This window comes from Lissotriton helveticus, chromosome 10, assembly GCF_964261635.1.
Source record: "Lissotriton helveticus chromosome 10, aLisHel1.1, whole genome shotgun sequence".
NCBI lineage: Eukaryota > Metazoa > Chordata > Amphibia > Caudata > Salamandridae > Lissotriton > Lissotriton helveticus.
This window is the reverse complement of record NC_136071.1, coordinates 227,122,225-227,366,017: the sequence shown is the minus strand read 5'-3', so window position 1 is coordinate 227,366,017 and position 243,793 is coordinate 227,122,225. Positions and strand designations below refer to the sequence as shown.

The 243,793-nt window shown below is 45.5% G+C and overlaps 1 protein-coding gene across 1 annotated transcript; it reads right to left on the bottom strand.

The window, feature by feature from the left end:
* Window positions 1-213: 213 nt before the first annotated feature.
* On the bottom strand, window positions 214-226,478 carry TOP3A (DNA topoisomerase III alpha). Its single transcript, XM_078665179.1, has 19 exons — window positions 225,725-226,478; window positions 220,129-220,188; window positions 212,737-212,810; window positions 199,837-199,912; window positions 119,793-119,901; window positions 111,263-111,406; window positions 106,721-106,891; window positions 100,745-100,845; window positions 84,678-84,752; window positions 84,161-84,243; window positions 79,758-79,965; window positions 53,911-54,096; window positions 50,508-50,637; window positions 37,392-37,505; window positions 33,852-34,017; window positions 32,970-33,113; window positions 26,884-27,006; window positions 11,904-12,703; window positions 214-3,042 (listed from the first exon to the last, which is right to left on the bottom strand). Exons 1-19 carry the CDS (start codon window positions 225,914-225,916, stop codon window positions 2,891-2,893), a joined length of 3,108 nt encoding a protein of 1,035 aa, XP_078521305.1. The 5' UTR covers window positions 225,917-226,478; the 3' UTR covers window positions 214-2,890.
* Window positions 226,479-243,793: the final 17,315 nt, after the last annotated feature.

Below are 243,793 nucleotides of genomic sequence, written 5' to 3'. Positions count from 1 at the left end.
AGTGTTAAAAATTACATTCATAACCTGTTTTCTAAACAGTTCTGGGTAAGGTGCACCTCAATGAAATTGGGGACTTTGCAGATCACAAGGTTGAGCACAATTTTGTAGCTCTTGCTCTCTGAGTAATGAGCCATGGACAGACTTGGATGGGTTGTGAATTAGAGGTATGTGATAATAGGACAGAAGTGCCAAACGTAGCAATCAAATGAAGTACATTTTCACAATATAAAAGTTTTATTAGCGCATGTCAACATAAAAATATTAAACATTTAAAAAAAAACTTAAGTGAAGATATTTTTCTGGCACTCTGGAATATATGTTGACTCAACTTCATTAACTTCGCTAGAGATGTGGCTTCTCTATAGGTGTGCAACATATGTGTCGCAACTGAAGCAGCGTATAGCAGCACTCTTAACAGAATAACATGAATAGTTACACCTTTATCCCCATCCCGGCATCATCAACACCCCTCAGTCACAACAGATTCTCCAAAACTGTCCCCTTCATTAACTAAACAATCTGAACAATTGGGTTTTTGATAATTCTGTTTAGGCTGAGTGTTAAAGGTCAATTTCTACACAGGATGATAAGGATATTTGATACATTATATATTCTCCTTCATTTTGTACAGCATTTACCTTTTTGTTTTACTACATTTGATGGATTTGTTTTAAGATGTGTCCTTTTGAAAACAAGCCAGACTCAAATAGGTATTTATTTTTTATTAGGACAACTCAATCTGCTTCTGCTCAAATCAGTCACAGAGTGAGCAAAGAACCTCGAATGTTTGTCTACTTTGAAGAGCAACTATAAACCAAAGAGGGAGAAAAGTTAAAACAGCACACATGTGCTGGAATGGATTCGTCTGTTGAGAAAAAAATCTAGACATTATTATATCCATTTAAAAGTCATAACTCTAGAAGGTAAATGGCTCAAAATCCAGAAATACAGAAAACATAATGATGTAGTTTAATTGGTAAATGATTTTTTAACCATTATATGTATTGTATCTAAAAAATAAAGGTACCATTTCCTAAATACAGGAAAAGGCCATTCCTGCATAGTGAAACAAATGTTATTTGTTCACAAGACGATACTTACTTTCCATTTCTATTTTAGTCTTCTGAATATAGATTTTATAGGCTTTGCCAATCCTTTACTGAAACACCACACTCTTCAGAATTTCCCACTTCCTCCACACTGTCAAATGCCTGACATAAAACAGCGGGTGAATTCCAGTCATAGAGGCTGAGGTGAATATACAAATAAATAAAAGATTTATTACTCAAATAATATGAATGAGTGGCTATATTTTAAAAATATTAAAAATTCTTTAAACCATACCAGATGTTTAATGCATCTAATGAATTGTCTTTCAAGCCCTGTGTATCTTGACTTAAGTTGTGTAAATACTGGTCCCCCTTTTTAGATTGCTGTGAAATGTCTTTCTAAAATTCTCAGGGGTAACAAAGGAAACCTAACCCTTTCCTTCAAAGAATGAAGATATTTGCAATGTTTCTCAAACAAAAGAAGCTTTTACGCCACCTATTTCTTCATTCTAGTCTTAAACACAAAGCATAAACACATCCCAAAGGGAAACTCTTCTGCTTATGAAGATAGTAATATATGTCAGCATCAAGTGTGTGTGCACGCATCTGTCAACATTTATGCAGTCTTGCTGCTCCCAGGATGTTGACAAGCACATGCTTTCCCTACTTTGTGGTTTGGAGCAATGTAAAAAAAACAAAAAAACACAAGCATTTTCAAATGTTAAAAAACCAAGCAAGTCTGGCTGGTAAAAAAAACATTCTATTTTAATTAATATTTTTTCTAGGCTTGAGAGTTCCCCTCAATCTAAATCGTCAAATGAACTCTGAAGTAGCAAAGTACAATGTTAAATTATAGCTCTCTGGGTTTCCAGTTTACCTTTCCAAAAAGCACTTACAAATAAGATTTTTTGTAAATAAGAAACTCAAACACAGCCAAATATTACGGTGAACCCAAGAAGCTGGCAGTTCCTCTGGAATACATTTAAGGCAATCCAGAAAAACATTATTCTATGTGACTGGTTTCGGTTTCTTTGGGAATGTGGCGATGAAGATATTAGTAAGCATGTCATTTTCTTGTTCAAATAGAATAATGTTGAAAACTGTTTGCTTTTAAAATTTCCAAATTTCAAACTTCCAAGAAGCCTTTGAAGAGGTGCCTTCGGTTGCCATAATGCTAATAGGTCTCTTCAGATTGCACATTAATATTTTTTTTGGCTAAATACAACTTTAACCAAATTATTTTTAGAAAGAATAAACTGCAAATTTCCAAAATGATTTTATCAAAATTCCAAATTTTCTTTGTAAGCTAGAATACACTTATAAAACAGGATATTGTATAAAAGCTCATGAAAAACAAAGAGCTTGTGTGACTACTCTGTTACCTTGGATCTCAAACACAGGCATGTACACTTTTGCATTTGAGAGTAAGGTGAAAAGTCAATACATTGCTTATCCCAAGAGCAACAATTGATGTAACAGGGTTATTAACTCAACTATGATCTGCTTTTCTCTATATTGGTGATCTCGTAAGATTCAGATGGAGAAAGTTGGAACTTTTTATGTAGTAAACTGCCATCCAACATACACATAAAACAGAAGACCTTGTAGACTCCCATGTTTGCATCAATTCACCCATGCAAATATATTTCAGATGAATTCAGTTTGAACCCTTTAAACATCCAGCCATTAATGTGTGTGATGAGGAAGAACTTAAAATAAAGAGTATTGAATATTGAGTATTAAGGCTGAGAAAGTTGAAGGTCTTTAAAATATGAGCTCCATCTGATGATCTTTACAGAGTTTTGATCAAGACTGCACTATGGAGAAAATGAACTTCTCTTTCATCTATTCTGTGGGCACTTTGTCCGTGTGTGACCAGGCTGATGGCAAATTCCACATGTTCGGGGCTTCTTGGCACTTGGTTCTTTGTCTGTGGTGCTGCTAGCCCTCTTGAATTTTGTTCCTGGCCCTCTATTCGATGCACTCGCCGGCCCTGTACAATCATAGAGCAAAAGGTCACGCTTAAACAGAATTCTCTGATTAGAAAAAAAACATTCATTAGGATGGTTAGAGTTCACATGTTAGCCATAAGACTCTGCCAAGGAAATCATGGATTACACTGAAAAAAGGTTAACGTCTAAACATCAAAATAATTCTCTTAGAATAACAAGGGCAGCCATTTAAAATGTCTTGTAGTAAATGCTAAAGTTAAGTTTATGTTAAAAAGTACATGTGTACGTTATTTTTAATTAATGAACCAAATCCTCTTCATATAAGATTGAGATCTTTGATTGTTCCCCAAAGGGGACTTAAGTGCTGTCTAAAGAATTTGAGACATCTAAGATCAGTCCCTAGCGCTGCTTTCCATGCTATAGAACACCCCCTGTTACCCAAATGGTTCCTTTCCGTTCAAGAAGCTGAATATGTTGAACGCTGGATACGTAAAAGTCAATGAGAAGGTGCATATTTATATGCAATATGAGTTCCTTTTATTATTCTGCCTCTGGATCACTGTACTGGATTACAAACTGATAACTATGCTTGGGAAATCTGGACCTGGCCCTCAGAGAGGACTGAATAAAGATCTGAAAATATTTCTACACCGATTACTTGACAATATGCGTCTTTGTCAACAATCTATACCTCATCATGAACGCCTAGAAGAGTAATTGGGTATCCTTAAGATGAAGTTCATATATAAATATATATATGTTGCTTATAGTTTATATACAGAAGAAGTCTCACAGCAAGGTACTGAGGCAGTGGTGTAGAGTGCCTTTAAGAAGTTTTATTTCCCTGTATATGTATGGCAGGATTCGTCTCTAATGTTTCGATATCTGACTGAGATCCAATCTGCAAGGGCACACAAACCCACCACCTTCCCTCTTCCTTAAGGGAACATGGTAATGTTGAGATACAGATCCAACCCAAAGCCCCATCCTTCAGGACCTGAAGGGACATATGTTTAACCCTTTCTCCTACTAGCACCCCTTATCCCCACAGTGGTTTCACTGATTCCCTGCAGCAGAGTCGAGCCGGAACTGGTTGCTCAATTCAATGCTAAAAGATGTACAAGTTTGTGTGTATTCCTAGCGTACCCATCCTCTTTTCAGTCCTTCTGTCATATGTAGGGAACAGGTAAACCCATTAGGCCTTCATTTTAGATAGCACATGACCCTTTATCAAGACACTGGATCTTGACTCCACTGTGAATTCATGTAACGATGACTTCAACATGTGGTATGCTTCTCAGTCAAGGCTGATATCGCCCACTCCACGAAGGACTGAAAGGCTATCATAATCCAGACCACCCCAAAACTCAAGGTTGCCCCTTGGAATGGGAATCATGTCAACAGCAAACTGCTAGGGGAAGAGTTCCCCTAAGAAAAGTCTATTTTTGTGGGCACATTTTACTAATGGAAAACCAGTAAGGAAAAATGAATGTCGATCAAAAGGGTATTTTCACAAAAATGCTTTCAGGCAAGGGAGGTTAAAAGAGTCTGAGTGAAGCAAATACAGTTTTCAAAGAATAAAAAAAAGCAAAGAAGGCAATTTTTAGAGATACTTGACCACAGAGGAGAAACATTAACGGAAACTAACAATTTAAGGCAGCCAGGTTGCTTCAAAATACAACTAAACGATTAGCTATCTACTTGTCCCTCAATCCCCCGTCACAGCCCCATTCCACGACTTCCCTATTTACCTTATCCCAGCATTCGTGCATATTGTTTACAACACTGGGTAAGAAATAAAGGCAAGCAAGAAATCTCAATAATTGCAGAAGTAGCAATAGTGTTTATTTCCTCACGTGCCCATGTGAATTAGGATATATGGGCGAAACAGCTCATGAGCTCAGAGTTCGCCTTTTAGTACACAAATCTGCATTCATAAAAAATAAGGAAAATTCCCCTCTAGTGGATCACTTTGGAAAGGCAGGTCAATCCTGTACTGATTTTAAATGGTTCATTATTGAAAAAAATCAAAGGGAACAAGAGAGGAGGGAACCTTACTATTAAGCAGAAAAACAGAGAACAGTGGTATATTTTAATATTAGATACAGTAAGAACAGGTCTCAACTCTAAAGAAGACTGGATGAGATTGACCAATTGAATTAGTTTCTGGAATTTAGTCAAATAATATATAGGCGATATGCGCTCTGCAATTTAATTAGGTTATAAGGGGATTAATTCTCAAGGTGATAAATCAGATTTCCAATAATATTCAGCCCTATAGACTGGGTTTATACGCTGACTGACAGTCCTCCCATGAAAGAGGCAAAGGGAGGGGAGGAAAGTAACCCCCTTGCTTAGTAGACCCCTCCGATCGACCACTCTTGGATTGTGCAATGTGGGCTCTGTACCGGCCAGGGCTTACTTTCAACCGGGTGTTCTGTCGGTCAAGGTGCCTACAGTGAATTATTTTGTTTTACCCTACATAAAATGTAACAAAGTAAAAGTGTGGTAACCTGAATCGTATGATAAACTGCATTGCCGAAAAAGGCTGCCTTGGGATCAGTATAATGTCTCATATTTTTGATTATTTTATACATAATTTTATTGGACGAAACTATTTTCATTTTTCCTGTTCGCGTTATTTAAAAGCCCGTTTAACAATACAGATGAAGTGATACACACGCTGCGATCGTCACGTAATGAACGTGGGCAAATGCTGCGATGTGCGCATATTGATGATGTATTAACAAATATAGAACCAGGTGTTCGGTATTAGTGACAGATATTTAAGGCCATACTCGCAGAGCGTTATTGTCTACCTGCTCTTGAGTAAAGTGGGACGGTATTCCACAACTCAGAAGGATTTTTAAAGGTGAGCGACAGGGAACACTATGTAGGATCCAACATGGGATATTGAGATACAGGGACTCATTTGATGTCACAGAATGAGGCTATAAGTTTACCCGTTCATCCTTCAGAGGGGACACAAATATATTTCTTGTGTTCAAAGTAGAACAATTGAAATTTTGATAACAGTTGGGGTTTTATTCAATTGGGTTTTCTATTCTTCTTAGAACCCTGTTATACACACCAGAAAACAATATTGGTGATTTGGGAGACATTGGAAACCGCTCAAATCAGGTGGAGATTTTTCATTTGGAGGTATGTGACCCCAGTTACACAATAATATCCCTTATCGAGAAAAAGTAAAAAGAGTATATATAAAATTGAGATGGAGGTGTGATGCTTATGGTCATTATTTTTGAGGGACTTTGACCCCTGTGGGATCGTACTTTACACTGGTCTCCTTGACACACCGGCGAATATCCAGAGTATAAATTTCTGGAGTATATTTACCTAACTCTTGGTATATTAGTGATTATCAGAGATCGAGATGGGTGTTACTATATGACAATTATTATTTCTCTGAGGGACTAATATGAACATGACCCCCCTGATTTTTGTCATCTGATTCTATTGGTAATAGGTTAATGATATCAGGATGCAAGAAAACGCCATATACTACATGTGGAATTATATCTGACACCTTTCCTTCCAGATGGAATAATGCCATCATAACGTACAATTGAGTTTATGATGCTCTTTAAGAGGGTTCGTAATGAGAACATCAGGATCAAATAGAGGTTTATATGCCCCTTGAAAAAGATTATGACACAATATTGAGAAATGATATACCATCGATATGGTGTGGAAGTAATAGGAGCAGTAGCACCTGAGGGAGGGACAGTGATTAGGGTGTGTTCCCTTCAGTGTTACCACATCTTTCATCTGACTGGACAGGAGTGGTACTAAATAGTCTTAATATAATTGTGATGGATGATGGGATTATATGAGTATGAGTGGTAGTTGGTTTGTCAGTGTAAGCAAGGGCCCTTGAAACAACGATAAACTATATGTAGGAATTGTTTATCCTATAATTTTTAGACCTCAAATGTTTTTTTTAGATTTGTTCAAGTCGTAAAGAGAGTAAAATGTATTGTCTTGTTTTGTGTCAAGTTTAATACAGAATTGTGATATATATTTTGTTTTAACACAGGCACATATAACACTGTGTCCTTTCTAAGAGAGACATTAAAATTGAGAGTCCTGAAGAAGGTGGCTTAGCAATATACTGCTCACCGAAACGCATCGACGCTTCTGTTTTCATTGTTAAATTCGAGGAACTTTTAAGTCTAACTACAAAAGAATGTACAGACTTTAACAACATTGATTCAGTCAAATTAACTTGGATATGATTTTAAGTTGTCACTTGTTTTGTCTCTCGTTTTTATTGAAGCTCAAGTGTTATGTATGTGAGTCTGATTGTTGAATTGTTTTTTAACCTTTGAAAAAATCATTATATTTATTAACTGTGTCCTATACGATTGAAATTGTTTTTTAATAAATGTGCTCTTGATACAAAGAAGTACTGCTGCCTTAACCTTACGAGAGGCAAAGTTAGTGGCAATCCTTTCCAGACGATGCTTGAAGATACTGGTAGAGTTCATCCAGAGAACTATTTAGTACTAGCTTCTTATTTCTTCAAAACTGGTTCTCTTGTAGACCAAAACATGAAAAACCTTTTAATGAGTTAACTGTGCCAGAGGAATCTTTTGCTCAATATCATCAACAGAGCTGCTTTGCCTGTACTACAGTCACCAAGCAACCTAAGCACTTCCCCATGTCAGAGTGGAAACAGTTTGCAGTAAGGCGTCATCAACACTACTGGGGCTACCATAGCCTCTTTCCACTTCGCTCAGCTGAGACTTGTACACATCATTTTAGTGGTGGCCTCGAGTTTCCAGCTCTAGGTTACCTATCTAGCTTCTTCAACCTGCCTGTCCAACTGCAAGGGTGTGCCCTCATTTACATAAAAAGCGGAGAAACGTTTACATACGACAACGGCAAATCTAACTCCCAACAAAGATAGACCAGAGCTTCTCTTAAAGGACTTTTATTGTGTGAGTGAGTCAGGTCGGCCCAATTCTGGATAACTTTCTTCTAAACTGATTCTTTTCTTTGGAGTCGTTCAATGTAGTCCATGTGTGATGTGTTGCTCTCTGTTCTCTGCTCAGCCTTGAATGTTGGGGGTTGGAATACTGTGTCACAGAGAGGAGTTACTTGCATTTGATTCTGTCACAGAAGGAGTCTGATCAGAGATATAGTTATGCTCCAGGGAGCATAATTTACCTGTAGATCATGCTCAACTACAGTAAATAACCCTTTCTGTACCGTCCTTCATACCTAAGGATATTTGTTGATTACTCCGGTATTGCTGATGCAGATTCTGGGATCTCCGCAAGAAGAATACTAAAGGTGCAGTACAGATCTTCTAGAGGCCAGTGAAAAACCTTTGATTAGCACTTCTGAATTCCTCATCAATGGTTCCTACAATTGGCTTTGATTTATTCCTTGCTTTTTAGCCTGAACTCACAGCCGTCCACTCCCTCCAAACATTTAACAAGATGTTTAAAGCATTGGCACATTATCTTATGAGGTGTCAGTATCAACGTAAGTCCAGCCCTTTAACAAAGGACCCACTCAGGATACTTTTTCACAAGATTGTTTGGCATATTGGTCCATGGTCTTGGAAACAGAAATCAAGCTGTGATTTTCAGTGAACGTGCAGAGGAACAATAGGCTTTGCAAAGACGTCAGTTTATTGCTGCAGTATTGGACTAAATGTAAAAGTCCAATACTGCCAAGATTCCCTCTTGCATTTGTAAAGATGGTGGGTTAGAGGAGAAATGTGGCCACAGAAGGTATGGCCTCTTGTTTACAAAACTACCCACAAACTATGACATGAAAAGTCTAATACTTTACTAAATGATTTAAATGAACATTTAACTAGGATCTTGGATGACCTAGCCTCCCTCCAGTTAAAACGCTGTAGGAAAACATATACCTAAACGTTTGGCTTCATGAAGAATTGGCGAAAATAGGACTACTAGAATGAATTTGGGGCCGGGATTACTCTACTACAGCTAAAAACGAATGGAACATTCTTAATGCTTATAAGGCTCTCAAATGTACTAAAACTTCCTATTTGTCAAAGAAAATCTTTTCAGCACCAAATAGCTTGTAAGCTATCTTTGCCATCATAAAGAAGCTAAAAGAATGAACTTCATCTTTTCAAAACTCTATCTCTATACTAGCATGCAACTTATTTGCATGTCATTTTGAAGGAAATGTAGGTCCAATTGAAGCTCTCTTAAATTCATGAAAAGTCCAATCTACAACAGATGAGAATAGTCAACTGGTTTCTCCGACTAGCACGCAGGAGCTTTCCTAGTTCTCTTTGTTAAAAGGCAATCAATGCCACTCCTTTACTCATGTAAAAGCAATCATCACTGTTTATTTGAACAAAGGTGGTATACCAGGAGACTTAACAAAAAAAAAGGGCAGATTACGTCACTGCCAAAAACAAATACTTGATCTGGAATGTGTTGCATTTATAGGCCTCTGTTTCAAATACCACAGTTTGTTAAACTTCTTGTGTGCGCAGTATTTGATAACATTTTGCAGTTCTTCAATCTCAAAACTTACTGCACCCAGCGGACACTGGGTTTCACGCAGGTTACAGCGCCAATGGACCCCTGAGCAGCATTTGATATGTTCAACCATCAGCACCCGCTGAAATACATAAGCTAGTTTTCTTATCATCTAGATTTCACTACTTTAATGCCATCTATCTCCGACTACCTGTCAAAGCTCTGAACAAACTGTAATTTAAAACAACAATGCAGCAACAGGTTAACATTGAATCTAAAATGATTTGACTAACTCACCTGCATTAGCTAAGCTTTATTGGCTACTGGTCAACCAAACAGAGTATTGTGTTAAAATCACTTTGCATGGTCCACAATGCATTTTATGAGGGTTGTTTGGATCTTTTATCTCAGAAGCTCTCGATGTCCAAACTGAACCGCCAGTTAAGATTATAAAAGGTGTATTTGGCTAATGTACCTAGATTCTGCAGAACTGCTTTGGAAGGCAGAATTTTTGGGGCTGACACAGCAAGACAATGTCACGTGTGTCCTTACGGAAAGAGCCTTCCTTTGCAAAATTTAGGAACCTTCTGAAAACATGGCCTTTTCCAACTTGTTCCAACTTAACTTGTGTTTTTTGTGTTAAGTAAGCTATTTCGGTCTTTTCCTAGGGAATTCTGAGCACCAAGATGTTTTTGGGTGCACACTGCGCTGTATAGATAATACAAATAAAATAAATAATAATTTCATAAAATACCTCAAGCATACAATTGATTTAAATAGAGTATACTTAAGAATTGCTGAAACAGTCCTTGATTGGCCAGGAGGTATAGTGATACTGGGAAGACCATAGTTCTTGAGGTATCTGGTTTTTTGTTTTTGTTTTAACTAAGTTCAAGTCGACTCCAATTGCAAACACCCAAGTTACATTTCAAATACCGGAGCAATTTAGCCCTCAGAATGGCATACATGGGGCGAAGAAAAATACATTGTTTTCTCTACCCAACTGCAGCTGTTATAAAATTGCCTAGACTGTCCAGCTTAATTCCCAGTTACAGGTAAAGCATTTCAGAGGTGGGGTACCAATCTTATGTTTATATACAAAATGTCTGCATATGCAGGTTAAACCTCCTCCAATAAAGTCTCAAATATAGGGGAGCATTTTCAAGTTATAAACACATCAATCTAGCTCGGGTTACTTGACATCCAGATAGTTTTTGCCAATTTTCTGTCAGATGATACACTGATGCCCAAATATGTAAAATCGTGCACTTGTTCAAGAGGCAAATTATCCAAAAGAACCCTATTCTTGAAGCCGTGGAAGAACTCATCAAATTTGTCTAACAAATTCTGCAGGCAACTTGTCGACTTTAAAAACAAAATAGCACATTCAGCAAATCGAAGGGTTACAATCTTTGAGTTACCTACCACTGGATCATCATTAGGGCAAGCACTCACAGACCAGCACTTAATATACAGGGGCAAAAAAAGCAATGGGGCCAGTGAACACCCTTGAGGCACATCTTTATTTACAGGAAAGGGATTTGTGATCTAGTCAATATGGCGCTGCTGCACCACGGGGAAGCTTCGTGCGAGTCATGTTACCAAAATGCTGAGTAGACCAGACAGTGCTTAGAACATGTTATGATCTACAAAGCAGATGAGTAGAACATTGAAGCTGGGCTTGAGGCCCACAAATGTTACATACATTGATTGACTCCTTCCTAAGTAGAACATATTTTTCAAGGAGCAAATGTGAACTGGACGCCTGGTTGATGGTGCTGATTTTCATAGTCCACCCCACCTGGCAAAATGGTTTTTATACCCATGTCTAAAAACAAACACCTCTTAAGGAATTTCAGCAATTAAAAGTGTGCCGGGAGACAAACAAAAAAACATAACATAACAAAATCAACATTTATCTTTTGAGAACTTGTCACTCCTTCAGAAAATTAGGAAGCAGGTAATTGAAAAGCTTGGATGGTTGGTGCTTTTGGAAATAAACTAGTCGCGGTGCTACTAGGCAAAGATGTTTTGTGTTTTACCATGCATGGTAGAGAGGTCCTGTTCAGGCATGGTAGTGTCATAACAATTAAAGGAAAGAAAAACTTAAAATATGAATTAGTAGGTTGTAATCACTCAGGAGCCTTATGGCATTATTCATGCTTTTATAGTACTTTCACGGTTTCGCAGTATTCATAAATGAACAGGTACAGACAAAAAGATTTCCATTTAGGTAGTGTTAGAACACATACTTTGAAACCAGGACTCTCACTCCAGATTAAATAATTACCAAAGGTACAAATACTTAAAGAGAAGAGCTTACCTTTACAGACTCGATACAAGGAAGAGCATGACATAAAAAGAAAACATGTGGATGTTGTGCCGTCTGAGATATTTGTATATCATCTTACCTGGTGGCGCATTCTCATCGGCCCACTGGAAGAAGCCGCACTGCTGTTCTCTAGGATTCTGACATGTGTGGAACTGGCGACCCTTGTTGGTCCCATCTTTTTGAACTGTTCGGGTGACTGCAGGTTGATTACACTTGCAATTGACTACATCTCCTCCGCCTGAATCTCTGTCATTTGCTGTCCACGCATTTCCTCTCCCACCACCAGAGGCTCCCCCAGTGGGGAAGTGAGCTCCTGGCCCTCCTGTAGGGAAGTGAGATGCTTGTCCCCTAGCTGGGAATTGAGATGGTGGCCCTGCAGCTGAGAAGTTAGAAGCTGTCCCAAAACTTCTATTGGGGGCACCGCCACCCCCACCATCTGCCTGTTGATCAGACCACAGGAAGAAATTACAGGTTGATCCATTACACTTATAAAACTGTCTGCCCTGGTTCTGCCCTTCTTTGCGAACTGTGAGTAAAATGGCCTCCTGTCCACAGTTGCACACCACTGCATTTCCGTCGTCATTGGTTGGTAACTGTGGAGTAACTCTGGGAGCTTGAACTGTAGCAGGTGCTTGCTTGGGCGGCCTGGATGTCGCTGGCCGCTGCTGGCTGCTTTCAAAGTTGGATGTTCGGGAACGAGGGTTACTCGCTTGCACATGGGCGTTTAGACGATTATTGGGTTGGAGTACCCTACTGGGTGCCTGCAGATACTTAAGGTCAAGGATCTCTCTCAGCATCTCGTCACATCCTCCAATGCAACCCACAAACTCCAAAGGCATGACCATGGGTATGCTGCCACGCTTAAACTTCAGCTTCAACCTGCAGATTTCAGAATAAGAAACATACACACGCTTAAACAACCATCCATTCTACTAAAAAACTGAGACAGAGCTTAACACTTGTTTGCAATATGGTCTCAAAGCACAGCACAGCATACACCTAGAACAGCTCCCTTTAGTTCCAACAGACAACCTATTTTTCTTAGCAATTGACTAGCTAAATCAAGGTGCACACACAAACACATTTTATTTTTTACTTTGACCAGAGTTGACAGGCCATGAGGCCAACACAAATGTAATGATTATACCCCGAAAGATGAGGATCCCATACAGCAACTCTGGCAGAAGGCTTAATGCCAGGAATGAGCAAGTGTGATCAAGTAGATTTACCAAAAACATTTTTTCTTTTGGTTTTGGCAGTAGGCATCATCCAGAGGACAGCATGGTGTGACTAACTCCTTGACTGAGACCAACATAAGAAGAACACACCTCTGAAGTGAAGGGGATGGACACTGGAAGTGCGCAACCTATCTGGAGTTAAAAGCTAAGGCCACATGACACTGGAGGAAAGAAGAGGGTGTCATACTTAGTGGGAGGGCAGTCGTTATAAGGAGACTCAAAATACAGGAAAAGAACATCATGCGGGGCAGAGGGGCATTGGAGAAACCGAATGGTGGCAGATATCTTTTGGAACAAATGAAATGGGATATCACATTATAAAACACTAAAATGGTAGAGGGAATTTTTAGAACCATCAGAATGAAATAGAGTTTCTGGAGTATTAATCCAGAGTCACCTGGAGTGGATATCAAGGACACACCAGGAGATAAAAAAGAAATCACTTCTGGAAACACAGAGGGGTACAGACTCCCAGGGCAGTGAAACCCAAAGTTACCTGCAACAGGAATTCTTCAGCTCTTGTATTATTAGTAGATTCACATGCTTGGAAATATTTCCTGTCGCCTTAGGCCCCACAGTACATTAATATCGCAGTACCATACAAAATCATTAATTTTAGAAGCCCATCAACTTTACTCTGCTCATTTGCGGGCAAGCAATGGGTGGATAGACCTAAATATCCACGTCATAAAGAGTTTGTCTAGTTCTTAAAACAGAATCCTTTCTCAAAATTGACTGACCGCTTTACTGGAGATTGCAATTACAAAAACATGTTTCTTCTCAAATCTTATATTTCATGGATTCACACATCCTGCAACAGAACTGCAAGCATTATTACCTAGGAATCTGGGCAAGTGAGGCTTTGACAATCTAAGACATTTCTTCGAACTTTTTATCCTAATTAGATCTCTTCATAATGTAATGCTTTAGCAAGGTATGTGGAGTTCTCTACACTAAACAGGTTAAGCTGGCGTAATCTTGCGTAATTTTGCATTACAATTGTAAAGCGAAATTCCCAACATTTACATCATTCTGCCACATGGCACATTTAAGCCACGTTCGCAGTAACATTTTAGCATGGGATAGGAATAATGCAAACAACCAGAATGCAAGTGGCTGTTTTAGCACAAAAGGCCTCAGTGAGTCCACAACGGCCGCTGGGAAGCATTTCGAGCTAAAACATATTGCTAACTGACAGTTTGGGATTTTGTGTCATTTCAAATGATTTTTTGAGGAATTTCACGTAATTATGGAAAGGCAGATGATGCAAATTTCGCATAGCACTATTCTGCACTGCAGCTTAACATATCATTTGGAGTGGTTTATTGACCAATAAAACTATTGTAAATGTGCATCTGGAGGAAGGGGGCCTTCCTTAGTGCATTGGCATGCTTCTCCATGCCAATAGCATCATCATAGCCATGAACTTGTAGTCCCTTACCGTGTCCCTTTAGATATTCCAACATATTAATGCCTTTCACTGTAACGCAAAGTTGATCATTGTGGATACTGCTTGCAGTACCTTTGTCCAGAGGTCTGGTAACCACGGGCAAAGCCAAGCCAGGTGAATTTATCCGGCATTCCTAGCCCCACATCTGACGTAATTCGAATTATCTCACAGAGTCTGTTTAGGAATTTTATATGAAGCAGTGATGGGTACATCTAGGTCAACATTCCCTTTATCTCCAACACATGGGCTACAGGCGGATGCTGCGCTCTCTACTGCAGCATATAACTGTGATACCAATAACACCAAGGAAAAGGGATAAACTGGCCTCCAAAGTGTTGTAAACTTCAGCAGGGGGAGATGGAAATGGCCAGTATGTCTTTCTGTACATGTCTTTAAAATTTAAGAAAATGTTGATGCCCTCATCAAGTTTTTAGATAGTTGCAAAATTAATTAAAGTGTCTTTGGGATACAAGTGACTTAGTTTCAGCACTTTCAGATGTTGAAGCGGTTTGTAAACTATGGGTCCGAAGGTTGCGAGAAAGTACACTTCCGGAAGCATGTAGATGATCTAGATCAGCTCTGGCTTCAAGTTTACCCCAACATAAACAGTACATTTGACCGTGTATCTTAGTAGTGGGGCGCTGTGCTCAAGAACAAACAATTGTGTCTAAAGGGCATGGAGCCGCTTTAATAGCTGCATGCAGTGGGAAGGAAGTCGGATGGTACCAGTAATGTGCCTACTGTGCCTGTGCGCAAATAGTATAATTGACAATCAGGTGCCAGAAGACCTCCCTGCTCGAAGGGGAGAGTCAGCACCTCCTTGTGTGTTTACCAGCCCATTCCTGTCTGATCATCCATGATCTCAATCAGTTACAGAACTGTCCGGTGAGAGTGAAAAGTATATTATTAAACATATTTAAGAGGAGCACCATTATTTTAGTTAACACTATTCAGCTACCTATGGTAAAGGGCATCCTAATCTAGGTGCTAATTTGGTCCTACAGTTGTGCAATGGCTATACAGTAGTTTCCCTATCAGAGGGCTTCTATTTCTCTGCTTACCCAGATTACCAAGGATTTCACCATAGATAACTTCCACTCCAGGTGGAACTCTAGGGTCCATTTCGGCAATCCCAGGGTAAGGGGAATATAACCGATTTAGACCAGCTGATTGATATGCTGGTCAAGTATCCAAAGCTTTGAAATTCTCTGATGATGGGCGAGATGTTTGTGGCGGGATCACAGACAATAAATTTGACATCATCCACATACAGAAAGACTATTGGGGGCTCTGAAACTAAGGACTCTTTGTGCAATGTTACTAAAGTCTACCAGCTATGGGGTCCATGGCAATCGCAATGAGGAAGTTTGGCTAGGAGGAACCCCTGCCTGGTTTGCCCACACAGTTTTTATTTTTTATGACCAATTTTTTTTTTTATAAATCTTTTTATAATTTTAAAACCAAGAAAAAGAAATAAACACATCCGGTGCCATACATTCATAAACAATAATAGATGGACAGATACTTTGACAGGATAGACTTGGAGCAACAGAAGAATCCCTGATGCACCTGCGTTGATAAGTCCAAAACAGATATTGCAACAATACAATCGAGAAACAGTTTAAGCACAAGCCATCTAATCCCGCCCACACCATATAATCAGGTTAATAGAAGAAGCGTGGCCACCGGACATTGGAATTTTAAAAGAAAGCAGGATATGTCACCAACTATACTAAAAAGGGAAGGACCAAGAAAGACTAAGGAAAGAGAAACCAAGAGAAGGAAACACTAAGAAAATAATAAACCCATCCCCCCACCCTGCACCCCTGCATATGGCTGTCGCCTAACCCCAACTAGCAGCGTGCCTGTCGCCCCAACTAACTAGGTTCCGAAGATGGAAAAGAGAGAAAAGTAATGGGGGAGGGCATATCCGTATGGGCTCCCAGCCCCCTTCCCCCCCTGCCAGAGACAGGCACCCCCTATAGTAAAAATACGAGTGTATCAGAGACCATAGTAGAAGAAAATTAGGGGGAGCCGTAATACACCGCCCAGCCTCCCTTAAGTCCAACAGTTTCAAATCGAACACCCATTTGAGCCAAACCAACCGCCCCGGTCAATCGATCTCAGCCTTGACCCTTCCGAACCATCACGCGAACCCCTCCCAGCAAGACTTGTATGCCAACAAGAGAATCAAAGAGGAGAAGGAATCTAACAAAAATCAGTCCGTTACTACTCGTATTCTGTGAGTCCACGAGAACTTCAGCCGCACAAAAAAGCTCCCTCCTGGATGGATAGTCCCAATGTAGTTTTTCCCGCAATCGTACAGTCACCAAGGAGGGATAGGAAGAAAACAAAGTGGAAGAACAGTCAACAACAAAAGTCTCCGGGAGGGGAACGTCAATCGATACATCCAAAGTCAGCAATGATGGAAGGCTTAGCGATATGCTGATGACCTTGGGAATACAGTTCTCCAGAGCACCAACCGAGGGTTTCGACACTTGTTTACTCACGGGGTCCTCGCACAGAATCAAAATGGCCGTTGCTTGAATCGCAGCCAGTTGCAGTTCCTGCAGCGGGGCAGGGTCCGGTTCCACAAACACCATCTCAGATAGGCCCGCATTCATTTTGTGTATCAGGGCATTCATATGCGAATGAAATGCCCCGATTGCTGCCAATACTGACATCAGCGATGGTTCATTTATAAAACATGTTTATTGGCATTTTAAGTGATGCAACAGTGATAAATATTCCAATAGGATTTGACGGTACATACAGAGTGATAAAGTAAGTTATGCAATAGTGTCCTGGCATACATTCGACAGTTAGAAATGCTCTATGCGGAAGTTTACTAGTGGGCAATCAGTATGCTTAGTATTTCGCATTCTTTCTTTTTTACGTTACGTTCCAGTCACTCACTTATATCCGACCCAGATTCTTCAGGTGGAGTTTCACATATATTGTCTTGGTAATTATTCAATCTACCCCATAACTGTGTTTTTGGGACATCCTCTGTGTATGTAGACTGATTTCTCCTCTATCATTGCATTGTCCATGTCTTTACATCACTGGTGAAGGGTAGGAGTTTGACAGGACCCCCAGCCTTGTGAAATATTTTGCTTCGCCAGGGTCATGCCTAGTGCTTCCCAGTCCTGAGCTGTATGGTTGAGATCTGTGGGCTCCCATATATTAAGAAGGCATCTTATCGGTTCTGGGAGAATCGTGACCGTCGTAACTTGTGAGAGTGTGTGCATGACCGCCCTCCAATAATTCGCCATCTCTGGACAAAGCCAGAGGGTGTGGAAGAGTGTGTCTAGTGCACCACATTGTCTGAGGCAGAGTGGTGTGTCCGCCCAGTCAATTCTGTGTAGGAGTGTCTGGGTGTAGTAAGTGTGATGTAAGATTTTTAGTTGTATTAATTTGAGTTTGGAAGATATCACAACCTCCTTAGGGGGACGCAAGTGCCTCTTGCCAATCTGCATCGTCCAACTCACCCACTTCCGATTCCCATTTGATTTTGAGGGCTGCAGTGGGGTCTGGATAATTATTAATTTTTTTCTGATATGTTTGGGAGATAGCCTTTTTCGTAAGATGGTCGGTTAGGAGCCTATCCTCTAGTGGGGAAGATTTCACAAGCTGCGTACCATGTGGAATCAGTGAGCCCAGGTGTGATCTGCAAATAGTGAAATGTTTCCATTTTCGCCAGTCCATACGTGACCTGTAATTGGGCAAATGTGACCATTTCCCCTTTTTTCCATAGGTCTCCCACCTTTGAGATTCCTATCAGGTCCCATTTTTGAAAGCCTTTGGTGCTGCATAGTGTACCTAATCTGTTTGTGTCCCATAGTGGCATGGCCTGTGTTATTACTCCCTCCCAGCCCAGCGCTCTCCACACTGTTTTAAAGGGGTAGATATCAATCCATTTTGGTGAAAGTACGCTACTGGGTAATTTATAGATAAGACCATGGAATTAACTAGCAGATCCAGCTAATACAGCAGGGAAAGAACATGTGATGATTATGGAAAGCTGAGTAGCTGGTATAGATCAGGTTGGTTTATTTTCAGGAAAAGAGGACGTTTTCTACTGGGTAACAATTAGCTATGATTTTGTTATCCGTTTTGATCAATCATAGTAGACTAAAGAAGTCGCAACGCTGAGGTGGCTTATCTAGCATGAGGATCATTACAATTAAGGTTTCTCATAAAGAGAGGGGAGTGCTCCAGTTTGCCTGTACTCATACACCGCTGGGAGGTGAGGCAACAGTATCTGAGCACAATCCCAATAAAATAGAGCAAGTAGCTCATCTGCCTCTGGAGCCTTGCGATTTGGCAGGCTTTGGACAATATGGGTTACTCCTTATGTGGTGACTGGTGCATCCAGCTAGTGAGCCATGCCAATTCGATGTTACCAAGAAAGGAGCTTATAACATCCAGTGTAGGAGTTGGATGTTTAAAGGTCAGAAGTCAGTGAACTCTTGACAACCATCTTTCCCAGTCAGTACCCCCTCCCAATTCAGCTTGGCCTTCATCTCCTTACCCAGGCAGTTAACCTTGCGATCAAGTTTCTTCTTTGTATACTTCCAGCTTAATAATTTCGTGGAGCACCTGTGTATCCTCTCAGTATTCTTTTTCAAGAGCCTGAATCTCTTTTTCAAGTTTTGAAAGCTGGACCCTCAGGGCTCTTAACCGCTTCCATGCTCATGACGGAGCCGCTCCGTCATGAGCCTCGGTTGAGCTGTGCTCATGACGGAGCGGTTCCGTCATGGCCCGCTCGGCGCGCCTGCGCGGCGCGAATTCCGCGCCTGCGCTGGACGTTCCATTGAGCGGGCGGGGCCATGACGGAACCGCTCCGTCATGAGCACAGCTCAACCGCGGCTCGTGACGGAGCGGCTCCGTCACGAGCATGCGAGCGCCGCTCGGCCCCCCCTCGCCCCTAGCGCTGCGGCGGAATTGCCGCCGCAGCGAAGGGGTTAAGAGACCTGCCTGTTTGGGTATACATATACCACAAATCATTTTGAACATCTGCCACACTGTGCTAGTGCGGATGACTGTTTGGCCACTGAAGGTCAAGTATTCCAGAATGGCGGTATACATTTCTGCTAGTAATACAAGTCTCTTAAACATGCATCAAAATCTTCCAACAAATCAATTAATCAATCAGGGGTTTGTAGAGCACACTACTCACCCGTGAGGGTCTCAAGGCGCTAGAGGGGAGGAGAGGGGGCAGCTCCTGTTCAGTTGAAGAGCCAGGTCTTGAGGTCCTTCCTGAACGTGTGCAGGCTAGGGGAGCGTCTGATGTTCACAGGGAGATCGCTCCAGGTCTTGCCTGCGATATGGGAGAAGGCTCTCCTGCCTGTTCTGTTGCTGCGGATGCGGGGGACTTCTGCCAGGGTGAGGTCGGCGGAGCGGAGGTTTCTCTCGGGTACGTGGAAGGATAATCTCTCGTTGAGGTATTTGGGTCAGATGTTGTTGAGTGATTTGTAGGCATGGGTGAGGAGTTTGAAGTTGACCCTCTTCTCAACGGGGAGCTTTGTGACGTGGTGTCCCGAGGAGGAGTCTGGCTGCGGCGTTCTGGATGGTTTAGAGTTTGTGCAGTAGAGTCCTGTTGATACCGGTGAATAGGGTGTTGCCGTAGTGCAGTCTGCTGGTTATGAGTGCGTGGGTGACTCTTTTCCTGCAGTCGGGCGGGGGGTTGGGGGGGGATCCATTTGAAGATCTTTCTGAGGCATTGATCTGGGGGTTCATTGAGAGGGAGGGGTCGAGGATGATGCTGAGGTTCCGTGCGTGGTCCATGGGGGTGGGCGGGCTCCCAAGGGCGGTGGCCCACCAGGTGTGGTCCCAAGCAGAGGTGTAGGGTCCGAGAATGAGAACCTCGGTCTTCTCGGAGTTGAGCTTCAAACACCTGTTCATCATCCAGGCTGCAACGTTCTTCATTGCTTCCTGGAAGCAGAGTCTGGTGTCTTCGGGGGTTCTTTGTCAGTGAGAGGATGAGCTGGGTGTCGTCAGAGAAGGATACATTGCTGAGCCCATGCTGTCTAACGATGGCGGCAAGGGGGGCCATGCAGATGTTGAAGAGTGTGGGGATGAGCGATGATCCCTGGGAAACTCCGCAGTTGATGTCGGTGGGTTCGGAGAGGAAGGGAGTGAGTCTGATCCTCTGGGTTCGGCTGGTGAGGAAGGATTGGATCCAATCGAGGGCGGCTCTTTGTATGCCTGTGTTGTTGAGTCTGGCTGCGAGCGTGCGATGTGAGACGGTGTCGAAGGCTGCCGAGAGGTCCAGAAGGATGAGGGCCGCTGTGTGTCCCTGGTCGAGTAGCATGCAGATGTCGTCAGTGGTGGCGAGGAGGCCGGTCTCGGTGCTGTGGTTGCTGCGGAATCCGGACTGGGAGGCGTCCAGGATGGAGTTCTCTTCGATGAAGGCGGTTAGTTGGGCGTTCACGAGTCTCTCTGTGACTTTGGCCGTGAAGGGGAGGAGAGAGATGGGCCGTAGTATTTCAGGTCTGTTGGGTCGGCCGTAGGTTTCTTAAGGAGGGGTTAAATCTCTGCCTGCTTCATGGTCGTGGTGATGAGTTCTGTGGTGGGAGGGGTCCAGGTCCTGACGGAAGGCTTGTCGGCGGTGAAGGGGAGGAGGGTGGTGTCAGGCGTCTGTTCGTAGAAATTGTCGCAGAGGGTCTTTATCTTCAGGTGGAAGTAGAGTTATTGGGAAGGTGTGACATCCGTGGCTTCGCTGGGGGGCTTAGCGAATTGCTGTATGACGTTGAATAGTTCCTTGGCGTTGAACGCGTTTGTATGGACTTTGTCTCTTATGAAGGTCCGTTTTGTGTCTCCTATGCGCTGGTGGCATTCCTGCGGGGCGCTTCTGTGGTTGTTCCATGCTTCCGTGGTTTTCTGGTTTTGCCAGGTTTTCTCTAGGCGTCTGCAGGAGCGTCTGGCTTCTAGTAGTTCTGTGGTGAACCAGACGGCCTTCAGAGGGCGTTGTTTGGTGGGGCGGCGGAGGGGTGCGAGTTTGTCGGCGCAGCAGGAGATCCATCGGTGAAACTTCCTGCCTGCGGAGTTGGTGTCGGTTAAGGCGCAGGGGTGGGGGGGGGTTTGAAGGAGGGTGGAGTTGAGAAGTTCCTCTGAGACCTTGCTCCAGTTCCTACGTGGCGGGGCTTGGGTGCGGTGGTGGTCTTGAAGGTGAAATGGACGCAAGTGGTCCGTCCAGGGGGGCTGGGTGGTGTGGCTGAAGCGGATGTTTGTCCCACCCGCGAAGATAAGGTCGAGGGTGTGTCCAGCTTTGTGCGTCGGCGTGTTGACCAGCTGCTTCAGTCCGAGGTTGGCGAGAAGAGTGGTGGGGTCGGGGTCGTTGCAGTTGTCGAGATGGAAGTTCAGGTCCCGAGTAGGATGTAGTCCATGGAGGAGATGGCATGGGCCACAGCGAACTCGGCGATAGTAGTTGCGAGGTTCCGGTGGTCTGTAAATGAGGATGCCGCGTAGCGTGGTCCTGGGGCTTGGCTGGATCTGGAGGTGAAGGTGTTCTGTGTTGGAGTGGTGGTCACTCGTGCTGGAGGTGGAGAGTCGGAGTGGGGTCTTGTTTGCGATAGCGAGTCCTCCTCCTGGGCGGTCCTTCCTCTGGATCTTGTAGCCATCAGGGATGGCGATGGTGATGTCGGGCCGGAGGTGGCGTTGGTCCCGGTTTCTGTGAGGAAGGCGACGTCGGGCGAGAGGGTGTCGATCAGGTCCCAGATCTCTACGGCGTGTCGTTGCAGTGAGCGTACATTGAGGAGGGTGCAGGTTAGGGTTTCGTGGTGTGTGTGTCGGCCAGTGCCTTCGGCGGTTGCGGTTGCCTTGTCGATGGTGAAGGATCTGCAGCAGAGTCTGCACGAGAAATGTCCATGCTGTGCGGGCCAGGGAAGGCAAGTGCTAAGAAGACTGGAGCGTGATCAGAGACAGTCTGGACATACGCTAAATTGGAGTTTACTATGTTTCAATATCTCTGGTGAACAACCAATAATGTATCCTAGACCTTGTGTTATGTGCTGAGCTAATGCAAGAGCCCTCTCGGACTGATGGGTGTCTGGCACGCACAATGTCAACCCTGCAATTATCTAACATGACCACATGTAGAGTTTAAACAGCTACAGGGTTGAGTCTGTCCTGCTGTGGGTCAAAAACCATGTTAAAGTCACACCCCAAAATAAATGCCAGATAATTAAGCTGTATGATTTTCCTCTAGGCTTCCTAATAGAAGCTGGGACAGTCCATATTGTTACCGTATACAAAATGGTCACCGCTACTCCCAATAGCGTGCCATGTAGTTAGAGGTATCTCACCTCCTCATCCTGCACTCTCTGTTGGGTCACAGTATGGCATTCTTTCAAATAATGACTGCCACCCCTCTAGCATATGAAGAGTAGGGTGCTGCATAAATCGTGTCGATCAAGTTAGCCCACAGCCTGGAGGTGGCATGACTAGTGAGGTGGGTTTCCTGTAGGAGAGAGATTCTATCTTTTCTCTGTTAAATTAAGCACATATCTAGTGGGTCTTGTGAGGATCATTTGCCCCTTGGATAGCCCATGTCAGCAGTTAAATGGGCCACACATTGCCTGGATGGAATTGATATGCACGTTTGGGGAGCACAGCTCTGCTGAAGTACTTGATTACGCCACGCCGATGAGCAGCTTTGAAGTAAGCCTCTTGACTATTGTGGGGGCTAGAGAAATTAAGGTCGCTTACTCCGTACTTCGCACACCCCACCCACTTTGAGCTTCCCAACTAATTTGATAGATAATTCATCCTTCACTACCCCCACAACTCCCAAACAAGCAATATATCGGGTGAACATCAAAATGTTAACATGCATTCTAATGACTTAAAAATTACACTCAGCCTACCTGCAGCAAACCTTCAACCTTCAAAATTCAAAGGTTTCATTGTAGAAACTCCTACATTTGGCCAATATCCTGGGGCCCCTTCCCACTTGTGGTACAAGCAGGCAGCTGAGACTAACATTTGTGGCAAGTGCCACAATTAATTCTTTATGCTATATCAGCATTCCTTCCTGGGGTAAAACACGTTTAACATTTGTGGGTACGTTTTCCATACAGGAGGCGTTTTCAAAACAGGATGGCAGCCAGAAGAGGCCTGCACTGGTCCAGCATGTTTGTTGCTTGTAGTCGATGTTCTTCTCTCCTACAGGGATTAGGACATCATTCTGCATTTCGAAGTTGACTGGAGGTACTCTAAAAACCTTCACCTCAGAGCTCCGGCAAGCTGCGCATGTTCTGACAGATTCTAGCAGCCTGCTTGGTCTGCGTGAAAAAGTGCAATCAGCCATTGACAGTAAGTTACCTACCTTTGGTAACACCTTATCTGTTCAAGACTTTTGCTAGCCGCAGATTCCTTACCTTAGAATTATCCCCATGCATCAGACTGGATCTAGTTATTTTTCGTTAGCTGTACCCCTGTTTGCCGGTTGGTGGCATCGTTTGACTCTACGTGGCGTCATTACCGTCGCCCATGCCGGAAATTACATTTGTGGTGCTTATATAGGTGCCGCCCTGGCGTTAGTCACTTTTCAAAACTTTTCATGCCAGAAGTGCAGAGCCACAAAGAACACTAACCACTGGTGTGGAAAAGTAGGGCCCTGAAAAAGGAAAGCCTGTCCCTAGAAATCCATTCACAGAGCAGGGAGGATGGGTGGGTCGATAAGGGATCTACAGCTAGATCGGGCTTCTACCAGATAAGGCGTTACAGAAGGCAAGTAAATTGATAGAGATATCTAGCCACAGATTCCTTACCTTAGAACAGATAACCAAGCAATACTTCCCAGAAAGTAGGTCTATGGACCAATTCACACAAGGAAGTCCTGCAGGACTGAATGGGCAAACTGTCCATCCCTACAGACCAGACTGTCCAAACAGTAGTGTTTGATAAGCGTGCGTAAGGAAGCCAATGTTGCCGCCTGGCAAATGTCCAGGACCGGAACTCCACATGCTAACACCGTGGTGGCAGCTTTCGCTCTGGTGGAATGAGCATGCAAATCCTTTCTTCGAGAAAAGTCTTCGCAATCTCTGTTCTCACAGCGAAAACGGAAAATAGGTTATAGAGATGGTTTTTCTAGAAATATACTAGAAAAATATGAGTAAAAGTGTACAGTAATAAACCCCAAGTGTGTAAAATACTGTTACATGCGCGCATGTATGTGTTTTCGCTTTATGGAAAAGGCCCGACTGTCGAGGTTAAGGACGTCATCATGATGTACCGAACAACCACGAAAATGGAAAATAGGTCTGCAAGAAGGTTTTTGAAGAAACTTTGTACAGAAATATGAGTTTAAACATGCTTTGAAAGAAGTATGTATATAGTAATATATGAAGGGCAATGTTCAGAATGGATTTTTTAAAACATTTTTGGATGTGTTGGTGGTCATTGAATGTCTGCTTTTGTTTACAGTTTTCGTAACGTATCCGTGGGGGATCGTGATTACCGACGTCATTGCAGTCTCCGGAGTCAAAGCGAAAAGATAAAATAGGTTCTAGGGATGTTTTTTATGGAAACTTTCGACAAGAAACATGACTTTAGCGAATACCTTAAGAAACCTCTAGTGTGTAAATTACTGTAGTATGTGTAGATATATGTGTTTTACACTTTATGGAAAAAGCATGATCGTCGCGGTTAAAAAAGCCATTGCGACGTCCCGAATAACAGCAAAAATGGAAAATGGGTCTGAAAGATAGAACTTAGTACAAAAGCATGAGTTTAAACATGCTTTTAAAGAAGTATGTATATAGTAATATAAGTAGGGAAATGTTCAGAATGGATTTTTGTTTCACATATTAATGGATGTGTTGGTGGACATTGAATGTCTGCTTTTGTTTTCTGTTTTCGCAATGTAACTGCGGGTATCGCGACGTCGTTGCGAATGTAAAAAATGTAAAGGAAAAAAAACACCCATTAATCCACTGAAGAAAATACAAGCTTATTAATCCACTATAGAGCCATTTTAGATAGAAAATACAATTTAAAAACCTTAAAAATTTAATAAAAAAACATTAATAGGTTACATGGACGTTATATTTGAGAAATAGAATTTGAAAGACCTTACAAATTCACTGTAAAAACCAAAGGTTACAGGGACGTTTGTGAGGCTTTAGCATTTTTAAAAAACTTCAAATTCAATGAAAAAAAACAAGTTACAGGGATGTTATAGTCAGGAAATAGAATTAAAAAAACCTTAGAAATTCAGTGAAAAAACCAATGGTTACAGGGACGTTATAGTTATGCGGACATTTCACTCGTACAAAACCAGAGAACTTCAGCAGTAACTCTCGCCCCCGCAATGCACTGATTATGACCTCACATATTACATCACTCATGACAAGGTCAGTAACATAATAATTTGTGTATAAATATGAGTATGAGCAGTATTTTTGCGATTCGGAGATGCATACTGTTGTTTTCTGCAATATAGCTAGGATGAATTGTACATTATAAAATGGGTGACACTTTGGAAATTAATTTAAGTAACTATGCACTGAAGTCCATCATATATGTTTTAACCTACATGGCTGCCCAATGAAATTCTAGTATGATAAAAGGTTGGTTTGTAATCAAGTTTGCCGATATTGATAAAGGAAGCCGAAACGCGCTTGTCCGTTTCTTTCGGTTGCTAGTGAAAGGACTATTGAATGCACAGCCCGTGTGTGCCTGACTTTCCTGTGTGTTACATTGTGGTGTGTATGTGAGACCAACCTTGTGAGCCGCAGCACCAGCTGCGCTTAGAGCGGCGGCTTTGGCAGAGAAAGTAAACAGATGTAATCCCCCTGCCTGCTCCACCATCAAATCTCATGGGAGGGAAACAGTACTGCCCTGAAGTAGAGCGCATGATTCTCAACGGAAGGCGAGAATCATTGTGGAATTCATCGGAACACATGCGAGATGTGGGAGACCCGACAGAGGCAAGGCGAAGGACCCAAAGCAGACGAGGATAGATAGTTTGGGGACACGGAGGATAGATAGTTTGGGGAGACAGTGAATAAACAGTGATGCCACCAAACATACTTGGTAAGGAAAATTCAGGATGTCAAATGCCGGAATGGGAACTGTGCTCTCCTAGTAAAAGAATGGGACAAACCTAAATATAAGGCAAATAATAAGTTCACAGGTGGGTTCATGCGCCACCTGTGCTATATCTTTGCTCATCAGAACCCTCTAAGTGGAAAATACTGCTAAGGTGGTTTTCTGTGCATAAGTCCAGAACACATTTAAAACAGTAAGAGGGGAAAATACTTTTTATGGATATTCGGAAAGGAGACAATTGAAGGCACTATGAGTTTCAATGACCATACTTTGCTCAACAGCAATGTCTACGAACACAAACATTGATTTCTCACCTTTGAACAGGATGTGGCTGGCAAACAGTGCACACACTGTCATCTCGGCTCACCTCCAAAACTGAATCAGGAAACCAGATCGCACTTTTACAGCTTGGGTAGCCAAGACAGGATATGAAGAACCTGTGAAATACATGGAAGAACACAAGAATATCCACTTAGATTAATGGGATTTAGATCATTGGGAATGATGGTAAAGGTCTTATAGGTAATGACTAATAATACCGACAGCAGCTAGTCTCTTCTCTTCATTTCAAAAGCATAATTCAGCATCAAACAAAATGAAGAATAAATAATAAATATTCGTTTGAAAGTAAGCTCCAGTATAATCCAATCATTTACTGTTCTTTTTGCCAATGTACTTGTTCCATAGCATTAATATATGCCACAGTCAAAGCCTTTGGTCAAAATACAGAGTACTGTACTTAAATGAGAACTGAAGCTGCATTTTGACTGACTTCTAGATGTAACTGGTGAACCACTATACTAACTAGTTCTAGCCCCCAGGCGGGAGACTTCTAAAGAACACAAACCTAATCTACTGGCAGCAGAAGATTGGGAGAATAAACTAAAGTTGAAATGCCACTTATACCAAAATACTGCACTTTGGAGTGATGCAGACGCATAAGGTGTAAGGTTTTCCCCTGTGCAGTGGTGAATTGCTGTAATCTATGGCTTGTGTTTCACTGATATTCACTCCATATATCCGAAGGATCCCCTTGGTAGCTCACTACATTGAACTTACTCATGCTTTGGTGCTATTTATGCTTCATTGCTCTAACATTATGTATGTCAGAAAACCCAAAGAAAGATCAATGTATGGCACAGAATGTAAACCATGCAAGAAAGACCTGAGCTTAAGGAAATGTGTATACATCATACTCCTCTTTTAAGTTCAGAGGCTCCCACTAGCCAAGAGAATAAAGTATGAATTACTTTGTTTACTGTTTTCGAAGGGCCAGGGCAAAAATACTATTGGGAGCCGACTCCGCATTATACAGCACTTTGAGGTTCAGGGAAACAAGTCTAATTTTACAAACTAGATTCAATCCTAAGATAAACGGAGACAGGTCCAGAACTAAACCAAATCTGACAGCGTTCGAAAGAAAGATAAAGATGTTCAAAAAGTAGATCGAAAATGAAGATCGATCTACAGGCATGGATCTCCTGTTATAGGTCAGCCAGCATGTTAGGAGTGGGTTTTCAAATTGAAATGTAGTGTAGTGCCTATATTCCCAATAGGCTCTGCGCATTGGAATAATATACACTATAGATTTGACATAGGACTGAGGTCAGTATGTCTCTATAGAGTATATTAAACTGAATTGTGTGCGTGCCAGCTAACTCACAGGTCACTAGAAACTTTCTCTAATAAACAAGAAGGGATTAGTTTCTGACAACCGCATAAACATGACAACTTTGTTTCCCCTAGAACCGGAACAATATCTTCAGAGTCATGGAAACAATAGATAACTATTTCACTCAGTCAATCGTGCATGCTTCGTTTTTACAGAGTTGCATAGAAATCGAGAGACGGGCGATTCAATAAAAAGGGTTTACTGAACAGTCTTATTTATCATGCAAGAGATATGAACTGCTACAATCATTTTTTTATTTGTGTATTTTATAAAGCGCACAGCTGCCCCAACGGGGCGTCCCGGCGCTGATAGAACTGGGGACAAGGGGCACAGACATGGGGGAGGCCATTAAGAGGAGAAAAGGTGGGTCTTCAAGGACTTACGGAATGCCGATTCAGTTTGACAGGCACGTAGGGCAACCGGGAGCTTGTTCCAACACTGGGTGGCGCAGACCTCGAATGTTTTTCCTCCTGCACGAGTTCGTTTGAATCGTGGAGTTTCCAGGAAAAGTAGGGAGTTGGAGCGTAGTGTCCTGGTGTTGACATAAGGCCGCAGAGTGCTTTTCAAGTGGGCCGAGCCATTGCCCTTAGATGCACGGAAAGCCAGTGTCATGGCCTTGAAAACGCATCGTTTGGCAATGGGTAGCCAGTGCAGTTTACGGAGAGGTGGAGAGATGTGAAGTCTAGCGGGGATTCTCTCCACCAGCCGAGCGGCAGCGTTTTGAACAGTCTGGAGTTTATGACGTAGGCCTGCTGTGATACCAAGGTATAATGCGTTGGCATAATCAAGATGGGATGTTATTAATGCTTGGACCACAGTCTTACGGCAGTCCGCTGGCAGATAATTAATAAGCCGTTTGATAATCTTGATCTTTGCGAAGCAGGAGGCTGCAACTGTTTGTACCTGAGCGTTGAAACTGAGGTGGTTATCCCAACGTACTCCCAGGTTTCTCACCGAGTCTTTGGGTGTCGGAGCTTGGCTCAGATCCTCTGGCCACCACAGACTGGAATCCAGAGGGGATGGTGAGTTAAAAAACAAGATCTCCGTTTTTCCTGCATTGAGACGGAGGGAGTTGGCATCCATCCAGCTAGAGATGTCCCTAAGGCAGGATTTCAACGGATCAAAGGCAGAGGCGGAGGGGGTGTCAAAGGTGAACAGTAGCTGAATGTCGTCAGCATAAGAAGTGGATTTAATCCCAGTATGTGCAATCAGTTTGGCCAGGGGGGGTAAAGTAAACATTGAACAAGAGCGGGCTCAAGGAAGAGCCCTGTGGTACTCCCCATTTCAGTGGTCTGGCGGAGGAGGTGTAGGGGGGGGGTGTAAACCTGCTGAGAGCGGTCAGACAGATAGGATGAGAGCCACTTCAACACTGTGACACCTATGCCCAGGTCCCCCAGCCTTCTCAGCAAGATCTTATGAGAGACGGTGTCAAATGCTGCTGAAAGATCCAGCAGCACTAACACCGCCCTCGACCCCAGGTCAAGCGTCCATCTCACCGAGTCAGCCATTTCAATAAGGGCTGACTCCGTGCTGTGGCCCGACCGAAAGCCGTGCTGAGAGGTATGTAGGAGCCCATTGGATTCGATGTAATTCGCCAGTTGAGAATGTACCAATTTTTCCAGCATCTTAGCTGGGGCAGGCAGAAGAGAAATAGGCCTGTAGTTACTGGGGTTGTCGGGGTCCAGATTGGGCTTCTTCAGGATGGGGACCAAAGAGGCATGCTTCCACTTGGCGGGGAAGCTGCCCGTTCTCAATGATTCATTCCAAATATGGTTCAGATAGGGGTTAAGCAGAGCTGACAGTTTTCTATATTGTTTGGCTGGCCAGTGGTCATTTGGGGATCCAGATTTACATTTTAGTAATTCAGCCATAGTGTCAGCTTCAGAGATGAATGCAAATTCTGACAGAGTGGGCGGCTGTGGCAAGAGAATAGTGGGTTGCTCTTCCGATCCTTCTCTGTTGGAAGTAGGGAAGGAGGAATAGATGGTCTCAATTTTGTCCTCAAAGAATTGCGAGAGTTTATCGCATAGGGACTGGGAGGCAGGCTGAGTGCGAGTCAGCGCGTTAGGGTCTGTGAAGGATCTAACTATGTTAAAAATCACCCTGGCACCATTACTGGCGAGTTTGATTCTAGAGGCCAGAAAGCTCCTTTTGTGCTCCTCAACCATTCTACGGTATTCTTTGAGGGCTGTTTTGTAGGCGGTTTTGCTATCCGAGGAGTAATTCTGTCTCCAGGAGCGTTCGAGGAGTTTACATGATGCCTTTTTCTGCCGAAGCTCGTCGGAGTACCATGGTGCTGGTGGTGTGGCCCTACAAGTTTTGATAGGTTTGAGGGGGGCCAGAGCCTCTAGGGCCTGACCTATCCAGGCGTCTAGATGGTCGATGCCCCGGTCAGGATCGGACGAGGGGCTGGGTTGGGAATTTTTTAGGTATTCCTGGAGTGTTTCAGGGGTAATGCGGCTCCAGTTTCTGCCTGAAGCTTTAGGGGTGATAATGGATCTGATGGGGCAGGTGATACCAATCTCAAAGGGGATGAGGAAATGATCCGACCAGATAACCAGGATGGGGGGAGCAGCCAGAATAAGTGGTAAGTTGGAGCAGATCAAGTCTAGAGTATGTCCCGCTTTGTGCGTGGGAAGAGCTATTATTTGAACTAGATTGCAGGCCGCCAGCGTAGAGATGACGTTTTTGCTGTGCGAACAGGATTCCTCATTTGCATGGAGATTGAAGTCTCCTAAAGCAGTGAAGTTGGCGTATCGTGTGCTGAGCTGAATAACATAGTCCGCCAGAACCGGTAGATGTGAAGTATTGGAATGGGGGGACGGTAGATTAGTATGCCCAAGCAGGAGGTGGACGGGGAGATTTGAACACTAAAAGGCAGGCCCTCTATACAGTCAATTTGATCATATAGAGGGAGGATAGCCGTCCATTTGGATTTGTGAATTAGGGCAACGCCACCTCCCTGTTTACCATTGGGTCTGTTAGCACAGATAATACTGTAACCCTCTGGTAAAGCGAGGGAGATGATGGGATTCGTGGTCTCGTTCAGCCACGTTTCAGTGAGAAAAAGCAGATCCCGGTTGTTGTCTCGAAGGGACTGCCAGATGTCGATGGCATGTTTGCTCAATGATCTGCAATTAATCAGCGCAGCTCTGAGAATCCAGGAGGGATGGACTCCGCGGGTGGGAGCAGGAATCAGAGCATGGGCCGGACTGTTGGTTGGGTCACAAGAAGAGAGGGAGAAATGGCAAACTTTACAAACGTAATCCTGGCTCCGAGCGTCAGAGATGGACCAGGGGCAGGTTGAGCAAAGGGGGGGTCTCAAAGACAACATCTCAGTCCGAGTGTATACTGCGGTGATATGGCTGGTGAGTCGGGCAGGGGGACCGGCCCCGGCCGCGTCATGATCGCGACGAGCGCAGACGAGCTTGCCTTAAGCGCGCCATCGGCACGCAATCGTCGCGCCCGCTGCGCTCGTCCGCTGCGCTTCCGGTAGATACACATGTTTATAGTGGGGGGGTGGGAACAGGGGGCGTGGCCTCAAGGTGGGCGTGTCCCAATCTCGGCGTGGGGAATGGCGGGTGATTAAGATTGGCGATCATTAGACAAAATGCGAAGTATAATGCGTACAGCGTAAACAGTAATATAAAATAATACTGTAATAGCATTGTCTGTTGCTAAGACATATATAAAAATACAAACATAAATTACACAGGCTAAAATACTCAACTGGTGCTTCTAAAATACGCCTACCCCAGTACCTAACCTAGGTCTAGTACGAGGGAAGAAGTAGGTGCTGTTTAGCTTAAGTCTAGTTTTGCCAAGAATCTGCCAAAGGTTTCTCCAGGTTCTAATCAGCTCCAGACCTTTAGAATGAGAGACGTTGTTATCTCTTTCTCTGGACTCTATTTCCCAACACCCCGCAAGGGGAGTCAGAAACACTGGAGCTGGATTTCTCGGCAGGAGGAGGACAGCTTCTAGTCAGTGCGTCAGCTGGAGAGTTGGCTTCCTTCGGGACTTGCTGTGGTGAGCTGCGTCGTGCAAGTAGGTAGTCAAACCGCACTGAACCACACCGTGCTTTGCCTTAGCAAGTGAAGGTATATTTATACCTTGAAGGTGTTTTTGGAATGCCAGCATTGACGTAAAGTCGGGCATATGAACGTCGTGAATTATTTCCTAAGGAATAGATGTTCATGCATAATAAATGAGTTCTTGGAGAAATCAATATCCAAGCAAGGGGAAGTCCCTAACAGCTTAAGAGTCTGGTTTTCCAAGAAATCGTGACGTAGATGAACGAATGGAAGTAGCCATGCCTGTATTTGGGTAACATGGACTATGCCTAAATAAGGACTGGATAGCTATGCCTATATAAGGGCAATGTGAAATGTACCTATATAAGGGCATGAATCGGGAAATGCATACGGAATCTAAATCGACATACAACAGAAATAGTAGACAATATACTCACCAGTGCATCTGATTGGCTCCTTGTCACAAGCTAGGGCAATACAAATAAATACATATTTCCATTGTGCTGTGAAATACTGCATATTCAAAGAGGACAACGAACCAGTATGTGGCACCTTAGACCTTGCTAATTTTCCTGCTTCAACACTTTACAATGATCAAGTCAGTGGCTTCACTTTTGCTAGAGAGAAAGATGTAGCACAAGAATGCTTGTAAAAATGCGGACACCTAAAAGATGGAGAAACAGGAACATACACTCACCCACCGTCCTTCTTGGTTTTCAGGACCATGTCCTTGCCACAATGCGGACACTTTCGGATAGGACGAGGAGTCTCAGGGAACAGATCCTCTTGAGGCGCAGTCTGGACAGCTTCCCCAAAGTACTGTGATAGCGCATCATCCAATCTGTAAAGGAAATGCTAGCATCATTATTTGAGCCTGTGCTGCATCTCTTAAGTCCTGGGACAGAGAAGATACACTCAGCTGCAGCTGTGCATATGCTGGAGATAATGTTTTTGCTGCTGCAAAGTCATTCTGCCAGTCGGTGTTCACTGGACAAAAAGGAAAATGATTTTGAGAGATATAAGGAACGTAAGGCCAAACTAGGAGCCCAACGCAGACGCAAGTTGACAATTCTAATTGGTAAGGTGCCTAGGTGTCAGAAGCAACCTCTGGGAGACCTGGGTCTAGTACAGCAGATAAAGTCAATATTTCCAGCTTAGGCAGTGTGAGACAAATATAATCAGGAGGAAAGGAGCTAATAATACTGTAGCAAGACATAGCCGATTATAGGGGCTGCCTAAAATTGTAAGACCATTTCTTGATGATGAGTGGAGTTCTTGATGTGTAATTAGAACAAGTAGCACCGCAACAGTTTAAAGCAGTCACTTGCTTACATACAATGATATATTAACTATTCGTTTTTACAACGAAATCAAGCCACACCAGTGAAATTTAGATGTAAGTAAAAAGAATTTATGGGTGATAAATTTGCTCCATTAAAAACATTCACAGAAAGCAAAATACGGTAGCAACAATGAAGTCGGCCAAGGTAGTTCTAAAATTTGTCACATATGACAGGGTGAAGCACGATGAGCTCTAATGAATTTTAATAGCCCTGCAAACGATAGTAATCACACTTACTTGTTGGCTTTAGCCACTGCCTCAACAAAGACCTGCTTGTACTTTTGAATCTGCTGTCTCAGGACAACAAACTTATCTTTCTTCCCTTCGCTAATAAGCTTCAAGTCGGCTTCCAGTTCAGCCCTCAAATCTGGCTTGGACATCTCATAGCCCATGGAGTCATAACCTGGGAAAGACAAGGAACACTAACATGAAGGATGGGAAGTCTCCGCGCAATATATCTAGGCTGGCTAACAAACTTGCATTTCACTGAACTGCCAAATTGTTGCCAATTTTGGACAATTTTCCAACACTTAACAGATATAGGGAAAAACACTTTAATCAGTTCAAGTGAGATTTCAAAATATCTCTCAAAAGGAAATCTAATAGATGAAGGCACACAACTACTGACTAGCGACTGCCACAGACAAAGACTGAGAAATTGCACTGTGGATGCATTATGTCCAATGTGGGAATAGGACTTTAAGATTTAAATGTGCTGTTGTCAAATATTTTAACCCATCACACAATAAAATTGAACAAAGTATCTAGTGTTTAGAGACCACAATGCAGTATTCTAGTGCCTCTGAGAAACGCATTACATTTCTCCTCACATAAATGCACAGGGGCCACATTAAATGTTCATGTTTCAAAAGACTGGAAACAGCCATCCCTAACACCAACTCTGCCCTCTTACACAATCTCTAATCCCAAATTCCCCAGTATCTTAAACCATGAGACTGAACAAAGAGTGGTAGTACCGAGCAAACACATACTGTGTCACCTAAAGGCATTCAAGTTTGTCTGGAACTAAGAGACGCATAACTAATTACAATCATAACACTCAAACCAAAGAATAGGGTCTGGGGCCAAAGGGTGGTGCAAAGAAAAACTATAGAAAGTCCACTGGATCTAGAAAGGGAATACTTAGCAGAGGTTCAATAATGTTACTGCGAGAAAGCGAGACACATTTTGGAAATAAAGGTGAAGAACTGTGTGCCATTATTCTATAGTGGATTTCCCTAGAAAATTATATAAGAATGTATTCAACATTTAAAACAGCATCAATAGTAACTTTGGATGCAAAAAGGGTTTTTAGTCCCAGAAAATTCCTAAATTTATAGGTGACTAGCATTTCCCCCTCTCTTTTAGGTTATTTTTATGCTCTCTTATTGTGATTCTATTTATTTATTTATTTAATCCATTTATATGGCGCGACAGCTACCCAGAGGGTTTCCCGGCGCCTTGGAAGTCAATCAGTACCGTGGGGAGTAAAAACAGAGTCTTAATCTTGGTCGAATAGCCATGCCTTGATATTTTTTCGAAAAGTTCTGAAGTTTGGTTCCAGTCGTAATTTTAGTGGAATAGAGTTCCATAGAGTTGGTGCCAGATATCCGAAGGAGCGTCTGCCCATTCGTGCTCGTTTAACTCTTGGGACCACGAATTTCGCTAAGTGGATTGATCTGAGATTACGGGTAGGGATGTATTTTTGGACCAATTTGCATAGATACGCTGGTGCTTCTCCAGTGTTTATCTTAAACATATAACATAGAGCTTTGAACTTGATTCTGCTGGCTATTTTGAGCCAGTGGAGATTTCGAAGATGTTCAGAGACATGCGCCCTCCTTGGTAGATTCAATAGTATCCTTGCTGTCGCATTTTGGACAACCTGTACACGTCGTATGATTTCTTTGTTGGAACCAAGGAGAAGAATGTTCCCATAATCCATCCTTGACCCAATCAGGGCCTGCACTACCGTTCTTTGTGCGCCTACAGGAAGTTGCCAAAGGATTTTTCTTAACCACTTTAAAATGGCGAAGCAGACTGACGCTGTTTTGGCTACGTGATCATGCATAGTCAATTTATTGTCAATTAATATACCTAGGTTCCTAGCTGAGGGAACTGCTATTGGCGGGGGACCCATTTCTGTTGGCCAGTGTGTTTGTCCCCAAAGCTCTTTGTGTTCTCCAAAGATTAATAGTTCCGTTTTGTCACTATTAAGTTTTAACTTCTTAGAATGCATCCACTTCGCTATATTCTGAAGCCCTAAACATAGGGAGGAGGTGTTGCTATTATCAGTAGTTGATAAGGAGAATACTAATTGAGTATCGTCTGCATATGAATAAATAGTGAGGCCAAATTTCTCTGCAATACTCGCTAGCGGGATGATGTAAATATTGAATAAGAGCGGGCTAAGGATAGACCCCCGTGGAACTCCATGTGGGGAGGACATAGTCTTGGAGGTGTTGTTTTTGGAGAATACCTGATAAGATCGTTCTGTTAAAAAAATTCCCAAGCCAATCCAAAGCTAGTCCTCTGACCCCAATTCCCTCTAAGGTTTCAAGTAGCATTTTGTGGGATATTGTGTCAAAGGCGGCACTCAAATCTAAAAGAATGAGTGCCACCGTACCACCAGTATCAAGCTGTTGACGAATCGTTTCCGTCACTCCTAATAGGGTGGATTCTGTTGAGTGCCCTACTCTAAAGCCAGATTGTGAGGAATGGAGAAGATTGTTGGAGTTAATGAATTCTGCTAGCTGTCGGTTAATATGTTTTTCTAAAAATCTTTAAAATATCGGGAGTAAAGAAACCGGTCTGTAATTGTATGATGACTGCTTCCTTTCAAAGAGGATATTAGTCAATTTAAAGCCTACAATAACCGTCAGCCTGTAGAAGAAACATGATAAGATGAAGTTAAATTGAAGAACCAGACGCTTAGACCACCACCAGCAACAATTAATGGGGGGGGGGTCAGACTGTGTCTAAGCACACACAACCACATAACTGTGGTGTAACATGGCCCTTTATGGTTTCCAGAGGAGACATTGTTAGGTTGTGGGGTACCATACAGGTTCCAAGAATGGAACAGTAGTTTGTAAACTTGAACTGGGATATGCTGGCAAAGAAGTCAGTAAATAGGCCTGCGTATGCCCTAGGAAATTTGATAAAGTGTGACGACCAAGGAGGGATTTCCAAAAATAGGGGGTGAACCTGCTACTGGTGCAGGCAGTGCAGAAGTGGATGTTCAATAGGCAAAAAGGCTTCTGTTGGTTGCTCTACAATAAGAATGAGGCGAGGAACAAATACTGTGCTTATAGAATTATGCTCACTAGGGATAGTCTCATGTAACAGTTTAATTTTCCTGATGAGAAGGAATATTGTGTATGTGGAACATATTTGTTTATTATCTTTGCATGTAGTAGTTGTCATAGTTTGAAATATTGATGACAATTCAATAAAGAGAGTTAATGAAAAAGTTACAAAAAAGGTGCCTGCAAAAAAAAACATCTGCCTATTCACTTAACAAAAATCTTGCCTCTGACAATGCAAGTGCTGTGAGCCTCAGCTAAGCAATGTTGCTGACATACTGAAAGTCTTATTGCATTACACCAATGTCTCCAGAGTGCCTCATGCTTTTTCAGATTTTCCAGAATCTAAGCTTAGTTTTACTGTAGACTTAAGCCACACATCAATTCTAAAAGATGTACATAGCAATGCAAGAGAATAACAGATGTTTTCAAATTGCAGTTTAATAATCTTTCAATTGCATTCTGTACACACCTTCCACTAGGCCCATGCCTAGCTCCCCTGGAAGAAATCTCTGCTCAGGAGTGAGTCCTACATACATTCGGGATTTGATGGTCTCAATGTGCTCGGCGTGAGTGGCATCGGTCCCTAAAAAGCAATTTTAAAGTCAGATTTGTTATCTCAGCACTGCCTCTCAAAGAGAAGATTTTTAGAAAAGCAAACGTTTACAGAAAAGGTAACAAAGCTACCATAAGAGCGCACGTGTAGAACCCTAGGGCAAATGAAACACTAACACTTTACAACTTCATGCAAAAAGAGGCAATTGGGTTACCCAAGTACAGTTCACCAAATAAATAATAAAAGCATCCTACGATCACTGGCTAACAGAGAATCTACCCTCCAGGTTAATCAGGTTTCATGTTTTAAAGCTGCTCACCCCCTCGAGTAAAACAACATAGGATTTTGTTAGCATTCCCCATACATTATCTTGTGGGTATGCATGCACATACACAAATATAGGTCATGTTGTTACATTGTAAATGATTCATTATAAAGTCTGATTCAACCACAGATTTAATAACCATGAGTTGACACTGGGATGAACCAAGAATTTTAAATGCTAGTATGAAAATTGACTGAATATATATAACCAGCGTTCTCCAGTGTTGCTGCATTTCATAGCATCAAGTCAAGTCAAGTCAAAAACCACTTTATTCGATTTTGTTAAAAATCATAAAAGCATACTACAAACAGTTTAAAAAGACATTCCAAATTCATATAAATAATTGCATACAATACAAAATCAGTATATAAAAAATTATTAAAAAATGTCAAGATTAAAAATCATCATGTACAAACAGGTGAGGCAAAACAACAATCATCACAAACCCCAATATTACACTTGTAATTTCCTCTTCCTAGTCCTAACGGCAGCAACAAGATAGTTTGCCACACTGAACATTACCAAGGGGGATTCTAGCATTTGTAAATACAGGAGTGCTGGTTTTGCCTGCAAAAAAGCTTTCCCTTTCAGTAAAGGTACCAAATACTTCTGTCTTGGAGCATTATAAAAAGGACAGAATAACATTAAATGCATGTTGTTTTGCAGGGAAAAGTCGTCACATTTGCATACAGGTGCATCCTCGGGCTTAAACCAACCTTGACTATCACAAAGTACCAAATAAATCTGGTTGAATCGAAATTTAACCAGAAGCCACCTGTGGAATGGAATATTAACTAAAGTAAGGTACGGTTGTATAGCTATACAGGTAATTGACATAAAATGTGCTCTAACAGTGGGTTTTGTTAATTGGTATTCCTCTCTCTCCAAGGTCTTAATTTTGAGGAAATTAAGCTTAACCCAGTCTAAGTCTACTTTTTTCAGGCCAAGCGGGGAGAAAAATATCTCAGGGCGTCCTAGTTCCACTGAACACTTGTGAATGTATGACAGCCAAGCAATATCTTTATACTTATCAAGTTTTAAGCAGTCCATCAGTATTTTGTGATTTAGGCCCAAATTGTTATTAATCCAGACCCTAATCCATAATAGGATAGGTGCCATGGAGAGTATATCGGTAATATACCCTACTCCAAGCTCCTGATGGACTGAAAAAGTGGCTGTCGACGGAGGGAGCCCTAACATAGAACGAAAAAACTTTTTCACCTCCTTTTGTATAGTTTCAATTTTCACATAACCCCACAGACCTGCTCCATACCGTGCTATAGCTAATGATTTTGCCCTATACAAGGCTAATAATGCACCACTAGGTTTCCCCCCAAGTCTCCTTGAGAAGCTCAAGATAGCATTTACAGAGCTCCTCACCGCTTTAGTTTTAGCTGTTATTTGCGGGATCCAGCTACCCTTAGAATCAAAAACCACTCCTAGGTAAGTGAAAACTTTAACATTAGTTATCACTTCCCCTTTGCAGTAAAAAGATTTAGTATTATTTTTAGCAGTCCCAAAAACCATAACGTGCGATTTGGAATTATTCACCACTAGGTCAAGAGAGGACATGAAGTCACTAAATGCATTTAAAAGTCTCTGTAGACCTAGATGTGTCCTAGCTATCAATGCGGCATCATCCGCGTACAGAAGCACCGGAATATGAGTGTCTCCTGCACGCGGTGTGTCCACTGAGGCAGCCAGAAGTTTTTTTTCCAGAGAATTTATGTATAAAGTGAACAGCATAGGTGCAAGGATGCAGCCCTGCCGCACTCCCCTGCCTGATTTAAACCATGCTGTACGATGTCCTTCTTGATCCATTCTGATAGAAGCCTTTAGGTCCATGTGGAGTTCAGCTAAAAAATGGACCAGAGGAGGGTCCAATCCCAAATTTAACAACATGGCCCACAGCTTTGCCCTATTAACGAAGTCAAATGCTGTTGATAAATCCATGTAAGCAACAAAGATTGCCCCCTTTTTAGCCTTTGTGTATTTTGAAATAATCATATGGAGATTTAGGCATTGGTCCTCTGTCCCTCTTCCTGAGCGAAATCCGTACTGTGCATTGGACAGAATATCATTTTCTAGTGTCCACTTATTAATTTTAGTCAGCAGAACTTTGCCCAGGATTTTCATAGAAGAATCCAACAAGGATATGGGCGGTAGCATTTGGGATCATCTCTTTGCCCTTTTTTAAAAATTGGGACTATGATCGAACAAGTCCATGTTTTTGGGAAACCCCCTTCAAGTACATGGTTAAAAACATTCATTAATATCGTTGCCCAAATCTCAGGATTTGATTTGTATAAATCCAGAGGAACCCCATCAGGTCCAGGAGCTTTATTCTTTGCAGAACCATTAATTGCAACCATAACTTCATTTTCACTAAAATTTAGGTTCGGCTGAGTAACAGAGTAACCAGGGATATGAAATATTTCATAGATATCATTACTCCCATATATTGCGGAAAAGTGATTGAGCCACTCTACTTCTGGTATATTTGCCTCAAGGTCTATATTACGTGTTTGGGCAAATATGGGATTATTTATAATTGACCAGAATTTAGAGCTATGTTTAAGAGTGGCCGAATCCATTAGAGAGTCCCAGGCTTCTTCCTTAATGACTTTTTTACGTAACTTCACCGCCTCAGCATATTTTTTCCTAAGCTGCGCTACCAGTGACTTGTTCCTGGGAGAATGTTTCAGCGCTGCCAACAATGCAGCGTGAGCTTTGGAGCAAGTATGGTCAAACCAACCAAAAACTGGTGCGGGTCCCTTCTTTGGTCTAAGTGTAAGCTCTTTTTCCACCCTAGAGCATATGGTCTCAAATGCGACAACTACTTCTTTAGCCCCTATGTCTGGGTCCCTGCATGTCTCAAATTCTACTATCAAATCTTGTTCGATACGACCTAAAAAATCCTCTGGGCAGACTTTGCACCATTTTAATCGCCTCCCTTGATCTTTACTCTTAACATTCTTCACAGAGGTGGCCAACAAAGCCCCTTTGAGTAAACCAAGCGACCCATCCATAACCAATGACACCGGATTGTGGTCACTAAAACCGCTTACGATGGCGTTGTAAAACAAAACATAATGGAGGAGACCAGGGGACAGAAAAATGTAATCAATGATTGATTCACTACCCCTCGCATTATATGTGACCACACGGTCCTTTAGGTCTGGGAAGCCTGGTTCATATAAATCGTTAGCTGATAACAGCTCTTCCATAGCTGAACCTTTCGAGCTATGCTCAAAATGGGGAATAATCGCAAGATCAGGCCCATCGGAATCTTTGATTTGACAGTGTGACCCACACAAATGAACATTAAAATCACCCATTAAAATGATTTGCACAAAAGTGGTTTGTTTTGACATGTAGTCAATTAAAAACAAAGATAAACTTTCTAAAACAAAGTTTGGGGGCCCCCCCAGCAGTGAGTTGTAACAGTTAATTAAGACTGTCTTTATTTTGTCCGGATGCAGAATTTCTAGTAGTTGAAAATAGTGTGAGTAACTAGGAATTTCCCTAACACTACCAGCTATATTAACAGACACCAAAAACAGCAAGCCCCCTCTGTCTCTTCCCACCGGGGTACACTGTGTTTTAACAAAAAACGAAGAATAACCATCCAGCCAAAAGGAATTTTCCCTTGACCATGTTTCCTGCATGGCAACTATGTCATGTTCTTTTAACATTTTTAGCCAGATCAGGTCATCCTGTTTGGTGCGTAAACCCGCAATGTTCCATGACAAAACCTTAACATTTCCCCTACCATGATCTATTGGAACCTCCACATCACCCGTTGGTGTACGACCCTGTGAAAAAATGTTAGTATTATTAACCTGGCCATTTGGTATTGTGTTTATTTGATTGGGCTCTAGTCAGTCCATGTCAACCTGACTTGTAAGAACTGAAAATCTGTTTGACAGGAACAGATCTCCTGTGTTCATATTTCTTACAGAGGTAGCTGGCCCGCCACCCCTGGATTTCTTTGTCACCCAATCATTCCCTTGTGGCGGGGTAGTATTTCTACCCTCTACACAGACATTCATAATGTTAGGCTGCGCCCTGCCATACCCACCGCCAGTTAACGTATATGCAGGTGGGTAGAAAAAACCCAGAGGCATAGCGCGCACACCCTTGCCTGCTGGATCCAAGGGGGAGGCATCCCAAAATAGGCGGCTAGTGACATTGCGTGATTTAAAGTTTACTATAACACAGTCCCCTGCCACACATTTCTTAGTTTTTCCCACCCAATTTACCCTTCTACCAGTCAATATATTAGCTGCAATATCACCCTCACCCGTACAGTTCGCATTGCACCATTTTTTAATGTGGTTAAGGAGGGTTTCATGCTGTTCTTCTTCCCCATCAGTAAGTTTAGGCACATTTACCAGAATTGCAACGAATGGCGTTGCATCTGGAGGTAAATGTACCGGGGGCCCTCCACGCACCCGTGTTTCCTGCAACCCTAGTTGCCCTTCCGAAGAAACTGGTTTAGTTACTGGATGCAGAATGGGCATGTATTTGCCATTTACAACTTTCCCTTTATTATACACAGGATTTTCAGCGAGCAAATTAGTTACTGTGTTAATCGTAGGGTCATTTACAGCAGGTGTGGGAGCCTGAAGAGATGGAGGACATATCGGTATAGGTGGTGGCGGTAAAAGTACCTGATTATTTAATAAATCATTAATGCAATCGCATTTTTTCAACAGGTCTTTAACACAATCCTTCAGGGTCTCCGTTATATCCGTCGCAATCTGGATTAGGGCTGATTCAAGTCTGTCAGAAAAAAGTTTTTCCAGTAAAGACGACAGTCCCTCCTCAGTGATATAGGTAGCACGCTGTTCCCCAAGCTGAGGACTTGTCGTGTTTTCTATGATATCCAAACCCACAGATATGGGAGGTATGACTAACTGGCAGTTCTGGGAAGGGAAGAACTGTAGGGGACTGAGCCATGCTGGGTCTACATGATTCAATAATGACCCTCGGCTCCAGTGGTAAACAACTAATAGGAGTAGTGCTAGTGTTACTTGAACCCACAGGAGACATTTCCAGACCTAGCGCACGTTCAGAAACAGCAATCTGCGTAGATAGTTTGTCCACTTTAGTAGTTAAATAAGTGATTATACTAGTGGTATATTTGGGAACCTTGGCCTTAACCTCGCCCAGTACCGGTGTAACAAGTTTGCGCTTACCCATGTTGTTAGGGGGGTAGCCCGTCCCGTCCCTGGTCGTCCTTGGACGGCCTTAGACGGCCCGCCCTCTGCCCGGGCTCCGCCCGGTGACGCCCGCGCGCGACCCGCGACGCGGAGGGATAGGCTGGGCTTTGTAGCGCCTCCGGGCGCGAACACAGCGGGACACAGGAAGTACACGCAAAGCCCGCTGGGAGCTGTAGTCTCCAGCCGCTCCTGGATGGATGATGGCGGCGAGACCTACAGCGTTCCCAACCCAGGGGCAGGAGCTGCGTGCTGGCGTGCTGTCCGGTGAGTCACTCTGCTGCTGTTTGGCCCCCGCTCCACCGAGGGATAGGCTGGGCTTTGTAGCGCCTCTGGGCGCGAACACAGCGGGACACAGGAAGTACACGCAAAGCCCGCTGGGAGCTGTAGTCTCCAGCCGCTCCTGGATGGATGATGGCGGCGAGACCTACAGCGTTCCCAACCCAGGGGCAGGAGCTGCGTGCTGGCGTGCTGTCCGGTGAGTCACTCTGCTGCTGTTTGGCCCTCATAGCATCAGAAGCTTGAATATTCCCATCAGGCAGAGAAACCTCGAGTCACAAACACCATAGCATTTTAAAAGAATGGACCAGTTGTCCACCCCATCATTTAATCCTTCTTCAGTTTTCATTAAAGACTGCTTGGGTTTAAGGTCCGCTCCTAGATACCATCTTCAAATTCTATAGCGCAGAGAGTCCATTATATGCATGCATGTCTCACAAGGGAGGAGAATTTGGCTTATGTTAATAGATGTTATGTTATGTTATGTTATTTATACATAGAGCGCACGGTTACCCTATGGTGTCCTGGCGCTAAGTACTGGTTACCTGAGGAGAGTGATGCCTAATAGTGAGAAAAGAACCATGTCTTCAGGCCCTAACGGAAGGAAATGAGATCTGGGGCATTTCGAAGTTAGAACGGGAGCTCATTACACGCCTTAGAGGCACAATGAACAAAACTTCTACCTCCCCAGTTCGTTCTTTTAACCCCTTGGCTGCGGGGTGTCCCCCCCCTGTGCGGGGGGGAAGGGGGCCGTGCGCGGCGCCGCTGTGCTGTTGACGAGCTCGGCTCGTCATGAGGCACAGCGGAGCTGCCCTCGTGACGAGCTGAGCTCGTCACACCACACCCGTTTTTTGAACGTTCAGCACAGCGGGGTAATTATCCCCGCGTGCGAACGTTCCAACGGCTGTGATGAGCTTGCTCGTCATGAGGGCAGCTCCATTTATTTTTATTTATTTATTTTAACATTTAATAAAGCGCGAACAATTGCCCACAGGCGTCTCGGCGCTGTACTCTAGTTGACTCTCCTAACTTTGGCTTCAAGCTCTTTAAAGATTAAACAACCATGTTTTCAGCTGTTTTCTGAATGACAGGAGATTTGGGCTAGCTCTGATGGATTGGGGAAGTGTGTTCCATAGTTTCGGAGCAGCCACCAAGAATCGTCTGTCTCCCCAGTTAACTAATCTGGTCCGTAGCACTACCAGATCGTTCATCTTAGCAGAACGGAGTGGCCGAGGAGGCTGATATGGCGTGAGGTGATCTCTCAAAAATTGTGGGGCTTGTTGGTGCAAGGATTTATACACAATACACAAGGTCTTGAACTTGATTCTATTCCTTACTGGAAGCCAGTGGAGATCTCTCAAGGCGTCAGTTATTGGTTCAAATCTGCGGACACCCGTGAGAAGTCTGGCTGCAGCGTTCTGTACAAGCTGCATTTTCTTGGTGACCCTGATTTGAGCATTGGCGAACAAGCCATTACAGTAGTCCAATGCAGACAGGACAAGAGCGCTTACTAATGTCCTGCCTACTGATTTGGGGAGAAATGGCAGGATCTTTTTTACCAGGCGTAACTTATAGAAAGCCGCAGAAGTCGTCTGGTTGGCATGAGCCACAAAATTCAGGTTATCATCGAAGATGACACCTAGGTTTCTCACCTTCGGGGTTGGTTTAGGCAAGGCTCCAAAGGATGGAGGCCACCATGCCAAAGACCAGCAGGGGCTAAGGTGACCAAAAGTTACCACCTCGGTTTTTTCGGAGTTCAGTTTTAAGCGGCTTGCTGACATCCATCGTCCGATAGCCAACATTCCTGCCTTAAAACTCTCCGCTACTGTTTCCCCATCATTTCTGATGGTCAGAATCAACTGGGTGTCGTCCCTCATGACGAGCTGAGCTCGTCAACAGCACACAAGGGGTTAAAAGGGTGGGTTTGCACCAGTTTAGATCCAGTTGATCGTAGTGTTCCAGCTTGGACCAAGAAAATGTAAATTTGAGGAATTCAGGACCTGTCCCATTGACAGCTTTAAAGACAATACAAAGTGCTTTAAAGCGTGATCTTAATAGTACTGGAAGTCAATACAATTTCTTGAGTTCTCCTTTGACCGAGGCGAACCTGGATGTTCCGGTCAGCATTCTAGCTGCCGCGTTCTGGACCACTTTCAACCTGTTCACATGTTGTTTTTAAACCCTAAGATATAAACTGTTGCAATAGTCCAAACGCGACATAAGTGCAGTAACCACCGTACTGTGGCTCCTCTCAGTCAAAAAGAACCTAATTTTCTTGATTATTCTAAGGACCATAAAACATGTTGAGGTCACCATGTTTACTTGGTCCCCCATGGTGAGTTTATTATCCACCATGATACCAAGATTATTGGCTTTTCTTGAAGGTACTGGACACAAGCCCAAATCTTCTGGCAACCACTCTGGTGTCCACACCTGTGGATTATTGCCAATTTTCAAAACCTCGGTTTTAGCAGAGTTAAGTTTTAGACAATTGGAGGACATCCAGGTTGAGATGAAGCCCATACAGTCATGGAAGCGGTCACCTGCCTCCTTATCCGTTCCCTCCGTCAGCGACAACACAATTTGTGTGTCGTCAGCGTAGGAGGTGAGCTTGAAGCAAAAGGACCTGATGATACCGGCCAGGAGTGCCACATAGATGTTAAAAAGCGTAGGGCTAAGAGCTGAGCCCTGTGGCACCCCACACGGAAGTGAAAAAGGTTTAGAGGTTTTACCGTCTAGGTCTACCGTTTGTGACCTGTCCGACAGAAACAATCGTAACAATTTCCAGGCAGAGTCCTTTACACCACCAGATAGCCGATTCAACAATACCTTGTGATGAACCATGTCAAAGGCCGCGGATAGGTCCAATAGGATTAGTATAGCGTTTCCTCCCCTATCCACGGCCTCTCTGATTTCCTCCGTAGATTTTAGTGATGCCAGCTCAGTGCTATGAAAAGCTCTGAACCCATATTGCGATGGGTCCAGGGCGTTGTTAGAAGCAAGAAAAGCACTGAGTTGGCTATTTATTTCTTTTTCCAGTAATTAAGCTGGTAACGGGAGCCTAGAGATCGGTCTTTAGTTGTTAGGGTCTTTGGGGTCCAGTGACGGTTTCTTCAATAGTGGAAGGACGGAAGCTTTTTTCCATATTTTAAGAAAAATTCCGGACAATAAAACTGCATTAAGCAAAGGTGTCAGTGCGATTTCAATTAAGTCGGGAACTTGCTTAATAATCCAGACAGGACAAGAGTCACTAGGGGCACCAGATTTAATGAGTTTGAGCAATTTACTCGTGTCTGACCTCTCCAAGGGGGTAAAATGGTCCAGTGGTATCACACGGGATCCTGTACTTTCCGCTTCCTTTAAACTGGAATTGGTCTGGTTCTTGTTGATCAAACCAATGAGAGATGAAAATATTTTTTCTATTTTCAGTCTGAAGAATTCCGCAATTTTATTGCAGAAATCTGGGTCACCATGTTTCTTAGGAGTATTGGGACTCGACAGTTTAATGATAATTTTAAAGAGTTCTTTTGAGTTGGAATCAGCCTTAGTTATTTGCAATGAAAAATACTCTTTTTTTTGCTTCTAAAAGTAGTTGTTTGTAGCTAGAAATGCAAGTTTTATACTTTTCCTTATCCAATTCTGCATAATGTTTACGCCATATCCTTTCGGCGTTTTTACAGACCAGTTTCTTGGCCCTGAGCTTTTCTGAGTACCAGGGAGCAGTGGGAGAGGCTTGTTTGGGTATCCATTTTTTGTGGGGAACTAACTGATCACAGGCGTTGGAAAGCCATTTATTGTGAAGAGTTGTTGCCTCTTCCACATCCCACGGAAGCTGATACATTGAATTTTTAAGAGCATTTTCAAAACTCTTAATATCCAAATTACCCCATGCTCTCGTTATAATCTCATGAGTCTGTATCGGGCCAGGCAAGTAAGCCCCAAAGCTATTTAATTCAAACTTGATCGCGCAGTGATCAGACCACGAGATCGGAAGGACTGAGACGCCGGCTAAGTCTTTATTATTGGAATATATACCATCTAGGGTATGATCTTTTTCATGTGTAGGAGGTATCACCAATTGTTTGAGACCTCCTATGCTCATGATTTGTTCCAGCATAGACGTGTCGGGATCACTAGCATTTTCAAGATGGAAGTTGAAGTCTCCCAACATCGAAAAGGACTCTAAACACAGTCCTTCTTCTAGCAGCAAACCCAAGGAGTCCAAAAACCCGCTTTTAGAACCAGGTCGCCTGTATATTAGTACACCTTTGAAAGGTTTATGGGCTGCAGAATATATGTTAAAAATTAGAGCCTGACACGCTGAATTAGAGACCGGGACAAAGTTGGGGGTGAGTGACTCGTGATAGATAATAGCAAGTCCTCCCCCTCTTTTTAGAGGTCGGTCAAGTGTATGGCAATGGAAACCTGGCGGTGTTGCCTTAACCAGATCAGGGCCAGACGCACTATCAGTCCACATCTCAGTTATGAAAGCCAGTTTTATATTATTATCCTCCAATAAGAGGGCGCATTCCAAGCTACGTTTCACTAGTGATCTAGCATTGAATAAAATGCATTTCAAAGGACCTTCGATATCCTGAGCCATCTTATTTTTCAATGTAGTCTTCTTCCGGCTATTGATTGGCAGATTAAGGATAACCGGATGAGGTGTCCGACAACAGGCACACAGAGAGCTCTTTATGTTGTCATTGATGTTGTCCATAGACAACCTGGGACACTGTAATAATCTCTCTCCGGGGTACAATTTGTGCAATACCTTACTAGTGTAGTGCAAACTAATTGGGGTAGAACAGCCAGGGGACAGGCCCTGCGCCCAGCCAGAGCGCAGACGGGTGCAAACAGGCTTGCCTTTGGCGCGTTTGTGCGTGCTAAGTAGGCCAGCCTGAGGAACCACTAGACCGCTAACCCGTTGGTCCGGAAGTAATGGCCCCCAGCTGAGCCCAGGATCGGAGCTCGAATGTGCAAAGTGCAAGTAAGAGGATAAAAACAGTTGAGAAATGCCCCCAAGTCACCACAATTCCCCCCGATTAAAATTCCCCAATATAAAACAATTCAAAGTAAATTCAGTGAGAGGAAATAGTCAAATTTCATGCAGTCTCACATGGCGAGCATTAAACACAGCTTCGCTCAGGGAACCAGCGCTGATAACGAAGGGCAATTGTAGCTAGAGGTAAGTAACTTTTCTTCTGACACTACACAAGTCAGATTCAAATGAGGTCCATAGTAGATCATAACAAAAACTGTGCAACATGAGGCTCTGAATGAAAATTGTATATCACATTAACTTTACTACTATCAGTAATGATGTTGTTATTGTTCTCCTTGTTATTCTGAGCTTGCTTTGAGTCTCTGCAACAAAGTAAGATGGCCTTGAGGCAGTACCTCCTGACTGTCGTTCAGCAGAATTCTAGCAACACAGTGTTCACTGAGACGGCTGTCACAGTGTGTTGGGAACAAGCTGATTTGTGCTAATCACTTTTGTGCCTACCTGTGTTTTCTGCTACTTGGCATGGTACCATGCTCCAACTGAAACTCGTAAGTGCTAATTCAAACAAGCACTGGCAAAGCCATTAGGTCTGGCTTTAATGTGTAAAATTACGCAAACTGCATTTGTGCTTGGTTTCTTTGGCATATGCATGTCTGACGTATTGGCTTTGCACACTCGTTACATTTTGCAAATCATAACATGCATGCAGGAGGGATCTAAATGTCTCCTGTAAAGAGGGACTGGATGTGTTTTACCAGAGAGGACTGGTTTGTTCTACCGGTAGACCCTCAAACATGTGGCGCACCATCGGAAGCCCACAGCATGTAGAGCACACTGACTGGAAAACCACAAACCAGCCAGGAAAAGTCAAAACAGGGACGGGATAGCACACAAAGTCTTCCTTGACATTCAATAACTTTCATCACTAGAGTCACAACTGAGAAAAAGATAAGCAACGTGTCGGACTTTAAAGGAAATACACTTCAAACTTCACATGTACTCCAAAACTGATAAAGAAAGCCATTCACCATGTTTCAAAAAGGAACTAGAGCAACAGCTCATCTTGCGTTCACTGACTGAATGAGAGGCATAGATAGTGAAGATGGTCTCTTGCCAGAGCCCAAGAGCATTCTGGTCAGATGGGTTGCTGTTGAAGTGTAGTTTTAAAACTCTTTGTTTGCGTACTGTGGATTGCTTCCTGGCCTCATGATTACTAATATGAACGCATTTGTGTCTGTGAATAATCCAATACTGGAGAATGGATTCAGTGTATCTGGTATACCCGTTAACATTAATAAACTCAAACGTACCTGTTGAAAGTAAAGTGAGGGATGCAGATATGAGACTCTCACTGTTCAGGCGACCAGTCTTTAGATGATTCAAATCGTCAGATATCTATACTTTTGAATGTGTAAGACAGAACACTCATTCTCAATGATCTCTGCTGCTCATTGTTAATCTTTCAGTTTAACTTCAAGATGATTCCCTGAAGTTGTAGAAATTGGTACATGTTGGAGCATAATTGGTTAGAGAGCTATAACTCTTGATAGGGCCACACACTTCCAACTTATTATGCACAAAGTACAAAAAGAACTTGCAGTGTAGGATGAGAGCCAATGAACAGACGCACTGCTGTCAAAGGTCAAACAATACTTCTGGATGACAAGTATGTACCAATGCTTTTACGAGCACTACAGAGCTCACTTTCCCTCCTCACATCCCCAAATTTAAAGACTCCGATTTTTAGGATTGATAATTGGCATCAGCCATTTTACAAACATTTAATGGTTGAACAACACAATTGAGTAGGGGAAAAATGTATAAAAAATAAAAAAGTTTTTTATAAAGTATTTTAAAAAACACATAAGGTGAAGACTGATTCACATTTATGATTAATTAAGTTTTGTTTTTATCTGCGGTTGTGAAACATTATTTGAAGCACCACATGTAATGACAGAATAATCCTTTTCAAAAAATTTTAAAATATAGTTCTACGGCAACAGTGGCAATTCGTCAACAATGGGCTATAGAATGAAAAAAAGCTGGCAAATGCATAGTTCCAAAGGTTCACTGTTAGCCAATACATTTATGCAGTGGGTGTGTGGTTCTCCGCCCTGGGAAGTGCTATTTGCATAAAAGAGCATAAATAACCGTCCATGTCAAAATCTTTCTGTATTTTCATTTGTTGGCTTGTAACTTACCAATGCCGTGCTTTTCCATGAGTGCAATGAGATCCGCTTCAGTCAAGAGCTGCGGTGGACTCGTCTCACCATCCACCATCTCGATTGTAGTGGGCTGGAATTTTGAGCCCATTTCATACACTGGGATCACCTACAGGGAAAAATTTTTATGTTTAAATTCACCTAAACTGCAAGCATAAAACTGGTGTATTCGATGAAGAATGGAGACATGGCAAAATAGATGTGATTTGTATTGAGTTCACGTACATTTTGGGGGTTATTTAAATTCGCGACTGGAGGAGTAGAAAGAAAGAAACCAATGTCAGCGTGCATTAGTGGCGCTATTATGCAACTCGGCATGTCTTTTCCCAAGTGGAAATACGTAGGCAATGGGCTACACGCACCATCTCACAATGTGCAGAGGCACTGTTTTAAAGATTCTGGATCAAGTATAACACATGCAGGAGTACCGACAAGGTGAGAAATCTTCAGTTAGGAGTCTCCCAGATGTATCCATCAAACACTTTTTCAGCACGATACCCAATTAAACAAGCATTTGCAATGCAATAGGTCTCGCATTAGGAAAGTGTGAGCTATTGGTATTGTAAATGACACATTTTTTTGTAATATGTTGGCTTTGAAAATATATAAATTAATAGCATTGTTATTCACAAAGCCAATAGCTTACACTTTCCTAATGCGAGTCCTATTGGCTATGGCAATGCTTGTTGGTAGCAAGCAAGGACAGTGCTGAGTGATGATGTGGTTGGGCTGAGTGATGTGGTGGTGTTCCCCAGAGTGATGTGGTGGTGTTCCCCAGAGTGATGTGGTGGTGTTCCCCAGAGTGATGTGGTGGTGTTCCCCAGAGTGATGTGGTGGTGTTCCCCAGAGTGATGTGGTGGTGTTCCCCAGAGTGATGTGGTGGTGTTCCCCAGAGTGATGTGGTGGTGTTCCCCAGAGTGATGTGGTGGTGTTCCCAGAGTGATGTGGTGGTGTTCCCAGAGTGATGTGGTGGTGTCCCCAGAGTGATGTGGTGGTGTTCCCAGAGTGATGTGGTGGTGTCCCCGAGTGATGTGGTGGTGTCCCCTAGTGATGTGGTGGTGTCCCCGAGTGATGTGGTGGTGTCCCCGAGTGATGTGGTGGTGTCCCCGAGTGATGTGGTGGTGTCCCTGAGTGATGGTGGGTGGAGTTGGAGTTGGAGGGTGGAGTTGGAGGGTGGAGTTGGAGGGTGGAGTTGGAGGGTGGAGTTGGAGGGTGGAGTTGGAGGGTGGAGTTGGAGGGCGGAGTTGGAGGGCGGAGTTGGAGGGCGGAGTTGGAGGGCGGAGTTGGAGGGCGGAGTTGGAGGGTGGAGTTGGAGGGCGGAGTTGGAGGGTGGAGTTGGAGGGTGGAGTTGGAGGGAGGAGTTGGAGGGTGGAGTTGGAGGGTGGAGTTGGAGGGCGGAGTTGGAGTTGGAGGGTGGAGTTGGAGTGTGGAGGGTAGAGTTGGAGAGTGGAGTTGGAGGGTGGAGGTGGAGTTGGAGGGTGGAGGTGGAGTTGGAGGGTGGAGGTGGAGTTGGAGGGTGGAGGTGGAGTTGGAGGGTGGAGTTGGAGGACCAGCAACGGAAGATGGAGATTCAGGGAGAAACAAGGTACGACAAGGCCAATAGCTCAAACTCTCTCTGCGAGATATATTGCATTAGTATTGTTTCTGGGTTTTCTATTTACAGGTTTCCACTGTCCTAGTACTAGCGGCCTTCCCTTTAAATGAACCTGACACAGACTCGAATTGCTGTACAAATGTGATTAGCCGCGAAGCCTTTTAAGACCGCATTGTTCATGTGAGGTTTGTTCTTGAGTAAGAAACTGAACAGCATTTATATCTGACCAATATTTAGAGGGCACCAAAGTTATGGTAGTGAATGCCTTTCCTTTAAGTGAAAAGTGCGACAGTTTCTGAATGTTCTAAAAACTGTACTAACGCCAAAGCGTTTAATAAACGCAAAATAAAACATTTTGCTTAAAAATTACGCGTATTAACAGCCCCAGCTGTTATTTGGGTAGAAATTAAGCATTACAAAGGTGGCTGAAGCCACATAACTATTAACTTTTATGTTTTATCCCAAAAAAAAGACAATATGCAATATGTTTTGAAAGATGGTAAAAAAAAAAGTTTTTTCGGTGGCTGATGTAGCTGACTTAATAAATACGACATCATTGTCCTTTGTTTTGTAGAAAGTAAGGGAGCCTAAAAGTCTGCAGTTGTGTTAAAAAATCTCCATATCCCCTACAGTTGTGAAAGGAAACTAAGACGAGTTAAGTGTCTGGGAATAAGCCTCCTCGTTGTAAAGATCGAAATCTTTTCCTCTGCACCATGTGCGAAATGCAGGTCAGTAACTTGAGACAAAGAAGCAGCAGGATGCACAAGTAGCGGAACCAAGTGTAGGTTACAGGTAAAAGCTAGAAAAACAAACTGTAAGAAACAGAACACACTGTTACAAGTATTTAAACGTTTACAATGCAACTTATCAATGCCACACGAGCTGTGAAGTATTCCAGTTTAATATATCAGTACAAAAGCGTGCCAACATGTTTTTAAAAGCAAGTGGTGATTAATTGCTGTTTGTGCGCACGTACACACGGAGTTGGGGAAATATAATAAAAATTGGAGAGTGGAACAAATGTTCCAAGATAATACGTTAGCATTTATTTTTTAAACCACATCCGCTGTTTCTTTTATTAGTTTGTATGCTGTTTGTTTGAAGAAGGAAAACAAAACGCATCGGGGTTAGCGCCGAAGCATTACACGGAAAAGCATTTTCTGACCACATCGGGGATTAGCGTCAAGCATTTAAAATAAGAAAGCACATACAAACAAAACATTTCCAAGATGAATACTTGATCCCAATAGGAGCAACAAAGCATTTTTAGACCGCATCGGGAGTTAGCGACAAAGCATTTAACAAACAAGCTCTCGGCATTGCTGTGGTGGGGAGGCGGGGGTGGGGAGCGCGGGGAGCACATTCCTTTGAAGTCTGATACGGGGTCGGGGAGCGGCAGCTTTGAAAACTCTGAGGCACAGACAAATGGTGGTTTGTGACTTGGCTGGTTTGTGCACACGCACGGAGCACATGCACTGTCCATAATCCGCATTGAAAAGCCCCTTGGTAAGCTTTCCTGGAGCAGCTCTCTATATCTCTCGCATAGCGATTGCTTACGCAATACGCTAGGCGAGACCTAAAAAGAACATGAGTTCTGCATTCTACATTTACAACACATGCAGATCACTGTGAACCACATACAATGTTCATCTAGTCCTTTAGTGATTTAGCAGCAGATTTCAATATCATAATTAACTTCATGAAGTAAAAAACCACACCATATTTTTGGGCACAAACAATTAAGCAAACGTCAGCTCCCTATAAAAAAAAAGCAAGGCAATGGCTCACCTTGGTGTTCCACTTGTCATAGGGATAGACGTCCAGATAGTTCCTGGCAATGATCATCAGTCCATGAGCAACAAAGCGTTCTGCCGCAATATCAATCTCAACCGTGGTCTCCTGCCCTTGAGCATCTTGAGAGCAGCAGGCAAGGAAATGGCGAACAATGAACTCATATATCCTCTGATCATTCCCCTTACATGATTTGGAGAGAAAAGAAGGACTTTAGGAATCGTTGCAGGGCCAAAAAAAAGGGCACAATGTAGAACAGCGTTCTTTGTGTGTTGTGGAATTTAACACTGCAATTTGTGTCCCGGACATCGATAAGTCAACATACGATAAATCAAAGTATGTTTCACAAGAAAAAACCTTGTATGTTCAGAGTTTGGCTTAAAGATGTTCATTTTTGTATTTGAGCTGCGATGAAACTGTTCAATCCTTATGCAGTATTGCACAAAAAAAGGCAACTTCCATTGAAGATAACATTATCTAAAGCAATGGACTAAAATATACCACCTAGCAGACTTGTTGACTTTACAAAGAATAATTTCTCTGCATGAGGAAACAGCAGAATATGGAATGACACTCTATTAAAGACCCCACTAATCACACACAACAAAATGGCTACCAACAAACTATTCACCCTGAAATTTAAGAGACTATCAGACTTAAAATGGTCCAGTTGCACAACCTGCCAAGGATCCAACAGAAAGGACTATGGCTGAATAGATGCATTTGAAAAATATAAAAAAATAATAGTTGTAGCCTGGGTACCGAAGATTCAAAGATTCAAGGGCAAGCTGATCAACCATACACAAGACCGGGTGACAATGGGTTCCTGAGAACAGATCGGAGTTTGTGAATGCATGTCTGTGTTTCAACTCTACGAGAAATGAAACTTATGGTCACCGCAATTTTCTTTGCTTAAGATACAATAAAAACATCTCTAAAAGAAATTCATACACAAGAACCTGGTGAATCCGAAAGGAAGGGATGGAAGTGTAAAAAAAGGGGAGAGCCTCAGACAGCTGCAGATAGGCACAGAAATAGAGGTGGGAGAATGGTCAAACCTATTGCAAGAGTCCACCATGTTATTAGACAACCAGTATGCTACCATGCGACTGCTTGCATATTGAGAGATCCCAGGAGACAGCAGAGCTCACTAGGAGTAAGAGGCATATATCTAATGAAACATAAGAATAGTTACTTTAGTGAAACAGTGGGAGAGAGACTCACCAAGAATCACCAGATCCGAGGAACTCCTGACATTGTCTGTACATGGAGATGGTGTTTTGAATGTTAGTAGTTATCTGAATTTTAGCATTCTTGGTTCCACAATGTGATGTTTTGAAATAAAAAAAAACGTAAAAAATGTAGGCGAAAGCTATCAGGTAGCACTTTAGTGGCAATGCTAGGCAGAAGATTGTTACAAATGGGCTATTTTCAAAAAAACATCCAGCGTAAATACATGAAGCCGATCTCTCCTACAAAGTTGGTGGCTTTGTCTATTCAGTCTTCCGTTATGTATCTTGAATAACGTCATGACCCTGCGTTCCATCTTCTAACATGATGTAGGTTTTTTTTTTAATTCATAGAGAAGAGAACCTTTTAAGGGCTGGAAAACTGGCAAGTGAAAACAGCATAGCTTGAGTGCAATCTTTCTGCTAATCTGCCGGAAAGAGCAAGCTCCATTTGTCACGGACCTGTATTGGATTTCTTGTGTCTATTTCTTTTTTAGGTCTCGGCTGTCGAAATCAGCGCATGTACTGATCTCGGCATCCAAGAGCTTCTTGGAATCAATTCAGATTCCGAAGCTCTCGAAGGCTGAGCCCCGCCCATCTTTCTAATTGGTTCTTGTCATGTGGGATGCAAAACGTAGGCTTCTCATTGTAAAGGAGGCTTCTTAGTCCCTCCTTGTTGCCACCTGGTCTCCTTTCGGCCACGCCCACCAGCATTTGATCTTTACCGGCGGTGTAACACACTCTGGTTCATTGGTCCCAACGCACTTTTTTATTCTCACTCAGCTTTGGCAAAGGCAGCCGCATGTTTAGTTTCGCATCACGCTTTCACTTAAAGTGAAAGCGCGATGCGAAAGTAAACACGCAGCTGCCCACCAGCGCCGTGGTCTCCGGATTCGTGTTTTGGTGGATCTTCCTTCCCTCATAATTAACGCTATGTGTTTAGATTCATCTTGACTAGTTTCACTTGTGATGACTGCATTCGTCCTCTAGTTTCACACGACGCATTTTATTTTTGTTGTGCTTTGTTTCTGTTGCCATGTTTAACACATAAGCGTACAGGTGCAGCGATGAGACAGTACTTATTATTTCCTTCCTTCCTTTCTTTCTTTCCCCGCCTCGCCTCTTGGAAACGCAGAGGGGGCTTGCAGGCACAATTGCAGCCGGCGGGGTCCAAGCTTTGATCCGCTCCCAGCTTGTGCAGACTAATTAATGAGGAGGATTAACCTATTGAGTTCGCTGCTGCAGAGGCCAAGATAACAGTAAAAGTAGGGGCGGCAGGGCCTACTCTATACCAAGGCTCTGGAGCCGGGCGGCAGCAACTCAGACACACACACGGCGCTGTGGCCGGTTGTTTTCATTCATTCGAGGCCAGGTCGCCTTTGCCGGGATCCGCGAAGCGCTGAAGGGCAGAAGGCCTTGCTGTGCAGCCCAGTCCCAGCACACACAGTCTTTGGGGTGCTTTTGTGGTTATTGGGGAGACACAAGAATGGGACTTTTGTAACACTGCAGTTGTATCCGTTGTTTCTTTTCCAAATGATTTGGGGTTTTTTGTTTATGTTTTGGAGTAACAGCGCAAAAGCACTCGCATTATCAAAGCATTTAGTGTTTGTTGCCTCTGGTTACGTTTTTGGGCACCGGCGTTTTACGATGTACTTCATACTGATCATTTGTTTCTGATAGGTTCAGTTAAGGAACTGAGGTGAACTAGGACTACAACTCCCACAAACAACATTCGGTTCTTAACGCTCAGAATTGGAGCCCTGCACCCATGTGGTGACCTGGAATTACCCTGTGTCCCTGTTCTAGCATCAGTGGCAAGTTGTGCGTTCACATAGCACCAATGTACAAAACTTCTCTTGTGTGCTATTTTGTCGTGGGCTATTCTCAGACGTGCGTGGGAATGGATGAAAAAGTTTCACGGCTCTTCTGTGATTTGGAACCAGCGCCCAGAACGTGAAGAATGTATTAATAATACTGGTATCCGCGAGGGCGGTGCAGTCAGCGTTGCATACCCTTGGAATGCAGCCAGTGTCATACTGCCCCCTCCCTAGTCAGAGGGAATGACCAAACTAATGTGTCTGCTATCAGGCAAACGTGGTGCCAAATAATATGTAACAGAAACGGTAGCCCTGTATTTTTAAAAAAAACACACACTGCCCTCCCCCTTCACTGGGCGACATGCTTCTCCCCGCCCCCCACGCGCTCTTTCCCCAGTGCCATTTGCCAATTCGATTAGCGCTCCTTTTGCTGCACGTGATTTAAGGTGAGCAGCACCTCCCGAGCGCGCGCCATTGTTCCTGCACATTCTGCATCCGCTTGAGTTTTGGCTCAATGTATGCAATGAAGCTTGCGTGCCTTCTTTTTTGTCCCACTTGGTGCTTTCGCGTGTTCAGGCGTTTCTTCTGTGATTCTAATTTCCAGGGCAGTTCGGGAGTCTGCATTTGACATCCCTGCCCCTGCTTGAGACCCGGAGGCGGGATCCGAATCACACGTGGCCAGACTGACAGGTGAAGCCTTGCAGGCTAGGGGCAGCTGTACGACGCTTTTTAAAACATATCAGCTGCTCGGCGTGTACACAGAAGCCTGGCTTTCTTATCTCGAAAAATACCAAACAGGGGCGATGGACTGGTGGAAGTTGTCTGAACGAGGTGTGAGCATTCCTTTCTTCCCTCCAGAAGGGCTGCCAATAGATCTGGTAATTAACATTGTGGCGTGCCAGGTTTCCACATATCTGACCTCTGCCTCATAAATGTACACCCTCGCATTATGCACGTTCACCTTGATCCTTTTTGTTCTGGTATTATGTTGTGGATTTACATACTTTACTACCCCGGACAAGGCTTTGAAGTTCTTTGCCAACTGACTACATGCAACTCTGTGGAGCCCAGAGTTACTTTGTAGAGCTAGTTATAACTGCTGCAGTTGGTCGCAAATAATACACAGTCACTGGAATTATATGGTAGAGGAGGACACAATTATGTGGCAAGAAGAGCGAAATTTATGCAGCAAATTTTAGGGCTGTATTACTTCGCTACTTTGTGGGGGGGTTTTCTCTCACAATATTAACACTTCTTGGGCAAATGTTTCAACTCATTAGGATTAGGTTACCAGGGTTAATGTCTAAACACAGCAACGAGCAACTGGAATGTAACACTGTGCACTAACACCGGTAGCAGCATTTCTAGACCCTTTTAATTAGTTTGAGTTAGAAAAAAAAAATAGAAGATGCCCGGTTATGTGGCAAAACCATAATTATTTGGAAAGCTGTCTTCAACTCTCATATTTCCAGTAGCCTTGCTTATTCAACATGAGTCGGCATACCACTCAATTTACAGTGCTTTTAAATTAGAGGAAAGCTGGTTGTTCATTTTTTTGGATGCGAGTGGTTGTGCTATGTATCCACCGGCGTTCCTAATTGTCTCTCAGTGATTAAAGGGAATGGGGGGCTTGCCTTATTATCCTGTTGTGTTGTCATCAGAGTACAGTGTGTCTATTGGATGGCAGTCATGTTGTTATCGTTTTCTATGTTCTTTGGTGCTGTCCTCGCACCACTGGCCTGGAATGTTGTATTTTGAGGAGAATTCTATGTGAAGGTTTGTTCATTTGCTGAGCCGCGCTTGTCCTGGACGTCTGACTAAATCTTGTACTTGCCTCTTTGTTCTCCACCATTTCCTGTCCCTTCTGTAAACTGTGACTTTGGCACATTTTGACCTCATGACCGCACCCTTTATAGTAATATTTTTATTTCCAGCATGTCTCATATAGTGAGTGCCCTTAGGCTTTGTTCGCTGAACCACCTAAGTCCTTGTGATGTATGGACCCCGTCTCGTGCCTTGACTAACTCAGAATGCAATAACTGAGACCGCTTTGCTGTTGCAATAAGGAATGGATCATTGTCGGATCAGTCGGATGGCTCCTCATCTGCAGCCGGAAGCCACTGTAGGGTGGTAGGACCATGTATCGATGACGGATGCTGGCTCTTTCCTTGCAAGCCTACAGCATGAAGGGCACTCACTGCATGTGAGGATTACAAGGGACCGTGAAACAAACTATCTCCAGAAGTCTCGTGTTGCACGGAGTGAGCACCCTTGGCGCAGGGTCCACTCCAGTGAGCAGAGTTTGTGTTTCTCGCTTCGCTCTAGGATTCGGAGATGCTTCAGTGTCCGTGCACGTATGATATTGTCACAGAATAACCTGTGCACAACTCCTCTCGAGAATAGCACTCATCACGTGCCGCCACACCGGGATCTGTCGGTAAGGATCGCAAATGGTGCAGTTATCTTTGTGCGCATCTCCCTCTTGGCTATTTTTAGACACTTGTCACTCCTAACACAGATGATGTTTCACGGGTTATCAAAATTGAGTGCATAGTGATGGAAGGAAAAGGACGTTACCTCAAGTCACTCTCGTGGGCTGTCTTCGGAGCTAGGTTAGATTTACTTTGTTGTAATGAAGTAATTTGTGCACTGTTCTCGAGTTGTTTTGTAGTGACCATTTCACAGCATACTAAAGGTGTGTAGTGTACCACCATTTTTTTATCAGTGTTTAATGTTAAGACTATAATGTACGTCTAAAGGTTTCCAGGCGAAAAACGCTCTACAAAGAATATGAGAGAGAGATCGAGAGAGAGAGAGAGGGAGAAAAGGAGAGAGAATGAGAGAGAATAAAGGAGAGAGAGAATGAGAATAAGAAGAAGAAAAAAAAAAGAGTCTGGCTGGTGCTTCCAAGTGGGCAGTTCTCATAATATATACCCCTAGTCTGAAGTCTGGTTCTTACTAAGCCCCTTCACATTCTCGCCGAAGCCCGGCAGAGAGCGTGGGCTTCAGTAAGCCTACTTCGGGGCAGCGAGCAGCCGCCCGAGGTGACGCCGCAGAGACGTGCCACATAGTCCATTTTATGAGGTACACAGAGAGGATGCTTCGAACACGCATGGGATAAAGAATGTTCTATATTATCAAGCAGTCAAAATGCAATAGGTCTCGCCTTTCATTAAGTTAAAGCCATTTGCTTTGCTATACAATACCATCAGGCGCGGTGCGTCCATTGGGGCGTAGGGGCGAAGCCCCATGGACCCACCACGTCCTCACTAGAAGCCAAACACAATTATTTTTAAAAATCGCGCTATCTGCCGGCCGGGAACCGGGAGACACCCGGCCTTCCCGGAGTGCGCATGTGGGGGTGGGGGGTGGGGGGGGAGGATCGGGCTGCTGCAGCTGCGCAAGTGTATTTTTGGGAACAAACATGCCCGCGCATGCGCAGATCGTTTTCTTGTGAATTCCCCCTTAGAGAGAGGACCAGGGGGCGGGCCGCAGCCCCCGGGGTTACACAGGGCGACTGGGCGAGGAGTCATGGTGCCCCCCCAGCCAATCCTGGCGCAGGATTGGCTGGTCACTACATAGCCCGGTTACATAACCCCTGACGGATAGCACGGCCGACTTTGGTGCTGGGAAACCAGGTTCGAGCCTCTTATCGAACCATAAAAATGTATACATGACTTACTTTGGTGTTAAATAAATAGATATTTTAAAAAACAAATAAAAATGATGTTCCGACTAAGGTGTGAAATTGGTGTCGAATAAATACATGTTTTTAAAAACAATTAATATTAATCATGTATCATTGGTGCTGGAGTACAAGGTTCGAGACTGGTATTAAACACTGACAAGCTGTGTGCAAGTTATATGGTCATAAAAATACATGAATGATGGATGCAGGATGGGTGGATGCATGAATGGATGCAGGATGAATGATGGGTGGATGAATGGATGGGTGGATGCATGAATGAATGATGGATGCAGGATGGATGCAGGATGGGTGGATGGGTAGATGAATGAATGATGGATGCAGGATGGATGCAGGGTGGATGGATGGGTGCATGAATGAATGATGGATGCAGGATGGGTGGATGGATGATGGATGGATGATGGATGAATGATGGGTGGATGAATGGATGGGTGGATGCATGAATGAATGATGGATGCAGGATGGGTGGATGAATGAATGATGGATGCAGGATGGATGCAGGGTGGATGGATGGGTGCATGAATGCATGATGGATGGATGGATGGGTGGATGCAGGAATGGATGCAGGATGGATGGATGGATGCATGAATGAATGATGGATGCTGGATGGGTGGATGGATGGGTGGATGAATGAATGATGGATGCAGGATGGGTGGATGGGTGCATGAATGAATGATGGTTGCATGAATGAATGATGGATGCAGGGTGGATGGATGGGTGGATGGGTGGACACATGAATGGATGCAGGATGAATGATGGGTGGATGAATGATGGGTGGATGAATGGATGGGTGGATGCATGAATGAATGATGGATGCAGGATGGGTGGATGAATGAATGATGGATGCAGGATGGATGCAGGGTGGATGGATGGGTGGATGAATGAATGATGGATGCAGGATGGATGGGTGCATGAATGAATGATGGGTGCATGAATGAATGATGGATGCAGGATGGGTGGATGGATGGGTGGATGGACACATGAATGGATGCAGGATGAATTATGGGTGGATGAATGGATGGGTGGATGCATGAATGAATGAATGATGGATGCAGGATGGGTGGATGAATGAATGATGGATGCAGGATGGATGCAGGGTGGATGGATGGGTGCATGAATGAATGATGGATGCAGGATGGATGGGTGGATGCATGAATGGATGCAGGAATGGATGCAGGGGTGGATGGATGGATGGGTGGGTGGGTGGATGGATGGATGCATGAATGAATGATGGATGGATGGGTGGATGAATGAATGATGGATGCAGGATGGATGGGTGGATGGATGCATGAATGATGTATGGATGGATGCAAGGTGGTTCGGGCTCGCTCGCTGCGGTGCAATATGCAAATTAGTTTACGCCCCACCACTTTCAAATGTCACCAGCCGCCCCTGAATACCATTAGCAAAGCAAATGGCTTTAACTTAATCAGAGGTGAGACCTATTGCATTTTCAATGCTTGTTTAATTATGTGGACTGACGGTACATGTGAGAGTATCGATAGAATCAGAACTATGTATTAGCTCACCACAGATACACAGCACAGCAACTCTTAGAAGTGCCAGAGTGGTCTGAAGACCAAAGACACAAGATTATCTGCACAACTTACAATAATTAACTTCTGCGATTTGCGTTGGAAGACAGTAAATGACAAACTTTTCCCTTTGCAGCAGACATCGGGGGAAAGCTGACAGAGGCGGACAGAACCGCACGGGTACTCCATCCCCCAGAGCACTTCAGGGCAGGAGCCGCTGACGCAGTTTTTCGCTCCAGGAGGCCCCCTTTAAATCCCCTCAGGGCTCCCGCGGCGCGGGATCCATTTGCAGCAGACACCGGGGGAAAGCTGACAGAGGCAGCCAGACCGCACTGGAACTCCATCCCGCAGAGCACTTCGCGGCAGGAGCTGCTGACGCCTTTTTTCGCACCAAGAGGCGCCCTTCAAATCCCCTCAGGGCTCCCACGGCGTGGGACGCGCGCAGGCGAATACTGGGCCAAGGGCGGGCCCTCCGCACCCAGGCTGGGCCACCCGTCTTGGCCCAACCAGTTGACGTGCCAGTACAATTTCAAGTAAGGAGGCGGCAGGGCTCATTAAAAGTAAGTAATAATCTCTCCTTCTTGCTTTTTGTTTGGATCCAAGTACTTTCCTGTCATGGGGAGGAAGAAACCCACGCCCGCTGCTAAAAGTACAGATGCTACCATAGATGGATTCTTACAGAAGGCTGTGGGGGCTATTAATAAGAAAATTGAACTCGCCGAGCGTAGACTTTCGTTAGCTCCACCACACCCATCTGATGCTTTTAATACACAGACTGCTCAGTCAGCCACTTCCACTTCCTAGGAGGTACCCATTATAACATCTGTCACGCCCCCTGACTCTTTGACACAGCCCCCATTTCCTCCTTCACCTACCATTATTATCACGGAAGTTGCAATATGTACATCTACAGGGGAAAAAGGAAGCACATCGACCCTATGGGAACTGACCAACGCGTATCGGGCCATTTGCCAAAGGTCAAGAGAACAAAGCAAAAAGCCCAGGAACTGTGGGAAGACCTTGTGGGGGAGGTGGGTTCACCAGGTCAGGACATGGTGGTAGACTGAATTGGTAAAAAGTGTCGAACTCCTTAGAGCCTATTTTGTCTCGCAGGGCCGCAAAAAGAAGCATCTTGGTCAATTATTGTTGATCTCAGGGATCGCAGCCGCGCGAAGCAAACAAAGCGGAAATTGTGTTCTAGTTAATGGCATTGGTAAGAGAGGAGATAATGTTTCCCTTAGAGCTCCCGAGGGTGGGAGGGCCTTAATCACATGTACTGAGACCAAACCACCAGATTTTCCCCATGATAGGGTTAATCGCATTGACCACCCAATTGCGCCGGTAGTGATGTCACCCGGTCACAATGGGAGCCTTAATGGTGATCGAGGGTCTACCAATTCTCTAATATCTGCTAGGCATAGTGGGGTGAGCCTATTGAAAGGGAAAAGGCCCATAACTGGTTCCGTGTCTGGTCTGCCAAGCAGGCAGAGTGATGACATAAATTTTAAACCTACCCCCAGAATGTACAACTTATACCATTGTCTTGACAGGGGTCCCATATCCCCCACCAGGACATCATGGAAGTTGCCGGAGCCTTATTAATAAATCTGCCCACTGGTCTGCTAGTAAAATCCAGGCCCAGATACATTGGCACAAACATATCATCATGGCAAGGCAGGTGAGTTGGCTGGGAAAAACAACTAAAACAGAGAAGGTGATTGTGTGGTGTTGAATTTTAACAACAGGACGTGCGCTTGCCTTGCCCTATGGAACCTCAGAGACTCTCCTTCGGAGCAGATAAAGGCCTGCCCCTTGGGTTATTTTTACCCTTACCAGCAGGGGGCTACTAAGAGCCAACAGCCACGGCCGCAAGCTTTGAATAGACACCCCCTCCCCAGCCCTCCACATGGCTTCATTCTAACCGCTTTGAGGTACTCACTGGCCTAACAAACATAGATTGACTACCCTCCGACCTTAGTAGCCCAGACAAGATGGTAATATCAGGTGGGCTATTAGGGAGAGACCCTAACACAGTGGCAAGAGCAATAGGGAATGGGGTGGGTGAAAGTGTGTGCATCATCCTCCATATAAAACACCTATCATTCATATTAACACATATGAAATATAGACCAGGGTTCATTCACCTACCCCTCAACCCATATTCAATTCTGGAGTAGGGGGCATGAGCTGGATCTTATGCCTGCCAGGCTCACCACTATCAATAACCCGGAAGTTCCAGTGACAAGGAGCCGTAAAGCTAGCTCTCTCAGAATTGTCTCTTGGAATATTGCAGGCATCCGCCCAAAACTAGAGGATGTGGTGTGGTTAGAGTATGTCAAGGCCTTTGATAGGGTTTATGTTCAGGAAACATGGTATAGGGAGAATATCGAGTTAGATGGTTACTGTTCTTTTAATGTCCATACAATAGCCTCATCAGTAGGGAGGGCAAAAGGAGGGTAGGAGACACTGATCTCCGTTAAATATAGGTCTATTAAGGCAGAGACCATTACTGATTCCTCTTGGTATCAACTTATTTTGATTTCAAACTTATTTCAGGCCAAGATGTTACGGATTAATTGCTATTATAACATATTTGTTCAAAATAGCTGTGACATCATTGTTACTCTTAAGGAGGAAATTGATAAGATTGCAGGGAAGTGGCAGCCCCTCTGCATTTATTGGGTGGGGATATTTTAATTGCACCTTATGTCGGCACAGTTCACATCGAGTGTGTTGGTTATTGGATACGGAGGGTCAACTGCTGACGGATTTTACACGTATCCCGCAAGGTGACGCCTTAATTGCCATTATTTTTGTAAATGATTTGCTTTTGGTTGATACGGTGGTTAGCAGCCCCCAAATACGGTACCCTACTTACTTGGGCAGAGGAAGGGAAAGTGTCATTGACTTCATGTTGATATCTAGGAAATTTGCTCTTTGGGTTGTTAGCTTTGAGGTGGAGCCCAATAACGCCAGTGACCATAATCCCCTCATTGTCTCCATAGATGTAACAGCCCAGGAGGAGGAAGGGGATGGTCGCCCTCTCCAGTATAACTTAAATCAAGGGATGAAATTGAAATGGAGGAGAATAAATCCATCCCAATTTGAGGAGAATATCGTTAAAGTTAATTTAAGCTCTATTCTGGAATGCCTGGATAAAGACTTTCCCCCAGATAAGGTAATACAGGCTTTCCAACTAATCTGTAGGGACGTATCCACAAACCTGACAAAGTCAATAGGAGGAAGGGAAGTCCATGAGACAAAATGGTTCACCGCAGAGTGTTCAAGGGCCCAAAAAGACCTCAAGAAGGCATTGCATGTAATTCCTCAAGATAAAACTTTAATTAAAAATGCAAAGCAGAGCCCCATCCTCCGCCATAATCTGCTACTTGCACAGCAGGAGCTGAGACAACATCTACTGAATAAGGCCAAGGAAGTTTGTGAGGCGACACAGCATCGAATATATCAATGGGGTGATAGATCCAGTAAAATGCTTCACAGACTGTGTCAGGCAGGGAGGGCCCCGGCCATGACGCCCATCATTCGGCGTCCGGATGGGTCCGTATACACGACACCCAAGGGTGTTGCCGGGGAGTTTGCAAGACACTTCACATCCCTATACGCCCGAAAGGAACAGGATTTCTCCCAAACTTATTGCAGAATTTCTAGTGGACATTCCGCCTTGTCGTCTCCCGGACTCGGTCCGGGAACATCTGGAGGCCCCAATCACGCTGGACGAACTGACTGGCACCCTTAATGCACTACACCCTGGTCGTGCCCCGGGTCCCAATGGGTTCCCCATGGAATTCCTACGTTCCCATTTGCATCTTTTAGGGCCTCATCTCTTCGCGACTATCACCGAAGCCGCAGACCTGGCCTGTATGCCAGGGGACTGGCGACACCAGAGATTGTACTCTTTCTCAAGCCGGGTCGACCCCCAGATGATCCTGCCCCATCTCCCTTATTAACTTTGAACCCAAATTACTAGGGAAGGTCCTGGCAGATCGCCTTCACGGATGAATCACAGATCTGATTCATCCTGACCAGTCTGGCTTTATGCCCCAGAGGGCCACCAGGCACAATATCAGACGACTCAAAGCCATTGCTGCCACCCCTACTTTGGGTAGGCCCGCTGCTCTGTTGCTAGCAGATATTGATGAAGCCTCTGATTCCCTTACACACCCGACATACGCCATCGAACACGCCGCAATGGAACAAGTCCCTCTTCTCCACTTACTGTGCAGCCATACACGCTTAGACCATCTACCGCCGGCTGGCAGAGTAGTCATACAGCTATGGAGGGCCAAGACTAGACAAATGGAGTGGAGGGGAAAACTCACTCAGCAGACCCCCTTGTGGCTTGGCACACACCTTCGATCGGCGACCTCCTTGGGTGAGTTCCGGGGATGGGACCTAGTGGGGATCTCGACCCTGGGGGATATAGTACAGGGTACTACCCTAAAATCATTTCAACTACAGACGGACTTCAGTGTCCATAAATCACAGTTTTATAAATTCTGGCAACTTCGTCATGCACTCGCCCCCAGGACCCAAAATTTGGAGGCTCTCCACGAGTTCCAGCCCTTGGAGGGTCGCCTGCTTATGAGTGACCTTGGGTTACACAAAATTAGGCAAATATACTAAACACTGACGACACACACACCCAATACCCTCGACAAGGCCAGACTGGCCTGGCAGGCAGATATTCCGGAACACACGGATGGTGACTGGGCTGAGGCGATTGCCAGGCCGAGGGGCGCGGCGGTCTCCAGACGATACCCGCTCTTCCAGTTCAAATATTTACATAAAATATATTACACTAGGGTACGACTGTGGTGAATGGGGGTTATTCAGTCCCCAACGTGTCTACGGTGTGGCGTAGATGACGGGTCCTTCATACACACGGTATGGAGCTGCACAGCTCTGCAACCCTTCTGGAACAAGGTTAGATCATGCCTTGGTGAGGTGTTGGAGTGGGTGCTTCCACTCGGCCCGACTGTTTTTATTGCTTTCCACTGAAGACATAGGGGGGAACCGCTATAAACAGCATCTACTATTCCTTGCCCTAACTATTCCCAAAAGGGAATTGCACAGGGGTGGAAGGCATCGTCTCCCCCGACCATAGGCAAATGGAAAACTGAATTGGATAGATGCATGGGGGCCGAGATTGCTGCATTTGTGGCCCAAAGCTGCCCTAGGAAACATCGAATGATCTGGACACGATAGGTGACCTATTGAGGTATTGACCTGCGCCCCGCTGCCTGAAGAAGATCCATGAGTGGCTTCCTCATATCCCTGACGTGTATCACACAATATTATGTCATTTGGTCGTATTATTGCACTGTCATGTTGTATTATTAGAATTGGTCGTATCATATGCTGTATTATTGAGATTGACAACTGTCTGCATACTGTTTGTATTATTGTTTCACCTGCATGTTTGGCAGGTATTGTTTGTCAGTATAGAAATGGTTACTGATGCAAATGTTATGCTTCTTTTCACACAGATCCTTGTGGGGCCTACACCCACTTTAATGCAGAATAGCCAAATAAAATGTGTTATTAAAAAAACAAATGCGACGCAGGCTTATAAAAGTACAGTCAACAGGAGGAAAGGAGAACTGAGGTTAGCCTGGGAAGATTTAGAGACAGCTAGTGCACTTAAAGACTCTTAAGAATTTCTGGGAGGTAATAAACTGCCCCCTATTCACGAAGGACGCAAGGGGTATGGACTCAATGATACCAGGGAAAGTTGAGGAATCTCATTTCTCAAGCATATTTAACCCAAATGGAATTACACCCCAGGAAACCTGCTTAGATGTCCCAATAGACCCAATTACTGCACACCTACTGAGCTCTTCTCTGACAGTGAGCGAGGAGCGAGGATGCGCTGTGATGGGGATATGTCTGAAAGCTCCAGGTCCGTATGGGGTACCTCTGGATCTGTTTAAAAGCAATTCTCAACTCTGGGTACCCCTCTTGACAAGTGGTTTTAGAGCAGCAAGAATAGGCCCCATCCCATTGTCTTGGAAAGAGGCAATAGTGGTACCTGTGTACAAAGAGGGAAATAGGGATGATCCGGCCTGTTATAGGCCTATTTCTCTAATTGAAGCCATGGTCAAGGTGTTGGGAAGGATCATTTGAGCGTGCCTCGAGTCCTGGGCAGGAGCCTCTGGGTTCATGTTCCAAACACAATATGGCTTCAGGAGGGGTACGGGGACGAATGAACAGTTCCTCAACTTGTCATTGAGCATGGGCAAGTACATGAAGGCAAGGAAGGGGTCAATCACCTTGCCTTCATGGACTTGTCCAGTGCCTTTGACACGGTTAAGAGGGAGAAATTATGGGACCAGATGGGGAAAATGGGATTTGAGGAATCTCTAATTACCCTCCTGCGCAGGCTGCATGCGTCCACCACTGTAGCCATACGATTTGGTCCTGGAGGAGAGAAGACTGGGTCTATTGTCTCTACGGAGGGAGTTCGACAAGAGTTCATATTGGCCCCTTTTCTTTTCCTTCTGTATACAAACGGCCTAGAGTCAGCTCTAAAAGAGCAGGCATTAGACTTCCCTAGAATTGGAGGCAACCCAGCCCCTCTGTTGTCGTATGCGGACAACACAGTCTTAATGGCCTTAACCGCTAACAGCCTACAAAATCTTTGAATGGTTTTACCGATTTTATGCTAGCACTGGACTTAAAGTAAATTTAACTGAATCCTATATCATGGTGTGCGGCCCGAGTCAAACTAAAACAAGAGCATTCAACGTAAAGGGCAAGACCATTGATAAGGTGTCCAATTTTACTCATTTGGGTATGTTTTTAACAACAAATTGAATTTGGACCACCTTGCAACAGCTAGGGTACAGCATACTAGCCGAGTAGTAGAGGGCCTATTCCGCTTTGCTTGTAAGCTGGGCCATAAGCCGGTAGCGGAATTAATTACAATATACAAATCAAAATGTCTGTCTGTCGCAACCTACGGGGCAGGAGTGTGGGGACATCATAAAAGCACTCAATTACAAACCTTGGAAAACAAGTTCATAAAAAGTTTGCTGCTGATCCCAAAAAGTGCTCCCACAGCCTTTTGCCACTCTGAGGGCTGGATTTCATAGAGGAACGAATTAACATTGCCCCACTGGTCCTCTAGGCAAACATTTGGCTGTCAGAGGACATAAAGTTTAAGGAAAATTATTATGGATTGTATGACCCTTGATAATGCCCCGACTATTCCATGGCTTCGATTTGTTAAAGAAAAATGTAATAAAATAGGTCTGGGGCATTATTATGATAATCCTGCAAGTGTCCACAAAAACATGAAAACTATGCATATTTTGCTGTACCGACCAATCGTCGCCGGCAACAAGGATTGTAATATCATTTTTATCGGTCCCTATTACAACAAGAATATTACCTGTCTTATCACGAATGCACAGTCCTGATTTTTCATGGCTAGATTTCGTCTTTGAACGTTGCACTTTTCTGTGGCCTTCCCTAAACAGGCTGGATGGTGCGAGAATCTCATTCCCTGTCCTTGCAATATTTTAGCCCAACAAAGCACCTTGCACTTTATGCTGTTTTGCACACTCTACAAGGAGCCAAGGGCAAGGTTCCTTGCCCATATCTTAAGAGAAATTCGCCCTTGTAGCTCTTTATCCACTGTTATTTGTACTGCTGTATTAAATGTCATCAAAATTGCATTTTCAATAAGGCAACAGTATGAATTGTAAATGAAAACGGTGTTTTTCAATTTTAAGTAGTTTTAAAAAAATTATGTTTTTAAGTGCTGAGTTTTGGAGTTATGAGCTATATTATTGTAAACATTGGACATAATTTTAGGCATTAAATGTGTATGTCAAACTTTTATGGTCCATTGAACCCATCTTACCCTTAACACCGTGATTGTCCCACTAGCAAGTACAGGTAGCAAGGGGGGAATTACTCCGACGGATCATGATCAAGTAAACCAGAATGGAACTTTGGGAAACTTCAAAGGGAGACAAGGAACTACCCCTAAGCATAATGTAACATGCTCAGACCATAATGGGTTAACCAAAGAGTCTCGCACTCAACAACCCTCTAGAACACCCGATAGTCCAGTCTCGATTAGGTCCAGAACCCCTCAAATTAATAGTGATATCATAGACCTCAGATCACAATCGTGCAAAACATACAAAGCCATGTTCACCGCCATTAAAGACATGAAAACCTGCTTTGCTTATCTAAAAAATGGCTGGTAAAAATGGAGGCTCTTCAATCTTACTACCCTGAAAAGCACGTTAAATACTGTTCCACCCCTATGGCTCATGCAAATAGAATTTACCGCCCCAGAGAGCAACTCAACTATCTGTCTGACAACGAGATCTTATCCATTGTGGCCACATATGAACCCTCACCTACCTCTCAAACTAAGCTAGAAGAAAACTATAATATTCAAACGATCTTAACGAACGCCTGTAGAGTCTCACAGACAAACATAAGAAGGATCAATACCAACAATCTTAAGAAAGTTTCATTAACGCCCTTAGAACCTCTGCCATCCGTGAGCACTGAGCAGAAACATATTCGCTGCGCTCTACTCAACTGTCGCTCAGCGAATAAATATGCGGCGGACATAGCCGACCTCATACTCAGCCATGAAATTGACGTAATCATTCTAACAGAAACATGGCTCTCTGACTCTTCTTCGCCCTGCCTAGACCTCCTTGTCCCCCAAACTACCAGATTATGAGACAGGACAGAAATATCAGAAAAGGTGGAGGCATCGCTTGCGTACATAGATCTGACATTTCCATCACAAAAATACAGGCTGATCCTCTAGAGTCCTGTGAATATCTAGGCATGTCTTTAAGATCAGCAGATAACCAGTACTGCAAACTCCACGCACTATACCACCCCCGGGTACTAAGACCAAATTCATCGAACAGTTGATTGATATCATTACTACTAACGCCAATAAGCAGACGAACGATATTTTTTTAGAAGACTTTAACATTCATTGGGAAGATCATGAGGACAATCAAATCACCCTGTTGAAAAATTTCATGGATGACCAATCGTTAATCCAAGGATGCCATCTCCCTACCCACAACAAAGGGTCCATATTAGATTGGATATTAGCTAAAGAAAAATCTATTGAGAACATTGTAATCAACCCGTGTGATTGGTCGGACCACCACATAATTACCTTTGAAATTCCCATCAGTAAATATAAATCGTCCACACAAGCTATTAAACCCAAAAAGTGAACAGGGACACTAGAGGAATTAATATGGAAAACGTAGCCGCACGTTGCGAAACTGATCTGCAGCCACCCAAGAGCATGGTTGATGTCAACGACCTCACGCTGCACTATAACAAAACTATGTCCAGCATTATGGAGGACATAGCCCCACTAAAACTGAAAAGGTTCTCGGAGAAAGACAAAAATCCTTGGTTCAATGGTGCCCTAAATGAAGAAAGAAGGTCACTGAGACTAGCAGAACGGAAATGGCGACAACACCCTTCTTCACCACATCTAACCTTACTGAGACAATCCAGGAAAGCGTATAACAAAAGCATCATTAAATCTAAAAAAGAATTCTTTAGGAAAGAATTGGATAGCGCAATAAATAGACCTAGGAAACTCTTCGATCTTCTCAAAGAACAATCAAACAAGGCGGCCAAAAGGGCTCCAGTCATCTCCAAAACTAACTTAAATAGCGAAGACTTCTCGGTCTTCTTTTCAGACAAAGCTAACTCATTGGAGAAGGAACTCAAAAAAGCAGCAGATGAAATTGAAATGGAAAAGGGCCTTGGACATGTGGTACCGGAGGTACAGGAAACAGCCAAACCTAAAAACAATGCCAGATGGTCAGATTTTAGACAGGTCAGTGAAATAGACATTTCAAAGATCATGGTGTCCTCAAAACCAAATAATCACTATAATGATCCCCTACTGGCGAAATGCTGGTCCTCCATAAATCACCGGCTAATCCCAGCTTGGACTAAGGCCATCAATGCCTCTCTGTCACAAGGTCAAATACCTGCCTGCCTAAAAACAGGCCAAGTAATCCCTCTCCTAAAAAAAACGACTGAGAACCCCTTAGATCCGAACAATTTCAGACCAGTAACCAACATTCCCATGTTGGCCAAAATTCTGGAAAAATGTGTCCAACAACAACTGAGCTTACACATCTCTGACTTCCACCTGCTAAACGACTGCCAATCCGGCTTCCGCCCAAACCAATCAATCAATCAATCAGGACATTTATATAGCGCACTACTCACCCGTAGGGTCTCAAGGCGCTAGGAGGGGGGGTGCCGTTACTGCTCGAACAGCCAGGTCTTGAGCTTCTTCCTGAAGGCGAGGTGGTCTTGGGTCAGGCGCAGGTCGGCCGGGAGGGAGTTCCAGGTCTTGGCGGCTAGGTAGGAGAAGGACCTTCCTCCTGTTGTCGCTCTTCGGATGCGCGGGACATCGGCGAAGGCGTGGCTGGTTGATCTGAGGTGGCGCTTGGGAGTGTAGAAGTTGATTCGGTTGTTGAGGTAGCTCGGGCCTTGGTCGTGTAGGGCTTTGTGTGCGTGGGTGAGGAGACGGAAGGTGATTCTTTTCTTGACGGGGAGCCAGTGCAGGTCTCTCAGATGTCCGGAGATGTGGCTGTTTCGTGGGAGATCGAGGATGAGTCTGGCTGAGGCGTTCTGTATCCGCTGGAGTCTCTTCTGGAGCTTGGCGGTGGTTCCGGCGTAGAGGGCGTTGCCGTAGTCCAGTCGGCTGGTGACGAGGGCCTGGGTGACGGTCTTCCTGGTCTCGGTGGGGATCCACCAGAAGATCTTCCGTAGCATGCGTAGGATGTTGAAGCATGATGAAGAGACGGCGTTGACTTGTCTGGTCATGGAGAGGGAGGAGTCCAGGATGAAGTCCAGGTTGCGTGCGTGGTCTGGGTGCGGTGCCCAGGGCGGGGGGCCACCAGGAGTCGTCCCAGGCGGAGGGCGAGGAGCCCAGGATGAGGACCTCCGTCTTGTCTGAGTTCAGTTTCAGGCGGCTGGTCGTCATCCACTCGGCTACATTTCTCATCCCTTCGTGCAGGTTGGTTCTGGCGGCGGCGGGGTCGTTGGTCAGGGAGAGGATCAGTTGGGTGTCGTCGGCGTAGGAGATTATGTTGAGGTTGTGTTTGCGTGCGATGGCCGCGAGGGGGCTCATGTAGATGTTGAAGAGGGTGGGGCTCAGCGAGGATCCTTGGGGGACGCCGCAGATGACTTCGGTGGCCTCTGACTTGTACCGTGGTAGGCGGACTCTCTGTGTTCTTCCTTCTAGGAAGGAGGTGATCCATTCCAGTGCCTTCTCCTGGATTCCGATGTTGCCGAGGCGCTGTACTAGGGTGCGGTGGCAGACAGTGTCGAACGCCGCGGAGAGGTCTAGGAGGATGAGGGCCGCTGTTTCTCCGTTGTGCATCAGGGTTTGGATGTCATCGGTGGCAGCGATGAGGGCGGTCTCGGTGCTGTGGTTGGCTCGGAAGCCAGACTGTGATGGGTCGAGGGATCCATTCGTCTCGAGGAAGGCGGCCAGTTGTTTGTTGACGGTCTTTTCGATGACTTTTGCCGGGAACGGGAGGAGCGAGATGGGACGGTAGTTCTTGAGTTCGGTGGGGTCTGCTGTGGGTTTCTTGAGTAGAGCGCTGAGTTCCGCGTGCTTCCAGCTCTCCGGGAAGGTGGCGGTGTCGAAGGAGGTGTTGATGATGTCCCGCAGGTGGGGTGCGATGACAGTGTCGGCCTTGTTGAAGACGTGATGAGGGCAGGGGTCGGTTGGAGATCCGGAGTGGATGGAGTTCATAGTGCGGATGGTGTCTTCGGTGCTGATCGGGGTCCAGGCGCGGAGGGTGGTGGTGGGTGGTGTTGCTGTGGTCGTGGCGTGCGTCGGTTGGGTGCTGAAACTGTTGTGTATGTCCGCGATCTTGTTGTGGAAGAATGAGGCGAGGGAGTTGCAGAGGTCTTGCGACGGGGTGATGTTGTTGTTTCCGGCGTTGGGGTTGGAGAGCTCCTTTACGATGTTGAAGAGTTCCTTGCAATTGTGTGCGTTGTTGTCTAGCCGGTCCTTGTAGGCATTTTTCTTGGTGGCGCGGATCAGTTGGTGGTGTTTCCGGGTGGCGAGCTTGAGGTTGGCCATGTTGTCCATTGTTGGTTCCCTTCTCCACACTTTCTCGAGGGCTCGGCAGTTCTTCTTGGAGCTCTTGAGTTCGTCGGTGAACCATGGGGCTTTTCTGCTGCCGGGTCTGCTGGGCGGGGTCCTCAGAGGGGCGAGTTCGTCCGCGCAGTTGCTGATCCACTTCGTGAGGTTGTCGGCGGCCTGGCTGGGGTTCGTTGAGCCGGCGGGAGGGTGCTGGCTCAGGGAGGTGGAGAGCTGGTCGGCTGTGATCTTGTTCCAGCTTCTTTGGGCAGCCTGTTGCTGGTGGTGGTGGATCGTCGTTCTTTTGAAGGTGAAGTGGACGCAGCTGTGGTCCATCCAGTGGAGTCCTGTGGCGTGGCTGAAGGCGATGTCTTTGCTGGATGAGAAGACGGCGTCGAGTGTGTCCCCGGCGAGGTGGGTGAGGGTGGATACCAGCTGCTTGAGTCCGAGGTTGGCGAGGTTGTCGAGCAGGGTGCTGGTGTTGCGGTCGCTGTTGTTCTCCAGGTGAAAGTTGAGGTCTCCCAGGAGGATGTAGTCGGCGGAGGGGAGGGCATGCGGGCTAATGAAGTCGGTGATGTCTTCGCTGAATCGTGTGCGTGGACCCGGGGGTCGGTAGATCAGGGTGCCTCTGAGGGTTGTTCTGGGGTCCGTGTGGATCTGGAAGTGCAGGTGTTCGGCGGTGGTTAGGGTGTCGTCGGTGTTGGTCGCGATGCGGATGGTGTCTCTGTAGATGATGGCGATGCCTCCTCCCGTCTGGTTGGCGGTGCGGTCCCTCCGTGTGATCTTGTAGCCCTCTGGGATGGCGATGGCGATGTCGGGCGCTGAGGAGGCGTTCATCCAGGTCTCAGTGAGGAAGGCGACGTCAGGAGCTGTGGTGTCGAGGAGGTTCCAGAGTTCGATGGCGTGTCTGTGGACGGAGCGGGTGTTGAGCAGGATGCACTTGAGGTGGTTGCTGCTGGTGTTCGTCTTGGCGGGTGGTGGTGCAGGGTAGGTCCGGATGCAGGTGAACTTGCAGGCGTGGCAGCTGAAGGGTCCGTGGGTGTGCTTCGGGGTGGCTCGGTGACATCCCGGGATGCCGCCGGTATTGAGTGCGAGGAGGTCGGCGGCGTTGTAGGTTCTTCGGGTCGGCTTCCGTCGGTGGGGGCCAGGGGTCCTGGCGCTGGGCGCGGTCCGGTCGCGGACGGGCGCAGACGGGCTTACCTTTGGCGCGCCTTCGGCGCACAATCGGCGCGCCCGCTGCGCGTCAACGCTGCGCGTTCGCACGGTCGCCATATATGGCGAAGTGCGCGGGTGGGCGGAGCAGCTGGGAGGCGGGAGCGGGGAGGGTGGAGGCGGGAAGCGGGAGGGATGAGACGGCGGCGGAAACTAGGCTAAACAGGCAGAAATTGGGGGACAAAAGTGCTAAATAGACAACAAAACTAATCAGAGACACAATACAGTCAGAAACAGTGATACAGCGCCAGCAGCGAGCACAGACCACGCCGCTCGATGTAAGGGGGCGTGGTCACGCGGCGGAGCCGGGGCAGCGAGGCAGAAGGCGGGGAAGCACTGCAGCAGCTGGTGGCCGTGCGGCGCGGGGGTGTCCCAGGACTGGGTCACACTCACCTGCGTCGCACGGTCGCCATATATGGCCGAGTGCGCGGGTGGGCGGAGCAGCTGGGAGCGGGGAGGGTACAGAAAGAAAGGGGCGGGGTCGGTGGTGGAGGCGGGAAGCGGGAGGGATGAGACGGCGGCGGAAACTAGGCTAAACAGGCAGAAATTGGGGGACAAAAGTGCTAAATAGACAACAAAACTAATCAGAGACACAATACAGTCAGAAACAGTGATACAGCGCCAGCAGCGAGCACAGACCACGCCGCTCGATGTGAGGGGGCGTGGTCACGCGGCGGAACCGGGGCAGCAAGGCAGAAGGCGGGGAAGCACTGCAGCAGCTGGTGGCCGTGCGGCGCGGGAACTGCGATGCTACACATAGTTGACGCCTTACTGGCTCTTGACTAGAATGAAACATGTCTCTTAATATTGCTGGACCTGTCGTCTGCCTTCAACACGGTGAACCATGCCTATATACTTGATCGTCTGAAAAACAGGATGGGTTTTGAAGATACGGTGCTAACCTGGTTTAGCCCCTTTCTGGAAAATAGATCACAAAAAGTCATTGTCAACCAAACCCTTTCAAGTGCAACCAACAATAATATAGGAGTTCCGTAAGGCTCAACGCTATCTCCGGCTCTTTTCAATCTTTATGTAGAACCTCTCACAGAAATTCTACAAAAAGACAAAATTGCTTTCCATATGTATGCTGATGACACTCAGCTGTACATAAAGGTCGCTTCGTCGGATGACATAAAGTCAATGAATCTAGCTTTAAAGAGAACCCTACTATGGTTAACCAAGAACCACCTAAAGCTAAACCCTCAGAAATCTGAATTCCTACTGATTACTCCACAGAAAAGTAAAATAATGATTGCAGACTGGTCCAACCTCATCACTGCTCTAAATTGCACTCCGAAGATTGTTGAGTCAACCAAATCCCTGGGCATCATTCTAGACAAAAATCTTAACATGTCAGCGCATATCAACACAATGGCAAAAAACGCTAGGTTCCACTTAAGCTACTTACGAAAGCTAAGACCTGTACTAAATAAAGCCGACCTTAAAACAGCAGTTCAGGCACTGGTCATCTCAAGGATTGAATATGGTTGCACTACCTTAGCAGGGCTCCCTAAAATCTCAACAGCCCCATTGAAAGCATGCCTTAATGCAGCCACAAGACTGATAGCGGGATCAAAAAAATTCGACCATATCTCTCCGCATTTGAAAACGCTCTCAACTGGCTTCCGTTCGAAGCACGAATCCAGTTCAAACTAGCATGCATCACCCATAAAGCAGTACACAACAAATCCCCAGTCTATCTTGCCCAGAAACTCACTCTGTCAGGAGGGTCTCGCTCCTCCAGGAGCAAAGAGGACATACTACTGAAACCAGCACGTTTCCGTAAGAAAAAAACCTATGACTGCGCATTCTCAGGGGCAGCACCGAGAATTTGGAACGCCCTCCCCCCGGACATAAGAAGAATTCCGTACATCACAACATTCAAAAAGGAAGCAAAACTGTTTTACATGAAGAAATTTCTTCCCTAATGCCTTACTGCTGAACTATGTATATGTCATGCTCCCTTGCTGTTCGAATGCTAACTCAAGCCCTCTTTGCAATTACGGGACCTGTATATTCATGTTGTGTCTTATTACGCTAACTACTGGATCTGTATATTCATATTTTGTCTTATTATGTTGTTTAGTGCTAAAATAAGCTATCTGTTTGAATACTGTATATTTAACTATGCCTTTTGTAATTCTAATTGTTTCAAACCAGTAATGACTCGGAATATGTATGGTTTGGATTGTTGTAAGACCCTGTAAAGCGCTCTGATACCCTGTACAGGATCATGTTCGGGCTATAGAAAACACCAAAAATAAAAATAAAATAAATAAATAAATGAATAAAGTTATTTTGACTTGACAAACTTTCTGCAGGTGTTCTGCTCAGCAATGTCACAATTTGTCTGTAAATTCACCAGTCCCTCCAGTGAGTGCCAGCAGCTGTTTTGACCCAAGTTCAGAAGAGCCAGATAAGTCCTGTATTGTGCTTTTCAATGACTTATCACACGCAACATATTTACAAGTTACCGTCTTCAGTTGTTCGGAACCAAACCCGTCATTACAGACACACCAATGCCTGGCCGGAAGCCATATCTCACCTCTTCATATCGTCACCTCAGCATTCATCTCCCTTTGTGCCACTGGGGGGAATTTCCAATCGTCAGGCATTTAAAGATAGGCAGAGTCAATCATTTGACTGGCCTGCTGACGTCATTCAGTAGTTAGATACCCAAACGTGTTACTAATTCAGAATTCTACTTTCATTTCAGCAGTGGCTGCCTGTCAGGTAAGAATATCTTCCTTTCCATACAGACCAGTTCCATGCTTCCTTCAGTAAGAGAACCTTCATACTTATTCAACTACTAAAACAGAATTCACATCTGCAATCTAACGTTATTAAGGAGGGACAATCTCAATATTCATTACCAAAGTATGCTTTCCTACTTTTCTATAAAAAAAAAAAAAAAAGGAGAAAAAAAAGACTCTCAGCCTTTTAGAAGTCTAAATTGACTATGCGAGTAAAACAGAGATGATATTCTCTAGTCTTCCACGTTCTGGCCTAGGTAGGATGGGACCCCTGCTTAATCCAGTTTCCCAGGTAAAAAACCCTCGTTTCATTATGGAGAATGATTTGCACTAGAGGGACAGTGTGTATTCTGTAGCCTCTGCCCATTTCTTACAGATGAGGTTTCGAAGAACATTTGGCAATTTACTGCCCCTAAACTTTGAGTTTGTGTGGGGGTCTAGCATCTTGTTCAGGCTGGACTGGACATTTGGGCCTGCATGTACCATTTGGAAAAGTCAGAAAACTCTCAAAATGGAGGCTGATCTTCAATTTGCAAAAGCTTGAACATGTCTAAGTGGCCTGGTGTAGCCTTCACTGGCAGCCTGTAGCCATACCCATTGAATTCAAGGCCCTCTGTCTCAACCAAGAAGGTTTTCATCACCAGAAAACTAATGACAATCTATCCACACTACATCCTTACATCCCAACTCGTCCCATTTCTTCTGAAGCTTTGTGTCTGCTAATACCCCCCCTTTCTGGAGAGCTCAGCTAGGACACAAACCTTTTTCTGTTCAAGCACCCCAGCTGTGGAATCAGCTACTTATGTCCTGCATTCAATTAGCAGCCACAGTTGTTTCCAAAAGGCTCTTTTGATAAATCACCCTACATGTCCGAAGATGGATACAGTCCTAACACCATAAAACACTCGGGTGTATCTTGTGGTGTACTATATTCAGTAGTTCATACAAATTCAAATTAGTGGTTGTTTACTCAGTTCGAGATGAATTTGTTGAATCGCTATTGTGTAGGTGATTAACAGCTCAATGGACTTAACTGTATTCATTGTCTATTTAATACTTCATAATTCAGCCAATTTGCACGATTATTTCTAACAATTCTCTAGTGAGCAGAAAAAGAAGAAACACCAATTGTTTCAGTTGGTTTGAACTAAGCACAGTGGACAGAACATTTTAAGGACTGCAAAGTGTATGTAGACAAGAGGAAAACCTGAAAGCAAGAGGGAACACCTGAAAGCAAGGGGAAACAGGAGAAAGGAATGAAACAAAGTAAATGAGGGATAGCAAAGCAGTGAAAGGCAGCACAAAATCATGACTGTGGCTGCACTTAAAACATTCTTCCCACTCTCCATCAATATGATACACTGGTGCTGTACCCGTGACTGATGGCAGAAATTACGCCAGCGTAACAAACACGTATGTCATGCACTGACGGGTCTGTGCTCCATACACCTACCTGCAGATTGTCGGTGTACTTGGTAGGGTGGATTGGGGGATGGGCCTTATCAGACTTGCTACCGTTTCGCGGGGTTGGCCCACCTCTGTCAAGAATCCCCTGAGCAAAGGCCCCCCACTGAGGATTCGGGGTCTGCTGCTGTACCAAGGGAGTCAAATTCAGGTCCTGAGGGAAAATGTTGGTTTCTGTTCGAGGGTAGCTGATGAACCTTAAAAAAATACAAAGTTAATAAGATTGCTATCTGCCAACAAGATGCTACCAACAGCAACACTATGGTGTTTCAAATCGTAGGATATTTGAGCATTGCAAGTCTGAGTTCTCTGCTCTACTGCCAAAATCCCCATCTTGATGCTTACAACGCCTGCACTTGGCCATCAGAGGCTTGACTGAATCCCTGAGAACAAATGATGAATAATTGCCCTCAAACTTTGGAACTCATCCCAGTTCAGAATGTCCCTCCTTTCTCTACAGCTGTTTTGGAACATCGCTGTTCAGCTGGTCATGACACTGTAGTAGGGTTCCCAGTCAGTTAGGAAGAACGGGGACGGGAATAACAATACCACAAACGCAATGTTTCTTAGTGTATTGCTTACTTTGACAACAGTCCGGTTATTTACCGAAATCAAAAAAGGATTTCAGATGACTCTTCGTAAAAGAATCCTGATTAAATATTCATAGTAAATGGAACCCAACCCCTTCTATGAACTCCATATGTGTTTCCTATACTGACTGCTGTTGCCAATTATGCAGATATCCTACACATAATCTAAGGAAACCTCCACACAACTTCTCACTAGGCCTGGGGAGTGAACTCCGCCCCGTTCATGGAGTTTTCACAGAGCTCGAGGAGTGCAGAAAACTTCACTCCGCATAGTGCAGCGGAGTTTTTTCCCTGTTCGCCAACAGAAAGTTAGCAAGCGCAGGCTGCCCCTGAGGTAGAATTTCTACTTGAGCAGCAGGAAGATCACCGCGAACGGCAGTTTGCACTGTACTCCACCAATATGCGGAAACGCCGCAGAGTTTTTTTTTGTCACTTCACGAAGTTCTGTCCAGGCCTACATCTCACACCTATGGAGAAGAGCAATACCTACAGACAGATCATTAGAAGCCAGGAAGCACTGGGTAACAACATTAATAAAGGACATGATGAAAAAAGAGAAAGCATACCAATATCCAATGAATATCACTTATTACAGATAACTTTCCAAAAATATCACAAAAGGGTATCCTTCCAATCAAAATGACAGACCTGGAGAAACAACACTCAAAATACATCTCTACGCAGCAAGATGTGAGCCAACAAAGCTCTGCACATTTGTGTGTATTCCCCTGAAAAAAGAGATTACCACTGGAAATTCTAGGGCTCTATGAATGTGGCTCTGATCACACTCAGTTTTGTGTCATTACATTTTGGGGATTTAGGGGGTTCCTGGAAAATCTTGTGGAAACCAAAGAGGGAAGAAGATCCGTTTCCCCAGTCTGCTCGGACAGAATGCACAGAGACAGGAAAACAGAGCTCTATGGTATCGGACAAAAAACACATACATACTGCAGGGAGGTGAACCAAGAGTATGCCTTCATGGTGACTAGACTGGTTGATAGGTGAACCTGAACATGTTGCTACATCAGCTAGCAGCAAAAGGAAAAGGTTTTCCCCCTCTGGGTCTCCTGAGAGGTGAGACAACAATTGACTTCCTCCCAGCTATGGAAGCAACTAAAATCTGAGCATTTTGGTTAAGTGAAGGAGCCACTGTCTTTTCACACAGGGTAACAAACAGTAGCTAGGTAAGACTAACTCATGGAAACTGTGAAAAACGTGAAGGCGCAGTCATAAGAGGCCCAGACAGGGAACAAAGACTAAATGACATCCATGGCCAAAATATACTGCGGGTTAAAACACTGATTGACCAGCTGAAACAAAACAAATACCAGAATGGGTGACAAGAAAGTGGAGAGATCAAAATGACCATAAACAACAGTAAAATATCATACCTTAGAGGAAAAGAGGAAACAGTGATGCTGTGGGAGAGTTTTAATAAAAAAACAATGTCACTGCACCGATCAGACACTAAAGGCTACTTGTGATGCATGTATAGGCCTGGTTTTAGACAAGACAGTAAATGACACATTTAAAATGGGGTCCAAACAGAAATATAAAGTAACGATCACCTTTGCAGTGATTTTCTTACTCATAATTCTAACTCTCCTTTCTTCACGAATGGCTTGACACTGCCATGCCGCCGTGTGCACTTGAAAAACCTCTCAGCATACATATATTTAAAAACACCCAAAACATTGTCCTTTAAGAACTGTAGTGCACCCATCTTGGGGACCCCTGTGCAAGAACATCAGTTCTTTAGAAGTTTATGATCAAGCATCACACCACGTTTCTACATGCTTTATCAGACATGAAATACTATATCACACCATATGCTGATTTAGGTTGTTCCTCTGTGGGTGTCAAATGAGGCAGAGCAAGGACTAAGAGTATTGGAATCAAAACGAAAGAACTGGTCTTTCTCTGCTTCCAAATGGAAACTGATTCCTGAGATTGAAACAACTGGTGCAAAAAGACAGCATATTCACAATTAGGCCACATGGATCGGAGAAGATATATCGGAGAATCATGCTTGCATAAAGCATGTAGAGTGGTCCACAATGATAACCAACAAATGTCTGCAATATAAACATATCTTGGAAAGCTTAGAAAATTGCATACAATCTCAGAGGAACTGCATTCCTGAGGCCCTAACACTTGTAAATGCAACCAGGTGATCATAAATTTACAAGCTTTGTTGCCTGATGCTAGGCACCATATGACACACACAGATATTAAAAGGCTATGAAGGGCTTTGACCTCCCCAGGTATAAATATTTAGTAATATCAAGACCACTATGCTTGGTAAAATCTCTTCAGTCGAAAAAGTTCCTAAGGAATGACTTGAGATTTTCCCTTTATATGTTATACACGTTTCGTCTAAGCTTGATGGTAAAGCTCCTTTATTCGCCTAGCTGAGGCTTTCTGAGGCATGTTTTCAGCATGATAAATGTAGCTGATGGCCCAAGTTTACCCTAGAACTGGGGTTTAAAACGTTTTCCGTCCGGTCTTCCCTCTCCAATGGTCTGTCCTTGGATGGTGGTGGGACGTCAGACTTAGCTAGCCAGGGTGAACAATCACAAGAAGGATGTTTTGATTGACTGAAAAAGTTACATTTAACTGTACTGAGACATACGAAGTACTGAGTTCTCAGAATAAAATGTTTTAAAGTTTAAGACTTCTCCAAGGCACCAAATTTCAAGAACTTCGCTTTTATGTTTCCTGCTGGTAATATCTTTTCTAGCCTCACCCATGATGGTTATGTTCTCATCTGAAAATCACAAATGCATGTAAGCTACATTTTCAGGCACCAGAATTTCAGGGACAACAATGTTAGGGAGTAGGGAGAGAACCCTGCCTTGAGAGAACCAGATAATCCTGGACCTGTTGAGGCAACTAGGTCGCTCATCCAGATGAATAGGAGTCCTTTGAGCCATAATAGGTGGAACCAAAACAGAGCTTTCAAAATTTGCCCAGAGTTGCTGGATATCTGGAAATTCAGACAGCGAGGAAGACCGGGGAAAACACATTAAGAAATGTCCTCAATTAATCAAAGAGAAGAGCATCCCTAAAATTAGAAGGGCTGCACCTACACAGATAAGCACAGCGTAGAGAAACAAGCGCCTATTCAGTGCTGAATTTACCTGCAAGCATGGACAAATTATATGACACTATTTGCTAATCTCTACATAGTGTCACAAAGGACAAAGTCCTGACCTTGTGACGTTAGCAGACCACTGACTGTGTGACTTTTATTATATGCATACAAATTATATTATTGCTAAATGGTCACTGGCACAAGAATCACTACTTGTGAGCAAGAGTACTCTGTCAAAGGCCAATCAAATGATTGGTATGTGTTCTTTCTCTCTCTCAACAACTAAGATAGACCGTACCGAATCACTGATCAAAAGATTTTACTGGGCTCCAATATGTAATATAGGGTCTTAAGATTGTTCATTGGGATTTACATGGAGTTTGCTTGCCTCATTTGAATCTCAGAAGAGCCAGGTTCATTCTCTTTCTCCTGTTGTACTTTCTGCACTAAAGTTGCGGGTACTGTTTAGAACATGCATGTGGCATTCTATAGCACAGTCAATTTAAGATTAGGGGGCAGCACTGTGCATATTTAGTTCTTAATAGTTGATACATCTGATTATAAAGACTTCTATTAGTGAGATATATTGTGAGGATCAGGCTCTTCATCTTTCAGGTAAACAATTAATGGTTTGAGGCAACACTCAAAGAGCAATGCAAGAGGTTTATTTCACAATGTTTTCTTTTTTCGGATTACAAAAATAGTTACCCTTGTGTGTACAACTTCTCAGCAATCTTCATTGTCTCCTTAGCACTGATCTTCAGCTTGCGAGAGGCCAGTTTTTCCAGCTCCTGTTCAAGTGTGGCAACACAGAAAAACAATATTTACTTACTTTTTCAAATATCAATCAGAACATTTAATTTCTATGATTAGATGTTAAATGACGGTGGAAACTGAATACCCTTCATCAGTGAGCATAACATGGGAGAGGATAGACTAAACTCCTGGAACTGCGCTCAAGCATGTCCCTATACCCAAAGCCACTGCTGAATCCTATTACTTGGAAGACCGTCAAACAAGGTTCTTGGTCATCTGGTGCGTAGCTGTTTCAGAAGATAATATGGCCACACAATTTCTAAAAACAGACACTCTATAAAAGCATCTCTTTGGGACAAAAGGTAGGGTACTGCAAATATCAGCGAGAGATTCCCAATGCTGCACGTGTTTCTGTAAACATCAACTAAATATCACCATCCTGCTCACATTAAACATATTTCAGACATACCACTGTGTCCAGAGCAACCGGCCTCCATTTACTTTTTGGCTTGCTCCCAACCTCCACAACAGTGGCAACTGGATTCTGAAATGGAGCAGAAGAAAATAAGATCACATACAAATTGTCCATTATCGTCAAGCAATTGGAAATCTTAGAGACAATATTTTCGGAGTTTGGAGGCTAAGAATCTGTAGTGGGCGCCTTACTCAAGAAATCGCATCTCGGTCTGGTGTTTTACCAGATTTTAAAGAATTTTTTTATTTTAAAACATTTCTGTACTAAATGTCTTTGTTACTAATAACATCATGAGGTAAAGTCATTGTTTGTAGTTGAGTGTCCATGAAAATACAGTGCCAACTCAGCATGGCCGAGGAAAGAGGAGTCCTATGAAAATTTCCTGTCTTGCTTTGTGATTCAAAATATTTGACTGGAATAAAAATAAACGGAAATAGAGTATATTCCATCAAACTATCTTGTGGGAAGATTTAGAGATAGCAAACCAAAAGCATCCAATGAACCCACAGAACTACTTAGAATTACTACATAAAGATTCAGTATTCTCATCAAATTGCCTAGAAGAGGGACACCATAGCATCACAGCTCACAGCCGAGGACAACACTTTATTACAGGGTGGCTTGCTAAAAGTTAATCTGAGGTAATGCTGTTTAGGAGTATAGAATTTTAGATCTGGGAAGGATGTCTAGGCCATAAAATCTGCTCTTTTTCCGCAAACGTTTGACTCTACATTAGTTCGAACATTACCATTCTATACTTGCATAAATCAATTTCTATTATGTCTCCCTACTGTGACTTTTTCAATGTATCTAGTGTTTTGCTTCCTGAAGAACTGATGTGGCCCCAGGAAGGGGGAGAGAGGTATGGAGTGACTATGCAATCTAGTCACCAAATTTTCTACAAAATTACATTTTCAAATATTAATTCCAACCTGCTTCTCCTTTCTCCATGCTACTCTCCAGCTTCACGTCATTACTTTAAGTCCTAGAAAAAACACTCTTCCAGTTAAAGTTACTTGCACCAGTGCTACTTGTATCTTTGACCATTTAAAAGCTCTTCTAAATCTGCTAAGTCTCTTTTCTTCTCTGATTTATATCTGATGAAATATGCAAAGACTTTTCTTAAATGGTGTGTGGCTCTGCATCATTGGTTCCCTCCTGCATACATCATTCTTTAACCATAGCCACACCAAAACTAGAGATAATACTATAAATAGTCCATGACGTATACAATGGTTACACGTTCTCTTTTCCACTGATCAATACATTATCAAATCTAGAGGGGCAGTCAATACAACCCCCCCCGAAAGATTGTTGCCCCACACATACTATTTATTCTTTCCTTTCCACTTCCTCTAGGGTACCATTTCCATTACGATAATACAAAACTGATTTATCACTGCTTCCCACTTTCAACAACATTCCTTATGAATTCATGGAAGAGCAGCCGCCCAAAATCGATCCTTTTGGACACACTCCTCATGGTTTCTTTTCCTAAGAATTCTCAGTCCCCTACTTGCACTCTAACCTTTCGCTACAGCATCTGATATGGGATGAACAAAGGAGAAGTGAGGCAAAAACGATCATTAGATCGAATTAGTTCAAATGTTTTATTTTCAATTGGCACACAAGTATCCGTATACAAGGCATGCTAATTATAAATATTTTAACATTACATTTTCAGTTTGCAGAACTAAGGAAGGGATGTGTAAATTTCACAATACCTTAGGAGTTTAGAAAATTTTATTATTAGCATAAGCAGATGACTGTTAATTTTCACTTGGTGCACAAAGCTTAATCATATTGATCAAACCACAGTGAAGGGTTACATGCTTTCACTACTGCAATAATGTATCAATCAATCAATCAATCAATCAATCAAAGCATTTATATAGCGCGCTACTCACCCAAAGGGTCTCAAGGCGCTGGGGTGGGGGGTCCGCTACTGCTCGAACAGCCAGGTCTTGAGCTGCTTCCTGAAGGCGAGGTGGTCTTGGGTCAGGCGGAGGCGGGTCGGAAGGGAGTTCCAAGTCTTGGCGGCCAGGTAGGAAAAGGACCTTCCTCCTGTGGTGGCTCTTCGGATGCGGGGGACGGCGGCGAGGGCGTGGCTGGACGATCGAAGCTGGCGTTTGGGAGCGTAGAAGTTGAGGCAGCTGTTGAGGTATCCTGGGCCTTGGTTGTGTAGGGCTTTGTGTGCGTGGGTGAGGAGCCAGAAGGTGATTCTCTTGTTGACCGGGAGCCAGTGCAGGTCTCTCAGGTGTCCGGAGATGTGGCTGCGGCGGGGGATGTCCAGGATGAGTCGTGCTGAGGTGTTCTGGATCCGCTGGAGTCTCTTCTGGAGTTTGGCGGTGGTTCCGGCGTAGAGGGAGTTGCCGTAGTCCAGACGGCTGGTGACGAGGGCCTGGGTGACAGTCTTCCTGGTCTCGGAGGGGATCCATCGGAAGATCTTGCGTAGCATGCGCAGGATGTTGAAGCACGACGAGGAGACGGCGTTGACTTGTCTGGTCATGGAGAGGGAGGAGTCCAGGATGAAGCCCAGGTTGCGTGCGTGGTCTGTTGGTTTGGGTGCGCTGCCCAGGGCGGGGGGCCACCAGGAGTCGTCCCAGGCGGAGGGTGAGGATCCTAGGATGAGGACTTCCATCTTGTCTGAGTTCAGTTTCAGGCGGCTGTTCGACATCCATTTGGCCACGTCTGTCATCCCTTCGTGCAGGTTGGCTCTGGCGGTGGTGGGGTCGTTGGTGAGGGAGAGGATCAGCTGGGTGTCGTCGGCGTAGGAGATGATGTTGAGGTTGTGCTGGCGTGCGATGGCTGCGAGGGGGCTCATGTAGACGTTGAAGAGTGTTGGGCTGAGCGAGGAGCCTTGAGGAACGCCGCAGATGACTTCGGTGGCCTCCGATCTGAACGGGGGGAGGCGGACTCTCTGTGTCCTTCCGGCGAGGAAGGAGATGGTCCACTCCAGTGCCTTCTCCTGGATTCCGACGTTGCTGAGGCGCTGTACTAGGGTACGGTGGCAGACGGTGTCGAAGGCCGCGGAGAGGTCCAGGAGGATGAGGGCCGCCGTTTCTCCGTTGTCGAGCAGGGCTCGGATGTCATCGGTAGCTGCGATCAGGGCGGTCTCGGTGCTGTGGTTGGCCCGGAAGCCAGACTGCGAGAGGTCGAGGGAGCCGTTCGTCTCGAGGAAGGCGGCCAGTTGCTTGTTGACAGTCTTCTCGATGACTTTAGCCAGAAACGGGAGCAGCGAGATGGGGCGGTAGTTCTTGAGGTCGGTGGGGTCGGCTGATGGTTTCTTGAGTAGAGCGCTGAGTTCGGCGTGCTTCCAGCTCTCCGGGAAGGTGGCGGTGTCGAAGGAGGTGTTGATGATGTCCCGCAGGTGGGGTGCGATGACAGTGTCGGCCTTGTTGAAGACGTGGTGAGGGCAGAGGTCTGTCGGAGATCCGGAGTGGATGGAGTTCATCGTGCGGATGGTGTCTTCGGTGCTGATCGGAGTCCAGGCGCGGAGGGTGGTGGTGGGGGGCGGTGGTTCGGTCGTGGCGAGCGTCGGTTGAGTGCTGAAGCTGTTGTGGATGTCCGCGATCTTGTTGTGGAAGTAGGAGGCGAGGGAGTTGCAGAGGTCTTGCGAAGGGGTGATGTCGTTGTTTCCGGCGTTGGGGTTGGAGAGCTCTTTCACGATGTTGAAGAGTTCCTTGCTGTTGTGTGCGTTGTTGTCCAGTCGTTCCTTGAATGCGGTTTTCTTGGTGGCGTGGATCAGTTGGTGGTGTTTTCGGGTGGCGAGCTTGAGGGCAGTCATGTTGTCCGGTGTTGAGTCTCTGCGCCAGGTTTTCTCGAGTGCTCTGCAGTTCTTCTTGGAGCTCTTGAGTTCGTCGTTAAACCATGGGGCTTTCTTGCTGCCGGGTCTGCTCGGTGGGGTCTTCAGAGGGGCGAGGTCGTCTGCGCAGTCGCTGATCCATTTCGTGAGGTTGGTGGCCGCTTGGCTGGGGTTTGTTGTGCTGGTGGGACAGCTACTGAACTCTCTATAGAGTTAAACGTGCGATTCAGGAGAACAAGCTACTTACCTTCGGTAACAATACATCTGTAAGAGACATATATTAGTTATAGACACCTTACCTTAGACTTATCCTAAGGCATCACACTGGATCCGGCGAAAAATGTTATTAGCAGTACCACTGCGCGTCGGTAGGTGGTGTTGGTAGTCTCCGTCAGTCGTCAGTGTCGTGGTCGCCGGCATGACGTTGCAGTGTCTACTTAGAAGCCGCCCCTATGCGCTGATGTGAGTTCTGACAACTTCCCATGCCAGAAGCGCAGTGCCATGCAAGACACTGACCACTGATGCACAAAACTAGGGCCCTGCAAGGCAGTCCCTATCCCTAGAAGTCAGTTCGCAGAACGGGGAGGATGAGTGGGGCGGTAAGGAATCTATAACTAATGTATGTCTCTTACAGATACATTGTTACCAAAGGTAAGTAACTTGTTCATCTGAAAGAGACTATTAGTTATAGATTCCTTACCTTAGAATAGATACTCCAGCAATACCAACCCCAGAGGTGGGTCTGCAAACTAAGTTCACACCAGGAATTCCAGAAGAACAGAACAGCCAAAAAAGCGGTCTCTCCGGACTTGGCTGTCCAGGCAGTAATGCTTAGTAATCGTGTGCAGGGATGCCCATGTGGCTGCCTGGGAGATGTCAACCAGCGGAACTCCACGTCCCAAAGCAGTAGTAGCTGCCATCACCCTGGTAGAGTGGGCGCGCAGTCCACCAGGAGGTTCTTTTTTAGCCAAAGTATAACAGATCTTAATGCATAGGACTGTCCATCGAAAGATGGTACGTTTGTGCACTGCCCAACCTTTCTTCTTGCCCACATAACTCACGAAGAGTGGTTTGTCCACCCGGAGGTCTTTAGTGAGGTCAAGGTAGAAAGACAGCGTACGTTTTGGGTCCAGACGGTGGAGTATCTCCTTTTCTTTGGGAGGGTGCGGAGGCGGGAAGAAGGTGGGCAATGTGATGGTCTGACCTATGTGGAAAGAGGTAACCACTTTGGGCAGAAAAGAGGGCCTAGTACCTAGGACTACTTTGTCCGGATGGACAGCAAGAAAGGGAGGTCTGGAAGATAAGGCTTGAGGCTCACTCACCCTGCGAGCAGAGGTGATGGCAAGCAAGAAAGCAGTCTTCAAAGTAAGGCGGCGAAGAAGAAAATGATGTGGTAGTTCAAAGGGAGCACACATAAGAATAGTGAGGACTAGATCCAAGTCCCACTAGGGCATTATGAAAGGAGAAGGAGGAAAAAGATGAGTAATGCCCTTCAGAAATCTGTTAACAATAGGGGCTTGAAAAGAGAAGGCTGCTCAGGAAGGCGAAGAAAGGCCGAAATGGCCGAAAGATAGCCTTTAAGAGTGCCAAGAGCAGAGCCCTTCTGGGCCAAAGAAAGAATGAAGAGGAGAACCTCTGAAAGAGGGGCAGAAAGGGAATCCACAGCCTTTGCTGCGCACCACGCCACAAATTTGTTCCATCTACAGGCCTATACCGTTGTAGAGGAGGGACGCCTGCCTGCAAAAGGTGACATTACAGACTTCGGGAGGAAGGTCGAAAGCTCTCAACTGTAGTCACTCAAACTCCATGCAAGGAGTTGGAGACTAGACAGGTTCGAGTGGAGGACAGTCCCTTGCTGCTGCGACAATAGGTCCTCCGAAGAGGCAGTCTGATCGGAGGACCGATGGCCATGCTCAAGAGCTCGGGTACCAGACTCTTCGCGCCCAGTCCGGAGTCCCAAGAATGACTTGGGCCCAGTTAAGAGAAGGACGCGCCGAGCGCCAAAGGGGGCTCACCGCAGGATACTGCATCGCGCCGTGAAGGGAACGGCTGCTACACCTGCCAATTCCTTTCCTGCCGTGAAGGGAACGGCTGCCACACTTGCTTCTTCCTTACTTGCCGTGAGGGAAACGGCGTAGGGAAACCGGGCCAAACTACAACTCCCAGCAGCCCCGGGTCGGGCGCAGCGGGAGCAACGTCACCAACGCGCCTGGCGGCGCATTAAGAGAAGGACACGCCTCCCGTCCCGTGGGACGCGCGCGGGCGACGCCGGGCTGAGCCCGGGCAGAGGGCGGGCCGTCTGTGGCCATCCGGGGCAGGAAGAGGCAGGGCAGGGCGATACCCCCAACATCTGCTGCTACTAATGGGTAAGCGGAAGAAAGCATTGACTATGGAGGAGGGCGGAAAAAATGCCAAAGTTCCTAGACACTCAAACTCCATTATGAGCTATCTTTCCTCTGCTGTGGGGGCCCTAACTAAGGAGATCGCTAATGCCGAGCATGAACTGGGGCTGTCATCCCTCTCCCCCTCTAACATTGTATTAGCTCATCCCCTGGAGGATGATGCCTTGGGCTCAATTGATACACCTCCAGTACCCCTGGAACCAGCTGTGACTATAGTAAATCCCCTCCTCCCTTGCCCTATGAGCAAGGATACTGTCCCTGCCCCGCCCATGAATCCTACAATACAGAACCCCAAGATGGTACCTCAACTAGCTGGGCGGAAAAAGGGGAAAAGCGCTAACTTGACGACCATTTCCAGTGTACAACCTGACTTTCTGGGAGATAAATTGGAGGAACTTTTTGTGGCCAGGATTGAACCTCTACTTGTGGGAATTGCGAAAGACATCGTGGACACATTTAACACCTGCCTGGAAGGTCTTTTAAAGAAATGTTCCCTAATAGACAGACTTGTAAACTCCATACCCCCCAATATTGACTTGCTTGGTAAGGGATCGATTGCGGATGGAGCAGGGAGCCTGGAGGTACCTGGTAATAAGTTACTCACACAGTCTTTAAGTAGGGCATTACACGTGGGTGTTAGTCCACAAGTTACCAAAGCTAACCCCCCCTGTAAAATGGACAGTGCCGCTAACATGACGGATCAAATATCCTCTCTACCTCAGATGGGCACACCTGTACACAGTACATATAAACTTAACCTACCCCCAGAGGCGTCTCCATTAGTTGCGGTGTTTATTGGGGTCCCCCCACTTATGGAGGGGGAAATGGAATCAACCCGGGATCTTATGGTCAAGGGCGAAAGGTGGTGCTCAGAGAAATGTTGTGGGGAGAACATCGCGGACATGATTATCCATGCAAAGAGGGTGGGTTGGATTGGTAAACTTCCAAAAACCACGCAGGGAGACTGCGTGGTTATACATTTTTTGTAGGGCTGACCTGGCTGACAGGTTATTCTGGGACGGCTCCGCAATCTCATCTAGGGATCATCTGAGACCGGTTCCCTTGGGTTATTTCTATCAACCCCAGTCCGTATCAAACAAACAATTCATTACCAAGCAAGATGGCAGGGTCTGAGGTTATTACAGGGGGGGAGAAATGTACAAACCCTATAAACACACAATCTTTAAGGCGATCCACGGCCCCGCCAATACCCCCCCACCAGGCTCCTCAGGGTCAAGTAGAGGATGGGGGGTTGGTTACGAGTAACCATTTTGCCCCCCTGTCTGGCTTAGACGACACAGACTGACTAATAAATGAAGCTTCAACACCGGTTGAGGGGGGTAGAAATTCAAATGGGGTCGCAGTTTGTAAAATCCTTAGTTGGAATGTGGCAGGAATTAGATCAAAAATTGGCGACAATGAATGGTCTAGTTTTGTTTCTGACCACAATGTTATTGCCCTACAAGAAACATGGGACACCTCATCCTGCTTCTGGCTGGACGGGTTTACCAGTTTCGCTGTAGCTGCTACCCCCAGTAATGCAGGCAGGGCTAGGGGAGGCCTTCCAACCCTATTTTCGCTAGACCTTAAAGGGCCTTTAAGGCAGATTAAAAACGATTCTCCAAATCTCTTAATTGTTGAAAGGAAAATTAGTTCCACAAAGAGCACTTTATTCATACATTTTTATAATTCAGGATATAGGGATTGTTGTGCTAATAATATAGCTGTCCTAGATTCCTTCTTAAACTCAGTCAGTCATAATACACATATCAATTTTGAATGCGTACTCATGGGCGATTTTAATATCCACCCCTGCAAACTCATGTGTGGCTCAACCGACTTTGTGGGGGGTACGGGACCTGAGGGACCCCACTTTGAGCACACTAAAGCAGACGTGGAGTTGGAAGATTTTCTGGCCAATTTTAATTTCTTAGAACCCACAACCACGGAAGGGGAGTCTAGAACATCCACTTTTAAGGGGATAGTCCCCGGTACAATAATTGATTATATATTTGTGACCCCAGCTATCCTTAATAGTGTTATTTCTTATTGTACAGTCCCCTTTCCCCTCAGTGACCACAACCCTGTACTTTTGGAGGTTGCTTGGGGGACCCTATCGGGCCGATGCCGGGGCAAGTTAATACCGGGCTTACTTTACGCCCAATAGACTAAGGTAGAAGGCTCAAGTGGGCAAACGTGGCCCCGGACAACTTTTATGTTGACATTCTCCCGCTAATTGAGGACCAGGTCACGACCTGCCAGAACCCAAATACCCCAGATCATAAGATACTGGATGCTTTTCAAACCATTTGTAGCCAAATTTCTTCTCACCTCACGGTTAAACTGAGGAAGGGCGGAAGCAACCATTGCCGTTGGTTTGATGCTTCATGCTCGAAAGCCCACAATTCTTTAAAGGCTGCTCTTAAAGCAAACCCAAGGATGAGGACAGAAATCGCAATATTAAGAAAGGATTATAAGCGAGCCATCAAGGTCAGGCAGGACAAAATTAAAAATGAGGCCTGGGAGAACTTACTTTCTACTGATATCTTACGGGATAGCAGGCAATTTTGGGCCGTAATTAATCAGCCCTTCTTCTCTGACTCGCCAAATTTAGTCACGGACTGTGTCATCCCGGATGATAAATGGTTGGCACATTTTAAATCAGTCTACGGAGACACTGGCACGGCCGCCCCAATATACTTTAATAGGGCTGAGGTTGAGAAAGCTATTCTGGCCACTTCTAAGAACAAAGCCCCCGGGCCAGACGGGGTGCCGGCAGATTTTTACATACACTCCCCAAAATTATGGGCGGCCATTCTAGCCAATGTATTTACTCTCTACCAACCACATGGGTAACCTCTACAATTGTTCCCATATTTAAGAAGGGGCACCGGGACGACCCAGGGTGTTATAGGCCCATACCCCTTTTGGACTCTGCAATCAAGATCTTAGGTAGAGTCCTTTTGGCCAGGCTTAGGGATAGTTTGGAGTGTTGTGGAGGATTGGCTGATATCCAATATGGATTCAGAGAGAAGAGAGGAACAATAGAGCAGTGCTCTAACTTACACCTGCTGATCTCAAAGTATACGGTGGCCGGGGAGGGGGCTCTGTACCTAGCGTTCATGGACCTCTCCTCGGCCTTCGACTTGGTGAACAGGTCTAAGTTGTGGGACATCCTCTTGAGGATTGGGATCGACGTGGCACTGGTTAGGTTTATGGCTTCACTCCACCAAGAGCTATTCGCAGTTGTGCGGGTCACAAAAGAGGGTAGATGTACGTCCCGTTTTAATTCCATGCGTGGGGTCAGGCAGGGCTGCATACTGGCCCCCCTGCTTTTCACAATCTATATCAATGGCCTAGGTAGCTGCCTGGATGCAGTGGCCAGAGACGCTCCGCGTGTAGGAGAAGTTAAAATCCCTGCTCTCCTATCCCCGGACGATGCGGTGCTGATAGCCTGCACTGGCGTCTGTCTCCAGCAGCTCCTGGACGCCTTTGGTACTTTCATGGACCAACTAGACTTGAAGGTCAATTCAAACAAGTCACACACCATGGTTGTTGGACACCATAGGAAAAAGGCTTTAGTAAAAAACTTTTAAATGTAAGGGCGAAGTCGTTACTAGTGTCCCAGCTTTTCCCTACTTGGGGGTGCTTTTTGATGACAGGGGTACCTGGGGCCCACAGGTAAGGGCCAAAAGCCTGGCGGTGACCAGGACATCAGCGGCCCTTTTGGGTTTTTCAAAAAGGCTGGGCTCCAGACCGATGGAAGCCCTTCTAAAGGTTTACAACAGTAAATGTTTTTCAGTGGCATTGTATGGTGCACCATTATGGGGTTATGTATGTCTGGAACCTATTCAAAAAGCGGAAAATAGATTCTTACGCGCCCTTTTGTCTGTTCCCCAGTCGACACCAACCTTTTCCACTCATGCAGAATTGGGTCTGGATTATGTTTGTGATAGGTTAAACCTAGCGCCTTTAACCTACTGGCTAAAGACATGGCTCAACAAAGTACTAACTCTTAATCACCTGATAATGAAGGATGTCATGTCTTTGGATCGCAGTAGTAGAGTACCGTGGATGGCCTACCTGAAGAAGTCCTTTATGGAATTGGGCCGCCCGGAACTCTTTACAGACCCCTCTGGCATCAAGGAACAGGATGTAGACATTGTTAAAAACCAGTTTATGCTAAGGGCAAGAATGTGCCGAGAGGAAAGGGAACTGCAGAAGCCAGCAGTGAGATGACACTATTTGTTAGTGAATTCCATAGCTCTAGAACCCTACTTATGTTTTGTCACCAAGCCATTTCACAGGTTTCTTTTGACTAAATTTAGATTCAACCGTATACATTTTTATTTGGGAAGTTTTAACACATGAGTGAAACCAGAGTCAGCACCGCCCTGTACTTGTGATAATTTTTCTGTGCAAGACACCCTGCATTTTGTTATGTTTTGTGGTTTCTTTCTAGATCATAGAAAAAGATATTTGTTACCTATTTTAAGGGGAGCTGGTTTCTCCCAGGTGAGACCAGCCATGATTTATCTTCAATCATTGTGTAACATCCGCATCACATTTTGTATGGCAAACTTTTTAGTGGAGGCGATGAGATCGAGATCACGTAAGATATCATAAGATTCCCCCGTATGAATTGCATTTTAACATCCTTTTATAAATCATGTTTTTAGCTTAAATTTTTCGTCACACAAAATCGATTGATATGAAATTGTTTAATTGTGTTTTACTTGTACAAAAATGTTTTATTCTCTTTGTATGATTTTTAACTAAATCGAATAAAGATTCTTTGACTGACTGACTGAGGGCCAGTTGCGCTTGATCTTCTTCAACACTCTGGCCAGAGGGGTATAGGCGGAAAGGCGTACAGGAGGCTGCAACTACACTTGCGACGGAAAGCGTCTCTGAACGACAGACACCTTGTAAACTCGAATGTGCAGATCTGCTGACATTGAGCTTTCTCTTCGGTGGTGAATAGATCTAACCAAGGCTCTCCCCACTGCAGAAAGAGACATTGCACCACCTTTGAGTGAAGACTCCATTCGTGATCTATCATGCACCGGCGGCTGAGTTCGTCCGCCCTGGCGTTCAGGGAACCTGCCAGGTGTTGAACCACCAGAGATATGCCCTGATGTTCCAGCGATGTTCCAGCCATGTCCAAAGGCGAAGAGCCTCTTGACATAGGGTCCACAACCCAACCCCGCCCTATTTGTTGCAGTACGACATGGCGGTGGTGTTGTCCGTAAACACCTACACTACTCTTCCTTTAACAGAAGGAAGAAATGTATTCAGTGCAAGACGGATCACTCAGAGCTTCAGAAGGTTGATGTGGAGCTCGGACTCCGCCGGAGACCAGAGGACCCTGATCTCTGCCTCTCCCATATGGCCACCCCATTCCAGGAGTGAGGCATACATCAGTACTGTGAACTCTGGTTGGGGAAGGGAGAGGGATTGCCGTTGACACAATCCTGGTTCGTGAGCCACCACTGCAACTGACTTGCAGTCCCCTTCGAGATCTGGACGACATCTGAAAGATTCCCCAGGTGCTACGGCCACTGGAACTTCAGGGCCCACTGCAGAACCCGCATATGCCATCTGGCATGTTCCACCAGCAGAATGCAGGAGGCCATGAGGCTCAGCAGCCTCAGGGTCATTCTCACCGAAATACGGGATAAAGGCTGAAACATCTGTATCATAGCCCGAATATCTCAGACTCGCTGCTCTGGAGGATAGACCTGAAACTGTGCTGTGTCCAGAACCGCTACGATGAAAAGGAGCTTCTGGGAGGGAATCGGGTGTGACTTCGGCACGTTGACTGTGAACCCCAGCAAATGCAGAAGGTCCCCAGTAGTCTGGAGGCGGGAGACAACAGCCTGGGGCGAGCCTGCCTTCAACAGCCAGTCGTCGAGAGAGGGGAAGGTTGGAACCCCTCATCTACGCAGATGAGCTGCGACCACCACCATAATTTTAGTGAACACCCGAGGGGCGCTGGTAAGGCCAAAGAGGAGCATGGTAAACTGAAAATGCTCATGGCCTACCGTGAAAAGCAGGTGGGCAGGCAAGACAGGGGATGTGAAAGTAAGCGTCCTGCAAGTACCACGCTACATCCAGTCTCCAAGGTCGAGGGCAGACAAGACCTGAGCCAAGGTTAACATCTAGAACTTCTCCTTCCAGAGAAAGCGGTTGACGTCCCGGAGGTCTAAAATAGGAATCAGGCCTTTGTCCTTCTTGGGCACCAAGAAGTAGTGGGAGTAGCAACCACTACCTACTTCTGGCACACAGGCGTGTTCGATAGCTCCCTTGGCCAAGAGAGCTGCAACTTCCTGGCGGAGAAGGGTCAAGTGATCCTCCGACATGCGATGGAGTGTTGATGGCATGGAGGGAGGGGTAGTTCGAAGGAGAGGGAGTAGCCCCTTCGGACTATCTGCAAAACCCACCTGTCCGACGTGATGTTACGCCAGTGGGGAAGGTGATGGCAGATCTTGCCACCCACTGGCAACTGGTCGACCTGAAATGTCGGACTAGGAAGGTTTGGAGACTGCTGCAAGGGGAGCTTTGGTGGACTGGCCCACCCGCTGGCCCCCAGACCCACGACCTGGGTCCCACGTCCCCGGCCATGCAGAGGCTGGGTAGCTCGCGCAGCCCCGTGGCTCTGGGTGGAACGTGGTAGGGCAGAGATTGAGTTTGGCGGCTTCACTCGCAGTGAAGCCGCCGAACTCGCAGAGATTCAATCTCTCCGCTCCGATCACTGACTGGATCGGTTTGAAGGACATTACTCCTTTCTGGACCCCCCTTCACAGCAAGACTAATCTGTTTGTCCTGATGCCCCAACCATCGCGGATCCTGCTCCCCTCATCAGCAGTCCCCTCTCGGACGATTCTGAACACGAGTCTCATGTGCCACACGGCCTGACGTTACCCATCGCCTTGATTCGATCCGATCTCCTCCTCCACAGCACTGCCCTCGACCCAGTCCTGATGAAGATCCTGAATTAAGTGGATCGAAACGCCGTCGACCATCCAGCGCAATCACAGGTGCAACACACGAAGTGGTTCACGAACACTACATTGAACCAAATAAATACGAACTCTTGTAAATTACTTGGAACCGCTTTGTATCAAACGTTTCACTGTATATTTTTGCACCTGTCACCTTGCGCCGCCAACGCTGTTCACATTGTCACATGCGTCGCTACCTTGGTTTTCACTGACACACCTTGAGCACCAAGTACAATTTGGGTTGTTCTCAAGTTTATCAGTTGTACATTGCAGTGCTGTAATAACTGCGAATTGCTCCCTCCTTCTTGTTTTTCCCCTAATATGTTTTTTTCCCTAAAATATTTATATAAATGATGCCTTGAGCACATGCTATAATCATATAGAGTCTCCTTGCTTCCTTATGGATAATGTTGTATTCATATCCGTTCTAACTGCCTTCAAATAATACCAGTTGGGATACCATATGTTTCTACTTTAAGTTTCCAAGGCAGCTCTCGCTCGGCAAAGCTTTTAGTCACAAGTGGAGTTGTGGCCTCCTGGATGCCTTTCTGCCTGTACCACTTCTGCACAGAGTGCTGAAGAAGATCAAGCGCGACCGGGCTGAAGCGTGACCGAGCCCAAGCCAGTCTTGTGGCCCGGACTGGGCACGTTTGAGCCACTACATATTTGTGCTCTTCGCCTCATTACTTTGAAGACTGCTTTCTTGCTTGCCATCACCTCTGCTCTCAGGGGGAGTGAGCTTAAAGCCTTATCTTCTAGACCTCCCTCTTTTGCTGTCCACCCAGTCAAAGTAGTCCACCATCCTTAGCTCTCTTTTCTGCCCAAAGTGGTTACCTCTTTCCACATGGGTCAGACCATCATATTGCCCACCTTCTTCCTGCCTCATCACTCTTCCAAAGAGGAGGAGAGACTCCACCGACTGGACCCAAAACGTGCTCTGTCTTTCTACCATGACCGCACTAAACACTTCCGGGTGTACGATCAACTCTTCGTGGGTTATGTGGGCGCCAAGAAAGGTTGGGCAGTGCACAAACGTACTATCTCTCGATGGGTCATTTTATGCATTAAGATCTATTATTCTTTGGCTAAAAAGGAACCTCCAGTAGGACTCGGCGCTCACTCTACCAGGGTGATGACAGCTACTACTGCTTTGGGACGTGGAGTTTCGCTGGTTGACATCTGCCAGGCAGCCACATGGGCATCCCTGCACACCTTTACTAAGCATTACTGCCTGGACATCCAAGTCCGGAGAGACGGCTTTTTGGGCCGTTCTGTTCTCCAGGACTTCCTGGTGTTAACTTGGTTCACAGACCCACCTCTGGGGTTGGTATTGCTGGGGTATATATTCTAAGGTAAGGAGTCTATAACTGATAGTCTCTTTCAGATGAACAAGCTACTTACCTTTGGTAACGATGTATCTGTAAGAGATATGTATTAGTTGTGGATTCCTTACCCGCCCTACCCATCCTCCCCATTCTGCGAAGTGACTTCTAGGGATAGGGACTCCCTTGCAGGGCCCTAGTTTTGTGCACCAGTGGTCAGTGTCTTGCATGGCTCTGCGCTTCTGGCGTGGAAAGTCGTGTACAGAACTGACGTCAGTGCGCAGGGGCCGCGTCTAAGTAGACACCACAACCTCATCCCGGCAACCACGACGCCGTCGATGGACGCGGAGTCAACCAATGCCACCTAGCAATGGGCAGGGGTACTGCTAAGAAAATATTTATCCTGTTCCAGTCTGACGCCTGGGGGTAATTCTAAGGTGAGGAATCTATAACTAATATAGGTCTCTTACAGATACATCGTTACCGAAGGTAAGTAACTTGTTCATCATGTAATGAACCCTGAATGAAAAGCTGTGTTTAAAGCCCCTGGCATGTTTATCAAAGACATTCTATGAAACACCCAGAATACTAACTCTGCTCTGAAATGAGCCTCAGCAGAATATTCGTCTGAAGCATTTAGGAGAATCTCAGTGTCCCTGTTAACAGATCCATTTCTAAAATAAAGATTAACTATTATGTTGGAGAAGTATGTCCAGAGGGTGTTGTATGAATATTGATTGTGCAACCATCTTAACATTATCCAACGTTTTAATTTTATATTTTAAGCTTATGGAATTTCAGCAAACCAGTATTTTGACCACATAATTCCGTTTCAACCAGTTTACTTTAGTACTATTACCTGAAGTGTGAATTGGAAACCATCTAAAGATTGTACATTCATGTGAGGCTTAGTATCTGGCAAACTTAAGTTTTGTTTACATTGGACATGGTCCCCTTGAAAAGATGTCTTTATCCCACAGGAATTCGTGAGGAGCTACAGGATTATTTATCTGCTCTACAGTTGATAATGCCGAAGAGCAGGAGTTGCTTTTGTTTTTATACCATCTAGCCCAAATGTGGTTTTTGAAATAATGGCATGTAGCGCACAGGAAATTAATTTAAAGCAATATACGCAGTTTTTAATCAAGTGCTCACACATTGCTGATATTCTCATATACATTTTGTTTTACCAACCTTAGAGACTCTTTTATTGCCTCCATTTCGGCACATTTTACTGTGGCGGTTTAGAAAAATATCCATTTGTTTAGCAAAAGTATTCTAAATAGTTTAGCAACATTTTCCATATTTAAATACGTTTTCTATGTAGGTAGCATGATCAAATCCAAACTCTCAGTCATCTAAACTGAATATTAATAAACATGTAGATAGAATTTTCTAAAAAGTAATCTTCACCTCTTTAGTCTTTCAACTGTATATCTATGTGAACACAAACTTACAGTCCCCATTTTCACTCCCAGGACACACCAGCACTTTTAGTGTTAGTTACTTTTGGTGCCCCCGTTCTTACCTCCATGCATATCTGGTAGAGGACAAGACAGGCTGTGTGGTGAAACAGACGATTCCTCTTCCAGCTGAAGTCCACAGTCATGTCTTCAAAAAAATGCGTTACTGTGTGTAAGGTCACAGAACAAGATGTTACAAAAATTGGGAAGCAGAGCACAAATGTTACAAAATAAACTTTCACAAAATAATCCCACTCTGTAGTCTGTCAAATTGAAGTGACAATAACAGGCGGTCAGTTGCAATCTCCACATTGTAGCACTATTTTTCGAACTTTAAGGACAAACTGTACCTCATGAAATAGACGGCTTTTAAATGATATTGTGTGCCCGGGTCTCCCTTTGGCATACACACATTTTGCTAATAGTCAACTCACTGAAGAAATTAAACTGAAGATACCTATTATGATCTCAGCCACATCTTTTGCAAATTAAATGAAAATAATTACGTTTCTTTAGTGAAACATTTTTTTTATACCAGGTACACACAAACAGGAATGTGATTAAATGTGGGATGTGTTTCTTTTTATCTTTAAGTTGCTGCGTTGAGAGCAGGACAAGCGTCGCAAGTATCCACTGGCTGGTCCTGTGTGAGCTGAAGCATACTCGGTGGTCATTCTCTAATAATACCTTGTCATTACCAATGGAGAGTAGGTGTATTCGTTTAAGTATTTTGACAGTAATTGCTTATAGGCAGGAGTCTAGAGGAAATGATAGCAGAAAAAATGGAACATAAGAACCAGCAAGGATTGGTTACAGCAACAATAAGAGATATGAAGGGAGAGGCATCACAAAGGATAGTGTAGGATAAAGAGAACGTGTAATGCAACCAATAGGGGTACAGAGAAGTACGAATGAAGGAAGTGAATGGTTAAGCGCGTATATCTATTACAAAGTGTATTAACGTGCAACATTGGTATGGAAATAAACAATGCCATCTGCTTCACTGCTGAATATACACAGACGCAATAGTATTTAGGTGTGCACATGATTTAGACATGTCGCATAAGAGAGACCTGGTTCCCCCACTAGGCTCTGAACTCTGCCATTGCCATTATATCCCTGCACTCTGACATTATATCAGACTCTTACAATCCCTACACCACACATCAAAAGGTTTATGCTTTTGGAACAGCATCTAGGCTCTTCGCTGCTGAAGCTTTGTGAATTATTTGGTCTGATCTACCTGCTAGGTCCTGTTAATGTGAGGTTGTCATCAAGGTAATATATTGTATACAATATAAGGAGTCACTCCCCTGATGTGATAGAAGAATAAAACAAAAAGTAGCACTATTCGGTTACAGTTTTCTCTACACCATAGACAAACCAAAGACCATAAAAAGATAAAAATGGGAATATTTTACTTTGTTAATGTTTACAGCTTTAGACATGATTTATTGGAACTAATAAACACTATTTAAAAAATACAGCCTTTGCATCCAGAGTGAACAGGCCACAATACAAGAAATACGTATTTGATACAGCATAATTAAATCCATTTAATTATCGTAAGAACAAAGTATAACATAAATATTAATAATTAATAACAAACATTTGCAAATGATGTTAAATTTGTTAAGACCATATTTAAAACTAATCTATTGTTCTGTAAACGGTGTTTAAAATTCTAAATAATCGACAGCAAATGTTTAATGTTGGGGCAGGAAAAAGGAAAAATATTGCTGCGTGTGCAGAGGTAGAGCACGTATTTTTATAGAGTTAGAAAAAATTGCCTAACTCTCGCCTCTAAGTCTGCCTTCAGATACTATTCAGAACAGCACATTAAAGCAATGCGGCTGATTTGGCTCACTATAAGAATGACACTGAACCAATCAAACTGAAAACTCTCTCCATGACCTCTGTTTTCAAACTTTTCTTCAGGCAGCCTAACATCATTGAGAACCACACCTCCTGCCTAGTGGGAGTTTAGATTCAAAGATGTAGCAATGTGGTGGGTAAAGGTAGACTTCCCTCTGGTCCCCTTCCATTTCTTACAAAAAGTCAAATTATATAAAGAGCCTACTGGTGATAAGCACATTTAATAAAAGGTCCAATGCATTTGTATGTAGCCTTCACAGCTAAAATGAACTAGTCTGCAACATTCCCTCTAATTTAACAGCAAGTAATACTCCGTAGACAGCCATTCATCTCGGTACAGTGCAATAGCCAGAATTCTTGCTTCATAGACGTTTTTATGGCTGGTTTGTTCCGTCTTCACACAAATATATTTCAAGCTAGCCTGCCTTTTTCAACTTAGGATACTGCTCCGACTTGTTTTGAAAACCGGTCTGCCAACTCTAAATTATTGGAAAACATCTACCCCAAATACTGATACACATTGATATGTTTGTTACTAGTTTCCACCTACTTGGCCTTCGCTCTCACCTTTTGTTAGTATCATAACCTTTCTTTTGGCAATGTTAATTAATAGGTGGTTATCCATATACCTCAGGGTAAGATAGCAGATTGTAGCAAAAATATTAAAGGGGCTGTTGGGCTGCCTTGATCTAAACTATCAAATCCTGCGGAACCTTCAAGTAGTGATTGTGGTATCCCAGCTGAATTAATACTCAAGTAGGTGTGTGCAAATCAACTAAGAGTGCAAATAATTGTCGAGGGATAGCTAACTGAAAGAAGCGTAACCATAAAGAATTCTTGCAATTGAATGCATAAGAGAACTGTACATTTCTGACATTTATTGGTATATTACTTTTTCAATAGCATTCTCAGAGCAAGTTATTGTTTTGACTGTGGAACAATGAGCCCTAAAACCTGTCTGCACCCAAGGAAGAAGCCAGGTAGTTTCAACCAAGTATCTTAAACATTTTGCACACTGTAATCCAAACGGGCAATTAGGCCATAGCTTCCTGGTCATCTAAGAAAGGTTTCTTATAGATTGGCTAAATTAGACTTCTGTGCCATAAACTGAATCTTCCAGAGTTGAACTCAAGGAAAAACCTTGTTAATATCACCAACCATTCTTTTACATTAGCTTCAAATATTGTTAGGGAAATCCAGACCAGCACATGCAGCCCCTGTGGCTTTTAGATATAGTATTAGCGCCCCTATTTATATGCCTAAAGGGGATTCAAGGGTTGATCCAAACCCACACATCCTGGCTGCCAGTAGAAACCCTTTTTCCTCATCGATCCTATTATCCAAAAGGTGTGACTCAGCTTACAGAGCTGGAAATTTAAACTGAACAGGGACACACTGAAGTCCCTCTTCTTTGCCCATGGATCTAGCAACCAACCCCCCAAAAATGTGTATATCCTTCTTAGATACCCTATCTCACTTCATCAACTACCCTTCTTCCTTACATTCTTTGACCTCTGTGCTATTTGACAATTTAACCTTGAAATAGCATTGGCACTCATAAGGCTAGGAATTATTTTCTCACATAGTAGGCAGTTTTTCCAGTGGTTTAATTTTCTCAACTTTGAAGTGTGTCTAAAGTTGTTCCTTCTTACAAAGACTGGTGTAGTTCCTCCATTGCTGGCGTCCCATGCCAATATGCCCTGCTATCCGGCTAATATTTCAGAAACACAACAATCATTTTCAATGTGATTTCTAAAACCCCCACTAGGTAAGAGTTTAAGGATTAATCTCTTAAAGGTTTATTGCTTCTGGTCATTTAAATGTTCCTCACTGCATCTAACACTGTAGCACAAATGGGTGGCATCTGAACCGTTTAATGTAGGGCATTATAATCACTCTCCCTCGGGCTCACCACATTCATGCTGTTAAATTTGCTCTGCCACAACAGATGCTCAAAAAATGTAGTCCAGCATTGCGGATATATTTCTCCTGCTCCGTTGTGCTGTGCACTGCCCCCACCCCCTTTACTTTCCATGAATGAGGTTCATATGAAGCCTAAAAATGCAGTTCAAAAGCAGCTTTCTAAATTGGTTTGTTTCGAGTTAGACAAATTTGGTGGGAGAAGACCCCAGCATTTGTCATTGGACATTATTTTGGAAAGGACATATATATTGGATGCCTTGTGGACCCTTAAATGTCTTATCAATAGTATATAGTGATTTGGATAAGAAGCAGAGGAATCTTGTATTGTCTTTCAGAAAAGCCACATTCTGAGAGGGCTTAACAACATAAAAAACTGATATTTAAAGTGTGCCATAATTAGGTAGCACCTGATGAAGAAAAAAGCAGAAGGAAGCTGAAACCTTAGTATCAAGGTTGATAATGTATACAGAAAAGGCAACAATGTAATAGGAAGCTATAAGAGATCATTTACTGATACCTTTTTTAATGTTCTGAGAAACAGATGAAGGTTGCAAGAGCTTCTAAAAGACATACTTAGCTAAAGAGTAAAATGTAAGAATGTATGCAAAAAAAGAAAATATCATGATAATAAATTATCATTTGACATCATGACAAAGATATTTGAAAAAAATATACTTGTATGAGATATATAGAGTTATATTTATGAACTTATGAAAACATGTAGGCTTTAATATGACAATGATTTTACATGGGAGATTAAAGAAACAAAGTAAATAGAGAAATACAAAACTAACTTAAAACTATTTTCTATTGCACAATGATTCATCAATGAAAGTTTAAAGCGCTACTTCAATGTACCACCTCTGTTAAACGAAGAAATTGTTTCTTATGATCCTATCTTGTTGCAGACAGATATAATACTAGCTGGGGTATGGCATCTATTGAGGCATTGCAAATTATTGAAAACAGATTTTTTAAATCCGTGGTCTCCCTCCCAGAATCATTCTAAAATTATGTAGCCACAAGGAACTAGGTCTGTGTACATTACCGACTTTATCAGACTGCCCCCCCTTCAGCTTTGGCTTTCCATCTGGCGCAGGGACACAGTGACCCTAACCCAAAACATAATTAGAGATATTCTAAAGATGGATAACCACGGCAGGATTAGGTGGTTGAAATATGTTAAACAGGAGTTAACAACCCAGGGCTTGGCGCAGCTTTTTGAAATTCCTACAATGTGCAAAAAGCTGTCCAAAAAGAAGTTGGCGGACACCTTTATGCGCCAGGCTCAATATGTCCGAAAGCAAAGGAATTATCTTAAGCAGGCAGCCCTCATGTATCAATTAACACCATCATTGTTAGAGGGAGGATATTTTTACTTAGAAGATATTCCCATTGCCCACCACAAAATCATCCTGCTGAGGGTCCGTCTGAGCCTAGTACCTTTAATGTTAGGGTTCCCAGAGGGGACTTTTAAACATTTGGAAGTGTCCCTCTGTTTTTGTGACCTAAAATCCCCCCAAAGTGACCTCCATATTTTATTTTTTTGTGGCTTTTATCAGGGGGAAAGAAATCAATATATTGTACCCATTTTAAAACAATACCATTTTAAGCAATGTCGGGTTGCCTTATACTTTTTAAAATCCTTGCCTGATCCTTTAGTGTGTTTTTCATTAGCATAATTTTTGTGGGCTTGTAGGAACAAAAGGAGACAGGTGCTACTGTAAAAAGGTTATGGATCGTTTTATTTTCTTTTGTCTTTTTAACTGATATGGCTCAAAACTTCACTAAAGAATGGATAGGTGCGTAAAGGTATACCCACTTGAGAGATAAATCAATTGTATTGCTTTCTTTTTCTCTCTTGCGAAATGTTTATATAACTTTTTAATCTGTATCTCTGTGAATACTTGCCTTGTACTTTTATGATCTTAAATTCAAAGATCGAATAAAGTTTTAGAACGAATACTATGCAGTCTGTAAAGAAATCTCATACTTGAAGCCAATTCTGGGGTTTACTGACACTTCTAGAAATCTGTAAACTGTCTGTAATTCCTATTCCTATTTTAGGATTCTAAGTTTAGTTTCGAGTGTGCATTTAAGTCGGTTTGTGCATTTATGTTCAATATAAATGTACCATTTTTAACATTCCTAACTAACCCACCTTATCAATGGAACCCTATACATTCCATCTTTTAAAAATGAAGCAAAGATTACATTTTCAGCATTTGAATTTTAGACGGTACCTTTAATCTTGTAGAATGTTTCCGGAACAAAGGCTTGGATGGCTTTAAATCGCTCCACAACAAAACCCAACGTTGGGAACTGGCAACTACCATAGCTGATCAGCTGGTTGGATAGGACGTTGGGGAAGATCTTCTGGAGCCTCAGTGTCTGAAATCTAGTGAAGGCGGCACCTAGGGGTAAGAAAAACAAATTATTATGAAACCACAGGTTCTTTTTTGTTTATCGGTTGTTTTAATTTGCATGAATAAAGTACTGTGAAACAACAGTAAATACAGCGACAGAGAAGTTTAGCATCGACCCATGTTGAGATACAAATGTACCAATACCAAACAATACTAATATATAAGAAAGAGAGAGAGCAGAGGGGGAGAAAATAAGCTACCAAAGGAGGAAAGAAAAGAAAGAGAAGGAGGGAAGGAAGAAAGAAGGGCGGAAAGACAGAACTACAAAGCAGGTTAAGAGAGGGAGGGGAAGTGGGCCAGTCAGGCGGAGCCCTAGTAAAGCAGGGGTGGGCAGGGTCAGGAGGAGAATGCAAAAACTGGCTAGAGGTCGCTGGTGAGGAATAAACAAGAGTCGGGGGGTAGTCCTGAAGGAAGGGGAACCATGTGAGAAGAAAAAGGTCTGCTTTGTCCATTATCCCTTTTCCAACAAACGATACAGGCCTAAGTAGAATTCGAAGGTGTTTAGAAATGGGGATTAGATGAATAGGTGTAGAGAACAGGGCACAGAGTTGGACAAGCATGGAAATTCCAGCCTATCTTCTTTGTCCCGCAGTTAGCTCTATGCCAGCAGCCCTTCTGATCTCCTCTTGCGCCAGCCACAACTTCTTTATCCCAAAAACTCTCTTCCTGGCAAATCCACTTGTTTCATATCGAATCCCTTGCACACATCCCTATCTCTTTATACTTGACACCCCACAATCCCACATATAGTTGACTGCTTCTAAATCTTGAGGAGCAGGAGCCTCATTTGCCCATGTGAGGTTTATTTATTGATTGAAGTATTAGATAGACTGAACTTGGCGGGTTGAGTGGGCAGTGGCCAAAACATTTCTGGCTAAGGTCAAGTCCCCACAACATCATGGAGAGTGGGACCCTACAGAGTTAATCCAAAAAGTCCATACAAGTAGCAATCTCCACTCAGGGCAGGGTGGGTAGCAAATTCCAAGGTGTTTGGGAAGCAAAGAGACAAGCAATACAGAAATACAAAGAGCACAGAGTTAATTAATAACAATGTTATGTATTTACTATAGTCGTAACATAAAAGATGTATTTATAAACCAGTAGACACAAAACATCACTGTGTAGGAGGGTTAAGAAAAATATTTTTAATTTACAGTCAAATGTTCAGTCCATGTAAAATGTTTGCTTCTGAGTAGCAGTGTGCCACATTTAAAAGAAAACTTGAGAGGAATGCTTTCGCTCCATGTGCCCTTTTGCTGCTTAATTCTGGGAAACCCCAGTTGTACAGTTGATGCCTACAGTCCCAAGTGCGAAGAGAACCTCTTTTAGAATGGAATCTCCCCTTCAAATCTTTAATTTAATGACAAGTGTTAACTGAAAAATAAAAGATTTTTTTATTTTTCATTAAAATACAAATGTATTTCATTTTTAGTCCTATTTTACTAATTCACATGTGGATATGAAGTATAAGATTCCTAAAACGCTAGGAGCACTATACAATATTCTGCAAACATTGGTAAAACCAATGTATGTTTTGCCAGTAATACATAGAAAAGGAACATGGTGGAGTCATACATGCAGCTGCTTCACTTACATAATGGTGTGAATTACACAATGTGCACTTTAGCAATATGCCATGGGGTAACAGTATGAACACGGCCACTAAAATGATGCTGCATTTTTGCATGATTATGGATCAAACGTTATGAAAAATTAGAAGAGTGTTGCTGAACAGTGGAAGGCACTTCAGAAAGGATCACCTTTCAGTTGTACATTACTGTATTTGGGTGTTATACTAGTACTAATGAGGTAAAACCTTTGTCCAGACAGTGTTAAAATGTGTAAAAATAACAAATTAATGAACTGATTCCATCACACAACAGTGCTGCATTATGCGACATAATTGACATTTTCTTGCTGCTCTGTATAGAAAAGGAACCCTTCCACATACTTTGGTCATCTCTAGCTGCATAATTTAGTGTCACTAAGTATAATACGGACGGAAAAGAGGTCTGGGTAGCTGTCATGCAACAGTTTAGGTTATTGGCTCTTTTTGACCACATGAATATTGAATTTAGCATCTGTTAACACTGCCATTGCAGGACCATATGCCCTGGTGGGTATGTGCGATAGTGTTTGTAATGTGAAGGAGCATCACAGACAAGGGGAATTCATGCACCGTATTGGGTTCCTTTATCTTTACTCTAGGCCTCTTTTACAAATCTTTTTCAAATGCCAAAATCCTGGTATCAAAGACAGAAGGAGCTACTTACTAAAGTTGAAGGTTCATTTCACACTGAATTCCCAAGAATCCACATATTAAAGTTGAGCGGCTGAAAGACAAACCTCACTGGGAACTGAATGAGTTGTAAACGAGGGAGGGAGCTATGTTTGGGCAAGCTTAGCAGTGGTATGTTTAAGGCTAGAAACCTGCCCCAATATAAACCAGAAATGAGCTATACAATGCAGTGCTGGGATCAACTTTCCCTGCAGTTAGTCTGGAACCAGAAACCTCTTGACTCGTAAATAAATAAGATGACCGCATTGTATTTCCAGAGATCACGGTGTTCTGATAACCAGGACACAACCAGCCAGTTCTCCTTATTTAACCCTGGGACCAAGTGGGCATCCTTGGCTGCTGCTCTGTACTGTTTTGTAAGCTATGAGGAGAGTAGCTTGGAATCTCAGAAAGTGGACTAGTAGCTAGAAAACCCCAGAGATACCAACTATTGCAGCTGGACACTCCAGTCAAGCTGAAAGGACAGGTTCTGCCTTCTTCCATGAGCCTGAAATGGGTATAGTGTGCTGTTTACCTGAAAACAAGTACTTTCAAGGAGAACAACATCTTTACCTTAGCTTTAACTTACAAAAATGTACAAACTTTTGTAAACTTGCATTGGAGGATCAGTGTAAAATACTGTAATTGATCCAAAAAGATTCCCTGCTTCCGCCCTTCATCTGGAAGGATCTTTTTCACCCGAGCAAGCTCCGAGAAGCGGCATTTGAGGCTGCAAAACCCGGCTCAGCCCTACTCTGTCTATCCTTTGCAGAGGCAAAAATTGTAAGCATTCTTAACCTTTCTGTCCTATGCCCAATGCAAGTGTTTGCTTCCAGTGGTGCTAAAGTAGTACAATGTCGAATTGAAAATACACTAACATTTAAGGTCTTGAGGGACTAACAGCTGCCCAGTGGCCATGTCAGCTTTTCAACAGACTTGCCTTCCTTAATCCAAAAGAGTGATGGAAGCACATTTGAAGAGCTAGAGATGTTCTCTCCTCTACCATCCCCCAATGTCATCAAGGATGTCCTCCCTTCGAAATGTTATCAATCAGCCTAGAGAAAGTGCTCCTGGATCCCGGAAAGAGTTCTATTTTATATATTAGGAGGTTGACAAATCTGACTGCAAGGATCTAAGGAAGTGATAGCTACTTTTGAGGGCGACCCACACATTTTTTAAACTAGCCTCATAACATGGAGTGCACTCTACTGATAAATTTCAGTTGATTCACCGTGGAAGGTATAAATGTCTTATTGATTATGCTGGTAACTTTGAGGATCAGTCATCTATGCAGTGTTAATGTGGCAAAAGAAATGGCTTTGGAAGAGAAGAGGACGCCGGTCGCGGAAGGGAATCTAATATTGTGTCAGCTCAAGCACAGTGTTTTGAGCCTTGGAGAACAATGCAAAGCAGCCAAAAGATGTATTCATGAAATTGGAAAACAACACTTCTATTGAAGTACAAGCATTTTAAACATGACTTTCAAAGTATGGTGTGGAAGTCCGGTTGAGACCTCTTTACAGAATCCAGCAAATGTGAAGTAGAAAGGCATACTTGCAACAGTACCTAACAGCACACTGTCTAGTTCCCGTTTTAAAATGATTAACATTACATATACTCTATCAAGTAGTTTACCCAGAATCACACACTTCTTTCGTCAAGTGATGAAGCCAATGTCTAGGCTCCAAAGTCAGAAGTACTGCCTCTTGCTAGGATACCAGCAACACTTCCCACAAATTGAGCAGGTGTCCTTTATTCAGAACTGAGGCAAAGGCTTCTTCCACATGCTATCTTCTAACCAGTAATCTCCTCAAATACACACCACTATAACAGAGCTACCTTAACTAGCATAGCATGTGGGATTTCATTCTGAATAAGCAGCAAAGAAATACATGTATTGCCAATTATTCTAATCAATATGTTGTCTAGTAAATTGTAAGCTAGAGAAATTATTGTGGCCCTTGATGAAGCCTTCATCTTATATCATTACCGCTTTTATTTTTTGACATTTGTATTTGCAAACTCCTTGAATTTTGCCATTATTAGTAGCACAATATCCCATGGTATTGCATTCTTCTCACCTATCCGGAGGTCCAGCTCCTGACGCACATCCACAGCATCGTTGACATTCTGATCCGGCTCAATGAGGTTCTCACAGGCCGCCTGGATGGAGCGAGGAGTTATCTCTGAGAAACGGGCTCTGAGTACAACCAGGTTCTGTTTCACTGACAGGCCAGAACAAAGAGATACCTACGTTAGTTAACCTGGAATACTTTAAGGCTTAACTCGCTTCTGGAGCATAAGGCAGGCCTCTCGTGTATGATTTGTTACCTTAATACAACTGCTAATTTTCCCTGCCATGAGTTTGCAGTAAATATTTGCATAATCTAAACAACAACAATGGGTATATCCCCGGCATAATAGAAATGCTCTCAATCTCTATGCAGCAGAAGCAAGCAAGGAAACATTCACATCAGTCTTCACAGTTCCAAGTTACAAAGCCTCTTTGAGGTGACAAGCAATCTAGCTCAACCAATGGGACGTGAAAACAAAGATAGGGTTGACTCTAATCAGCAAGGCTGAGCCTATATAACAAATAACGAAAGAAATGCCAGTACTGATATAATTAATTTGATCATCACATTTAACATCCACACTAAGAAAATTAATTCAAAATGGGGTATTTGCTTTTTACTCGCAATTTTATTTTTCAAAATTCACAATTATTAAAAAGTTTTTTATATTTCATAAAAAGAGAAGCATATAAGAAAATAAGGACACATCAGAAACCATTCAATAGAAACTTCATGCATTCTACACCTGCAATCATATCACAATCAGCACCATGTTCACTACATTCATATCTCCATCATACATACCACATGATACCAATAAGGTAAAACAAACAATATCCTAGATCTGCACAAATTATACAATCATTTAGTACAATTTAAAGAAAATACATTCCTGTATATTGATGAATTTTGAATCATTCATAGGAACTTAATACAGTGAAAGGTAATGTACATAAACTGGTAGGGAGCCAGGGCATGTAACAGCCCCCTAGGTACACAAGCAGACCAGTAGGAAAACAGGCCTACGCGTTTCAAATCCCCTCTTATTCGCCAGGGATTCTCATCAGGGCCTCAGACACTGTGAATAAGGAGCATGTGTGCTGAAAAACCGTGCCCTGTATCGTGGTGTCACAACAAAGGCACGTCCCACACTTGTGGTGGCCAAGTACAGGTGCTAATCCCAACATTTGGCGAAGGGAAGGTTGGGTTTGTGACGGCATTGCTGCTCTAACCACATGATTAGCAACGCTATTCTCTCTTTTGAAGGCGAAAAGAGGAGGCTCACGCAACAGTCCTTGATTGCCGGCGGCCGCCTTTAACCCCTAAGGTACCCGCCACTACATGCATTTTTCGATAGTGTAGCCTGAGGCCTTGGTTAGTGCAAGGTATATGCCACATAAGACCCTTGATAACATGCCTTCCAAATATGTTTCCCTGGTCTTTGAAGCGTTGGCACTTATTGTAGTCTCTTATAACTGGCGCCACCAGTCCGTTGTGCCTTGTCAGAATGTACTCACGCTGGAACCTCATAGAGTTGTTTTCTGATCTTTCAGGCCATCTGCACTCTAGAGAAGCTTCCAGTCTATGACTCCCGTAGACCACATAATCAGACAAATAGTCAGTAAGTACTTTTGTATGTAAACTCTGACTCCTCCCGTGTTTTATTCACGCCATGCAAACCCGACCTGCAGAAATGGCTTTTTTATAGAATGACAGTTGCCCTGGTGCATGCCCACATTATTAGACTGCTGATGTGCAATTCTAAAGAAAACTTTTCTTTCATGACCTCACTCAATTATTCTTTGTTATGTTTTTCTTGTCTCCTTATTCACAGTGTCTGAGGCCCTGATGAGAATCCCTGGCGAATAAGAGGGGATTTGAAACGCGTAGGCCTGTTTTCCTACTGGTCTGCTTGTGTACCTAGGGGGCTGTTACATGCCCTGGCTCCCTACCAGTTTATGTACATTACCTTTCACTGTATTACGTTCCTATGAATGATTCAAAATTCATCAATATACAGGAATGTATTTTCTTTAAATTGTACTAAATGATTGTATAATTTGTGCAGATCTAGGATATTGTTTGTTTTACCTTATTGGTATCATGTGGTATGTATGATGGAGATATGAATGTAGTGAACATGGTGCTGATTGTGATATGATTGCAGGTGTAGAATGCATGAAGTTTCTATTGAATGGTTTCTGATGTGTCCTTATTTTCTTATATGCTTCTCTTTTTATGAAATATAAAAAACTTTTTAATAATTGTGAATTTTGAAAAATAAAATTGCGAGTAAAAAGCAAATACCCCATTTTGAATTAATTTTCTTAGTGTGGATGTTAAATGTGATGATCAAATTAATTATATCAGTACTGGCATTTCTTTCGTTATTTGCAACCAATGGGACAGCACATGGCATAAAGAAAATCATTCTGCCCCACACCTGTAGAACACCACCCATTGAGCTGATGTAAAACCCCCTACACGCATAGGACACTCACAAAGAAACTAACACTCAAACTGTTATCACAAGAGCAGCACATGGTTGTAAGGGAACAAATGGAGACGGAAGACTCGAGACCGTGCGCAGACAATACCGACGCAAAAAAGCGAGGCCTTTTGGCCGCTAAAAGTTAGTTTTTCTCGGTTTCGACAGAAAGACGTCGAGACCACATCCGAACCCAATGGCGGAAAAAAACAATCTGGGGATGGAGCCGATGCCCATGCGCACTGTAGTCCAGGGGAGGAGCCACCTATCTCAGGATACTTCGAAGACTCTTCCAGGACAACAATGTGCGATCATCCGGACCCAACACTAGGCGGCGATCTAATGCTAAGATATGAATTTAGCAGCCCACATGCCTCGAACCAAATGTTACAGCGCTCTCCTCTAGAGGATACTACACTATCCTGCTGCAGCTTCAACTATGTTTATCCATGACTGTAAGAGGATATCCACTCTGGGCTTGCTTGTAAGAAGGGATCCCATCTCCCAGAAGAGAAAAGAAGAAGGCGTATGTCGCCTAGGAAGGAATCATATCATATCATATTGAAAAGACAGGGGCACACACCAGCCTTCACCTCAAGGATGGCACTGCTTCACTCATTTGAGAATAGAATACTAGCAGTTACTTCTAGGAGGATGCAGCCTCGTTGTAAGAAGATAAACATTTAAGTGTATCCCTGGAAGCAAGCCACACAAACATCTATGGTAAGATTAGATGAGAAGAGGTTCACCATAATGAGATCTTCGTTATTATTCAAAATTGGTAGACTAATCCCAGTGGTTTCATGGGGAATCAGTGGACCATCCAAAACCTAATGAACATTATCACTGTAACAGAGATTGAGTCATTCAATTATAAAAACAAGCATATAGGCCTTGTGTTGCTGTCAGCCTTTTGGTTTTGTCAGTTCTTTTTTTGTTAGCTTTTTGTAAAACTTTATTGATGGAGAAGCTGCTGGGCACTTGCCAATATAACAAAAAAAATGGCTAACAACAAAACATATTTGGCGTCTCAAAAAGGCCTAATTATCAATGTGGTTTCTGTCACTGAAGGGGAATAGTTTAAGTCCGGATGTGCTCCATGTTAAAGAGCAGAATGTAATTCCTCACCGTGAAGTAAGTCAATGGCTGAAGAGTGCTGACCACTGCGCCATGTTCTAGTGGGTGGAATTAAGATTTAAATGACAACAGCTGACCAATGGATGGAGAAGGATGGCTGACAGCCTCTATTAGTAGAACATATGTACTGTATGTAATATTACAGCAAAAGTTCTTGGCTAATGCCAGGCCTAAAACTGATCCTTCATAACTGGGTGGGAATTGCCGGTGATAGCAGGAAGGACTGGATAGCGATTCTCTAAAAAGAATGCTGTCACTTTAAAATATTTTGGAGCCCCCTGCAAAAATATCCCACTACTCATGATACGGAGCACATGCATCGCCAACAGCCACACCCAGTTAATATTTGTTTTACAATACAGACTATGTTGCAGTGCAACATATGGTAACTGATGAGGTGGCAGGGTGGGTGAAGTGACAGACAGAGTACCAAAATCGCCATGAATGCCATTTTTACAGCCTCGGTCGTCCAGCCTTTCTTCTTTATTACCTTGTAAGGAGACTGGTTTCGTGGAAGTTAAGCTCGGAGAGATAGAAGACTTCAAGTAAGCAAGCTGTACAGAACTACTTAGTGGAAGCCATATCTTTTGTAGAAGTGTCTAAAAAGAATCCTGTCAAAAAGCATGCAGATTGGTCCACATCGCCTACATATGTCTGCTATATCTTTGGAAAGCCAGTAATGCTGTCTTAGCTCTGGTGGAATGAAAATCATCCAGATATCTGAATGCTTCTAAAAGTTTTGAAATACAACAAAATATGTAATAGGCAATAGTTGCCTTAGCAGCCTTATTTGCAGGGGTGAGGTTTTGATTTGTCACAAACAGATGCTCAGAGATCTCAAAGGGTTTTGTCCTTGCCAGCTAGAACTTGAGAGACGGGTTGTTTAGGTGCTAGATTTCACACATGCAACAGAGGGTAAATAATAGGACTTTCAAAAAGGCTAGATGAATCAAGGGAATGGGAGAGAAAGGAATACGGTAACATCCCCAACCATATCAAGAGAACAGCGTCCCCCAAGTGTTTCTACTTCCTTCCCACCAGGAAACAAATACCAAGCAAATCATATAGGATATTGCCATGTGACAAAAGAGCTTTTAATGGCCTCGCGTGCTGAAAACTGCAGCACCCTATGATGATGTCCCACTCACATGGGGCAGGAAAAAGTCTGCACATAGCATTCACTTTCACATTTATTTCCCTTCGCTATTTGGTAGTGTGTCAGGAAAATATTGCATGTTGTGAAGAACCAGCCGAAAAGCTTAGCAGCTGGTAAAGGGAGTGAGACAGGTAGCACAGCTCCTTAATACACTACAGCAGTGTTGTCCATGAGAACATGTACAACTTCCGCTCCTTCACCTTGGAGGAAAGGGAAGCAGAAAGGAAGGACCTAAGGCATTGAAAAATGACCATAAGATCCAAATGGTTTGTATTTAGTGCTATGGTCTGGAGGGTCAACAGCCACTGAGGCGCCCTTTGGAAATGTGAGGCCCAACTATACTGGCATGAGTGCCCAGTAATTAGATAAAGGGTATTGAAGACTGAAAATGAGCACCTTTAACAGGTTTGATTCCAGAGTCCGTCCACCTGCAAAGAGACAACAAATAACTGGGAAATTACTCTTTGCATGAATCTCCACAGCCTGAATCATCCCATTTATAGCCAGGAAATTTTACAAAATCTTCATCCACAACTCAGTCAAGAGCATGAATCCTTTTTGGAAGTGACATAATAAAGCTTGCAAAAATCGGTGAATGCCCCTATAAATGTATGCCTCTTGGATAAAGGCAGGTGAGAGGTTTTCTGGTCTATAGATAATCCCACATCAAACAGTAATGCACATCAGGTTCATATACTCCTTTGGCAGGAAGCTGCTGAAGACTGCTTTTATCAGCTACAGTAGTCCTAATAAGGTAATGAATGCACCCCAGAAGGCACACATGAGCCACAACTACGGAATGAATCTCAAACTCTCTGGAAGAAGCATTCAATTGAAAAATTTGACAAATATATTCACACTTCTGACCTAAAATTGTAGACATCAAATAGTGACAGTGCTCTGCCTTAACAGGTGTATGGAGGTATACAACACAACAAGATGATGGGCGGAGTGCTGAAACTTTTCAAACACTCACCCCCAGTCACAGATTTAAGCTTACATTTCTGACGATACTGATTGCCCACCAATGAGGTTTATTGAGCCCAGAAGAACTTGTTGCATTAGAGAGGAAGTCATCCTAGCTATCTCTTTAAAGGATTTTGGTATACAAACCCTAAGAAGCTTGTGCTTTTGATGTGGCCTCAAATCTACTCATTACTTTCTTACTTTACTAAAGTTGTTTCAACTTAGAATGCTTCCTGCCCTTAAAAAGCTTCGAAGCAGTTGCAATTGTGCTTAAGGATTTCTGCAGTCATAACACTAGTTTTGCATTTCTCAGGAGCCTAACCTGATAAAAAAGTTCCTACGTCAAACAATAAGTTCATGAATTTGTGCTGCGTGTCATTATGAAGAGAAGGGGCAGACAACCATGCTTGCTTTTCCATGCAAACAGTCATTCAAAACACTAGCTCTTGTGTCAGTCAGATTGTATTACTCTGTTAACTATTCCAAAGATGCATCTTTGCTGCCTGAGAGCCAGAGGAGGAATTTATTTGGCCATTCAAAGTAAGAAATGCAGAAAATGCTTCTTACTTCTTCCAATTTGTCATACGATAAGCAAGAATTACTGAATATGCATTCATGTGTTGCAGAGAAAGGCACAAATTAAGGAAGGGCTTCATAACCTTGTTTGCCTACTTCTTAGCGACCTTCTCAGAACCCCATTAAAGGGGGTGCTGGATCGTTTCCATTACCAAATGCAGCAGTAACCATAATGGACTGACCAGACAAGTTACTGACAACAAGAAATGCTAAGTTCTTGCGTGCTTCGTAGAAGGCTATGAGTGATGGTGAGGCAGAGTGCAAATGGACTGTTCCATCAAGGAAGGCAGCATCTTATTAAAGGAGCTAATCAATTCAATCTTGAAATAAGACCAGAAGGAGCAAATAACTGTGTTGTGAATCTTGATGCAAGTTAAAACCTATAAACACGGTACCTTAACTTAGTTAAAAACACGGTGGACTCAGATTCAAATCGGATTGAACAGTACTCTGATCAGAAAGAAGTGGACACTGAGTTAGGTGGGGTGCAAAAAATGTATTTGGAGGAGGTCTAGCTAACCTCATCAAGGTGCCAATTGATAAGAAGTTATACTCTATACCAAATTAGGAAAAGTTAATTTCTGACAGCTTAGATGTAAAACAACCTTCAAAACTAGGGCAGATTCCAAAGGAATGGTAGATATAATCTCATTAGCAAACATTTAAAATCGCCAGTACCAACCCTATACCAATGACTTTTCTTTCCCTTTTGTTTCTTCCGAATACTTAAGCGTTGAGTGTCTAACAAAAGAACTACCTCCGATAGTATGCTCTAAAATCCAAACGAGCCTCAAATTTGGATTTAGAAACCATAACACCTTAAGTTCTACTTTATGTGAACTGGGAGCAGGATGGGTGGTTTTAGGGAGAAAGTGGTAGATAATCCTGGTCTTCTAAACATGTGGCAGATGGCTCAGGAACATGGGAACTAATCATCTTCTACTGAACAACTGCTGACCAGAGGGTCGGACTGGCTTATAGGGCAATCAGTCAGGGCTTGACGGGCTAATCAGAAAAGTCAGTGCATGGGCCCTTTTTGTGGCTGCCTTTGGTCCTGTTTTATGGTCTTCTGGGACATTTTTTATTGGTTGTTTCCCGGATATTAAAACAAATATTGTCGGCAGCAAGCTCAAATTCACGCAGTTTTCCATACCTTGTCTTGTACTTTTGTAAAGAGACCAGTGTCTCTTTACAAAATCAAAACTGCCCAATTTGTAAACATGGTCTTCTTTTAAGCTATCTTATTCACTAAGGAATGCCACTTTTATTTTGGTGACCGGGCCTATTTTCTGTCCCAGGCGGACACTGGATGACTATGTGATCTTGCTAAGTGCTGAATCCTTTGAAAGAAGTACCTTAGACACATTCCTACAATTAAATTAGGAATTCACCAGAAGGTCCTTTCCACAATACATTCTTTTAATGTTTTCCCCACCATATTTAGTGCTTGAGGTCCAGTGCTGGAAATGCAGGCATGTCAGAGGAAGGCATCTCTTTTCTGCTACACCAAATCGAAATATGGGTAAACACTCGAAACATCAAACAAGGAGAGGGCAAAGAAAATAATCTGAAGTACTGAAGCCCTGTGTACAGGCCACTTCAAAAGGAGGAACTGTTTAAGGTTGCTAGTGAAGCATGGGTAGGTAATGCAGGTCAAGCCTGAGGGCGCTCTGAAACTTTTAAGGTGAAAGCATTATTTTTAAGGAAGGTTGTTTTCTGGTCGGAGTACCAGCACAGCAAATTGACCACTGTTTGAGAATAAGTGAGAGAGAGCAACAGATAAGTAACTTCTTCTCCAGCACTGGATCATCACACAACTAGAAGGAAATTTGGACAGGTCCTGCAACACCCCTGTGAATCCCAGGGGGTATTTAATGACTATGACGGTTACTCTTTGTCTTGAAGATAGAACATTTTGTAACTGCCAACAGTTCTGGGGTAGAGTTGTGCTTTCACAGGGTGCAAAATAAAGGCAACTGAAAAAGGTTCTAGTGGAGAGAATAACTGAGGACAGTAAACTCTAATCAGCTCATCCTCCAATACAAATAAACAATGTTTGAGTTACGAAAATCAGAAATTACAGTGTTCTCTGTGCCTACATATTGGTCCCATGGGACACAATAACAGTATGCAGTGAATACTAAGGAATTTGCAATAAAAGAAGAAAATAAGCTGAAAAGCAATAATCTTTGCACGGGGGCACCTGCGCACACCTGCTTTACAAACTTGTATGATCTCGAAGCCAATGTTCTCCCCCTCCCGATCGCAATCCGTCCAAATGACCAAAGCTTGACATTGTCGTGCCTCCTTTTCAAGTGTCCTCTAAAGAAACAGAGCATGTCATTGATTATTACACTAATAAATAATACATTATTCAGAATGCACATATACTGTACAAACATCTACAATGAGGAAGACCAAGGGAACTAGAGTGTCCAAATTTAGTGTTAACCTTTAAAACGGAAATTAGTGGGTCAAGCAAATCCAATTTCTTTTTACTACAGGGCATGAATGTCATAAATGTATTTCCTCGGTTTTTCCAGGTGCTCAACGGGTACACAAAGCAGAACATAATGTTTGGAAAAATTCTGTATTTTAAAAACGTACACCATTTAATGCAAATTCAGTGAGGATACTTAAAATCACAAAATGTACTCAAATCTTGTCTGCATTTTCAACTCGACAAAAATAAGCATTAGCAAAGCCAATAGGTTGGTGGTCGGCTGCCAGCTTCTTGACTTTGTTATTATAGATTTTGCCTGTCATGGTTTCTGCAAAACTTTATTGTTGGGGACACTGGCTTATCGAATTCGAAAAAACAATAAATACTAGTGTGTCAGTCCCTGGCACTGAAGGGAACTATCTTGTGTGTGCAGCTCCTCCTTGTAAAAGAGCAGAATGCCGTCACTCACTGTGAAGTTAGTGAATAGCTAGTCGGCTTACCCACTTTCTGATGGTGTATGCAGTTATGGGTGGAGAAAAAATCTGAATGTCATCATAACACCCTAATGGATGATGAGAGCTAGCTGAAAACCCATATACATATAGTAAACATATCATTTAAATTATATCCAAAGATCTGAACCACTAATAAACCTAAACAAAAATATGGAACCCCTCTTAACAGAGGTTTTGAACATAGGAAGATTTTTCAGAGTTTGGCAACATTTCTTACTTTGGCTTCTTGCAATTCCTAAGAGAGCCTACTTTGAGCGCAATCTGAAGAACACACCCGGTGTGATTTACACAAAATATTTGCCAACAACCAGGGCCTACTCTAAGAATGAATGCTCAGGACCTCTAGGCATCCGCCAGAGGATGAGGCTGGTTGTCCAAGGCCACACAGTGTTTGACGGACTGGCCAAAGATACTGGTAAAAAGGTGTTAAATAATACTTCAGTCTGCAGTGGGTCTACAGAATCCAATTATGTTCTCCTTTTTCGGACTTCCCTTTTATGACTTTGAACTTTGCGTGGTGGTCCCCTTACATCAACAATTTTAGGTTGCTTTGCATTTTCCGGACAAGCCATTGTTATTCTCTTCCTGTGGCAAAGGTAAATGTTATGCTATATTAACACTAAGCACTGTCAGTCATTGGCACTAACCTTATTCACCAAAAGAGAAAAGTCTGAGTTGATTCTGTAGAAAAAAGAATCTTTAGAGCGGGATAAAAAAAACTGTAAAGTGTTGCTACGGGAGGATGCTGAATAATAGTGTAGACAGAGGACAATTAACTATGTAGTTACAAAATCTCTAGTGTGACCATGGAGGACTCTTCGATCCAGTGCGCACTTTAGCTTTCTCCACTTCAACTGCAATCCTCTCACCCACCAACCTTCTCGCTTCTACCATCCATCTCCTCCCAAAATGTCTTGTCTCACATCACCAGTCCAGATACCAACATAAATTTGAGAATATAACAGACCCAAATAGAAAACAATAGTTCTGACAACTGGACACAATATGAGAAGAAGTTAACGTAAAGTTCATGTAGACAGAGATATTATAGTAGTAGTAAAGGAGATCCCTCCATACCCCTGAAATCAGTTGGCAAATATGACGACTGGCGTTTTACTAAACAATGATATATTATACACTGTGAGAAACTGGCTTGGTACAGTACAAGTATGTAAGTGGACACCATGCACCATTACAGACAACCCTTATTGTTATGTTAGAGGTCGTAGACAACTTTAGAAAGCTCTCTAAGTGGTAGCTGTGGAGAGCAGCCTTCAGGCTTAGTGCATAAGAAGTGTAAAGCAGCTTGTTTTACCAGAACATAATCTTCTAGGCATAGAATCAGTGAAAAAGAACCACACAGTGTATTTATAAAAATAGGTATTTATTATATGTCACTCACTAACACATACAGATATCGCGTAGCCGGAGAAATACACAATTCACACAATACTTTTCAATAGAAACAGGTAAGTAGCACATAATTCACAGTGGTCACCAGGGGGAGACCAAACCATATACTAAAATAGTGGAATGCGAACCATGAGTCAAGTCAAGACTATACCCAGAAGACATAGAAATGCTGGGGACTCAAGGAACCACTAGAGGTAAGTAACCAGGAGCCCCACGGAGGCGGTGTGCAGAGTGGGAACACGACCGCGGGATCAATGCAACTCAGAGGGTAAGTAGCGGTTGCAATTTTAAAGAAGGACCCTTCGCAGTGGACCCTGAAGAAACCCTGTGGAAGACAGAAGGTTGGAAATCCAAACCACCCGTGATTACGTTAGGAACCAGGATACCTGCAGCAGGGAAGCCGGGTGCATAGGTGTGAAGTCACGTTGGAAACGACAGTCAAACTCAATGGAGGACTTCAGAAAGATGCAGCTGCTGGAGAAGGTTAAAGTGTCCAGTGGAACCCAAAGGTGAATTCAATATATGAAAAACCTGCAAGCAGAGGGTACAGAGTCTATGCTACTCAGGAGTGACCAGGAGGCACGGAAAACGAATGCCCACCGATGACAAGTGTTGCAGGAGAGCTGACGGTGACCTTGAAGCTGCAGCTGTGTGGACCAGGCAATGCTGTGGAAGACCAGGAGCCTTAAACGTGCTGCCCCACGTCGGATGTCGAGAGTTGAGGGGTCGGTGTCCGGCAGGAGCACCAACAAGCCTTGGCAACTGCAACCAACGTGGAAGTTGAAGAAGGTGCAATGTCAGGACCAGCAAGGTCCAGGAGAGTCACCACAAGGAGGGGAGTCAGGGCAGGCCCGGAGCAATCAGGGGAGCCCAAAGAATTCAAAGATGACCCCCAAGAGGACCCACAGGCCAGAGGCACTGGAGTCGCGAGAGGACCTCGAGCAGCTCCCCAAAGATGCAAGCCCATAGTGCACTGGATGCGGTGAGGACGAAGATCTTAGCCACTGGCGATGCTTGAGGTTGGGGCTACTTGGAGCCCGATGATCTTGGTTGAAGGAAGCCAACAAGCCTTTGCAACTGCAAGTCGAAGCAGTATATAGAGGTTCAGTTACTTCGGCTCCGTCGAGGGATACTAGCCCCAAACTTGGTGAGAGGACAGGGCAGACCTCGAGGGATGTAAAGAACCACCACCTGTGTTGCTGAGCCTTTCGGAGTCCGTAGGAGCCCAGACTCAGCAGACCAGTCAGCTTAGTTGCAGTGCCTGCAGATACAGGGAAGTGACTCTTTCACTTCAAGGGAGATTCCTTCAGGTGTGTCTTGGATGCCCACAGGCCTTGGAAGGTTCCTGTATGGTGGGGGGCGCTAGGTGGCGCCAGACCAAGATGGCCGAACTTGTGAGAGGCTCCAGCCAGAACGAGCGCCTTCACACGATCCTACATCATCCTGCATTGCCAAATTGGCCTGAAACACACACCACATTGTGCCCGACGCCGGGACGAGCTCAGCGGTGCCCGGATTATTCATATCGGACGTCGGGAGCTGAAACTGCGGAGCGGTGTCTCCTGAGCCGACTGCTGATGCCGGAGCGGAGTGTTGCGGAAGGTGGGCCTGACTGCCAGGAAAGACCGGGGATTTTGGGCCTACTCGGGACGGCCTGAGGTTCTCTCCTCTCCCGCCCTGCATCCCACTGAGCGCCCCGGCGCTTCTCTCCTGCCTTCGGAGGTCCAGGCGACAGATCAGGTACAGGACCCCTTCTGCCCCCGCCCTGTGTAGCCACAGACCCTGACTGCCACACGCAACGCCCCTGGGGCCCCCATACTCGGACTGGCGGCGAAGTCCGGAGGGGGTGCGCACCGCACTGGCTGCAGCGGGCCGTACACCCCCCACCATCCGCCTCTGCGAGTCTCTGTGGAAGACGTCGCGGCCCCCACCAAGAGCCGCCTACACTGCCTGCGCTCCGCACTGCTGCCTGCGGCCTGCCGCTCCGGGGCCGGCCGGACCCGCCTGCACTCCAGTGCTCCCGCCTCACCTGATCACACCCTAGAGCCTCCATCGCTGATTCTACCCCCCGTGGGCGACGATTCTTGGACAAGGCACACGTCGAACTGGCAGCGGCGAACCGTGCCCCTCCCCCCACGCCCACAAATCAGAGCTTCTGCGAGGCCCACATCATAGCCCGCCTGACCGCGACGCGGCTACCGCCTGGAGGCCCTGCACCAGCCAGCTGTCCTTTGGCCCCGAGGACCACGGGGGCCCTTGCTAGCCTAGCATCTATGCCCTGAAGCTCCACATATATAGAAGCCTCCACATCTGCCAACTGCGACGCTGCGGCCGGAACCCTGGGACACTGCACTGAGCCCACGGGACCACCTCTGACCATACCGGGGGGCACTGAGGGACGGGCACGGACGGAGAGACACGGACTTCCGTCTCACGCTTGCTCGGGGCCACTGTCACCACTGTGCGTTTAGACCTCCAGTTGCCCTAACTCTCCGAGGCCTGTGGTGCATCTGGACTGGGAGCTCCGCAGCTCCATCGGCCCCCGGCTTGGCCTCCTTTTGTCTTCGCCCCGCGCCCTGGCTTCCTCCTCCATCGCGGCGGCGCGCACTCCTCGGCGCGAAATGGGCCGCAATGACGCCAGGCAGTCAAAAATTCCCTTTGAATCCAAGAGGGCGACCAGGCCGCCGCAGGAAAGGGAGGACAGCCCCACTGCCACTGCTCCCCAAGATGAGGACTGGAAATCACTCCTGCTGGGCATGAGACAGAGCCTCTCCACAATTGATGGCAAGTTAGACACCATCAATTCCCGAATGGACAGCGTCGTGGCGAAACTTGAGCAACATGACACGCGTCTCAAGGAGGCGGAGGACAGGGTCTCTGGGCTTGAGGATGGTGCTACAGCTACCGGCAGACAGGTCACACGGATGGACAGGCTACTAAAATAATAGCGGACAAAAATGAGGACTTGGAGGCGAGGTCCAGGCGCAACAACATCCGCGTCCTTGGCCTTGCGGAATCCACCAACACCGGAAAGATGGAGATCTTTATTGAAAACCTCCTCGTGGAATTATTCGGTAGGGAATCTTTTTCACCGCACCTCATAGTGGAGAGAGCCCACAGATCCCTCGCGGCCAGACCCCCCCCGGGTGCTCAACCACGACCCATTATTGCCCGCTTCCTCAATTACAGAGACAGAGATGCGGCGCTGCGCCGGGCGAGGGAGGTTGGAACAGTCGCCTATGGCAACACAACGCTTTCCTTTTTTCCTGACTTCACCCCTGCAGTCCAAGAAGCCAGACGCAAATTCGCCAAAGTGAAAAGGAAACTCCAATCTCTGGAAATCCCATACGCCATGCTATATCCAGCCAAGTTGAAGGTAACGCACCGAGGATCACAGCATTTCTTTCAAAATCCGCAACAAGTGGAAGACTTCTTAAAGCTCCTCAAAAAAGACCGCGTCAGGGAAGAAACAGACCCACACCGCTCTAGGTCGCCATCCCCGATGTCTCAACAGGAGTGACAGACTGGGCTGTCACCATGTTCTCGCCAACACGGACCTCTGCTCGCGGACAGTCTGGTTTCTGCTTTCACGGTGAGGTACATGTACTGCTTGAAGGCCTCACTGGCATGTAACTGACACTGCGCTCGTTCGCCCACCTCCGTCCCGCACAGGACTGCTAGGAACTCACCTAGCGTCCAGCGGGAGGAAGTTAGGAGGTGGTTGGTAGGTCTGGTGCCCCTAGGTCACCGTCCCCAATGGGTGATCCCCTACAAACTCTCGCCTTATTCTTAGTTCTGGGGTGGTTAATAGTTGGGTGGGGGGTGGGAGACGTGTATACCCGGCCAGTTGGGGATGCCGGTGTGGGTGGGTTTCCTCTCCGATTGTTTACTGATGCAGCGAATGATATGACCACACGATATATTCCTACTGTATCTCATGCTGCAACTGTGCTGTCTCACCGGCCTGTTGGGGTTGCCGGTTGTGTTGTTCATCTTAACTGTTATAGTCCCGCCGGAATAGCCGTTGTGAATTTCCTGGGAACGCGGGAAACTTCTGCGAATAATGTGCTACACGAACCTCTTGGTGTTGCTGATGTGTGCTTTTTGGAAACGATTGTCAGATGCATGTGCTTTGTTCTTCTTACGTGGAAGGGATGGGTGACGTGAATGATTCGCAGCCACACCAACAATTGCGTCTGTTAGCATGGAATGTACGTGGGCTGAACGATCCGAGGAAGAAACGACAGATCCTGGGATACTTAGATAGGCATGGAGTATCTGTTGCACTGTTACAAGAAACTCACCTTGTGCCTGCTGCGTCCCCACTGTTTGCCTCCCGCTGGGCCTCGTGCAGGGTGTTTTCATCGTTCTCAAATTACTCTAGAGGTGTCACGATATTGGTAAAGAAGGGCTTGGGGTTTACTCCATTTGGCACTGAAATTGACTCCGATGGCAGATACTGTATGGTGTGGGGGAAGTTACATTCTCACACTGTCCTACTAGCTTGCTACTACGGGCCCAACATAGACGACCCAGCTACACTCCTCACCCTGTGGGGTAAGATACAAACTCTCGGCATGTCTTATGTGATCCTAGGTGGAGACTTTAACACTGCACTAAACCCTACAATGGATAGGTCTCATCCCCATTCTACCCATTACACCCGCACACAGCGCGCCTTACAGAGCATTGTGGAAGACCATCATTTAACTGGCTCATGGAGGCACTCACACCCATCTGTCAGACAGGGCACACATTTCTCCGCGGTTCACTCCACCTGGGCGCGCATTGACTATGTCTTCCTCTCTGCTGGTATTACCCCATGGTTAATCACGACACAACACCTAGCCCGCACCTTCTGAGACCACGCGCCTGTCCTGCTAGCCCTGCGTATTCCCCTTGATGTCTCCCCTTATCTGAACTGGCGCCTTAATCCCGCGCACCTAACCGACACAGCCTTTAAAGCGGACCTAGAGCAGGACATAACAGACTTTTTTGACCGCAATATCAACTCAGTCTCCAGTCTCACTACGGTCTGGGAGGCGTTCAAGGTCACTGTGCGAGGCTGGTGCATCTCCAAAGGGGGAGGAGTCCTCAAATCCTTACGAGGGGATCTGCGAAAACTAGAAGTAGAAATTGGCAACCTGGAGAGAGATATCCCTGGGATTGGGAGGTCACGGGGTCAGAGCTCAGATACGGGAAAAAATTAATGAATATACTGAGGCAGCCGACAAGGAATGCAAATTTCTGGGGAAGCCCTTCACAGCGCGCTCATATGGTGAGGGGGACAGACCGGGCAGAGCACTCGCAACGGCAATTAGACCACCTAGACACAGTAATTATGTCACCACACTCCTCGACAGCCAAGGCACACCCCAGAGAGACCTCCCTGGTCAGCTCCGGGCCCTAACCAGCCATTACACTGCGCTCTAAACCTCCCACAGACGGGTAGCGCTAGATTTGCCCAACTACCTTGATGACACTGCAATAGCCTGGCTTGGCCCAACCCAACAGAAATTCCTCCACCTGGAGTTGGAAGTAGACGAAATTAAGGACGCAATCATGTCCATGAAATCGGGCAAGGCCCCAGGCTCAGATGGCCTACCGATAGACTTCTATAAAACCTTTATACACCTACTGGCCCCGATTCTAAAAAGAGTATACTACTCGGCCCTTGAAGAAGGCATTTTACCAACAAGTATGCGTGAAGCCCTGATTGCATCCCTGTTAAAGCCTGGTAAATCTCCAGAGCACTGCGATTCGTATAGGCCTCTTTCATTACTAAATACTGACGTTAAAATACTAGCAAAGGTCTTGGCGACACGTCTGAACCTATTGATGGAGCGGCTGGTCCTCCCTGACCAGGCGGGCTTTGTCCCGAACCGCGCCACCTCCCACAACCTACGCACCCTTCAGGCAGTGCTACAGGACATAGACCCCAGATGCAAGGCAGCAGCGGTCTTTCTCGACGCCACAAAGGCTTTCGACTCCCTAGAATGGGACTATCTGCTGGCGCTACTGGAACGCATAGGCACCCCCTTCAACTTCATTGATTGGATCCGCTTACTATATCACAAACCACAAGCTACGGTCCTACTAAATGGGGCCCGTTCAAAACCATTTGAGATTCGTAGAGGCACTAGACAAGGGTGCCCTCTCTCCCCTGTCCTTTTTGCCATAGCGATTGAGCCCCTAGCGGCCAAACTCCGACAACACCACAATCACCGCTCCCTCATCTACCCGGAAAGACAACTGCTTATATCATTATATGCTGATGATATGACTCTCTATATCCACAAACCACAAGAAAATTTGAATCCAATCCTTCGTGAAATAACTAAATTTGGTGCCATTGCGGGAGTGCAGATCAATTGGGCAAAGTCGGCCCTATTTCCCCTTACCGACAAGACTCAGAAGTTCCCTCTCGACTACCCGCTTCTGTGGGAAGACGATGAACTTAAATATCTAGGGATCAACATTACTAGGAATCGGGAAACTCTTATACGTGCCAATTACGGCCCTGTTATGGACAAATTGATCGATAGCGTCACTAAATGGATACACCTTCCCCTATCTATGGCGGGACGGGTCTCCCTAATTAAGATGGTGGTACTCCCGAAGCTGCTCTACCTCTTTACCAACATACCCTACAACCCGGGTGTACATTTCTTTCGAGCCCTGGACTCCCAAATGTCTAGACTTATTTGGGGGGGGAAACAGGCCAGAGTCGGACTAAAAACTCTCATGCTCCCCTACCACCAAGGTGGATTTGATGTGCCAAATTTCCGCCTCTACTATGACTGTGCGCAAGGACACTTTGCCGCGTACTGGCTCCACCCTCCTCCTTTTATGGCACACCTGGCTGTGGAAGACGGATACATGCGACCCGAAAAACCCTCGGGCTATCTTTATACAACCTCCCGAGTGCTTGATCGCGACCCCACGACGGTGGACTGCACTGTGCAGGCCTGGCGCCGGATAATGGCCCGCATGGGCGTTACTATCCTATACTCCCCCCGCATGCTCTTAGCACACGACCCAAGACTGAGTGTTACCGTCGAAGAACTAGGCCGCAAGCTGCTTACTAAACTGGGGATGAGCACATGGGGAGATCTGTACATACAGGGCCAATTCCGAACGGCTGCGCAATTCTTTGGGAAGCACGCGCCTTCAATCATGGACACATTCCTTTACACACGATTGCGGCAGAATGTACGGGCGGTCACCCCAGAATTTCCTCACGAGCCGGAAATCGTGGCTCCCTTACACGCTCTTCTACTCCCAGACACCCCGACACATGTGGTCTCCATGCTGTACAAACAAGCGTATGCAGCCCTCAACCCCCCCCCTCTCAGAGCCAGACGCGATTGGGACGCTGACCTCGATTCCCCCCTATCGGACGAACAATGGGAGGAAAGCTGCTCACACACTAATGCTGTAACTGGCAATGCCCGCCTTCGACTGGTTCACTTTAAATTCCTGCTCCGGATTTATCATACCCCCGCCAAACTGCACTGCTTCGGTTTACGTGCAGATGACAGATGTCTTCGATGCAGGAAGGCTGGAGCTGACTTCATCCACCTGGCCTGGACGTGCCAGGATGTGGCACTGTACTGGGTAGAGGTATTCCAAGCTATGTCCGAGATGGTGGGAGTGGCGTTCACCCCCTGCCCCAAAATAGCCTTACTGGGCCAATCTCTTCCGTCGCTCAAGACGCACCGGAAATTCTTTGCGCTAAGTTTCTTACTGGCGAAACGCCAACTGGCTTGCAAATGGGGGCGAGGTCGAGCCCCCAAATTCAAGTCTTGGCTATCTACTATGTCTACTTGGCAAGACCAACTTCACAATTACGCTGACTTGCTACCCCACAAAATGCGCCCCAAGGACCTGTGGGGCCCCCTTACTGCTTACCTTCTCCGGACTCGGGAGGAATACCAGGAAGTTCCGAGCCGACAAACGTCTCCGGCTCGCTTGGACCCCCCAGACACGCACGATGACGGGCCAGTCCCCCTTTGAACACCCCCATAGGACCCCCCCCTTCCTCCTCTCCCCTTCCCGCATTCCCCCCCCCCCGGCCTCCTTACCCCTGCGCTGTCAGCATATCGAATTATTGGGGCCGGTCGGGTAATGGGAGGTGTAGCCTTAGTAGCGACCCCCAGGGCGGATCCTAGCCCCCCCCTTCTGATATGGAACGGATGGCGGCCTCCTGGCCGTTCTCACATCCCATGTTGGGACAATAGCCCACGCACGCAGACATTGTGGCCACACGATACAGGTACAGACATCGCACTCTCCAGCCAGCACTTGCATTTCCAAATTGCACTTCCCCCATCCCCCACACCTGTTCCACGTAGCTATAAGATTGCAGAGCAGTCCAGTTCCGACACTGAACTGCTCTAAGGAGAGAACAATATGTCCAACTGCTCTGCCCCACACATACCTCTGCAACGCACATTACATTTGTTGTCCACGGTTCCGGATGGGTCAAGACACATTGGTTTTTTTTTTTTGGTTTTTTTTTGTTTTTTTTTTTTCTCCCCGAGATTCAATCTCAGAGTTGGGGTGGTGGGAGGGGGGGACGGGAGTTACACGGAAAATGACCTCAGCAGTTGCCTGTTTATTCTGAGACCTTGCAAGTGAAGCTAAACACAGTATGACGATATATAATATGTCTTTTACCATATTACTACGCGGCCGGCCCAGATGGGTTGTAGGCCAAACGCTGTGCTACCTATTTGCATCTCTCCACATCGTCATGGCCATATTGACTCCAATTACTGCTGCCGGCCTTCACACAAGGTTGTAGGCGTGAAGCTGTGTATTGTTTACTTGCACCAAATAAAGGTCTTTATAAATAAAAAAAATAAAAAAAAATAAAAAAGGTTCCTGTATGGTGCACAGGCACAGATGTTGCAGCAGGCGAGCAGGGCGACGAAATCAGGTTGCATCCTTGATGCCCAGAGGGAAGTCCAGAGTGCAAAGACGGTTGAAGAAGAAGTGCTGTCGGAAATTAATCTGGTCCCACGACTAATCTAGGGACCCACCCTCAGGCAAGCCCTTAAGTACCCTAAGGAAAAGTTTGGGATGAATTCGGGGGTCCCCCCCTAGGAGAAGCTGGACAAGGGGGAGGATACTCCTCTGTCCTTTGTCCAGTTTCAAGCCAGAGCGGGAGCCCACTGCTCCCCGAACTGGTATGAACAGGACTATGCATGGAGGGCACCAAGTGTGCCCTGCACGCAGACTATGTGGCGCTGGCAAGTGCCCCCACCCTGCCCCAATACACTAAACCCTGTCTGGGAGGTGGTCACACCTCCCTGTGACAGGATACCTATTGTTCTGCCTTCCCCTACCTGAATTTGGCTCAGCAGCAGGAAGGCAGTAAAGTGTCTCTTGCCGGAAGCAGCCCTAGCTTGCTGTCTGCGTCTAGAAGACTGGTACCAGGAGCACAGAGGGCCTCCCAAAGGAGATTTAGGGCATGGAATCATACCTCCCACACTGTTTATGGTGTAGGGTTATGATTCCAACATCTTTGACACCAAACATGATAGGATTCGTTACAGTCAGTTTTGAGATGGTCATCGCGTAATGACGCAGGCTTTCCTCTATAGGTTATACGACTCTCACTTACAACCCAGGAGAATAGACTCCATAGGCTGTAAGGGTGTCCTGCTCATTCAGGGGTACCCTCACACTTGGAACCAATCACCCTGCCTTCAGGATTGTAAGTCCTGCCTTAGGGGTGACTTATAGGTTTTAAGTGCAGTGACCTTAGATATAGGTAAACGTATACCTTGCGTACGTGTTGTTAGCACCAACTTACACAGGCTGCAATGGTAGGCCTGTAGTTATAACTTGAGTGGTCCCCCATGGGTGGCATAATATATCAGCCCATGGGGGACCCCTGGTGTACCTATGCCCTGTGTACCTAGTACCACATACTAGGGACTGATAAGGTTATGCCAGTGTCCAATGTGGGATGTACCTAAGTACTTACCAAACCAATTTAGTAGACAAAGCACATAGACTGGGGTCCTGATTACCAGGATCCCAGTCAGACTAGTCAGAAACAGTATTACATCAAGCAAAAAGTGGGGGTAACCATAAAAGCAGGTTCTACTTTCCTACACAACGTAAGGAAATGAGACTAACCTTGCCCAGTTGAGTCTTATATTTTCAAAATGGGAATATATGGAGAGTCCATCTGCATTGGCATGGTTACTCCCAGGTCTATGTTCCACTATACAGTCCATCCCCGGTCGGGAAATGGACCACTTCAAAAGTTTGGGGCTTTCACCCTTCATCTGTTTAAGCCATAAGATGGGCTTGTGGTCTGTCTGAACAATGAAGTGAGTGCCAAACAGGTATGACCTCAGCTTCTACACAGCCCTGACCACAGCAAAGGCCTCCCTCTCAATGACAGACCAAAGCTTCTCCCTGGGGGCCAACCTTCTGCTGATAAAAGCTACTCATTGATATTGGCTCTCTGCATTAAGTTGTGGTAATACATCCCCTACCCCTATCTCAGATACATCGGTCTAGACAATAAAGATTTTGGAGTAGTAAGGACTTTGCAGGATGGGTGCAGTGTGCATGGCCTCATTCAGGTCATCAAATGCTTTTGAAAGCTTACTGTCCCCTGAACTTTCTTGGGCATTTTCTTTGATGTCAGATCATTTAGGGGAGTCACAGTAGACCCATAGCCCTTTACAAATCTTTTGTAGTACCCAGTTAGGCCCAAGAAAGCTCTAACCTGAGTTTGGGTAGTGGGAGCAACCCAGGGCATAATGTTCTAGATTTTGCTCTCCACTGGTTGAACTAGGCCTCCACCTACCAGGTGGCCCAAGTACAGAACCTTGCTCTGCCTTATCTGGCTCTCACTGACCTTGATAGTGAGACTTGCCTTTTGCAGAGCCCCCAGAACACTTCTGAGGTGGACCAGCTGATCCTCTCAGGTGGAACTAAACACAGCTATATTATCGAGATACGCTGCAATATAGGCTTCCAGACCTTTTAAGACTGTGTTCACCAGCCTCTGAAATGTGTCAGGTGCATTCTTCAGACCAAAGGGCATCACAATAAATTGATAATGTCCACTAGGAGTTGGGAATGCTGCTTTTTGCTTGGCATCCTCAGATAGCCTGATTTGCCAATAGCCTGCTGTCAAATGTACTCAGAAACTTGGCTAAGGCAAACATATCTATGAGTTCATCTGCCTTGAGAATTGGATGACCAACAGTCCTAGTGGCTGCATTGAGGCCTCTGCAGTCCACACAAAACCTCATCTCTCTTTTCCACCCTTGGTGTGAGGTTTTGGCACAAGGACTACTGGACTAGCCCAGGGGCTATCTGAAGGCTCAATTACCACCAATTCCAGCATCTTTTGAATCTCTGTCCTGATGCAGTCCCGGACATGGTCAGGTTGTCTGTAGATGTTGCTCTTCACAGGCAGACTGTCACCTGTGTCCACCTCATGGGTACACCAGGTGGTTTGAGTGGATGTCAGGGAGAACATGTGTCTGTAATGAGGACCAGCCTACAGTCAGTTTGCGGTTGGTCAGTGAGGCTGCCTTCCAAGGCTACTCCATCTACTGACCCATCATCAGGGTTCTGAGAGGAGATCATGGAGAGGGTTACTCTCGTCCTCGTGTCCCTCATCAGTTGCCATGAGCAAGCCCATGTCAGCCCTGTCCACAAAAGGTTTCAGGCGGTTCATATGAAGTACCCTGTGGGGACTTCATGGAGTGCCTAGATCCACCAAGAACAATTGATGCCAAGGACACCAATAACGCACTTCTAATACTAAGAGAGGTAACTCAATTATCCCATCTTATAACAATTATATTATCTCGAACACCACAAATTATAATATTTTTTATATATATATATATACGGCTTCCCACCTCTGCATAGAACACACAATGTATTATTAATCTTATTTATTTATTCAATTAAATTGAAAAAAGAGTTGAATTTAGGCAAATATAATTTTTATGCCCATTTTCTACGTGTAGACAAACAAACATATATACATATATATATACACACCACTTTTTACATAAATATATACAAACAATTATACATATATCGATCTAATGAATTCTCTTTTTCAAAAGTTCTAGCCCAAATTCTTTCTAAAGGATGCTTGATGACATGTAAAAACTCAGCATTCCTTCCCGAGTAAGATCCACCAGACCTACACACAAGGGGTATATCAAGTCTATATCTTTTTTTAGACCTGTCTGAAGTCCTTTGCCCCTTGTAAACACCAGTTATTTTTTTCTCAACTTAAAATACTTTGGCTGGTGTCTTCTTTGAAAAAATGTCGACGCGTTTCAGCCCTCAGTATGGGCTTCATCAGGACTCGGGCTAACAAGATATTCGGTCTACAGAATCAAAAGAAATGATATATCACTATATACATCCTATCAATAAATATGCACAGAGCTCAGGGTTCTATGTTTGATATTTACATATATACATGCTGGAATAAACCAGTAACCTCGGAGTGGTCAGATTGCCAAAAAATCAAACCCATAGTGCTTTAGCTATAAGACATATGTGCTCCCAGTGTCTTTCAGACGGTGTTCCACATACATTGTAACTGTGAATGCAGAAAGAGCACCATGTGTCGTGTTTCAGTAGAAAAATCACAAGTTTATAAACCTCTTTTCCTCCACCATTCAATCACCCTTTTTACCGTTATCTTGGCCTTCTATGGTATATATGTCCTCTAAAATTCTTTCATTCCATCAAGGGAAACTAGAATGACAACACATGACACATTTTAGATACTAAATGTGTCGTTTTTAAAGTCACATGTGCCTCGAATCTCTATTACGGCTCACCTCTAGTATATCTGAAAAACACTGTGCATTAATCCAAATGCTGGCATTTCTTAATATCCGTGTGGAGTCCCTCCTGAAATAAGGGTTCCTTAACAAAAATTCAAGGACTCATAACTCCGGCGCACACTGAAAGGTAAAGAAAGACAGGGGCGAGAAAAATAAACCACTGTTAAGCCCCAGAAAGCTAAATCTCTCTAATGAATAAAGTTAGCAGCGGAAATGTGCTACTTACGTAGTAACGTCCGGACCCTCTAAATATTAAATGGAGCACTGTCCTACAGGCTGACACCGGCTTATCCTTCTCTCTAGCCGTGTTCTAAATCTTCCCCTCTACGTACCTGGAAGGGACAAGCGGTGCGTGATTAATAACTGGCACCCTTTGGCAAAAACCAAACGATATATTAAATATTAAATAGGGGCCAAAAAAATCCAATAATACTCACTTCTCTATGTGTATAACTTCACACGAACGCGAGCCGGCTCCTGCTAGCGATCACGTGACCCGCAACGCCCTCTTCTCTACTCGACATTAAGAAAGGACTCTATGGACTGTTACCAGGATAAGAATAGAAAACAGACGTAGTGCTGCCTAGGCTGTAACTTCTAACCATGTGCTGCGAGGACACTTAACTTTGTTTATTTACAAGTAATAGTGCGCAGAGAAAATGGAAAACCAGAGGAAGAGTAAAGGAAATAGAATTATAGAATAAAAATAAAAATAATAATAATAATAATAAAAATAAAAATAGAAAACTTAAAGAATTACTACTTATGTGATACAAAAAGGAATAATAAAGGGGAAGGCGATAGAAACCCCAATCTGCCACTCCTTACAATCTAATGATGACCACATATGTCAAGACCTAATATATACAATTAACAAATACATTCAATCTGCTCTCACAAATGTTACTCCTCGGGACACAATATCAGATACAATAACGTGGTGTATTATTGGAAAGTTATACATTCAGATTAATGCCCAAATTTCATCTCTGTCGTTTAGACCAATACTTGCTGTCTTGTATTTTTCTATTAGTCTAGCCTGTCCAACTTAATTTTAATTTCCTCTTGTCTCATCTTTCCGAGTGCGCATAGGACTGTCCAGGTCATATCATTTTCCGTGTGTTGATGAATTTCGAAATGATGCACCAGGGGGGCTCCTTGTACCTTACATTTAACCCTTGATTTGTGCTGTAAGATACGTTTCTTCACAGCTTGGGTAGTTTGTCCAATATAAAATTTATTACATGGACATTTAATACAATATATCGTGTTCTTTGTATTGCAGTTCGAAAAACTTTTTGGGTGATGTTTATGTTCATTAATTTCAAACTCTTTAGTGTCTGAAGTAAGGTTACATGCCACACAATTTTGACACCTATAGTGTCCTGTTATAGGAGGTAGATTTAAAAGTCCTCGTAAGTCTTGAAGTGGACGGTCGACTTTTCTATTTGCTCTCACTAGGCACTGTCTTATGTTTTTGCCTTTTTTAAAGGCAAAAAGAGGCTTTTTTATTCCTAAGTGTTCAATTAGCTTCCAATGTTTTTGAATAACTTTTTTATTATGTTAGCTTTCGGATCGTACGTGAGTACGCAAGTCAAAGGAGTATCTTGATCCTTTATTTTTGGCACCAAAAGCACCTCTCTAGGGGTAAACCAAGCCCTTTTCAAGGCGATCTTTACTAACCGTTTAGGATAGCCTCTGGCTACTAGTTTGTCCTTCAGAATTTCTGCATTCTTAAAATATTCCTCCTTTTTACTGCAATTTCTCCTCACGCGGAGAAATTGCCCATATGGCAAGTTCTCCTTGAGGGTACGGGGATGACAACTCGTAAAGTGAAGTAAAGTATTACGATCCGTACTTTTAGTGTACAAACTTACTTCCAAGTGGCCATTATCCTCTTGAATATTAACATCCAGAAAATTTAGTTTTTTTTGGTTGCTGGACATTGTGAAATTTAGTTCATAGGTTCTTGAATTCAACCAATTGTGGAATTCTTGCAATAGTGTGTCACTACCATTCCACACCATAAAAATATCGTCAATATAACGACACCAAAAATTTACCTCGTTCTTAAACGGATTGGTGTCATTATATAACCACCTTTTTTCAAATTCTGACATCACCAAGTTTGCGATTTCTGGGGAGAAACTACATCCCATAGCTACACCAGAGATTTGTAAATACAATTGGCCTTTAAAGTTAAAAAAGTGGTTTTTTAAACAAATGGTAGCCAGTGACACAAGAAAATCTGTAGGTACTTGGTGTGGACGTTCCCTCTGTTCGAATACATATCTCATTACTGCAATAGCCTCATCTTGGGGAATATTAGTATACAACGATTCAATATCGAATGATACTAATAATTGGTTGTCACAATTAAACTGCCGATCTTCTATTTTAGTTATAAAGTCCATTGTGTCCTTTATATATGATTTGGTTTCTTTGACCAATGGGATAAGAAAGAAGTCTATATATTTTGCCAAGGGTTCTAACAAAGAGCCACAGGCCGAAACTATGGGCCTTCCCGGAGGATCGATAGTGGACTTATGCACTTTGGGCAACACATATATGTTTGGTATTTTATTCTGTTCTGTATTCTGGTAATCGAATTCCTTTTGACATAACCATCCTTGTTCTAAACCTTCCGATGTTATGTTTAGAATTTTTTCTTTTAACCTCCCTGTTGGATCCTCATCTAATTTTCTATAATGATTTACATTAGAAAGTTGTCTATTTACCTCTAGGTCATATTTGTCAGTATCCCAAAGGACAATTCCCCCACCTTTATCCGCCGGTTTGATTATCAACAATGGATTGTCAGAAAGATTTTTAAGGGCTGTTATTTCGGTCTTATCACAGTTAGCATTAAAATAAATTTTCTTGGATTGTAATTCATCCAGTTCCCTTAGTATCACATCCTCAAATACTAAGATTTCTGGAGGTAATAATACACTTTCTGGGACAAACTTGGACTTGTTTTTCAAGCCACTAATGTTGTTTGACTCATTTGTTTCTCTTTCCAAAAAGAAGGCTTTCAACCGAATCTTTCTGAGAAAAGTCAAGATTTCTTTTTTAGTCTCTATAGGATTTTGTAAGACTGCCGGACCAAAAGACAATCCTTTTGATAGAATGGAAATTTCAGCTTCAGTAGGAATATGGTTGGAGAGATTATATATTGGAATCGTATCTACTATGTTATTCTCCCCTATGGGATTCACCGTCTGTATGTTTTCTTGCGGGTTCTGAATGGTTCTGTTTCTTGAATCTGGTATGTGTCGGATTGTGGAACTTGGCCTGGCGGTGGAAACTGCCCCATCTGTTGGTTGTACCCTCTACATCTCGAACCTCCTCCCCTTGGTCGAAATCTGCCTCTGTTTAAAAAAGGTGGGAAGGATCTAGGGTATTGGGGATACTGATAGTAACCACCTGATGGTCCTTGGTCTGAGTCTGAGGAGCTCTCTGAAAAAGTAATGAATTTATTTCTTGATCTCCCTCTGTATTGTAAATTCAAAGCACTCGGGTTGTTATTCACAAAAAAGTCTTCTTTTAGATAGGGATATACCTCGTCTAATTTAAAGCCTTTTATATCTCGGCTCACTTTGTTGATTTTTACGTTAGTGTTGTGTGCTGTAAATTCTGCCAATGTCTTTTCTACCGCCTCCAATAACTGTTTGGCATCTGTAATTGTAGAATCATCCAATATTTCTTTTTCTAATGTTTCAATCTCTTTTAATTCTTCCTCGTTTAGTCTTAATGCAGTTTCAACTGACAAGACCATCCAATCGATAGAACACTTTGTTCCAACCCCATCAAATCTATTTAAGTAGGTTTTATCTGTGATGAATATAACAGGTATATTTTTAACCTGAAGTCCTACTGGGATTGTTTTGTTTTTAAGATGTTCCGACAGTACTTTAGCATGTAATTGGGTTCTGACGTTTTTCTTTTTTAATTGTTTCAATTTTTCAATTTTATCTAAGTTATTTGTCTGTGCAAGGGCTTGGTCACCACCTAAAAGTGATGGTGTCCTTTGTATAATTGCATCAATTTCTTCATTACTATAGCTAACAGTTACTGGTTCTGACATAGTCCGGAGTAATTATATTGAAAACTAAAAAATTATATACAAAATATTATATACATCCCTGTCTCCAAACATACGTGCTTAACAAATCAACATCTAACATATATATTTTTATACTGAAGTGCACTCTAATAAGATACCTGGGAAGCCTAATGACCAAAGGACATTTCTATGGTCTGCTGAATCCACTAGGATTCACGTAGAAACAATCTAAACTCAACAACCTCACACTTAGCTAAGTGTAACAAAATACTTATTCAAAAATAAGGGAGAACCCGGTAAACCTTTGGCATCTGGGTAAATAAAGTCATATATAAAGAACAATTGATGCCAAGGACACCAATAACGCACTTCTAATACTAAGAGAGGTAACTCAATTATCCCATCTTACAACAATTATATTATCTCGAACACCACAAATTATAATATTTTGTATATATATATACGGCTTCCCACCTCTGCATAGAACACACAATGTATTATTAATCTTATTTATTTATTCAATTAAATTGAAAAAAGAGTTGAATTTAGGCAAATATAATTTGCATGCCCATTTTCTACGTGTAGACAAACAAACATATATACATATATATACACACCACTTTTTACATAAATATATACAAACAAATATACATATAGCGATCTAATGAATTCTCTTTTTCAAAAGTTCTAGCCCAATTTCTTTCTAAAGGATGCTTGATGACATGTAAAAACTCAGCATTCCTTCCCGAGTAAGATCCACCAGACCTACACACAAGGGGTATATCAAGTCTATATCTTTTTTTAGACCTGTCTGAAGTCCTTTGCCCCTTGTAAAAACCAGTTATTTTTTCTCAACTTAAAATACTTTGGGCATTAATATGAATGTATAACTTTCCAATAATACACCACGTTATTGTATCTGATATTGTGTCCCGAGGAGTAACATTTGTGAGAGCAGATTGAATGTATTTGTTAATTGTATATATTAGGTCTTGAAATATGTGGTCATCATTAGATTGTAAGGAGTGGCAGATTGAGGTTTCTATCACCTTCCCCTTTATTATTCCTTTTTGTATCACATAAGTAGTAATTCTTTAAGTTTTCTATTTTTATTTTTATTATTATTATTATTTTTATTTTTATTCTATAATTCTATTTCCTTTACTCTTCCTCTGGTTTTCCATTTTCTCTGCGCACTATTACTTGTAAATAAACAAAGTTAAGTGTCCTCGCAGCACATGGTTAGAAGTTACAGCCTAGGCAGCACTACGTCTGTTTTCTATTCTTATCATGGTAACAGTCCATAGAGTCCTTTCTTAATGTCGAGTAGAGAAGAGGGCGTTGCGGGTCACGTGATCGCTAGCAGGAGCCGGCTCGCGTTCGTGTGAAGTTATACACATAGAGAAGTGAGTATCATTGGATTTTATGGCCCCTATTTAATATATCGTTTGGTTTTTGCCAAAGGGTGCCAGTAATTAATCACGCACCGCTTGTCCCTTCCAGGTACGTAGAGGGGAAGATTTAGAACACGGCTAGAGAGAAGGATAAGCCGGTGTCAGCCTGTAGGACAGTGCTCCATTTAATATTTAGAGGGTCCGGACGTTACTACGTATGTAGCACATTTCCGCTGCTAACTTTATTCATTAGAGAGATTTAGCTTTCTGGGGCTTAACAGTGATTTATTTTTCTCGCCCCTGTCTTTCTTTACCTTTCAGTGTGCGCCGGAGTTATGAGTCCTTGAATTTTTGTTAAGGAACCCTTATTTCAGGAGGGACTCCACACGGATATTAAGAAATGCCAGCATTTGGATTAATGCACAGTGTTTTTCAGATATACTAGAGGTGAGCCGTAATAGAGATTCGAGGCACATGTGACTTTAAAAACGAAACATTTAGTATCTAAAATGTGTCATGTGTTGTCATTCTAGTTTCCCTTGATGGAATGAAAGAATTTTAGAGGACATATATACCATAGAAGGCCAAGATAACGGTAAAAAGGGTGATTGAATGGTGGAGGAAAAGAGGTTTATAAACTTGGATTTTTCTACTGAAACACGACACATGGTGTTCTTTCTGCATTCACAGTTATAATGTATGTGGAAGACCGTCTGAAAGACACTGGGAGCACATATGTCTTATAGCTAAAGCACTAAGGGTTTGATTTTTTGGCAATCTGACCACTCCGAGGTTACTGGTTTATTCCAGCATGTATATATGTAAATATCAAACATAGAACCCTGATCTCTGTGCATATTTATTGATAGGATGCATATAGTGATATATCATTTCTTTTGATTCTGTAGACCGAATATCTTGTTAGCCCGAGTCCTGATGAGGCCCATACTGTGAGGGCTGAAACGCGTCGACATTTTTTCAAAGAAGACACCAGCCAAAGTATTTTAAGTTGAGAAAAAATAACTGGTTTTTACAAGGGGCAAAGGACTTCAGACAGGTCTAAAAAAAGATATAGACTTGATATACCCCTTGTGTGTAGGTCTGGTGGATCTTACTCGGGAAGGAATGCTGAGTTTTTACATGTCATCAAGCATCCTTTAGAAAGAAATTGGGCTAGAACTTTTGAAAAAGAGAATTCATTAGATCGATATATGTATATTTGTTTGTATATATTTATGTAAAAAGTGGTGTGTATATATATATATGTTTATTTGTCTACACGTAGAAAATGGGCATACAAATTATATTTGCCTAAATTCAACTCTTTTTTCAATTTAATTGAATAAATAAATAAGATTAATAATACATTGTGTGTTCTATGCAGAGGTGGGAAGCCGTATATATATATAAAAAATATTATAATTTGTGGTGTTCGAGATAATATAATTGTTATAAGATGGGATAATTGAGTTACCTCTCTTAGTATTAGAAGTGCGTTATTGGTGTCCTTGGCATCAATTGTTCTTTATATATGACTTTATTTACCCAGATGCCAAAGGTTTACCGGGTTCTCCCTTATTTTTGAATAAATAGATCCACCAAGAAGGCAACCTCACCTTTCTGTTTAAGGATTGTATGGGGGCCACTCCACTGTCCTGGAGAGCTGCTGGGGCCACAGGCTCCAACACCCACACTTTCAGAGCTGGCTGATAAACAGTCTAGACAACCTTTTGGTCATGCCAAGCTTTTTGAAGTTCTTGGCTGGCCTCCTGGTATTTGCTGGCTTTCTTCATGTACTCAGCCATGCATGAACGCAGGTCAAGGACTATACAATGTCCTGCTTAGGTTTGAGAGGTTGCTCCCAATCTTCCTTTTCTAGACACAATGCACCCTAACTTGATGTCTGAACAGAAGCTCAAATGGGCTGTAGCCAACACCCTTCTGAGGAACCTCTCTGTAGGCTAAGAGAAGACATAGTAAGACATCCCATTTTCGGGTTAACCTTTTCTGGGGGTCCCATGATCATACCCTTCAGGGTGTTATTGAACCTTTCAACAAGGCCATTGCACTGTGGGTGGTAGGGTTTGCTAAACTAGTATTTTACTCCACACTCTTTCCACGTGGCAGTGATAAAACTAGACGTGAAATGTGTACCTCTGACTATTAAAACCTCCTTAGGGAAGCCCACTCTGGAAAAGATTCCCAGGAGGGCCCTGGCCACTACAGGAGCTGTAGTGGTTCTAAGGGACATAGCTTCTGGGTACCTAGTGGCATGGTCCAACACTAATAGTATGTAACTGTGCCCAGATGAGGGTTTGAGCGTTCAAGGGACCAACAACGCCAATCCCTACCCTTTCAAAGGGGACCCCAACCACTGGAAGTGGAATCAAGGGGGCCTCTGTGGTGCCACCTGATTTATCACTGATTTGGCAAGTGGCACGGGAGCGAGAAAACTCCTCTGTGGCTTCAGACATATGGGGCCAGTGAAAGTGAGGGACAAGCCTGTCCTAAGTCTTGCTTTGCCCCAAGTGTCCTGTCAGAGGAACATCATGTGCCAGGGAGAGGAGGAAACCTCTGGGGTATTACCAACCTCCTGGTGGCACCAGGCTTGAAGTCTCTACCTTCAGAGTACAGAAGCCCATCTTCCCAATAGATCCTATGGGACCCACTGATATTCCCTGCTTGCTCGGCAGCAGCTAGCTGTCTGAGGGGTTCAAGAGAGGGGCAGGACTGCTGATCTAAACTCATGTCTGCCCTGGAAGAGCACCCTGCCCCCAAGAACTCTGCCTGGTCAGGCCCAAGTTCCTCTGGGACAGTTCCTTCAGCGGGCCAAGATTTTCCCTCAGGAGACTGATCTTCACTGAGAGATTGTGAGGTGGCCAATTCCTTACCCTTTCTACTCCTTCTCTTGGGAAGCACCTGGACCGTTTTTCCAGGATCCAGTACTTTTTCAGTTGTGAGCTGTTTAGCCTGAGCCCTGGCAACAGCAAACACACTGGCAGAGATGCCCATCATCTCTGCATGAGCCTTGAACTCCACTTCAGCCCAGGCTGAAGTCTCTAGATCATTGCCCAACAAACAATCTACAGGTAGGTCTGGAGATACCACAACCCTCTCAGGTCCAGTTACCCCTCCCCAGCAGAGGTTCACAACTGCCAAGGAATGATCAGTCCTGACATTGCTAGCGTTGGTGACTTAGTACATTTCTCAAAGTATGATCTGTTCAGGAAACACAAGTTTCTCTGTCACCACAGTGATATTGGCCCGTGTACCTATAAGCCATTGCTTCTTTTCCATTAATTAAAGGTTATTGTCTGTACTTGCCCAAGTTAGTGGGACTGACTACTGAGGTGGCAAGATCTATGCCCACATCACAGACCAGAACAGCCTGAGCTGGAGTTCTGACTAAGTCATTACCCATCTCAGAACCCAAGGTTAACCCCACTAATCCCTTGTTTGCTGTACTACCACTTTTACTTATGCTAGGGGGAGCAGGTGCCTTAGGGGCAGCTGTAGTAGTAGTAGTAGTTCCCTTGGCCTTTGTACAGTCAGAATCCCTGCTCCAATAGGTCTTCACCTTACAAAGGTAGCACAAAGTTTTCTTTTTGCCTTTCTAAGGATGTTGGCTCTCTCCCCCAGATGCAGGTTTTTCAGGCACTTGAGAAGACTCTTTCTTATCTTTAGCCTTTTCCCCACCCTTATCCTGAGATTTAGAAGGATCTTGCTTCTTCTGGTCACCTTCATTACCATGGTTTTTATGCTTAACTCTGGTGCGAACCCATTTGTCTGCCTTCTTTCCCAATACTTGGGGAGAGGTCAGATCAGAGTCCACCAGGTACTGATGTAAAAGCTGGTTCTGACAATTATTAAGGATGTGCTCCCACATAATCAAATGGTACAATCCTTCATAGTCCTGCACCTTGCTTCCACGAAGCCAGCCTTCCAGAACCTTAATAGCACGGTCTACAAAATTACCCAGTCCATGGTGTGTGCCTTCTGGGTGCCTCTGAACTTAATCCTATACTGTTCAGTGGTTAAGCCAAACCCATCTATGAGAGGACTCTTTAGTACCGAGTAATTGTCAGCATCCTCCAACAGCGAGGAGCTTATCTCTACCTTTTTATAGCCAAGGAGAGTCACAGGATAGCTGCCCACTGCTCTTGAGGGACCCTCTGAACTTTACAGGCCCTCTCTAAAACAGTGGTCCATTTATGGATATCATCCCCCTCCTGGTAAGGAAGGACTATCCTGCTCAGGTTCCTATTGTCAAAAGAAGTTTCTCTGATTCTAGGGACACTGTTTCTGCCACCTTGGGACTCTAGTCCCAGTTTCTTCCTATCCTTCTGGACTTCTAGGGACTCTTTTCCAATGGCCAACTGATCTTTCCTAAGCCTTGCTTTCTCACGTTAAAGCAGTTGGTACTCCCCGTCCAAAGACCTGTCCCTCTTACTAGATATGGAGGTCCCAATTGAATGTCCTGAAGCATTGGATTCTCTAGAGGAGGACCAAGACCACCTCAGCCTACTCTGGACCCTCCCAGGAGGAAAAAAGGATGTCTCCTCTGTTCCTTCGGCACTGTGCCCTGAGGGATCAGAGTTTGGCAGGTTAGACTCATTGGAGTCCTCCTGCCCATACTTAGAATTCAGACCATCAGGAAGAGCTCCGGATGCTCCCTCTTCAGGAGTATCCCCACCCATATTTTCTTATTCTTCTGCCCTCAGAGGATGGCCATCATCCTTATGCAGCAGCTCTAAGAGCAGCTTAATGGTGGGGGTGCCACCTGTCTTTATCTTTTTAAGACTACACAGGGTCCTTAGTTCCTGGAACTTTACACCACTGTGCTTAGCAGCCTGGGGAACACTAGTATCCCAACTAAAGACATGGTTCTAGGTGTTGTGAGGTGTTGCACCTACCTAGCCTAGTGGAAACTAAACTCTGAGGTTGGAGAAAGGGTTGCGCTAGACCCTTGACTACCCAACCCTAAATTCAGGAGGACTTACTTATTCTAATCTGTATTATACGTGCCAAGGATTAGTAATGGTTTTTCAATTAATCCACTCCAAGATTATCTGGTAAAACAATACAGGCTTGAATCCCAACTACTGCACACCAATGTGAGAAGCTGGCTTGGTATATAGTGTATACTTATGTAAGTTGGCACCTTGCATCAATCAACACAACCCTAATGGCGGGGGGCGCTAGAGGGCGCGCAAGCGGAATGGCTGCTTGAACACGCAGCTCCCGCACCTTGGTAAATGATCCTGCATATATCTGCTGCCACGGAGTGCCAAACCTCCTGATTTTCACGTCATCTGCTGCAGGTGTCCCACTCTACAATCGTCCCAAGTCTGGTGGCGCTCTGTTGCTCGCAACTCGGGATGTGAGCGGTTGAAGTTCCAGCGGAGATCGCACTGGAGCTGACGGATTGCGGTGGCCGGCTGCAGCGGTCTACGATACACCGGGGATGACCACGAGGGTCTGGGCCACATGACGGAGCTGACGGCGGCCTGCTGCTGAGACCTCGTGTGTGGACCTGGCCGGGCGGTAGGAGGCTGTCACCCCGCCCGTGTAGAACCCCCTCCCATCTACTGCTACTACCCTCGCTCCTGGGGCTTTGGACTGACCCGCTACTGGTTGCTGGCGGGAGCCGCGGCGCGGCCTGTGTCCTGGATCCGTGTGGGGACCCCCGACTGCCCGGGGCTCTTGGCGGTGCGGTGAGTCCCTGAAGCATACCGGATCCGGGATCGTGTGTTGCGCTTGGCCCCCGTGGTGCACGGCGCCGCCGCGCTTTTACCCGGAGCGTCCATTACGCTGCTGCCCCACCTCTGGACCCTGAGTGGGCCTGCGGACTGCTGCGCCGCCGGCTGCTCCTCCGGACGGGGCCCTGCTCCTCTCCCGACTCGGCTGCGGCCTGGCTCCTCCTCCGGGGACCACGACACACGGGAGACTCACGCTGCACCTTCCCGAGGGGGCTCCTCCTATGCCACCCCTCTTCATCGGTGCCCCGCCACTCCCGGAGTCCACTCACCTGGGCCATCGGCGCCTCCATTGAAACGCGCACGGAGGTCCCGGAGCCTCCCCTGCCTCGGTGCCTTCTCCTGCTCGGCCTCACGGCACCTGAGATCCACGCAGGCCTCCTGTACCCCTGAGCCCGCCTTTGCATTGGCCCTTGCTGCCCTACCGTGGCGCTTGCGGCGTCGCTGCTCTTCTGCAGTCGCCTCCCTCTGGGATACCCTGACGCGCTACCACGCTCCACGGCGCACAGGTGCGGAGATAGCTTACCACCATGGTGCGGCCTGAACATCGGCAGGCGAAACTTAGCTTTGGAGGCGCAAAAAAAGGCGCGAAACCGGTACAAGCGGATCCTGCACCTAGTGCATCGTCCCCACAAGCTACCGGCTCAGCTACCACAAACATTGATCTGACCAACCTAATACAGGAGATGCGGCAGGGGTTTGCCACGGTGGTTGAGAAGGTGGATGGAGTCACTGCTCGACTGGACGCGCTGGTACACAAAGTTGACCGTCACGAAGAGCGCATCACAGCTGCGGAGCAACGTATATCCGACACTTCAGATGTTACCGCGACCCACACGACGCAATTGAGTAGGATGGACAACTTGCTTAGGGTCATTGCGGCTAAAAATGAGGACTTGGAAGCTCGCAGCCGCCGGAATAACATACGGGTCACCAACGTGCCGGAATCCACAGACACGGGCAGGATGGAGCTGTACATCGAGAAGTTGCTCAGAGGCTCGATTGGCGAGGATGCCTTCTCGCCACAATTCATCGTGGAAAGGGCCCACCGCTCCCTGGCACCCGTGCCCAAGCCTGGGCTCCCACCGAGGCCCATAATAGCTCGTCTCTTGAATTACCGTGACCGGGATACTGCGCTTCGGGCGGCCCGGACTCAGGGGTCGCTACATTATAATGGCGTGACGTTCTCCATTTATCCAGACTTCACGCCCATGGTTCAGGAAGAGCGGCGCAAATTCCTTCCGGTAAAGAAAAAGTTGCGAGAGGCCCAGATAGACTATGCGCTCTTGTATCCTGCGAAGCTCCGAGTCACGCACCAAGGCACACAAAGATTCTTCACTAATCCGCAAAAAGTTGAGGACTTCCTGAAATCGCTTCGAAGGACCCAGCGGGATGGTCGAGCAGATGATGAAGGACAAGAAGAGGCAGACTAGTCCCCAGCGCCCTGAAACGGCTAACTAAAGCCATGTGCTGCTCCTTACGCCTTGTCTACTCTGGATGGTGTTCTTTATACAAACTACTGCACAGACACTGGGGGAATTGCGGATGATGGACCTGCGCTGACCCTGCACCCCTGTGGTAACGTAAAACCAAGGTCCACTTTTCTGACCCCAGTCTCCCCCGAGGGCGGTACAGTGATGGAGCTCAGGGTCAGGGAGTGACTGTGCGTACTCTATGTGTTACCCCTATTGGGTGATCCCCTTTACCTTGCCAATGTTTGAGTTGTTGCTGTTGCGGGAATTGGGTGGGGAGGGTTGGGGGATGGGCTGTTGGGTGGGAGAGATCGGCTTCTGGCATGATTGGGATGCTGGGGTGGGTGGGGGGTGGGGATGTTTCAAGAGGCAACCATTGACTAGACTTTCCACGTGGACATTGTTCTGGTGTGCGCACCGTTGCTGGCTGGGCAGGGGTGGCTATGTTACGCTGCCTTTCTTAGCACCGCTATGTTATCTTACTGCTCTATCCATGGAGGCTCTGTCTGAGTGCATTCTGCTAGCCTGTTTGTCCCTTAATGCCTGGGGGCTGTACAAACTATGTATCTTTATGATAACCTGGGGTACACTCTGGCACCGCCAGGGTGGGGGAGGTTGCACTTTGCGGCCCTCTCGGGCTCTACCTTACTCATTGTTGTTTTGTCCATGGCTGATTTAAACGCGAATGCGCAATTGACATGTTTATCCTGGAATGTCCGCGGACTGAACAATGCTAAGAAATGCCGAAATGTTATTGCCTACCTCGATAGACATCATGTGCAGTTAGCCATGTTACAGGAGACACATCTGCCCGCACAGGGTGGCGCCACTTTTGCGAAGAGATGGGCTGGACACCGTATCTTTTCCTCTTATTCGACTTATGCCAGAGGTGTGGTAATTCTTGTTGCCCGCAATGTGCCTTTCCAACCATGTGGGGACATATCGGACAGAGAGGGTCGTTATGCTCTATTGTGGGGCAGAATAGGCCGTGACCTGTATCTGTTTGTGTCCGTATATGCACCTAATATTGATTCACCTGCCTTTTTCACCACTCTATGGGGTAGGATTGTGGCTGTTGGGGCGCGACACATAATATGGGGTGGTGATTTCAACCTGGCGTTGGTACCCACATTAGACAGAGCAGATGGGGTTGGCTCCTATAAGCCGAGGGCCAGGGAGGCACTGGAGGGAGTTATCGAGGAGGGTGGCCTTTTAGATGTCTGGAGACACTTACATCCTAATGGAAGGGAGGGTACACATTTCACTTCTCATACTGGGACGTGGGCACGCATGGATTACTTCTTAGTCACTAGGATGGTCGCTGCGGAATTAGTGGGGGCTACTCACCTGCCTAGAACCTACTCTGATCACGGCCCTGTACTTTTACGGTTCTGTATCCCTGGGTGGGACGCTCCCCGACCGCAGTGGCGGCTACGCCCTGCCGTACTTCTTGACAACCTGTTTCGCACTGAACTGGGGGAGGAGATAGCGGACTTCTTTCCCAGGAACAAGGGGTCGGTCGAATCGGTTGAAAACATATGGGAGGCGTTTAAGGTCACTGTCAGGGGGTACTGCATATCTAAAAGCCACGGGGTATTACGTGATATTTTGCATTCCATTACCACACTGGAGAAGGAGCTACGGGCCCTGGAACTCCGCATGACATCGGACACTGACCCCGGCCTGCATGCCACCTTTAGGGAGACACTGTCAAGGTATGAGGAGGAGGCTGCCAGGGAAGCGAAATACCGGGGCAAACACTGGGCAGCCCGTAAATACTGTGAAGGTGATAGGCCCGGGAAGGTACTGGCTACACTCACGCAACCCTCACATATACACCACACCATATTAGAAATCACTGACGCCGCCGGTACCACTGTGAGTGACTCGGATGCGATATTACACACATTCGTAACACACTACTCCTCACTGTACACTTCCACGGCTGAGGCGGATGCGCCATATGCATCGTACCTCAGCGATGTGGCGTTATGCTGGCTCAGCGATGGGGACAGGGAGTTTCTGGCGGCGCCCTTCGAGCTCGAAGAGGTGCGTGAGGCCATTATGTCCCTCAGGAACGGCAAGGCCCCGGGCCTTTATGGCATTCCTGCCGAGTTTTATAAAGCCTACATCGATGTTATGGCGCCAGTGCTCCGTGAGGTGTTTACGGAATCCCTTGCTGATGGTATTCTTCCCCGCTCTATGCGCGAGGTGGTGATCACCTCCCTCTTAAAACCAGATAAAGACCCCACATCCTGCGATTCTTACCGCCCGCTCTCCCTCTTAAACTGCGACGTCAAGATACTTGCTAAGGTACTAGCCACTCGGCTATCGCTCCTTATGACCAGACTTGTATTGCCTGATCAGTCTGGCTTTGTGGCGGGCAGATCTACGTCCCACAATCTTCGCACCCTCTTCTCCTTGCTCCGCACGGTTCACCCTGATACCCCGGTGGCAGCTGTATTCCTTGATGCCACCAAGGCTTTCGATTCTATTGAATGGCCTTACCTTTTTTTGGTGCTTGCCAGCATGGGGTTCCCTCAACTATTCCTGTCTTGGGTCCGCCTCCTGTACACGGATCCCACGGCCAGGGTGCTGATTAATGGACGACTGTCGCAGGCCATCACGCTCACGAGGGGCACCCGTCAGGGATGCCCGCTCTCTCCCCTGTTATTCGCCATCGCGGTTGAGCCTCTTGCCTGTCGCCTACGGCAACTGCATCGAACTGGTGCTGTGCAGTGCCTTCAGCGGCAAATTGACGTATCGCTCTATGCGGATGACATCACGCTGTACGTCAAGCACCCTGAGACGCATCTGAATCCCCTACTTCGGGAATTTATTCTATTCGGCGGAGTGTCGGGAGTCCACATAAACTGGACCAAGTCGCAATTTTTCCCACTAACGGATGCGGTGCGCGACTTCCCCCTTGATTACCCGTTGGAGTGGTGTAGTACGGATCTCCGTTATCTCGGAATCCGCATCTCTCGTGACAAGGACGAGACACTGCGTTCCAATTACGGAGTGGCCATGACCAAATTAACTGCCTCCGTTGACAGATGGATCACGTTACCACTCTCTATGGCCGGGAGGGCCTCGCTCATAAAAATGGTGGTCCTACCCCGCTTTCTGTACCTTTTCCTCAATATCCCTTATTTCCCTGGCGCTTTCTTTTTCAAAACGCTCCGGACGGAGTTGCGCAGGCTTTTCTGGGGAGGCAAGAGCCCCCGGTTAAAATGGTCGACGCTGATCCTTCCCTATGACAAGGGAGGTTTTGATGTCCCTGATTTTGAGGCATACTACCAGTGCGCACAGGCGCAATTCGCCTACCACTGGATGGCTCCTACCCCCTTTATGCCACACATAGCGGTCGAAGACTGGATCGTGCACCCGATCCCTCTCAATGGGCTGCTGCACTGTCCTGAGGCGTCCATAACCACGCCGAATACCTCGGTTTCCTGCACTCTGGACGCGTGGCGCCGCATGGCTAAGAGTTTATCGTGCCCATTGATCTACTCGCCCAGGTTACCGCTTGCCTATCACCCAGAGCTCACACTGTTATCGGAAACGGGTTTCCGACGTCTTTGTGATACACTGCGTGTCACCTGCTGGGGCGATCTGTTTCATGAGGGTGGTTTCAAGTCAGCTGAACTGTTTTTCAGTACGCATGAGCGCACTCCCCTCGAGCTCTTTTATTACATTTGTTTGCGTGCGGGGATGAAAGATATCTTACCTGATTATCCTATTGAGCCCAAGATCCTTCCTCCGCTGCACTACCTATTAGGGTCACAGGACGGGGCACATCTGGTCTCTGGACTCTACCGTCAGATCCGCAGTGCTGCCCCTGTTCCGGAGTCCGCTGCTCGGATGCGCTGGTCTGCTGAGCTTGCGACTGAGGTGTCGGACGACCAATGGCACTACTGCTGTACGCTCACTTCCCGTATCTCTGCCAGTAGCAGGTTGAAAATTATCCACTATAAATTTCTTCAACGAGTGTACTACACGCCGGTGCGGAAACGTAGGTTTGGACTGGCGGATAGTGACCGGTGCGAGCGCTGTTGTGCTGACCATGCTGATTTTCTTCATCTGGCATGGGATTGTCCCCAGGTGGCTCACTACTGGCGGCAGGTGCTGGAAGCTCTTGCCGAAATGGCGGAGGAGGTGGTTCCTGCGGACCCCCTGGTGGCCCTCCTCGGGTATACGATGCAGATGCCTAGAGGCTGCAGGAAATTCATTGACACTGCCTTACTCTTGGCCAGGCGGCGGGTCGCGTGCCGATGGGGCAGAGGAAGGGCGCCCAAATTCAAAGACTGGCTCACAGACTTGATATACTGCCAAGACCAGCATGCTACCTTTGCAGAACTGCTGCCTCCCTCGTGTCGTCCCAGTGACATCTGGGAGCCGCTTGTGCACTATCTGCTCGCACGCCCGGATGACAATGCTCGATCGGAAGGTCAGCCCGACGTCAATTAAGAACCTGAATTGTGCTCTAGACCCAGCCTGAAGTCCCGTCTGGGCTATCTTGATTCTCATTGCCCGGGCCCCCCCTTGTACCCCTGAGCAGTCATTGACATTATAGGCTATCCTGCCTTGGCCTGCCCACCGCTCCTCCCTCTCTGTACGTGTAAGCTCTATACTATACTCTCTGCACGCTCCTACACCTTCAGCGGATGATGCTCCAGGGTTCCCTGCACCTTTCCACGACCGACCCTTGTTGGTTCCTCTTGTATTGGATCATGCATTCTGAACACGAGATCTCACACGCACCTCTGCTTGCCTGGGTCGCCACGCCAGAACTCTATCACTGATCCTGCTATACAGTCATGCATTGCCTTTTCGTTGTTACCTAGTTGGGGTGTTTTTGTGTTACTGTTTATGACTTTCGACAAACGGGAGAGAACCCTCTCTCGCAAAAAACCCTGTTCCACTGCTGCTCATCCTTGCTAGCCCCACGCCATCGGCTGCCGAACAAGATTACCATGTGTGTATGATTGCCGCCGGGCCCCCGGGATGCCGGCTATATGGCTGTGTACAGACCTCTCCATTCTGCTGCCGGCCTCCGGGTTGTGGGCGAAGCAAGCTGTGTACTGTGCTCTATCTCATACAATAAAGCAGATTTGAACTCCAAAAAAAAAAAAAAAAAAAAAAAAAAAACACAACCCTAATGGCGATTTTAGTGGTCTTAAACAACTTTAGAAAGCCCTCTAAGTGATAGCTGTGGAGAGCAGCCTTCAGGCTTAGTCCAAAAGGAGTGTATAGCAGCTCGTTTTACCAGAACATAATCTTGTAGGTAAAGATTACGAGAAAAAGAACCACATAGTGTATTTATAAAAATATGTATTTATTTTAAGTCACTCACTAACGCACATTTATCTCCTAGCCGGAGATCTATACAATGCACACAATACTTTTCAATAGATACAGGTAAGTAGCACATAATACACAGTGGTCACCAGCGGGAGACCAAACCATATACTATCAAATTCAAAAAATCTTTATTCGATTGTAAAACTTACAATCATAAAAGTACAATTCATAAGTACACATTTTAAAAACAATTCCAGACAATACGTTACATGTGGCAAGTAAAGGACACAGTGTACAGTACAAGAAAAAGAAGGTACAGCGGGCACTATAAGCATGAGCAATATAGGGTTAAAAAACATAAATTACTATATTGATTAAAAAACACCTAAAACATTCACAGCATAATTATCCGTCCATACTTTTCCTAAAACAAATGGCTTTTTTAAACAAGCATTTACAATGCAACGGTTTCGCCTTTGTAAAAGTTAGAGCTATTGGCATTGTAAATGACAATTTTTTTATTTATGTGTTGGTTTTGAAAACAGATAAATAAATGGCATTGCCATTTACAATGCCAATAGCTTAATCTCTCGCAAACAGTAAAAATGATTAATAATAACTAACCTTCTTGTCAAAGGACCAAAAACCCTGCCTTAGGTTGCAGTCATTAAAGAGCTTGCTGACAATTAGGAGCTCCCTGAGTGATGGTGTGTGTTTTGTAGGTGTGTGTGTGTGTGCACATGTGTATTGCTGACATGCAATGCTCACATTCAATTAGAGCTCCCTGAGTGATGGTGTGTGTGTTTGTAGGTGTGTGTGCGCGGAGCGGCACAGCTGAGGCGATGACGCAAGCAGCACATCTGCTTGGGGGTGGACCCGCATCCACCCAGTACAGTAGTGTCGCGGCGGGACACGCCACTGAGCAGCACATCTGGGGCAGGCGGGACTTCACTCACAGGCATATAGGGAGCCCGCTAGTAATGCAGGCAGGAGGGCGTGAAGCAGACAGGGGTGTAAAGCACAGCTGTGGGAGCACTGGTAATGCGCACAGCGGGGCGTCCATCACTCTTGTGGGAATCACACAGAGGAGTGCACTAGTAAGGTACCAGTGAGTGCTCTCTTGTGAGAAGCGCATCTCGGGAGGGGAAAGATCAAGAACGACAGCTGGGGTCGGGGTGGAGGGGCCGAAGCACAGCTGGGGATGGGTGGAGGTGCTCCTGCGGGAACACAGCTGGAAGGGGCGGTGCTGGTGATAGGCAAAGCTGGATATGGGTGGAGGTAACTCCGATGAGCAGTACATCAGAGGGTGGAGGAGGGCGAGAATCACGCTGGGGTTGATGGGGGCATAGCGGTTGAGAGGTGGTGATGCTGCAGCGAGGCGCTCACTACACAAATCACTTCATGTGCTGCGACGCCATAAATATGGTAGTAAGCGCTACAAGTGCCAATAACTAACTCTAGAAAGCAGAAAGGGGTGTGTGAGACAATGTGGTTGGGGCGGGTAGAGTAGAGAGGGCAGTGCACTGTTAGGGTGGGCGGGCTAGGAGCCAGGCCCACGATTGGACACAGCGGCAGAGCCCTGGGTGCGAGGGAGGGAAGGAAGAGGCTGGAACTAGAGTCGAGGGAGTAAGGGGTTCACACTATGGGCAGTAAGGTTTAGGACTGCAGAACGCAGAGTCGATTATGCACAGTGGATAAGGGGGTTCAGGGCTACAGGCAGCAGAGCAGGGTGTGCACAGGCAGAGGAGAGGCCAAAGCTACAGAGTGCAGTGTCGAGTGTGCAAGGACAGGAGAGGGGGGTCAAAGGCTACAGAGTGCAGAGCCGAGAATGCACAGACAGGAGAGGGGTCAAAGGCTATAGACTGTGGAGCCGGGAGTTCGCAGGCGGGAGGGGGGCAAGGGCTACAGGCTGCAGAGGAGTGCACCGGCAGGGGGGGGGGTCAAAGGCTACATACAGAGTGTGCAGCCAAGTGTCCACAGTCAGGGAAGGGGTGAAGGCTACAGAGTGCGGAGCCGGGTGAGGGGCAGGAGAGGGGTTAAAACTAGAGATTGCAGAGTCGGGTGTGCACAGGGCGGTAAATGTTAGGCGTTCACACGGAGGCAAGGGGACTGCAGGCAGCAGGGCCTAGTGTCCACTAGGAGTAGGGGGATTAGAGCTTCAGGCATCAGAGCGCAGGAACGATTTAGGGACATCTCAGCGACTGGCAGTGAACGAAGGGTGGCACAGCGGGCGCTAAGGGGCACAGCGGGCGCTAAGGGGCACAGCAGGCGCTAAGGGGCACAGCAGGCGCTAAGGGGCACAGCGGGCGCTAAGGGCACAACTCAGGGGGCATAGTTGGGTGTGCCCAGGGTTGTAAGGGGGTACAACCAAAGGTGGCAGAGCCGAGGAGTGTGCGCAGGGCGGTAAAGAGGGCTCAACTAAACGTGGTAAAGCCGGGTGCCCGCAGGGCGGTCAGGGGGTCCTGGCAGTGCTTCGGGGGCGGTTAGGTATGCAATATATGAGGAGCCCGTACCTGTTTTCCGCAGCCCCTCCGGTCGGTCCCCGCCGGGCGGCCCGTCCAGCCCCACAGAAGCTTCCCGGCAGCTCTCTCGCATGCTTCCCGGGGCCGCGGCGGTGCCGTGCCTGCAGAGGTACCTCCCCCGGTCCTGCGGGCCTCGGAGCCTCTCCCTCGGTGCGACACTTGGCCTCTTTGTGCCGGATGCTCCGTCGTCCCCCTCTCCTCGTGGTCACTGGTCGCTCCAGCCTCTTCCAGCACCGGCTCCGTCCTCGTTCCAGCGCTGCTTTCCAAGCAGACGGGCGGGCTCGCTCCCTCCCACACACCGCCCTCCCCTCCCGGCTCGGAATGCTCATGCGGGCCCCTCCTCCCAGGGAGCGTCTCCAAAGAGCCTGCATCTGCACAGCTCGCCCGGACACTGCCCCAGCCTTCTCACACGCAGGCACCTGTGACCATGAGGTCGAACACAGCCCCCTTCAGTGGCTGCTTTAGTCCACTGAGCCTCCAGACCCGGTCAGAACTGATGACGCCTTCCAGAACATTGCCCCAGAAATCTGACAGCAGCTCTCAGACGGGTCACCTGTTGAGTATTTAGACCCGAAATGCTCGCGCAAGGGCCCGCGAGGAAGCACACTAATGATCCGAAGAGGGAAATGACGATGAGCAACCAACATCTGAAGCTGATGCAATGGAAAAGCGCTTCGACGCCTCGTCAGGGGAAGTAAGCGCTATAATAAATGCAATGCTCGCCGATGAGGTGGCTGCAGGCACGTGTCCTTTCTGGTACACTACGGGTACCTGCACGGTCGGTGCCACATTTGACACCAGAGGGCAGCCAAAAATTATCGAGCACCCAAAACAACCTTCGAGCGCCCATCTCTGAACAATATCTTCCAAGCGCTATAACTGGAAAGATTTGCTTGGGCGGTTCTTGTAATGAAATATGTTTATGGTTTGCACTGAGGGCCAGATAGCGTGAGGGATGTGTAGCTGGGGGGAGGGGCACCCCAAGATGCGAGGCCCGTGCATGGGGGCGTATGGTTGGACCCTCGGCGGGGGGATACGTGCCTTTTGGGCGCATCCTTTGTCCTGTGACCTGCAGTTTAGCTGCTGGGGTGGGCGTGGGTACACCTGAGCTGGGGGGGGGGGGGGGTGAGGGGGGATTGAAAGCAAACAGAGCAGGGCATTAGCATGTGAAGAGACCCCCACCCTCGGCAGTCAAGCAAGCCCCCCAAGGAACGGGCGGGGTCCCATCAATGGGCATTGATGGGGTCAACCCCAGGGTGCGGCCTTAATGGGGCTCTAATGGGTTGAACTTCAGTTTCAAAACCTGTTCTTTTGGTAACAAAACAGCATGTAGACGAGGACAACTGCCCCAGACCCTCTTTCCCACACAGTACCGCTCGCCCACTCCCCACCGACCTGGCTTGTTCCTGACCAGAAGTTCAACAACACGACTGGTAAAAACTGGGTGAAATCAACAACAGCAGAGACGTTAAAAAGCCAGGTCTTAAGTGCTTAAAACTGTCCTAATGACGTTACAGCAATCAGGCACACATTATGAAAATGAACACAGACGGGTCACTCAAACTCTTAAAAGTTCCATCTTCTAGCCCTTCCAGAATCCCCGAAAATGAACAAATGGCTGGCACTGTTCTCTGGGAAATGAGGAATCGCTATCTATGCCCTTTTATATGTTATTTGTCATCCACGCACCTCGCAATCACACACAAACACAGCTTTCTTTAATTACCAGAGAACCACAAATCGGACATTTACGAGAAAGTCGCAGCTAACCGACTAGCCATAACCAGCTCCTCTGGGCGATGTGCACGCGGCGCTAGGGTTCGGTTCGATCTGTCTCAAAACCGGAGCTTATGATCCCAAGACTATGGATTCATAGGGTTTGGCATCCAGAACCAACCCTTAAGATTCACCTTTTCCAAATATACCCAGAGGGGGTCAATTAGGCACCTGGGGCAAGCACATGGACTGACCCTCGGGGTCAAATAAAGGGGTGGAAGCAAAATCACCCATTACACTGTGAAGCACGATCTGTCCCTAGCGGGAGGGGGGCGGGAAACGGACAGGGGGAGACACGGACAGCGAAAATACACGGAGAGCGGGAGGGGGGCGGGAAACAGACAGGGGGAGACACGGACAGCGAAAATACACGGAGAGCGGGAGGGGGGCGGGAAACAGACAGGGGGAGACACAGCGCACGGAGGGAAACAAAATACACGGAGAGCGGGAGGGGGGCGGGAAACGGACAGGGGGAGACACAGCGCACGGAGGGAAACAAAATACACGGAGAGCGGGAGGGGGGCGGGAAACGGACAGGGGGAAGAAGGCACAGAGGGAAACAAACACGGGCTTACCTTCACTGCAAGGAGAGAAAATGGCGGACACAAGCTTCCGGATTTTGAGGATTTGTGGGCGTGGAGGGGGGCGGGAGAGGACAGGGGGGGGCGGGAGAGGACAGGGGGGGCGGGAGAGGACACGGACGGCGGGAGGGAGGCGGGAAACGTGCACAGGACAGCGAGGGGGGGGCGGGGGCGGGGAGGCACACGGAGGGGGGCGGGAATGGACAGCGCATCTGAAATCACTTTCAGTGAAAGGGGAGGAAACGGGAAAAAACGAAACTCCGCTCAGGGAAAAAATCTCGGGAACGCCCCCGAATCTGGTCCGGCCTTGACGGACAGATCTCTGTTCCAATGGCTAGCCTCCATTTATGGAGCTAGCCAATGGGACAGGGGGGCGTATTCCATTTTCCTTACTGGAAATCAAGAGATTTCTCTGGAGGCGGAGCTAAGAGCTCCGCCCTCCAGCGAAACCTAAAAAGTTACAGACAAATAAGGTACAGTCACAATTCAGTAGTTGTAGGTAGTAAAGTGCGGGCTTGATTTGAAAAAAATTCTGTTTTTTGAGGCACGGTTTAAGGTATAATTTCCGTGGGATAGAATAATAAGGGCAAATAAAAAGAAAGTGTGCCAAGTCTTGAGGAGACTTACCGTCGCAGCCACAAGCTGGCAACACTTCACCCCATTGAGCCCCACTTGGTACCGCCAGTAGAAGATGATATAGATCAAAGCGGAACCTTATTAACAAAAACCGTTCATAACTAGTCATAGGCCATGTCAAATAAGGCTCCGTTTGTGGACAGGTTTTAAGTAATAAGTGTTTCCTAACACTATCCTTCTGTATCTCAACCTCTTCTCTGTCAGTACATCTTACCAATAATATGGCGTTTTTTACCGAAACGACATCAGGTTTTGTGATCAGGTTGGGAGCATAAAACAAGTCAGAACGGCCAATTGCCGACAAACAATCCTTTATATATTTTACCCACGGAATTTTAAACCTACCGTCTAACAATAAGGCCTCTTTCAATAAGGCATGTGTGAGTGGAATGTCGGTATTAAGCCAACAATTCAGCCAACACAAAACCGGGTTTACTGCTATTCTGTCACTTAGATATGGGACCCCCAACTCCTCGTGTACAGAGTAATTCCCAGTACCCCTTGGCAGCCTCAGTATCTTTTTCAGGACGTTATTTTCTGCAACCTCTAGGTCTTTTATCCTACGATAGCCCCAGAGCTCGCTACCATAACAGGCAACAGCGACACTTTTTGCCTGATAAAGTTTGAGCAGTGCGGCCGTAGGGCAGTTGCCAATTTTTTTCCCAAAGCCAAGAATGGCCGCATTTACCCTTGTTATTTCGCCCTTCTTTTTGGACACTGCGGGGCCCCACGTTAATTTATAGTCTAAAAGGACCCCAAGGTATGAGAAAGAGTTAGTTGAAGGGATTTTCTCCCCGTTTATGCTAAAGGAGTCAGTTTTCCGAGAACCCTTTCCTGTTTTCATGACGTAGGACTTGGAATTATTTATGCTAAGGCCACGTGACTCCATAAACTTAAAGAAGGAATTTAGTAATTTTTGGAGACCGATTGCTGTCCTAGATATAAGAACCGCATCGTCTGCGTAGAGTAGCACAGGCACCCTCTTGCGTTCAACAAGGGGGTAGTCTGCTTCTGTATTTAAAAGAAATTCCTCCAATTCATTTATATACAGGTTAAAGAGAAATGGGGCCAAAATGCAGCCTTGTCGAACTCCCCGATTTATTCTAAATTCGTCCGTTACTTTAAGGTCTTGGGTGTAACGGACGTTAGCTTTAGTATCCGAGTGCAAGTCGGCTAGGAAGTTGACAAGATTCCTCTCTACACCCATTCTCAACAAGGTAGCCCATAATAAGCTTCTGTCCACACAATCGAAAGCGGACGACAGGTCCATAAATGCCATGTAGACAGTTCCTTGTCTAGCCAGGGTATATTTACTTAGAATCAAGTATAGGTTCAGACATTGTGTAATGGTCGAATGGCCAGGTCTGAACCCATATTGTATAGGTGACAGAATATTATTGTCTTTAGCCCATGTAGATAGCCTATTAAGAATTACCCCCCTACCACTTTAACTACTGAATTTATTAAAGATATCGGCCTGTAACATAATGGACTGCTGCGATCGCCCTTTTTAAAAACGGGGACTATGGTCGATAGACCCCACGTTTTTGGGCACCCCGTTATAACAGCTGCATTTATTACCGCCGTGAGGACGGGAGCCCAAAAGGGGATACTAGACTTAAACAGGTCCGGTGGTAAACCATCCGGGCCCGGGGCCTTGTTGCTAGTTAGACCCTGAATCCCCCTTACAACCTCATTTACTGTAAAGCGTAATGGGTTTACAGATGGTGTTAAAAAGGCATTTTCTACCCTATGCTCGTTACTCTTAAAAATTGTGCTGAAGTGAGACACCCACTCCCCTTCTAAAATGCTTGTACCTAGGACTGTGTCATTTGGGTTATCAAACAATGGTTTGTTGATAATTTGCCAGAACTTGCTGCTGTTCCCCAACACTGTAGGATCAAGGAGGGATTCTATCGTATTAGCCTTAATTTCCTTTTATCTTACGGCTAATGCTTTCCTATAAGACACACGGAGACTTTTTATCAAGTCAGGGTCTCTAGGTTTAATTTTAAGGCGTTCTTCAAGTCTCTGCTTGCCTTTGAGCAGTTGTGGTCAAACCATTTGACATGTTTTCTACTTTGCCCCTTTATTGGTGCTGTTAGCATGGCGCCAATTTTAGAAGCCAGTCCCGCAAACCCAATCAAAATATTCATGGAGGATGAATCAAAAGATGAGCATGCTGACAGCTCCTCCTCACATGCACTATTAATTTTAGAATATAAACTGTCTTGGTTTATCATTGTCCATTTAATATGGCGTCTGCCATTTATGCAACTCAGCGTGCCTCGGTCAATGCGAGACTGTCGTTTGGTGAGTAAAAACCCACCCAAGCTAATAGCTAGGGGGTTATGATCACTATATACACTGAGGAGAATGGTAAATTGCAAAACCCGTTGTACAAGATCTGGAGATAGAAATATATGATCTATAACGGATCCCTGACCGTGTCCTTTGAAAGTTGGAATGTCAAAGATTTTAGTATCAGGAACCATGGACATAGCTACTGTTAAGTTATTATCATTCACTAAGTCATTTAGGTTCTTACCACCCCTGGTATGAGAAAAGTGAAAACCTTCAACACTGTTACATCCCAGGGAGCCCATTGGGGTAGAGCCTGGATTACCGCATGGGTGAACATTAAAGTCACCTACTATCAACAGGTTCCGGGATGAAATGTGTACGTTTTTTCTCAATAATTCTGTTAGGGATATAATGTTACAACCACCATTACTGTTATTAGCATTATAAAAGTTGACCAGAGTCAAAGCATTCTTGCCATTTTTTAAATCAAGCATCTGAATGTTCAAGTTATCATTATGACATATGCTGATTTTACAGAGCAAGCCCAGGTTTATAAAGGTGGCCAGGCCCCCCTTTGCTCTGCCCCTAATCGAGGCAACCGCTGGAGTGATAAAGCTTAAAAACCCTTCTATATGGACGTTTTTGTCCTCCAACCACGTCTCTTGAAGGCACACAATGGAAAAAATTTTAATAAATGATAACCAGGCTGGGTCACATAACTTATCGGCCAGGCCAGCTATGTTCCACGAGATTAAGTTCACACAATCGGCTAATGCTGGACATGTAAGACTGTCACTAATAATTGGTGCGGGTGTTGGGGTTGGTATCTCAATATGTGTGATCCCCATATCCACAATACTTGCTGCAACCGGTTCTAATTGCTCCCGGATAGGAACATGAACCCCATACGAGACAGGAGAGTTGGTGACTATGGGTGGAAGGTCCAAAGATACAAATGACATACTAGGAAGATCTTCATGGCAACCCATCGTACATACACCCTTATCAACATCACTTACAGAGACACTATTATTAGACATTATAGCAGATAAAGATGGTAAAGACACCTCGTTAATCCTAAAAGGCACTGTGGATAAAACAGCGGGTGAACTACTATTCATATCAGCATATGTTACAGCACTGTGTGTTTCTGTTTCATAGCAGCAAATACCCTTCTCTTCCTGTAACCTTGTAATACAGGGAACATTTTCACCCTCCCCAACACCCTCTACACACCTTAAACATCAGTCACATTCCTCCAGGCCGCTAAAGGCCTCAAACCTATTATAAAGCTCTAGGGGAGTAAATGGCATCAGATGTGACATACTACCCTTTGCTTCTGTTTTGTGGGTTAATGGTATAGTATTCCACCCCTGCATTGCAGGTGTCGGAGCTAAATAAGGCATATAAGCAGGATTCAGTGCAGACTCCATGATTAGGGACTGGGGGGTAAAATAGGTGCTATTAGTTGGGTATTGTGGGGGAAATACAGCAGATCTGGGGTAAAAGTACGTCAAAGGGCGTGGTACAATACAACTATTTTCATTGGCAAAAGGCCAATTCAATATGTGTTGTACTGCTTTTCTATCCCTAAAATTTATAACCACAACGTCTCCCCCTATATCCTTCGCTCTGCCCCCCAACCAAGACATGCGCCGGACATGAACTATTTCGCCGTTTACCAGGTTGGGTTTAGGTCTATACAAAGAGAGCCAGTGCGTTATTTTATTTTTTAATTGAAAGTATCCCTCTCTTTTTCCATTAGTCAGTTCTGGGACCCCAGTGAGTACAACCACATACGGTAATGCTTCTGGTGGAAGTTCCATAGGCGGTATCCTAGTCTGATCCCCTCTCCCCCGGGTGTTCACATTCCCATCGGGTCTAAGGTGTCTATCCGGAAGGGTACTAGGTTCCCTGATCAGGGTATTGACTGTAGTGGCAGCATTACTGTCTGAGGTTGCAGCAGTTGATCTTCCCTGAACTGTTATTAATTCTGTTGACAGAGATTTATTTGAACTGTTGCCGTCAGGTATTATCACAACCGCGTGTGAACGGTTAAGGGCAGCTGGAATTGCTACTGCTGCCTGACTGTTTCCAATGGAGGATACAGGGGGTGTAGGGACGACAACATTTTTTGAGGGAGGGTGCGTTTTTGTAATAACTTTTTGTTGTTGCACTTTTGAAGGCCCTTCTGACCGAACAAAATTCCCTAACTTAGTCAGGTCCCCCTCTATTTTACCCAACCTTGACTCCAACCCTTTAAATCTTTCTGCCATTGCAAGCGTATAAGTACGTACAATCAACTCAATATTGTCCAAAAGAGACTTAAAGGAAGCCGGTTGTAAATCTTTTTCCATTTGAGTATAGGCAATGTCTGGCTCTGTAGTTGCTTGAGATAAAGTTTTTGGGATAGGAGAAACGGCTACTATTACTTGTTTAGTGACGGGGCCTCCCAGTGACGTTATAGCGTCAATATTCGCCTTTTTGCCAAACTCTGAGTGGCTTAATTTGGACTTATTTGCAGTTGTTGTTTTCCGTCTCCTTTTAGGCGGTGGGGGCCCATTCATTTTAAGTGGCGGTGGCCTCAAACTTTTTCCTCTTACAACTTTGCCAGGTCTAATTGTAGGTGAGATCAAAATCTTGGAAGTGTTGTAGGGGGCATTCGACACAGTTAATGAGTCTTGTTGAATTTGGGTAGGTGACACTGCTGGGGCTAAACATTCTTGAAGGAGCAAGGGCACGCTGGCTGTTAGTGACGAATTGTCTGCTGAAGTAATAATCAGATCATCGTCCAGTGAAACAGACATTATGGGTTCAGAAAAAGTTCTGTTTTTTATACGTTCTATTGAGCGGCGGCGATCTGCCCTCCTCTCTGCTAGCAGCAGCTCCTTGTTACCCTCGGGAGCTGGTTTCAAAAAGTAATCGTCCAGGGTTCGATTTAACAAGCCCACATTTTTGTCTACTCCCGCAATGGCAGGGCTAGTAACAGCTGTTGCCATCATACGTGGAAAAGTGGAAGCAGGATCAATAAAGAAATAGAACACAACTTACGGGAGACGGGGACCAGGACCTCCGGCCCAGCCCAGCCTCTTCTGGCCGATGAGGGCCGTAGAGGGCCCGCCCTTTGCCCGGGCTTCGCCCCGGGCGTCCCGCGTAGCGGGGATCAGCCGTTCCTAATGAGGTGGTGAGGTGGTCGGGGGCGGGGCAAGCAGGGAGAGCGTCCAGGTGCAGGTGATGGCAACACAGGGACTCCTGGGAAATGGAGTCCCTGTCCCTCACCTGGCGCTCGCAGCCCTGGAGGAGTGTTCCTCTCCCGCCCTCAGGAACGGCAAAAGTCTCCAGCGACGATCCTCTGCCTTTGTTGGACACCCAGCAGGACGAACGATGCGGGACCCGCGCAGCGGGTACCGCGAGGTGCAGCGTTCACGGGGCTGGTTACTACAGCAAGCAAGCACGTTGCAGGGATTACACGATGACCTCCCTGGTCAGCAGTTCATAGATTAAGCGTCTCCCCATATACTAAAACAGTGGTATGCAAACCACGCCTGATACCCAGAAGACGTAGAAATGCTGGGGACCAAAGGAACCAACCAAGGTAAGTAACCAAGAGCCCCACTGAGGCAATGTGCAGAGTGGGAACACACCCGCAGGGTCAATGCAAGTCAATCAGTAAGTCACGGTTGCAATTTTAAAGAAGGACCCTTCCCAGCATACCCTGAAGAAACCCCATGGAAGACAGAAGGTTGGAGACCCACCCCACTGGTGGATACCTTAGGAACCAGGATACCTGCACCAGAAAAGCTGGGTGCATAGGTGTGAAGTGGCATCGGAAACTGCCGTCGAACTTAATGGAGGACTTCAGAAAGATTCCTCTGCTGAAGAAGGTGAAAGTGTCTGGTGGAACCCAAAGGTGGATTTAATATGTTAAGAACCTGCAAGCAGTGGGGACAAAGTCTATGTCACTCATGAGTGACTAGGAGGCAGGGAAGATGAATGCCCACCGATGTTGAGTGTTGCAGGAGAGCCAACAGTGACTTTGAAACTGCATCTGTGTAGACCAGGCGACGCTGTGAAAGACCAGGAGCCGTACACAAGCTGTCCCACCTGGGATTTCGAGAGTTGAGGGGGCAGTGTCCGGCAGGAGCACCAACAAGCCTTGGCAACTGCAACCAACGTGGAAGTTGAAGAAGGTGCAAAGTCAGGACCAGCAAGGTCCAGGAGACTCCCCATAAGCAGAGGCGCCAGGGAAGGCCCGAGCAATCAGGGCAGCCCAAAGAATTCAAAGATGACCCTCAAGAGGACACACAGGCCGAAGACACTGGAATCTCGAGGGGACCTCGAGCAGCTCACCAAGGATGCAGGCCCATGGTGCAAGTGATGCGGGGAGGAGCAAGATCTTAGTCACTGGAGATGCTAGAGGTTGGGGCTACTTGGAGATCAAAGTTCTTGGTGGAAGGAAGCCAACACCCCTTTGCAACTGCAAGTCGACGCAGTACACCGAGGTTCGGTTCCTGCGGCTCCGACAAAGGAAACACTGGCCTCAAACTTGGTGAGAGGACAGGGCAGGCCTCGAGGGATGTGAAGAACCACCACCTGTGTTGCTGAGTCATTCAGTCTGTGGAGCCCAGGATCAGCAGACCGGTCAGCTTACTTGCGGTGCCCACAGGAACAGGGAAGTGACTCCTTCACTTTAAGGGAGATTCCTTCAGGTGTCTTGGATGCACACAGGCCATGGAAGGTTCCTGTATGGTGCACAGGCACAGACGTTGCAGCAGATGAGAATGACAATGAAATCAGGAGCAGCAGGAGTTTTCCCGGTTGCAGCCTCAAAGCCCAGAGTGAAGTCCAAGGCGCCCAGACAGTTGAGGAAGTGGTGTTGGAAATGTATCTTGTCCGACAACGAATATTGGAACCCACCCACAGGTAAGCAATTAAATACCCATAGAACGGGTTGGGACGAAAAAGGGGTCCTTCCCTAAGGAAGGGCTGAACAAGGGGAGGATACTTCCCTGTCCTTTGTCCAGTTTTATGCCAGAGTGGGAGCCAACTGCTCCCTGAACTGGTTGGAGCTGGACTATGCATGGAAGGCACCAAGTGTGCCCTGCATGCAGACTATGGAGCGCTGGAAAGAGCTCCCACCCTGCCCCAATACACTAAACCCTTTCTGGGAGGTAGTCACACCTCCCTGTGACAGGATACCTATTGTTCTGCCTTCCCCTGCCCGAACTTGCCTCAGCAGCAGGAGGACAGAAACGTGTCTCTGGTCAGCAGCGGGTCTTAAAGACTGGTACCGGGAGCACAAAGGGCCTTCCCAAGAAGCTTTACGGTGCATGGAATCATACGTCCAACACTGCTTACAGTGTGGGAGGTATGATTCCAACATGTTTGATACCAAACATGATAGGATTCGTTACAGCTAGTTTCGAGATTGTCATCACATAATTATGCGGTGCCCCTCTACATGTTATATGGCTGTCTCACTTACAACCCGGAAGAATGGACTCCGTAGGCTGTTGGGGTGTCCTGCTAATGCAGGGGCACCCTCACACGTAGAATCGGGCACCCGGCATTAAGGATTGTAAGGCCTGCCTTAGGGGTGACATAGGTTTTAAGTGCTGTGACCTTAGATATACGGAAACCTGTGTCTTTTGTAAGTGGTGCTAGCACCAGCTTACACATGCTGCAATGGAAGGCCTGTAGTTGCAAATTGAGTGGTCTTCCATTGGTGGCATATTACATGTTTAAGCAAATGGGGGACCCCTGGTGTACCTATGCCCTGGGTACCTTAGTACCATATACTAGGAACTGATTAGGGTAACACCAGTGTCCAAGCTGGGATGTACCCAAGTACTTACCTAACCAATTTAGGGGAGAAAGCACAGAGACTGGGGTCCTGATTAGTAGGATCCCAGTGAGACTAGTCAAACAGTATTACACCAAGCAAAAAGTGGGGGTAACCATAAAAGCAGATCCTACTTTCCTACATATACTATTTATCTACAAATAATATTCTAAATATTATAGGCAGATATAACTACGCAAACCAGGGCAAAGGTTACATATGCCCTATAGGAAAATAGAATCTGTATCCCCACTTTTTGCTTGATGTAATGCTGGTTCGGACTAGAATGACTGGGATCCTGCTAATCGGGACCACAGTCTCTGTGCTTTCTCCCCTAAATTGGTTAGGTAAGTACTTGGGTACATCCCAGATTGGACACTGGTGTAACCTTATCAGTCCCTAGTATATGGTACTAAAGTACCCAGGGCATAGGTATATCAAGGGTTCCCCATGGGCTGAAGAATGTATTATACCACCCATGGGAGACCACTCAATTTGCAACTACAGGCTTGCCATTGCAGCCTGTCTAAGCTGGTGCTTGCACCACTTATGAAAGACATAGGTTCCCCTACATCTAAGGTCACTGCACTTAAAACCTATAAGTCACCCCTAAGGTAGGCCTTACAATCCTTAAGGTAGGGTGCTCGGTTCTAAGTGTGAGGGTGCCCCTGCATGATCACAACACCCCTACTGCCTGCAGAGTCCATTCTCCTGAGTTGTAAGTGAGAGAGCCATATCACATAGAGGGGCACCGCGTCATTACACGATGACCATCTCGAAACTGGCTATAACGAACCCTATCATGTTTGGTATCGAACATGTTGGAATCATACCACCAAGCCTTGCAGTGTGGGAGGTATGGTTCCATGCACCATTGAGCTCCTTTGGGAGACCCTCGGGGCTCCCAGCACCACTCTTCCAGACCCAGACGGCAAGCAAGGGCTGCTGCTGGCCAGAGACATGTTTCTGCCCTGCTGCTGCTGAGCCAAGCTCGGGCAGCAGAAGGCAGAGCAATAGGTATCCTGTCACAGGGAGGTGTGACCACCTCCCAGACAGGGTTTAGTGTACTGGGGCAGGGTTGGGGTTCTTGCCAGCAACACATAGTCTGCGTGCAGGGCACACTTGGTGCCCCTCATGCATAGTCCAGTTCAAACCAGTTCAGGAAGTCGTTAGCTCCCGCTCTGGCGCGAAACTGGACATTTCCTTTGGTTTTTCTTTGTTCGCCATAAGTTGGCAGGGTATGCTCAGATGTGAGTCCCTTGCTCACTTTGCCACTGGATTCAAGCCAGCCAGGCTGAAGACGGCTGAAATGCCAGAAACCGGTCCTCGGTAGCTTGTTTCCGTTCCAGGGAAGGCATGGCTTGGCAGTTCGGGCTGGACTGTTCCCATGAGGCACAGGGTCAGACTGATTTGCATATGGCCATGTCTGAACTGGGGTGGCAGATTGGGCTAAAGAACGGTGATGGATTAAACCCAGATCAGTTGACTGGGGGTGAGTGCTTGTATTGCCAATGCTCCGTCCATCATTTCCTTTGGTTTTTCTTTGTTCGCCATAAGTTGGCAGGGTATGCTCAGACGTGAGTCCCTTGCTCACTTTGCCACTGGATTCAAGCAAGCCGGGCTGAAGACGGCTGAAATGCCAGAAACCGGTCCTCGGTAGCTTGTTTCCGGTCCAGGGAAGGCATGGCTTGGCAGTTCGGGCTGGACTGTTCCCATGAGGCACAGGGTCAGACTGATTTGCATATGGCCATGTCTGAACTGGGGTGGCAGAGTGGGCTAAAGAACGGTGATGGATTAAACCCAGATCAGTTGACCCGGGGTGAGTGCTTGTATTGTCAACGCTCCGTCCATCATTTCCTTTGGTTTTTCTTTGTTCACCATAAGTTGGCAGGGTAGTTCAAGTTCAAGTTCAAGGATTTATATAGCGCACTACTCACCCAGAGGGTCTCAAGGCGCTTTGGGGGGGGTTCATTATTTGTCAAATAGCCAGGTTTTAAGTTCTTTTCTGAAGGAGATGTGGTTCTGTGTAAGGCGGAGGTGAGTGGGGAGTGAGTTCCAGGTCTTGGCCGCCAAGTAGGAGAAGGATCTGCCTCCCATGGTGGATCTTTGGATACGCGGAACTGCGGCGAGGCCTTGATTGGAGGATCTTAGCTGGCGGATGGGTGTGTAGAAGGATAGTCGAGTGTTGAGGCATTCGGGTCCTAGTTTGTAGAGGGCCTTGTGTGCGTGGGTGAGGAGACGGAATGTTATTCTCTTGTTGACGGGAAGCCAGTGGAGGTCTTTCAGGTGGCCGGTAATGTGATCTTGGCGAGGGATGTCCAAAATGAGTCTCGCTGATGCGTTTTGGATGCGTTGGAGTTTTTTCTGCAATTTGCCTGTCATTCCGGCGTATAGGGTGTTTCCGTAGTCTAGTCGACTCGTTAGCAGTGCGTGGGTGACAGTCTTTCTTGTTACGGCGGGGATCCAATGGAAGATTTTTTTGAGCATACGAAGTATGTTGAAGCAGGAGGATGAGACGGCGTTGACTTGTTTGGTCATCGAGAGTGAGGAGTCTAGGATGAAGCCAAGGTTACGTGCATGGTCTGTGGGAGTGGGTGCTGAGCCCAGATCCACGGGCCACCAAGAGTCGTCCCAGGCAGAGGGGGATGATCCTAGGATGAGCACTTCCGTTTTGTCTGAGTTAAGTTTAAGGCGGCTGTTTTTCATCCAGACGGCTACTTCTTTCATGCCTTCGTGAAGATTTGTTTTGGAGGTGTCGGGGTCTTTGGTGAGGGAGAGGATCAGCTGGGTGTCGTCAGCGTAGGAAATGATGTTAAGGTTGTGTTGACGCGCGATGGAAGCGAGTGGACTCATGTAAACGTTGAAGAGGGTGGGACTGAGTGAAGATCCTTGTGGTACACCGCAGATGACTTCCGTGGCTTCTGATTTGAATGGGGGAAGTCGGACTCTCTGAGTTCTTCCAGCTAGAAACGAGATGATCCAGTCCAAGGCTTTCTCTTTTATACCGATGTTGCTGAGGCGTTGTATGAGGGTGTTGTAACAGACAGTGTCGAAGGCGGCGGAAAGGTCGAGTAGGATGAGGGCCACTGTTTCTCCGTTGTCCAGTAGTGTTCGGATGTCGTCTGTAGCTGCAATGAGGGCCGTTACGGTGCTGTGTTTGGCTCGAAATCCGGACTGTGAGGGATCGAGGGAGTTGTTGGATTCGAGGAAAGCGGAGAGTTGTCTATTGACGGCTTTCTCAATAACTTTGGCCGGGAATGGGAGGAGGGATATGGGGCGGTAGTTTTTGAGTTCAGAGGGGTCTGCTGTGGGTTTCTTCAGGAGGGCGCTGACTTCGGCATGTTTCCAGCTTTCTGGGAAGGTAGCAGAGATGAAGGAGCAGTTGATGACATCACGGAGATGAGATGCGATGATGGAGTCTGCTTTGTTGAAGATGTGGTGAGGACATGGGTCGGTTGGTGAGCCAGAATGGATGGAATTCATTAGGCGGATGGTGTCTTCAGTGGTGATTGGGTTCCAGGCGCTGAGGTTGTTAGAGGGCGGTTTACGTTCTGAGGGGGGTGGAGAGGATTGTTCGTTGGAACTGTTTTCGAAACTGTTATGTATGTCGGCAATTTTGTTGTAGAAGAAGGAGGATAACGAATCGCAGAGGTCTTGGGAGGGAGTAATGTCGTTTGAGGCTGCGGTGGGGTAGGTGAATTCTTTGACGATGTTGAACAGTTCCTTGCTGTTATGGGCGCTGTTGTCGAGGGTATTCTCAGACGTGAGTCCCTTGCTCACTTTGCCAATGGATTCAAGCAAGTCGGGCTGAAGACGGCTGAAATGCCAGAAACCGGTCCTCTGTAGCTTGTTTCCGGTCCTGGGAAGGCATGGCTTGGCAGTTCGGGCTGGACTGTTCCCATGAGGCACAGGGTCAGACTGATTTGCATATGGCCATGTCTGAACTGGGGTGGCAGAGTGGGCTAAAGAACGGTGATGGATTAAACCCAGATCAGTTGACTGGGGGTGAGTGCTTGTATTGTCAATGCTCTGTCCATCATTTCCTTTGGTTTTTCTTTGTTCGCCATAAGTTGGCAGGGTATGCTCAGACGTGAGTCCCTTGCTCACTTTGCCACTGGATTCAAGCAAGCCGGGCTTGAAGACGGCTGAAATGCCAGAAACTGGTCCTCGGTAGCTTGTTTCCGGTCCAGGGAAGGCATGGCTTGGCAGTTCGGGCTGGACTGTTCCCATGAGGCACAGGGTCAGACTGATTTGCATATGGCCATGTCTGAACTGGCCATATGCAGAGTGGGCTAAAGAACGGTGATGGATTAAACCCAGATCAGTTGACTGGGGATGAGTGCTTGTATTGTCAATGCTCCGTCCATCATTTCCTTTGGTTTTTCTTTGTTCGCCATAAGTTGGCAGGGTATGCTCAGATGTGAGTCCCTTGCTCACTTTGCCACTGGATTCAAGCAAGCCGGGCTGAAGACGGCTGAAATGCCAGAAACCGGTCCTCGGTAGCTTGTTTCCGGTCCAGGGAAGGCATGGCTTGGCAGTTCGGGCTGGACTGTTCCCATGAGGCACAGGGTCAGACTGATTTGCATATGGCCATGTCTGAACTGGGGTGGCAGAGTGGGCTAAAGAACGGTGATGGATTAAACCCAGATCAGTTGACTGGGGGTAAGTGCTTGTATTGTCAACGCTCCGTCCATCATTTCCTTTGGCGAAACTGGACAAAGGAAGGGGAGTATCCTCTCCTTGTCCAGCCCCTCCTTAGGGAGAGACCCCTGAATTGTCCCAACCCTTTCCTTAGGGTATTTAAGTGCTTACCTATGGGTGGGTCCCTAGATTCATAGTGGGACAATATAAATTTCAGACACCACTTCTTCAACCGTCTGGGCACTCTGGACCTTGCTGGACTTAACTCTGGACATCACAGCTGCTACTAGTTAGACTCTGCTGCTCCTGATTTCGTCGCCCTATGCGTCTGCTGCAACGTCCATGCCTGTGCACCATACAGGAAGATTCCAAGGCCTGTGGGCATCCAAGACACCTAAAGGAACCTCCCTTGAAGTGAAGAAGTCACTTTCTTGCATCTGCAGGCACCGCAACTAAGCTGACTGGTCTGCTGATCCTGGGCTGCCACGGACTCCTAAAGGCTCAGCAACACAGGTGGTGGTTCTTCTTATCCCTCGAGGCCTGCCCCATCCTCTCACCAAGTTTGAGGCCAGTATCCCTTGTCGAGCCGCAGGAACCGAACTCCTGTGCACTGCGTAGACTTGCAGTTGCAAAGGCTTGTTGGGTTCCTTCCACCAAGATCTTCGGACTCCAAGTAGCCCCAACCTCAAGCATCTCCAGTGCCAAGACCTTCGTCCTCACCGCATCACTTGCATCGAGGGCTTGCATCTTTGGTGAGCTGATCGAGGTCCTCTTGTGACTCCAGTGCCTTCGGCCTGTGGGTCCCCTTGAGGTCCATCTTTGAATTCTTTGGGCTCCTCTGATTGCTTGAGGCCTGCCCTGACTCCCCTGCTTGTGGTAAGTCTCCTGGACCTTGCTGGTCCCGACATTGCACCAGCTTCAACATCCACGTTGGTTGCAGTTGCCAAGGCTTATTGGTGCTCCCGCCGGACACGACCCCTCAACTCTCAACATCTGACGTGGGCTAGCTCGCATCCGGCTCCTGGTCGTCCACCGCATCGCCTGGTCTGCAGAGCTGCAGTTTCAAGGTCATCGTCAGCTTTCCTGCAACACTCGACATCGGTGGGCATTAGTCTTCCATGCCTCCTGGTCATTCCTGAGTGGCATAGACTCTGTCCCCTCTGCTTGCAGACTCTTCACATCTTGAATCCAACTTTAGGTTCCACCGGACATTTTCACCTTCTCCAGCAGCGGCATCTTTCTGAAGTCCTCCATTAAGTTTGACTGCGGTTTCCGATGCCACTTCACACCTATGCAACTGGCTTCCCTGGTGCAGGTATCCTGGTTCCCAAGGTATCCACGGGTGGGGTGACGCTCCAACCTTCTGTCTTCCACTGGGTTTCTTCAGGGTCCACTGGGAAGGGTCCTTCTTTAACATTGCAACCACAATTTAACCGATGACTTGCATTGATCTTGGTGTCGTTTTCCCACTCTGCACACGGCCTCCGTGGGACTCCTGGTTACATTACTTGGTCTGCGGCACTTCTCCGTCTTCTGGGGATCGTCTTGGCTCAAGTCATGGTTTGCATACCACTATTTTAGTATATGGTTTGGTCTCCCCCTGGGGACTACTAAGTATTTTGTGCTACTTACAAGTTTCTATAGAAAAGTACTGTGTGCATTGTGTATATCTCCGGCTAGGACATATCTGTATGTGTTAGTGAGTGTCTTATAATAAATACATATTTTTATAAATACACTGTATGGTTCTTTTTCACTCAATCTATACCTATAAAATTATGTTCTGGTAGAACAAGCTGCTTTACACTCCTGGACTAAGCCTGAAGGCTGCTCTCCACTGCTATCACTTAGAGAGCTATCTAAAGTTGTCTAAGACCACTAAAATCACCATAAAGGTTGTCTGGATTGGTGCAACGAGCCCACTTACATAAGTGTACACCATATAATATACCAAGCCTGTTTTCTCACATGCCCAAATACTATTTCATCGTATATCTATACTACTAGGTTTGCCTACCTTGTTACCAGCCTTCTAACAGCAGAGTTGGGTAAGTTCTAAACAATGTGCCAAGTCATGCAATGCCTCCCTGTGTAGCTTATTGTGCCATGAGTACTGAAGTTAAAACTTCATGGTTCAGCACCCACTCCAGCATACAGCCCTGTGTGTAACCCCCATATGAATAGCATAAATCCTTTTTTCTAGGCAAGGTATTCAATGAAGCAAGAAAGAGTCGGCTAATGCTTAACTCACATCACTGCGCAAGAAATTTGAACAAAGCTTTTTTTTTCAAGAAAGTGCAGGCCACACCACACGGTCATCTCCCTCGTAGCCATCTTTCAGCTGTAACATTTACAAACCATGCAAGTATCCTATTAGCATGAATTTAGGAAAAAGAACATTGCACCCCAAGGACACGTTTACTGACAAATGAACCTGCTTTCTGTGCCTTTTTAAGTCACATCCTGCATGCAGAGCAGCTGAATGCAAAGACATGGTTAGACTGTGTTAAATGCAACCAGGCCTGATTTGCATGTAACACAGAAATATACATAAAAACTTTACAGCACAAGTCATCACTTCGCCCAATAAACATTTCCAACATTCCCAATAATACAGAAAGGCCACCAGGAACCTCTTGCTTTCTTCCACTTGCCCAATGCAGCCACTGCTGGACATCGCAGGCAGCCTCATAGGCAAATACTTCTGATAATACCATTCTGAAAGTGGAGCTTTTCGTAGACACTTTTATTAGAGATTGCTCTTACATAGAATTAATTTGGTTTGATGTACACTACGAAGTTCAGTGCAAAGGGACATCCATAGGAGCAAATTTTGCTCCTAACTTTGAAAATCCCTTTCTTGATTCCTTTAAAACTAAATAGATCTTTCTTCGTAACAATCCATATATCGAGGGCTGGCTTGCGGCGCTAGAGGATTCCGACTGGAGTGATGCCTTGATGGGCCCCAAAACAATCACGGTCTCAGCGCGGCTTCGGTTGGTCCAAATTTACTTCCTGCATGCTGCCTATCCTACACCGCTGCGCCTTCATAGTGCAGGGCTCCGGTTGGATGCCCTTTGCCCCCGCTGCTACCATCCCAGCTCAGACTTCTATCACATGGTGAGGCTTTGTCCTGCGATACATAGGTACTGGGAGTCCTTAACAGGAGAATTGACGGAGGTCTTGAGCTGGGAGGTCCCTTTGGCTCCTACACGTATTCTATTGGGCATAACTGATGGTCTGGACGGTAGCAGAGCCAAACTTAACACGGCCTTGTGGTAGCAAAGAGGAATATCGCTGCCCATTGGCTGACGGCTACAGCAACAACACTGGCGCGTTGGCGCAGGGGGGTGGACTGGTGTGCCGCCTAGGAACAACTTCTTTATGTGGCCAGGGGATGCCCCGGGATATTTCGCCGAATGTGGGGAAAGTGGGTGGGGGTGATAGAGTTTTAAGGTGGGTCGGCAGGATCTACGGAACGCTTCTAGGGATTTGGGCCTTTGATTTGCATGTATGTCACCTGTTATGTCAATGTGAGTTGTGCTTACCCTGGGCTATTCCCATGCAATGTAATCCTGAATGGTGCCATTTGTTTGGTTACATTGGAAACTCAATAAAATTGATTATCAAAAAAACACACAACCCATATATCAATAATATCCATATATGGAAAATATATATTAATATCTTCATGATCTGGACAGACAGAGCAAAACTTGCTAGAATTCATAAACTGAATCCATTACACCCAGACAGACCTACAATTTACCAATATCAGCAAATCTAACTTGATTAATAAAGTGGTTGAAGGTTGCCTTTGCACTACCTTGTTGAGAAATTCCACAGACAAATATTTTATGTATGCACCAAAATAATGTTGCAGGGTATTGAGGGATGGCCTGTCCATTGGCCAATTTCTAAGAATCTAGCAAAATTGTAAACTAAAAAAGTATTCTTCTTTGGAAGCTAATTCAGTAAGAAATTACTGGCATGGGTCTACCCAAGCCTTTGAAGCAGGAACTCTACAAAATGTGCATCTGACATCAAAACCAAAAAAAGAGATTAAAAATGTTGTATTACAACAGCCTGTCTGCCAACCAAAAGAACTGAAAAAAGTGCCGACACTTACAGAAAACCAGCAAACGTATACTGGATCTACCTTTGATTTATAAAAGCAGCCATAATAATAAAGAAAATGCCGGGTGTGCATATGACCTCAGGTGCATGGCCGACTCCTCCATCACCAGTAGCTGCGCGCTTTCTAAAATACTTAATTCCGGTCCAGGGAAGACATGGCTTGGCAGTTCGGGCTGGACTGTTCCCAAGAGGCACAGGGTCAAGACTGGTTTGCATATGGCCATGTCTGAACTGGGGTGGCTTGGTGAGCAAAATAAGGATGGATTAAACCCAGATCTGTGACTGGGGTGAATGTTTTGCCATTGTGCAACATTCCGTCCATCATCTTGTTTGTTTTGTTGTTCAACCTATGTGGGAAGGATATGCCCAGACGTGGGTCCCTTGCTCACCACGCCTCTGGAGTCAAGCTATCCTGGCTGAAGACGGCTGATAGCCAGAAACCGGTCCTAGGATGCTTGATTCCGGTCCAGGGAAGACATGGCTTGGCAGTTCGGGCTGGACTGTTCCCATGAGGCACAGGGTCAAGACTGATTTGCATATGGCCATGTCTTAACTGGGGTGGCTTGGTGAGCAAAATAACGATGGATTAAACCCAGATCTGTGACTGGGGGGGGGGGAATGTTTTGCCATTGTGCAACATTCCGTCCATCATCTTTTTGTTTTGCTGTTCACCCTATGTGGGAAGGGTATGCCCAGACGTGGGTCCCTTGCTCACCACGCCACTGGAGTCAAGCTATCCTGGCTGAAGACGGCTGATAGCCAGAAACCGGTCCTAGGATGCTCGATTCCAGTCCAGGGAAGACATGGCATGGCAGTTCGGGCTGGACTGTTCCCATGAGGCACAGGGTCAAGACTGATTTGCATATGGCCATGTCTGAACTGGGGTGGCTTGGTGAGCAAAATAACGATGGATTAAACCCAGATCTGTGACTGGAGGTGAATGTTTTGCCATTGTGCAACATTCGGACCATCATCTTGTTTGTTTTGTTGTTCACCCTATGTGGGAAGGGTATGCACAGACGTGGGTCCCTTGCTCACCACGCCACTGGAGTCAAGCTATCCTGGCTGAAGACGGCTGATAGCCAGAAACCGGTCCTAGGATGCTGGATTCCGGTCCAGGGAAGACATGGCTTGGCAGTTCGGGCTGGACTGTTCCCATAAGGCACAGGGTCAAGACTGATTTGCATATGGCCATGTCTGAACTGGGGTGGCTTGGTGAGCAACATAACGATGGATTAAACCCAGATCTGTGACTGGGAGTGAATGTTTTGCCATTGTGCAACATTCTGTCCATCAACTTGTTTGTTTTGCTGTTCACCCTATGTGGGAAGGGTATGCCCAGACGTGGGTCCCTTGCTCACCACGCCACTGGAGTCAAGCTATCCTGGCTGAAGACGGCTGATAGCCAGAAACCTGTCCTAGGATGCTTGATTCCGGTCCAGGGAAGACATGGCTTGGCAGTTCGGGCTGGACTGTTCCCATGAGGCACAGGGTCAAGACTGATTTGTATATGGCCATGTCTGAACTGGGGTGGCTTGGTGAGCAAAATAACGATGGATTAAACCCAGATCTGTGACTGGGGGTGAATGTTTTGCCATTGTGCAACATTCCGTCCAAATGTGCCATCTGGGTTTCCAGCTCCTTCACTTTTAACATCAAGTTTTTCACTCATAAAGGTGAGATGCACAATCTTATTTTTACCCCAGTTGTACGGTATTTACTGCATCTGATGCCCATGCAAGGTGATACACATACGGCAGGCTTCCGAAACAGTGAAGACCAGAATAAGCCAACACAGAAGTAGAAACAGATTTATGGTACACATTGCTCCTTTTCTAGAACACTGCACAATTTACCCACAATTAGAATAACACATTGTAACAGATTATAAACCTCTTACTATGCCGGAGAGGAGGTGATCTGGAGGAAATACAACACCAATGTGAATGCAAGCAAATTCAAAAATCCAAATCCATTACGAAAGGACTTGATTTCTCCCTTAATGAATGGAACTCCATTGTAAATAACTGTGCAGTACTATGTCTCCAATATTGCTACCTGAAATTATGAGGAACCTTGCCCTTTTCAGTGAAACATGAATTCACTAATGAGCTATACCTTGCTATAGTTTGATAGATGTGTTTTTTTATAAATATGGTGTTGGGTAAATAGTACAGGAAGTATACATTGTTAACGGATTGTGTTTTGGTATTATTTTTGTGCCTCCTAAAATCAGCCACTTTTTTTGCTCTCCCAACATAATTATCAATATAAAATAATTGACTCCTTCTTCTCTGTCTAGAAAACTGTAATAACTGTCTGTCTGTAAATAACTCTCCTAAATTATTTGAACAATTCTCTCCGGTGTCCATAATGGAAGGTGCACTATACAGAGACTATATTATTAATTTTTCCACTTTCCTTGATATCCACCTAGAATGGTTTCGCACATCAACATGGTCGGCGCCGTCTTTATAGCGAGTTCGTTCTCTACATGCTTCCTCTAATGCCTGGTCGAGACTGAAAGGGTCTGTGCTTCCTGTCCTGAGGCCAAGAGGTTTTCTGACATGTTGACCAACTGCAACCATGGACCTTTGTCCCCCCCCCCAAATAGGATCAAGTAAATGACTCTGCTCTCTAGCAAGAGGTTCAAAGGATTCCCACACCATAGACTCATTAACAGTGCTTGACCCTTTTCCTAGAAAAGGCAGGGATGGGGAGGAAATCTGCATCTATTCATTAGCTTGTCACACTGCACTTGGGCTAGGTCAGCCAAGACACCCAGAAACAAAATAGTGGGGGGACGACTCACCTTTGAAGTTATGGTGGGAAGAGATCAGGCAACTGTGTCAGCTAGGGATGAAGCAGAGGCTCTCATGGAAGCTCTTAACAGACAACTTGAAGTTGCCATATTGGATTGTCCTACATTGCTGTGCAGGAGAGCTGGGACAGGGTTGTGTTGACGTGGCACACTAGGATTAGCCACTGGTGCTGGCTTCTAGAAATTTCCACCTCCACTTAATCTCTACACAAGGGAACAAAAGATGAGAAGACACAGGATCTGCGGACGACAGCGAAAGTATTCCCAGCTGCAAGACAAAGACACCTGAGGCCCTGAAAGAATGGACGTTGGCGCCAGCTAACCCCCAATACTAGCATGGGTCTCTCTAGGGCCTTTGGTGCTGGCCCACTCACCCCCTGAGGAACAGTTGGGGTAATGCACCTGTGGGGGCACTCTGAAGGGTTTCCTAGGAACTTTTGTGGACTGGCTCTTGACCATGCTGACATACAGGTGCCCTTTAAGACACCAGGATGCTCTAGGACCTGGGAAGGGCGGCAGATAGTGTGTTCCACTGGCCTGGCTATAGCAGGGCAGTGGAAGAAGCCCCCAAAGCAGGAGAGAGCACCAGGATCCCAGGCAGAGGACGGGTCTGCCACAAGGAGCAGTCAAAACCCAGCTCCCCATGAAAAGTGCCCCGTTAGAAGCCAGCAGGCCTGGAGAAAATGTTCCTGGTGCTTAGGGTTGACCACCAGGAATAAACAAACCCAGAAGTGTGTAGATTGTCCCTACAGGGTTAAAGATACAGCCTGGTCCCCTAGGCGGACCTGGCAGAAGACCAATTCTGTGGCGCTAAGCGGCAAGATGTGGAAATTCCCACGGGTGGAGTGAGTATGCCCAGCCACAAGCACAGCCTGCTTTCTCCCACATTGGGAATCCAGAACGGGGAGAGGGTAGGATAAAAATTCTTGCTCCGTGAAACACACAATGGCTGTGCCTTGGCAGGAGCTGGCGGCCCAGGCTGTGGGGGCTTCTGGCTCCCCCTGAAACCCCTAATGGAAAAGGTAGCTGTGGATGCCCCAGGTGGGACTAGGACACTCAAAATAATATAAAACAAGAGGTAAAAATGCAATGGGGCATGAGGCTGCATAAAGCAGAAGTGTGTTTTGTAGCCATTTATTCGGAGCACACGGTTACAGAAGGAGAAGCAGGAACCGAGGACGGCATTGCAGTACTCTGTTTTGCAGCATAGAGATGAAGATCTAATTGAGATGACGAATAGTATTTGGATACACTAAGGAAACTGCGTTCACACATCTTTTTGACGCATTTTGGAACCCCTGTGTGGGTTGGAAATATCACCGCACTGAAAGGAATCGAATTTGGAACGTATAGGCTTGAGAAAGTCGCAGAATTACAACCTGTTGCGACGAAACGTGTTGGCTGTTGTTGGCTGTTTTGAAAAGATCCGAATTAAAGAAGACAAAGAATTGAATTGGAATTGACTTTATTGATTTGTTCTAATTTTCTACTGTTGTTTAAACCTGAAGACAAAATGTTGGTTAATACAAACGTGTGCTTGGGAGTTAAAAACATGTTTTGAGAAAAAAAAGAGGTTTTTTTTCATAATTAATGGAGTTTAGTGGTTCTCCATTCCTTTGAGCACCGTTATTAGTTGTAGAAGTATCAAATATCGAGTGCAAATCTAACATAGCGCCAAATACCTATACGCATAACCACGTTTCAAGAAAATCTCTCCCAGGGGTGGTACCTGACCTGGGGGACGTCTGCCCAATATTCAAAGCATTCCCGGATCTGGAGCTTTTGCTTAAGGGTTCTGGAATGCAGGGCCACTTTGGGTACTGTCAACTGTGGATCATAACTCGTATTACAGAGCTGTACTGTTCACATTGAGTTCAATAGTTTTACATTGGTGAATTGTAAAATGTGGCTGCTTTTACTGATGTGTTAACACCCAGACAAAGCCAGTAGGCCGGATTTATTAATAATGGCACCCCCTTCCATTGTGATGTTGCATCCAGTGTAGGTCGGTGGTACTGTGATTACAGGGTTCAGGGCCCACTAGGAGTGTAACAAAAAACAAGCATTTGCAATGCAATAGGTCTCGCATTAGGAAAGTTTGAGCTATTGGTCTTGTAAATAACAATTTTTTTATTTATGTGTTGCTTTTGAAAATAGCTACATTAATAGCTTTGTCATTTACAATGCCAATAGTTATAACTTTCGCAAATGTGACACCTATTTCATTTGTAATGCAACATGTGTTGTATTTACGTGACTTAGATGTATTGCTATTACAAATAACAATGGCTTTTAATTTTTTTAAATAATTAATACTTAAATAAAAGTGATTGTAATTTATAATGGTAATAGCTTAAACTTTTGTAAATAACTTTTGAAAAGATTATGTTCAGTGTATTTTATTGTGACGAAAATGCAAGAACAGAAGTGAAATATTAACATCTTTTTGTGACATTTGTAATAAAGCTTGAAACATTGAGAGAACATATTCGAACCAGTTGTTGAATGGTTGCATAGATTGATGCTGTGATGGCGTGGAGTGATGGTGTGGTGGCGACGAGTGATGGTGTGGTGGCGACGAGTGATGCTGTGGCGTTCAGTGATGCTGTGGTAGCGCATAGTGATGCTGTGGTGCCCCTGAGTGATGCTGTGGTGGCTCTGAATGATGCTGTGGAGGCCCTGAGTGATGCTGTGGAGGCCCTGAGTGATGCTGTGGAGGCCCTGAGTGATGCTGTGGAGGCCCTGAGTGATGCTGTGGAGGCCCTGAGTGATGCTGTGGAGGCCCTGAGTGATGCTGTGGAGGCCCTGAGGGATGCTGTGGAGGCCCTGAGTGATGCTGTGGAGGCCCTGAGTGATGCTGTGGAGGCCCTGAGTGATGCTGTGGAGGCCCTGAGTGATGCTGTGGAGGCCCTGAGTGATGCTGTGGAGGCCCTGAGTGATGCTGTGGAAGCCCCGAGTGATGCTGTGGAGGCCCCGAGTGATGCTGTGGAGGCCCGAGTGATGCTGTGGAGGCCCGAGTGATGCTGTGGAGGCCCTGAGTGATGCTGTGGTATCTCATAGTGATGCTGTGGTGTTCCAGAGTGATGCTGTAGTGTTCCAGAGTGATGCTGTGGTGGTGCTGAGTGATGCTGTGGTGGTGCTGAGTGATGCTGTGGTGGTGCTGAGTGATGCTGTGGTGGTGCTGAGTGATGCTGTGGTGGTGCTGAGTGATGCTGTGGTGGTGCTGAGTGATGCTGTGGTGGTGCTGAGTGATGCTGTGGTGGTGCTGAGTGATGCTGGGGTGGCGCTGAGTGATGCTGGGGTGGCGCTGAGTGATGCTGTGGTGGTGCTGAGTGATGCTGGGGTAGCGCTGAGGGATGATGTGGTGATGCTGAGTGGTGCTGTGGTGGTGCTGAGTGATGCTGGGGCGGCGCTGAGTGATGCTGTGGTGGTGCCGAGTGATGCTGTGGTGGTGCTGTGTGATGCTGTGGTGGTGCTGAGTGATGCTGTGGTGGTGCTGAGTGATGCTGGGGTGGCGCTGAGTGATGCTGTGGTGGCGCTGAGTGATGCTGGGGTGGTGCTGAGTGATGCTGTGGTGGTGCTGAGTATTGCTGTGGTGGCGCCGAGTGATGCTGGGGTGGCGCCAAGTGATGCTGGGGTGGCGCCGAGTGATGCTGGGGTGGCGCCGAGTGATGCTGGGGTGGCGCCGAGTGATGCTGGGGTGGCGCCAAGTGATGCTGGGGTGGCGCCAAGTGATGCTGGGGTGGCGCCAAGTGATGCTGGGCGCCAAGTGATGCTGGGCGCCAAGTGATGCTGGGCGCCAAGTGATGCTGGGCGCCAAGTGATGCTGGGCGCCAAGTGATGCTGGGCGCCAAGTGATGCTGGGGTGGCGCCAAGTGATGCTGGGGTGGCGCCGAGTGATGCTGGGGTGGCGCCGAGTGATGCTGGGGTGGCGCCGAGTGATGTTGGGGTGGTGCTGAGTGGTGCTGTGGTGGTGCTGAGTGGTGCTGTGGTGGTGCTGAGAGATGCTGTGGTGGTGCTGAGAGATGCTGTGGTGGTGCTGAGTGATAATGTGGTGGTGCTGAGTGATAATGTGGTGGTGCTGAGTTATGCTGGGGTGGTGCTGAGTCATGCTGGGGTGGCGCTGAGTGATGCTGGGGTGGCGCTGAGTGATGCTGTGGGGGTGCTGAGTGGTGCTGTGGTGGTGTTGAGTGATGCTGTGGTGGTCACATCATGTTCACATTTAGACAAGTGTTTCAGAGGGTTGAAGTAAGATGAGCAACCTGCCAGAAACAAATGGGGAAGAAAGGAACTGACGGGAAAAAAGCTGCGGCAGCTATTTAGGGCATTACATCAAGAGTGAAAAAAGGATATCGTGCAACACTAAAATGACACCGATATTAGGAACTGTTCTAGAAATCCTGTGGTGAAGATGAATGCTGCAGAGAATGACACCCCATACCAGACTAGAACAAAGAATGATATAATTGCAAACAATATCATTTCATGTTACGGATAGCTGTGGAAATGTTGGTCCCTACATAATTGATGATGTCAGCACAAAGTGTGAGTGGATCTTCTAAACTGTCAAAAAGTAACCTAATCTTCTAATTCTGTATGAGTATATGTTAGATTCCACGACAGAGAGGGGCTGTGAAGGACGGAGAGGCGACAGGCAGAGTCCACGCGCGGCGGACATCAAAGGAAGGGTGGGAGGGGGGGGGGAAAACTGATTAGCGAGCGAGAAAAGCCAGAAGCACCAGGGGGGCAGGAGGGCGGGGAAGCAGATTGCCTTCAAGCTTTAAGCAAGCCCCTTTTACAAAAGCTCTCGACGTGGCCAGCGAGTGGGAGGGAGGAAAGGGAGTGAGGGGGAGCAGAAGCCTTTGATGGTGGTGTGCGAGGCCAAGCACGCCTGGGGAAGCTTCATGCATGAGTGAACAACATACATTTAACGAAATCCGCTTGGTTCAAGAGACTCTGGTTCAGTAGTAATAGGTCTTTGAGTTATAAATAGGCTGTCCGGAATTCGGTTAAAACCGATTGTAAACGACAATACACTACTGAATGAAAATCGGCTGACTCGGTTGAAACCGAGTCTCACTGATTTTCATTGTTGTTGCGCCTCTTGGCCACTTGATGGAGCCAACGCAATACAAATCAGTGGCCTGCCTGTAGTGTCTGGCACGGAGGTGTCTGGGGAATACAATGCTTCTGCAAATGGGCAGCCGAGGTGTGAATGGCCCAAGGGCCAGAGTAACACCAGGCCCCCTGCCTGGCTCACTACTTGGGGGGGGGGAGAGGAGCTGTTGTGGTCTGCATCTTACTGCAGCCTGCCGTGCACGAGTACTTTACAGGTCTTTCAAGAGACCATTTACATAACAAGGCTTTGTTAATTAAGTAGTGGGCGATGGGGGACGGGCACCGGAGAAAGAGGCGGCACGCTCAAGTTTCTTGCATGTTAGTTCTCACCTAGCGCAGCCCTCCAGGCGCCTACCACAATCCAGTCTATTACTGCCTTCCTTGATGGCATTGAACCCGGACGTGTGTTACCAAGCTTTTCCGAAGTCTGGTCAGGATATTATTAAACCGCATTTTCGGAGCTCTGCTCTCGATGTCACCCCCACTCTCTCGTAGCTTGGCTCTCGTTGTGGCCATACTCACTCACAGCTCTGCTCTCAATATAGTAATTCCCTCTAGTTTCTGCCCTGGGATTAGCCAGTCTTTTTCAAGAGCTAAACAATCATGGAAGAATTGCAATGCTTAACTGCAAAATCTGAAGAGGGGGTTTTGCTCTGTGCAAACCGTGGCCGCGCCGCCATAGCGGGAACCACACTGCAGCATTGCTTTTGCCATTTTAACAGCTCATGTCACACACTGTGTGGGAGTCGGGGACATTTACCGAGCTCGGGCACATGTATTTCTAAGTCTTTGGCGCTGTTTTTCCTTTTCACTATTGCTGAGTTTTCTTTCACCTACTCAGACAACTGGGTCAGGGCTCTTGCTGGGAGGATCCCGTGTAAGTGGAGCTGCGCCAGACAGTGACTCACGGCGCGCTTTAGATGCAATAAAAACAATATGCAAGCCCTTCCAATGAAGCTGTTCAGGGTGCTCATGAAAACACATGGCCTTTGTCCAGGGCAGGTCTGTTGTGCCTTCGCGGTATGTGCAGTACTTAGTACTTCTGTTTTCCAAAAGCAAGGTTCTCCAGTCTAGAGGTCGAAACATTTTTAAAGATGAATGTCTGTTAATATATTTCTATGAACGGTTTATTAAAATAGCCTTTGATAGCAAAACCATGTAATTCTTGGAGGTCCCCGTGTTTCATAAATCCTAGATTGACTGATATTTGTGAGGAGGTAGCAGTCTTTTTAAGGCCCCTATTGTCCGTCATATAGATATTTTTGGGTGGCATGAGCAGGCATTGTTCAGCGCCATGAGGTATTCCAATCTCCTTTGAGTGCACTGCTTAGCTTGTTAAAAAACAGAAGTCCTCAGTTTCACAGTTTAAAAAAAAAGACTTTCCTGTTCATCAGCAGCCAGATGTAAATTGACCCAGTGATAAGAACTTGGGGGCAGATTTACAAGCCCCTTGCGCCACTTTTGCATAACTTTATCCATGTTAAAAATGACACAAAAGTGGCGCATGGACCTTGTAAATAAGCCCGTTGAAGTCTAGGGCTCAATTTCCAGATCTGTTTAACATTGAGATCATCTAGCTCCAGTGTTGTATCCCTGATTTGGAGCTTTAAAGGTTTGAGACCTTGCTTTTAAATAGAATTAAGAAATGCTTACATAAGGGCCAATGATGTTTTTGCCACGCCATTTGGGGATACATTCTGACACCTGTTTACTTTATGCTCTTTTATTTCCAAGAACTGGGTGACCATGTGCCATCTCCCGCTGATACAATGACGTAGTGCACGTTTGCTGCTTAAATTAATAATGCGGGACAGGAAAGGTTGGTCATGTAAGATGGTTGCCTCGTCGGAATTGCCTTTGTAAGGGGTTCGCTGTAAAACTGTTTGTCTAAAACCATACATCGTGGCTAGCAGCATGCAGCACGATACCTGTAGCAGTCCTGGATTCTACATTTTCCCTGCTCAGGATATTTACCTCTATTCATCTGAGGAAACGCTTGCTCTGGAAATTTCGTGCCACACATGAATTTAACAGATTGCTGTCACTGAAATGCCAGCAGCGCAACATACTCTGTGTCAAAGTTTTTATTACGATTATATTTGTTAGCTAGGTGTGAAAGCACATTCAGGGGAAATTCGCAAATAATTTTTGACTAATGAAGTGTCCTAAAGGGTGTTGGTAACAAATAGCACTATTCCAACCATTAAAAGTCAGCTTTTTACTTTACTTGTGGTTGCGCAATAAAAAGGAAAACAAGACACAATACTCATATCAACTGGCTTCTTCCATTCTAAACTACGGGGGAAAATCCATTCTAGAGTCAGAAATTAGCTGTACAAGCCCTCATTCTGTCACGCATGCATTATCGTAATAGTCTCTATCTTGGCATTTCAAATGCTGGGTTGTCCAAAATTCAGGTAGTACAGAATTCAGTCTTCCAGTTAATACTTGGTTTGAGGAGACAGGAGCATGTGTCTGTTTTCACTCATAGATTACATTGGCTCCCTACTGAGAAGGATTCATTTGAGTCAGCCGTGTTTCTTATGCAATACATGGAAGAGAGCCCCTTTCCCAACACACTTTCACCTGTAGCAACCCAATTGCCGACCCCGCTCATAACCATGTGCTCCTCAAGGTGAGGCCTATTGGCTATGCCAATGCTTGTTTTTTAAATGTGCACGATTCCCCGTCTTCATTGAACTGCAAACTCAAACTTTACAACTGATGTTTACCAAGTCCTTAATCAGAGTTGGTAGGCTACCAGAAACACGCTTAAGAAGCAGACACTGCACTAGTCAGGTGACCATGTCCTTCGTGAAGTGCAACACTCTCTGAGCAGAAGAGGGGTAGTGACTCTGGAACACAGACTGTAACTTCCAACTTGCTGAGGGACCAATTCACGTTTTCATTTAAAACAAGCATTTGCAATGCAATAGGTCTCACATTTAGGCGAGTTTGAGCTATTGACATTGCACATAACAATGCCTTTTATTTTTGAATTTGTTTTTAAAACATAAATATAAGGCTTTGTCATTTACAATGCAAATAGCTAAAACTCGCATAAATGCGAAACATATTGCATTGCAAATGCTTGTTAAATCTGAGCTGCTGCATCAAATGACAATGGAAAGTATTTCATGACTGTATTAAGCTTCTGAAATGTAGAGCAGTATACAATTTCTAAAGGAAAATGGAAAAAGCAATAATAAAAGCAAAGCGTTCCATAAACACCGGTAAAACACTGTTTCAATTGGTTTTTTATGGCGCGAAAATGAGTAACCACTGAAAATAACTGTTTTTTTGAGGTATTGAAATCACTGGAAAACACTGAGAAAACACCACCAGAATTTCCCAAAAATAGAAACTGAAAACAGGAAAGCCTAGTTATAAATAACTCGACCTAAAAAGGCACTATCCAGTCAAACTCTTTACTCAGGATCTAGTGGGAAAGAGAGCTAATTGGGGAAAAAAACACTTCATGTAAAACATAAAATGACACACGAACAATAAAAAGCTGAATTATTTCTATAGCAATGCATTTGTGTGTAAAATAACTACTTTGCAGATACTTCTAATGCGTACAGACTTCCTTTTAAAGGTTTGCCCCCAGAGGTAGCTAGAATGTGAAGCACAAACTCCATGGCAATAATGGAATGTCTCACATTTGACACACTTTGCCGAAACTTTGGAATTTGACTGAGACAGGCCCCTATGACCTCACGCCGCCTTAAGATGAGACAATATCCTGAGCATTTGCTAGGAACATGTGAAGCTAAAAAGAGGTACACTCCGCCGAGTTTGTGCAGACCCACCTTATTTTGTGTGCCTCAATTGTGTGGTGAAACGCCTCCGGAAATGAGCAACGTGACGAGATGGACCCTTGTCACCGAACAAGAGACAGTCGTTTGACATCCTACTCATACGTGCAGTTTGACCATGTTCCATATATGTAATAATGCACTCTCCAGCTGTTCTCGGTGCTGCAACGTAACGCCTTTATTATCGCGACGATAAGGTCGCTTTGTGAACTCAGTGCTCACTAATGCGGCGGGGTGGTGAAGCGCTGCAAATGAAACGCCAAAGTGCTCATCGCCGTGCAGTGAGCCCCACTGTGACTGTCTGCTGAACATAAACGTAACATTCAGAAAGCAGCGCGTTCTTGTGTTAAGAGTAGTGTGTGTTTTCAAAATGCGGTGCACATGGAGCAATTGTTTCTAACACAATCCACACTATTAACGTTCAACAAGTAATGCTGTTTTTGTATAGATTTCCTGCTTTGAGGAACAAAAAACACATATACGCGAAGTGCGCCTTGAAGTTATAGTGCCCAGTTGTAAGCTGCACTGCGCATAGAAGACCTGGCTACATTTCACGATACTTACCGTCGTGGAAACGCACCTACGGACGTCGCACTAGGCGCTGAGCACAGACGCGTCACAGCGCAACCAATCCATCAAAAGGCTCAGGCCTTATTGAACCATATTGTTTTTTCACATGGTGCTGCAAACGCAGAACAGAACACGTACAAACCTCTCCTGTGTTTTACTTACAAAGAGGGTGTGTTCATCAGCGTCCAGACTACATCAGCGAGCAAAGAGGTGCGAAAATCGCATCCCGGAAATAGTAAAACATTATTTATTATTGATGTGCTGTTGAATAATCTCTATATCACACGTTTCATACTGGACTTTAAAAGCCAGGGCACTATGCCAAAACTTCCATGTAGTATATGCTTAGGGCGTAACGCAGGCCCTGGCAGCCCGCGGGGGGCAGGGGCGGCGGTCAAAGGGCCCCCATTCAGCCGAACACCTTTTAATTCCTGTGAGCCATGGGAAAGTCGGTGCCCCTCTACACATTGCAAGGACGACGGGCACTTCATTTTCAGTTACGCCACATTTAGTAACAACAGTACGGAGTCGCAGTGAAGCGCTATAAACACAGGGCGCCTCGCCATGGAAACGATGTACACCTGCCTAAATAATCCCTCCTCTGTGCCTGCTTAGGACAGGGCAACACACAGAAGTAATTTGTTCACTTGGAATTTTTTGTTTCTAATGTGAAGCGCTCTGACGCCTTCGGGTAAAGTCCGCGCTATATAAAAATGCATAAATAAAAATAAATAAGGAAAATGTGACCTTCGAGAGTGCGCTTGAGAACTCGTCACCGATGTTTGTAAACACAGCGCTCAAATGACACGTGGAAACAATTGTCTACTAACAGAATAGTCTGACGTCATCGAGATTCTGGGCATGAACAACAATGAGGCAAGGCTCAGGCAACCGCTGACTTCAAGTCCGTTTCCTGCAAAGCAGACTAACCATTGCAAAAGACGGTCTAACGCATTGTTCACAATCTCGTCCTGAAGAAAAGAAGCCCAGAGAAGGGGCCAAGTAAAGCACCTTCATTCCTTTGATGCAAGCGCTGTATATACCTCAAATCAGTGCAAATTTCGCACACAGAAGAGAAATTGCAGAGGCAGGTGTAACGAAACCTTCTGCCAAACCGAGAACATTGTACATTACAGACAGAATTGGGACAACACACGCAGCAACAATGCAACACTGCAGCGCGCACACAATAGTTGCACCATAAGCAGCAACAGAGCAGCATCCCTCACAGATCGAGTAGGCAATATATGAATTCCGGGTACACTGAGTATGTACATTCTAGACCATCAACTATGCACACTCAGCTAATCTTAAACTTCAACCACAGCGGATCAGCGAAATGTCATAAAAAGCTGCACCGAGGTCAGATGTAAAGGCTGTGGACACAGAGATAAGGTTGAAAGCAGAGATCAAAGTACTGCTGTGGTCAGATCCTGGAAAAAGTATACGAGACAGGCGTTGAAGTGAAAGGAAACTGCAAGATATGTAGGTGAATGCTTTGGTTCAAGAAATGCATTTCTGGTCAGAGCTTCCCTCGTCTGGCCACAAGAATACAGTTATTCTAACATGACTTCTGGCAGTGATGTTTCAGTGTGGCATCAGCTTATTGCACTGATGTCACAGCCTTACATCAAGGCTGACATTTTATTTCCGAACATATATTATCGTCTGATGACTGCACTAGCGTCATGAACTAACATTGCAGTCTTACGTGCGATTCATGTGGTGTTGCCACAACCTAAACTGAGGATGCAGCCTAACATCACCGTTTTGTGAAAAAAGCAATACAACAATGGATTAGGAGTACACTTTATTTTAAAAGAAAGACATCTGCAGTGGAGTAGGAGTCCCAAGGTCAGTATCAAGTGTAAGCGGTAAGAGAGCAGCCTCCAAAAAAATACGTGTTCTGTGCCAAAGCCTCTGGCACTGAAGATAAACTATGGCGCTGCAGCGAGTACATAATTAGGGGGGGGAGGAGAAATGCGAGACACGGCCTGGCGGCCGTGAAAAGTGTGAAGGCGGGGAAGCGGATCCCTTTGAAGTGAAGCTCTCGGAGGCAGGCGGCTCGGGGAGCAAATGGCAAGCGCATGCACGAGCACATGCACTCGACATAATCCGCCTGGTGATTTCAGAGCTTGGTTTGCCCTCAATACTCTCGTCTATTTATCACTTACGTGACAGAATAGTCGAGACCTAAAAAGGGTTTCACCAAAGGTATTTCCATCTACCAGAGTGTATATATTTGTAATTTAATGTGTCGTATTTAGCAGTTAGCTTGTAATAAAAGTACTTTTCCATGTCAAAAGAAAAAGCAATAATTGAACACTGATTTATTAAGTGCTGCAGTTGTGTACCAAAGAGCTGAGGTTACCAGCCAGCCCCACCTCTCCAGAGTAGGTCATGGGTTGCTCTGCTTCTCTACCTTGAGACAAGCGAGTAGTAGAACGGGATACTTGGTTCCTTGTAAAAAGACAATTGTGGACCTACTAATCCTGAAGGACACACATCCTTCGTAACTAATAGCCCAATTTCTTAAAAGTTGTTACTACATCCTCAGCACTGGACCAAGCTCAACTGTCCCTTAAATCGATTTTTTTCAAGCTCTTCTTAGGATTGGATTGCCGTTAAATGTGGCGTCCGTTCAGCCAGGTGGGGCAGAAGGACAGTTGTTCTGCCAGACACGGAGACAACTGTCTTCAGTTACATGAATATGCAAGGAAGTTGTATTGTGCTCTGGAGCAACTTGCACATCCACGTTGGATCATGTTTTTCAAACAAGAATGCAAACAGAGGGGAGGAGCTTGGCGGGCATCCGAGATGGCCGCGTGAGCACAGCGCTCTCCGGACCCCCGCCGCTCCCGGCTTAATATCCTGCTTTAATCCTGATTTCTTGCGAGGATTTCTATAGAGGACGTTGGGCTGATCTACCTGGACTTTTCAGGAACTGATTTGGACATCGGGCGACTGAATTATGTTCAATTGAACTTTTGGGCTCCGCCCTTGAAGTGCGCCCGGGACTGGGTGAGGTTCGGTGGCCGTCTTGGAGTTGAACAACAACGGCAGGGGGATTGGCATTGTGGGTCCCCTTCTTAAGTTTCGGTTTCGATTCTGCCTCAGACTGGGACATTGGTGAGAGGGTCGGACCAGAGCTGCGGTCAGGACCCACGTAGGTTGTCGGGCCCTTGGCTGAACTGTTCCTTGTGTTGGCTGCCTTTATCCTGGTGCTACCCCTCTTGTGATCCTTTGGTCCCGGGGCCTCCATTTCTGGTGCCCGGTCCGTCGACCCTGGTGCCTTTACTTGTGACGCATCTTCAAAATGGCGGGCAGAGGGGACCGGGAGACGCGCAAGACGAAGACCCCTCTGCGCGGGGGACCGGTTCAATCCAATGTTATGGATCGTTATACCCACTCTAAGGGGTCCCCCGGAGCTGCCCTGCCCGGTCCCATTGCATCTGACCAAGTCGTGGATGCGTCGACGGAGCCCTCCTTGCAGGACATCATGGGCGCCATTTCTGGCATGAGGGAATCCATAGGCCAACAGTACGAAACCTTGGCCCACAAACTTGACACTGTGGCGATTGAGGTGAATTTGATTCGGGCCGATCTCTCCAAGACGAACGAAAAGGTGAAGTCGTTGGATATCAAATCATCCAGCCTCACGACGGACGTCTCTGACATACAGACGGAGATTGGCAATCTCCGTAGGGTGAACGATTTCATGACCCGGCGCTTGGAGGATTTTGAGAACAGGGCACGTCGCTGTAATGTTCGCGTGGTTGGTGTGCCGGAGAATCCAGAACCCCACTCTGTTGATCTCCTGGTGGAAGACCTGATCCAGAACCACCTTTCTCCGTCTGGCCTTAGTAAATTTTTCACAGTGGAGCGCGCACATCGTGTTCCGGGGGGCCAGGGCAAGCCAGGCGCCCCGCCGAGACCTATTGTTGCGAAGCTTTTCCACTACAGAGATCGGGACGCTATCCTGCAGGCCTCGCGGGTGAAGGGCCCGGTGGCCTTTGAGAATGCCACGGTGAACTTTTATCCGGACTTTTCCCAACAGGTCCAGAAGCAGCGTATGGGATTTTGTGGTGCCAAGAAGCGTCTTAGGGACATGGGGATGCGTTACGCAATGCTCTTTCCGACCAGGCTGCGGGTTGAGTATAATGATCGAACTTTCTTCTTTGATCGGCCAGATGCGGTGAATGACTGGCTAGACTCCCTGCCTAACCGTCCTCCTGAGACTGAGTCCGAAGCCCACCCGGGCGGTGCTGAAGGTGGTGTGGAGAGCTGAATATCTCGTCTTTGACTGATGCCTTGTTTGGTATAACTTCTCCAGGGATGTACGCCTATGTTCCTCTACCTCATATGTGTTTTGCTGTATGTTCTTTTCTCGTCATTGGTTCGAGCGGGGGGCGGGTGGGACGGAGCCTTTCCTCCTCCGGGGTCTTTGTGTAGAATAGGGGTTTTTGGGCGACAGGCACACTGCAGGTTGGGGTGGCTTTTTAGCTTTTTGCAGGGGTGCAGGGGGGGGGGTGTATTCTTCTTAGTTGGGGGGTGGGTGGTTGGGAAGTTTGTTGTTTGTGTGTTTTGTGTTCAAGGCGACTTTCTCCTGTACTTGACTTTGTTTTTGCGGTCATGCTCATTGGTGGGGGGTTTGGGCTTTGTCGGGTGGGATGGGGGGTAGCGGGTTGAGATTTGATTCGTGGAACGTTAATGGTCTGGGAGATCGTATCAAACGAAGTGTGGTGTTGAAATGTATACGACGTTTATCTCCTGATATTGTTTTCCTGCAGGAGACTCATTTGATAGGCAATGTTTGTCATGCAATGAATAGGTGGGGCTATCGCCTCGTAGCACATTCAGGGTTTACTTCGTGTTCCAGGGGTGTGGGTATCCTTATTCGGGCTTCCCTCCCCCTGGCTATTGATGATGTGATTCAGGATGACCGGGGGCAGTATGCTGTCCTTGTGGGTCGGTATGAAGGCCGTGCCCTTTCCCTATTAACTGTTTATGTGCCCCCAGGCTTGCAGACTTCTACCTTTTCGGATTTGGGCCGTGTCTTGTTGGACCTCCCTGATAGTACGCTCTTTCTGGCGGGTGATTTTAATTCTGTAGTCTCCGGTCTCCACGATCGCCACCCCCCTAGGGATACTCCGGCGGCTCAGCAGTGGTTGGGTGGATTTTTGGATACCTTTGGCTTGGTGGATTGCTGGAGGCTTTTGCATCCTACTCAGCTTCAGTACACTTTTCACTCTGGGGCCCGTGGGAGTCTGTCCCGGCTGGATTATTTCCTGATGCCTGCGGCTCAGTCCCCAGCGGTGCGTGAGATTGTGCACCTGCCCAGGGGTATCTCTGACCACTCTCCGCTCTGGCTTCGTTTTGAGGTTGGGGTGGAGGCAGTGGGCCGGGTGGCCCCCATTAATCCGTGGTACCTTACTTCCCCAGAGACCCGCAGCCTTTTGCTTCGGTCCTTGGACGCGTATTTTCTGGATAACGAGGGGTCGGTCTCCTCGGCTGTATCCCTATGGGAGGCCTTTAAGACAGTGATTCGTGGGCAGGCCCTCTCCCTTATTGTTGAGGCTAAGAGGGCGAGGAATAGAGAGGTGGTGGATCTTGAGGGAGAGATTTCTGCATTGGAGGAGGATTTGGAATCTGGTGTCACGTCTGAGTAGCTCCATGCCCTGGGTCTGAAACAATTTGCTTATAAGTCCGTGGTCACAGATGCTGCCAAGGTGATGTTTCGGGAGCAGCAGGGCCGTTTGTATGATGTGGGTGACAAAGCGGGGAAATTGCTGGCATGGTTGGATAAGAAGGAGAGAGCTAACCGTGTGGTGCCTGTGATTCAGTCTGCGTGTGGTGTGCGTGTGACGGACCCGCTTGGAATAGTTGACCGATTTGCCGAGTACTTCCGAGTGGTGTATACCCCGGTGTCTATGAGGGATGTGGCGGACTCCCGCCTTCTGTTGCGTGATATCGCCCTGCCCAGTGTTTCCGATTTAGACCGTGTGGCGTTGGACTCCCCCTTTACAGTTGATGAGATAGCTACTGCCATCCGCTCCCTCCGTTCGGGCAAAGCATTGGGCCCGAACGGGTTGCCCATCGAATTGTACAAGTTGCGTCCCGACAGGGTGGCTCCGTATCTTCGCGCCATGTTTCTGGAGTCCCGGGAACGGGGTATTCTCCCGTATGATCAGCGACTGGCCACGATAGTTGTCATCCCCAAGGATGGTAAACCGCGTGATCTTTGTTCCTCCTATAGGCCAATATCCCTCCTAAATGTTGAACCCAAGGTATTGGCGAAACTCCTGGCATCCCGTCTCTTGACGGTCATTAGTGGCTTGGTCCATCCGGATCAATCTGGCTTTATCCCACACCGCAACACGGCTCTGAACCTACGTCGTCTTCACGGCGCGGTTGCGAGGGCGGGGCGTCTGACGGAGCCGGCCATTTTGGCATCGTTGGATGCATCCATGGCCTTCGACACGGTGGAGTGGCCCTATCTTTGGGCGGCTCTTGAAAAATTTGGTTTTGGCCCTGAGTTTATTGGTTGGGTCCAGTTACTATACGCGGAACCTCTGGCGCAGGTAGTTGTGAATGGTAGGGTCTCGGCTCCTTTCGCCCTCGGTAGGGGTACCCGTCAGGGATGCCCCTTGTCTCCGTTACTGTTCGCTCTTGCCTTGGAACCATTGGCTGCTTGGCTTCGGTGGGAACCTTCCCTCAAGGGGATTCGCTGGTCTCCGGACTTTGAGGACCGCGTTTCTCTTTACGCGGACGATATTCTTTTATATCTCACCTCCGCCCGTAAATCTCTGTCTGTTCTCTTTGACGTTCTTGCTTCCTTTGGTGCCAACTCGGGCCTTGTTATTAATTGGACCAAGTCCTGTGTGTATGTTCTTTCGGGTGTTTTGCCCCCCTTGCCGAGCAGACTTCCTATTCAGGTGGTCCAGTCGGGTTTCAAGTATTTAGGGATTTTTATTACGTTGGATCCGTCGCTCCGCTTTGAGCGTAATCTCCTCCCACCGCTGCTTAGATTGCGCTTGGATGTGGCCCGTTGGCGTAAGCTTCCTTTGTCTCCTCTGGGCAGGGCGGCCCTGTTTAAAATGATGTCCTTGCCGCGTTTCCTTTACGCGCTCCAAAACTCCTATGATGCTATCCCTGCGTCCTATTTCCGAGAGATTGAGAGTCTTCAACGGCAATTGATTTGGGATGGGCGTCCGCGTATTGCACTCGCAAAGCTCACCATCCCTTGGTATGACGGGGGCATGGCGCTCCCCGATATCAAGCGATATTACTGGGCTTCTCAGTTGTCTGCCATTAATCATATGATGTTTTCCCCGGATCGTAATCCTGCATTCGAGATGGATAGACTCCAGCTTCCGGGTGGGGACTTTAATAGAGCGCTTTATTCTCGATCGGCCGGGCGCCATCTCGTGGGCCCGTCCAAGATTGCAGTAACTGTATGGCGAGCCGCGAATGTGAGTTTGGGATGGGAGGATCGACTGACGCTGGCGACGCCGCTTTATGCTTCGGAACGTTTGGGCGGTCTCTGGTCTACCAAGGGTTTCGACCGCTGGGATGTGATTGGGATTTGTAAGGTGGGTGATGTGTGCTCGAACGGTTGTGTGAAGTCGTTCCAGGCCCTCCAGGCGGAATATGGTTTGAGTGGGAGGGAATTTTTTCGCTATCTGCAGGTCCGGCACGCCCTCGCCTCAGTTTTGGTTCCTGATGAGGCCCCGCCTGAGTCTTCCCCCCTCGAGGATCGTGTCCTTGATGGGCATCTTCCTGATAGCACTATTTCTCTGATTTATAAAAAATTGATCAATAATCGGGCGGACTTATTAGTCCGACTTTGGGAGGCTTGGGTCGGCGATGGGTTGGAACTGGACGACGAGGATTGGCAGTCGGCACTCTCTTCTCCCAAGGAGGTGGCCATTCCTGCCCGTCTCCGTTTGGTTCAACTCAAGATCCTTCATCGAGTATATGTTACGGGTCCGCGGCTGGTGACGATGGGCTTTTCTTCGGATGGGCTCTGCAAGCGTGGTTGTGGTTCGAGTGCGACCTTTTTACATATCCTTTGGGAGTGCCCGGCTGTAGCGGCTTACTGGACTGCTTTGCTTGAGGTGATGACTGATGTGACTGGTGTGGCCCTGCGGCCGGAGCCTCGACAATGTCTGTTGAATGTGTGGGAGCCCACTGACTACTCGGTGGCCCAGACCAGATGGGCTACCCTGGGTTACATGATTGCGAAGCGGGACGTTGCGCAACTCTGGGGAGCTTCCAGGCCCCCTGAGGTCTCGAAGTGGGAGGACAACATGGACTGGTCCATGTTTCGTGAGAAGACGGTGTATGTGGCCAGGGGCAGGCCCAGGGCGTGGACAAAGATTTGGGGCCAGTGGAATGATTATCGTGGGGGTATTTGCACCCCTCCCCCCGTAAGCACTGCTGGGATTATCCTATCTCCCTAGGCGAGCGTTCCCGGAACCCTTCCATACTGTTTCTTATATTTCTGATTCTCCCCGCTGCTCCCCTCCCCCTCCCGACTTGGTTGGAGCCCCAGGGTTCTGGGTGTGGTCTCCTGATTGTGGACCATCCCCTCTGTTCTTTGGGCTGACCTGACTTATCGTGTATTCGCCTTTTAGTGTTTGTTTTTCTTTTTGTAAAATAAAAATTCAAATTGCTCTGTGATATCTGTTGAGTAATGCTTGGTGCTCGAGCTTTGCCGACCACGGGTGTACATTTTTACTTCATGCATTGTGCCTTACTATTAGCGGCCAGCCCGTGAGGTTGTAGGCCCATTCTTGTACTTTTCTATGCTTACTCCAATAAAGGTTTTTGAACAAAAAAAAAAAAAAAAAGAATGCAAACAGATAGACAGTGAGGTACAAAAACTCCTTGTAAAAGGTGCTACTTTACCATCTCCGGCTGAGTGGATTTATCAGCAATATCTTTCTGATGTATCCATGACCGTTGTGACGGAGTAAACGGTCCACCAAGATCTAAATCAGGCCCAAAGTCTGTTCTAACTGGGATGAGCTTAGAAGAGATAATGAAGTCCGCAGATTAGTCATAGGAAATTTTATTTTCAAACCAAATCCGACAGCCGATTTACAGGTGTTAGCTCAACCGTGAACTAATATATTTAGAATATGAAATGCATAAATTAACAGTTCAGAAGAGACCATTCTGGTCACTATATAACGATATCAGGAATCTGCAGGGAGAAAGGATCCTTTATGCTCCCGCCACCACTTGCCTTCTGTCTACACGTACAAGGGCACTCACCAAAAACGACCTACGGTTGGGGATTCTGAGAAAGAAGATCACACAGTAATTTAAGATGAATATGGGAACAATAGATTCCTCAGGTTTGCTGTGGAAAGTACTGAAACCGCTAATATGAAATCTGGCAGATACCCAGACCGCAAGGGTCCAATTTCTAACACTCAGGTGCAAGGATGCAGTTGAATGCACCAACACTGAATTAGAAAGCCAACTGGACTGCAGCCCTAACACCAGCCTACTGAGTAATCCTGTGCAGGCGGTGCTTTCTGGTTATTACAGGTCCCGTTAGACAAGTTCAGTGACTCAGTGGCAACCTAAACAATATTTTGTTTATGAACAACACACTCAATGATAGCAATAAGAAACGCAGACATGTAAATTGAAATGTTTATTTTAAAATCCTCAGTCTAGTGAATAAAATATCAACAGCAATCAAACAGAATGCAAAAACAAATGCAGTTTGACATGTAATGGTCAGTAAAAACAAGAGAAACTATTCTAATACTTTTAGCGAGTTCCTGACATCCCAATACCCTAAAGCTATTACTAAGGTCTATGCTAAACTTTACCTAAAGCATTAAAGGGCAAACCTGCCTTTCGAGTTTCAGAGATTTAAAAAAAAAAAAAACATTTTTATTGTTTTTGCAACAAAGAGAACAAACAACAAGCATGTCAGTAGTGAGCGACACTCCCACACACCCCCTTCCGTACCCTCCCCAGAGTTTCAGAGATTCTTAGGATGGATTGCACATCATACCTCTGAATAGGTGGCTTCAGCTATTGTTTATCAGAGTTCTGCAGAGGAATCACAAATGTGTGCTCTCGGCGAAGGATCCCTTAAACACAGCTTCTAAAATTAACTCTCTGACACAGTGGCTGGCTCAGCAATCTGGCATGACCTTCGGCAAGTTATAGAGTGTGGAGTCCTCCCCGAATCAATGGTCAAATTGTGGAACTTATGTACTGAACACTGATTCTATCTCACGTTTTGAAAATAAAAGTAGGCTTGGAGACACTAAGAGTACTGCAATACTAACCTGGCAGGGTGCAAACTACATTAGTTCTATACACATGTTGACATTGTTCACAATAAGCTTCCATCTTTGTAGATAAAAAGCTTACACTGTAAGAGGCCATATTGTAATGGCTGCATCCATTAAAAAAACGAAAACATGTCAGCCTACAGAGTGGGTAGATAGGATTCAATCAGCATTTTTGTGTGCTCTAGGATCTTAACACGTTCTATTTGAGATAAAGAAAGGGTAAATATAGTCAAAGAATGAAAACAGAGTGACTAAATGATATCCGTCGAGGAGACGTTGGTTGGTGCAGATTTGCAGGAATCTTGGAAGCAGGCGGTGCTCTGAGGCGTTCAGGATACTGAAGTATGACACCAGTATACCGATCGTTTACTCAGTTGCAGGCTTCCTATTTTCTATGTGGTGTACTCGTAGGATTTTCATGAAATTAGTTTAAGATGCTGCAGTACACCACCGGGGTGGAATAATATTAATCGTATTCTAATAGCTGGGAATAACACCACACGGTGGTTGACCCCGTTATTTTACACAAAATGTCTTTTTGTGATTGGACTAGAATAAAAATAGTCACTGGCAGTGGTTGTCTGGCTGCAAGGAAATGGTAATTTGTTACTTTATGTCATCAAAACCCACTAAAACCTTTGTGTAGGGGTGACTTGTAGACCTGGGGAAGCCAGTGTAAGGACAACATTTATTGACATATGGGAATAATGTTGGTTATTCCTTTTATGATCCTTTTTTATCTAATTTATTTATGTATTCACTCTATGCACCTTGAAGTGACCTTTGTCCCCCGTTCAGAATTACTCAGAGATTTTTGTACTGATTCCTTTTTTAAATGTATCTAACTGTTTTTCTGATGTAATCTTTTAAATTATCTTGTATGTATTGTGTTGTACTTTTTAGGTCATACTGACCGAAATAAAGTCGTTTGAACTTGGATACATAATGCACCTCAAAAGTAGAAAGCCTAATAAAGGCATCTGGAAGCTAATTTGCTCATATTGGAAGGCAAATTGTGAAATCACCCAAGAGAAGATCCACTGTACTAGGTAAATAATGAGAAACTAAAATCCCACCATACACTGCTGGGGGAAGCTAGAGGTATTTATATAGCAGGCCGAAACGGACTTTACAATTAGGACAAATGTCTCAATGTGTCGGAACATCGCTTTCAAAAGTTAGAAACCTGGAGGGGTGTGAAGCCTGAGAGAGACTAGGTGAAAATAAAAACAAACTACACAGGAGAGAAGATATTTATTTAATAATTTTCTATTACTCCAACAATCTTCCCACTCCCGACTGTCACACCCCAGACAGTCTCCCTCCTGGTGGAGGATGATGAACACCTGGAGAACGGGACACTCAGGTGCCAAGACCCTATGACGATTCAACCCACTTAATCAAATAAGCAGAGAACCAAGATATACCGCTGCCGTGACAGTATGGCTGAGGGTCCTCATCAGAAAATCTCCAAGAGACTCTGGAAAACGACCTTAGTGATTCATTCTTTTTGATTATTTAAGTACTGGTTTGGGAAGCTGAATGAATCTCTGCTTCTCTCTCCCTGTTTTTTGGAAGATTTTTGATGCTCAATTCAGTCTTTGCCAGTACTACTGGACCATAACCAATGAAAGATGAAAACTGAAATAACCACCCAGGACCTGTTGTTTTATATTTGGTCTCTTAGGTAATGGTTTAACTTAAGATCTCACAATGATGTGGGTCCTAGATCGTATGTTGTGGCTATCACTTTTAAGGCACAAAAGAACCACTCACCCTCATGTGGAAAACTGCATAACTTCAGACAAATTTATTATAGAGCAAGAGGAAACTTGATAACTAACACCTTTAAAAAACAAACTCCTCTACATTTTCAGATATTTGTTTTCAAAGCGTGCCCTGTGATAAACATAAGAAAATGAAACCTTTAATCTTGAGTATATCTTGTACCATACCTTAATATCCACAAAGTTGTCTGGACAGTATTTCTCCACTTCAGCTTCGAACAGAAACACTGGGTTACAGCTGCGCCTGGTAAAGGAAATATTGAACACTGAACTATAGAGGATAGCAAACACGGATTATTTGCCGAAAACATGGGTGATTGACGCATATTTTTTTTTCATGTGAAGAGATTAAATGTTATGGCAAGTAAAATGAAACAGGTAAGAAATCTATTGTAACATGTAGTAAAACACATTATCTGTAGTAACTTACATGTGCCCTGTTCCAATCCAATGAAGGATTTTATCGCAAATAGTACAACGTTTCTCCTGAAAAGTGAACAATTTTTAGCTTTTGCGATCCTGCCACTGCTCAAAATAATGCTGTTCCCCAAAGGTAATGTCAGCTTAAATAGACTATGATTGCCAAAAACATCTCTTTGCCATCTCTCAAAGAATTTAGTAATCACAGATAATTGTCATGCTTCGAAGACAGGGGTCATTTTTGTTTCTACAGCTCTGTGTGTGTAACTATTGTATTGTGTACACCATTTTATAATTTACTCGGAAGACATTAGCCTATTTTGCAGTCTTGCTCCAGTTGCCTGTCAGACACAGCAATGTACATAATACTCCACAGCCAATCCTTGCTCAAGACTAGAGGGCTTTCCTGTCAATCTCAGCAGCCTTGATCTTAATTGTTGCTTTCGTCACTTTCTGTGATAAACCCACTCACACAAACCTTTTGATTTGCCATCAGTAAATTCATCATTGATCAGGCTCCGAAGATAGCATTTCATAACAGAAACAGAGCCATGTTTAAACAACACCAGTTTGACAGACACTGGAAAATATTATAAACAAAATATTGGCAATGCCAACTGGTCAAGTAACTAACTCAGGTATTCTTAAACACAATTAGTAGTGAACTGTTAGCAAAGCACATTACCCCAAACCTTGACTGCATGCGAGATTAGAGGTAATGTATCATCAAAAATGTCTCCTCCAGTCCACATGGACATGAGAATGACATTTAATGAAAGCAATGGTTTGCCACTGCTACCCCATTATTACTGCCTGCAGCCTTTTAGACCACTGCCTACTAAACTTTTTAAAAGTTGCCTTAGGCTTTTGCCTGTTTTGGGGCAGTCCGTTTGCACCTGTTAGCAGTGTCATTGTAAAGATACTTATTAATTTTAAACTTGATGGGAGTATTTTAAACTTGATGGGAGTATTTTGTATTATGTCACTTCCCGTGATATCATCCACTTCAAAAGTCACTTGATGGCACTTTCTTTGATGTCATCAAGGGTTAAAGTTCATATGAAATGGTTGTAGAAATGTTTTTCAGTAAGGAGCTTGTCACATCAAGCACAGGATTGGATCATTAAAAGATGGATGATGAAATAGCTGGGGCAGGTTTACTGCTGGGACTGGTTCTATCAACAAACAAAACAGTGATGAATAGAATGCCTGATTTAATCTTGGGCTACTGGTAATTAGATTGGTCATATTTCACAATGCGTTTTCGTTTTGTTTTACTCACTATGCTAATGCTGCAGCTATGCCTTGATCACAACGTTTATGCTGTGTATTAAGGCTTGGCTCATTGATTCACTGAACAGTAAAATCGAGCTGAGTTTTAAGACTGACAAATGACTATACAAATAATATCAACCGAAGTGTGGTTCCCTGGCTAGTGGTTGTAACACAGATTCGGCGAACTGAATGCTGCGTACAAAAGGAAAAGGCTGAATTTTGAACGAGAGGGTGAAGAGGTTCCTACGTGGCTTGCCAGAAAACCAGCATCAAATAAATTTGAGAATAAAGGGATTAACTTGGTTGAAATGTTATATGACTCAAGGTCAATATTAACCCAATAGGATAGGTTCGCTTAATGTTTGGTCAAGAATAGCAGGGTGGTAATGTAGCCTATTCAACATTTTTGTGCCAGTATGACTAGAGCGCAGCTAAAATGCTAATTGTACTTGTTTTATCTCAAGGCGATTGAGAGGGAAAACCAGAGGGTTTATTACCTTTTAAATAAAATGGCCATAACTTATGTTGTTTTAAATAATTCTTTAAATACTGGTAATAACTTTTAAGTAGTTACTAGAGACTTCAGGGACTACCCAAAACACTTTGCTGAACTTTAACATTAGAAGGAGAGAGGACTTTATATAAAAAGATTTTGGAGACATACAATTTCCTTCAATACACCTTGTTTTTTACTGTGATATAAAGTTTAATATAGAAAAAAGGAACCATTGGTGGACACTGTAAAGTGATGTCTGTTTAATGGAAAGGTGATAAAATGTTAACTATTTCTAACTGCATTTTTACAACAGTTCCTGTGATCATAATTAATGAGAGGTTATTCTGTTTTCTTGTTTGTTTCTATCTTTTTTATATTTTTCGAAACAGCTCCAAAGAAGGGATCATTTGAAAACGCTTTTTGGCTGTTATCAATTACTCTGTATGAAAAATCATGGATGTCATGTATTATTTTGTCAAGTTGGACATTTATATGTGACAAATAACATTTCTCGAATTGGACATTTTTATCTATGCCATCTGTCACTGAACATCATGAGAGACTGAAAGCTGCTTCATAGAGAACAGGCTGACCCTGCAATGAAAGAAGTTCCTTCCTACAAAGGTGGTTAGAAGTCTTCAGATACTTCTTCACTAGTGACGGTGTGTCGTAGTTGCAGAGAATGTATTCAATATTCATAAAGTTCACAGAACATCAAGGCAGTAGGCAGTTTGATAGAAATGGCCATATCCTTCAGGAGCTACATATCATAATTGCCGACCTTGACTGAACGGCTAAAAGAACTGCCCAAAAGCAAAGTCAAGTGATCCTGGTCAGACTAACACAAATATCCATTCCAAACCACAAATGTACCCAGCTACAAGGAACTGTCATGGAGTACTTCAATCCCCACAAAGCTGCAGCACTGGTGGTCAAAGCCAGGCCCTGGTGGCCTGTGGCTGTACAACATAAGGAGTACTCAGCAGATAGAATGGGGACCAACCACCTTTGCTAGAGGCTCTTATAAACAATGACATTAACTACTCACAACTGGAGGAGACCCTCTCCAATAAATGAGGCTGCCAACATATTCACCTGTACCTCTCTGGCCACTATTTCATAGTAGTCACTGCCGTTGAATCCCGTTTCAGAGAGCAGCACCTCATTCATCTACAAATGGAAATGTGGGCCCTGCAACTCCAAGAACAAGACCTCTACTTACAGTACTGACCTGGAGTCAACAACCAGGCAGACTATCTCTCTCATCACCAAAGCATCCACACAAAGGAAGAACAATGTCAGGAAGAACAGACTGGAGAGCCTGTGCAGCTGTTCGCACAAAACACTTCTGCCACAAGGCATTCTCAATGAAAGAACTATGACATGCCACCAGCTATGACAAGCAGCTACGAGAACAGGACATACCACCAGAAGTGACTAGAGCCTGCAAGCTGCAATCTTCCCTAAGAGGCAAAACAAGTGGAAAACATTCTTGGGCTTGAAAGATGACAACACTGGGAACAGAGTCCACACTTCAAGTTATGTAGAGAGCAAGACATAAACTGTGTGTATCTAAGACTGAGGTAAATCAAATTAACTTCCCTCCCTCATTGAATAACAGAACACTACACTTAGAACACAATGGGGTTCTCCAAAAGAAAGTCTGGTTCCCCAGTTGTGATGCTCTTTCAGAGGACTTGAGAAGCAGGTCTCAGTTCTGTCAAGCATCTGTCAACACTAAACCTCAAGTGCTAATCATCAGGAAGCATGATTGTGAACACCCCGGAACAAAGTTAAGCACCGATTTCTGCACCTCATCTGACTGATTGGTAGCTTTGGATCCTTGTAGATTTCTGCACAAAGTATCTACAGTTTAATTTGTGACCTTAACGTCGTCTGAAAACATCCTCATCAAAAGTGAAAAAATGCGGGCAAGACAGGGCATATCCAAATGGGACTCCTTTCAAATCGATCTACGAAATGTAAATATTAGATCGTGGAACATCACTCCTTACTTACCCTAGCAGTGCGAGAAATCTACTATTCCACTGGCTATGTCGAATCAAATTTAATCAGAGCAATCTATTTTAGTGCCTACTGGCCCGTTCTGGCTAGCTGACATATAACAGGTGTTCTGTTCACTCACAAACTAAATGAGCAATAAAGATGCCTTTAAATCTTGTTTTTACCTGGTCACAATTGCTCTGCCTTCAGAGAGAGAGGTGAGAAGACAGTTTGTCTTTTTACATTTACGTTTATTACTCTGACTGTGAAGTTAGAGAATCTTGTAAAATGAACTGTTTGACAATCGTGCTGCTAAAAGCGTGTGAAATGAAAGGCTGCAAGATGTCACACTTTTTTCTAACATTGAAATAGCTAATACGTGAGCTGTACAAACATTTCAAAATACATTTCAGTAGTTATGGAGGCACATTTTTGTAATTCTGAATGGTGAAAAAAAGATTTTTAGGGGATGAAAACAAATCACAACACTTTACTTGGTGATGTGCAAATAATATTTATTTTTGCTGAAACCCAATTTCCAAACATTGTTTATGCACTGTATAGTTTTATCAGTAAAACTACATGTTAGTGAGAAAGTTTGTTACCATTTCAATGGAACATGTGATGTCTATACATGATAGTGCACTACCACATCATGCTTTAGTAATATATTAAAAGTGAGTTTTTAAACATCAACTGACAAATATTCCTGCTCCTGCACGAATGACAATGCTATTAGTGAAATAAGAGGCAAGTCAAGGGTCATGTGTACCTTATATGCGAGTTTGATTCTTATTATACATGGAGCAAACATTTAGTCTATTAAATAAAAAGGTTATTTTTGTACAGCATAAATGCTGAACTCGAATATTTTAATTTGCTCTCATGAGATAAGAAGAAAAGATAAAGTTGACTCCATAAAATAAAATAGTTGCCTAGGATCATACAATTTGAGACCTATTTACAGGTCAAGTACATTACAGTTAGGTCCAGTAGATTATTCAAGTTACTAAACCTGCAGGTCTAGTAAAATGTTAAGGATTTTTCGAGGCCTGCCTAGACAATGGAGAGATAGTGCAATTTAGCAGGACACACAAGACATTCATGAGAACGAGTAGCAGCAGGCAGACATGTAATGAACTACCTACGACTTCCTCCGAGGTCACTATATCCTGCCCCAGAGCAGCGAGTGTGCGCCTACTTAGACGTTGTTAGGTTGCCCCCTATGTAGGGTGAACAGGCGTCCCGGATTTGCCAGGACGGTCCCCATTTTTCACCAGCCGTCCGGGCAGATTTCGAGAAATTTAGCTCAGGTCCCGGTTTTTGGAGAGGGTCGACTAAAAACGAGGGGAGGTGTTTTTTATGTTTTACAAAACGGGTATAATTAGCAGTTGTTCCAAAAAAGCAATTTAATTCACAGGCAAGCTACTGGGTTTAAAAATAGCATCTTATGTATGTATGTTCTTGCTGCCTGTTTTGTAATTCTCTGCTGAGGAGCGCTGTCATTCTGTGCGCTCACTTGATGTAAAATTCTAGTCCTTCTATTTTTTTGTCAATTGTGCCGTATTTTTGTTTTAAAATTCTAGTCACCCTACCATTATGTTACACAATCCCAATTAAACCCATGTAGAACTCAACCACGACAAGAAACAAGCATTTGCAATGCAATAGGTCTCGCATTAGGAAAGTTTGAGCTATTGGTATTGTAAATGACAAATTTTTTATTTATGTGTTGGTTTTGAAAATAGCGAATGTAATAGCTTTGTCATTTACAATGCCAATAGTTTTAACTTTCACAAATGCGACACCTATAGCATTTGTAATGCAATATGTGTTGTATTACCGTGACTTCGATGTATTAATATTACAAATCAAAATGGTTTTTACATTTTTTTTATAATTAATTCTTAAATTAAAGTTATTGTAATTTATAATGGCAATAGCTGAATCAAAACAAAAGAGTCAAAGATAACACCGGATGTACCAGCTAAAAGTCAATTCATAACAGTAGTAAAGAAAGACACCGTGTGTTAGTTTAGTGAAAGTGCACAAAAAACTTGTGAAAAGAGTAAACACTGTATATTGAGTGAAATAAAATAAAATAAAGTGGGCACAAACCATGCCCATGTGTTATATTGCAAAGGGTGGAGTGAAAATGCAACTGTATTCGGAAAAACAGTGACACAGTAAAACCAACGTGTAGCACCGTGCGCTCTAAACATAGCGTGTCATGATGCAGGCGATCTGTAACACACGTACTCAAACCGGAAGTGAAGGAATAGCCTGCTACTATATTTCCAACCGATAGCAGTAATGAATCTAAGTCAATGGAGATAGAGCCCCAATGTTAGCATTAGCGATTACAAATAATAATAACCTAATGTGTGGCAAAATGCTAGAAAAATATACTCACTAAAACACTGCTCTAATGTTGCCACGCTGGGGATTGAAACTCGAGATGGGAAATCTAAACAAGACGGAGGGCATTGCTGTGGGGAGGGGTGAGGAGAAATGCGACACGGCGGGGAGGGGGCGGAGCGGGGAAAGCGGCATGAGGGTGTGAAGCAGCAGGGGCCTTTGAAGGGAAGCTAAGCTTCACTTCAAAGGTGTGGGAGGAGTGCGGCTCAGGCAGAGCGCACGCTAGGGGAAGCTTGTGGGGCGGAGCGGGAAGAGCTGCTGGGGAACAGACGGCTGGCGATTTGATGCTGTGCACGCGCATTTTAGGTCAATGCGCTTGCGCATTGACCTAAAAGCGCACGGGCACAGCATCAAATCGCCGGTTAGTTAAAGTCTGTTTAAGCCCCTATAGTCTCGCTCCGCTCAATGCGCATGCGCATTGACAGGTGGCGAGACCTAAAAAGTGAAAGGAGGCAACAAAACAATGACAGGGTTAGTTAGAAAAGGAGGAACTTGGAGAAATTGTTTTAGTCAAGGATAGCCATCCAAGGACTGCAAGACCCGGACCCTGGTATTGAACAACAGCTTTACCTCGATTGGAGACAAAAAGATAACCAGAAGTGTATCCATGCAGATACGCCCACAGGACATTTCATCTACATGTGAGTAAACAGCCATGCCTGTGCTGGTGCCCAAATACATTGAAAATGATGATGTTATGGATGATGTAGACAGCACTAACAACTTAAACAGTATATAAGAATTCCTGGCCACCAGCAGAGGGGACCTCCTACCTATTGGCGAGGACAGCAGTGACTGGGGAACTCATGGATGATACAACCTACATCGCCATCCATACCCCTCGCAAAGACTGAGGGACTAAAAACTGGGGTCATTTGAGTGATGACTTGTGAGCAGCATGTGAACGAGTCTCCCCCTCGTTTTCTTTTCTCATAAAAATATTTTGAGAGGGAAGCACCATTGATTCAGCTAGAATGTAAATACAAATTAAGCTACTTTGTGCCAGCTGATGTAAAGTACAACTCTGCAGCTGGGTAGGGGTGGGGGGGTTTGATGGAATTTGCAGAGCATGGCAGGCAGGCTCCAGAAACAGATTGTTAGCAAGTGTGTTTTTCTCTGATATCCTGCCACCAGGGGCTTAGTGCAAAGGCTCAGAAAGGGAATTGGTCTAGAATAAGACATGTCTCAACACTCCTAACAAGGCGTTGGCAATTCACAAATATGTACAAGCACATAGCTGGGAAAAAGCTAAACGTACTCAACTCATTCTGAGGAGGAATCCGAAATTAACCGCTTGCGCGCTAGCGGAGTTTCCCGCGGTGCGCTGCGATATGTAAAAACCCTCGTTACATGACAAGGTCAGCTCGTCATGCGCGCAGCGCAGGTAACGCCCATGAGGAGCTGACCTTGTCATTAGCGTCGAAGGGGTTAAGTACAACAATGGACTTTTTGGGTGTTTAAATGATAATAGTAGTAACGGAAGAGTTATTTCAGTCAAGAGCTGAAGTACTGACATTTAATGTCGGATTAACAGACACTAATAGCGAAACGACTCGAGCGTTAGAGCAGATTGAAGCTTACTTTTGGAATTTAATCAAATTTGATATCTATCTGTCCTTAGCCCCTATTTACGGCTTGTACTTCTGTTTTTTAGACTGAGAGTTCAACAAAACCGAAACATTGAGGCTGAAGCAAACCTTGTAGCAAAATAATATTGTTTTTTCAGGGACCTGGCGCTCTTCTGCAAACTACACTGCTATATCCTGCTTTTAAAATATTAATTGTAAAATATTTTACCTCTTTATTTATTGAAATTAATAGTCATTCAATTTCTGCTGCATAGAATTGTGTTATTGACCTAAGTATGGTAGTGATAGCAACAGCTGAAACATTATTCCTGAATGCTTGAAGGATTTCGCACAATTTCTTTTAACTTGTATTACTATGTTTGGTCGTTTTATGGTAGTATTTGTTACTGTTGTTTTTAAGAAATTGGTGTTTTTACTGTTTCATGCTACGTGAAATAAAATGTATGATACTTGTTTTTATAGAATGATGTCTAAATACATTTTAAATAAATAAAATATGTAATACACATTGTATTAAATCAACTCCTAAATTCTGTTAATCAATGAGACTGCAAGATGTAATTACCCTTCCTCTTAAAATAAAAATCGTAGTATCAATGACACAATTTCAAGTTTATTTCGGGACTATGCCCAGAAAACATTACACAAATAATCATCACAACAAATATAATACATAAGTAAAACAATAATGTCTACAGTGTTTATCTACAATGTTCATAAACGCCCAATAAAAATGTGTAAAAAACTGTAAAAATGTATAAAGTGTCGAACATAAAACAACTTTTAAATAACGTTCCATGTTAAATCCTGAACGCACATACTAGATATATTTACACAGTATGAATAACATAAATAATACTCTGCAATTATATACTACCAACATGTTATAAAAGATCAAAGGTTTAAAAGGATTACAAAGAAATACCTTTCGATTTCCTTATCAGCCACACAGAGTATAAATGGCTACTAATGTAGAGGGGTTGCTTTTGGTCCGGAAAATTTGATACTCAAACTTAAAGTATCTTATGCCTATAGTAATACAAAGCGGTTTTATCCAGATCCTTCTAGGTTTAGCATATGCTCGACAACAAAACAGTAGATGTTCCACATCTTCATCTTTAAGTGTACAAAGTGCACAGTACAATGATTCGGCCTGGGCTGCCTTCCATTTTTTCATGTACTTGTTTACTTGCAGTGTACCCAACATACATTTTATATATAGAGTTAGTGCATGGAGGGGTGGTACATATGTACCCATACACAGTATAAGGGGAGGTGCTGGTTTAACAGTTAAAAATTGATCAACCAGGTCGACATTCTTAGTGGTACGATGACACATAGTTATTTTGTTTTCAAAATGCCTCTTTGATCATTCATCTAGTGTTATTATTTATCAGTGTGGGGTCATCCCACAACATACTCAACCCTAGCTCACTAAGTGTAAATTCATTTTTTTTTAAACATCTTTTTATTGAAAGAAAAACAGTTCCACCACAATACACATCCTTAGAGCAGTGAGAGAGCAGAATTAGCTTACAGTGCCAAAATCACAGCATTCCAATCATTGACGGTTATTGGGATAATCCACCTCCAGTCCAGTGTGCCCTCTAGCCCAACTCCGGCCTTCAGACCGCCCCCGCCCCTCTTACTATCCTTCCTCCGGACCCCCACTCCTCCCCCTACCCCCCTTTCAGAATTGCAGACCGCAGCTGAGCCCAAAACCATAGTCTCCCTAGAAGGAGGGAACACAGACTTGTCCCGGGCGATGTCCGACCAGGCAGGACCCCGCTACTCATCCTCCGAGGCATCCATCCACTCTCCCCTATACCTTCTCCAGGCCTGCCAGATCTTTTCCCATTTTCTGGGGCAGCCCCTACTGTTATATATGACCTTTTTCTGCCCTCTGGCACCAATCCAAGTCCCGTTCCCATTCCTCTATTGTTGGAAGCAGGTCACTCCCCCAAAGACGTGCGATATTTCTCTTGGCCACCATGCTCGCAAAGGCCAACCACACCTTTTCTCCCTTGGGCCATGTTATCTCTCCCGTGACTCCCAATAAGTGCCACTTGGCCTACAGCGGCACCTCCGCCCCAACCACCTCCTCCATTATGTCCTTCAACCTGACCCAAGTAGGAACAAATTTTGGGGCAGTCCCAGAGGATGTGGGAGAATGTTGCCTCGTACCCGCACCCTCTCAGGCAGAAGTGTGATGTTGCGTATCCCATTTTAAATTGCACCGTGCGTGGGGTGTAAGACCTATGAAGTATACGGAGCTGTACCAAACGGAATCTCGCCCGGATCGCCACTTCCCTGGGGCACTGTAAGGCCTCGCTCCAATCATCGTCTTCTAGTAAGCCCAGATCAGATTCCCATTTTTCCCGCAGTGGCCCGAGTATATCCGGGAGATTATTGATTAGTTTCTTGTAGGTGAGTGATATGGCCTTATCAATCATTGGGTCCAGAAGCAGCCTGTCTTCGAGCGGGGCGTACTCAGGTAGCTGGTCCCCGTGTTAAATGTGAATTTATGGCATGTGTGAATTGTTGGTAGTGGAGGAATTTGCCATTCCCCATCTGGAATTCAGACTGCAAAGTCGTGAACTCCACCACTTTCCCCCTCTTCCAGACATCACCCAAGAGATCTATGCCGATGAGGCTCCATGTATGCAGAACGCGGAGTTTAACTACCTCCCTCAGGAAGTCCCCTTTCCATAGGGGCGTCTGAGCCGTGAGCTTCCTCTCCCAACCGAGCAACTTCGTTGCCCGCTTCCATATCTGGACCACCACCGCGGTCTGGGGGGGCAAGGGCAGATTCCGCCATCTTCCAGAGTAAAGGGCCGCCAGATAGGTACCCACACCCATGGCCGCACGATCCACCCGGTATGCCGGTTCCTCTTGCGGGGCAAAGACTAAGTGTAAATTTAATAGGTCTAAACCAGAGGATAAGATTGGAATTGCCGCTGTTCTTTACATATTTCATTGCTTGTTTGAGGGATGAGAATTCCAGACACTGGCACAATCTTTCCCAAAAGAGGAATGATTTGAATGTCGCTAGGTCACCTCTTTAGCCCCCTAAAAGGGGGTATAATTGGTGTGCTCTTAGGCAAATTATATAATGTGCTCATAAAAGTATTCTCCTGTACTATTAGTCCGGCAGTAAATTTTGCTTCCTTGATTTCTGCCCCATACATGGCTGCAGCTTGTGCTTTTGCCCTATAAACCTCAACTGCTGGAGTAACAGATCTTGGGGTGACTGCTTTATACTTTTCACTAACCTCAAATGCGCTGTAAACTAAAGTCATTCTGCTTTTTAGGATTTGGGACTTCTAGATGCTTGAACTGTTCAACCTAACATACATAATCAAAGTTTACTGCGGTTTGTAACGCTTTCCCCTTCATGAAGAAATCTACTTAAACTGTTGTGTTTGGACTAAGAATCGTTATCTTCGTCTTGGAGGTATTTACCTCGAGGCCCCGAAGATCACAAAAATAACAAATGTATTTAATATATTCTGTATACCAATTGGAGGGCAGGATAACAGTAAAGTGGTATCCGCAAATAGCAATGCAGGGATTGATACACCCCCTCCCCCAGTTTTGAGGAGTCATATGTGTTTAGATCCAGATAGTTAATTACATTGTTCATATATAACGTAAACAAAGTTGGGGCAAGCACACACCCTTGTCTGACTCCTTGTTATATTGGTATTTGCTCAGTGAGCTCGCCACCTGACTCACCACCTCACTTGTGCAAAGTTATTTCTGTGCAGTCCTTTCAGAATGTCAAGCAATTCGATGTTGATCCCCATTTGAGCTAGAATGAACCAGAGTTACTCTCTGGGGACCAAATCGAATGCAGCCCTTAAGTCCACAAAAGCCATATACATACATACATTTAGTCTGAAAATCTGGTCTAATGTGCTTACTGTTACTTAATGTTGGTTACTCTCACTCACACACACACACACACACACACACACACACAACACACCAAGCGAGCTCAGCATGTACACTAGGCAGCAACAGGTTATTCATGCAAAAGAGGACTCATTCACACCCATCACTCTGTAAGAAAGTTAGTTTCCTGCACATATTTGTTTACAAACGTGACATTTGCAGTTTTAATCCTAGCCCACACTATTTCGTTTTTAAATGTATTTTTATGAACAGTCTTGCTTAGTAAATTTCCAGTCCAGTGAAAAGGGAAAAGCAATGAAAACAGAATTCACCTGTCCCATGAAAGACTACACACAGCAACATCAAAAGTGGTGCATAGTGTACTGTGCGCCAGGACCAAATTGCCTTGTTGCTAAACTAGCGGGTCACATTTCAGGGAGGTGATGGTGAGGCTTCAGTCTTTCCCCATGTGATACTTCAACATTGCAAGAATGCAAAGCGCCTGTTCTCGTGGTGGCTTTTTTTGCAGGGATCCACTTTCACTATCAATTCACTTCACAGATACCACTGAAAAGATGTAAAGCGGCCATACCTTTTGGGGACTGTTAGCCTCAGTGATGTGCAAAATCACTAAAAAGCGAATTCCCCTTGAATCAATCTTCAAAGACCCTTATTTCCAACGTCACAAACACAACGAGCAGGAGAAAGAGTTCCCAAATTAAATGGGTGCGAAACTTTTCAAACATCTCTTATTCCACAAATCTATGTAAATTCACCATTGGTTCCTGTGTGGTGGTGCACGGAGAACGGGCTCCTCAGGTAGGAGTTGTGAATAAAAGCATGTTCTCCAGTGCACTCTCTTAGATTTTGGATAGTTAATATAACGTCACTTTGTTTTCTTCCACCGCAGTGAACATACCAATATGAAAAGCAAAAATACTCCACAAACGACAAACACAGGTGTATACTAACCAACTTTTAAGTGATCCAGTAAACTCCAGAGCCAGCAAATGTCCAGAAACAGAAGTCATGGCCACAGAAACATTCTGAAAGGAATAGAAATGACAATCATTCTCCAAATCAATAACATGCCTTCCAACAATGTAGCTTAGCCTGTGTAGGTAGATCCCACTTCCATGCATGTGAAAGAAGCACTAGCAAAGTCAATAGATCTTGCTCTGTCAATACTTTGGGGCCGCCGCTATTAACTTTACCAATGCCAGATGCAGGTATAATGTTTCGGCATTCGTAAAGCAAACAGTGGTGACCAGCCAAGATAAAAGTAAAGAAAACGTTGTTCTCTATACTATAAAGATGGACGACAATAACGAAGGCATCTGGAAAGCTTAGAAAATAATTGTTAAAAAAAGATAACTGATTATTTACAAGCATGTTTGGGTCAACAAGTAATGCGCCTGGGCATTTCCTTTTTTTTTTTTAATCCTTTTTTCCTGTATTGCTCCAGGTCCACGATGTACTCTCCACAGAGTTCTAACTGCCAGACTCTGATGCCCTGAGTTTGTTGACTTGTGACTAAGGTATACTGGGGGAGTGATGGGCAGTCCTCTGATTGGCTGTGGCTTAGGCTAGGTCCTGCCTAGTACACCACACTTGGGGTAGCATTTGTCTATATCCACATTGTCATTGCAACACTTGTTTTTTTATTCTGTTTGGAGAATAGCAGGGGCGCGCTCCTAACATAGGCTTAATGTACCTTGTTGCTGATATTACGCTCACGTCCCTGTTATGCTGTATCGATGGGTTGGCAGCGGGAGGATTGATGCTATAACGCTTCTGCGGCCCCTCCCCACAAGATTGCGAGGTATAACGCGCTGCTACAGACCCTCATGGGTATTCCCCGATTGTTGTGTTTTCTGAGTTTGCTTTGGTTTGGTATAACCCAGCGGTCGTCTGGATGGTTGCAGACTACTGGGTTGATGCCCTTGAGAGTTGGGGCTGATAGGGGGGGGGAACCTTTGACACATTGGGGACGCTGAAGTGGGTGGTGGGAGGGGGGATAGTTTCTTTGTTCTATGCCGCAATTGCAGTGATTGGTATGTCGATGATTTGCATGTTTTTCATGTCATTTACCACGTATATACTAGCTGTAATGATTCTCATTATGTAATGTGCTGCTGTGTCCACTGAGAGGTAATACGATTAAATGCATGTCGTGGAATGTCCGGGGTTTGAACACGCCACAAAAAAACAGCGAGTATTAGCATACTTGGACAGACATGAGGTGAAAGTTGCTCTGTTGCAAGAGACTCATCTTAATAAGCATAAAGAAGGTAAAATAGCTGGCAGATGGGCCGCTTATCGGCTGGCTGCATCATTCTCCAATTACGCTCGGGTGTGCTCATTCTTATTAAGAAAGGGGTTCCGTTCCATGCTCTCCTCACCAGTGTCGATACCGAGGGCCGATGGGCAATGGTGCAGGGGAAGCTAGGGCTACAGATGGTCATTATTGTCAACACATACGGCCCGGTAGTAGAAGATGCCACACCCTACCTTCACATGCTCGAGGTATTGTGCTCTTGGCCAGCTATATTATGGGGAGGAGACCTCAACACACACTTAAACCCCTTCATTGATAAATCTGACCCGTCTGGGGCTCGCATGGTAAGAGTGGCCAATTGCATGCGAGGGACCATGGCGAAAATTGGACTGGTGGATTCTTGGCGGCTGCGACATGAAGGTGTTCTTGCTGGTACACATGTTACTCCGGCATTTCAAAGCTGGTCTCGTCTGGACTATTGGCTTCTCAGCGATGATGCAGATGCATGGGTTACAAGGGCTGACATTCTTCCGTGTACCCTTTCTGACCACAGCCCAGTTGTCATTGACATAACTTTGCCAGACGCTCCACACAGACCCTTCATGTGGCGCTTTAGAGCGTTGTCGCTGCTGATCCGACATTTGCAGACATTATACGTGCTCAAATAGTGCAATTCTTTGACTTAAACAGAGGGTAAGTGGACAGCCATGCGGGAAACATCCTTTACAACGCAACTTTTACCACACAGTGCCTTTACGACGCAACTTTTAAAACTTAAACCATTACAACGCATTGCGCTGGGGGGCGCTCTAGGATAGGGAATAAGTTTAATTTACTATCCAACACCTTCCCTAGTGTCCACGGGGACTGGAGTTAGAATAGTAAATTAAACTATTCACTATCCAGCACCCCAAAGCGCTATGCGTTGTAAAGGTTTGCGTTGTAAAAAACGCGTTGTAAAGGCATGCGATGTAAAAGCATGCGTTGTAATGTCATACATCCCAGCCATGCTACCCTCTGGGAGGCCTTCAAAGTGACGATCCAGGGGGTATGTATTGGGACGACAGCAGGGATTCTTAGAGATTTGCGGGGCCAGCTTTCAAGGTCGGAAGAACACTTGAAAGTATTAGAGACACAATATGAACACGATCCCACATTGGTAACACTAGCCCAGATTCGAGAGCTAGCGGAAGAGTACACTACACTGGCAGACACCGAAATTAAGTATTTGTCCAAACGGCATGTCGCCCTTGCATTTCGGGAGGGTGGTAGACCCGGCAGGCAACTAGCAGATAAGCTCCAGCGCAGGTCAACAAATCCCCCTATTGACCACATTGTCGATCCTACCGGCACTTCACATCACACGCACGATGCAATTGTGGAGCAGTTCAAGCAATATTACGCATCGTTGTACTCCACTAGGGGGCATGGCGGAGGGCGATATGCCAAAATATCTCGAGGATACGGCTATTGCGTGGTTATCCGACATTCACAGAAAGTACTTAGAGATGCCCATAGATGAAAAGGACGTAGAGAGGCCATTCCTGCTTTACCCAATAACAAGGCCCCAGGACCTGATGGTCTCACTGCGGAATTTTACAAACATTACGCAGACCTTCTCATTCCGCATCTGCTGGCGATGTACGCGGAAGCTCATGACGAGGGTCGGCTCCCCCCCTCCCTTCGACAGGCTCTGGTCATTAAGCTGTTAAAAAAAGATAAGCCCCCAACGAATTGCGATTCATACCGCCCTCTTTCGCTAATAAATCTGGATGCAAAAATCCTTGCGAAAGTGCTGGCCACTACTTTACAGCCCCTCATGCCCTCTTGGTCCTCCCTGACCAATCCGGTTTTATCCCTGAACGTGCTACCTCCCTAAACCTTCGCACCATATTTGCCATGCTTCATGTGTTAAATCCCGATGTGCCCGCAGTTGCTGTATTGTTAGATGCAGCAAAAGCTTTTGATTCTGTAGAATGGCAATGCCTTTTCTTTTTGCTGCGTCGGATGGGCTTTCCCCCGGTTTTCATTAGAGGGGTACAGGTCCTGTATACTGACATCACTGCCAGGGTGCGAGTTGGTGGGGTTACTTCAGAACCATTTGATCTGGAGAGAGGTACGCAACAGGGCTGCCCCCTCTACTCTTTGCCCTCATTCTGGAACCTTTGGCATGTAGAATCCGACAGGGACATCGGGCGGCAGCCCTGAATTTTCATAATCGACCTGTGGGAATCTCTCTCTATGCCGATGACATGGTTGTCTATATACGTGAGCCCCACGTCTATCTATCCCCAGTGATTAGCGAATACATAAAATTCGGTCTCTTCTCGGGCCTTCAAATTAACTGGGAAAAATCTATTATCATTCCCTTAACGCGAATCACCACCTCCCCCCAACTGGAATATCCGCTTCTATGGTCGTCAGATCCCGTGAAATACTTGGGGGTGTGGGTTCATCGAGACCCGGATGTGGTCGTTAAAGAAAACTATGGTCAGGCCTTTACCGCGCTGACGGAACAAGTTGATAGGTGGGTGGGGATGCCTTTTTCCTTAGCAGATCGCATAGCCCTAATAAAGATGATTGTTCTCCCACGATTTTTATATTTATTTTGCAATCTTCCAGTACGACTAACACAACAATTTTTCAAGCAGCTCTGATCACAGTTACTGCGCTTAGTTTGGGGAAATAAGCAGCCCAGGCTTAGCTGGCACACTCTTACACGGACCTTTGATAAGAGGGGCTTTCAGGCTCCGGACTTTTACGTGTATTATTTGAGCTGCCAGGCCCAATATGCTCACTTCTGGTCATGTGGCAGTAGATGAAGGCAATGCTTACCCAGTGCCTCTTACAGGCATTATAACTCACATCAGCCGCCACACACCTAGACAAGAGATAAATACTATAGATATCACGGTGAAGGCATGGCACGAGATAGGGCGGAGAACCGACAGGCTTCCACTTTATGCACCCGCTCTGCCGCTCCAAGGACATGCCGCTCTTTCGGTAACGCAGGAACGGGGCCCCATGACGACACTGCGCGAGGTGGGCATAACACTAGTGGGAGACCTCTATAAAGACGGGACATATGTGACAGATCACGACTTTAGTTATTTACAGCATCCCACACCGCTCTTTCATTTCACCTGTTTCCGGCTGCGGCAGGCGATGAGAGCACATTACAGTACCTTTCCCAACGAACCCCTAGTGTCAACCGGGCGAAGTCGATTACGAAATTATATGCAGCGATCCAGAAGGACACGCCTCTTGCACCTGATAAAAGCCTGGCCCGCTGGAACATGTCACTGACCCCCCCATCAGAGAGGAGATATGGGAGCACGTTTGCTCACTGACGGGCAGAGTAACATCTAATAGCAATCTCCGCATCATACATGTGAAATTTTTACATCAGGTTTATTACTCCCCTTTAAAATTCCACAGGTTAGGCCTACGAGACTCAGCCACTTGTAGGAGATGTGGTCGAGATGAAGCGGACTTTTTACACCTGGCGTGGCACTGTGGAGCAGTCTTAGAGTACTGGGAGCAGGTAGTGGAATTGCTACGAGAGATGACGGGCCAGGCAATGCCATGCACACCCATAGAGTGTCTGTTAAACTATACCCCACAATGCAAATCGCTGATGGGTCGCTTTGTGCGCGTAGCTTTATTACTGGCCAAACGGCGTGTATTGTTCACCTGGAATAGCAAGCTACGGCCGAATGTGAAATTGTGGTTAAAAGATATGTCATACTGTTAGGAACAACTGGAGCTATACGCTGAGGAGTTACCGAGGTCATACCGACCTAAAGACATCTGGGCCCCATTCAGAGAATACCTATGGGCTCAAACAGACCAAGACTCAGAATGACTGCCTTTCCTTATGTAGTACTGCTTTTCTGTACCTGCCTCGGACTCGCCTACTGTGTCGCTGACCCAGAGGACTACACTAGACTATGTGGTACCATGACCATTCACTGCTCTTCTGTACCTGTTTTATACTGCGGCTCTTGTTTGATAATCAGTACGACTGAGATTTGTTAGTTTTCGAAAGTGATGTCATTGCTCTTTTTTGATATGCTGTGAATATACACTGTGATATGATTAATGCCTCAATTAAATAAAGTTAAAAATAAAAAAATAAATGTTTGGGTCAACAACAAGTTACCTAGAACGAGAGGGTAGGAATCAAGCTCGCGCCAAAAATGCTCACACTACATATTACAGTCTAAGGAAACAAACTCCATTCCTTGCGTTCCTGCTAGTCAAGTATACTTTACGTAATAAGCGTATTACTTCAACTTGCATTTCACTCTGTGCTGAGGAATTGTTTTATACTTTCGCTTACATTACCATGCACATTTACTTTAGAAAAATGGCTGTCCTTGATTATGGGAATATCTAAACTTTTAAAAGCAGACTAGATATTCAAATAATCGTTATGTGTAGTGCAAATCTCAAAAGATACGATGTAGTTTCTTTCAAATTCGATGACTGTTCTTATGGTTTGAGCTCTATTGGGTCACGTTCAAGTACAACAAAGTACTTTAAATGTTGTCTGCCTGATGGAAAGGTTGTTAATCTAACCAGACAGTCTTCAGCCTCTAGTCGCTCACTTAAGACGTAAACAGGCAAATTCTGCTAGTGTTGATGGTAGTGCCTGGAAATCACAAAGAGAAATCTATCCAGGCTCAAGCTAAACATAAACAGGAGCTAATTAGAACTCGGTGTCCCTCAATGTTGAACACAGTGTAATTGCCAACAAAAACACTGTGTTTCAATTGTATTTTCACATACGTGTAGGGATACAACAGCTGAGGTGGTTATTCATGGATAACAACCCAAACAGTGTGGCTGAACATTTATTGTCTTTGCTTTCAGAAATGCTCCATGAAGACACTGTTAGTTAAATATGGTACACCAAGTACAGCGGTAAATGATTTCCAGGCCATGACTACAGTAAATATTGCAATAGTTTCTCACATGGAATCATGCATTACCAACTGTGAGTACAAAGTGATTAGGTCACCAATGGCTGCAAGTTGCACAAAGATTAAACAATAGATAATTTGTGGTTTACCAAAACCAAGAGAGGTGGCACTGTACCTTTTCTGTTCTCCCCATGACATCTGAATCTATAATATATAATATGCTGATCCATGGATTGTATGTTGATCAGGCAATGTATCTAGAGTTTTTGAAGAGAGTCATGGCACAACTTTAACAAGTTTAAATGAAAGAAAAGCACTACTGATTACAGACAAAATAATATAGCCCTATAGGGCTATACAGGCCATTAAAACCTGCTCCGGCGTTAAAGGTCAGAGACTAAAGCGAGGGCCTTTAACAAGGGAACGGGCTTTTAATGACCAGTATAGCCCGGTATGGAGGGCTATAGGCTATTAGAACAGTCTGCCCCTAGATGGTGGAATGCTTTAATTTGTAAAACAAAGGCCACATGGAGCTCAAGGACGTTGAAATGCCCTCGTGTTCCGTGAGGCCTTTGTTCACAGCTGTTACTGTGAAAGGGAAACATTGGAATGTGGATGCTCCGGGGTTCTATAGGAATTAGAAACCCGGAGCAATCTATTGTCTTCAATGGAGCCTCAATATTCCAATGTTTTAATATAGCCTGAGAGCTCTCTGTAGCGGGCTATACGGGCCATTAAAGGTTTGCTCCAGTGTTAAATACCTGAGCCGAAGGCGAGGACCTTCAACAAGGGAGTGGGCCTTTAATGGCAGTTATAGCCACCTACGATGGGCTATAAAGCTATTGGAACATTCCATCTCTGGATGGTGAAATGTTCTAATTTGTAAAACAGAGGCCTCACGGAGGCAGGGGAGGTTGAAATCCCCACTCGGGCCATCTTCCTTTGATACACCTCTCAACCAACACTGTGTCATAAATATGTATGCCCATTCTGGGTGCCCAGTCCAATTCCTCGTCCCGCCTCATCGGTGGGAATTTTACACAGAACAGGGCACATCCTTGCATGTATCTTTCACAATGTCTCAATTTGATTGTACATCAGCAGTGACCAAACAAAAAGGCAATGCTTACAAAACTAAATGTGAGGTATATAAGTCCATACCTGTCCAAGCAAATTGTATTCATATTCATAGATCTTGTTGAATTTTGAGAAACCTTCTCTCTGAACCAAACAAACAAGATAAAAAAATTACAACAGTAAACTATGTTAACAGTTAGCTAACATATTAAACAGATGTACATATGCAGATAGTGTATTTAAAGGCAACAATTAGAAACACTTTACTTGATGTAAACATTTTCAGTTATCTCTCAATCTATTTTTTCCCTCCGTCCCCAAATGATGTACAATGCTCCTTGCTTTCCAGCTAAGGTCATGCTGCATTGAAACCAAACAATACACACATACAAGGATGTTTACTACCTTCGAACAATCTTAAATGGAGGGAACATGTTACCAATAATGAAGGTAACCATGACAAAGCTTCCTGTAAAAAACTAAATGTTCTCTGTGAGGCCCTTTCCTAAAATAAAAGCAGTTACTCCCAGTCAGACTTTTAAATCCCTAACAAGAGAGTGTTGGTGTGCCTCAAAAGCGTCACTTAGATATCCTAAATCGGTTAAATATTCACACTGACATTTCACTGCACGACCTGGAGAAAACATCAATTAGATGAAGAAGGGATTTCACCAATGGGGATTTGTTGGATTATTTTCTTTTTTTTTCTCAAAAAAATTTAATGAAAAAGATTTCTTTAAAAAATTACCATTATTTCTGTTTATGCACAGTACAGCACCAGCGAACAAGCTCCCTTGGATTTTACACACATCTTCGGCTAAGATTATGGTCTACAAGGGATTCAGTAGAAACTTGAGATCTAACTTGCTTTTGCACTTCCTTGATTTGTACAAGTACAGTGGTGCAGCAAACACGGTCTACCTTTATGGGCTAAATATATGTGCAATAAACAATGGTGCAACAAATGAGCAATCAATCTTATTCAATCAGAAACCCCTGTAAATGTATTTATTTATTATTTTTTTATTATTTAAGTTTGTATAGCGCGACTGCTACCCCAGAGGGTTTCCCGGCGCTAAGATTGTGCGACTAATAGAAGATGGAAGAGGCCGATGCAGTTATTGGTCGAAAAGCCATGTCTTAACGGCTTTGCGAAAGCGAGTGTGGCTGTCCTCCGACCGAATGATCAGAGGGAGAGAATTCCATAGCTTAGGCCCCAAATAGGCAAAAGAACGGCCTCCAATTCAGGAATTATACATTTCTCCACTAGCAGAACAATTAAAGTTTCTGCACGAGTAACTGCAATTAATCTGAGTTCACCGGTTGAAACAGATCAATCGAGTCTCAACTACAATCAACTGTGCCCTCTTTGGCAGAGGTCGTAGTGAAAATGCTCTAGCCAAACAAACAGTTGAGTACTGAAAGTGCATCTGGTGTGAGGTGCATAGTTTCTGGCAACCATCGAACATGACAACCCTTGCCCCTAACCTTTTCAAGGAGCGAATAGTTTCTGGCAACCATCGAACACGACAACCCTTGATCCTTCAGGGATTGTGTAAACTGCACAGTACTTTTCGCTCCGTCAATCATACTCAGTCTCAGAGAGATATACAGAATAAACGTTGGGGACCCATTTCAATAAGCATTTATTGAACCAGCGGCATTCTAGTATAAAACATGTTTGCTGTGACAATCATTAGACAGAAGTAAATGTAAAAGACTACAAGCACCAACAGAGTAAATAGAAGGTAGAATTCTACCATGGTGCTAAAACAGTGAATATATGCAGGCATATAGATACATGACAGTGATAAAGCGTACCCCTACGATGCGGACCCTACCTAAGTGTATCTAGCATGAATGTCGGTGTAAAGCCAAGAATCCCCTAGGAAAGAGCCGAACTCATTACCTGATGGGAGAGAATGAAGGATCCCGACTTGGTCACAAGTTGGACACCCTGCAAGGAATGTCAGACCTCTGCTTGTTGAAGCTTTAGCATGCAGGATCCCAGTGTCAGAGTGGAAGCGTCTCCTCTGCTCATCTAGTGAAGGTATGGTTCTTATATACCATAAAGGTAGCCTTGAGGTTCCTACCACAATCGATATGTTGCAAGTATGATTATGTAAATGAGCCTAAATCATTACTTGCAATTATGCAAAGTAGCTCTGTCGCCCTAGGATGAAGATGATCATGACTTTTAGCCAGCGTATGTTAATCCTCTTATGTACGTCATGTGCAGGGGACTTTTCTAAGACTCTTCATGCATAATAAATGAGGCTAGTTTCAAGGAAACCAATCGACATTTATTTAGCACATAACTGGGTAAAAAGAGGTCAGTGCTAGAACCTTTATGCAGAGCAAGGTAGGACAAATGTAGGTGAAAGGTTGTTTTGCAACTTAGGCCTAGGTTGAGATACATAACAAGTTCACCTGTATTTTTACTTTTTTCTGCTCTGTTTAAGGGTTACTATTTAAAAGGAGTGCTCAAACAGCCATTCTAGTGTTTCAATGGGCACATTCAGTATCACTTGTGTCAGAGAAAACAGCAATACAAGTCTACCCATCACATACATCGAGGAGAGAGCCTGCCCACTTTTTCCTTTATGGCTGGTCCTGGCTAGTGGCAGTCAGTAAATTGTTTCTGGGGTGCAGGGTTTCACCAAGGTACTTTGCTTGCTGCAGCACCCAAATAAATGTAAATACGGTGGTGTCTGATCATGAAAATCCTTTGTTTTTAGAAAGTTACGGATAACATTTGAGCAATTATGAAGGAAGGCTGATCACAAACACCAGTATGTATGCAGAAAGACAATGACAGTGATCACCTGCACAGCATCTGGGTTATGGTTACCCCAGTATGATCACAATATAATTTAGTGTCCACGATCTCCATTGCCTCTCAAGAGAGGTGTGTTTTTGACTTTTGCCTAAGAGGAAGCCGATAACAGTAAATAAGAGCCGATCTTCCTACAGGGTATTCCAAATGGTGATTTTTTACTACTTTGCTTTACTTCTTACTATTAAATGATTAGAAGGCATCATTAGATATTCATTATTTTTGTTCAAGTAGTAACTTGGACAGAAGATTTCAATCTCTATTGTGGTTGTAATGATAATGTTATGCTCTACCCCGTTTTACTACTCACATACCTCCAATAATCTAAGCCTTGACTCCTCAACCAAACTACTATGAGGAATCCAGAAGGCCTTGGGGGCTCGACTATTTACTTTAGTAGGGAACACATGCAGTCTCTAATTTGGTACTGGTAGTTAATCCATACAACTTTAGGGGAAGGTCCTCACATGTGGGATCTCAAAATGTCATGGTCATACAGCTATGAAAGTAAAAGCAAACTTGTAGTACACTTGTTATTGACAAATATATACTTGCAACCTTTTTAAGTTTAAGGGATTACTTTACTTGCAACCAACCTTGTTACAGTGGCTGAAATTGGACTAGTCTATTCTGAAGATAGTACTGTGTTTACAGAAGGCCTTAATTCCAATTTCAACACCTTGCTGAATGGTAGGGTCAGTACCATCGGTGACTTTGCTGCATCGTAGACTCTGATTTGTTGAGCTTCACTTAACGATTTTTAAACTGTTCGTTTTTCAGGATCCATGTGTTGGAAACTCATACACACAGGAGAACAAGCAAGGATGTTTAGATGCCAAGTTTACTACCAGTTGCAAGCTGGCAGGTCCCTCAGGGGCTCCAGAGTTGATGTGACAGACAATGAAGGGACATGACTTCCTGCAGTGAGAGAAGGTGTGTCTAAGGTGTATGCAGAGTCGAAACTGGTGTGACTGAGGGTGCCTTTGGTAGACCAAGTGCTTAAAATCTAATGAAGCTCGCTGAGTGTGTCTGAAGTGAATTAATTATATTACCATCAGAAACTTTTTCTATAAAACCAGAGGAGTCTCTGTCTCTTCTGGGGTGTGCGACTCAGACCCTGCGCCATAAAGGGCTAGTTACAGTAGCACAAGAAACTGCTCTTCTACAGATCTCTAAAATGGGAATGCTTCGTCAAAAAGCAGAAGTGTATGGCCTGGGACCCAGTGGTTGAACGGTTAGGCTTAGATTAGCTTCAGACACCAGTAGATTCTGCTTGGTCATCTTGGTTCAGGTCTATCTCTGAATCTTCGAGCATGAATGCAAATGGAAGGAAACCATCAAGAGCCAGGGCTTGTTGGGCCCCAGACCAAGCATTAAGTGGCAGGATATGGTGGGTTAACACAGTATAGCTACCAACCCAAGTTGTTAAGTATCAGCTAGTTGGTGCTCCACTCTTCAATTCTATGGGTGGGGCAGCTGGGTCCTATCCTTTGCTCCTCTTTAGGGATCTCCCTGACACCATTGAAACAGTAAGGCTTTAGAAGGAATTTCCTTACAGGGATTCATGTAACTTTGCTTCCCTCACTTTTGGCCCCACTATCAAGTTGCTTATTAGGGATGTTGGGAAAACCCATTTCAATCGTTACATGCGGTGGTGAAGGCCAAGTCAAGGTGAAGCAGCTTAGCATGTAGGGAACCTCATTACAGAGTAAGAGAAGACTACAGGGTAAGTGATTTGAGTGTTTCTCCTATGACTGCTGTAGGTTCTCTGACGGAGCAAGACAGGTGGCTCTAAGCTGTCATTGTACATATGCTGAGATCATCATTGGATCATGGTGTACGTTCAATCTAAAGACAAAGGTGTGGTGCATAGCCGACAGGTTGGGAATCTTTAATCAAGTTTACTGTTATGTTACTGGGTCGGTAGAGCCTTGCTGAGTGGCTTTGCATTTGATTGAAGAGTAAAAGAACTGTAATACGTTCCCCAGACACACGTCCCCTTGAGGCGAACACTGTTTTGCTAGTGGTCTCTTATACAGGTCGTGGCCAAGACGAGTAAGTAAGCTAGACACTACACAAGAGGGCGTAGATTCTGGAATAGAGGCTACATCCATTTGCATTAATTGCAAATACACTAGTCTTGGTTTGCGCCCATTAGCTTAACAGTGCACAAAAAAAATACAAAATTTAAGTGGGCAAGGAAAAACGTTAAAATACGTAAACTTTGATACTTGCAATGAACCACAAAGATTCTATGAACCTACAGCAAGATCTCTTCTGTTTATCAAATGTTGGCCATGTACACGTGTCAATTAAAAAAATACTAAAAGTAGCAAAAGTGACAGAATAAATTATTTGAGCCAAGATGATCTCACAAGAACGGCCACTTCTATTGCTCGTAGCTCCTTAAATGTGTCGTATTTATTGCAGAGAGGCTAATGGAAACACAACGAGTTCAAATTACAAAACGTAGACAGGGTTCTTGGCATAGTGTTTACTTTCTGTTCTGCGCTGCTTCTTGACCACTCGGGCCATGAGTATTAAGGGCAGATCCGGGGGTAACCAACAGTAAGGCAGAAGTAACAGCACCTGGAAACCCTGACAAATCTCAATTGTCGCCTATTTATGAACACAATCAGACTTTGAAATATTAATCGCATAATTCAGAGGTGCAATTTATATTTGAGGAAGGTCATGATTACGTGCCACAGGCAATACAGTGGAGAGAATGTTTATGCTGTATACCCGTTTGAACTAAAACCGACTTCTGTGAAAGGCATGTGCTTAAGAACAAGAAAGCAAAGTGGAAATGCATACTGCGAGTTAGAAGAGTGAAGAACTTACCCGTCTCATTCTCCCATTGGACATGAGGTCTGCAATTCCTTTCGCTGCATCGTTTTTCTCTGCAACACAGAGGACTTTACGAATCTGAACTCTGCGAGCCTGCAACATGGCGGAGGACTGACAGAATCTACTACTACACTTAGATAAAAACCTGAACCCATAAGAGGCTAAAATTGCAGGCTGAAAGATCATCCCTTACTTAGGGGGGGCGCTGCCAACTCCCACTGACTTCATGTCATCTAGTACCCCTGCTCAATCATAAATGATTCCTGAATCCTAAAACTCCCTCTTTTAGCTTATATTGCATGGTATGCTTATGGTAGCGTAGTGTACACCTCTATATCAAAACATGGGATTAATTACTTTTGACCTGTCATTGCTTTCAGGTATTAACATATTTGTGAACTGCAGCCATTCTAATTTCAGTACTAACAGCCAATTCCGTCATCTTCTGGTGTCTCCATATCAGAGATGCACTGGTATTTTCACTAACACGGGCACTTGGCACCACTGCCCGCGGCTGTTACCTACAGCACTAGATACAGAGGGGCACCAAAGGTCAGGGCATACCCAGACACACAACTACCCAAAATGTATTACAAGGCGCCCCTCGTCCCAGCACACTGTAACGTCTATTATCGCAGTCACAAAAAGCGGGTAACTCTCCCTATTCCCAAAACACCCACCCACTACGTCCCACGAACTTTCCCAAACATGAAAACAGGCGCCTTCTCTCCTGCCGTACTGCATATACAACTGTCGCAATTAAATGAAACGTCAAACATGAGTCTAGGTCAGTGCCCGCTAACGTGCTGCGAATGCTGCAGCCATTTTGAGGAAGTTTTGTCCTATATAAACACTTACAAATAAAGCGTAAAGACACTCTTTTCTAGTGCTACATTTTTTAAACATATAAAATGGCATTTGTAGTAGTAATATTAACATATCACGTATTGAACATGTGGCTCTTTAGGACGTCATATTCGCGATCTCTCTGCAGTAATAATACCCGTTTCAACTGGCGGAAAGCTGACAGTGTTAAATTAATGTAGTACATCTAACAGCACAGGTATTAATACTATCTTGCCCAGCTTGCGTACATAATAAATGGAATAGGAAGGTGGATGACTTTTTTTCGTATCCGTAAAGAACACGCAATTCGAATAGTCTTTCTACAGTTTCTATGGCCCTCACACTGTCAAAAACCTGCTAGAGACTAGGCCCGGGGCCCCCGCCTATATGTATAGCGGCCATCTTGAAATGAACTCACTTCCATTCAATTTTTGTAAAAACTACACCGAAATCAAAGATAATAGGATTTATTGGAAACTTCAAAATTAGCACTTCACTAGAGAACTAATCTTATTTACAGGTATGTTTTTTAAATGTTGTCATTTTTGTCGATGATACATTTAGAGTCTGCAAGTAGCAAGGCCTGGGGAAACACCACTAACTGGACCGGTTTCCTGGAGATTTCTTCCTTACTCTTAGTCCTATTCCTCCTCATCCCAGTCATCACTTGAGCGTCTTCCCCAGCCTGGATACTCAGAAATGAATACGCCACAAAAAAAGCTTGCTATTACATGTCTTTATTTCTCTGCGCGTAATTGCAAACTCAACTTTCTAAACATAAACTCTGTTCACCATACCAAAACACTCAAGTCACAATTCTACTGAGTCCATCAGAAACCTAAAAGGGTCCTGTCATTGTTAACAAACAAGACACTACAATCACCGCCTGCCACCCTCAGCAGTGGCGGCTCCTCTGCTAAGGATGAAGAGCGTCGCCCTACTGCAATATCAGCAGTGCAAAAAAGAAAATGAAAATGATAATAACAGGACATTATTATCATTTTATTTTCTATGTGGGAGGTGGTGCCGGGTTGGGCTCTGTGACGCTAGAGCAGGGGAGGAGTGGTTTGAACCTCTCTAAGTGCACATGACGGTTTGGCCAGCCGTCTAGGGCCGGCCAAATCGTCATGCACACTTGGCATGTTTTCCATTGGGCTGTATTGCACAGTCCAGTGGAGAACATGCCCAGGCCCCCAGGCACTCCCTAAGCGTCCAAACAGGATGCAATTTTATTGGACCTTGACTTCCCGCTCACGGGGGCAGACCCAGCGATCAAATACCTTGGGATATGGCTCTCTAGCGACATTCAGGATATCTCGCGCCTGAATTACGGCCAACTCATTACCTGGCTGGAGGGCAAGTTTTCCTTTTGGACCAAACTACCACTGTTGTTTGCTGGCAGGATAGCAATTGCTAAAATGATCATTTTGCCCAAGTTCCTGTACCTCTTTGCCAACATTCTTATCCTCCTCACACACAACTTCTTCAAACGACTACGCACCCTTTTAATCTCTCTAGTTTGGGCGGGTAAACAACCTCTCCTGGGAGGTCCTGACATTACCATTAACGCAAGGGGGTCTGGGGGCATTGAACTTTGAACTCTATACTCTGAGCACTCAGGCCCAATACCTCCACTACTGGGTCCATCCTGTCCCGTTTCAACCCCATGTGGTGGTGGAAAGGGATGTTGCCTTCCCAGCACCTCTACCTGCTGCTATCTATTACACCTACAAAAGGCCCAACGCGGAAATCAATACAGTTGAGAATCTACGCTGGGACTGGGAGGGACTTAGATGCCGGGTGAAACTACCACTGCTATACGCCCCATCCACGCCACTGGCCCACCACCCAAGCTTCCCTCCAATGCAGGACACTGGCTCTATACAAAGAGCCCAACAAATAGGGCTATCCACTTTTGCTGACCTATACCCTTCAGAGGAGTTCTTGCCTTGGCCACAAAACCTGGACGAAGCTCATGCCCCTCTCTTGGAACTTCTACTTTACCACCAACTCTGGGCTAATTGTCGGCATGCACAGAGTTAATTTCCCACTGCACCTGTACCCCTACTCCAGTTGGAAAACATATTAGCAAATCCCTCGCTCAAGAAGCTTATAACCCGTATTTATAACATTACACAACAGACCAGCCCGATCACGACACCCAATGCACTGGCGCAGTGGTCCTTGGACTTGGACCCACCACCCACAGACATACAGTGGGCCTTCTGCTGTGCTCAACTCAAGCGCCTCTCTCCAAATTATAAACTGTGACTAAATACTTACACAGGCTATACCATACACCATTGCAACTACAGAAAATGGGCTTGCGCCTGAACGCCGCTTGCTGGCGCTGTGCGGACACACAAGCCACCTTTCTACACTTGGCATGGCACTGCAGCCCCATTTCATTGTTTTGGGGAAGGGTGTTTGATATTATTCATGATGTGTCAGGCTTCCAGCATGCCTGCACCCCCTCAATGCCATTCTTGGTCCTGTTCTGACGCCCCTCCAGGCGTGGGACGCTTGTCAGCTATGATGTCCTTTGGCTAAGCACTGCATTGCAATACACTGGGGTCACCCCACGCTCCCAATATCAACATGTGGATAAAAGATGTGACCTACTGTCAGGAAATGCTCACAGCATATTGGGATCTGATGCCCACTGCATCACAACCCAAAGACATCTGGGCTCCGCTCACTATATGAGCGGCTGCACACACCAAAGCAAAAGTCCGCATTCCACAAACGCACCCACCTCCATAGGCCCACCTGCACAATCCGTTAGCACAGCACGTCCTATCATCAAGTTACTTTCTTCAGGTACCATATCCTCGCTCCAATGGACCAGTCCCGGCAGGCCTGAACACCCGACCTATACAATACCACATACACGTGCAGGAAATACAGTGAACTCTTTGCCTTTCTGTGGCATAGCTCATAATTTCTCTGATTGAAAGTGCCTTAAGGCTGTAATGCAACACTCACCCTGATATACAGTGATTGCTGTGATTTGTCACTGTCATCTGATTACTTGAATATTCTCATCTTGTCTCTATTTTTATATTAGATATGACCATAATGTGACCTGCCTACTACCTTTTTGTTTAATTTGAAAATGATAAAGTAAAAACAAAAAAAATATTCATGGAATTTTTGCAGACTCCTTGTCATCCATCAACATTCATTATCACATGTATGCAGACGGCATACAATTGTATCTCCTCCCCTAATGACTTAAGTGCCCTCAACGCTATCCTTCAAAATACTCAGAATGGGCTTGCTCTCCACCATCTCAAACTTAACACCATCAAAACGGAATTCTTCCTCATTACTTCACCCAAACATGATCTCAAAATTGACCTTTGAATGAAGCATCTAACTGCCCTCAATTATACACCTCTCTTTGTAGACTTTGCGAGATCTCTGGGAATTATACAAGACAAACATCTGCATTAGCAGAGCTACATCAGCAATGCACCAAGGAGCAAACTACCAGATGAGCATCCTAGCGAAATTAAAACCCTTCCTCCCCAGGACAACATTAAATCTGCGGTCCAAGCCCTGGTCATCCCCAGGCTCAATTACGGAAGTGCTACGCTCAGTAGCCTGCCCAGATACAAGCTGGCCCCTTTTTATGGGCCTCTTTTAACGCTGCGGCCAGACTCGTCACCGGAACAAAAAGAAACAAACTCAACTCTCCTGATCTGAAATCCCTAAACTGGCTCCTTTATGAAACACAAATTCAACTAAAAATTGCATGCATGACTCATAAAGCCCTATATTTCAATACTCCCAGATATTTGGCACAAAAGCTAGAATTAACTGGCGCATGTAGATCATCGTGAAGTGCCAGCTCCCTTCTGCTGGAACCACAGATTTTTCGCAAAAAGAAAATGTGTAACAGTGCTTTTTCGGGCATCACACCGAAAATTTGGAATTCTTTGCTGAAGAAAATGTGCCTGATTCCTTCTACCGCCTCCTTCAAAATAGAAGTGAAAACATTTCTGATGAACAAATGGTTTGCCTAAAATCGAAATCTTACCCAATATCAATTGATCTTACCTGGTGTATTCTTATTTTGTTGATCATGACTACTATCCTCCTGATCTCCTAAGGAGGTGTAGTCCTTCAATTTGTTATTCTTCTATGATTGTATTTATGTTGTATCTGCATTTTTAAACTGTGTCTTTACTGGTTATTTACTTCTCCCCAATGTAAAGCGCTCTGATACCCTAACAGGTCATGTTCGTGCTATATAACACTTTATAAATAAAAAATCACCTGTGAGGTTGATGCCAACTCAGAGACAGACAAGCATTTGCAATGCAATAGGTCTCACATTTTTTAAAGTTAGAGCTACTGGCATTGTAAATGGCAATGTATTTTACCTAAATGCACTGTGTATATATTTACCTTGAAAAGGGTTCGAGTTAGCACGAGCTTCAGGCATCACTGTGTGGAAATTGTGAGCAGTTGTCTTTCCCAAGTATAGCTGAGTGCTTGTTTAAAAGCAACTGCCCTCTAAATCGCATATATTTAACTTGTAGTTTCTCTGAGTTACTGCATGAGCTCCAGATATCATTCATCCAAAACAGAAAGTGGCAACTACTGCTTGCTGTTTCAAAACTGTGCTGTCTGCAGCTCATGCTTTAGCACTGAGAAATTCCGGGTTAAATAAAATGCACTTAAGACAATCCAATTGCATAAAAAGAGGCGGTCTGGGTGTCACTGCGCACACGTTCATGATCCAAGCCCAGCAGCATTTGCGCTACAGATGTCAGCAAGGTGAAAAGAGGAAGAAGTTGGAAAAAACACACATTATTTGTGTATGCCAAATTCGAGAACTTCACCTGATGAAGCATAATGTCGTAGCTACAGCGCAGTGACACAAGGTGAGTTTGGGGGGAAGCCGAGCCCCGCGAGGTCTGCCCCCGGGCAGATTGTGAGGGGGCGAGACGGTAGCAGCCATTTTGTGGCTTTGGGCTGTTTTGGGAGGTAGCCCAAAGGCAGCCCAATTTCAGGAAGTAGCCCAAGGCTATATGAGGGAGTCTAGCGCTGGCCCAGCCACCATTTTAGGTTCTGGTGACCTGGTGGCTGGGAGCGCTGTAGGTTAGGCATTTTTGGTTAGGCCTGTGTCGTTTGTGTGGGCTTTTGCGGCCAATCGGCGATGGCTGCTGACGATGTCCGCGTATTTGGAGGCCATACACCTGCTCAAGGGGGCAGGGCAGAAGGGCTTATTGGTGGCCCCCCCAGGGAGGGGCGTGCCCCATGGAGATCGCAGCAGCGGGTGTGGCGTGGCTGTTTTGGCCTGCTCGCTGACCGTCCGCTGCATCGGGGGTGGTCGCGGTCTTGCCAGGATCGGGTTTGGGGTCGGAGTGGAGGGGGCGGGTGAGGCGCTGGTTCGCGGGGGCGGCTTGGGGGCCTTTGATGGCGTGCAGCGCCGAGGAGGGGGGAGCGTCTCTCCTCCTCGAGCGCCGGATGGGTCTGGTGCGCTTGTGGGCGCCGGAGTACGGGCGGGGTCAGCGAGCAGCAGTGGGCATCGGGGAGGTGCGGGGAGCGTATCTCCTCCCAGGGATCAATATGCCTGAAATGCAACATTTCCAAATGTACGATACTCTTAAAGTGGAGGTGTGAAGGGTCACGAGTACTTCCCTCTCCCCTCTTATTATCGAATTGCCTTCTCCCCCCCCCCCCCCCCCCACCCCTGCATATCTCTCTCCGAGTGGTGCCCCCACTAAGCCGCATGACTGTCTGCTTTATGGTCTAGTATTTTATTTCAGCAGAACGACCCACCCCTCATTTAATAGACCACAACCCCCCTTTGAAACCATTCCCTGCACCCGAACGATTTTAATCTCATCTCAACAATTTGAGTGAACTGACATAGCTCTCACTCGTGATTACACCTTCCTCCTATAACTCTAATCTGCCACAAAGAAACAGATGTAAACACACAGCCCTGGTTTACTTGAGAGCACCAGACCAAGGCCATGACCAATGACTACTGTCTACATCACGAAGCTTGGGTACCGGAGCAGTGTGCTATTCGCCTTACAGTGCATGGCCGCCTCGTCAGCGGAATCAAGCACTATAAACGCAACTACAATACAATGCACTGTACAGTGGGGTCGTAACGAAAGTTGGGATGAGTGAGGAGGCAGAGAAAGCACCATGCACTACAAAGTTAATGCTGCGAAATCCTTAATCCTTTTCTGTATTGTCAGTGAGGGTTAAGGGGAGCCTCTGATCGGAGAATACCAATCTGGTTGGCAGATGGATAGGTTTCTTAAAACAGAATAACTATAACTGGCCTTTGGGCAGAGCTGAGTTCAATATAACATCTCCGTTGATCCGAACCATTCCGCTCCCTAGCATAGGTGGAGATATCATAAAAAGCTAATTTCCGCGTAGGTGGGGTACGGACAGAGGGACCCAGCACACCAGTCAGGCCATTTTATTTTGCAGGAGGAGACGCAGCGCGGGGTTTCCAGACTTGGCAGCGCTAGGGATGGCCCATCGACGCCAAGGCGAAGGGAGGGCAGAGCCTCCCGCGGCGTGCCCGGCACCGGCGGGGAATCCCGTCGCGGCCGGCAGACGAAGGCCCGAGGCGGGCTCGCCGACCCCTACACCCACAGGGCCATTACGGCTTGGGGAGCAACGCCGGAGGGGGAGCGACACACGTGTTTGGTTTTAATTTGCCTGGCAGGGTGCAGTCGGCGCCGCCGGCCTGAAGGGGTTATGTGGATAGTGATGTGCGGTTAGTTGAGGATGATGATGGTCTGGAGGAAGGGGTGCTGTAAGATGGTGAGGGTGGCGGGGGCCCCAGTAATCGTGTTACTAGTGTGTTACAGGTGTCACGGGGCCAGCAGGGCGGACGGCCCAGATATCGTGCTGGGAGGCGCGCGCGGCGTTCCTGGATCGGCGCAGTGGAGAGCGGCGTGGGCCTCCTTGGCTTCAGGTACACGCACAGCGGCAGCAGCGGTGCACTTGGTATGGGGGAGGTGGGAGGGGAGGAGGGGGAAGGGGGGACTGGTTGCGGGGCGCGAGTGGGCGGGTGCAACGGGGGCTAGCGCGACGGGGTCCTCATCACTCCCAATTGCTTTGTCAAGCTCATCTGGTAAAATGGCATTTTTCGTAGGCAGCGTTTTTCATATTTCTTTGCAGTCTACGTAATTTTATGAATTCTTCGATGCGTAACCGTAGACTCACCCTTAACATTTCCAGCGCAATTGCTTTTTGAGGAAGGAGGATAATCATAATATGAATGTGTTTTTTTCCCATGCGGCGTCACATGCATGATCCGATGACGCTGTTAGGCAGATGGCGCTATCAGGCGGCAGCTATACGCAATTTAGGGGCGCTTCCGTAAACAGTTCCCTGGATGGTTGCCAATGTCATCCATTTCTCGTGTCAGAGTGTCTGCCCCATGTGGACGAGCCCGCCTTCCCTGCGCCTTTTATCTAATTTGTCGTGTTCCAGTTGAAATGCGTGATAATTCTTGTGAAAGAGGAAAAGCATAGGAACATGCATAACGCTCCTGGTCACAACCGTCCAACAATGGGCCTTGGTACATTATTGTTCGCCAGGTTTGGTTTTTAGATCTGGCCTTATCCAAGGTCTTATGGTTAAAAAAAAACAACAAACATATATAGTATACATAAGGGGGTTTATAGCCTGTTCTCTTCAGCCATTGGCCTCCTGTAGTGTCATTCACATTTTGTTTCCGCCCAACAAATCATTGGGGTGGGACACATGGTCAGCCGAATGTAACCATTGACTTACCTGAGTGACCGCTTTGTGCCCTCACTCATATCTGCATAAAATGTAAGCACTTTAGTCACAGGAATGTGTGCCTGTACATTATGGAGGGGCCAAGGGGCCTGGACCCAAGGGCTCATACTCCAGTTAGAGTGGACCGCCGCGCGTTGGCGGTCGAGGGGTTTCTGGAGGGATGTTGGATGGGTTACGAGGGGCAGCGGCTGCGGAAGGGGGCAGACCACTTGGGGTCTGCCAAGGAGCACCAGGAGGTGGTGCGGGGCAGGCTGGATAAAGAGGTGAGTGACGGACTGTATGGCGGGACCCTTTGATGACTGGCCGTTGGTGGATCTACCTGTGTCACCCATTGGAGGTAGTGCCAAAGGAAGAAAAGGGGCAGTTTCGCCTCCTTCCGCATTTGTCGTGTCCCGAAGGTGACTCTGTACATGATTACATTGAGGAGCGGGAGACCACGGTGTCTTATTCATCTGTTGACGCCGCCATGTCCTTGGTGGTGACCGCGGGCTCAACACGAGGAGGGCAAAGTGCGACATCAAGTCGGCTTTCCGGCTGCTTCTAGTCCATCCAGATGCTTGGGGCCTACTTGGGATCCAGTTTGACGGCCGCTGGTACATGGACAAAGTTTTTGCCGATGGTCTGTGCGATGTTTGGCGCACTGTTCGAGTGTTTCAGTACGTTCCTACAATGGTTGTTCACGGAACGGACGGGTCACAAAGGAGTACGCGCTACCTGGATGACTTCCTGGTCGGCACCCCAGGCTCCACGGACTGCCAGGCGGCACTGGACAGGTTCATGAGCTCATGGGGGCAATGGGGGTGCCATTGGCACCGGAGGAGACAGTGGGGCCAGGCACGGCGCTGTCATTTTGGGAAGTGTGATGGATTCGGTGGCAATGGAGGCCCGTTTGCCAGCAGAGACAAAACAGCAAATGTTGGAGCTGCTGGAGGTTATGTTGGCACGACACAAGGTTACGATGTAGGAAATACAGGTGTTTTTGTGTCACCTTAAATTTGCTTCTTCAGGCTCCACGGACTGCCAGGCGGCACTGGACAAGTTTATGAGCTCATGGGGGCAATGGGGGGTGCCATTGGCCCCGGAGGAGACAGTGGGGCCAGGCACAGCGCTGTCCTTTTTTTGGGAATTGCGCTGGACTCTGATGCAATGGAGGCCTGTTTACCAGCGGAGGTAAAGCAGCAAAGGATGGAGCTGCTGGAGGTTATGTTGGCACGACACAAGGTTATGATGTTGGCAATACAGATGATTTAGGGTCAGTTCAATTTTGCTGGCAGAGTGGTGCGTGTGGGGGAGGACCTTTTGTAGGAGATTGGGCAGGCCCTTGGGCGGGACGGAGGCCACCGCATCCTCACATAGGGCTGTCTGCGGGTGGGCGACGGGACTTGCGGGGTGGCAGTTCTTCTTGGGGAGTTTTGCTGGGGTCCTCAGGCAGAGGGGGGATGACCTAGTCTGGGATGTCCAAATCTTTTCAGATGCGGCGGTGAGCGACAGATTTGGTCTTTACTGGCAGGGGCGGTGGTGTGCGGAGAGGGGGCCCACAGTATGGGCGGGGGGAGGTAGGAGCATCGCGTTTCTCGAGCTCTTTATATTGGTGGGGCGGGCTCGCTTTGGGTGGATTCGCTGGGCCGCAGACGACTGACCTTTCAGGTGGACAACATGGCAGTGGGGGGTGTGGAACCGGCAGTCGCCAGGGCTGCACAGGTGTTGAAGCTGCTGCGAGTGTTTGTGCTGGGATACGGGTGCCATGATAGTGCTTTTCGCGTGGGCACGTGGCCGGGGTTGACAATGATATAGCGGAGGCTATTTATTGTTTCGGTGTCTGAATTGTTGGGAACCAGGGGAGATGCGGGGATGTTGGGGTCTGAGGTCTCTTTTAGAGGGACCGAAGTGTGCCTTTGGCTGCGAAAATTGAAAACGGAACGGAGGGGCTTGGGTCGGTTGGTTTCTTTCCTGACGGCAGAGACAGAGGGGATATGACCTGGGAGGTGGGGGTTGAGACTGAGGCCTGGGGCGCAGCCGGACGGAGCGGTTTAGGCATGCGGATGGACGGAAGGCGTCAGGCGCGCAGCTGCTGGCGATGTTGCGCAAGGCGTTGGACTGGCTGGGTATAAACGGTCGGCGCTGTAGCGCGCATTCCTTACAGACCGGTGCCCCGTCGGAGGCGCACAGCTGAGGTTGGGGGCAAGGGGACATCATCAGTTTGGTCAGGTGGTCGTCTGACTGCCACATGCATTACGTGGGTAGCGTTTCTAGCCAATGATCGCGCGGTTGGATATGTTGCCCCTGTACTAGTTTCAGGTTGGTGGCGGGTCCCCTCATCAGGGATATGGCAGTGTGGATCGTGGGCCATTCATTTGTAAAAAAGGGCCCAGGTGCAGGCCAGGTCCAGTTATTTTGGAGAGAACCTGGATTTTGGCCTACTGTTTTTGATGTATGTTGGAGGGGAAAGAGGGCATGCTTTGGAGGGACTTGATGGCAATACTTAACGGTATGTTGGTGGCGGTTAGGTGCCTGGCTGTTTTGGTCATCCATTTAGGGGAGAACGGCAGGGGCCGAGAGACGGGTTTGGTCATGAAGCAGGATCGGGAGGAGATTAAGAGGCAGTGGCGCAGGTTGCACGGTGGTCTGGACCGAGATTATTTCGCGCCGAGTGTGGAGAGGTGCATGGGATCCCAGGGTAATAGATAAGGCCGGAGAGAAGGTACATTAAAATGGTTCGGTTCTACAGACATCTAGGCTTTTAAAGAACATGGCACGGGGACATTCGATACGATGCGCCGGAGCTGTTTAGGGGCGGCGTTGTTCACCTTTCCCGCTTGGGGATGGATCTGTACTTGTTTGAATTGCATGAGGTGCTGTCCAGATTGCTGGGAGTACGTAGAGAGTGACGGGGGGGCAGGAAAAGAGGGAGGCGGGGTAGTCGCCATCCTCCCGCCTTTTCCTGGGTGGCGGAGTTGTTTTTGAAGTTGGCCAAGTTTGGCTGGAGTTTGGTAGTTTATCGTTAAGTTGGGGAGTTGGTGAACAGGAGCGGGGAAAGGTTAAGCAGGTTGGAAGTTTACATTAGATGTTCGTTAGTTACAGTTGCAGGAAGGCAGATAGGATTGTAGGTACTGGGAGGGTAGGAATTTTAAATGTTATGTGATAAGATTGTTATTATTTAATGTATTGGAAGCTATGCATTGTATGTTACAGGCTGAGGGTTTTATCATGTGGGGATCGTAGGGGTGGGGGGAGGAAAAGGCAAGGGGTCAGGTAATTTGATGTTTAGAGAGGTTTTAGTTTTGTAAGGCAAAGTGCCAGTTTAAATAAAGTTGTGATGTGCACCTGTTTCAATAAAGCGGCCTTTTACACACACAAATGGTTGTCGGTGTGGCTTGCCCCCTCATCCCTCCCAAACGGCATGAGGTATGGGTTGCGCTTCCTTGCAGAAATCTCCGACGCCCACTGAAGGGAAGGAGAGTGAAGCTGAATGGACTGTGCATCTTGAAAAGGGCTGCGGCACGTTGTGGCAAAAACTGAGGCTCCCACCTGAAATCAGCTGAGAATCACAACTGGAAAAGGGGCGAAAACAGAAAGAATGAGGGCGGTTTAGAAAGATCCATTAAAGCGACAATGCCAGTTATGTCATTGTGGGACCCAGAGTTACACAAAGTCCATCTGGCAAAAGCAAAACTATGCCCCTAGAAGGATACTTACCAGTAAGCAAAACAGATCTATAAGTGTCACGAAAGACACACAGTACAAACAAGGCAGTATTTGATTAAAACACATTTCCAGCTTCCTTGTCTCACCGTTAACGGCGAAGGGCAGTAGGAGGAGGAGGCAGATGCAGTCCATGAGAGGGAGCGAAGAGCATTTCCAGCTTACTTGCGACATCGTTAACAGGGGAGGGCGTAGGGAGGAGGAGGCAGATGCGATTCATGAGAGGGAGAGAAGAGCAGCTGTTTAGAATATAAACAAGTTGCGAGGGGCGGGAGGTGTTGTTCTGGGAACAGCAGGTTGATTAACTGAGCTGGAAGTAGCAGTGAGGACAGAGCAACAGACAAAGTAGTGCACTGAAGGAAAACATATGGCCCATGGTGAAAGGATTCATGCAGCAGGAGGAGTCTCCATGGCAGAACAAAAGGAGAGACTACTAAGTGTATTCACTAATGATAAGCCAGCATTTCTAAAGGAAAGTATGAGGAACCAATAAAAAAGATGGCCATTTTTTTAAGCCCATATTCTTGATACTACATGTCTCTTCGAGACAGGGCATGCAGCGCATGCACTGCCTAGGCGAAACCCAAAAACAAAACAGGAAATGCTCTGTCTAACCCCACCTACCTTCAGCTGGGAGCTATAAATACTAGCATTTCTCTTAGCGCTTTGCCAAGTAGCACCTCCTGTAGTACCAAACCTAGCCAAAGGCCTGTCTTTATTGATATGACATGGACACGGATGAGTAGCACTAGAAGCAATGAAGATTACAAGTAAGTATTTGGCACATTAACTCTACGTCTGTCGTCCTCATCCAAGTCACCTTTGAGGTATATCCAAGCCAATAAAGCCTTTGACTTTAGTATTTCCAAAATATCATATAACCATATATGTAATACAGACAAAGAAGTTCATCATAGAGCAATCATACACAGCTACGCTTTGTGATTTAATAGAAAATATACTACATATACAAAGGAATAAATCAAATCATTTTACTTTTGGGGATTGTAAAGCTCCTACACCAAAACGTTTTCTCTCTGAAAGAATGTTCTGCCAATAATAGCACTTATCAAGGTATCGTTAGGTGTTCTGCTCAACAAATTTCTTCAATTGGGACTCCTTGTAATTCTGCCCAATAGGCTGACATTCCTTGCCTTTCTCCTGGATGTTGTAAATCTTGATTTGAATAAGCTAAAAAAATGTTTTTTCAATCCAGAGAATCAGTAATTTTAGATGCCTTCTTAACTCGAGCCGGTAAACTATATGTGAAAAACAAACTGTCAGATTCTCTGTACTCACTCGATTTGTTTATGGAAACAGACAAAGCACATTTATTGGCCAGTAAATTCACTATTCTCTCATTTTCAGCAGGAAAGGGATAGAATGAAGGAAGAATGTTTTCCTGAGAAACATTAACATTAGAGTTAATCTTTAAAAGGTAAGATGGATTGTCTTTCAAGAGTGGTAGAAAAACAACACAGGAGAGCTGAAAGCTCACCCAGGTGCCATGAAGAAGTAATATCCACAGGAAAAGACACCTTTAAGTAAATATTTGTCAAATCCATTGGGGCTAATGGTTCAAATGGGTGAGATTGCAAGCATTGGTCCCAATATGGAGCCAGATAACGAGAAAGTGGTCTAGTAAGTGAGAAACTCTTTCATAATCTTGAAACAAAAGATTCTGCTCCCTGGATTAAAGGGTCATCACCACAAATAAAATTATATCAAGAACCACTGCAACTTTGGTGTTATCAATAATATAATCTTGTGAAACCCTTCCAGCAAGAATAGAGGAGATCAAGTAAGTAGCGAAAGAAACATTGTGAGATAAACACCATGAATTGATATTTGACCAATGTTTGCAATATGATTTTTGTTTGAAAGCGTTCTTGGACCTTGGAAAGCCACAAAATCCTTAGGAGGTAAGCCTTTTTTTATAAAAGATTCAACTTTTCAACATCCAGACTGAAAGGGTGATCTTTAGGTAACCCAATACGTTGACAAGTCTTAGGGGAGGAGAAAATAGAGGGAGAACGCAGGGGGGTTGAAAGGCCATCCTAGGAGAAGAAAACACGTTCTGCAAGACCAGAACAGAACTATCAGGATTATATCCGCTCTTTCTTTGTGAATGTTTTAACAATAGCCTCTGAATCAATGAAAAGGGAGACAAGGCATGAAGGAGTCTCTTTGGCCATTGAAGACGGCGAGCATCCAATTCCCATACCATTCTCCCAGAATCTGGAACAGAACCTTAGAAGCAAGTAATATTTCCTGGACGCAAGCAGGTCTATGAATGGTGTTGCAAACTTCTAGCAAATCTTGAGAAGCACTATCTTTGATGGGGTCAGATTTTACTGGGTTTGGTGCCTTAGTGGACTAATTCACCCACTGTAGGTGGAAAAAGCATTTACAACGCTGTCTCCACAACGCAATGCCATTACAACGCGGTCGTTACAACGACCGCGTTGTTAGTACGCAATACCATTACATCGCCAAGACATTACAACGACTTACTGTAGGGGGTGCACTAGTGTTGGATTTAAAATCCTACACCTTCCCTGCTGTTGCGCAAACTGGAGTAGGAATAGTAAATAATACTATTCCTAAGTCCAGCGCGCCCCCTACAGTAAGTCGTTATTATGACTTGCGATGTAATGGTATTGCGTACTAACAACGGGGTTGTTGTAACGACCGCGTTGTAATGGCATGCGATCAAATTGCATGCGTTGTTATGAGCTATATTCCTGTAGGGACCTGTGTTTGACCTCATGGTCACAGGTTCGAATCCCAGCGGGTCCACTCAGCCTTTCATCCTTCTACGGTCAATAAAATGAGTACATTGAGTTGGGTAACAATAAACAACAGATATTCAGTGTCAATATACCCTTCCGGGTGAATGGTTGCTTTAAAAATACACGTTATGTTATGTTATCTTTGATAGGGTCAGATTTTGCAAAAGAGGAAAAACACCCTGGCCAGGTGATCTGCTTCCATGTTGGCTTACCCCTTGATATGTACCACTGATATTGAATGTATATGCTTTTCTGCCCATGTTCCTAGATTGCATGCTACTTCAATGAGTGATTTCGAATGTGTTCTGCCCTGGTGATTTACATATGCCACCGTCACTCCGTTGTCTCTTCTTTAAAACACATTGTGTATCTGCAGATACTGCTGGAACTTGAGGAGGGCTCGAAAAACTGTGATCAGTATCTTTCAGTTTGATAACATTTTTATGCTTTCATTAGGTTCCATCTTGCTTGCACAAAATTGCCTTTCAGAGAATCGCCTCAACTAATCATGCTTGCATCTGTTTGGATCTTTGGTTGTCCAGCTCCACTCGAAATCGAGTAGATTTCTTATATTCCTCCACCACTGTAAACTTGTTTCGATCACTAATGAGGAATCCGTTTCTCCAAGTTTCGAGACATTTGAGGTAGATATCTTTTCAGCTGTCATAAGAAGGTGTAAAGATGAAAGATGCCATTTGGCCGTAAAACCTGATCTGTGCAGGATGTTCCCTCAAATGAAGAAGAGCAGTTAATAATTTGTGTAACTGCAGCATCCTTTCCCTAGGTAAGAACACTTTGTCCAGATCTGTTCTGAATCTGGTTACTATGAATACCAGGTCTTTCTTTGGAATCATTTGACACTTTGAAAAATTCTGTAGGAAACCATACTGGCTTAGCATAAGAATGGTCTTTTGTAATGATTAAAGCAGTTATTTTTCTGTTGGAGCATGAGTCAACCATTTATCCAAATAAGTGTAAACTGTGATTCTCTGAACAGGAGGAAGTGCTGCCGTTGCCAAGGATTCGCAACCATGGTATATACTCTTGGAGCTGAACGCAGGCCTAACAGCAGAACGCTGAGTCAGGGAGTTTTCTGGATGCAGAACCTTAGATAGCCTCAGAGCTATTAATGTATGTTAGATTTGGGGGTCTCTGGTTGGCACAGGTGAGTACTTGTGACAAGCAGGGACACTTTCTTCTAGTCAGGGCAAAGGACTTACTCTTTAAAATAACCTCTGCTCACCCTCTAGGTTGCGTGGCGCGAGCAGACAAGGCCAAAATTCAGAGCGTTATGGGTTAAGCATTTGTAAGTGCATACAGCAATTCAATGATAACACCACAAAAGGGATACCACACGAGGTTTTGTATAAAAAATAATTACTTTATATAAGGCTTAGCACAAGAACCAATTACGTTCAAAATCAGGCCACAATACTATGAGGGATGCGATGATTACTTAAAACAAGCATTGGAAATGCAATAGGTCTCGCATTAGGAAAGTTTGAGCTATTGGTATTGTAAATGACACATTTTTTATGTTTGTGTTTGTTTTGAAAATAGCAAGATTAATAGCTTTGTTATTTACAATGCCAATAGTTCTAACTTTTGCAAATGTGACACCTATTTAAAGTACAAGAGCAGATATTATGTATGTAATGGGCACATTTGTTAAGATTACTAGTATGCGGTGGGGGGAGGGGGGGCGGAGTTGTAAATGTGATAATGCTTGTGACTGGTAAAGCAGACACGGTGCCAGAGACACAGTTATTGCAGATTAGTACAGGATAAGAGAACAGGGAGTTAGAGAAGGAGGCGGGTGAAAGAGAACAGCAGATCAGCTCCGGAGAACAGAACCGGGAGTTACAGAAGGAGGGGGTGGAATCGAACAGCAGATTAGTACAGGAGACGAGAACAGGGAGTTAGAGAATGAGGCGGCTGGAAGAGAAGAGCAGATTAGTACTGGAGAAGAGAACAGGGAGTTAGAGAAGGGTGCGGGTGGAAGAGAGCAGCAGTTCAGCCCATGAGAAGAGAAGAGACCAGGGAGTTAAAGGAGGTGGGGTGGAAGACAGCAGCAGAGCAGCACAGGAGAAGAGAACAGGGAGTTAAAAAGGAGGCAGGTGGAAGAGAACAGCAGATCGGCACAGGAGAAGAGAACATGGAGTTTGAGAAGGAGGCGGTCTGAAAGAGAACATTAGATCAGCACAGGAGAACAGAACAGGGAGTTAGAGAAGGAGGTGGATGGAAGATAGCAGAAAGATCACCACAGGAGAAGAGAACATGGAGTTAGAGAAGGAGGTGTTGGAAGGGAACAGCAGATTAGCAGATGAGAAAAAAACAGAGTTAAAGAAGTAGGCGGGGTGGAAAAGAACAGCAGATCTGCACCTTTGAAGACAACATGGATATAAAGAAGGAGGTGGGGTGGAAGGAGCAGTAGTTTAGCACAGGAGAGGAGAATAGGGAGTTAAGGAAGGTGTAGGGTGGAGTTGGAGGGTGCATTTGGAGTGAGGATTTGGAGGGTGGAGGAGTTGGAGGGTGGAGGAGTTGGAGGGTGGAGGAGTTGGAGGGTGGAGGAGTTGGAGGGTTGAGGAGTTGGAGGGTTGAGGAGTTGGAGGGTTGAGTAGTTGGAGGGTTGAGTATTTGGAGGGTGGAGGATCTGGAGGGTGGAGTAGTTGTAGGTTGGAGGAGTTGGAGGGTGGAGGCGTTGGAGGGTGGAGGCGTTGGAGGGTGGAGGCGTTGAAGGGTGGAGGCGTTGGAGGGTGGAGGAGTTGGAGGGTGGAGGAGTTGGAGGGTGGAGGAGTTGGAGGGTGGTGGAGTGGGGGGGTGGAGTTGGAGGGTGGAGGAGTTGGAGGGTGGAGGAGTTGGAGGGTGGAGGAGTTAGAGGGTGGATTTTGAGGGTTGAGTCGGAGGTTGTGAGGGTGGTGACGGTGGTGAG

Excerpts from the sequence above, each read along its gene's own strand:
- TOP3A (XM_078665179.1), bottom strand. The coding sequence starts at position 225,916 with ATGATCTTTCAGCCTGCAATTTTAGCCTCTTATGGGTTCAGGTTTTTA. Across the intron at positions 33,114-33,851 it reads GCAGTGGCTAAAGCCAACAA|ATTGGATGATGCGCTATCAC; the intron begins GTAAGTGTGATT and ends TTTCCTTTACAG. Across the intron at positions 12,704-26,883 it reads CAGCCACATCCTGTTCAAAG|GTTGAAGCTGAAGTTTAAGC; the intron begins GTGAGAAATCAA and ends TGAAATCTGCAG.